A 288,358-nucleotide genomic window follows, 5' to 3' on the forward strand; every position below is an offset into this window, starting at 1 on the left:
CCCCTGAAGAAGCTGGTAACAGCGAAACGCGTAGGGCAGCACAGGTGGACGGTGGGGGATGTAGCCCTTATCCGCTCCCCACGTAGACAGGTAGAATTGGGAACAGGGGAGTGGTGCAGCCCTGTGAGAGTAATACAGCCCTCTGCTTAAAGGAAAATTATAGCCCCAAAATGAATACTTAAGCAACAGATAGTTAATATCAAATTAAGTGGCATATTAAAAAATCTTACCAACTGGTATATTTCAATAAATATTGCCCTTTTACATCTCTTGCCTTGATCAACCATTTTGTGATGGTCTCTGTGCTGCCTCAGAGATCACTTGACCAGAAATACTACAACTCTAACTGTAACAGGAAGAAGTGAGGAAGCAAAAGACAGAACTCTGTCTGTTAATTGGCTCATGTGACCTAACAAGTATGGTTTGTTTGTATGCACCGTGAATTCTAGGATCCCAGGGCCCTTACTTTTTAAAAATGCAGTTTTCTATTAATGATTACCCAATGGCACATACTAGTAAAAAAGTATATTATGAAAGTGGTTTATTTACATGAAGCAGGATTTTACATATGAGCTGTTTATGCAGTATATTTCTATAGAGACCTACATTGTTTGGGGGGTATAGTTTTTTCTTTTAATGGCTGATACAGGGCAGGCAGTGATACAGGGGTCTGTTATGTCCTACACTCATTGGTGCATATTAGCTTGCAATATGTGGCTCCACAATGGCCCCATGGGTACATGGGTTCTGCACATCAAAATATGTGTAGCAGTTATCAATGAGGAGGTGCTTAATATTTGATTGCAAAGACCTGTACCTGTTGGAGGTAAAGGTTTTTCTGCAGTCCGAATTCTTTTGGGCTAAAAATAATGAATGAGAATTAATTGTTTAAAACACTCATTTTCATTATTTATTAAGTGAAGAAAAAAAAAACAGGATTGAAATCTTTGGCATCTAAAAGCTTGTCAGTTCATCTAGAAGACAAGGGGAGATGTCCTAGCCAAAATGCAAACTATTTATTCGAGCTTCGATTTTTTTACTCTTGTAAACTTGCTAAAAATTATAAGTACACTACGAATTCGAAGTATTCGAGATTTTTATCTCAAGTTTATTCATTCGAGCTTTTTATATTGGGATAATAATTTTTTTTAAAAAAAAAATTCAGAGTTTATTTGAAGTATGCATAGGGTGCAAAGTTTTTTTTTTTTTTAAATGCAAGTTTGCTGCTTTTTTGTTGCATTTTGCTTACTGCTTCACTGTAAGTAAATGACCCAGAGTTGTGCAGTATATGTATATTACAATTTAGTCTAGAATGCAAAGGTTATCAGATACAGTACAAGGAAAAAAGTACAGGCTTCTCATTCTGTGCACTTAGCATAAATTTCTAAAGTTTAATAGTAAATGACTAATGGTTGATAGTAAATATAATATATCATATAAGGAAACTGCTGTTTAATATGGTGCAAAGTGATTTTTTCTGTTTGGGTAGGTAAAATAATTTACTCAAGTGAATTAGTTTGTTCTTAACTGTTACAGTCTTAAATTTTGAGAAATAAAAGAACGTCGCCTTACTCCATCCTTCATTGCTATTAATGTCAATCTGAAAATTGCACCCAGTTCCCGCAAAAAGATAATGCTTTTGGTAACAGTAATGTAAAAGTGAAATCTAAATGGTTAAGGTTTTTGTTGTTCAGCTGAGTGTGTGTTTATCAGAATAATATCTTTAGGGCTCTAAGTAGTTCAGTTATTGGGATTAATCTTTCTTTCTTCTGTGCAGGATAAAAAATGAAGTCAAGAGGAATGTTCATTACCTTTACGCCATGTGTTGACTGTGCTGATTCGTCATCTGCCAAAGTGTGTACACTGGCTTCTGTCTCACCCAGAGACCTCTGCAACTGTATGTAATTGATCAAATTACCTTTCATTTAATCCCACACTGCTTTTGTAACCAATGATGCTTGTTATCCTTCTGGAAAAAAAACGTTTATTTAAACTATCACCGTGACATAATGAAAACTGCCCTTAAACATGTCAAATGAGCACTGAAGGAAGGAGACTTAGCCTCAAACCTAGCCAGGCATAGTTTTTCACCCTGAAAGATGCCAAAATACTCCCATGCTCACTACAAACATATTCTTTATTAAGGAAGTGGCGAGTGGCAAGTTGAAGTAAGCAGTCTAATGTACAGCCTATAAAGGGGAAATATGCTCCTGTATTCAACATTAGTTCAACAAATTGGTCTTTTGTAGGATGCACTAAAATAATATTCAGAAAATAGCTATGGCTTTTGTTATGTCTTTCACTATATAGTATAGAACAGTGAAAAGTGCTTTGATTTTACATTCAACCCCACTTGCTTGGTTTTGCGAAGCAATGCTGGAGGGAAGATAAGGTTGTTGTCAGTTATACTTTACTACCAGTGCTATAAACTTTTCCATATCTGTAAACCTGAGCCAAATCCAGCAGCTGTTGGAAGGGAGGGATTCATTAAACAGGGGGTGAGAGAAGGAGATTGTGAGGATTAAAGAAAAACACTCATCCATGAAATAATAGAAATACAGGTAAGATACCTGCTATCCAGAATGCTTGGGATCTGGGGTTTACTGCATAATGGATATTTCCATAATTTTGATCTTCATACCTCAAGTCTACTAGAAAATCATGTAAATGTTAAATAAACCCAATAGGCTAGGTTTGCTTCCAATAAGGCTTATTTATCTCTGTTTGGCTCAAGTACAAAGAACTGTGTTTAAAAATGTCGATTATTTGGATAAAATGGAGTCTATGGGAAACAACCTTTCCGTAATTCAGAGCTTTCTGGATAATGGGTTTCCAGATAACGGATCCCATACCTGTAATACAAAAATGAAAGAAAATGTGGACAAGAATAATCACACATTAGGCTATTTTCCAACACCCTTAGGCATATGTTTAACATAAAGATTATTCATGAGTGCAATTCTTCCACTGCACTATTTGCAGTGGAGATGCAATATTATTAGCATAACTTCACATATATGCCACTATAAATGGATTTGACATTTTATATTAGTTTATAGCCTACAACCCTATTTCTTGTGGCTTGAAGCCACACATAATTTAATCTCAGAGAAGAGAGGCATAATCAAGAAGAAGTCCTGCAACACAACTATGCAGCACAATCACCAGGTGTAAACTCCAGGGTTCCTGTGTGCCAATTGGAATTGAGCACTTGTCACTCTCAAGCCAAACATCTCAGCCTGACTGGAAAGCTTTCAGTGCAAGTACATCCAATTTACTGCACAATTTGAGTACCATTTTGTTAAATTTGACTCATGGCAATCTTGGTATGTGCAATTTCTTCAGACCCAAAAAGCCCTTGCATCACACCAATGCTGAAACTTTGGGGGGAAATGCTGTATAATGGGAAACAAAACATGGCAATTGTGGACATAAATTACCCCAATGATGATTTGCATCCAAAAAATGAACTTTGCACACTGCACTATGGTCACAAATAAGGCTGAATAATCCTCATTGCATAAGAAGCAGGGGGCATCCAGGCATTCAAGGATTCCACCAAAGACAAAAAAAATAAAGTGTAAAACTTTACTGAAAGTTACATTGATGCATCTCCATTTGACATTCGCATTCAGTGCACACAAGGCACTTTGTCATAGGCTAAATCCCTACCACTGGGATAGGTTGTGGGAATTAGGTGCCATTTGGGCATGAAACGCGTTGGGAAAATGAAGATGCTTTTCTTTCAATTAAGATTTTTATTCTTGTGGCCCTTATGGAATCCTTGAGAGCCTGGATGCCCTCTGCTTCTACCACTGTCAGTTTTCCTCTCCCTGAGGATCTGGGGCTGGTAAACCTGGACCACCTATTCGACTTGGTGAGTGCATTTACACCAGTTACCTGCACCACCCTTTTCATAGGTATTTGAAGTTTTTGATAATCTTTATTTGCAAACACAAGAGCAAGTGTGTCACGCACAAATGAACACACATTCATGTGAGAGTTGACACCCTACATAAAAGGTACTTGTGCCCAAACATGCTGCTTGTACATCTGCTTCTTGCTCTACTTGCTCTGCATCATTGTATCTACCCAGCCTGCCCCGATGAATAGTGATGTCTACGTGGATGGGGAAGTAATTCCGTTGTTCCCACAGTGGGTCTGTCAAAAGCCTCATCAGGCTTCTAGCAAGTCAACATTAGTTGATTTTTTTCTTTGTGTGTACTGGTTTTTTTTTCATTTCTTATCAATAAAGTTTAAACAATCATTATTCAACAAGTGTCACATTATATTTTGCCAAGATAATAAAACATATAATAGATATAGATTTGATTTGAAATAAACGGTATCATTAAATAAAACACAGAAAAAATGTATTATAACCCTGCTTTTTTGCTTCTAACAGTTAATCATTTATTTAAGGTATTAAAACTGTCACATTCCTTTTTCTTGGATGAAGGTTAAATATTTTATAGAAGCAAAGAATCTGGCCCAGCTATTTCGACATATAACTGGAGTCCAATTATTCTTATACCAGGTACTGACGTATATTATTTTGTGATATCTGACTTTCATTGAAGTGGAGAAGTGGCTATTTAAAATGAATAATTAGGATGTATAGCTAATAAGAGTTAATATAAAGACATTAGGATTTATTATAACGCCCTATATAAGATTCTAGCAAAGATTTAAGATGCTAACCCACGACACTATATTTTTTTAGCATCCTTTATGATGTTTTCCCCAAATATAGGATTAAAGGGGAACTGCTGGAAAAATGAAAATTTAATATGAGCTTTATGCCTTGGAAACAAGGAATTTCTAAACATAATCAACTGAAAATTGTTACCCATTCTCTTGTCTTTATATCAGAGTTAGGGGCACATTTACTAAGCTCTAGTGAAGGATTAGAATAAAAATTACTTCAACGTTTTTTTTGGCTACTTCGACTATCGAATTGGCTACTTTTGACCTTCGACTACGACTTTGAATGGAACGATTCTAACTAAAAATCGCTTGACTATTCGACCATTCGATAGTCGAAGTACTGTCTCTTCAAAAAAAACTTTGACTACCTACTTTGCCACCTAAAACCTACCGAGCACCACTGTTAGCCTATGGGGAAGGTCCCCATAAGCTTTCTAAGTTTTTTTTGTGATCAAAGGAAAATCGTTCGATCGAAGCATTTGCGGTAAATCCATAGACTTCAATATTCGAAGTCGAAGGATTTTACTTTAAGGGTCAAATATCGAGGGTTAATTAACCCTCGATATTCAACCAATAGTAAATGTGCCCCTTAGAGTCTCCTTTAAGGACATCATAAACATTTAGGGGCCGATTCACTAAGGGTCGAATATCGAGGGTTAATTAACCCTCGATATTCGACTAGGAATTAAAATCCTTCAACTTCGAATATTGAAGTCGAAGGATTTAGCGCAGATAGTTCGATCGAACGATCGAAGGATAATTCCTTCGATCGAACGATAAAATCCTTCGAATCGAACGATTCAAAGGATTTTAATCCAGCGATCGAAGGAATATCCTTCGATCAAAAAAAGTTAGCCAAGCCTATGGGGACCTTCCCCATAGGCTAACATTGACTTCGGTAGCTTTTAGATGGCGAACTAGGGGGTCGAAAGTTTTTTTTAAAGAGACAGTACTTCGACTATCGAATAGTCGAATAGTCGAACGATTTTTAGTTGGAATCGTTCTATTCGAAGTCGTAGTCGAAGGCCGAAGTGGCCCATTCGATGGTTGAAGTAGCCCAAAAAAACCTTTGAAATTCGAAGTTTTTTACCTTCGAATCCTTCACTCGAAGTTAGTGAATTGGCCCCTTACTGTATAAATTAATTTTTTTTAAATGTTATTTGTATTGGTTGAACTGTTCAGACAGGGAATGTTATCCAGTGTTTTGTAACTGGTGTAAATTGCATCTTTTTCTATCATGCAGTAGAAATTGCACCTGCAATTCTTAGGTGCAAATATATTAAAGTGGACCTGTCACCCAGACACACAAATCTGTATAATAAAAGTCCTTTTCAAATTAAATATGAAATCCAATTTCTATTTTTTATTAAAGCATTCATAGCTGTTGTAAGCTCATTTTAAAATCTCAGCTGTCAATCAAATATTGTCTGCCCCTCCTCTATGCCCTGGGCATAGAGGCGGGGCAGACAATTACTTTCACTTTCCATTCAGCACTTCCTAGATGTCATTAATCTCCCCACATTCCTCTGTTCTCTTCACCATTTAATTGTGTAGCCAGAACATGGGGATGGACATCAGGTCCCCCATTCTGGTGCACAAACAAGATTCTGAGATGATACAAGGCTTGTCTTAATAACAGTGTCCACAAAATGGCTGCTGCCTGCTTGCTGTAATTTTGAAATCCCCGACTGAAGGAAGCAACATTCAAATAATTTATATTGTGTAATTAAAGTTCATTTTGCTTGACTAATGTGATAGAATAGGATTCTGAATAATTTTTTTGGGTGATGGGTCCCCTTTAAGGCAAATTGAGTAGTTGCAGCTTTTATAAACCAGTAAGCCATTTACAGTTGAAGAACCTGATTGACTCTTTAACAGCTGCCACTACTGCTGCTTAGGGAAGACTCATAGTTTTTTGTAAAAGAGCTTTTTCAATAAAATGCTACAGTCTTTAAAAATAAAAATGAATTTAGTGTATGCAAATTTTTCAAACTTTGGGTGTTATTTACTAAACTCCGAATGCAAAAATCACAAAAAAAAAAAGTTTTTTTTATAAAATCGGATTTTTAAAAAATCACGAACTTTTCGGAATTTATTAAACCCGGAGGATGGAAAAATTCTGAATCTGAAAATCTGGCATCTCAGACCTGTCGAGGTTGCATATAAGTCAATGGGAGAAGTCCCAATGATTTTTTGATGTGCGCTGGGTTTCGTGCAATACCCTATGGGTTTTGGGCCAAAAGCATAATAAATCGGAGTTTTCGGGTGAAAAATCCGGAAAAATCAGATTTGTTTCCCGCAATACAATTTTTTGGGGAAATTTAATATTAAATAAGCGTAAAAAAACAGAGCGGATTTGATCTGAGTTTGTAGCAGAAAATATTGAGATAAATAACCTCCTTTGTGTTTTTTGAGGAGTGTTTGACAGGGCTGGATTTCTGGGGTGGGCGCCCCTAGTAAAATAATAACATAGTACAGGTAAATGAGGTTGAAAAAAGACACGCATCCATTCTCGGTAATAACCCAAGTTAAACCTTCCTAACTGCTAGTTATTTCAGAAGAAGGTGAAAAAAGTCCATCTGAAGCCATCCTTCCTGAATCCCAAGAGGGCAATCAGATTTCAGTCATTTGTAATTTTTCAATTTCCAAAAAGGAATCCAACCCTTTCTTGAAACTTTTTCAATGTGACTGCCAATACAACAGCCTCAGGAAGAAAGAGCCACAACTTCACAGTCCTCACATTAAACCCTTTCTGCATCTGAAGGTGAAACCTCTTCTTTTTTTTTAACTTAGACCTTCTGTTTCATTTATCAACTTAGTAGCGATCTATTTCATCACTTTCCTACTTAAGGATTGGAGACCAAGATTGCACTGCATACTCATGGATGGGGCCAATGCTCTGTAAAAATGGAGTATGACCCTTTTCTCCTTTGAATCTATATCCCTTTTAATATAGGACAAATGCTTGCTGGCCTTTTCAGCTGCTGACTTACATTGATTGCTAGTGATTTGCTACAAGTAATGTCTACCATAATCATATTTAGGGTATAAGCGCCTTGCATATTGTTTGTATCCCATATGTATAACCTTTTTTTAATAGTCTAATTACATCAACTTTCATACATTGTATAGATACCATACCTGATGAAAGTGAGAAAATCAGAAAAAGTGGCCTGGCTGAATTGAAACTTTCTTTAAAATTCTTAAACCCTAGGGTGTATTTCATTAGGACCTGGACCCATGTTCAAAATTCATTTTGCTTAAACATTTCAGTACTGTATCCTGACTTTGACTAGTTTGAGCTGAGCCATAAGCACCAGATTTGGTCCTGTAACTCTGATGCCTCAGTTGTATACAGTACAGGGAAAGAATGATTTCTGATGGTGGCCCTGCTGCCAGGTGCAAGGGGGCACAGTACTGAACAATGCCCAAGCTAGGGGACATTCAATGGGACACCCATGTACCTCATACCTACCATCCTCTATATATATGCAGTACTGCATGCAGATTGAGGAGTATCGCAGTCTTTGAGACTAAAGCATTTTGCACTGGGTGCAGTAAGGTGCATAGTGCAAAAAAAAATGCTTTGCTTTTTTGCCTTATAATGGCGATTAAGTTCAGTATTTACACATCACACTAGCATGAGCTTATTGAACACATGCAGGCCCGGACTTGTGGAAAGGCCACAAAGGCCCAGGCCTAGGGTGGAAAAATTTTAGGGGGAGCAAGCCACCCAGCCTCATCTGCTCCCTAACTGCTGCACATAGCTGCAAAGTAGAAAGTATGCACACACTCAATGGGTGGGGCGAGTGCCCTAGAGGCACCACAGATACAAATCCAGGCCCTGAGCGCATTTGTAGCCTCAACATGGCAACTCACAGTGTAGGAATAAGAACCCAATGTGGGCTGCCACAGTATTCAGCTGGGGGGAACACTTTACAACCAAGACAGATGTTTCTTTTATCTGGAACATTGGAAATCCTTTTTATGCGTTCTTTGAGGGATCTGGCAGCTGTGAGAATGCATATGGCTAATCTATGCTGGCTTTGTGCTTTTAAGTAATACATTTTCAGCACTAGAAAAAAACTATAATTCTGCAATAAAAAATATAAGCACGTATCTGCTACTTGGCAATTTACTGAACATTTTGATTGGGAAGTATAGTACCATCTGTAAATAACTTTGTATGTTCTGTTTCTATTATTAGCACAAATGGAAGTCATCCCTCCAATCTCCCAGATGGTTTTCCAGTTTGTATCCATGATATATATTTTTAACCCAACAGAAACCTTTTTATATAGAAGGATAATATAGAAACTGATCTAAAAACTGAACGACCCATTATGAAATTAAATATCTATCTTAGGCAGTGTCTGCCCTCTGCTGGAGTTCACCAATGCCTGCTTGCAGTAAGAATTCCACTCTGTGTTAACAAGAACAGGCTGGAATTATCGACATGCCTCTCTATCATTATTTCTTTGTAAAAAGTCATGGAAAAACATGAATACTGGAAAAGTAGCTGCCCCCCTCCCCACAAAAAGAAAAATGCAAAAAATATTTTCAAAGAGATCAAAAAATATATATTTGAAGTCTATTCAATTATTATACTAAACTTTCTAAAGAATTTACACACTTATAATTGTACTTGGTATGTAGAAATGAAAAGAAGCCTTTTTTTTATTTAGAAACAATAAGATGGGAATAAATAGTGGGCTTATAAATGATCATATCATGACTTTAGGGACAGCTTAACTGTAAAACTGATTGAGTGAATCACATATGGTCTCGCCTTCAGTTTATAGGCAAACTTACAAAGTTGTTTCTCCTGCTGCCCACTTTGACTGGTTTATAACATGGTTTTTCTTTCTATGATTTTTATTTAGCTTTCAACAAAAGGAGTTAGAGAAGGGAACGATGGGAAGGGGTTCAGCAATAGTCCATGCATCACGTTATCAGAATTAATTTACCAATATAAAAGGCAGTCTTTTGGAGACATATTCCAAGTAAGAGAAAGTGCATTTGTTATATAACAAAGTGATGTTAAGCCAATATTTATTTATAATCAGACATGTCAAAAGGAGCCATTGCTTAACTTCCCACTACCAGAATATGGGAAATGGGATCCTCCAATGGCAGTCACCCGCACCAGGGCAAGGAGGTAGAATCAAAGAAAGCCAGAGTACAGCCAATGGCCAAAGGAATAATGAATCCACCTTTGGATCCTCCCCAGGTAGTGTAGTCAATTAAGAGTTAACAATGATTGCAGTTAAAATCTATTTCTGAGCCACTACTTATATGCTGATTGGAAAGGAGCAAGAAATTAAGGCATTAAAGGGGGAATGTAATAAAAATCGCTAACGGAAAAACTATTCGCAATGCAAAAAGTTATGCCTTTGCGCGAACAAATTTTGCTTTGTGCGAATTTAATATAGCTTTTGCGAGCCCGGAAACTGTTTAGCGACCACTTCCGACAGTGGAAGACCGTTTGCGAATTTTATAGTTTGCGCCAATGCGCAGTCAATGTAATAAAACTTCTTACTGAAAAAGTCTTTATGTTTGCTCCAAAAGATTACAACGCCTTCAAGCACTTCTTATGAGTGCGCAATTAAAATTCGCAATGCGCAATTAAAATTCGCAATGCGCAATTAAAATTCGCAATGCAATAACAGTTTAAGGAAGAATATTACATTGCGAGATGTGGATTGGTGCGAATTGTTTTGCTCTTTGCGACTTTTATTACATTCCCCTGTAACAGGGGAATGTAATAAAAGTCGCAAAGAGCAAAACAATTCGCACCAATAAGACTAAAAATCCACATCTCGCAATGTAATATTGTTTTTAATTGCACACTCATAAGAAGTGCTTGAAGGTGTCGTAATCTTTTGGAGCAAACATAACGACTTTTTCAGTAAGAAGTTTTATTACATTGACTGCGCATTGGCACAAACTAGAAAGTTCGCAAACGGTCTTTCACTGTCGGAAGTGGTCGCTAAACAGTTTCCGGGCTCGCAATAGCTATATTAAATTCGCACAAAGCAAAATTTTTGCTCGCAAAGGCATAACTTTTCGCATTGCGAATAGTTTTTCCGTTAGCGATTTTTATTACATTCCCCCGTAAGTTTACAAACAGAATAGACACTAATTCAGAGTGGGGTTTCTTGGCAACTAATTGAATTAAAAAGAGAATCAAAACTTTTTAATCATTTATTCACTTTTAAAAGTTGAGTTTTTTCAAAATTCGGTGTCTAAAGAAAAAAAAATCACAATTAAACTTGGTCAAGTTTGTCCTGCAATTTTTTTTTTTGTATTTGAAAAACTCAGTCTAAAATCCCACTGTCCCATTCTATTGTACAAATTCTACTGATACTAATTCTAAAATACGTTGGAAATTTAATATAGCTTGAATTAATTTGAATGAACCGACAGTTCTGGTATTTTGTGCATTAATCTCACATACTAATTTCACATATTTCTAAGAAGAAATATCACATTCAAAGCTTAGAATTTTAGCTACTCCTTCTACTTTTGTTTCAGGTAATAACCTGTAATGAAAGTGCATGCGTACACCGGGCTGTTTTTGAAATAGTTAAGAACTTGGCAACAGTATTTATTATCATTATGACAAATCAATAAGCTTTTATTATTGCACCAGAAGCAAATTATTTAATCACCTGAGGAAGTTGTAATGATTATGTCATGCATGATATCACTTGCTGCTGAAAGCCCAGGCAAGACGAATGGCAACATTTTCTATCAAAAGAGGAAGAAAATGTATTCAATTCATAAAACAAGAACAATCCGTAACATTAAAATGCTGTAGAACTGTCAAAATATATTTATGGCAATAAAAAGAAGACCAACAACCTACACTACAGATGTGGAAGTAGAGCCAAGTACCTGTACCAATGCCCACTCAAATATAGAAAATAATAATCAATCTTTATTTCAGACAATTCATCAGACTTGCTTAAAAACATCTAAAAACAAGTGGCAACCTCAACCGTCATGCCTGTAGTTCCCCCAATAAAGTGCAATTAACCAGTATCTGAACCAATTCGTTCACAGGCAAGCGGCTACATCCGGATGCACTAAGTCTCAAAGATATGTAACATCTGAGCAGTTGATTAAATACCCTTTAGTATCCCTATGATCTTCAACATGTATTTCTTAAAATGCCATTGGTTTCCCTAGGTCTGTAAAATAAAATTAGGTTATATTTACTGATACAAAGGATATGGGGGCCCATTCATTGCAACAAAAATCAGGTTATCATTCACTTTAATTAAAATAAATTATTGCTTAGTATATTTTGTGAAAACTAACATTTAAGTCTCTGGGGAAATAAGGAATAGAATCCTCTGCAACATGATTAAAAGGAAAGAATGTTAAAAACTGAAAAAATCAAAATAGTTTGTAAACAATTTATTTTTTCATTTATGTTATTTTTGAACAAAGAATGGTATATTAAGGTTTCGCATAAGAATGCTAACGTTTATATTGCATGTGGAGTCGAGTAAATAAATCCATCATACTGGCAAGCATGTTTAAGTTATCAGTACAATATTTCAACCTCACTTTGTATGTTGACTTTGCCTGTTCGAACCTTCAGGATTTGAGACTGCTTTAATTTACTGCTTTGCAGATGGTGATTATAGAGGGATTTGAAAAGGTCTTAGCTAAAGCAGCAAGCTCTCCACTGGATTTGTTACTGAAGCCTGTTCATCTAGTGGATCAATACAGGGCGACAGCATTGGCCTGTCAACCGTGTCTCTTGAGGACTTGATGTTCTGCTGGGGAACTTTCCCTGTTTCCGCTAAAAAATGGTTCATGTAGTTCATCTTCCTTTGTGCCACAATTTAGGTCTTTTTGTGCTCGATAAAAGCAGCAACAGCACTCTTTAGCAGAGAATAGATATTCTGTCAAAAAAAGCACTATGCTAGTTACCAGCCATCTAGATTCAGAGCAGAAGCTATATTTATTGTTTCAAATGTTGGTAGAAATGCTTCTTATAATTAGTCCTGACAGAAGATCACCTTGTCAAAAATCAAAAGTCCTACAAGTTCACATCTCCAGTGCTTTGTTACACTTACTGCACTTTTCTAACTTGCCCAGTAAATCTTTTTATTTTTAACTTGTATTTATAAAGTGCCAGCATTCTCTTTTAGCTCTGTACAAAACATGGGAGTATACATCAAACACACAGATTCCAAACAAGTACTGAGGGGCAGATTTATCAAGGGTCGAATGTCAAGATAAAAATACTTCGAAATTCGACCATCGAATTGAAATACTTTGACTTCGAATATTGAAGTCGAATTTTTTTTTCACCAAATTTGGGTATCCTGCGGTCGAAGTAAAATCGTTACATCCTTCGAATTGAACGATTCGAACGATTTCATCGATCGATCGAACAATTTTACTTCAACTTCCAAAAACTTGGAAAAATGCTCTAGAAGGTCCCCAAAGGCTAACATAGCACTTCGGCAGGTTTTTGGCGAAGTATTGAAGACGAAGTTTTTTTAAAGAGACAGTATTTCGATTATCGAATGGTCGAATATTTGAACGATTTTACTTCTAATCAAATTAGAAGTCGAAGTCGTAGTATCCTATTCGATGGTCGAAGTATCCAAAAAATTACTTCAAAAATTCCCCCGAATTCACTTCGACCCTTGATAAATCTGCCTCTGAGTGATACAGAAGGTGATTGGGGCCTTATTCAGAGCTTGCAATCTACAATGTAAAAGAAGAAAATAGTCTGAGATACAAAAACATTTAATGGCAAAAAATGATTTATAAAGACGTGGGCAAGTGGAGGTTTTGTCTTTCAAAAAAATGATTTTACTAAGAAAAGAGACTTATTCTGAATGTGTTTGTCCCTCCACTTATGTCTAATAACAAATAATAATAATAAATAAGTCTATAGTAACACTAGTAAACAATAACCACTCACATGTACTTTAAAGTTATAGTCACTGGTGGTGTCAAATGTTAGGCATAGTAATACTTGAATAATGGTGTGTATAAAAGTCTTCTCCAAAAATACACTTCAGTACAAAAAACTAAATCTAAGAAATAATAGCATATGGTCTCCAGGATAACCAACAGTCTGGTATATTAGGAAACTTATAAAGTGTGGAGACCAATGGAGAGGGAAAACAGTAGTAATATTAATTGTAAAGTTAAAATGTATTTATTAGGACATACATAGCCTATATGTCCTATTAAATACTTTTTAACCTTGAAATTAACATTACTACTGTTTTCACTCTCCATTGGTCTCCACATTTTAGTAGTTTTCATAGTAATACCTGACACTCCAAGGCGGTGCTCCTATTCTCTGAAAACCGTGTTAGCTGGGAACTTCTGTAGTTTCTCAGTTGTAACGATGGGAACAGTGGCGTAACTATCGGGGGAGCAGGGGGTGCAATTAGGCCAGGGCCCGCACCCCCTCAGGGCCTCCCGGCAGCTCACGTGCCACAAATGGGGATCCCTGCCCTACACTATGCTGTGCATCCCTTTGCAGTAAATTCACTCATGTTTAAAAATATATTTTTAAAAATATTATTATTTTACAATACACATATTTATATATATATATATATATATATATATATATATATATATATATTTTTTTTTTTTTTTTTTAATTCCAGGTGCCACACTAAAAAATAAACACTAAACCTTTCTGAATGAATCCCAGTAAGAATTATACATTGCCAAATTAACCAACGAGGTTGAAAATATAATAAAGTTTAAAATAGTCCTGAGATTTTAGAGAATAAGCATATTAAACCAGTTAGTGGAGATTGTATACATGAAAATCCATCAGTGGAAAATAGAGTGTAGATGTTATTTCCTAATATTTTACATAGAATATTATGTCATATTAACATATTGTTATATTACTTAAAACCTGAATTATGCCATTATCATAGTAATATGGTGTAAGCCAGTTGTTACAGTTCTCTACAAGTATCTACACCTTCATTTTATTTTTTCCAGACTCCAACAAAATTCAGATGATGAGGTCATCAGTAAAAGGTTTCTGGCGTGTTCACAAGAAATGATCAATTGTACATATGTTCTAGAGCGAAAGAAAAAATATTAGTCGTGGGAAAATGTTCTGTAATGTTTGTGAGGAATAGATGACTGGGTAAGATAAAAAAGACAAATAGTAGATTACATGTATGCTGAGTGAAAGAGAAAAATAAAGCTGTAAAAGAAAATCATTAGCAATTGTTAAACAGTCAGCTAACCATGAAATTTTAAATGTTTTCATTTCTAGACTGTCTCCTTTCTTTCCTCCACTGGCACCCAATTACATCCAGTCTGCTCCTCTGCCTGCCTTCCAGTTGTGCAACAGCCTTCTTCCAATACAGTACTAATGTGTGATTGACACCTACACTACTATACTCAGCTATTTTCATTAATAGCTAACCCTTGAGGGGCCCCAAAACAATGGCTCAGTTTGAAACATTATATATATATATATATATATATATATATATATATATATATATATATAGGGTCTGGACTGAGAGTGAAAATAGGCCCTGGCATTTCAAGTACACAGAGGCCCAAACAGCCCACTAAATACAGACTTTCTATTGCACCTTATAGTAGCCCCTCTAGCATTTGCCAGAACCCACAGATTGCCAGTCCGGGCATATATATATATATATATATATATATATATATATATATATATATATATATATATATATATATATATATGGTAAGATCTGTGTAAATGCATATTTGCTATCTTAGGTAAAATTCTTATAGCCTAGCCTGAAAACCAATTTGGGTTAAAACCAGGAAACCACTTCCTGTATTTTCTTTGCTTTATGCTAAGATGCCTAATAATGGCCCTTATATTGTTCTCTAACTACCCCCCTTTTCTGACAAGAGCTTAGTCAGGGCTTATGTAATAAAAAGGCCATAAACAATTTATGAACTACCAAAAAAGTCTTACATGTACCATTTACCCTCAGGCTGGCAGTCATTCAACCCTTTCCTTCGCTTTGTTCCATGTTGAAGTGATGGATTCTGGGAATTCTGCACTGGGGATTCTGGGAATTTACAATATAACCCAAATGTCTTGGCTATTATTTACTCCAGTTTTATGTGAATAAGATACTTATTTAATCAGTGGAAGTGGTAACATCTCAATCTTGCATTGAGTCAGAAATCAAGGGCAAGCATCCGGATCACCCCCAAAACAAACTAGAGCAGTAGTCTTGGGAACCTGTGCAGGAGCAGGCTGTGAAGAGTGAGCCGCAGACCCAAACATTTAAAGTTCCTTCAGAGGAGACTTAATGTGCTGCAACGCTTGAGCTAGATGAGCCTATTGAGCCTATTGGCTGTCCAGACATTTCATCATTACCTCGAAATATCCCTCCATAGCCGAGTAAGCAGAAGCCTGGGAAGGTTCCATGATATAGCCCAAGCTTACTGTAATGTACTAGTTAGTTGGAACCTTTAAAAGCCGTGGGTACACTCAGATGCACAGGGCACCCCTGTGGATTCCAGTGTTCACTGATGCCCCAGGCTTTCTGCTGCGGAATCTGCAAGGAGTAGTGCGTAATTTAAACCAGGAATTCAAACACAGAATAAACGCTTCTGAAAACAGAAGCCAGCTTGGGCACTTTCAAAATGGAGAATTGGCTTTTTAAAGGAAACTTGGCACCAAAATGTAAAATCCGTGCCAACTGATGATGTCATGAGGCTTGGCGACAGGGTGCGAGTGTCGTGACGATCAGCGGCAAACACCAGCAAAGTGACGCTGGTGTCAGTTCAAATCGCGTGATGTCAGCACTTGGGCACCTGTGCCCCCTCAGACAAGCAAAGACTTGCCGGGAGGCAAGAATACCGGAGGATCTCCCGATGCGTCTTACAAGGAGGGTGTGACCTGACAATGGGGAATGGTTAGACACAACTGGAACCATTACAGGGACATTATCTATAATAAGTGCTATTCTGATTCTGAATGGTTTACACCTTCCAAACAACATTTATGTTGGTAAGCACCCCCCACTTTGCTCTAGTTGTCTTCATAAATTTACTGTGATTAACTTCAACATAAAGGAGCAAATAGCATTAAACTGTATGGTGACCAGCAATGCACGGCGTCTGTGATCCCATCCTATTTCCATTCCATTCATTATTTTTTATTGAACTTTACTGCTTCTTGTGATTTTATCCCCCTGACAAACTGTTTATGGAAAAAATGCACTGATTACTGGAAAGATCAGAGGAGAAAGAAATGGAAAAATATTCTCAATTGACCTTTTTACTTCTTAACTAAATAAAAATCATGTCATAACTGAAAATACAGCTAGATTACAGTTAATCGTATAAATATAAATTGTGACAGAAACATTAAAGCTTCAGCACACCCTCATTTAAAACAATAAAACACCTCAATATCGGTCACTTATACATGACGGCACATAAATATTGGAGAAATGTACGAGTATATAATTACAGCTTTTACATTTTATAGACTCTGTATCTATTTATTGCTCATAAAAGCTATTTAATGTGAAATGTCAGGTTTGACAGATGGGAATTCTATATGCGCATTGCCTGTTTGGGCTTCGGTAATGGAATAGATGTTCATTATTATGAAATGTAACAGTAATTTTACATCTTTACGATGCTACCTATTGTAAGCATGTTTTATTAAATGTTTATTTTACAGCCTAATAATCCTTTATATGAAAAGGTTTAGCCCTATTCTCACCTGGACTAGCAAATATACATGATGAGGTTTATCATGTAGGTTTGATGACGGTTTGTGTTTAAAATATTTTCAGCTTATTGTTTAAAGGAAACATAACAATACTCCCTTTGTGTGGCCTCTATAAATTTGCATCCTCGGCTGGACATTCACCAATAGAATAGAAGTCACAAAACCACGGGACTACCACAGCTGGGCAACCCAAAGAGGAGGTTGAAGGAAGGAAAAGACTGAAACTATGATGAGATTTGCTGCCATGTGTATAACTGGAACTGGGCTATGTATGATTTAACTTTGACTGCATTCTATAAACTTTACAGTTGACATCCTCCTCAGTAGGTACCAAATGTGGAGTAGGCTTGAGGTACCAAAGGGGAAGTTGGCTGGTGAGATTAAGCAAGGCAGCGCTTTTGTGCTTTAATAGCCACTAATTGACACTACCTACACACAGGCCCGGGTTTGTGGCAAGCCTGGCACATATTAAGGGGCCCCATGCTGCCCAACCACACCTTAATTTTGCATGGGGCACTCAGGTGTAGTTGCTCAGGAGATTTCCTGTCCCACGTCAAATTAAAAACTGTGCATGCATGCAATCGCATTGGCGGGGGACGGCCTCTGGCCACCGTTTCAAGAAATCTGGCCCTGCCTACACACTACACAATTGGTTACAAAATTGTCCACAAAAATTCCCAAACCATTAACAATTAAGGAGTCCCACAACATGCTACTAATTATTGTATAACTAGCATAAACTATACTATTTCTTCCAAACAGCATAACCTTGAATTTATTAACACTAAACCTGATTTTGTTGCCCAGTTCTCTAATTTAGTCAAGTCTTTATGCAAAGCAGCTGCATGGGATTTATATCATCGGCAAAAATTAGAGTGAATACTAAGGGCTCTTACTCACTGGCGTTTTGACCTGCGCTCCCCTGCGTTCCGTTTTTGGAGTTCAGCGCAGGAATAGACGCAAGTCATTATTTCAAATGGGGCTGTACTCACTCAGGCGCGTGTAGGCGCCGAACGCAGGTTCAGACGCAACATGCTGCATTTTTCCTGCGTTCGGCGCCTACACGCGCCTGAGTGAGTACAGCCCCATTTGAAATAATGACTTGCGTCTATTCCTGCACTCCCCTGCGGCTGAACGCCAAAAAACGGAACGCAGGGGAGCGCAGGTCAAAACGCCAGTGAGTAAGAGCCCTTATAATGCCACCTGCAAAGGAACAAGGACAGACCCTCTGCAGTACTCCACTTGCAACACTGGTCCAATTAGAAAATGCTCCTTTTTCAATTTGTAATCTATCCTTCAGTTAGGTCTCTAGTCAAGTCAAAAAGTATGTCCCAGGCTAATATTCCTTAATTTAACCATTGACCTTCTGCGTGGTTTTGTATCAAATGCTTAGATTATATTCACAGTCTCCCCAATGTCTAGGTTTCTGCTCATCTCCTCATAGAAGGCAATTAAATTTGTTTGGCAAGATCTATTGCGCATAAAACCATATTGGCACAAACTTAGGAGGTTATTTATCAAAGGTTGAATTGTGTTTAGCTGAAAAATTCGAGTTTTTCAAGGGTAGTTTCAGTAAAATTATTTGGGTTAAAAAAACTTAAATTCTTCTCATTTATTATGCCTAAAGTTTGAAATAGTTTGAATCCAAAAATACTCAAACTAACATGTCAAGGTTATATAGAAGTCAATGGCAGAGGTCCGTTGAACCAATTGAAGATATTAGTAGCCTTCGTGATGTTCAGGGGTTTTTGGTGGTTTTTACTTGAGAACTCGATAAATTAGAGCGATTCCAGTTTTTTTCTGCCTAAAACTCGATCAATTAGAGTATTCGAGTCCCCCCCCCGATTGTAGGGATTACAGTTTTTTTTTATATTTGAGTTTTTCCATAAATAAGCAAACATTCGAGTTGTGAATTTATTCAAGGTATAAAAAAACCTCACAAGTTTCACAAACTTGCCCTTTGATAAATAACCCCCTTAGTGTTGTGATTGGCTATGCATTCAAGTATCTTATCCTTTGCTAATGGCCTATACTTTTCAGGATCATAATCATGAGAACATGATCTCTTTTTGATTAATTGCACTGCAGTAGCAACTTGCCAATCTCTCCACATCATGCCAGATGTAAGAGTCCTGGAAGATTCAGCAATGTGGTTTGGCTTTTTGTGCCTGGGCTGAATACCATCTGGTCCTGGACCATGTTTGTTTGTTTGTTTTAATGTTCTAGTCTCTTTTTAACTTCCTCCTGAGGCCAGCAATCAATAGTTAAATTACTACAATATCCCTGTCAGGTTAATTTAAGGCTTATATTACATTGGGGGAGATTAGTAACTGCTACATGTACCTTGGAAAAAAATGCCCCCATAAAAACAATTAAACCTTTTACTACCCAGCTACAAGCCACAACTACTAATTTCCATGTATAACAATCCTTAAAATTAAAACAATACATGAAAAGCGAGAAACGTACAATTGTTTTTCACTACTCACTGTCTGGAGACAACTTCAGAGGGCACATAAAATGAAAGTCTAGTCAAACTGCTGCAACAAATTCTCTAGCACTGAATTTCTGCTTTTATCAAGGAACAATACTTGAACTGATGTAAGACAGGCAGCTGAAAGGTCAATGAGTTCCCTTGGTTGCCTTTTGTCAAGGGTTTTTGACTTGTGTGTGAATACGAATGCCCCTTGAGGAAAGCAAACTTAGATTCTCTGTCATGCGGAAGACAGCTGAGAATGTGAAAATGTTACAAAAAGCATGAGGGACTTCAAGCACACCTTCAATACACCGCTGATGCCAATCGTTTCCCATGTAAACATGTACACATGGATGTTTTGGATTTGTTCTGTCAGCTTTTGGTTGTGGAACAAATTATTGTACAGCTCTGAACCTTGAATACAAACTCACTTAAAGGTCTAAGTAGAGTTCTGAATCTAATAAAATAAAACACCCTTAGTGATCAATCATGTACACAGAGCTCAACTTCATGCAGAAGCAATAATGGCTTCTCAATTTCATAAAGCAACATTTAACAATTCACCGTTCTAGAAGAATAGGGGGCAGATTTTTTAAAAATTCAAACAGCGGAATCCTGAGTAATTTTCCCAAAAATTAAAATTCTGCCACATTAACTCTTTACTAACTATCAAAGCAGCATCCTCTGTCCATTCATTGGCTAGCATGTTTGTCTGCTTTTGGTTTTTCGTAACTTTCAGGGGCGCTCCACCAATGAGGCGAGTTGAGGCACTCGCCTCAGGCGGCAGCACCCCCGTTTGCCAGGGGCAGCAAAAATGGTAACTAAGAGCCAAATTTCCGCTTTTCAACCCAGAAATTCAGCTCTTCTAGTGCATAGAGCGCAATCACGTTCTCTGCACTAGCGACGTGGACCATCCCCCACCCCTCCGGTGCAACGTGGACCGCCCCCGACCCTCTTGGGCACTAAAATGGTGAGTGCCGTGGAGAGGGGTAGGGGCAGCAAAAGGAAGGTCTCCTCAGGCAGCAAAATAACCAGGATCGCCCATGGTAACTTTACTATAGTAAAATTGTAGTTTTTCTATATGGGATGAACCATCAGCACATACTACTAGATAAATATATTTTTCATGAAAATGCTGATTTATATGAACATTTATATGAACATTTATTTGTCATATGTGCTATTTTATGGAATATATTTTATAGAGATCTTCAATGCTCAGGGGTATAGTCTCCCATGAAAGGGGTTGTTCACCTTCCAACACTTTTTTCAGTTCAGTTGGTTTCAGATACTGCAGTTTACCATAAATAAAGACTTTTTACAATTACTTTCCATTTTTATTTTTTTTTCCAAAACCTATGTTTCAAGTTTATTGTCCATGTCTCTGGTGTTTGAGTCTGTTAGCTCAGTAATGTGCAGATTTAACTGTTACAATTTTGCAACATTTAGTTGATATATTTCAACATCTCTGGCGTATTTAGCAGCTATTGTATCAATTCTAACAGCTGCCTTTTATGAAACTCAGGGATTCTGCTCATCAGGGACAAAGATAAGAAATATATCAACTAAATGTATCAATTTAGAACAGTTTACAGGGTCGGTGACCCCCCTCCCAGAGCTGCTTTAGAATGTGAAAGATGACACTACACTTCAATATTAGAAAAACAGTCACACATAGAAAATAAAAAGTAATTGGAAAAAGTCTCTATTTCTGGTGAACTATCTGAAACCAACTGAACTGAAAAAAAGTGTTGAAAAGTGAACAACCCTTTTAAAACTCAAATGGGGAATGTTATATGTATATATTTGTAGCACTAAAAGTTTGCATTGCAACATTAGCGACCAAGATTTTAATTGTTTGCGTCCATTTCGGCCAATTTCAGACCTCAACGACTTCCACGCAAAGTTTGTGAACAACTGGCTGTGTTGCAATCGCAAAGCTTTTTTTGAGCCAAAATATTTCAAGGAACTCCAGAGCAGGTGTTAACGCTAACCTTTGCTTAGAAAGAATGAGGAATGTAATATTTGCCAGAGAATTATTTTACATTGCGAGCAGTGCTAAACATTCGCAAAAATGTGATTTTAAACAGTGCTTATGATTTTAATTGCATTCCCCCATAAGAATGCAAGTCAGTACTAAGTTTAGCAGCTCATATAATTATATGATGTAATAAAGAATGATCATGAATTCTCCCGACTGGTGTTACTGTAGATAGAAACTATATAAAAATAGAGTACATGTTTGCGGAATTTTACTATCCAAACCCAAGTCCGCAATAGGGGTTTCCTCCTCTCCTGAGCGCAACTTAAATGGATATTGTTATGGGAAAATGTATTTTTTTCAAAATGCATAAGTTAATAGGGCTGCTCTTGTTGACTTCTTTTGATCAAAGCAAGTTCTGCCTGTATGGCCGGTGGGTAAAAATGTTCTGGTTGAGTTTTTAAAGGGGAAAACTCAACTTTTTAGAGGAAAAAGCTTTGTGGCAAAAAAAAAAAAGTTTTTCTTCCCATCTACTGCCAGAGACTTGCTGTTTAAATCCGGCAGCAGAGCTGGGGGAGGGGAAAGGTAGCTTGCGCATCTAGGTGGAAGTGACCTCATGAAAAGCAGGAAGTGATGTCATGTGCAGTTCAAGAGCAAGGGGGCACGCTTAGGTCAGGTGCCTAGGGTTGCCAGACCTAACTACAGCACTAAATGTGATACCATTTGTGTTATTTGCACCATATCTAGTCATCCACAGTAGAGATGTCGCGAACTGTTCGCCGGCGAACTTGTTCGCGCGAACATCGGGTGTTCGCGCTCGCCATTTTGGGTTCGCCATTGTTGGCGCTTTTTTTTGCCCTCTCACCCCAGACCAGCAGGTACATGGCAGCCAATCAGGAAGCTCTCCCCTGGACCACTCCCCTTCCCTATAAAAACCGAAGCCCTGCAGCGTTTTTTCACTCTGCCTGTGTGTGCTGAAGAGATAGTGTAGGGAGAGAGCTGCTGCCTGTTAGTGATTTCAGGGACAGTTGAAAGTTTGCTGGCTAGTAATCGTTTTGATACTGCTCTGTTATTGGAGGGACAGAAGTCTGCAGGGGTTTGAGGGACATTTAAGCTTAGGTAGCTTTGCTGGCTAGTAATCTACCTTCTACTGCAGTGCTCTGTATGTAGCTGCAGTGGGCAGCTGTCCTGCTTCTGATCTCATCTGCTGACTGCTGCAATAACAGTAGTCCTTGTAAGGACTGCTTTTATTTATTTTTTTGTTGTTTTACTACTACTACTACTACTACTACTATAAGAGCCCAGTGCTATTAGTCTAGCAGTGTTGGGGAGTGGGACTGGTGTGCTAATCTGCTGCTCCTAGTAGTTCAGCAGCACCAACTTTAATTTTTTTTTTTAATATTCTTTTTTTTTTTATTTTACTTTTTTTATTTTACTACCGCTGTAGTAGTGTATAAGTTGACCTTTTAGGCATTATTTGCCCTGTAGGCATTATTTGCACACTGTTTTCTTCAACCCGCCATCGAGCTGTGTGACCTTGTTCACATTCTGTCTAAATATCCATAATATTACCGTCTCCAGAAAAAACACCGGAGTCACTTTTTTCAAGCAGCCATAATATATTTTACGTAATCCGTATCCACCGCTGTAGTAGTGTATACGTTGGCCTTGTAGGCATTATTTGCACACTGTTTTCTTCAACCCGCCATCGAGCTGTGTGACCTTGTTCCCATTCTGTCTAAATATCCATAATATTACCGTCTCCAGAAAAAACACCGGAGTCACTTTTTTCAAGCAGCATTCATATATTTTACGTAATCCGTATCCACCGCTGTAGTAGTGTATACGTTGGCCTTGTAGGCATTATTTGCACACTGTTTTCTTCAACCCGCCATCGAGCTGTGTGACCTTGTTCCCATTCTGTCTAAATATCCATAATATTACCGTCTCCAGAAAAACACCGGAGTCACTTTTTTCAAGCAGCATTCATATATTTTACGTAATCCGTATCCACCGCTGTAGTAGTGTATACGTTGGCCTTGTAGGCATTATTTGCACACTGTTTTCTTCAACCCGCCATCGAGCTGTGTGACCTTGTTCCCATTCTGTCTAAATATCCATAATATTACCGTCTCCAGAAAAAACACCGGAGTCACTTTTTTCAAGCAGCATTCATATATTTTACGTAATCCGTATCCACCGCTGTAGTAGTGTATACGTTGGCCTTGTAGGCATTATTTGCACAGTGTTTTCTTCAACCCGCCATCGAGCTGTGTGAGCTTGTTCACATTTTGTCTAAATATTGATAATATTATCGTCTCTAGAAAAACCACTTGAGTTACTTTTTTTCAAGCAGCATTCATATATTTTACGTAATCCGTATCCACCGCTGTAGTAGTGTATACGTTGACCTTGTAGGCATTATTTGCACACTGTTTTCTTCAACCCGCCATCGAGCTGTGTGAGCTTGTTCACATTTTGTCTAAATATTGATAATATTATCGTCTCTAGAAAAACCACTTGAGTTACTTTTTTCAAGCAGCATTCATATATTTTACGTAATCCGTATCCACCGCTGTAGTAGTGTATACGTTGACCTTGTAGGCATTATTTGCACACTGTTTTCTTCAACCCGCCATCGAGCTGTGTGAGCTTGTTCACATTTTGTCTAAATATTGATAATATTATCGTCTCTAGAAAAACCACTTGAGTTACTTTTTTTCAAGCAGCATTCATATATTTTACGTAATCCGTATCCACCGCTGTAGTAGTGTATACGTTGACCTTGTAGGCATTATTTGCACACTGTTTTCTTCAACCCGCCATCGAGCTGTGTGAGCTTGTTCACATTTTGTCTAAATATTGATAATATTATCGTCTCTAGAAAAACCACTTGAGTTACTTTTTTTCAAGCAGCATTCATATATTTTACGTAATCCGTATCCACCGCTGTAGTAGTGTATACGTTGACCTTGTAGGCATTATTTGCACACTGTTTTCTTCAACCCGCCATCGAGCTGTGTGAGCTTGTTCACATTTTGTCTAAATATTGATAATATTATCGTCTCTAGAAAAACCACTTGAGTTACTTTTTTTCAAGCAGCATTCATATATTTTACGTAATCCGTATCCACCGCTGTAGTAGTGTATACGTTGACTTTGTAGGCATTATTTGCACAGTGTTTTCTTCAACCCGCCATCTAGCTGTGTGTATTATCGTTTCCAGAAAAACCAACTGAGTTTTTGTTGTTGTTTTTTTAAAAATAATGCCAGGCAAAGGCAGGCCGCCACGCAGAGGCCGTGCTAGGGGCCGTGCTGCTATGCAATCCTGTGGCCCTAGCAAATTTCCCAGTTTTAAAAAGCCAATGACCCTGAACTCCCAAAATGCTGAAGAGGTAGTTGACTGGCTTACACAGCACACCCCATCCTCTACCGTTTCTAACTTTACCACAACATCCTCCTCATCCTCCACTGCTATGGCCACCCCACGTAACACTTCCTCCACCACCGGTGCCCCTTCTTCACTGGGGTCAGAGGAGTTATTTTCCAATGAGTTTCTTGAACTGAGTAATGCGCAACCATTATTGCCAGAAGAAGATGAAGGAGATGAGGACCTTACACCAGATTTAATTCTGGCAGAGAACACGATAGAGATGGACATAATGAGTGATGAGGAGGAGGTCCCCGCTGCTGCTTCCTTCTGTGATGTGTCAGAAGAAATTGATGCATCTGAGGAGAATGATGATGAGGAGATTGATGTTTTGTGGGTGCCTAGTAGAAGAGAGCAAGAGGAGGGTAGTTCAGATGGAGAGACGGAGAGTCAGAGAGGCAGTAGGAGAATAAGACTTAGAAGAAGCAGGGAGGACAGCCCGCAGGGATCAGCAGGGCAACAACATGTATCGGCACCTGTGTTCAGCCGGCCAACGCACCCGCCATTGCCGCCAATACCGCCAACTCCGCCAACTTCTACTGTTACCGCCAGATCGCACACTTCCAAAAAGTCAGCAGTGTGGGATTTTTTTAATGTGTGTGCCTCTGACAAAAGCATTGTAATTTGCAATGAGTGCAGTCAGAAACTGAGCCTTGGTAAGCCCAACAGCCACATAGGTACAACTTCTATGCGAAGGCACATGAGCGGCAAGCACAAAGCACTTTGGGAGCAACACCTCAAAGGCAACAGGCAAACTAAAAGCCACACTCCTTCTGGTCCAGCATCTTACTGCTCTACCTCTGCTCTCCTTGACCCGTCTGAACCACCCTCCACTCCGCCTTCCACCTTGACCACCTGTTCCCATTCCCAGTCATCTGCCACCAGCCAAGTTTCTGTGAAGGCCATGTTTGAGCGTAAGAAGCCAATGTCTGACTGTCACCCCCTTGCCCGGCGTCTGACAGCTGGCTTGTCTGCACTCTTAGCCCGCCAGCTTTTACCATACCAGCTGGTGGACTCTGAGGCCTTCCGCAAATTTGTAGCAATTGGGACACCGCAGTGGAAGGTACCCAGCCGCAATTTTTTTTCTAAAAAGGGAATACCACACCTGTACCAACATGTGCAGAGCCAAGTTACCGCATCTCTGTCACTTAGTGTTGGGCCAAAGGTCCATATGACTACTGACGCATGGTCCTCCAAGCATGGTCAGGGCAGGTATGTCACCTACACTGCCCACTGGGTGAACTTGGTAATGGCTGGGAAGCAGGGAATGGGTAGCTCAACAACAACAGTGGAGTTGGTGTCACCGCCACGGATTGCACGCGGTTCTGCCACCACCTCTACTCCTCCATCGCTCTCTACCTCGTCTTCTTCTTCTTCTTACTCTGCTGCTGGGTCCTCCTTCTCCTCCTCCACACCTGTGCACCCCCAGCTCCCCCTAGGCTATTCGACGTGCCAGGTACGCCGTTGTCACGCTGTCTTGGGGATGACGTGCCTGGAAAGCAAAAACCATACCGGATCTGTACTCCTGTCATCTCTGCAGTCACAGGCCGATCGGTGGCTGACCCCACACCAACTGCAGATCGGAAAAGTGGTGTGTGACAATGGAAGCAATCTGTTGGCAGCGTTGAGACTAGGCAATTTAACACATGTGCCCTGCATGGCACATGTGTTAAATTTAATAGTCCAACGTTTTGTCTCCAAGTACCCAGGATTCCAGGACGTTCTCACCCAGTCCAGAAAGGTGTCGGCCCATTTCAGACGTTCCTACACAGCCATGGCACGCCTTGCTGACATTCAGCAGCGCTACAACATGCCAGTCAGGCGTTTGATTTCTGACAGCCAGACTCGCTGGAATTCAACGCTCCTTATGTTGGAACGTCTGCTGCAACAACAAAGGGCCGTCAACGAGTACCTTTTTGAACTGGGTGGTAGGACTGGATCTGCACAGCTGGGGATTTTTTTCCCCCGTTACTGGGTGCTTATGCGCGATGCCTGCAGGCTCATGCGACCTTTTGAAGAGGTGACAAATATGGTCAGTCGCACCGAAGGCACCATCAGCGACCTAATACCCTTCGCTTTCTTCCTGGAGCGTGCCGTGCGACGAGTGACAGATGAGGCTGTAGACCAGCGTGACGAGGAGCTGGAAGCGCACGATTTCTGGTCGGAATCACCAGAACGAACCCAGGCACCTGCTGCAACGCAGGGAGAGGTGCCAGAAGTGGAGTCAGAGGAGGAAGGTGGCTTTGTGGAGGAGGAGGAGGAGGACCAACAGGAGCAGGCTTCCCAGGGGGCTAGTGGTGACCTTTTGGGGACCCCTGGTCTTGTACGTGGCTGGGGGGAGGAGACCGTGGATGATGCAGTCCTTGATAATGAGGAAGCGGAGATGGATAGCTCTGCATCCAACCTTGTGAGAATGGGGTCTTTCATGCTGTCATGCCTGTTGAAGGACCCCCGTATCAAGAGGCTTAAGGAGAAGGACCTGTACTGGGTCGCAACGCTACTAGACCCTCGGTACAAGCATAAAGTGTCAGAAATGTTACCAACATACCACAAGTCCGAAAAGATGCGGCATTTACAAACCAGCCTGCAAAACATGTTGTACAATGCTTTTAAGGGTGATGTCACTTCAGGAACTCATCAACATTCCAGGGGCAGAGGTGCCAGTAATCCTGCCACGAGCACACCTGCAAGGACAAAGCCCTTTGGCCAGTCTGTAACGTCAGACATGCAAATGTTTTTCTGTCCAAGGCAGCGCCACAACCCTTCTGGATCCACCCTCAAAGAACGCCTCGACCGGCAGGTAGCGGACTACCTGGCATTAACTGCAGATATCGACACTCTGAGGAGCGATGAACCCCTGGACTACTGGGTGCGCAGGCTTGATCTGTGGCCAGAGCTGTCACAATTTGCCATGAACCTCTTGTCTTGCCCAGCCTCAAGTGTGCTCTCAGAAAGGACCTTCAGTGCAGCAGGAGGGATTGTAACTGAGAAGAGAACTCGCCTAGGTCACAAAAGTGTCGATTACCTGACCTTTATTAAAATGAATGAGGGGTGGATCTCGGAGGGTTACTGCACGCCGGAAGACTTGTTCTGACTTCTATGCAGCTGTCCTTCTCTTCAAGCCTCATGACTCCACACACAGCTGTCCTTTAGCGTCCTCCTCCTCCCTCCGCCACCGTTACAAACTAGGGTGCAAACCCTACTGGTTTAATTTTTTCTGGCCTCTGTGCTTCAGTGGCTGCAACCAAAAAAACTGGGCAAACAATGTCTACAAGGTCAACGTATGGCAAAAAATGACTATTTTCAGCATTTATATGGCATATTTTTTCTGGCAACTGTGCTTCAGTGGCTGCGTCCAAAAAAATGCATATTTTCTGCATTTATATGGCATAATTTTTCTGGCAACTGTGCTTCAGTGGCTGCGACCAAAAAAATGCATATTTTCTGCATTTATATGGCATAATTTTTCTGGCCTCTGTGCTTCAGTGGCTGCAACCAAAAAAATTTATATTTTCAGCATTTATATGGCATAATTTTTCTGGCCTCTGTGCTTCAGTGGCTGCAACCAAAAAAATTTATATTTTCAGCATTTATATGGCATAATTTTTCTGGCAACTGTGCTTCAGTGGCTGCGACCAAAAAAAATTACTATTTTCAGCATTTATATGGCATATTTTTTCTGGCCTCTGTGCTTCAGTGGCTGCGGCCAAAAAAACTGGGCAAACAATGCCTACAAGGTCAACGACGTTGACCTTGTAGGCATTGTTTGCCCAGTTTTTTTGGCCGCAGCCACTGAAGCACAGAGGCCAGAAAAAATATGCCATATAAATGCTGAAAATAGTAATTTTTTGCCATACGTTGACTCAACGTATATGGCAAAAAATGACTATTTTCAGCATTTATATGGCATATTTTTTCTGGCAACTGTGCTTCAGTGGCTGCCGACCAAAAAAATGCATATTTTCTGCATTTATATGGCATAATTTTTCTGGCCTCTGTGCTTCAGTGGCTGCAACCAAAAAAATTTATATTTTCAGCATTTATATGGCATAATTATTCTGGCAACTGTGCTTCAGTGGCTGCGACCAAAAAAATGCATATTTTCTGCATTTATATGGCATAATTTTTCTGGCCTCTGTGCTTCAGTGGCTGCAACCAAAAAAATTTATATTTTCAGCATTTATATGGCATAATTTTTCTGGCAACTGTGCTTCAGTGGCTGCGTCCAAAAAAACTGGGCAAACAATGTCTACAAGGTCAACGTATGGCGAAAAATTACTATTTTCAGCATTTATATGGCATATTTTTTCTGGCAACTGTGCTTCAGTGGCTGCGTCCAAAAAAACTGGGCAAACAATGCCTACAAGGTCAACGTATGGCAGTTGTTTAAAGAGAACAGTAGATTACTAGCCAGCAAAGCTACCTAAGCTAAAATGTCCCTCAAATCCCTGCAGACTTCTGTCCCTCCAATACAGAGCAGTATCAAGCAGATTACTAGCCAGCAAGCTTACTATCATCTGTCCCTGAAATCACTAACAGCTCTCCCCCTACACTATCTCTTCCAAGCACACACAGGCAGATTTTTCAGATACATTTTTGCCCTTGATCCCCCTCTGGCATGCCACTGTCCAGGTCGTTGCACCCTTTAAACAACTTTAAAATCATTTTTCTGGCCAGAAATGTCTTTTCTAGATGTTAAAGTTCGCCTTCCCATTGAAGTCTATGGGGTTCGCGAACCGTTCGCTACATCCCTAATCCACAGCTGCCAGATGTTTGCTTTCAAGCAAGTGATTAGTAAATACTACCTGCTGCTATGGATTGCTACATTTGATGCAAACTTTGCCATTTTATATTTTTTTCTAAGTGAGCTTGGTTTAGCAGATTTACAGAACTGATATGCTGCTATGGTGCTTGTATTTAAAGTACGAAATAAAACTTGGAAGCTTGGGAAACAAGAGCTAAACACATTGTTAGAAATGTTTAACAGCAAGACAATGGCAACAAAAATGGCAACCACAAAACAGTTTCAAAAAGTCTTGTTGAGGCTGATAGGACACATGGCAATTAGTTTCCCATGGGCAAATAATCTTCACGTGTGACACAGCCCTAAATATCAAGTACTCTTATGTTTACCTAAAATGGAAGTTTGGTCACCTCAGAAGGCTCACATTAAACACTTTTAATCTGACAATACTGATTCTTAACTTTGAAGGTTTCTGCTTAATTAAAAAAGCAGGCTTTAATTACACTATTTAAAAGTTTTGCAGTAAGAATTAACACTTTACTGTACTTCCTAGGACAAAATAATGTATATATTGCAGAAAACATATCTTGCATTCCCATGCTGATATGGGAAAATGGATCCATCTGAAACAGGCTTGCCAGTTTAAATAAATACACTCAGATCTTATCCACAATGTAGCTGCTTTGATTCAGGTACTTAGATGTATTGCTTTAATACCTAATATACACTTCTGAGACTTTACAACAACGTGATAGCTCATAATCTTGATGTTATCATTTTTAGTGAGGCAAAGTTACAATTTGCTGAAAAAAAAAAAAATGTATTTACTAAAGAACATTCTTAAAAAGGGTTGCTATCAAGAGGTAGCAAACATTTGTTAACTTCACCATAAACTGCTATCAATAGTATACAAGGACAGATACCATATATCAAAGTCTCCCAAACTTTAAGAAAAAAAAATCTTTCACAGTTTCATGGCGTATGTGTATCCTGTATACAGTATGGGGATTATTTACTAAACTCTGAATGCAAAAATCACGAAAAATTTGTGATTTTTTTTTAAATAAAATCGGACCTTTAAAAACCACAAATTTTTCAGAATTTATGGAACCCCAAGGATGAAAAAGTCTGAATCAGAAAATCCTGCATCTCAGACCTGTCAAGGCTGCATATAAATCATTGGGAGAAGTCCCAATGATTTTTCTTGCAATCCCCTAAAGTTTTCGGGCAAAAATCGAGAAAATTGGATGAAAAATCCGAAGAAATCATGAACATCTGATTTTTTCCTGCATGGCAAATTTTAGAGAAAATGTAATAATAAATAAGCGCAAAAGACCCAGAGCAGAAAATATTGAGATAAATGCTGACTTTGATAAATAACCCCCTTTATGTGTGTGTATAGGTGAGTATGTCAATAGCATAATTTCAAGTTTAAAATGGTAACATCAATACTTGGAGTCCTGGAAAGAAAAAACTGTATTAATTTCAGAAAATGAAAATGTAAGCACTAATTTTGGGTTGTGATTGTTAAAAATATATACAAATATATGGATGTACGCAGATTGAAATGAGAGGCAGGTGATTATAGATTATGTTTCTAAACTTACTACAACAGCATGTGGAATTTAAAATCTTGTATACTACTTGTAAAGCTTCATAGGATCCTTAGTGATTTATTATATGGAATGTTGTGTACATGGAAGATGTAAGCGTAAAAAATGGACTACAATTTTGTAATGGGCAAATTTGTCCCGTTTCGCTTCACCGGAAAATTTGCGAATTTACCGCAAATTGAAGTCAATGTCCCTTTAAAGTGCAAAAAAAACGATGGCTTATGATATTTCCACCCTTTCCTGCCATCATTAAATAAACCCTATTATACCTCCCATGAAATTGCTTACTTTTCATGATGGTACCCTTTAATGTAAAGTAATCACAACAAGGCAAAAAAAACAGTCTCAAACATTTTTGCATACTCTAAAAGTTGTTGCACCTCTGTGTATTCCATATAAAAAATATTTAATATTCTATTTAAAATAATTAAACAATATTTACAATAATAAGATGCAGTACAATGTCGCCACAGTTTGCTTAGAATTTTTTTTAATAGATAAGGATATCTCAATCCACAGTTATCTCAACAGCTACAGCATATCTCCCAAAATTTGAAAGGGGACACTGCATCCATTTTATTAAATTTGGCAGGTTATGGAAAGTTAAAACGCATTTTAGGTGGTTTTAAGGTCATATTTTATGTGTTACTACAGTTTTGCTAATGAAGGTAAAGTTGCCCTTTAAGCTGTGAGTTTCAGTTCTCCCAGGAGACCTGCATATTGTTTTAGTTACAGTTGTCTCTAAGTGCAGGGGCTGAGTATTCTGGGCTCTCTGCCAAAAAGCCTCTTATAAGTTTTAGAAACTTTGTATCTTTTTTAGGCATCTGTGCAGGAGATCAAAGGGAAATGCGGGACATTTCAGTAAGAACGCAGGACTATGGGTTGAGCTATCAAAATTTGGACTGTGCCACAGAAAACGGGACAGATGGGAGGTATGGCTACAGTTCCAATTTGGCAATGGTTTCACAACCAGAAGATATAGCAGAGACTCACAAGTCCCATCACAATTTATAGTAAAGGAAAAGTAAAATATTTACAATAATTCCACATTTCTTTTACTATGTTCTCTTGCAGGATGTATGCCTGCTTTATCCTCTAGCATGGATTACCTCCTCAAGCATGGGTGTGTGCAGAACATTTTCTAGGGGGGGGGGGGCAAGAAAGAAAACATGTGTATGCCCTATATTAAACCAAAAGTGCAGAGGGCAATATTAATGGTCAACTACAGTACAGACATTGTACAAGATACCCCAAAAGGGACAGAAAAGCAAAAAAGTACTCAGATGACTATGTACAAAAGTCAGATTGTAATGATCGGATACTGACAAACATTGACTACTGTTACAGAGCACATGATGTAACCCAAACTTTTAGAGAAGCCATAGATTCACAACAGTCACAGATAAATGGCTTAATGCAATAAATAATTAAACAGATTCACTAAAAATGTAAGGAGAACTTGAGGCATATGGTGATGCTAGTTGAGCCTCAGACCTAAATGACAGGATATTGTTTTGGTCTATCCACGAATGGTGCACTGATTTCTTGGAAGTCAAAGAAATAACACAGGGTTGCACAGTCTTCCTGTGAGGCTGAATATATAACACTGGCTGCTACCACACAGGAGAGTTTATACCTTGTGCAGTTACTCAAAGAAATGGACAGCGAATGTCAATATGTAAAGTAAAGTACAGTCAAGATTTTTGAAGATAATCAAGGTACAATAGCACTCACAAAGAACCCGGTTCGCCGTCAAAGGTGCAAACATGCCATTTTCTTAGATCTGTACTAGGCGATGGAAAGATAACTCTTGAGTATTGTTCCTCAAACAAAATGGTAGCAGATGTTATGACTAAGCCAGTAACAAAGTTTAAACTGGCAGAATTTGTACATTACATATTTTGAGTATAAACCAGTGTTCAGCAGGACAAGGAACTGTAGGGGTTACATAGTTACATAGTTACATAGTTAAATCGGGTTGAAAAAAGACAAAGTCCAAGTTCAACCCCTCCAAATGAAAACCCAGCATCCATACACACACCCCTCCCTACTTTCACACAAATTCTATATACCCATATCTTTACTAACTATAGAGTTTAGTATCACAATAGCCTTTGATATTATGTCTGTCCAAAAAATCATCCAAGCCATTCTTAAAGGCATTAACTGAATCAGCCATCACAACATCACCCGGCAGTGCATTCCACAACCTCACTGTACTGACTGTGAAGAACCCCCTACGTTGCTTCAAATGAAAGTTCTTTTCTTCTAGTCTGAAGGGGTGGCCTCTGGTACGGTGATCCTCTTTATGGGTAAAAAGGTCCCCTGCTATTTGTCTATAATATCCTCTAATGTACTTGTAAAGTGTAATCATGTCCCCTCGCAAGCACCTTTTTTCCAGAGAAAACAACCCCAACCTTGACAGTCTACTCTCATAATTTAAGTCTTCCACACCTCAGTTTAGTTGCACGTCTCTGCACTCTCTCCAGCTCATTTATATCTCTCTTAAGGACTGAAGTCCAAAACTGCACTGCATACTCCAGATGAGGCCTCACCAGGGACCTATAAAGAGGCATAATTATGTTTTCATCCCTTGAGTTAATGCCCTTTTATATGCAAGACAGAACTTTATTTGCTTTAGTAGCCACAGAATGACACTGCCCAGAATTAGACAACGTGTTATCTACAAAAACCCCTAGATCCTTCTCATTTAAGGAAACTCCCAACACACTGCCATTTAGTGTATAACTTGCATTTATATTATTTTTGCCAAAGTGCATAACCTTGCATTTATCAACATTGAACCTCATTTTCCAGTTTGCTGCCCAGTTTTCCAACTTAGACAAATCACTCTGCAAAGTGGCAGCATCTTGCATGGAACTTATAGTTCTGCACAATTTAGTATCATCTGCAAAAATAGAAACAGTACTTTCAATGCCCACCTCCAGGTCATTAATAAACAAGTTTAACCAGTAACCTTTTGTGTGGCACTGTACTGCTTTAGCAAAGTCTAATTTGTGGCAAATGCACTGGGACAATGGTAGTTGGCAAACCCCACAGTACCTATTAGATTCAATAATAAATGTAGTTACACAGGTTCATTATAGTCTCTCTAACACACACAGAGTTTGCCGGACCTTCTTCAAAAACAGCCCTTACACACATTAACACTAACAAATAATTTACACACAGACACACACAGACACACACATACACTGGCATTGACACACGCATACACGGACATTCATACTCTAAGCTAAATACACCTGATGGATTCACACTCATCTGCCCTGGGCAAGAAGCTGCTTCATCAGGAAGAGATTCTCTACTGTGATTCTCTCATTCCCCATACAGTTGAGGAGCAGGAAGCTTCTCACAGAGAGAAGGAGCAAAGCTAAATCCAGACTGTTTCTCTAAGCAGTATAATAGGCATTTGGGATGATTAATTATTTGAAGTGGTGCTGATCATAAGATGTAAGTGTATCATAAGCTTATTGCAGGTTCTTAGTGGTAATTTTAAGATATGTGTTTATATAAAAAAGAACAAAACAATATGTATATGTATATATGTATATAAACATATGGCAAGAGAACATCCTTTATAATGAAGTACAAGCCGCAGTTTGTATCCAGACTTAATTATATCCAAGAAATGCACTATTTAACAACAATAGTCGAGAACAAAAGAGAGGCCCACAACATTATATGGCAACCTTGGGAAGAATTTAAAAAAAATCTCCCTCCTTTCTGCTACAGATTAGCTAAATTAGATTCTAGCCATAGGCCAAAATTCATCTCTCCATGTAGAGAAGATACCCTTGGAACAATTTTCATTATCCTAACTGTTATTATGATAGCGCTATGACTAAGTGTACCTAAATTCCAAGATTTAACAATGTGATTATTAGATGTAATAGTTTAAAAAATTTTATAAGAATATATATATTTTTTTTTATGATTTATTCCTTATGTTAGATTCTAGATAACATTTTATTGCCAACATTGTTCTTTATGGCCTGACGTGTATACTAATATAACATATTGTTGGAAATGTAATAATGATAACTTCAATAAAATGTTGAAAGATGTATACTTTATTGTCAAAACAAAGATATGGTAAATAATGAAGTACAAGTCCAGGAAGGGGCAAGTCCCCCCCCCCCCTTGGCCCTATCTGTGGACGCCCCTGAGGACCTCAAGTTGTAGGTCTGGGGCATGCATGTCCAGATCTCATGTTCCTGCTGGAAATATTTTGACTATGTGGCCCTATCACTATTATTTTGTTTGTGTGTCCTGTAAATTGTCTCACAATGGAAGCTTCCATAATTACTTTTCCACCAGCAGGATAGCTCTTTATAAGCAAAACATTCAAATTAAGGCGATCACCCCAATTTGTGCTGTATCATACAAACATAATGATGCCAGTACAGGATAAAATAAGAAAATAGTTCTGAGATCAGTCAGAGTAATTTAGCAGCATTTTAGCACAATATTTTATTCTGCACCTGTAGTGTCCGTTATAATGAAACCAATTTTGTTTCCTGTTAGTTTAGTGCTCTAACATCACTCCGCATTATAATGCCTCTGCCGAAAAGGTCACACGTTTTCCTATCAAAACATTTCTTTGCTGTTTCTGCACCCATGGGTATACACAGAAACAACAATCAATATGAAAACATCACACAACTCTTTGACTTACCTTCAGAGCAATATCTGTAAGATCAGCAGTCTACTGGGAGCACTTTTTCCAACAAAACCTTCTCCTCATTACAAGAAAAAATACTTTAAATTCTAATCACCTGATAAAATTTCTTGATATTTTGTAGACAAAACAAATCATTTGTGATGTTCAATTAATTTTTTTTTTTTTTTTTTTTTAAACTGCACGCTGAAGACTTAATACAGTAAATGGTAGCATGTCCTACATGTAATAACTGGATTTTCTGAATATTTCACAACCCTTTTTTTTCTTTTGAAATACTTCTAGAATTGGAAGTATGGCTATGATGTTCTTGTGATGCTTTAATGCCACAAATAAAATGACTTTAAATGCGCTGCAGTGTCTCATGGCCGCAGTGGTCATTGAGATCCATCAATGTTCCACTGCATTAAAGCCTCTGTAGCTGCACTGTAACTTAGACATTCCAGGAGCATAGGGCCATTAACACTGGTCTTAAAGGATCTTTAAATCCAGCAAAAGAGAAATTTTCTAAAGAGCATGAATGCAGTTCGAGATTTACATAGCGGGCGCCCCTAGGCCCGCTGATGTTCGTCGCCCCCGTCCCCTCCCTTTTATTGGGGCAAATTTTCATCATCGGGACTGGAGCAATGGGGATTGGTGCACATGAAATTTTAAAAGCTATTTTATCTCCTGCACATCCCCAGTGTTTCTGAACCAATGTGGGTGCGGTTGGGCAGCATGCCGCTCCCTAAAATCCTGCCACCATAGGCCCGGGCCTTGGTGGCCTTTTGACAAATCCGGGCCTGCATGAATGAAACCTGTATTAGAAAAAAGCTGTAGCATTTCTGGCAAAGCTTTTTTTGGGGGGAGGGGGGAACAGGCCAAATGCCTAAATGTATTAGCTTAGGCTCAGGTAGACAAAATAGACTGTGGGAATGTGTGGAGAATAGATACAAGATGGCAGAACTGACTGCAATATAAATGTAGGACCAAACTGATTTTCACATGTCCCGCATCAAAATAAAATGTATCAAGTCAAACTGAAATATTCACTTGTTGTGCAATTTCTCCAGCTAGCCAGGTGCATGTACATTTTAGATATTCTTTTTAAGTATGCTGCCAGTACCCTTTCACTAAGGGGCAGATTTACTAAGCTCGAGTGAAGAATTTGAATGGAAAAAAATTCGAATTTCAAAGTATTTTTTTAGGTACTTTGACCATTGAATTGGTCAAATTCAATCGAATTGAACGATTCAAACGATTCGAAGTAAAAATCGTTTGACTATTCGACCATTAGATAATCGAAGTACTGTCTCTTTAAAAAATACTTTGACTTCATACTTCGCCACTTTAAACCTACCGAGGTGCAATGTTAGCCTATGGGGACCTTCCCCAGCACCTTTCAAAGTTTTTTTTGGTTGAATAAAAATCCTTCGATCAATCGCTTAAAATCTTTCTAATTTATTCGATCGAAGTATTTGCGCTAAAATCCTTCGAATTCGATATTTGAATTCGAAGGATTTTACTTTGAGAGTCAAATTCGAGGGTTTTTTAAAGAAATTCGACCATTGATAAATCTGCCCCTAAGTGTTTAGTGCAGAAAGCCACCCTTCCAAAGGGGTTTTTAAGGTGGTGCCAATTCAAGCATACATGGGTGTCTTTGGGCAGAGTTATTCCAATGAGATTGCAGCTTGTTTATAAAAGACTCCCACACGGGGCCATTCACATTTTCCATAAGTGGTAAATCATCTCAACAAGTACTGTACTTGTGTCTTGGGGAAAGCTGCCCTCATAAAAGCAGCATAAGGAGGTGCAGGTAAGCACTGTCCTGACCTAGGGCAATTCTCTAAGTTGCATGTCTGAATGATGCACAAGTTAGAGGACAGTGTAGTGACAGACGAGAGGACACCTACATGCCTCCCTGCCCGCCCCTAACACAGGCAAGGCTCTATACAAGTGGCTAGCAGTTTGCAAACTACAAAAAAGGTCAAATGATGTGCAAAAAATAAAAAGAATACTAAAATAATTTTGGTTAGGAAATAGAAATAGTTCAGTAGCACCAACACCATCGCTGTTTCACTACAAATCTGGGGTTGGCATCTCTGTATATAACTCATTAGCTTCTCCATTTATTTTCTCTAGTGTGTCTGTCTGTGCCTTCCCTAAACACAGTATGAGGAGAATGTGATACTTCTAAAGTATCCTCCCAGACAGCATGGTCACCAAGAGTGAATGATGAAATTGGCTTTTTGATTTCTAAGCAAAACAAGAAGTAAGTTGAACGTAATATTTTGGAAATGTTGATTCTTTTATTAATACTAAGCTGCTGTGAAAAGCAGCAAATACTTTAGTGATTGTGCCCATTTGCATCCTTCCAGTATTTCACTATTTGTGCCGTAGCATAAGAGCAAATTCAAATTTGTGCCCTCTTATAGGTGAAACGACTTGTGTGGAGGAGCTAAATAATGGTGGCTATTTTTTCCTTTCTTAGGGCACGTGAAAGCAATTCTACTAGACTGCAGGTATTTTGACTAGACAGATGCATAAAATGACACCTGCTTATGAAAGCAAATGACTGCTAACAAAGCCACCATTTTTAAAATGAAATTGAAAGAAAGAAATGATAGGGTATAAGCCAATAAGTACAGTCACTTGACTTGTTGAAAACAACAGGAATACAAACTAGTATCGGAAAGGTTGTCAGAGGCAAAGACGTGAACCTTGTTGCTATGTTTTAGAACATTGTGTTTAGCAGTTTGTTAGCCCAAAACACTGACAGTTGAACTTATACTCAGTGGACGCTTCATGCAAAATCAGACTGGACAATCAAGGCTGCTGAGCCGTGACAACCTTTGGCATGTCTGACCTGACATAATGGCCGAGTATTTACTGCAAACAGTTTAGGTGGAAAATACACCATGGAATGATTGTGTTGATTAAATACAGGTATGGGATCCGTTATCAGGAAACCTGCTATGCAGAAAGCTCAGAATTACAGGAAGGCCGTCTCACTTTATCCAAATAATGCAAATTTTTAAAAATGATTTTCTTTTTCTCTGTAATAATAAAACAGTAGATTGTACTTGATCCCAACTAAGGTATAATTAATCCTTATTTAAAGCAGTACAATCCTATTGGGTTTATTTAATGTTTCAATTATTAAGTAGGCTTAAGGCATGGAGATCCAAATTATGGAAAACCCAATATCCAGAAAACCCTTGGTTACATGTTTGTGCTTGCTTATGCCCTGACTGGATGGTTTATATGGAAGCCATGTCTGCTTCAAATTCTTGAGTTGAGGCCTTGTGCTCTGTCGCCAACTTTCTTAAAAATATCATATAAACATTTCAGGAGTATTGCAAAGGAATGCAGCAGGAGTAACCACAGTGTTGGCACCCAACTAAAAAACTGGCCCTAGTGAAAGGAAAGAAGGTCCTCGCTGCCCCTTCTGACCTGTCTGTTCTACTTTAGATTCTATTAACACATAAACCCCCACAACGCATTTTGTGCATACTGTTAGGGGTCTATTTATTAAACCTCAATGTTTTCTGGTTGATTTTTTAAAGGGGAAAACTTGAATTTTTAGAGGGAAAAAAACCCAAGAATTTTTAGAGATTCATTATATCCCAAAAAATACTCCAGCTAAAACCTGTCTAGGTCATGTTTAAGTCAATGGCAGATGTCCATTTTACAGTATGAAGATGTCATGATCTGCAATGAGTTTCGTACTGTAATCTGGAGAATTCGGGCTTTCGGACGACAAAACGGAAAAATTCAGCTGATTATTTGATAAATGATTTACATTTGTGGATGGGAGTTAGGTTGACTTTGATTTAATAAAAAATGAGATAAATACCCCCCTTAATGTCTTTAGGGCCTGTGTCATACTGTCATTAGCTGCTACTGATGTGTGGGAGATTCAGTGGAGAAAAGGGTACCCATGGGTTAAATTGTAGTATATTTTAAAAATCTTCTCCCATTTGAATTCAGTTAAGGGGAGACTGTTGCTTTCCTTATTAAAATGTGACAACTGTGAGGAATGTGAAACCTTGATGCATATAGTCCCAAAGGTACGTCTGCTTATTATTATTTGCTTTGTGTCATAGTCATTTTCCCTCAATGATCAATACTGTCTGCATCTAACTAGGATTTCAAAAATGACATCTGTCAACTTTTCATAGGAACAATTTATTACAAAGGATCTGATGAGGATCCAAATATATTTTGGTAACATCATTGATAGCAACCTGCAATAATATTCAGCCTTATATTTATTGCAATCTGTAACAGAAATAAAAAATGAATTTCTGATATTATAAATGGACACATATTATCATATATGTAAAGGTAGAAATAAGATACATTTTGATAAATCTGTGTTTTGCAGTTTAAAAACAAATATCTCCTCTCTTATCCTCTCTTATTTCAGATTGAGTCGACATTGAATCTAGCATTTTCAGAGTGGGTTTTGTACATTCTGGAGCACCAGTTTAAAATAGCATCTGCATCTGATTCACTTGGTGCTGGTAGTCCAGTCTGGTATTCCAATTCATGTACCCACTGTGGGAACCCTGGAGCTGGAGTTCAGGGTGGTGGTAGTTCCAGGACTCCCCAGTGTCAATAGACCCTGTTGCACTCCATAATCAGAAATGGAAGGACCTCCGAAGACTTAGACCTTCTGTGTTCACTCTTGCTGCCTTCACCACACTCTCCCCATTGTATTCAGTGGCAGCAATAAAAGACAAAAAATATAAAGTAAGATGGAACTGTACTGCAGAACCCTGTCCGGTCCAGGTCTTGTGTTCATGGAGTCTGCTGTATGGTACTTTATGGTACTGTGGCTATACATCCATAGAATACTTCATTCTTAAATCCACTTCTACCTATGGGGCAAATTCACTAACAGGCGAAAAATCGCCAGTGCTGGCTTCGCGCACATCGCAACACTTCGCCAGGCGTAAATTCGCCTGGACAACGCTAATTCACAAAGATCCGAAGTTGCGCACAGGGTACCAAACGCTGGCAAAATTACGCTCAGCAGTTCGATAATTACGCTAGTGTTGGCAAATTAGCATACGGCGTGCAGTTAAAGTACAATGGCCGTATATGCTTCAGCAAATACATTATACTACACAAGGCCAGGGAACCTTAATAAAATTATATAAAGTTGTTATAATGCCCTACACATGTGACCACAGTATAGTTAAGGTGCCATATGTTATCAAATGTAGGGGGGAAGGAGGGTACCCAAAAAAAAAAAATTTACGTTCTTTTTCAGTCTATCACCCTTTAAATAGGAAAAAAAATTTTTTGAGGAACAGCTAGCTACTCTTTTGCACTTCGCCTGGTCTGAGGTGGCCAAGGCAAGTCTGGCAATAGAGGTAATGGTCAGTAAAATCAAAAACTTAGTGAATTTGCGTAGTAACGCTCTTTCGCCAGACTGAAAATTTGCCTGGCGTTAGAGTACGAAGTTGCGCCAGAGTCTATCTCCTTGGCGAATTTACGCCAGCTAATTTACACCAGCTACCGTTAGTAAATCAGCGAAGTGCCAAAATGACGTCACATTTTCGCCATCATTAGCCACTTCGCCCTTTAGTAAATTCCCCCTATATCTCCTTTGAAACCTGAATATAGCTTTAATTTTTAGGGATGCATCCCCATTTATGTTTCTCAGATTGAGAGTGAGCCAAATGCCTGACTTCAGTAATTTTGCTGCCCAAGATCCTTGAGATCAAACAGGAAACATAAAGTAGATGGTTGATAAAGAAGGTTATAGTTTCTACGTGATTTGGCCTGGCTGTTACTATAGTAAAAGTAAGCTTTCAGCAAAATAAGGCTTTGGTGTCTAGCATGCTTTATCATGGGCCAGTTAATCACAGGACATGCAATACATTGTGGGTAACAAACAGTGATTTTTCACACTACACTCCATTAAAATTTTCTATAATGCACAGATTTTAAGATGTTTAAAGGCTTTTGTTAATTGTTAATTTTGTTAATTTTGGCTCAGTGGCTGTTGATTGGTGACATTAGGACCAAGGAGGAAGCTATATGCAAAAAGTCTGGTTTGTATTATCAAAGGTTTTAAGAAGGTTTGTAGTTGTATTCAGGCAGAAAAGTCAGGGCAGGCAGTGAGGAATCATAGTCAGGAATAAGCCGGGAGCCAGGAACCCATGAATCAAGCAGGAAAAAGTATCTCAGAAACTTTGCAAATAAAGACCTTTACTTGGGAAGGTCTTCAGCATCTATTTATTTAGAATTTTGGTGCAGCGAGCCACGTGGTGGCTATGGGCACCCCTATTTTGGATGCGACACTGAAGGAAAATAGTAAGCTAACTGTTGACTCAAAGTCGAAGGATTTACCGAAATTAGTTTGATCGAACGATCGAAGGAAAAATCGTTTGATCGAACGATTAAATCCTTCGAATCGACCGATTCGAAGGATTTTAATCCATCGATCGAACGATTTTCCTTCCATCAGAAATTGCTTAGAAAGCCTATGGGGAAGGCCCAATAGGCTAACATCTGTGCTCGATAGGTTTTAGGTTGCGAAGTAGGTGAATGAAGTTTTTTTTAAAGAGACAGTACTTTGACTATCGAATGGTCGAATAGTCAAACGATTTTTAGTTTGAATCGTTCGATTCGAAGTCGTAGTCGAAGGTCGAAGTAGCCAATTCGATGGTCGAAGTAGCCAAAAAAAAAAATAAAGTAAATATGCCCCTATGTGTTGTATGGTTAGGGTAAGCATTGCTCAAGTTGCTACATGACTATGTTAGTCTTTAGTTGCCACATCTCAGGCTCATTCTATCCTTTTAAAACATTTAATCTAACCCAGTTTTTTAAAATATTCTATCCATATAAGGGTTTCATTCATTCTTATTGCGTTCTACTGCATTACTCTAGCCCCTGCTCTTTTCACTGAGACTTTTCAAAAAGTCTTCAGTCAATGTAGTTTACTTTTCAAGATAATAAATGCAACACAGTTTCTTATGCAATTAACATATTTGTGCAGGTATGTACCCTGCACAGAACTTGGAATGTTCAGTTAATTTTTAAATGAAATCTAAATTAAACAATCCCATCACCAGAAAAAAAAGAAAGGGTAACTGGCAAAATACCTTCTTTCAGCCTTTGTAAAAAAAGGTATTCTTGCACATTTCTTTCGTTTAGACTTTGCTCTTGTCATCCAAGAAACAACAGAACCCAGCGGTGTCAATTATATTTGATTGACTGAGTAAAGCACACACACAAATACGGGAAAACAATGGACACAAAAATCTATATATGACTCCCCTTGTCAGATGGAATCTTGTCTCTTCCATACTTATTCTGGATGGTGTCCTGCTGCTACAGAATTAAATGTTTCCTCCAGCCCCTAAACTAGCACCAATTAAGTTAGTGGGGTCTTCAAAAGAGTCAGATGACTCCCTTGGCAATTGAATCCAACTTCTGTTCAATAAATAAGACCTAATTTATCAGTTTAACTCCAGTTTTTCAAAAACGAATGTTTAACAGCGTTATGTATTTTGTGCTGTAGGTGGGCAGTGTGCCACAATTGCAGCAATGAGAAATTTACTAACGTTCGGCAAGTGACTAGACACATTTTTAGAAAAAAATTAAGAATTTTTATTATTCCCAAACGATTCTACCTAACATTTTACTGTCTTTCTGGCAAATAAATGGTCAAGTGACTTTTTTATGACCTGTCTGGTGTGTACAATAGAAAGAAATGTATCAGAATAACTGAGCATAGAGACTAAGAAGCAACAAGAAGTTTAGTTTTCTATCTGCTTTGTATTACTACACTATTTTATTCTAGGGAATCGCTTAGGGCTAGGTTTAATGAAGTTAGATTTCTCTACCTGTACATTTAAAACATATTAAAATAGAAAATAAAGTAAATTATACATAGTAATGCTTATTTATAAGTTTTATGAACTCTTAAGTAAATGAGATGTGGTACCATAATAACTTAAAGGGATTCTGTCATGATTTTTATGGTATAGTTTGTATTACTAAATTACACTTTGTGCATTCTACCATTAAAAATGTTATTCTTGAACCGAAAAAATTTTAAAAAATGAGGAAGAAATTCTCAGTAAGTAGTAACTGTAGATGAATATACATGATCCTTGACTGTTTGTACGAGGCAAAGCTAGAAACATCGCTGGATCAATAGGTGGTTATAACAACCGGTTCTGTCAAAACTTAACAGAATGCCATAAAAGGGTTGGGCTACCTTGCATTAAAGGGATGTTCATCTTAATACTGCTGTCCAAAAAGAAACAGCTGGTATTTCAAAAGTATTCTGTAATTATTTTAGTTTATTTTTATAACCAATCATTCACATGATTTTGATGTTGCAAACTCTTTACCGACCTTCTAGCTGCCTGTAGACCCTGGCCAGGGTGTGTGACATGGAGAAATTCCAAGTATTACGCGGGACTGAATATGCCCCTTGCAACATTTTGTTGCTTTTATTTTTTAAAAATAACCCCCTTAATGTTCACTTATTTAAAAGCAAGCATCTCATTGGTTCTTAACTTTCTATGGGTAATGCTCTTGGGCAAATTTGTGATTTTTATATGGGGGCTACGACAGTATGGCAAGTCAGTAAAATGTCATAGAATATACTGTAGATAGATAAGATCAAATTTATTATTATTCCTCTCTTGATATTTCTAAACAAGAGCAAAATTATGGATGCCCAGGCCAGCCACCTTTAGGTTCCACAACCTGCGGCACCTATAATTATGCCACTATTTCCATTAGAAAATAACAATGGTAGTATAAAAAAACTGTTATATTAGGCTTCTATGCAACATAAGCTCACATGAAAATCTTATATGGGGATGGCTAAACCTTTCAAAAAGCTTGAATTTCACGTTTATATAATTGATTTAATAGTAGAACCTCTACCATACCTCAGTGTATAGCCCTCTGCGAGCCTAATCCTTACCCCTATGTATATTTCCCACATTTACCCTACAGCCTCCAACAGATTATCTCTCCCATCCATCAGCATTTTCCTTTTATGTATATACATCAGGGCTCATTTACAAGAGCTACAGCCACTTTTGTTTTGTACTTTGCCACATGTCTCTGCACTTGTTGCCAATGTGGAGGGAAGCATCCCCTTCCACCCCCTACCTTGCATGTCATTCATATTCAGGACACGGCAGGTGTCTCACAGGTACCCTTTATCTGCAGTGGGGTAGGTTACAGGTGGTCGATTAAGGGGCAAAAATTACAATATGCTTTCCCCATGTACAAAGAATTCTGTGCCACACTATGTCACTTCCAGTCATCGCAAGGCTTACCACAGGGGGAGGGATTGGGTGGAGATATACAGGAATAATAAATCAGTTAAGCGGGTGAAGATCAGGCTTAGGCTATGCAGGTATAGGTTGGGTTTCTATATGATCTTTACCTGGGGGCGCAAGTGCAAGAGCATGCTTCTTAGTTCTCACTTACAGAGCACTTGCTCCCCCTAGGCTGTTGATCTCTGCACTAAGTGCTGGAGTGTTGCCCTCTTTTCCTCATGTTTCAGTCAATATTTGTATGTACTCAGTATGACATATACACCTGCTGTAAAATAAATGTATTAATATATAGTTTCCTGTATTTTCCTACTGTATGAATTATATGCAAGTGTATATTTTTATACAAATGTTACAGGAAGTGTGTGACTACCCTCTGAAATGAAGAGGGATAACATAAACCTGCAGTATGAATAAATCATATTTTCAGGAGTTTTAATACATCAGTAACTATTGTAATGTTACAGAAAATATCAATTGTCTGCCTTCTAAGTGTATAAATATCCAAGGTTATAAATATCTAATACTAATCTATAATTTGCTCTATGGAGCTACACATGTGAAATAATTGAGGTCGTTACATTTCAAAAATTTGGAAAGATTTTTCTTATAGAAACTTATCCCATATAGCTTGATAGGTGTGTGTCTCTTGTTTAACATAACTACAAATTTACTGCTAAGTTAAATAAGCACAATAGTGATTACATGTTATCATGCGTGGTGTTACAAGTTGGGAGGGGTGGCAAACAGCTGTATCAGCAATACAGGACAGGTTATGTGGACCATTACATCCTATCTATATGGGTATCCAGTTGTAGGCAAGCCCTGGTCAGTGGGAGGCCAGATCTTATATTTACTTTAGGTGGAAAGGATAAGGATACTTACAGGGTTATTTACTAAACTCCGAATGCAAAAATCACGAAAAATTCATGATTTTTTTTTATAAAATCGGACTTCACGAATTTTTCAGAATTTATTAAACCCCAAGGCTGGGAAAAGTCAGAATCTGAAAATCCGGCATCTCAGACCTGTCGAGGTTGCATATAATTCAATGGGAGTTTTTTTTTAATGAGGTAATGATGTTCCTTCCTTCAACTTAAATCAGAGCCCACCAGGACCATATATATCTATATATAAATCAAACAAGGGAAAGTTGTGCTCACCACAAATTTTTTAAACAATTAAGAGGGGGAGATGCAATGAGGCTGTGACCACAAAATGAATGTAGATAAATACAAGAGGTCCTCTGCATTCAACCCATTATCAATATATTAAGGTCATTGAGCCATTTTGTGCCTTAAAGGGATACTGTCATGGGAAAAAATATTTTTTTCAAAATGAATCAGTTAATATTGCTGTTAATAGTGCTGCTCCAGCAGAATTCTGCACTGAAACCCATTTCTCAAAAGAGCAAACAGATTTTTTTATATTCAATTTTGAAATCTGACATGGGGCTAGACATATTGTCAATTTCCCAACTGCCCCAAGTCATGTGACTTGTGCCTGCACTTTAGGAGAGAAATGTTTTCTTCAGTCATACATCAACTTTCATCTGATTCATTAAGCATTCCATTGCTTCATTATACATTTTACACACGGACTAAGTTTTACCTGCAATTTACTTGCTGCTTAACCTTGAACCTTGACTTTGACTTAGTAGCAGAATGCACAAAATGTCTCAATATTCTTAATATATTGATAATGGGTTGAGTGCAGAGGACCTCTTGTATTTGTCTATATCGATATATAGGCCTGAGGGTCCATGCCTAAGCAGTAGATTTAGGGGGTGACTCTCAGGTGCCTATATAGTAGATTTTTTTTTCTACGGAGAACAAAAATCTCCACAACCACTGGAGATTTGTTGTTTAAATCCAGTGGCAGAGCAGGCAGGTGAGTGGTTACCAGTGACTTCTGTCACTTCCGCAAGCTGGGGGGGACTTAGGAAATACAGTGATGAGGTCCAGTTTGTTGTCCAAAATAAGTTAACATACATATCAAATCCATATCTTATACATTAAAATATTGGCTTCATGTATGGTGAGCAAGGAAGCAAGTGAATAAAGTTATCAACATTAGCATTCCATTGAGAATTTAATAGCTTCCTGCAGAGAATAGAATATTAAGTCCAGTCCCCTCGTGAACATCAATTTCCTCAAATATCCACTTCTCATTTGAGACAGTTACTGCTTTAAATTTATAACTATATAACATGATTCTTGCTCAGCACACAAAAATATGGTTTTGAAGAGAGACGGAAACTAATTATTGATCTTTTGGGGAAAAAAAATAAATAAAGTTCAGCACGGCTTCATCTTTCCCCTGGGTCCTCTGGAAAAAAAATGAAATCTTCTTCCACCAGACCTCAGTGTGATGAAATAAATTAGTATAATGATTTATGTTTACTGGTTTAGTCAATTCTGATAGAGATTATAGAGACAAAATGACAAAGTGCTTTAGCAGCAAACTTAAATCATGTCAGCCAATCTTTAGTTTTTCCTTACTCTAATTGCTGACCCTGTTCATTTATCTTCCCTTGCAATCTGAGGAAGAAATACTAGTTTAATCAGTGAATGTGCAAAACACAAGAGATAAAAAGTTTAGTCTAATTTGTCTCCTTAAATTGCATTGCCTTTAACATTAAATGTTTCCTTTGAAGGGCACTAAAAAGTAATTTTCTAGGAAGATAGTTGAAAATATGTGAGGACGTATACACTTTATTTTTGCTCTTTTAAATGGCGAGTATTAGATATAGGAGAAGTCTTCTTATTGATTAGTATTCACAGGGGGGCTAATTTCTAAAGAGGCATGATACAGAAATTGGCATGTTCACACTAGCTGCCACTTTTCTTCAACTGCACATTTCTGGGTATCATTTCCAGTATACTGGGGACTTAAACACTTCTGCTGAAGATTAGAGGATAAAGTGGATAAATATAAAAGCAGTATCAGATTTTCATTGTTGGATCTGTTTTTTCCCCCCTGATAATTCTGAAATAACAAGGCAATGCACACAAGGATTACTGCAAGGGGAGCTTACCCCTGGTGCAAACAACCAATGCACAAGTGATAGGACTTCTTGTTAGTTCATATTGTTCCATGTGACATTGCAGTGCATCTAGAAGAGGGCAACAACACTGCAGTTCGAGATGGGCAGCTTTTGCATTTGTTATATTGTTCAATTGGCTCATCTGCTAATTGCTAGATGCTAATATTAAGCACAAAAACCACCACAAGCTTTGTATTTTCTTCCATATGTAGGAAGGCGTGGGGTCTGACGTACTGCATCTAACTGCCCCCCTACCCATGTTTGAGTAATATCAGTATAAGTATTAATGGAAAGAGAAATATGGAGTCCAAACACTGAAATTGCATCATATAGAAACCCCAATACCACAAATAGTTTTCCTTATCATTTCTCCTGAGCCATTTGGTAACACATCTCATGATACACATTGTCCAATAATAAAGTAGTTTTTCAAAATATCATCATCGCCATTTATAGAAATATGAGGGCTAACTAAAGCCATCATTTTGGGTTCGGCTAAATAAGTAATTTTCCACAAAATATTTGACCAATTAAAACCAAACAAATACAGCAATCAACTCCAAATTTCCATTTTAATATTGAAATAAGGTATAGTGATGGGCGAATTTGTCCCGTTTCACTTTGCCGGAAAATTTGTGAATTTCACACGAAAACATGAATTTTAATTTTGATGCTGGCGTTAAAGTCAATGGGCGTCCAAATAATGTTGATGCGAGACGGTGGAGAAACATGGAAATTTGCAGCAAATTGCAGCCTGCTGAATTTATTCACCATATCACTAATAAGGTAAAAATAACTGTCCTCCACAAAAAATGATTTCAACTAAATCTAAATGTGATTCACCCCTTTTTGTAAAACAAATCCTGGATTTGGTGTAATACTATAAACTATATTGATATTTGTTATGGTAAAACAGATTATTAGTAACATTTGAAAAGCTGCAACATTTGGGGGCAGGTTTACTCGGATGATAAATTCTAATTTTCGAGGTGGTTTTTGGTCAAAACTCACAATTTCGAGTTTAGAACCACCAATTTGAATTTGAATTAGAATCTGAGATTTATCATCCCCTTACCCTGGAAGTAACTTGAATTCGATAGGTCGCCACCTAAAACCTGCCATATTCACGTAGAAGTCAGTGGCAGATGTCCGCTGATCTATTTGAAGAAGTTAATAGCCTTCCTGACATTAAATTTTTTTTGGAGGAAAACTCGATTTGATTTGCGTTATAATTCGATTTGAATTCGATTCAAGTTTTCAGGTTGGTAACATTCGTTTGAATTTTAGACATTCAAGTTTTTTCATAAATAAGGTACCATTCGAGTTATGAATACATTCAAGTTTATTTGAGTAAAAACAAAACTCACATACCCTCTAAAATGTTTGATAAATAACCTCCACGGTGCTATACAAACTGTACAATAGAAATGTGTGTCTACACAACAAACACACACACAACTAACCAATATGAGGCAAAAAGGGTCCTGCTCATTAGAGCTTACAGTCCAAAACATTAAACAATACACAAATCAATGATTTTTATTTTTTGGTTTAATAAAACTAACAACACAACAGGTGTATTGTAATTAGTTCCAGAGCTACCAAAAGACCCAGTTAAATATGAACAATAAACAAAAATGTCTGTCACAGGATGAGTTCACTGCGATCATATTACCATGATTGAATGTTTATTTGTGAATGTGGCACAACATGAAACATATATCTGAAATCAATGAGGCGCACAACAGTATAATGAGGTTGTTTTAACACAAAGTGCCCTTTCCTTTGTTTAGAGTCAACATGCTTATTAATACACACTGCAGAGTTGTAAAGTAATATAGTCACCATTCAAATCTCAGTTTTGACCTCCTGTGATGGGCTGGAGAGCCTGCTAATAGGGAAGTGTCATTGTGACTTCTTCAACCAAACATTTTTTTTCTGTTACCAACACACTTTTGCTGTCAGATATAAACTGCTCTAATTGGCTGATTCCACCACTACAGCATGGTTGTTGTTTACAGTAGAAAAGAAAGTTAGGTTGAAGAAAAACGAACAAACCATTTATATAACAAAAACAATAAGAAAAATCCTGAATTGCAAAATGAATAAATAAGAACATACTACAGTTTGGGTGCAAGCTTTCATTAATGACTTTCAGTACAGGATTATGTGCACTATTGATTCAGAGTATTCCTTTAAGAGCAGGTTCTTTATTAACGACGCCATTTGCATAACAAATAAATATTAATATGTCAGTGATTCCTGAAATTTGTGTGACTAAAAGATAAGGTAACGGAAGTGATTATAGAGTAGAGTGAACTCTACAATGCTGTAGTATAGTTCTGCCTTCCAAGGTCTCTTTTTCTGCATATCATAGTTATTGTTTGCCACTATTGGAGTTAAATACAATGCTCTACTGGTTCTGCTGCTCTCTTAAAGGAACAGGCTTCAAATCTGCCTACATAAGCAGTACACAGAAGAAGTCTACTGTTAGAATCCTTTGCTTATGCTCTATATGTTGGGAACCACAACAGAAAGGAAACAATAAGCTGTATTTGTTTTGCCTTTTTTGCATACTAATGTCCAGTACTGAAAAAATGTAATTGAAATTTAAGATTTGACGAAACTTGATAAAAATTGTAATGCAGAAACATGGGCAGTTCTCTACCCAATCAGCAGTGATCTTTTTATTTTTATTTTTATTGGTCTTGTGAAAAAATGTTTGTGAAAAAATGTTTCTGTATAAACCCGACTTGCCCCATGAATGAATTAAACCCACTACACTAGATTGATATTATTATGAATAAACAAGAGTTTTACAAAGTACAACTAAAGGGGGAAATAATGCAGATAATAGCTAATTCATTTGAAAAAGAACTAGGCAGAAAAACAGTTTTAGGTTAAAAAATGTTTTAGTATAATTGACATTGTTAATGGCTGCAAAAATGCTAAGGATTTTTTAACATGCTCTGCGGAATACAGGTTAAGTTATAGGATTTATTATCCAGAATGCATGGGACCAGGGATATTTCTGTAATTTGAATCTCTATACCTTAAATCTGCTAAATATAGTTTAAGTATCAAGGGAATGGTTTATTAAGCCACAACTTTTTTAAGATCAGGCTTTTTAAGATCAGGCTTTTTCATGCCAAAAATCTGAAAATATTTGTGGGGGGAAAAAAAGCCTGTCAAAAACATGTAGAAGTCAATGGCAAATGTAATTTACGCCAAATGGAAGTTCTTTCTTTGATTCGTGGTTTTAGAGGTTTTAGGCTATTATTTTTTTTTTTGGCAGTTTTCTCTACTTTTCTGTGACTTTTCCCATTTGTGCATTTTCAATTCAGGTTTTTAAATAAATGTCATGACATTCGTGGTTTTAGAGAAAGTGAGTTTAGTCATGGTTTCAAAAACCTCTAAGGATCAGGCCACACAAGCAGATTCGGGGAGATTAGTCGCCCCAGCGACAAATCGCCACTTCTTCGGGGCGACACTCTTCCCTAACTGCCTTCCCCCTGCCCTCCGCCGGCTAAAATGAAAATTGCCTATGGCAATTCACACGTGGCGTTTCGCTTTCCGAAGTCGGCCGATGTTTCCTCATGAGGCAACTTCGGGCGACTTCAGAAAATGAAGCAACTCGTGTGAATTGCCGGTGGAGGGCAGGGGGAAGGCAGTTCGGGGGGATTGTCGTCCTGAAGAAGAGGCGAGTTGTCGCAGGGGCGACTAATCTCCCTGAATCTGCTCGTGTGAACTGACCCTTAAACCACTATAACTGACCTTTAATAAGGTACTGTTTTATTATTACTGAGGAAAAATGATTAAAAACAAATATTTTATTAATTAATTATGTTATTAATTAATTATTTGCTTAAAATGGACTCTATCTGAGATGGGGTTCTGATCCCAAACTTGTATTATTTTAAATTACCAAAAAAAATATTTATATAGGGGTGTAGAATATGAATCGTTATGCTCTTAAATGTGCAGCAAAGCTGGGCTACAGCATACAGATTCAATGGATTGTAGCTAAACAACATTTTCAATAAACACAGAACAAAGCAGATGTCTTATACAATCCCTCAAGGAATTTCCATTGCCCATAATTTTTCTTTGTTGTTGAGCAGCGGTGTCACAGACTGCTGTTACACTCAATAATGCCAATTAATTTCTGCAAATGTTAATGACATCCTTTTGTGTACAAATCTCTGATATTGTTCTGTGAATATGATTGATGTTGGCAAACAGTTGATTTGTGCAGGACTGTTGATTTTTTTCCCTACCGTTAAAGAGTCCCACTGCAGCCAATCAAGCGATCAACATCAAATTCTCAGATTCCCTCTTGGAAAATAAGAGGAAAAAGACAATTCAATGGGTTTGCATTATTTTGAATTCTGCTGGGTACGCTGTGTAGTTTTCCTTCTGATAAATTACAAACATTTTTCTCAGAGAGGAAAATTGTCAAAAATAACTTTTTGGAACTTCGAAATCACAGGGTAAATAGGCCAATGTAGACTCTCACGGGGAATGTCAAAGTGTTTGCAATTTATTTCACCTATTGGCTGTCATTCCATCCTACTTTATTCATTATGGATTTTCTCGAGAGTTGTGCTTTTTTGTTATTATCAAGTAACTGCAAAGATTATAAAGAGATAAACAATACAAGCGCCTGCCAATTATTTTGCACTGTTGTATAAAATACGGCAGTAATTCTGTTCATGTTTCTTCGGAGGATTGTTGTTGATTTTAAGAGTAGAAAGACAATATTATTTTAGTTTGAAGATGCTTAAGTGCAGTGGAGTCAACAATTTACTACAAGAATTGCACTGATGATAATTTTATATAATGTATTTAAAATGATATATTTATATTATTTTACAAATAGATACAAAAGACTTTAACTTGCAAACCAGCCTTCATTAGCTGTTAATATACAGTAGCTGTGGTGTGGTACATGACTTTGTCTCCCCAATGTCATAATGAACAAGTTATTGAAGGTGAGCTGACAGTCACACACATATACTGCGTGAGCTAAAGAGGTGCAAATGAATATAACTTGTAGAATAGTGATGTAACTTTATGGATTCAAGGGGTAATTGTAGGTAGACAGTGAATATAATGATATTGTTAAAAATAAAAGCTTCATTTATAAATCTAGGGAGTCATTCAGCTGCTGAATATAGGCATCTAATCTTGCACCTCTAATAAAAGTTTACATAAATATATGTTGGTAAAGTAAAGAAAGTATAAGAAGACCATTTTGGAAGAGGCAGAAGAAAAACATGTCACCATTTTGGCAGGGCAGTGGGGATCTTAGACAGTGTTTTTGTCTAGGATCCCTAATATATTCATTGGCAAAAAAAACCCCAAACATTCATTGAGTTAAAAAAGATATTTGGACAGGTCATTATTAGTTTTTTTAAATTGTGTTTTTCCAGCAATGGCATTCACTCCCCAGCGAGGGTCTCAGCCAGAAGCACAAAACAAAAGTAGTTGTTTGGGTTTAACAATTATTGTTTCCTTGTATAAAAAATGTAAAAGCATTAAGAACAAATCTATTTAGTTTAAGTTCAATGTAAGGCAATTAATAGGAAGGAAGAAGAAAGTATTTCAATACTCAAGTCAAAGGGGACAGATGAATCTTTTAAGCTCTATAAATAATACAGCAAGTGTTCTAAGCAGCTATCAAGAAAGTAAAAATAGAAAACAAGGAATTGATTGCTTTACTTGCAAAGACTAACCCCAAATAAATGTTTAATGTATCTATCTTTAAAACATGCAGATTGAAAGAGTGCCTCCTTTAAAGATGGAGATATATTGGTTACAGGGAACTCTGAAAAAAGCTTAATGATGATTAATGATGCTTAATGATTTCTTTTCTTCACTATACACATTAGGAGAGCCAGGGTACAGGACTAACTTTATATTAGTACAGAAGGCTTAGCTCAAACAGTAGCTTAACTGTGTAAGTAGATCAGGTCTTGGGGCTTGATGGAATATATTCATTATGCAGTTGAAAGGGGTTATTTACATTATGCTAATGCTACTGAAATTAAATCTCAGAGCAAAGTTGATCCAGGGGTCTGGACTGACTGCTCTTTTGGAGTCTGGAAGCATTTTTTGTCTGCTCTGAGCAAAGTTGGCTTAAGACAGGGTTTGTTCACCTTTCTCTGGGTCAAATAAAAAGTAGGCACGTTTCTCTTGGAGATGAGGTTGAACCTGCTGCTTTTTTTTAAAGCCTCGTCTACTATGTAAATAGTTGTCTCTTTCCTACATCAATAATTCAACTGCCATGGTTATATAACTATTGTAAACGTTTCACTTATAACAGCCATTGCCTTACGAAAAAGCATTTGTAGTATATCTAGAAAATAATTTTACCCAAAGGAAATCAATACACCATGACCTGCGTTGTTGAAGCTTAGCAAGCCATTTTATTGTAAAGTAATGTATGGTCATATGCTGATCTTCATTCAAAGGGAAACGCAGCCTATGTTAACCTAATTATACCTTGTTAAATCCAGCCTTTGGCTCATGATTTATCTGAATTTACTGGATAGCTGGTAAATGTGTCTAGTCGAGTGAGAGGATTAGGTAATGAATTGCGGGGATTAGTAGCTATCAGAGAGACATCATTAGCAGGCAATTTCATTTTAACTATGTTACCAGATGCCTGCAACTCATTAGTTCAATAATGTATTGGCTGTACCTTTTGAGAATAATTTTGCTAATTGATATGCTCAAAAAACAAAGATGGCTCAGTCCTTGCTCTATATACACTAGCATTGATGATTTGTGGAAATGATTTGCTAATTTTTGAGCATATGTTAATCGTGTGTTTTTTGGAGTATCTATCATCCACTTTGTTCCTTCCATTTTGCCATTGATACATACTGTACGCCCTTGCTAGGGGATAGGGTTATTTACTAAAAGCTGACAAGAATATGAAATTTCACCTGCACTGAACCTGTACAGTAGAACCCACACCTGAACCTGAATCTTCTCACTCTGTATGCTAGTATGCTAGTAATTACCTGGCCTTTGCAGCCCTAGCCCAGCAGCAGCCTGATTGGTTTGCAGTCAGCCAATCAGGGCTGACTCTGCCCTATTTAAGGCCAGCCCTCCAAACACTCCTTGCATGAGCATTGTTTCCCAGACTAGCAGTGTGGCATTGTCCCTAGCTAAGGGTTTCAGCTCTAGCCTCCTTGCCTTGTCCTGTCCTGTTCTACCCTACCTTGAACCTTTGCTCCTTATCTTTCCTTGTTCTGTTCCTGCCTTGTCTTTTCCCCCCATCCTGCTATCCAGTCCTCTCTCCTTCTGCTCCAGTCTCCTTCTGTATCCTGTCCTCTCGCTATCTCCTTCCTCTCCAGTCTCCTTCTGTATCCTGTCCTCCCGCTATCTTGTCCTCCTGATATCCGGTCCACCAGATCTACGCCCGTGCCCTCCTGTCTCATCCTTTCAGTCTGCCCCCCCGATCTACGCCCTCATTGTCCTGTCCTATCCAGTCTGTTCCAGTCTGAATCATCAACCTGTTCCTTCCTTCTCTTTACATGTTCTGGCAGAAAACACAGGCCACAATGGAACCCTGTATTTACCACCTGTTTTAGGCATTAAGGATAGAGCTGGCCTGGGCCTTCTGACACCTCAATGGGTGTCTCTAAGAATGAACTGACAACACCGACTGATAAGTGAGCCTCTCTGACCATACAGAATAGTCTGTTTAGGGGGGGGGTGCAGCCACAGATGCAGCAGATTGCAGATCCCTGTGTTAGAATTTATTCTTGTGCCCATATAGCTATTATTTATACACCTAGCCTGTCCTTCCCTCACTTGCTCAAGCTTCCCAGGTGCCTCTCCTCCCTAGGTTGCTCTTTTATCTGTAATGATGTGTAACAGTCATTTCAAAATTACCCATCAAATAGAATCTGGTTCCATGAGGAGGATATTCACTTTCCCTCCTACTACCATTTACCAAGCCGCCTGTCTTTTTGTGTCCAAACGTCAAAATAGTTTAGTTATCTTTGGCTCAATTGAGATTTACGTAGGAAAAACAAGCATCACTTAAAAATGCAATGATGGATTCCAGGCCCAAAACCCTGCCCAGTGACACGTCCTTCCTATCTCTCCCCGTGAAACATTCCATGCCAGCTCCTCTTTTATCATTTGAAGGGGCTTTGCTCATCTGTAAATAATTATAGAACATTCTTATTAAAATCACTTTATCTTCCATGTAAATTAAGATACACTAGTCAAAACATGAATTAGGGTGTCTGGTAAATGAAACAGTAGCAGATAGTACAGAATATTATTGTCCAGTCAATGTGTTTATGTTATCAGGCTTTGACCCAGCACTACATCAAATAATGTAATAAATGACAGCAGAGCAGCTGGGTTTGAGTGGATTAGAATACATTGCATCATCATTAAATGCCATTTAGGTTTTTTTCCAATGATATTTTTTCTATCTACCAATTCCTAGTTTTGCCCCAGTGTATAAAATTGTATTTTAAGTCTGGCGCAATGATAATTATTGAACATTAACAATAATTGAACAAATTAAAACAAGGTTTAAAAATGTAATATGCATTTGTAGTTTACTGGTAAAGCATAAACACTTAAAGGAATTAGAAATTAAAATTTACTGGGGGTGCCAGGCTTCCCCAGTGAATAAAATTATTATTATTATTAGAATGTATTTATAAATTGGCAACATATTCCGCAGCGTTGTACAATTAATTCCTGTTCACCCCTCTTCTGTTAAAAGGAAAAAGATGCCACCCACCATCTTGTCTAAATTTTCCAGGCATCCCTGGGGCAACACACACAGGGGCCCATTCATTAAGTTCGAGTGAAGGAATAGAAGAAAAAATACTTTGAATTTCGAAGTGTTTTTTTGGCTACTTCGACCATCGAATGGGCTACTTCGACCTTCGACTACGACTTCGACTTCGAATCGAAGGATTCGAACTAAAAATCGTTCGACTATTCGACCATTCGATAGTCGAAGTACTGTCTCTTTAAGAAAAAACTTCGACCCCCTAGTTCGCCACCTAAAAGCTACTGAACCCAATGTTAGCCTATGGGGAAGGTCCCCATAGACTTGGCTATCTTTTTTTGGTCGAAGGATAATCCTTCGATCGTTGGATTAAAATCCTTAGAATCGTTCGATCGAACAATTATTCCTTTGATCGTTCGATCGAACTATTTGCGCAAAATCCTTCGACTTCGATATTTGAAGTCGAAGGATTTTCATTCCCCAATTGAATATCGAGGGTTAATTAACCCTCGATATTCGACCCTTGATACATTTGCCCCACAGTATCGTAAATTGGAAAATGAACAAAGAGACGGTAGTGGTAGGGTGTATCCTGTACATAATATCAGAGCAGGCAAAAAAAAAATAAAGTGATTTTATTCACTTATTCCCTGTGGATGCCTTAAAAATCCTTTTTTTACTTTGTCTTTTAAATGGGAATTGAGGAGCACCAGGGGAAGGAGACAGCTTAAGCCATTTCCGATATTTACTGTTGTACAGGTATGGGATCCATTATCCAGAAGTACATTATACAAAAAGCTCCGAATAAAGGGAAGGCCATCTCCCATAGAGTCCATTTTAATCAAATAATTCACAGTTTTAAAAATGACTTCATTTTTATCTGTAAGATAAAACAGCACCTTGTACTTGATCCTAAGATATAATTACAGCATTGAATGTTTAAATGATTTTTTAGTAGACTTAGGGGCCTATTTATCATCCTGTGTATAAAAATGGCAACCAAATACACCACGCATCACAGGCTGCTTGAAAATGCTATGGGAAAATCTGACATTTGTTCATATAGTTTTTTTATGTGGATATTTATAGAGCAAATCCTTCCCGAACTTACTTGCCACACAAATTTTTCCAATTGACTTAAATGGATTACACAAGGTCCTAAGTGGCGTAAAATTAAACACACATCTTGATAAGTTCACCATTTATTTTACACAGTTTTTTACACCATTTTATTGGCTTTAATCGTTGACACGGCAGGATAAATAGGCCCCAAAAAGTATGGTGATCCAAAGTACAGAAAGATCTCTTATTTGTAAAACCCCAGGTCTCATAACTGTATTGGGTATAAATGTGTTACAGGTATGGGAACTTTTATCCAGAATGCTCAGGACCTGGGGTTTCCTGGATAAGGGGCTTTTCTGTAATTTGGATCTTCATACCTTAAATCTACTAAAAAATCATTTAAATATTAAGGGGGTTATTTATCCAAGGATGAATTTTTTCATACCTCAAAAGAACTCACAACTCGAATGGTTTGTTATTTAAGAAAAAACGGGAATGGAAAAACAGGTTAACAACCTGAAAACTCTAAATACTTAAATTGATTGAGTTTTTGGGCAAAACCCTCTGAAAAAAACGTGGAAATCATGAAGGCTATTAACATCTTTAAATGGTTCAAGGGACATCTGCCGTTGACTCCTACACGACCTCTACAGGTTTTTTAAACCTGAAAATTTTATTTTTTTAACAAATATTTTCATGGAAAACTCAATCCTTAATAAATCTGCCCCTTATTTGTTAGGATCAATGACAAATTACTGTTTTATTATTACAGAGAAAAAGGAAATCATTTTAAAAAGTCTGTGGGAGATGGCCCTCCTTAATTCAGAGCTTCTGGATAGTGGTTTTCCAAATAATGGATCCCATATCTGTAATTAGCTTTAAGGCATCCTCCCAATTACAGAATGACCTCTTATTCAGAAAACCCCAATATTCAGCACAATAGAAATCTCAAGCATTCAGCACAATTGGAATCAATTGTCAGAGGGTAATTATACAAAATCCATAGGTTTTAATAAACACTGTTTTTATTCCATTTATTTTCTACTGTAATAAAGATGCAATATATTGCACACATAATAAAATATAAAATATTTTCTTTCTTTATATGTGCATTCATCAGTTTGAGATTAGAGAATCTTTCCCGTTTTGCATGCCGAAAAATTAGTGAAACTGCAAAAGAATTTGCAAAATGGTGAAAATTTCCAAAATGCTTGGTAGTCAATTGACGCTTTTCTGTGCCAAAATTTTTATGTGTGCAACAATTTTTCTCTCTCCAAATGCATTAAAGGGATCCTGTCATCGGAAAACATGTTTTTTTCAAAATGAATCAGTTAATAGTGCTACTCCAGCAGAATTCTGCACTGAAATCCATTTCTCAAAAGAGCAAACAGATTTCTTTATATTCAATTTTGAAATCAGATATGGGGCTAGACATTTTGTCAATTTTCCAGCTGCCCCTGGTCATGTGACTTGTGCCTGCACTTTATGAGAGAAATGCTTTCTGGCAGGCTGCTGTTTTTCCTTCTCAATGTAACTGAATGTGTCTCAGTAGGACATGGGTTTTTACTATTGAGTGTTGTTCTTAGATCTACCAGGCAGCTGTTATCTTGTGTTAGGGAGCTGCTATCTGGTTACCTTCCCATTGTTCTTTTGTTTGGCTTGGGGCAGCTGGGAAATTGACAAAATGTCTAGCCCCATATCAGATTTCGAAATTGAATATAAAAAAATCTGTTTGCTCTTTTGAGAAATGGATTTCAGTGCAGAATTTTGCTGGAGCAGCACTATTAACTGATTCATTTTCAGAAATCTTTTTTTCCCCATGACAGTATCCCTTTTAAAGACAATGGGTGTTTCTTCTTATGGCGACTTTTTTGTCCTAATGCGTTAAATTCAATGGGCGTTTTTTCTTATGGAGACTTTTTTTGTCCAAATGTATTAAAGTCAATGGGCGTTTTTTCTCAGCTAATGTTTCCTCTGCAAATTTTCGACGCAGTTTGGCAAACAAAGATCTGCACATGATGAAATTCGGAATTTTGCCACAAAATCCATGCCTGGCGAATAAATTGGCTCATGACTATTTGCAATACATTCTTTTTCTATAAGAATAAATAAATATCGTCAGAGGAATACTGTAAGCTGCACCCTCACACTGAACTGTGCATTGGAGGAAAATGAAAGAAAGGCAATCCTTATTTATAACTAGGAATTCAAAATCCTAAATAAGCTTGTGTTTTGCATGACAGTCCATGTGCTCCTGATACTGACTTACTTCTTATTGTTGGTCAGAACTTGGTAAATCTGCTACATTGACTTTGTTCTGCTCATTCTACAATAGCCATTGTGCCTCTTACCAATTCATTGCCCTTATCAGGATACATGTCTGTTGATTAGTGGGGAGCAGGCTGTTTTTCCTAGCTGACAAACTCCAGTGATTAAAATGTAGTGGCCTGTCCGTATTCCCTTGATAAAGGTGACAGCTGCAGAGTTTCCAGTGTTAGTGGATATGGTCCATGCAGATTGCTTTTTAATGAAAGCAATACATTATCTTACCTAGAGAGCCTACAGCCTTACCTTGCTAATGCAATCTAACTTGGCACCATGTTCATCTGTAAATTAGTCTTCCAATTCCTAGTTCTGGTGTCATTAAAGAACCATTCTTCTCCTTTCTTGCCCTACACACAAACACACAAGGAACACAACAAAATTCATTTTTATACGTATTCTTTGTATAATTAAGCAATTAACAAATGTAAAAGAAAAATCAATTAATAAATGCGGCACTATATCCCAGTACAGTCTCAAGCACAATACTATTGGCTTGTGAAAAAGTGAATTTTAAGTAAAGGTAACATTCACAATGGGGGTTATTTATCAAAGTGCAAATGTTAGAGGTTTTTTTATACCTCAAATGAATTTTAATGAACTCACAACTCAAATAGTATCTTATTTAAGAAAAAACTTGAATGGGGAAAAACTGATTTCTACGAATTCAAGTCCCAAAACCCAAAACTCCAGAATTAATTGAGTTTTCCGCTGGAAAAAACCTCAAATAGCTCAAATTATTTGAGTTTTTTCGGCAAAACCTTCCGAAAAAAATTCAAATTATTAACATCTTTAAATGTTTCAATGGGCCTCTGCCATTGACAGTTTTAGATGGTGTATTTTCAGGGTACAATAAATTCCAGTTTTTTTAACCTAAATGTTTTGACCAAAAAATACAACTCAAAACCTCAAACCTGTGTGGTCAGTGATATTCTGAGACATGTTGCAGTTAGTCTATATTTTATATTTTAATCACTTTGTCTTCCTAGTCCTTCTTGAAACATACAATACTCCCAGGCTGAAATGGTCAGCCATGCACATTCATTCTTATTGTTATCGAGGGTAGATATTTATCATTGATATCATGCTCCAACCTTTTCCCTTATTCATATTGAAGTTAGCCATTTAAAATGCTGGTTAGTTATAGGGTGAATGTCACCTTTATAACTGGATAGCAGAGAAAATTCCAATCTAGAAAAAAAAATCAAAAATACATAAACATAAAGACGAATAGCAAATTGTGCTAGAATACCTCTAACTACATCATCAAAAAATTATTCTCCTTTAAAAATGATTACAATTATTCATTTAATTTTCCAAATAATTAACTGTGATGTTTATGTACAATGATAGTATTAGTTTTAGAAGACAACACAGAAGGACACATGTACATCCGCAAGTGCAGTGAGCAAAGTACAATTTGGAGCACAATCACCATGCTTTTTTCCACACAATGCAGCAGGTTTCCCAGAATCCCAGTGTCACTGTGGTGGCAAGGGGACAATGTGCTTGGCACAGTTACGCTTACCTTCTACAATCGTGCTCTACTTGCCAAAATTATTTTGCATTTCATTTGTAAATTTTATACGTGGAAGTCTGCCTCTTAAAGGATTTGTTCAGTATTTAAATAAACCTGGGTAAATGGATAGGCTGTTAGTTAGCCAAATATGTAAAGTATAAAGGCTAGAGTGACTGGATGTGTAACATAATAGCCAGAACACTACTTCCTGCTTTTCAGCTCTCTTGCTTTCCACTGATTGGTTACCAGGCAGTAACCAATCAGTGACTTGAGGGGGGGTCACACGGGTCATATCTGTTACTTTTGAATCTGAGCTGAATGCTGAGAATCAATTGCAAACTCACTGAACATTTATGTCCCATGTGACCCCCCTTAAAGTCGTTGACTAACTCAGAGTTAGAGAGCTGAAAAGCAGGAAGTAGTGTTCTGTTATGTTAGAAATCCAGTCACTCCAACCTTTATACATTACATATTTGGCTAACTAACTAACTATATTAGAAACTTTTTTTATTTCGCACAGCCTTTCTATTTATCCAGTGCATATTTTTACACTGAACTGTTCCTTTAATGTGTGAATGATGCCTGTGCCTGATTCTTTCGGTGTCTAGGTGGTGGTAGGTCCTGAATTAATAATAGACACAGCAGCACTCAATTTAAAAGGCAGGACGGGCTGAGCAGAGCTGACTATATTCAAGTGTAATGGGCATATTTTGAGTCAAGTATCTCTAATGAAAATGGGTTTACCCACAACTGACTGCACTTGTGGACATACAGAACTGCATCTCAAACAGCCACTCACATGCAAGAATGGAGCATATACAGAATATGTGTCTGTGTGTATACATACTGAACAAAGTACTGTACCCAGAGGGCTTCAAAAATGTGTATTGTATTTGTTTGCCCAAAATGCTGCATGTAAGTGCAGTACAGGTATGGAATCCGAAATCTGGAAACCTGTTGTCCAGAAAACTCCGAATTACGAGGAGGCCAAATAATTAAATTTTTTAAAAACATATTTCCCTTTTCTCCATAATAATAAAACAATACCTTGGACTTGGTCCAAACTAAAATACAATTAATCCTTATTTGAGGCAAAATCAGTCTATTGGGCTTATTTAATGTTTACATGATTCTTTAGCAGACCTAAAGGAGAACTAAAGGAGAACTAAACTCAACCCAATATGAAAAGCCCCTACCTACTACCCTAGATAGTACACCCTCACTGCCCCCCCCCCCCACATAATTCGTCACACCTTGGAAGTGCCCCTAACACAGTACTCACATATCAGTGCAGAGTAAGCACAGCGGAGCTCATGGGCGTCACTTTCCAGCTCTTCTGTCTTCTTCACCTGACCGCAAATACTACACCCTAACTGTAACAGCAAAAGCAAAAGAGAGAACTTTTGTCGGTATATGGCACCCAGGTTTTTGACAGTAGAAAGGAGGGCTCTTCTTTTTGTTTACTTATATATACAGGTGTGCATTTTATCTAAATAAAAATTAAATATCATCTATAAGTCTGCAGTAATGCCAGGGTTCCACCTGGGTATAATATGATGGTTCAAATTGAAGATTCTCGATACCGTGCTTATAAGTTTATATCCCACACAGTTATGCTGTTATTTATGTTAAAAAGAGATACCTCAGTGGACTTGGTGATACTCATTGGTGGGCATGGAAAGAGAATGGTGAAAGACTAAAAAACCTGTATAGAGACCAACTTATTTTGTATGTAGCTACACTTCTCCAGGATAACTAAGTATTAGTAAAGAGTCCGAACAAATGTATGGAGCTCTATGTTGCTGGGAGTTTTGCAGGATGTCTGCACCATATAGTCCACTGGCAGGTTTGTGCTGTAAGGCAAAAATATTTTCCAAAACTTGTTAATTAGCCAGACATTACTTTTGACACCAACAATTAAATAACAGTTTAGGCTGCACTTGAGGAGGTGGCACTATGCTTGGCATTCTATATATACGTCACGTGGCACAGAATGGCTTGACACTTTCTAGACCTGTAAATTCATTTTCACGCCCCATGGTTATTTTGTAAATGACTTCACTTGTTGGTTAAAGGGGATGTAAAGGCAAAAAAGAAATCCCCATTTTTACTTTCTTTAATGAAAAAAAAACCTATCTCCAATATTGCAAAAAATGCAGATAGGAAACTTCAGATGGTCCCTAACTGCTCTGCAGGGAAACCATCATACTTTCAAACAGGGTGGGGGATGGGGGACACACCCCACACCTTACTTCCCTGACCTCAGGAAGCTTTGCTTGTTTCCCTATAAAGCAGCTGGGACTGTGTAGAGATTTGTATCTGCAGACCCAGTGCAGTCTGCATATTCTGATTATTATCAGTCTTGTTATATAGGCTTCTATGGCAGATATTATTTGACTTGTACTGTTTTGATAATTTATGACGATCCTTAAGCTTAGCCTCCCAACTGAAGCCCAGATCACACTGAGCATGTGCATAGTCTTGCAAAGATGTTTAACAAAGTTACAAGAGGACAGTCCCCTGCGGCCAACTTTGAAAACATAAATTGTTTGTTTAATTAGGCTTCTGGTGCAGTAAGTTCATGTTTATGTTTAGTATACAAAATACAGCATTTCTAGCATTATTCTATTTTAGACTTTAGTTCCCCTTTAAGATTTGTCAGTGATACATACATTTTAACTGCTTTGTCCTCTTTGTGTTATTGTTTACAGTATTAACAGGTTAAAAGAGTTTTGCAGACAGCCAACTACAATAATTGGAAAGAGGTTGTGAACGTAGTGTAATGCCGCCATCTAGTGGAGAATAATTATACTAAAGAAGCAGTCATTTCTGCAGCTTGCTACAGTCTTACTAAAATGTCTCATAAATGTTCAGTTTGCCCTGTGGGATTCCTTTAATTAAATTACAAGATGCTTCTGGAGCATTTAGACTTTTTGTATTGAAAGAAACAAAGCCTGGCTGAGAAAGAAAATCTGTATTTTTCAATTATTCATGGTAAAAAAAGAAGTCAGCTAGTGAGTATCTAGTGCAAACAGCACACATCTGGGTATGGTTTTATCAATTGGATAAATTGTCACTTACAATATGGACTGACATTTAATTTACTGTGTTAGATGGTGGGGTTCTATGAAATGACTTAGCTGGATTATTGCACATTCGGTTTGGCAGTGGATTGAATCCCCCAATAGGTTGGTGTTTGAGCAATTTTTCAACTGTTTACATGAAAGAATTTAAAGAGACACTGACAACTGAGAATATCTTGCACATTTAGCTCTGTTGCATATACCTGGTGCTGTTGGGATCCTTGCTCTGGAACCTCCCTAAGTAAGGTGATGCCTGACTATTAGTATTTTTCTAGAGCAGTGCTGTCCAACTTCTGTGGTGCCAAGGGATAGAATTTTTCTGGCCTATGTGGAGGAGGGCCAATAATGGAAGCCAGTGTTGACCACTCCCTGATTTTTAAACCACACCCACTTTAAATCACACCCATGTTACAACAAGAACTTTTAAAACCATGTCCACATTAATGGTGGTAGCACACCAAAAAACTAAATGTTTGGTGCTCACTGCAGGGATTTTACGCATATGTGAAACACGTGTCTGTCACCCAGACATAAAAAGCTGTTTAATAAAAGTCATTTTCAAATTAAACATAAATTCCAAATCATTTTTTTTATTAAAACATTCATATATTCAAATATTGCCCGCCCCTCCTCTATGCCTTAGGCATAGAAGCGGGGCAAGCAATTACTTTCACTTTCCATTCAGCACTTACTAGATGTCTCTGCGCTCCCCACATTCCCCCAGTTCTCAAAACCATTTAATTGTGTAGCCAGGACATGGGGATGGACATCAGGTCCCCCATTCTGGTGCACAAACAAGATTCTGAGATGATGCAAGGCTCCCTCTTTTAGGAAAGGATTTTGGCCAGAGACCATGACCAATCACCAATGGCCTTGCTCTGCAAATTACATCCGGGCAATTAGTCCCCATTGTCCCACAAGTGATTATGAGAACTATTACTAAGACTGATAACGGGCATTTTAAGGAGCTGTGTCAAGGTTAACAGCTATCTAATTTTTCTGCCCCCATTTCAAGTATGGTTAATTGATTTGCCTTTTTGTGATCTTAACCTCAGAATTACATTTCATATTTTTACCATGCAGGTGAGCAAAAAAACCCATAGAGGTAGGTTAAATTGGCCCTGGTATATGATAAGGACTTCAGATTGTTAACTGAACTGGGGGAGGGACTGATGTGAATGATGTTGAATCTCTGTAAAGATCTGTATGAATGTCAGCATTCTATAAATAGCAGAAAATATAATATAGCTTTACCATCTGCACTTGCTGAAGTTGGTTATATTGGCATGCAGGTGGTGTATGGCATCATGGGTCAGTGTGCACACTACATTGTCCTTACTCTGGCACCCAATCTGTCACCTGCTGTAAGCAGTTTATAAGAGTTCCCATGATTCCATTGGAAGGGTACCCACTGGAGGTGCTACTCTATGCTAACCTGCTGGGCAGGGCACAAGCTATCTTGCCTCATTGCCTTTCATGTTTCGGGTGAGCTACAATATTACAGGTCTTGCCTATACCTGCACTACAGTCAAATATGCCTTCTCCTTCCAGGTTCCTGCTGAAGGCAGCAACATCTTCACATCCCTCATGGTGCCTCCAAGCAAACTATATATAAAGGCATAAGGGATGTTCAGATGAATGAAATGAGGGAGACATGATCTACCCCTAATAAAAGGCTGAATAGTTTTTTAACAAACACCTGCATTTGCTTCTTCTGTGTATGTAATATGCCTTATCACTCTCTTTGAAACCAGATCCAAATATTCAACAAAATACATGTGCTGCAGGCTGCACTGGTTTCTAAATGGCTTTGCCTTAAACAGCTGGCAACTTACTCCTTTAATCGTGTTTATGAAATACACTTACAAGCTTGAATGGCTGCCCCCATGGTCTGAAGCAAATGAGGCAGTTTTACTAGTGCAGTGCAACAGTATATTTTAATTACTTTGATACACTTTCAGTTTTTGGTGTTACTGTTCCTTTAATGCAAAATTGCTCACAATTTTCGGAGCTAACATGAATTTAGTAACAACAGCATCATCCGCTGGTCAGTTCCTGTAACTGTACCGTCAAAGTGATATACCTTCAGAAAGGGAAAACAAAGAAGTGTTCTGGAAATTGATCAAAGGCCCCAGATGCCCTTTCCCATCTCCTGCCTGAGCAGTGTAACATCATAAAACTTCTCTGTTTTTCCTTTCTGAAGGAACATCACTTTGACGGTACAGTTACAGGAACTGAACAGCGGGTGGCGCTTGTTACCAAATTAATTATATTAGCAGATAATAAAAGCTGAAATAGATATGAAACTGGAAATAATGTAAATTGCAGTGGTGGTTTACTTATCCTTTAATACAGTTCTGAATGGGCTTTCTCAAAAAGTTTTGTACTCTGCACTTTAGCTGTTAAAGGGATGAGCTGGCATTCCTCTTCCTTGCATGGGTTTCACCACAGCCCTTACACAGTTGTCGGCAGATATTGCAATGAGTCAATCAAAATTTATACTCCTCAAACCTTAATGGTTTCTGCCCTCATGTATCAGTTTGGGATAATAGCCCAGTTTGTCTGTGCAGTCACTCCTCTCCAGAATCACTCAGGCCCTCAGTCCCATCTATAGGCCCCATGTGGGTGGAACCACTTCATGATCACCTTCCAGTGGAGGTGGAGAACCTGGTGGGTTTATAACTACCCCTGCTCTTTCAGTCAGCCAATCGTAGGCAAGGCACTGTCCACATGCCTGCTGCACGGCTGTTTGGAGGGTTTTAGAGCAAGATATATATGTTCAATATATGGGTCTATCATTTCAGGAACAGATATCCATCAAGATTTTATTCATACAAAAAAAAACTGAAATGTCTGGAAGATAGAATGCTTGACCACTGTTATACAGTTGATAAAGTGCCCTGAAAGGATAAGTAAACCTTTAAAAAAAGTAAATATAAAATTGATGAGAGTGCTATTCTAAGCACTTTTGTCATTTACATGCATTAATTATTTTCTTTTTATTCCAAGATATTAAGGGATACATGTGTTGTTAATATAAATTAATTTAGTTACAACAGCGCCACCTGCTGGTCATTTTCCCACCAGTCTGACCACCAAGTAGTCAAGGAAGTTGTCAGGAGAAGAAAGCTGCTGCTCTGATGTTCTTCTGTTTAGGAAAGATGTGAGAAAGGTTTCTAATTTTTTTTCCTAAGCAGAAGAACATCAACCAAGCCTCTTTCTTTCACCTGACAACTTCCCTTACTACTTGGTGGTCAGACTGGTGGGAAACTGACCAGCAGGTGGCGCTGTTGTATCAAAATTAATTCATATTAACAGCACATGAATCCTTTAATATCTTGGAATAAAAAGAAAATAAATAATGAAAATAAATGACAAAACTGCTTAGAACAGCCCCCGTATCAATTTAACATTCACTTATTTTATAGGTTTACTTGTCCTTTACTTGTCACTAATGCTTCCCAACTATAAAGATGTAACAAGGCACATATATAAGGGTGTGCTGTACATATGAAACATCTATACTTGGACTGTTGCACTCTGATCCTGTTGGTCCGGGGCCCAAACTGCCTAATATATGCCAGTGCTTTCCTGATATACCAACAGCACCAGGATATCTCACCCCCACTAAGCATTACTATGGGGAAGAACATATATAAGGTCAGGGCAGATGAAGCCTCATACTGGGAGCAATATGCTCGTAATAGTAGCCAAGAGACTGCTACTTCCTCTCCTCCAACCCCCAGTGCATCCCCTCCACTCCAGACTGCCTCGGACAATGAACTGACCTCAGGCTCTCCCACAACTCCAACTCCTGCAGATCTTATGTCAGCAATTCTGCAATGTCAAACCACCCTAACCACTACTATTACCTCTAAGATTGAGGGATTAAAAGCCGACCTCTCCTTAATTAAGCAGGACATGGAAAATATGCGGGAACGAACAGGGGCCCTAGAGAAAAGACTAAGCGGGGTGGAGGATCGTACCAAGCCTAAGCCAAATCAAGCTTTAGCTTCAAACTGTAATTGAACGTATGGATATCCTGGAAAATAGACAGCATCATTCTAATGTTCCAATTGTAGGTCTCCCTGAGAGAAGTGAAGGCGCCCAAACGGAAATATTTGCTGAAAAATGGCTCATAGACCTATTGGGACAAGACATATTCTCCCCGCAATTTGTAGTTAAACGTGCACATAGGGTGCCTCTGAGATCACTCCCCCCCGGTGCACCAACGTGGCGTTCCTGATTAAATTGCTCAACTACAGGGACAGAGATGTTGCCCTAAGAGAGGCCAGAAAGAAGGGAGAACTACACTACAAGGGTGCTCGGATCTCCCTTTATCCTGACTACTCATCTACAGTGCAAAAGAAACGAAGTTCCAAACGGGAGTTAAACGTAAGCTTTGAGACCTCGGCTTAGATTATGCCATGCTATACCCTGCTAAACCAAAAGTAACAGATGGCGGTAGGGTCCACTTATTTGACCAACCGGAACAGGCTCTGGACTGGCTGGAACAGAGGCCGGCGATGCCCGGGAGACCTCTGCTAGAGCAACGCTAAGGTGCACTAATGCTAGGGCAGAATTCACTGGATCCCAGCAGAGAACATGGTCTCATTGACTTCCACTTCATAGCCAGCAGTTATATGCTCTCAGGGTGTATACACTCCAATTTCATAATGAAACATAATACTCTGATATACTCTGTGAACTTGTGGGTTTGTAAGCTAGCCAATCTTTACTTTCTATGATACTTGAGACAGATTTTGGACCACTGGAGCATAACTACGAAACTTATAGGTAACCCCTGCTGGATAGCTCGGCAGGGAATGAGCCAATTGAGCCTGATGTTTCTGCTCTTGGAGGATCCGTGAGTACAACTCCCTGCACTAAACGGTGTCATACCTCCTTCCAGTTAATTTAGCGGGTCCAGAGTTGGTGCAATAGACTATGTACAGCACCCCTATTTAATTGTTATACTTTTGCTTGTTTTTTACTATTCCCCTGTTGGGTTAAATTCTATTCTGGGAAAATGTGTCTCCAGATGGTGTGGAGGATGCCGAGTGGGAAGGGTATTGTTGGGGTTCAACTGTTATGTCCTTTCATCTCTTTTCTTCTCTTTCTCTGTCCCTAACTTAATGAGGCAAGGCTTTATAGTGTACAATGACTGGGGTGAGTATTGTAGAGGGCCGCTGTCCCTTGGGGGTTTACTGCGAAGCCTGAACCCTTTTCTACACCACACCCTTCTACTAGAATACTTCCACCATACACTGTTGAGGGCTCCCAAGCAACCCCTCGGCCATATGATCCACTGATACCTTTAATGACTACGTATATATGGCTCAACAGGGATTTCAACTGTTCTTTCTTTTCCAATTATATTTATTAGCATTTGAAAATGCACAGTGACAAATAATAACAGCGCATAATCATTTACAACTGTTACCCTGGAATGTGCAGGGGATTAATGACAATGTTAAAAGATCTATGGTTATACTGATGTAGGAGACCCACCTAATTGGACAGAGAGTCCAGGCCCTCAAGCGCAACTGGGTCGATCTAGCCTATCATGCAGAATTTTCTACCTACGCCAGGTGGCTTGCTAAATTAGTTAGGAAATCCGTGAATTTTAACTTCGAGACACTGGTTACTGACAGAGGAGGCAGATGTATAATTCTAAAAGGACAAATAGCAGGTAGTCCATATATCATTGTCAATGTCTACTTGCCTCCCCCTGCTGAAATTCCAGTATTGAAAGAAATACTCCAGAAGGTAGCTGACCTAGGCAATTTTCCAATAATATGAGCGGGTGATTTTAACCTGTTAATAGACCCTGCACTGGATAGGCTGCACACTTCTACACAACTTTTTCCAATTGGGTGGAGGTCACTGGGCTCATGGACATCTGGAGGTGAAAGCTCCCCCAGCTCAAACAATACTCTTGCTATTCAGTGGCCTCAGCTGCAATGTCCTGTATTGATTTGTGTTTAGGCTCAGGTGATATATTGCAATATGTGGACACCATAGAGTACCTTACCAGGATGTGCTCTGATCATGCTCCTCTGCTATTAACTATAGGCAGGTTCCCTCACACGTCCAAGGGCCAATGGAGACTTTCTCCAAAATGGGTAAATAACCCCAAAGTGGATGAGCAATTCCTTCCCCAGTTAACAATATACTGGGAGGTAAACCAAGGCACCTCAGATAACCAAGAAGTTTGGGATGCAGGGAAGGCCTTTGTCAGAGGTACCTACATTTCCATAATAAAAGCAGCCCAGCGGGAGAATGAGCAAGCTCTCTCTCTTGCACGGACTGTGCTCGCCAGGGCAGAGGCTGATTTGGTGCTAACACAATCTAATGAAACTAAACAGGCCATGCAGACAGTGCAAAGAGACATTGATTTGCTCCTAACAGAGAAGTATACACAGCGTGAACTATAGAAGACGACTGCCTGGTACGATAAAAGGGACAAAAATGGGAAACTATTGGCCCTAGTAGCTAGGGTTGATGTGCCTAGAACTGTAATACATAGTGTCACTGATGGAACTAATATATTCACAGACCCAGCACTTTTGGCAGTACTTTCAGTTGACATATCAAATACCCAATGATGCCACACTGGAAGGACTGATTATTTAAATAATATTGAGTTCCCAGCAGTGCCTCATAACCTACCATACCAACACTGTTGGATAATGATATCATGGTCAATGAAGTTAAAGATGCAATTAATGCATTTTCCTTGGGCAAAACTCCCGGACCTGATGGGATTCCTATAGAATGGTATAAGAAATATGTAGACTTTCTAGCCCCTAGAATGGTAGAGCTATTAAATGGGTCTGGCAGACTGGTTGCACTGCCGGATTCTTGCTACGATGCATATGTCACACTGATCCTGAAAACAGGCAAGCCGTCCGATCGATGTGAATCATACCGACCTATCTCACTACTAATCTCTGATGTTAACATTTTGCTAAAATTCTAGCTAGCAGACTTAAATCTGTGGTTAGATGGCAATACCTCTGGGAAGTTTTGGCGAGCTAAAAATTTGGCCCAAAATTTAGAAAGTGGGTGCAGTTGCTCTACGCTCATCCTCGAATTAAGATCATTGTGAACGGAAGGTTAACCGAGAGTGTACCTCTAGAGAGAGGCACGCGTCAGGGGTTCCCTCTCTCTCCAATGCTCTTTGCCTTGGCTATTGAACCACTGGCCATTCATATAAGGACAAATGAGGGGATAGAGGGCTTGCCACTAGGGAATTTAACTGAAAAAATATTGCTATATGCAGATGACATGCTGCTGTACCTGGCAAACTCACATCAGGCCCTGGAGAATCTCCTTATGTCGGTGACTGAATTTGGTCAGTACTCTGGACTTCATATTAATCACTGTAAGTTGTTCATCTTCCCTATAGACCCTCTCCACCCAGATGCCCCTGATTGTATATCACATCTTCAGGTGATGACCTATTTTAAATACCTAGGCGTAACAATCCACAACAATCTAGATAGGTATAAACAATTAAACTTGAACTTTGCAGATATTTACCAACAAAGTAGGTATATGGCAGGATTTACCCCTCTCTCTCCCAGGTAGAATTAACATCTTTGAAATAATTTTTCTTCCCAAATTTTTGTATGCTCTGTATAACTCCCCTGTCACTCCCAGGGCATGCTGTTCAATTGGGTGGATAAAATAATTAGGTGCTTCTTATGGGCAGGAAACCATCTGCGCCTAAACATAAAAATATTGCAAGCATCTCCTTCTGAAGGGGGACTAGCCCTACCTAGCCTTAAAGTATTTTATCTTGCTGCTCAGCTAGTCATTGATGGATGGTCCCCAATATGAATTATCCATCGGTCATTCTAGAAGTCGCCATAGTAGGCTCGCTTGAAGCCCTATCCAAACTTCCGTACCGAGGTGCTTCTTCTTATTATACCACCACACCTTCCATATTCACACTTGTACAGGCCTTTCAGAAAGGCCAAAAGGTGATACAGGGCCTGTCTGAGGTTTGGTCTCCTCGGATCCCACTCTGGGGCAATAATTATCTCCTCCACTTTCATGGGCTTCAAGACATCACCAGGTGGGCATAGTTGGGAGTCAAAACTTTAAGGGACATTGTCAATGGTGGCGAATTTAAAACCTATGACTTACTTAGGCAAGCGATAGACCCTCCCCCAAATATGTTTTTTAGATTTCTACAGCTGCATCATGCTTTTAATATACAATTCCCAACGAGGCCCATAGGATAGCCCTAGAGATCTATCTCCACAGACAAAACCTGACTAATTTATATTATTTTGTCAACTGCAGGCCCCAGGGCCGGAACTAGGGGTAGGCAGAGTAGGCACGTGCCTAGGGCGCAAAGCTGGGGGGGCGCCAGGCACGTATCGCCTCTGTCACCTACCTCTAGTTCCCTTCTCTGTCCGCCTATCTGTGGCATTTTAGGATTTTTTCCCTTGTGTGCATGCGCAAGAACTCTAACCAGCGCATGCGCACGCGAGAGTGGTAATTTGCGCATGCGCACGCGATCGGCCATTCGCGCATGCGCAGGCTAAGCCGGCGCCGCGACTGGCCGGCTTGCCTAGGGCACCTGGCCAGCACGACCCCGGCTCTGGCAGGCCCTTCACCCCTGGAAAAATCTAAGACCAAAAGGCAGAGACATTCCTGAGTTGGATGATGGGAAGTGGTCTGATGCTCTCAAAATATTAACCAAATATATCCATCTCAATGAGAGAGATAGGTACATTCAGGTACAGTTCTTAATCAGAGCTTACCTGACCCTGTACCGCTTGGCGAAAATATATGCTAATGTATCCGACCTATGTCCTAAGTGCAGAGATGAGATAGGCACTCTGTTCCATGTCTTTTGGTCCTGCCCGGTGATACAGAGATTCTGGGGCAACGTGCTACAGTTCCTGAATGAAAATCTAGGAAATATTGGCAAAAGCTGGTGAATCTGACCTATCGGAATAGAGGGTGCCCAGAGAAATTTGAAGCCATTTGGGGCACCTGGCTGGACATACAAACAGGTTGATTGTTAAAGGTCTTACTCCTGTATAGTTGTAATTGATGCCTTAGCCTCATTTTTTTCTTTTTTCCTTTCTGTTTTCTATTCTATTTTTATTGTTGTTAAAATTGCAAGTAAGTAAAAACTGCCAGTCCACTTAAAACGTTACCCTGCCAGTCCACTTAAAACTTTATAACATTACATTCTTCTGTAATAAACCAGGCCACCTCTGTTACCAACTCAGCTGGTCGCCATTTATACTCTTCAGCTCTGCCTTTTACTACCAGGCCCCAGAGCGTGACTCATTCCTCCACCTTAAAATAAGAAAATATACAACATATTAGGGTCGGTGGGAGGGAAGCTCTTCTTCTTCTTCCATTTCCCCCGGTTGCTGCCGCAGGAGGTAATGACACTTGCGGCCACCTTTTTTAATAGCGCCAGCCAATCGGCGAGCAAGGGGGAGTGGCCACCCCCTTGCCTCGTGATGCGATTGGCTGCCACCGAATCTGCCCCCTGATTTGCTGCCGACCTTGCCATGTTGGATTCACAGCTATACGAGGTGCAGCCTGTCAAAACCAGTCTGTTGGGTTTATTTAATGTTTAAAGTATTATTTTTTTAGTTGATTTAAAGTATGGAGAACCAAATTGCAAAAAGACTCTTTATCTGGAAAATCCCAGGTCCCGAGCATTCTGGATAATAGGTATGGCTTATTATACAGTATAATAGATCATAAATGGCTACAAGGAGCTATGATGTTACTGCCCGTGTAATGGGACTGGAAGGAGATAACGGTATTCCCACTGTGTGTATCTGCTAAAGCTTAATAACTCGTCTATAAAAATCAAGGGGCCGAAACCTGCAAAACCATTCCCTGTAGCTGTGCCTCTCTGGATGTGGGTGTTTTGGAGAATAAGGTTTCTAATTCCCATCCTGTTGGATCTGTTCTTGTTGCAGCCTCAAGGGTCAGATAGTGTGTGTGTGTGTGTTGCTAAAATGTTGCTAAAAGCCTCTTGATTTTCTAACTGATCAGCTCTGATGGGTCACATGTCTATGGGCTCTCGTTCTGAAACTTGTGAAACCTGGGAAGGAAACATTCACAAGCCAAGAAGATGATTCTAGGACAAAATGAACTGGCTGTTGTCCCAAAAGTGATTTGGACCCCTGTATGTTAAAATACTCACTGGTAAAAGGAGACCAGCAATGTATACAATCACTGATGGAGAAAACATTGTTTAATTTGCACCCAAAATGTACAGTCATTAAATATGATCCCAATCCAACATTTATAAAGTGCTCATCTTTGCTTGTGAGTGCTCAGTTTGGAAACATGGAGTAACATTTTTCACATCTAATAAGCTACTTGATGCAAAAAGGCCTGGAGATAAAAAAGAGTGGTCAGGCAATACAGGAATTGTGAAACTATAAAAATCCCACATGTAGTCCTCCCGCTTTGATCGGACTACAGTTCCTAAGGCTTGATGTTGGGTTATTGTTCTACAATAGATATAGAAGCATTGCATGAATATCGAAAGACATCTTAGTTATTTCCAAAATATAAATAAATTCTGTTTCATACTAAGGAGATTTTATGTTCAAGGGGCCCATTGTGATTGGTCCAACTCTCTTTATTTGTCCTAAAGTCAAAAGGACAAATTCAGATACTTTTTTAGAATATGGTACAAGGCTGAAGTACAGGGTAACCCCCCTCCCCTCAGGTTATATAAATCCCATACAGAAAATGATACAGGTATGGAACCTGTCGATGGGAGATGGCTGTCGCGCAATTTGGAGCTGTAATTCTTTTATTTGGAATAATATTATCCAACAAACAGGATTATCCATAGTGTCAGAATTTTACACAACATACAAGAGGTCAGTGCCATCAAACAAGTATGAATCTGAAACTGGTGGAAAGCGGATTTTAGCATCGCTCACTATTCGTTTTTTTTTTTTCCGGCTTAAAACGAGTTCGGTCTCTCGGATGACTATTTTTAGTGCATGTCTTTTTTTTTTCATTCAATGGTATGGCTTTGATGCCGGCCCTGTGTAAATACTCAGCTCTCTTCCAACAAAACGCAAAGAGACTTTTCTGCTGTTTCGGATGATACGGCTTTTATACTAATGTGATTAATGGACCATTAAATAACCAGTCCGAGACAACTGTGAGAAAAATCAGCTGAACAATGATTTCCAGGGACATATTTGGACTGTAAAATTGCAATTATTACTGTCTATAAATGGCAATGTTAAAGAAATGGATTGAGCTTTAGCTTAAGTTCTCTCAAGACTTAGTAATTCCATGTGGGAAAATCCAGTTAATGACCCTTTTGTGGGCAGAAAATACTGGCAATGTGTCTTTTGTGTTGAGTTTGTGTTTAAATATTTTTGTGTGCAAATTAATCATTAGCCTATGACTAGGTTTTATATATATCTAGACCAACAATTGCATACATCCAAATGAATCTGCTCAGCACTCCAAAGTAAATTCCAAAATAACAAAGTGTTTAATTGAATATTAAACCATTGATTTTCCTCCAGTGTTGGGCTTGTCTTGGGAACATATAAACTTATAATAATAGTTCTTTGGTCACAGTTGTCTGTTAGGGCTAAAATACAATCCTCCTATGAGGTATTTTGAAACGTTCTCGATCTGATATACATGCATGCTTTCATACATTCACAAAACTAAAAAAAAATGTTGACGTGTATTTGGTGTTTGTTAGAAGAAAGCAAAGGCATATAAAGGCCTATCATTATAGGCTTTAGTAAATCCATTCAATAGAACAGTGGTCCCCAACCAGTAGCTCGTGAGCAACATGTTGCTCTCCAACCCCTTGAATGTTGCTCCCAGTGGCCTCACAGGAGTTTATGTTTGAATTCCAGGCTTGGAGGGAAGTTTTGGTTGTTTAAAAACCAGATGTACTGCCAAACAGAGCTTCGATGTAGCTTGACAATCCACATAGGGGCTACAAAATGGCCAATCACAGCACTTATTTGGCACCCCAAGAACATTTTTCATGCAAGTGTTGCTCCCCAACTCCTTTTGCTTCTGAATGTTGCTCACGGGCTCAAAAGGTTGGGGATCCCTGCAGTAGAAGAAGCCTTTTACCAATACATTTATCAAAATACTGATGAATATTATAACTTTTGACTTCTTTTAGCTCTTTCCATCAGGGAAGTTTCCTTCAATGTCACCCCCAGAGCTTACCTTTTCTGCGCCAGACGGGGTCTGCGGTGGGCCATATTGCTAGTTGCGGAGAGCACAATTGCACTCTCTTGCACTAGAAGAGTTAAAAAACTGAAATTTCTCTTAAATGTACCAGGATCAGCTTTTGCCGCCCTTGGTAACTTGAGGGGTGCTGCCGCCTCATTGGTGCTGCTCCTCTGCTTTCCATAAAGGCTATATTGACATTCTGCATGTTGCTGGACTTAAGAGAAAGCAGAAGCATATACAGAGACTTGAGGGGGGGGGGCACATGGGTCATATCTGTTGCTTTTAAATAAACCCAGCAGGATTGTTTTGCCTCCAATAAGGATTAATTATATCTTAGTTTGAATCAAGTACAAGAAAAAATAAATAATTAAAAAAATGTGAATTATTTAATTAAAATTAAGTCTATGGGAGATGGCCTTCCCGTAATTCAGAGATTTCTGGATAATGGGTTTCCGGATAACGGATCCCATACCTGTACTTAAAAAAACTGTTATCATCCCACGCAAGCCTTACATTAACTGTATATGCTCTTTGTCTGTAAATGGCTCCTTCTTTTGTGGGGAATGATTTTATTTAGCAAACAGGATTATCCATAGTGTCACAATTTTACACAACATACAAAAGGTCAGTGCTTTTTATTCAGTAGCTCTCCAGTTTGCAATTTCTAGTCGCTAGGGTCCAAATTACCATAGCAACCAGGCATTGATTTGAATAAGAGACTGGATTATGAATAGACTAAATATCTTTGAACAATGGGATATGGAATCATGAGTGTGAATATATATCTACCAATGTACTGATTAAATATAGCTTAGATCTTTTCTTATTACAAAATAGCTGCAAATGTTAAAACTACTTTTTAAGTGTGTTTTTGAAATGTTTTTAAAACATTAAAATACAAAGAAGTTATGTAAATATAGCTAAAGGCAACACTATTGGAATTAGAGGATATGTATCTATAAATATATCCGTTTAAGGATTTGGTATCTATAATGTTACGTGTTGTGAATGTTATTTCATGTGCCTGGAAATGGGCACAAAACCTGTCGGTTGCTTGTTAATTACACTGTGCCAATGCTGACAACTTTTATTTATTCATAATAATAAAGGATGTGAAGATTTTAAACAGGACCCTGAATGATACATGTCCGTAATTGATGTCCATGTTGTTAGAGAGTTTAAAGGACCAATAACATAAATAAAAAAAATTAAAAAAATGTTTCTTTGTAACAAAAAAAAACCACTGAAAGTGTCAGAAGAAAAAGGCAATTCATTTAAAAAAACTATAAAAAAAATACAAAACAATGAAGACCAGTTGAAAGATTGATTTGAGTTGACTATTCTATAACATACTAAGGGGCACATTTACTATTGGTCGAATATTGAGGGTTAATTTGACTTCAAATACCAAAGTCGAAGGATTTACCGCATTTCGTTCGATCGAACGATTCAAAGGATTTTAATCCATCGATCGAAAAATTTTCCTTCGATCAAAAAAAGCTAGGAAAGCTCATGTGGACTTTCCCCATAGGCTAACATTGGTGCTCGGTAGGTTTTAGTTGGCGAAGTAGGGGGTCGAAGTTTTTTTTAAAGAGATAGTACTTCAACTATTGAATGGTCGAATAGGCGAACGATTTTTAGTTTGAATCGTTCGATTCGAAGTCGAAGGTCGAAGTAGCCAATTCGATGGTCGAAGTAGCCAAAAAAAGTATTTTTTTATTCTAATCCTTCACTTGAGCTTACTAAATGTGCCCCTAAAAGTTAACTTAAAAATGAATGAGCCCTTTAAGGGCGGACTGAGCTACTTAGTACTCCTGTAGCCCAAATAAGCTCCCCATAAACTTGAATATAAATCACCTGCCAAGCACTTTTCACTGCTAGACACTACACACATAAATACCACTGGCCTCCACATTTTTTTAAGCTTGGCTGTTGTTGGTCATTAACAAGAAAGGAACTTTGGTTATTTTCTTTTTTTATTAGGTGGGTTTTTATGGTGCCACAGCAAAAGATCCAACTTTGTTGTCAGTAATAAATACAAAACAAACTGGTAAAAAAAAAATCAATGTACAAGAAAATGCATCTAATGGTGTAAATGTCTGTCCAGGCAATGAGTCTAGTTCATGCAGTTATTACAGTATAGAAAAAGGCTTGCAGTCCTTAGGAAAGTTTAGATTATCATAAGAAAATGTGCCCACGGGAATCTTCTGTTCATCAGCTTGCAAAAATAAAGGCAGTAGAAATGTAAGGCATCGGTACACTGTTGCTGGTAAGCTCTTGGGCTACAAGCTCGGCATGTCTTAAGTCATGAGCAGCCATTACAGGAAGAATTCTTTCATCTCTTCTTCTTTTGCATTCGTATCATCAAGCAAAATCTTCATTGTTCTGTCCATCATATTAGGCCTGGAAAGGACAAGGAATATATTACTGAGTCCATAAGTAACAGCGGCAGCACATGGCTCTACAATATCCTACCAAGCAACTGTATAGCAAGCAATGTGATTAATATAGTAGTAGTATTTAGTATACCTAGTGTGTTTATAATGTACAGGTATGGGATCCGTTATCCAGAAACCTGTTACCCAGAAAACTCTGAATTACGAGAAGACCATTTCCCACATAATCCATATTAAACAAATAATTATTATTATTATTATTTTTTTTAATTTAGCTTTTTCGCTGTAATAATCAACTAGTACGGGTATGGGATCTGTTATCCGGAAACCCGTTACCCAGAAAGCTCCGAATTACCGAAAGGCCTTGTCCCATAGACTCCATTTTATCCAAATAATCCAACATTTAGAAAATGATTTCTTCCCCTTTTCTCTGTAATAAAAAAAAAACAATTCCCTTTACTTGATCCAAACTAAGATAAAATTAATCCTTATTCTAAGCAAAACCAGCCTATTGGGTCTATATTATGTTTACATGATTTTCCAATAGGCTAACAATATGAAGATCCAAATTATGGAAATATAACTTATCCAGAAAACACCAGGTCCTGAACATTCTGGATAACAGGTCCCATACCTTGTACTTGATACAGCAAACCCCACCGCCTGGGCCTCCCCTGATGCCTGGGCCTCCCAGCAACCATGAAGAATGCTGTATAGCTAGTTATGCCACTGATTTACAGACTTAAGGTATGAAGATACAAATAATTTAAAGACCCCTTATTTCGAAAACCCCAGGTCCCAATCATTCTAAATAATAGATAAAATAGCAAATATGCCCAGAAGGGCACTCTGAATAAGTCTATTGTAAACCTAACAAACTTGTGATACCTTATAATTAAAATCAAGAAATATTTCTATGTTGAATTTGTTCCCATATGGCACATTTTTAACTTATTGGCTCTGGAATGAAGCCATATTTGTGTTCGTAAGGAACATCTGCTACACGTTGGCTCATACTTTCGCCGCTTTTCTTTTTAACGGAGGTCAGTTATATTTGTATTTGCAGAGAGCAGGCGGATATCCTACACAAGCGATTCCTACGAGTCCCTAACGATAAGAAAATCTGTACTTCTCTACTGTCTGGCTCTGTGTATCCTTTAATAGCTGACAAGACGTCCATAACGGACACGCATTATTCATTTGGTTCTGGCTGGCTCTAGAAATAACAAGTGGAAGTGCATATACAGATGTCTCTTTGGTTTTTCTTTAACAATGATGGATAATGCATTGAAAGTACACCAAACCCATTAAAATGTCACGTTTACGTGTTTTCTGAGTTCATCCAAGACTTTTTGGGCAGCCCAGAGCGTGTTTGTGAGAGAGAACATTTGAGGGCAGTTTTGTTTGTACACTAACTAAATCTGATATTGGGAGTAAAAAATCCACCAAGGAGGTGTGTCTGTTTTAGGGGCCTTGTCACTGTATGGTACGATCACAACACATTTATTAACACGCTGGACTGAATATAAATTTTAGGCAGCCATCCAGGCCCGGACTGGCAATCTGTGGGTTATGGCAAATGCCAGAGGGGCTGCTATAAGGTGCCATAGAAAGTCACTATTTAGTGGGCTGGTGGGGGCTGATTGGGCCTCTGTGTACCTGAAATGGCAGGGCCAATTTTACTTCTCAGTCCGGATCTGCAGCCATCCTTCCTATGATTGTTTTCTAACTGCAGTTCCCAGCATTTTCCAAACCCCTTTGGAGAATCTGTACAACAGTGCATATATTTATAATATGATTTATCCACATTCATATTGAACAGCTACTACACATATTTGCATACACACATATATATATAGAATAAATTACACCCTATTGTACAATATAAGGATGTTATAAGTCTCAGAGAATTTGCACATTTACAGTCCTATTCAGATGATTACGGTACTAAATCTGCCCCTTCTGACTACCTTCAGTTCAGTTAAAACACAAGAGAAAGTCTATGGGTAGTGATAAGGAAGCCTGATTAAAGGATCACTATAAGAGTTGCCAGAAGTGCAATTTTAGTTGCCATTTTTTTTACCAACATAGAGCTTTTTTTCTCCATAAATTCAGTGCATATATTTATAATATGGGGTATTTTCATAATTTAGATCTCCAAGTATACTAAAAATCATTTACAAATTAAATAAATCCAATAGGATTGTTTTGCCCCCATCTGAATGTGTGCAGCTTAGTTACCATCAGGTACAAAGTACTGTTTTATAATTACAGAGAAAAAGGTAATTATTTTTTTAATCTGAATTATTTCATTAAAATGAAGTCCATGGGAGAAGGCCTTCGTGTAATTCTGAGCTTTCTGGATAATGGGTCTCTGGAAAAGGGATCCCATAGCTGAAGTATCATGCTAGCATACAGTAAGTATTAGACTGTATTATTGTACCCTGTAACTCACATATCTGTAATTACAAGAAGCCAAAAGGGGCTGGCCAAATGGCAAATGAAGGGGTGGTGCTGTGACATCATTAGGCATTTATGAACACTTTTTAAATTTACTTTTATTTTATAGCCATTTCTGTGGTTAATATCAGGCTTTTAGCCAGCAGACCAAGGGGAAAATTTATTGTGTCATGCCTATCTCTGGCTACTAACAGATGGTACATAAACTGGAAGGAAGATGCTGCTTTGTCCTGTACAGTTGTGGCTGTAACTCACATATGGACTTACTTCTTGGCACCTTTACTTGTATTTGATTAAGCAGAAACATAACTAAATTGGAAAGATGTTCTTCAATAAAGACCCTATCTTAGAACAACTGTGATTAAGTCCTGAAAGCCTGGCAAATAGCAATAGGCCTTAAAGGAAAGTTAAATTAAAAAGTAGGCTAGAAATGTTGTACATGTTTTGTGCTTCTCTACCAGCCCAAGGCAACCACATCCCTTTAGCAGTAAAGATCTGTGTCTCCAAAGATGCCCCAGTAGCTCCCCATCTTCTTTTCTGCTGATTCACTGCACATGCTCTGTGCTGCTGTCACTTACTGAGCTTAGGGACCCACTCACAATATACAGTACACATAGAATAGAAATGTCACAATATAAGGCTGATTGGTAATTAATACAGATAATTACTAAGCAGATGTGGGGCGGGATTACTTGCTATACCCCATGCGCCAGATACAAGGTTCAGGGAATACAACTGTTGTACAAATAAAGACTAAAATTAGAGAGGAAGTCATTAAGCCACAACGTGACTGGTTTTTTAATCCTGTACAGAAATGTCTGGATTGGAGGGACCACTCCAATTGCTCTACATGAATCCTCAGAGCACCATAAACATATACAGCCATTACCCATTTTTATTTAATGGCACCTCTAACAGTTTGCAGCACCATGGATGCCACTACAACAGGGAGTCCATAATAAAGTAAATAATAAACCCCCTTTTGTAAAATATAAGGATATTATAAGTCACCAAGGAATTCCATGACCAGTGAAACTTCTAATATCCTCATATTTTACAACAGGGGGAACAATATTTATTATAGCACACGAGTTACAGTATGTCATGTGACAGAAATGACATCACTAAGCACTGATTATACTCATGACATCACTAAGCACCATTTAATAGGATGTAATTTACAGGATATTCATGGCTCTTGTGTATTATGATGTAAGCATATGAGAGAACATAATAGTAATACCAAAAATGTATTATTGTATCTATTTAAATTTAATGTGCTGTTAGTTTACAATGATGCTTATGAAGACAAATCCATCATGGGCCAAACTGCACATGAATGGTAAATGCAGACAGCAGAAAATAATAGCAGTTTGTTGTGGATTTTTAACCACACACACACAGGGGTGAGCGGAGCGGAGCGGAGCAATATATAGTGGGAGCCCTGTACTTAGCAGCTGGTCAAGGCATATGTTGAGTACAGGGTTTTCTCATGCCTTGCTGCTCATGCACCAAAGTGAGTGCAATCAGTTGGCTTAACTTCTCATGTAACATAATTTGTGTGAATGTTATAGGGACCTTAGATTGTAAGCTCCACTGGGGCAGGGACTGGTGTGAATGATGAATAATCTCCTTATAGTGCTGCAGAATATGTTGGCACTGTATAAATAAAGGATATTGGGCCAGATTCAATTCAGGGAGGAAACGGTTTATCCAATTTGATTCAATTTGTGATGAGATTCAATTCGGAAAAACGTATCTCACCATTTATCACGTGAAAACTCTTTTGAAAGCTATGGGACAAAAACTGGAAGTGTATTAGTAGAAAAGATTTTTCACCTCTAATGGAATCTCAAATGATAAACCATGAGAATTGACTCTGGACCAATATATTGTAATAATAATAATACCTATTTCTGATCAAACTAACCTAAAGAGGATATGAAAATACAACAATTCTTCCAATGATTAACAACCCACCTAAAACAATAAAATGGTCCTAGTTCAGAGAAAGTTTGTTGTAAGTATTTATTTCCCTTTTGATTGAGTTGCTTAAATGCTAATGGCTAGTGTTATATTTAAATTACAGCAAATGTTATGAGCTGTGGTCACATTCCTGCATTCCAAGGCTTTAAAAATATGCTTAAAATAAAACACATTTGCCTATAATTCTCACTCTCCACACCCAAGAATGCTGCAGTCCATTCGGGATATTATTTGCAGGCCCTCCTTATTTGTGAAGTAAACACCAATTATGAGAGTGTGTGGGCGCAAGCCACAATTCATTTTTATGCAATATGATATTCATTTGTTTTAATGGTTACTTTTAACAATGGAGTCAACATCCTTGGGGTAAACAAGCTGGGCGTTCACTGTCTAGACACTTCTTTCTTGATCTGGTGCATGTACCCAATTTAAAGGCAACAATGAACCATTTATAAACCACCATCTTGTTTTTTCTTACATCCACCCTGTGATTGTTATTTAGGATGTACCCAACAATATCTGACCATCAACATCACAGATATACTCCTATGACAACAGTTTCTCTCTCCCAACCTCTTAACAGTCAGACCTATTTACAGAAATGAAAGCCCCGGAGCAATAAACACAGGGGATGCACGAAAGGAATTCGAATGACCAGCAGTCAAATAACACTGGTTTATGTTTAAAGATTGGCAGAATCATATGTAGTTGTGATTGGGTGAGAAGGAATGAGTTAAGGCAGGGAAATGCCAGGCTGGGGGTGGAGAAAGACAGGGATGTGATGTCAGGGGAAGAAACAGTTCACTTCCTTATCTTCTGCACAGGTAGAAACTCCCCCTTTTTACATATTTTGTGAAATGTCAGGAGTTTCTCTTGATGTTCTGTACTGTTATATAGTGGTTTTGGTACTGTTGGCAATATAAACGCAAGAGAGATTGCATGTTATAACTCATGTTAAATGAATGTCAAACGCTTGATCAGGGAATGTTTCCGACCGCCATTGAGGTCAGGAAGGATTTTTTTCCTTGAAGCATAATTGGAAGTGGCTTCAGGCTGGGTTTTTTGCCTTCCTCTAGATCAGAACAGTAGACATATGATAATATATTTTAAGTTTTTCTTTGTCACAGCAGTGGAAACACCTTGCCAGAGTACTGCACAGGTAAGTTTAGAAGAGGGAGAAAGGAGGTTCTCACCTGTGACTGCACAGCGGATTGATTGATACAGATGCTACTACTGCTTGTGCTAGGTGACAGCTTACTTGAATTTTCTATTGTCGACACACTGCAGATTCCAGACCAACAGCAGGGCTGCTGAACCTCTCTCATGGTAGGAGATGCGGCTCCTGCTCATAGCAGGTATGTAACAATGGGGTTCAGTGGGACGGCTGAATTTGGTGTAATCTCAACAGCACAAACTTTAGTTTGTTGAGTTTTACTTCACCAAATAATTTGCAAAACCACAGAAAAAGTTTCTAAACAACGAAAATTTGCAAAATGCATTGGTCAATGCAGTTCTTCCTCAATGAACGTTTTTCTTTTTTTTATATAAGCAAAATGCACTGGTTCAATTGGAGTGTTTTCTTGCACCAAAAATGCATTAGAGTCAATGGGTATTTTTTTTACTTTATTATTTTTGCACAAAAAAAATCCATGCCTGGCAAAAAATTACACTCCCACTTATGACTAAGTAGAGTTGCAGTAAGTTTTTCCTCTTTCATTAAGACATTAATTAGGTTAATTAATTAATTAATTGGTTGGCCAGTCGGTTACTTCAATTTTTTGAATAAAAGAAAATAGTTTTCAACACTTTCATGCAAAAAAAGAGAACTTGAGATGGCGAATCACATTATTTGGTGGCAATGGGATATTAAAAATACTAATAAGAATATATCTGCATTGGGAGATGATGGTGTAGTATGTACAATGCCTTTGTGTCTGGGGCAGCAGTGCACATTGAATATATTTAATACCTCTGAGGGCTCTGAGCACATAAATAACATGATGGCCAGCCAGCACACTTGTGGGATTGCAACCATTGGATGTGGGCTGGGCCAAGCAGTATTGATACCAAGGCAAAACTACTTTACCCAACGCCCTTCCTGAACCTCAGGACCCCCATGCACATTTACTTACTCTCACACATACACTCTGATTAGTCCCAGCCACATTGTTCACCCCTTATCCCACCATCTGCAGACCACTTGGCATGCACGATTCTCTTCCTCCTCCCCCTCCAATTATGACCATTTCACTCAATTGGATGCCACAACTGTTCAAACAATTCAATCAATTTCTGACTCAACACAATATTTAATTACTAGTCACAGTACCAGTTGAGCTTTATGAACTGTTAGATGTGTCTGTATTGCTGAATGACTTATTAGAAGAAGCACAGAAGAGAGTTAGGCTACTTCAATGTCCAGGAAGGTTAAGGAAAAATGTATTTTTTAGGCATTTCTCCTAAGGGCAAGACTACTGTAGATACAGTGAAATCTTATTCCATACAGATCAAAATACATACATACATACAAAGGGCAGAACCAATTAAAGGGAAAATATACCCCTATTATTATCATTTAGTTGGGCTTATGTAAAAAGACATGCATATCTGAACTTCCAAACAGATTCCACAGAATGAAAGGAAGCCATGTTACTTGCAAGAACCATTTCCCGGACCCCATCAGGCTCACAGTGCAATGGAACTCCTCTCTTACCTTGTAATTATTATAATGATTCAAGAATATGAATTCCTTCTAGTTTCTAGAGAATCTGTGCACTGCCCACTAGAGACTTCCCAACAGTATCACTTCACAATAGAACTTATGTGTGTGTGTGTGTCAGCTCTTCAGTAACTGTTGAAATGAGGGGGATCACCCATTTTCAATATTTCACCATTGAACTTTAGGTCAGCACTGGTCCCTTTAATAAAAACAAATGGTTCTGTACAGACTTAGCGAGGCAGGCTGAAAAAAAAAGAGAGAATCACAATGATCCAGTTCTATAGCTGGCGTGTCAGCTGCCAGTTGGAAGGAACACACAAGCACATGCTAAGCAAGTCGTCCTTTCCAAAGCAGGAAGAGAGTTTTCATATATTAAAGAGAATTCAATTTCATTCTTGCTCTACATGGGAAGTCATTAAATATATGCAGTCTGTTTCCTCAATTAAGAGTGGATAATAAAATGGTAAATGTATGGTAATGCTGGGCTTTATATATAACTAATTATTTCACATCAGAAAATCAAGCCATAATAATGTAAAACGTTGTTTCACTACAAAGTGGCCTTGGATGTGTAATAAAAGATTCTGTATTAGGAGCAAAGCTCTAAACGTGACTAAATAAAGGCACATAAGTTACTGGCATAGCATAACAAACGTATAAAAAGCAATTTATATATTCTAATGAAAATTGGGATCAAAAGCAAACCCCTATACAATTTAAGGCTAATGGCACATATGGAATTTATTTTAAAGAAAATAATATTGACAGATTCTGCAACAAGACAGGCGTATCTTAGTTTATCTTATGTTTGTGTTCCCAAAATGCTATTGGTGATTGACTATGGAGCTCATATGTGACTGCCAGTGCAACAAGTGCAGGATCACTAAGGGGTGCGCTCATTTATATACAATTAGTTGCAGGGACAGTGCTGCAATCTGCGCCTCATGCCAAATAAAAAAATCTGTCCTAGTGGGCAGCAACAATAGTCACAGGCCAGCCCAGTTTTTGCCATAGGACAGATGGTAAATACAGTGCCCTACTGCGGCCTGCGTCTGTCACCACTCTCTAACTTGTCTGTCTGTATGATGCACAAGTTAGGGGATGAGTAGGGGTGCCTATGTGCCTATGTGCTTCTCCCTGTCTATGCTCATGAATACAGAGCTGCTGAATGCAAGCTGTGCCATATTCATGGGGGCAACAGCAGGTTTCACAGCATGGGGAGGGACCCAAGGCAATTCATCAAGGGGAAAGGCAGGTTGCAAAGTGCAAAGAAACGGCCGATTACTCATATTTTTTGCACTTTGCACCCTGCCATTCAGCTTATAAATGAGCTCTTACATTCTTGTGAGAGTTTGGTTGTCATCTTGTAAATGGCTGCGTGTGCCAACTAAAACCCATTGTTTCCAAGATTAAGCAAAATGTTGCCATTATGTGTATCACTTAATATATAATGGTATTTACCAGCAGAACTCATCTTAAGTTTTTTACCCAAGTGTTTTATATTATGTGGGTTACATACATTGCAGTATAGAAAAATCTTTGGTATTTTGATGCTATTGTTGGAGCCTTTATGAACACAGCTGCAATACACCACATGGAACATATGCATGAGGCTTGTGGCACATGTAGCAAATGCATGGACCTGCCTCTCATTGACTGGAATGGCCTCAACATGCATGTTAGCCTTTCCCAGAAGTTTTTTTATTTTTTATTATTACAGTCAAAGCAGGATGGCATGGCCAGTTTCAGGCATTTTGCACAGTGGGCCATGAGCCTAAAGGAATAGGAAACAAATATAAAATGAGCAGTGGCGTAACTAGATATTACTGGGCCCCACAGCAAATTTTTTTTCACACCCAAAAAAATGTCTAGAGGTTGATTAATTTTACCAATATTTATTGAAATTTTATATGAATCAGGGCCTCATGGGGCCCCTATACCTCCTGGTCCCCCTGCAGCCGCAAGATCTGCTTCCTCTGTAGTTACACCCCTGAAAATGAGGATTATGCATTATTCACATACCAGTGGTACACCATTTAGAGCCAACGTCTCTACTCCTGTAACTGCAAAACATGAATTTAGCCATACTGAGGAGAGAAGCACGGCTTGTGCCTGTTTTCTGCTTTGCCATTTTAAAAGGGGAAGGAGACATTTTGGCCTCCCCTGAATTTGTACAACTAATGGAATCACCGATGAGTGTCAAACTAACCTGCTTGGTGGAAGAAAACGAAGGCAAGAGAATCCTGCGACTCTCCCATTCTTGCTGATGGACTTGTGAGCATAGAGCAAAGAGAAAAGAAACCTGTCGCTTGTACAGCACACTGACTTGATAATGTGGAGGTGATTTTCCCACACATGGCAGGAAATTTACTTTCCATTCACATCATCTGCTAAATGACTTCTGCTCAGCAGAGACCTCGAGCTATGCCAAGATGTACTATGCAGCCAGTCGGATTTATGAGTGCGACTTCCCTTTTATATGAAAAGAGCCAGAGTAGCCAATTCTGCTCCGCTAGAGCTGTCAGCAAGAAATAACAGCTGATATATGGTTTTAATTGAAATAGGCAGATCTATTTGATGTTACTGCAAAAGTCCCATCCAAGCTTGGAAGCTTAAAGAAGCAGGCATGCATAGAAAATATAGGAACCGCCCCCACCCACCCGTTCATTGGTGCAGACACATACCATGCAGCTGTATTAGGAGCAAGGTCCTCAAGCAGAGCCCTAGGAGAGGAAAGACTGGCACAGCAGGTGTATGATTCCTAAGGGAATGGCACACAGAGATGAGTACAAGCAGCATGCACAATGCATTCCATATAACATACATGCAGAGTGGCACGTGGCCAATGAACAATATCCATAAACAGTCCACTGAGATGTTATCACAACAAATACAACACTTTTAAAATCAGGTTTGTTCCTTTTTACATGAATTATGCTTGGAGATGACACTTTCATTGAATAATTAAAAGAGTTAGAAGCAACCTCAGTAGAGATTTGTTGCTTCTAATTTTACACTAGATTTGAATGCTCCATTGTTATGTGAACATTACAGGGAAAACTATCATCCATGAAAGATATTGATGGTCTGCTACAAACTGAAGCAGAGCATGTGATTTGCCCGGGGCTGCATATGAAGTGCACCCCCCAAACATCTGTTATATTAGTGACATAATAACCCTCGTGCCTTCCTTTCCTAATGGTTTGTAGGCTACTCAGCATGTTAAGCTATTCAACTGCCACCGTATATACTAGTAGCTGCCTTAGCTGTACATTACTGTTTTTCCTTTTTTTTTTTATAGTTTTTTTGCATTATTTGCCTTCTTCTTCTGACTCTTCTGACTCTTTTCTGCTTTCAAATGGAGGTAGGGTTACCATCTTTTCTGGAAAAAAAATACCGGCCTTCCTATATATTTATCTTTTTTCCTTATAATATCATTGGGATCAACCATCATTTTTACCGGCCATGCTCGTACAATACCGGCCAGGTGGCAACCCTAAATGTGGGCCACTGACCCCATCTAAAAAAAAATGCTGTGTAAGGCTACAAATGTATTGTCATTGCTACTTTGTATTACTCATCTTTCTATTCAGGCCTCTCCTATTCATATTCCAGTCTCCAGTTATTCAAATCAATACAAAGTTGCTATGGTACTTTGGACCCTAGCAACCAGATCGCTTAAATTGCAAATGGGAGAGCTACTAAATGAAAAACGAAAAACTCTAAAACCACAAACCAATAGCAAATTGTCTCAGGATATCACTCTACATCATACTAAAATCTAATTTAAAGGTGAACAACCCATTTAATGTGTATTTAATCCAAGGAAGACATTATCCCTTTAATTAAAATCCCCATTGTCCTGTCCATGAAAGGGAAAGCTTTCAGCTCAGCACGGGATAAACAGGGATAGATACCAGGTTATTTCAAGTTTAAGCAATTGTTCCTCATTGAAATACTATTCCTGGAATTTGTACTGATAGCTACAATAGAATAGAGCTCTGCTAGTAATCACATGTACACGTCTTATCACTAGTGAAGTGGCAAAATTCCATCATGGCAAGCCGGCTGATATTAAGTGATATATTGTAAATGTGCAGCCATTTCTCCAGGGTAAGTGTTTATTGTGCTTGGGGTAGTTTGACAATTCTTTAATTCTAAGCACAACCTGAGGCATTTCTACCTAAACTAAAAACATTAACTGCTAAGAGAAGAGCTGAAATAACTATTGGAAGCAGCTAAATCTTCAGCATGTAAGCTCAGCAGCCCAAGTGTGGGTAATTATTGGAAACAAAAAAGTGCAGAATCTTTCTAAATTAATTGGGGGGATAGTCAGTAGTGATGGGCGAATTTGTCCAGTTTAGCTTTGCCACGAAACGGGCGAAAAATTTGCGAAATATGAATTTTGATGCCAGCGCCAATTTGCGGGCGTCAAAATTGACGCCGGCAACAGACATTCAATGCTCATCAACGTCTGGGCGTCTTTCGTTGGCGTCAAAAAAACTTTGACACCGGCGAATTTTCGCAGCAAATTCACGCCTGGCGAATAAATTCGCCCATCACTAATAGTCAGCTACCTTAGGTTATAATACGATTATTAGGTGGGATGGACTGGAGAAACACAATACAAGTATGGGATCTGCTATCCAGAATGCTTGGGACCAGGGGTTTTCTGGATAATGGATCTTTCCGTAATTTGGATCTTCATACCTTAAGTCTACTGAAAAATAATTTAAACACTAAATAAACCCAATATGCTGTTTTTGCCTCCAATAAGGATTAATTATATCTTAGTTTGGATCAAGTACAACGGTGCAATATGTTGGCGCTCTAATAATAATAATAATAAATAATACTAATAAAATAATACAGTTTTATTATGGTGTCTATGGGAGATGGCCTTCCCCTAATTTGGAGCTTACTGGATAACAGGTTTGTGGATAATCAATCCCATACATGTTATATTAAATACACTGCATACACTATATATTATACAGGTGGGGAACTTACCCCATTTATTGTACTCACTTGTGCATCAGTGTTTGTCCTGACAAAGGGAGGTTCGCTCACCCCCCAAAATGCTGACGCACAGGTGATCACAATAAATAGGGTAAGCTTCTGTGCATGTTATATAGAGTGTGGACAGCTCCTGTAATATTTTGTGTTACAGTGAATGTCATGTGCCTACTGTCTGGGGGCATTTTGCACCACCATTACAGGAGTACGTGTATTGTAGGCTGTGCAGCTGTATATACTGTACTTGGCAGAGTGGAAACAAATTTCTCTTTATATGAATTACCTTAACATCTATTAAACTCATCCTTGATGTACCTATGGCAAGCATACATTTAGATGGGAGCGTTCAAAAATGATTTTTTTTTAAACCCGGTTCATATCCTGACCCCCCGGGTTTTAGAGTGATAGAAACTATTCTGTGCAATAGAGTTGCATGTCATTGTCCCTTGGTGAAGTCCATTATCTTCCAATTAGATAAACAAATACTATTAGTATGTCACCAGGGTCATTATAAGAATAAATAATACTGCTGTTTTTGAGGGTTCAGTCGTTTTAGTTGCATTGCAATCAGAGTAAGGCATTTGAAGAACAAATACAACCTATGTAAAAGAAGAAACTAAATGGTGGTTGGTTATTACTATTATTGTAAAGTAGACAATTACTTTACACAAATTCATTATGGATTCTCACAGGTATCTGTAATATAGAGACACTAAAACTTATGCCAGGGCATTTTTAAGTCACTTACTGTTTTGTTTTTTCCCTTTGCTGGGCCTGCCGGATTGGTCTTTGCCTCTGCTGCCTTTCTCCCTAATGAATTAAAGGGGGATGATGGTTTGGCTGTGTTTGCAGTCTGGCAATTGTTATTATTGTTCTGGTTGCCACTAAGACTTTCCATAATGGATCTTAATGCCCCAAACGGCCTCTTTTGCTGGTCTCCTGATTCACCGTTAGATGGGGCCCTTTGTAGAGCTTTGCTGCTTTCTTTCTCTTTCTCTTTTTCTTCATTCGGTACATCCTCAATATGTTCCACATGCACTACAGGCTCCTCAAACGTTACTCGTAATTTCAAGTTTTGTGAAGTCCTTCGTTTGGAAGATGGTGATTTTAGGGCACTTTTTGGACTAGTAGTCTTTTGAGCAGAACCGCTGTGTGTGGAAGAATTGGCTTCGGCTGCTCCTGAACCCTGAGGTATGCTTGACGTCTGGTAGTGGGGTTCATAGTCAGGGTCACTGCTTTCAGATGTTGGGGATGGACTATGACCATCTGTAGATTTGGAAGACTTTAATCCAAAAGGAAACCTTCTACTTGTGGAATTTGCCTGAGTATGCTTTTTTATAATTAACTGTAGATTTTCGGAGTTCTCTACATTTTCTACCATGGGCTGTGGCCTTGGCTTGTCGACTTTTCTGACTACAGGATTCTTCTGATCCTCGGAATTATTAGAGTCCGTGTCAGATTCGCTGAGGGACCGTTGCATAAGTTGCCGTAAGCGGGCAAGTTTATATTCTTTCTTTTCTGGGGGGATCCTTTTCCCACTCCGGGAGACTTGGCCATCTTGAAATTCCAAGGACAATTTTTCTGGACTAGAAACATTCTCAGCAATGTCCTTGCCCAGTAACTGGCGCAGGATTTTATCTGACTCATCGTCTAGTGCCCGGCAGCGCAGCCGGCTTGGAACCGATGCATTCAGGGATTGATAATTGTCATTATAACCGTTAAGTTTGCTTTTTGGATTCAAATCTTCTGGGTCACTTGTCTTCCACTGGTGACTGCCGGATGCAGGGGATGATGGTGATGATGGGGAGCTGTGACGAAGAGAACATGTATATCAGGTACATATTTCATAAGAATGAAGTTGCACTTGTACTACAGAAAGCGCATCTGCTCCAGAATCACATCATATCAGCACACAGTCATTAGTGTGTATGTACTGGTGTATTATGTTAAGCTAAATTTGATTTAACACTAAGAACCCTTATGTGCAAGTCTTACTTTGCTTGTTGCATGGTCTGTATGTGGTTTGTTCCTATCGGCTGCTTCTTCTTTTGTGCCTTATCTACTTGTAATATTGTAAATGATTTCTCTCTGCTTGCTGCATTGTTTGTGTGTTGTTTGTTCATTGCTCATTTCTACTTTTTGCAGTGGATGGGGTTGAATTTATATTTGTTCCATTGTATGGGGTTTGATTTAGATTGCTCTGTTTGCATGTTGCCGTTGCCTGATTTTGTATGTACAGGTAGGGGATCCATTATTTGAAAACCCGTTATCCAGAAAGCTCCAAATCAGGAAAAGGCCATCTCCCATAGTCTCCAGAATGCCAGGACCTGGGGTTTTATGGATAAAGGATCTTTCCATAATTAGGATCCCCATACTTTGTCTCCTAAAAATTCATTTAAAAATAAAATTAAATCCAACATAATTGTTTCGACACCAATAAGGATTAACTAATTACAAAACTATTTTTATAATTATATTTTAATTATTTGATTAAAATAGAGTCTATCGGAGTCACCAATAGCTTTCTGGATTCAGGGTTTCTGGATAACGGATCCTATGCCTGTACGTTTTATTGATACTACTGTTCAAAGAGAAATCTGTGTTATTTGCAATAAAAACACTATTGTTCAGCCCCAATGTTCCTATTTAGCACTGCTAACTGGCTTCTTCTCTGCAACAAAGCCTCTACCTTGTGGTAGGAAGTACATATTCAGCAGCCGGCATAACTTTCACTACCTGGCCTGTTAGATTTCATGGTAACCGTTCAGATTCTGTGCAGAGACCAGTGAAATATTAAATGGTGTGCTGGGGTGTGAGACTTCATCATTCCCAATGTGTGAAACAAATACCCGTAGAACACAAATCCTTTAAGTGAATTTCAAGACATGAAACTCTAGCTGGTGAAAATGTACACATAATCCATGGGATTTTTAGGAGGAATCAAAAATAATATCAATGTGCCATTTGTGTGTGGAAGCGGTACTATAGGGTGTCACAGCGCTGCTCTTTGTGCCTCCATTAGTTTCCCGGCAGCTGTTGCTGAGTTCAAACTCCCAGCGTCCCCTAACAAATGGATGATGTGGGCTGCGGGGAATTGTAGTCCAACAATAGCTGATTTAAAGGGAGAGTGCTGCAATGAAAAATAGGAAACACGCACACCCTTTATTTGGCCACAGATATATGGAGAGTGTAACTGATTCAAACATACACATTCATTAAGAAAACTAGATGATAAAACTGTAATAAAGAATAATCCATTAGTGGGTAGCTGCAAAGGGACTGCCAGGAAGCTACTGAGTGTGCGTGCTATCTTCTTATTTCTACTTGTGCAGGTTAAGGTGGCCATAGACGTAACAATTGCGATACGAAAACATCTTTCCAGGAAAGAGTGTTTGTTTCAATACACACGTGTAGAGCTGAATTGTCAGCAGGGGCGTAACTATAGAGGAAGCAGACCCTGCGGTTGCAGGGGGGCCCATGAGTGTAGGGGGCCCAGTGAGACCCTAATTAATTAGCAATTTTAATATATCTTGGTAAAATAGGCCAACTTATAAATATTTTGGGGCCCTAAATTGAATTTGCTATGGGGCCCAGAAACAACTAGTTATGCCACTGATTGTCAGATATACAGGTGGAAACAATAAAATTCTGACAATTCAGCACTAACAGTGGCCAATGTTTGGGTGCCTTCAAAGTCGCCCGATCAAAATTTTCCAGCCAGCCCAATCGTTGAGCCGACAGATATCCAAGTCTTCTGCCGATATCAGTCGGCTAGTCTCCCTCCTTACGCGCACAGAATATCGTATAAAAATACATTTCATACAATATTATCGGTGCGTCTATGGCCACCTTTACATTTCTGTAAAAGCCTTAGCAAATGTGTATTAGGTGCAACAAATGTGAGTTTCTTGTGTAGCAAATGTGAGTATAGTGTGTAGCAAATATGTGTATCCTGTGTAGCTGGAGCTGACCCTGCTCCAGTCTTTCACTGTTTATTATCTCATTCTCTTCCTTCCTAGCACTTTGCTCTTAGCCTTCATGCATTTGGCAGGCCATGAACAGAGCCCATTATATTACCTGGGGGATGTGGGGAGAGATCTGCCCTCGGTTCTGTGAGCTTCCAGTAGCTGCTGAAGGTGAGTCTGTAAATTGATACGCTCAGCCGTCTGCCTGTAAAGAAATACGCTGAATTCAAACTAAGGTTTCATGTGTGAGAAAGCCCCTCCCGACTCCGAGCGCTTTGTAACTTAAATCCCAGAATACTTTTAAACTAACTTTTTTACTTTTATTGTCATGGTTCTTTCCTTTATAGTCTTAAACAACTCATAAAAGGAAACACAACGTGTGAGCTGATTTTAAGCAGAAGGGCACTCTATCATTATTTTAATGGTACAGAAATGGCACTGGGAGCTGTAGTCCAGCAATAAGTAGAATGGCTGTCTATTCCTAGAAGTCTGGGCTCCTCCACTGGGAGAAGGGGGGAAATTATAAAAGCCATTGATGTCCAATCTGCATTCCTCCAGTTGTTGTTGAACCTCAGCTCCCAGGCTGTTCATCCTTAATATATAATATGTCCATGGTACTTTTCCCTTTGATGCAGAGAGACCAAGGCTGAAGCCTCTATGTCAGCAGGTAATATGAGCTGTGTATGACCAGCTTAAAGGAAAACTATACCCCCAAAATGAATACTTAAGCAACAGATAGTTTATATCAAATTGAATGACATATTAAAGAATCTTACCAAACTGGAATATATATTTACATAAATATTGCCCTTTTACATCTCTTGCCTTGAACCACCATTTCGTGACTCTATCTGTGCTGCCTCAGAGATCACCTGACCAGAAATACTACAACACTAAAGGTGGCCATACACGGATAGATCCGCTCGTTTGGCGATGTCGCCAAACGAGCGGATCTCCCTCCGATATGCCCACCTTGAGGTGGGCAATATCGGGCTGATTCGATCGTGGGCCCTAGGGCCCAACGATCGGATCCTAGCGTTCGCCAAACGGGCGGTCGGATCGCGGGACCGCATCAACGAACAGATGCGGCCGCGATCCGACGGGATTTTTAACCCCATCCGATCGAGATCTGGCCGACTTTCGGCCAGATCTCGATCGGGGAAGCCCGTCGGGGGCCCCCATACACGGGCCAATAAGCTGCCGACTTGGTCTGTCGGCAGCTTTTATCGGCCCGTGTATGGCCACCTTTACTGTAACAGGAAGAAGTGAGGAAGCAAAAGGCAGAACTCTGTCTGTTAATTGGCTCATGTGACCTTACATGTGGTTTGTATGTGTACACAGTGAATCTTACGATCTCAGGGGGCAGCCCTAATTTTTTAAAATGGCAATTTTCTATTTATGATTACCCAATGGCACATACTACTAAAAAAAAGTATATTATTATGATAATGGTTCATTTACATGAAGCAGGGTTTTACACATGAGCTGTTTTACTCAGTATCTTTTAATAGAGACCTACATTGTTTGGGGGGTATAGTTTTCCTTTAAGGCCATCAGCCACATGTACAAATCCTGCATTGTAGCAAGTAGAGAATGTACTTGCACCCTGCCCAGACCAAAGGTTTCTTGTACCATTGACAAGGCCCAGTAGAAATTAGAAAAAGCAGGCACAAGCTGCCCTGCCCTTAGGCAAGCTCCCCTCATGAGGTCTGGGCTGGAAGAGACAAATATTCATCCCCTATCCAGTCTTCTAACATCCATCCTAAATTGGTGGGAGGCATTGAGCTCAGTAATGTCCCAGAAGTCCTGGGCAAACGAACACTAAGGGGCTCTATTTTAGATTAGTTTATATTAGTACATTAGTTAGTAAGAGTCACTAGTGATGAGCGAAATTTTCGCCACACTACCTAGCGCGAAAAAAAAAAATGTTGTCCATAGACAAAGGGTCTTCAGGCAAATGCACCCTCTGCCCAAAAGATATAACAGCACTTACATACAGTGTTTGAGATAAAGGAGATGTCTTTTGGAATTAGTATCTCTTACTCTTTCAACTGTTTAGTGAGTTTCACGACTTGAGAGGCCAAGGACATGCATGTCTCCACCACAACCAAGTATCTTGAGCACATAGTGTGGCCCTGGCGTTCGGCGCTCTGTGAGGGCTTATCTCCAGCGTGATTCTGAATGGTCACATTTGCTCCATATTCAACTAACGTCTGCAAAGAATAATGACATTTATTTCACAATACAAAACTAGATATAATTGGATTAAAAGTTTATGTATCTTTTGATTAATTGAATCTTACTGCATTCCTATACACAGAGGCATGCCAGGTTTTGAAACGAGTGGTAACTAAGCAGATGTTTGCTTGTGCAATGAAAGCAAATAATTGTGACGTTCATCCTACTTTGGCTCAGTCATAAGATGGATAGGTTAACTTTCAGAAGGGGAAAGCCTTCAAGACCAGTGTGTTGCTCTCTCTGCCTAGAGGGTCACGTACAAGAGGGTGGTCCTAAAAACTGGGGTGTAGAAGCTGCAGTAAAATTTGTAAATTTTGCTTATTTTCCTGTATCAGCCAGGAAGCAGAAATCGCTAAGTAGAAAAACAATGTAAAACAATAGGAGCTACTTGATTATAAGGCGCACACGTTTGCTATCATCCTCATTATTATGTGGCGGAGTAGCCTGTGATATTTGGCAAAATGCTGCACACACTCAGAACCGTGACCTTAAACAAATGTATAGTTTAGAGGCCCACTTATGCTCCAGACACTGCCAAAACTTGACTCATATGACTCAAACTTCTGGCATTTGCTATTGTATTCTATTAAGCAATCCTGTCCATGCTGTGGTTTGTTATTAACCACCTAAACAAAGCTGCTGGTTAACCAAAGGGAAACACCACTACAGAAACATTAATATTCTTTGGAATAGAACCAATAATAATGATTGGACCCAATTGTACGCCATCTGCACTATACATATACAAACATGAAAATGGGCTCCCACTAGAGGGAGTTGTCTCTTTGAAATTAGTGATATACACAAAAGCAACTAGCAACTGAATCCCCCTTTGTTTCACAAAGCTTCTCTACCTACAAGCCAGTGCTACAAAAGTTAATCAATTAGCAATTACCCAAACAATATAACAAATAGGTTTAAGAAGGTATCACCCAAACATAAGACATTATATTATACCAGAGACGCTCTCACCTGTATGCAGCCAAGATAGCCATGCTGGGACGCAATGTGAACGGCGCTATTTCCACACTTGTCAATTTCATCCAAGGAAATCCCTTGTTCTTGCATGAATTGAAGAAGCCAAAGCAGTATTTTTTCCTGAGCAAAACACAAGCAAGGTCATTCTGAGTCTTGCTGAACACACCCAAGCGCTGCTAAACAGAGATCGCTATAACCTAGGTGTATTGGCAGAGAGAATGAGGCAATGTTTTATGAAGCCTCTTAACAACTGTTATTCATTAAATATTGTGAGTTTCATTTTCCCTCTGGTGGATGCATCAGGCTGCTCTAGGCTTGGAATAAACTGTGCAGACAGTATTGCGCGCTGCTTATGGTGCAGAACAGGAGAGTTGCTGCCAGTGTTATGTACATAAAGCCAGCACTACATCTGCTCAGAAACCAGCTCCACTAGTCATGCTGGAAGAATTATTTCTCTGCTGAATATGTCTTTTTGAATTATAAATCATTGCATGTTCTCCATATGAGCAAATGTATTTAACATAATCAGAATTGCTACTGGCATGTTGGCATTACCAGTGCCCAGCTATATAGAGGAAAATAATTTGCCAAATTATCCCTAATGTACCTGGGGGTCCAAGGGATAAATTGCCTCATGTCACAATTATGCATCTTAACTGTCAGTTATGTCTATATGTTGATATGGAGCTTCTCTTCATATATTTTGTCCAGCACATCGATCTCCAATATCTCTCCATCTGGCCTCTAACTCATATTTAATTATGGGTTTCAAATTGAATTGTACCCAGTCTCTCACTATGCTCCTACAATGGTCTTCTAAGTACACCTTCTGAATAAATTCCATGTCACCCTACTCTATTGCAACTGAGGTTATTTTCTTGTGCAGCCCCCTATCTCTAGAACGTTCTGTAGTATTCATAACGACACAAGCCTTGAAAGTACAGTTTCTCAGAATACATTTAATTATAGCTCCTTGTAGTGCACATCTTTACTGATCTGCACCTACTCTTTCAAATAGATTGCAAGCTCTTTCCCACATACTCTTATATTATTAGTACTATTAAAGAATGGGGATCAAGTATAAAAGCTACAGGACAGAAGAGTCTTTCAAAACGGCCCCTATTTAAACTCAGGTTTAAAGGTTATGCAGTATGACTTAAATTGGCAAAACTGCCTGACCAAATGACCAACTCAAGCAGCAAATAGTATGTGCCTCTATGGTATATTGTATATTGCTCATGCCTGGATCATGCACGTACCAAAGAATAGACAAAAATTGTTTCAGGTAGTGTAGCAGTAAATCTATCTATGGATAAAGCAGGAATTATCATCACAGTGCAGCAATAATAGTGTAGTAAAATGACACAAGGTGAGCTCCATACCTGTCCATAGCCAGCTGCATAATGGATAAGGCTTGGGTGATCTTTAGAGCAGCTTAATTCTGCAATGGCTTCTGTTTCACTCACCATCCAGCGGACGCACTCCAGCTGACCTCTCTGCAGAAAAAGGAAGAAAAATAATTTGTCAAAATATACAGACATCATCCCTTGCCCAATAAAAAGTTGTGGAAGGAGAAGGCCTGTCATTAAAAGTCTGCCTATGAATTCATCATGTTTACTGCCTCTTTCTTTTAAGAAGTTCGGAGAAACTCTAGTTGCCAGAAATAATGCATCAAGTACAGTAATGGGCAGCTGGACAGACGTAGTTATCAAAAGTACCCGGCATACTTTCTCCTCTCCTTTGGAATCTCCGCTCCTTAGAATCCAGCTCCTAGAACATTAGCTTTATCTAACTTGCACACCAAAATTAAACATTTACAGTAACCTCTTTATTCCTGTCTGTCTTTAAATATGTCTAAGCTATAAAAAAAAATTCTAGTCTAGTACAAGGAAATGCATAAGTCAAAGACATTATACTCTTTATTAGTATCTTTCCTATATTTGCTTTCTGTTCTGATCTGGTTATGCCCCAATGCTGACAGATCATGGTTCAACTGACCAGGCCATTCTACTTTATAGGATTATAATTCAGTAATGGGGCAATGTAATACAACGCTGCAAAGTAAAAAGAAAATTGCACCTGGTCTTCTTATCTTTACTGTGGTCAAAAACTGGCAGATACCATTCAGTTTAGAACCTGGGACCCCAGCATTGCAAGGCAGTGCTGCCAAAATTGTCCAAACTGCTGGACCAAATCCAAGCATGCATGGCCAGATTTAGTGACCAATCAGCAGGTACCATTTACTGACCAGTTGTTTGAAAGCAAATAGCTGATTGGTACCCTAGACCTGCTGCACACAAGATAAGCAGCATTATCAAAATGAAAACGAGTTTTCAGAATTAAAAAAATCTAGAATACTTAAAAGTCTTAATTGTGCACTTATTTATGAAAAAGTCAAAATTCAATAAAATGTGAACGAGCCTGCAAAATGTTTAAATAGCTGGAACTTAGAAAATACACCTAACAGCGACATAAAATAAGACACTTTTAACTACTGACTCCATATATTTGAGGTTTCAAGTTTTTGCTCTTAATTTTAGAGTTTCTAGAAATTAATATGTTAAAATATTGCGAAAATTGGAATTTGAAGGCTGATAAAATTACTACTTTACTTTTTTATATTACCCTGTAGTCTCAAAAAGTGCTTTTATTTTAATAAACCATTAAAGGATATAAATCTTCACAACACTGCAAAAACTTAACTCAAACGCCACATAAATCATAAATGACATTTGCTATACATAATGTATGGCCTGCCCTATATAGAAAATGTACTGCTTGGCTCATACAAGCAATTTTTTGTTGACTTTCAGAAATGTTTCTCTTTGCATGGAATCACAAGTCCATTTATCAATTGGTGCATTCAATACGCCCACTAAATGTGCCTCTTTAAAACATAATTATGACCATATGTTGAGTGTGTAATGGCAAAGGCTATGACATGAATATTAAGCAGACATCATTAATAAATGACTACAAACATGCAAATATTGTGATCTTCTTCACAGGGTCATGAAGAGACAGACATTCCCAAAAGTAATTAAGAAATCCTTTCTGAAGTCTTTGGAGGAAGCAATATTCCTCACGGGCCCCATTTAACAAAACAAGGACTTGTTTGTCAAGAGTCAAAGTCTGCAAGGTGGTAGATGAGGTTCAGTGTAAATAAAGTTAAGGTTATACATCTGGATAATTAGAATATTCATGGCAATGATAAATAAATAGTTCATGAAGAATAATTTGGGGGTAATAGTGAAACACAGATTAAGCAACTGTAAGAAATTTCTGTAAGGAAAATTGATTCCTGAATCTATGTAAATACTTGATAACACTTTAAAAAAAACTTAAGCAGTACAACTGAGTTCATAAAATGCTTATCCTGAAATTAGGATTACCAAGATAGGTAAAGATGGGGATTTTTGTGGCTTACCAGCCGTGTAACTCTATACATTGTCAGTCAGTGGCTACTAAAGCAAAAAAAGTGCTGTCTTGCATAAAAAAGGACATTAACTTGAAAAATTAAAACATAATTTTTTTGCCTCTTTAAAGGTCTCGGGTAAGGCCTCACCTTGTATATGCAGTGCAGTTTTGGGCTTCAGTACTAAACTGAGGGATGGAGGGTTTAAACCATGAGGGTAAATTGTCAGAGCTTGTGAGGGGACATGATTACTTTTTCCAAGTACATTAGATGGAAAAAGGAGGATCTTTTTCCCATAAAGAGGATCACCCCACCAGAGGCCACCCCTTAAAGCTGGCTGTAGATGCAAAGATTTGATCGTATGAATTTCCGTAACATTTTCAGGGCCGTGTGTCGATGTCCCAACATTTTTCATAAGATGGCGATCGGTCGTTCGGTTGATCGGACAGGTTAGAAAATTTCTGTCGGCTACTGATAATATCTCGGACATAACTTTGGTACGATCGCTGTCAGGGACAGAACATCGTCTGATCTGTTCTTTTACTACTTTATTTGATCTGAATGGTTAGTGGCAGGTCGGGAGGTGGCACCGAACGATCGTTTGTACGATATGTAGCTAAATGTAGACGTCTATGGCCAGATTTAGACTAGAGGAACAGAACTTTCATTTGAATTAGTGTAGGTGGTTCTTCACAGTGAGGGCAGTGAGGTTGTGGAATGCACTGCCAGGTGATGTTGTGAGGGCTTGAATTATGGAACACTGATAATAGCCAAGGCTATTGTGATCTGAATATCTGTTAGTTAGTATAGATATTGGTATGCCTATAGTTTTATATACCGACTGTTTAAATAGGTCGCTATGTTTATATATATGAACTAGGGTTCATTTGGAGGGGTTGAACTTGATAGACTTTGGTCTTTTTTCAACCAAAAATAACGAAATAACAACTATGTAACTAATTAATAAGAAATTTGGAGGATCATAAAATGTTGCCATATTTATGGGCAGATTTATTGGACTTTAAACATACAAGAGAGCATAGCTGATCAATGGACTTGTGGGTTACTAATAATTCAGTCTGTGCAGGTGCATATGTTTTTAAAAACAGGGTTTTTTAGTTCAATTTCTCATATCTATATACATCCAAGCACCTGTCCCTTTAATGGTAGCTTAAAAATGGTTCATCTTGAAAACCTCTCCCTTATAGGAAGGACCAGTGCGCAGTGCAGGAGACACATTTCCAAAGAGATACAACCAAACAAGGAAGTGCCACCCTGTAAATAATATAAGTAGAGGTAAATAGTTAGGACTATAATATTATATGGGGGTCTACTTTGATTTTTTGAATGCAAAGATGGTGGCAGTTTTACCTGTATATAAATCTAATGGTCATTTTATATATAGCATAACATGTTGCTATCATTATGTATATATAGGAAGTCAGTGATGAAATGTTTTAACTAGGATATGCAAAACAATATTTTTCTCTACCAAAAGTATTTTATTTACCCCCCCCCACACACACACATGATAATGCAGTAATTATGGCTGTAAGGTGTCCTGCAGAATTCCCTCTTCAGCTCTTTCCCCAAATATATATTAAAGTTTGTTGAACCAGACAGACACAATTTTGGAAATTTTCCAAAAAAAAAGAAACTTAACTACAGCAGTGACTTATGGCAAACGCATTTAACAGCCTGTCGATTTAAATACACTTGGGGTTATGAATCAAACTATAGAAGGAGATCTTTCTCCATTAAGTTACTCTAAGAACCATTTAAAATCCAAATACTTTCCTTCTGTTCATTTGAAAAAGGCAACACTTGGATTTGTTGTATAAAGCTGCAGGCGTTATTTGCTGGGAATGCAACAGTGGTTATATTTTACAAAGTAGCCTGTTTTGTCACTTACTGCATAAGTGAAACTATATAAAATATATAAAAATAAAACACAAAAACGTGCAGGTATGATAACAGCGATTATTTTTACAACACACATGTTACTGTAGTAGAGATATTAGAATTCCATTCTATGTTATTTTACCTTGGTTCCTGACCTCTCTACAAATGGCCAGACTCCATGCACACACACACAACCAAGCAGAGATGTGAACGTGAATAACCTATTACCAAATTAAAAGTTGCCTTATTTTCCTTTAACATGTGTAACATTTGAGGACATATTGAGTTCACATTCTGTTCCTGGAAAACCTTCTTTTCTGCATACATACATATGAATTCATACATGTATGTGAGAGTTTCCATATTGCCTGAGATAATTACCAATACAATTCTTTACAGACCAAACCAATCCAGTTCTTGAAAAATCATAGCAAGATAACACCACCTGCATCATTGTGCCATGTGCTAGAAAACCAATAATAAAAAACAGAGTGTATTGATTTTAAGATACACCACAATTGAGACCAATGATAGATGTTGTCCAATCCCTAGCAGCTTTGAAATTGGTCTTAATTATTTATATTTTATAGTTTTTGAGTTATTTGCCCTTCTGTAATAAAATCCACATACCCTGGTGGTCTAGTGGTGTGCCCCTGGCATGCGGGGCGTCTGCCGTGTCTCTGTCAGGCACACCTGCCGCATGCGTCCAGTCTGTTCCTGTGCCGGCTTCCCAAAGGGCAAGCGGCGCACGTTCATTATTTAAAGGCGCATGCGCACTGGCGTGTGACGTCAGCGCGCAGTGGCGCGAAATTTAAAAGTATTTAAAGGCACAGTTTGGATTTTCACATTGCCCGTTATAGGAGTTTGTTCCTGGTGCTTAGCTTTTGCTATTCTGTTCCTGAAACCTGCTTTTGATTACCTGTTGTGGCCCCTGCCTGTTCCTGACGATTCTACCTTCTGAAATCTGACCCTTGCCTGTTATTTGACTTCATTGTATTCTGCCTGCCTCGACTTGGCCTGTCCTGATACCTTGACCTTCTGCCCAAAGACTTTGCTTTCAGGTCATGCCCCTCTGCTTGTCCAGAACCCCTCGCTTTGCACCTCTCGTTTTAAGACCTGGCAGCATCTGAGTAGCTGAGGGTTCCTCCCGAGGCCAATGGTGGCTGCTACAGGCAGAAGCACGAGCCGAGACCAGGGTGCTTGGAATCGGTTCTGGATTTAGGGTGCCAGCCGTGACACTTGCTCTTTCTTTCCAGCTTTCAAATAGGGGTTTTTAAATGCTAGGGTAATTTGGACCCTAGCAACCAGATCACTGAAAACGAGAGTCGCTGAATACAAAGCTAAATAACTGAAAAACCACAAATAATAAAAAATTATAATCAACTGCATTTTGTCTCTGAACATCACTCTCTACATACTACTAAAAGTAAATTTAAAGGTAAACAACCCCTTTAAATCTTTTCTTGTTATTTATTGCCATCTTAACGTTAACATTTATGATTCTAAAACTGCATCTATAAGATACAGTTGCACCAAGCACATCGCCCCCTTGCGACCACAATTACACTGGAATTCTAGGAAAAAGTGTTTTATTGTATAAAAAAACATGGCGGTTGCAGTCGAAATTGCATTTTGCTCACTGCACTTGTGGACATACACGTGCCCTAATATATTACTGAATAAAAAATATGAAAGTATAAAAATGAATAAAGGTAAAATAAAGACATAAATAATTCATGTGGGTTTGCAGACGTGACATCCATTATTAGTTAATGCCACACTAATCCATCATTTATTTACTGGTTACATTAGCTGTCAGAGTAACCCATCATTTATTTATTTTCAATTCAGAGTGAGAGGATTAGGAATGAAGTGTAACCACAGAATGTAAGTGAAGGGAAAACCTTACTGACAGGCCATGGTTTGTATTTGATAACATTATTGGGTTTTGATCCCACAGAAGCTTGATAAAGGGCTGGATAAGCTCGAAACTTCGCTTAGCTTGAGGCACAAATAAAATTTAAATTTTTTCACTTAATCGGAGTGCTGCTGAAATAGTTTCTCGATTATTGGGTTTTGAAGCACCGATGCTGCTAATATGAGTGGATACGATTGCCAGAATTGTTCCATTTCTTTATCTAGTGAAATGCATAGTCATTTTATTTCTTTTTCTTTAGTCATATCGGGAGATACAGTATTATCAATGTTAATATGCTGGCTGGAAATTTGAGCTTCTAATGTTTTCTTCATATAAAACTGGATCAGGGCCAGAACAGAAAGTCTGCTGAACTCCCAGGTTAACCTAAAACTCTGGTGATGTGTGTACCTTGGCTGAACGTCGGTGTCTTGTGGTTTACTATCTCTGTCTTGAAAAAACATTAAACGGTTTGTATTACACTTTATTTATATAGCGCCAACCCATTTACGCAGTTCTTTACAGAGAATATTCGGTGGAGCCCCGGTGGAGCTTACAATCTACGGTCCCTATCCCATTCATGCACACTATGGTAATTTTATCATGAGCCACTGAGCCTACCTGTATATTTCTGAAATACCTGGAGGAAACCCAGGGAATCATGGGAGAAACATACAGATTCCTTGCAGATAATGCACTCCCTGGAATCAAACACATTTACTCAACAAACATAAGATAACCCAACTGTATGGATTTTTAAAAAAATAAACAAACAAATCTTGGATTTCTTCTAGTTCAACTCTTTCTCTAAGCAAGAAGTCAATGGAAAGTATGCAATTCCTTGACATAAGCAGAAATCCCATTTGTAAGTCATCATGCTAAACAGTAGATAAAAACCACTGGGGTTGTTGATTTAAGTCTTCAAAGTGGGAAGCTTGGCAGAGATCCTGTCAGTGTGTATGGTATTTTATTTACTAAGTATCCTAGCTCACTGATATTTACAACAGGGAGTAGGCGCCTCAATGTCTAATTTGCTTGAAGAATTCCTAAACAACACCTGAACCGGTTTTTCTAAAATGCTAAATAAATATAGATGCTTTTAAATACATCTTTTAAATATATATCCACTGCTGTGATCACTCAGAAGTCAGGTCTCATTGGATATGAAATGTTACAATGAGAAGCTTTTGTTGAATGTGGTTGGCTTGACAGATATCCTATCCTATATGTAGTTGCACATGGCTAAAAATAATGAAACTTATTAAACAACATAAAGCTTTTCCATCCGAAACAACTGGAAGGAAACATGGAGGATATTATCCCACAACAACTTGCATGATGAAATCCTATGGGTCAAGTACAGTCTTACAATAATCTTCCATGAGGTTCTGACCTAACTTCCAGCACAGTGTGACCAAACAAGAATTACCTTTATAGCTAAACCAGCAGGAGTAAGCTTCTCATCATTCCTTTCACTCAAGCAGTCTTCGCCCATCAGAGAAGTAAGGTGCTGCAGGCATTCAGCATGTCCCTGGGATGCAGCAATATGCAAAAGGTTGTTTCCATTTTCATCATGGATTTGATCCAAATTATCAACAGCAATGTGCGGCTGTACAAAGAAACAAAGGGAAAGCACAACTGTCAGTGTGGATACATTTAGGGGAAATAAGTCTTCATGCACATTTTAAATTTACCATTTCTGGAGAAAAAAGCCACAATAGGCAATATATTCTAGTTGTTGTTGTGTATCTTCTGTTATAGTTGATTTCAAGGCAAACCAAGTTTCCAGTTAAAACATTAGATTTTAATAAGAGAAGGATATGGAGCAAGTGCGCTTGCCAAAATGTTCTGGCATTTAAACAGCTCTCAGTAAAATATGATGAATTCATGGACTTTTCTGATGCATCTGCATTATGGCATCCATTACTTCTGTTATAAATGTTTAAATGAAAAAGGGCCAACTTATTTGTGTGTGCTGTAAACAATGGTATAACAGTATCACAAAACAATAAAAAACACATATAAAGGCACAAAACTGAGTGGGAATTTCTTCTTGATAAATGAAGCTTTATGATGTTTAGTCAATAATGCACAGAGCCAAACTATGGTTCCCAAGCCATCGCCTGTGTCAGGGAAAACAATAGGGCAGACTTTTTAAGCAGCAAGAATGGAAGTCTAATTAGGGGGTTTCTTATGTACTTGTATATGCACATACTGACTATTCATGACTTCTACAAGCAGTTCCAGTTAAACTGCACTTACTTTCTCTGCCTGCTTTCCTTTTAGGTGCACGTCCTCCAGGCTGTTCACAGGGGCTCCACCATAGTACACAAACCTATATTCATTGACAGCACTCCAATTTCATTAAAACTGCCTTTAATATTTGCAGTTATTTGCATAGCAGATCAGCAACACAATGTAACGTTTCCAGTGGCACTCCACTCTTTGTCAAGCTTTGTCAATGCTTGACAAAGAGTGGAGTGCCACTTTAAACATTGCATCGTATTGCTGTTCACAGGCGATATAATAACTGCAAATATTGAAGGCGGTTTTAAAGAAACTGGAGTGCTGTCAATGGATATATATTCATGACTTCTATTCATTTTAGGCAAAAGCACAACATTACAAAATGAAACTTAAGAGATGAATGATTTTTTTTATGGAGAATTAACAATGGTTCCTGAAACACATTGGACAGCATAGATTCGGACAAGTGATAGTGTTCAGGGTTTCTGCTGAGCAGCACTGAACACTATTACCCTGTAGGACTGTTTTTTAATAAATGTGACAATTCGTTAAAATAAAAAATCTGATAAATCCTAAAACAATCCAACTGCAATCCAATCCTTCAGGATTCCCCAGTATGAGTTTTGATAAATCAGCCCCTTAGTATAATTTTATAAAAACTCAGAGAAGTCTTTAAAAACGTATCTGTGCTTCTCCAGAGTGTTTCAGTCTAGTATTATAACATATGCTGGTACAGGTATGGGATTCGTTATCCAGAAACTCATTATCCTGAAAGCTCTGAATTACGGGAATGTCATCTCCCATAGACTTCATTATAATCAAATAATTACATTTCAAATTATTCCCTTTTCTCTATAATAATGAAACAGTATAGGTATGGGATCCTTTATCCAGCAACCCATCATCCAGAAAGCTCTGAATTACAGAAAGGCTGTCTTTCATAGATTCCATTATATCCAAATAATCCATTTTTTAAAATTATTTCCTTTTTCTCTGTAATAATAAAACAGTACCTTGTACTTGATCCAAACTAAAATATAATTAATTCTTATTGGAAGCAAAACCAGCCTATTGGGTTTATTTAATATTTCCATGGTTCTCTATTAGATATAAGGTATGAAGATCCAAAATACAGAAAGATCCTGAGCATTCTCGATAACAGGTCTCATACCTTGAACTTGATCCTAAATAAAATATCATTAATCCTTGTTTGAGGAAAACCAATCCTATTAAGTTTTATTCATGTTTCAAATTTTTTTTTAGCACACCTAAGGTATGGAGATCCAAATTACAGAAAGATTCCTTAACTGAAAACCCTAGGTCCCGAGCATTCTGGATAACAGATCCCATACCTGTATAAATGTAGCAATGTCAAATTTTATTACAAAGCTCTACAGAAATTCAAACCACTATTCAAAACAAAGAGTAGTCAATGAAAGCAGAAACAAAATGGCAGTTATAGTTTGACAGCCGGAGAACCACAGGTTGGACCTTCTTCCAAACTGTTGGTACATTTTATAAAATAATGTACAAGTGTGTGTATGGCACTATGCTACAGCTTTTCTAATTAATATAGATATTGAGAATTTTTGAGTTACCTGTCGACATACCCAATAAAACAACCCATCCTGTGCCTGTAGATAAAACAGACATGGCAAGTAGCCAGCACAATTAGCATCTACAGCCGTTGCCAAACTCTTTCTGGAAAGCTGACAGGTTGGCTCTGTCTCCCTTTTATCACTTATTACTTAGTACATCATCTGCAGCCCACACCACTAGACTAGACTCGGCTATAAAATAATTACTGGAAGGTAGGCAAGTGTCTAGTTAGGACATTGTCCAGTCAGAATAAACTCTTATTATTCCCAGAATACTGTTAATGATATTTCCAACAATTACTATTTCAGACAGTAATTATCCATAAAAAGGTTAAGTACAGTATGATTCCACCAATACACACAGTACCTGGCAGAACTACCTTGTCGATGAGGTACAACTATTTTCCATTGCATTACTTACAGATGCAGAAAATCATAATGGTGCTTCCCAATAGTCTTATTATTCCTTCAAATAATGTGCCTTGCCCCCAGAAATCTTTTGCTGAGAATATGCCTTGCCCCAGAGTTTAACCTCTGTTTAGAACACTATGCTGATCACAAATGTCTTTTTTATGATTTTCTTATGATCTTGACCTCAGACTTTTATTTTTGCTCACAAATTTATTTAAAATAATATGCATTGCCCCATAACTTTTATTTTAACTGAGAACAATTTGTGGAGGCCTATTTATTAAAGGTCGAAACTCACTTTCTCTGAAACCATGTCTAAACTCACTTTCTCTAAAACCACGAATATCATGAGATTTTTTAAAAGAAACGAATAAAAAAAGTAGAAACAGAAAATAATGCTGAACAATCTGAAAAAAAAAATACGAATACGTCTAAAAATCTGGGTTTTTCAGACAATTCCTAGCAGAAAAAAATTCAAAAACCTCTAAAAAACCAAATTTATTAATAACTGTCCAATAGGATCAGATCAGCTTCCATTGACTTCTAGAAGACCATGACAACTTTTACCTGGCAAGTTTTGTATTAGAGGTTTTTGTGGTTTTTACACTTAAATATAGAATGTTTAGAGCTTTTAAAAAATAGGAAAACCACAGATTTTTAGAGATTCAAGGAAAAAACAGAAATTGGCCCCTTAGTGTTGCAGAGAATATTCTTTGTCCCCCTTCATACCTGCATTTTAACCAAGGAGAATATGCTTTGCCCCAGGCTTTTATTATAGCTAAGAATAATATGCTTTAACCCAGACTTTTATTTTCGCTAAGAATAATATATTTCCCCCCAGGACTTTTTATTTTTGCTTAGAATAATATGTCTTGCCCCAAGACTTTTACTTTTGCTGAGAATAACATGCCTTGCCCCCCAGGGCCTTTAATATCTCTGGTGATAGATGATATTTGAGTTCTTTTGGAGAATAATGAAGTTTCAAGAACCCAACTACCATCTATCAGCACAGATTTAAAAGTCTCTGGAGTGCAAAGACTAACATTACCTTCTCAAAGTCTAAACAAAGCCCAAATTCCCAACAACTGCTTTGTATGTATAACTTAATAGTTATACATCCAAAAAAAAATTATAAAGTGCTACTAAGATACTTGTATAGGTGTAGGATCTATTATCTGGAATGCTTGGGACCTGGGGTTTTCTGGATAAGGGGTATTTCTGTATTTTAGATCTCCACACCTTATAAACAAATGTAAATATTAAATAAACCCAATAGGATTGTTTTTGTCACCAATATGGATTTGTGAAGTTCAAGGTAGTTTTGTATTATTACAGAGAAAAAGTAAATAATTAAATTTTGAATTATTTACTTAAAATTGAGTCTGTAGGAGAGGGCTCTCCCCATAATTTGGAGCTTTCTTGATAAGGGAAATTATTATTAATGTAACCTTGAAGAGCAAGTGTCCAATCTATCACTGTGTTCAATATGACTGGTTTGATAGATATCTACTGATATTTTTGCCGGTGCAATATATTCTACGGCACATGGTATGTAAAGCATTAAACGCAGTACTATGTCTGAAGCTCGACATTATGATTCTTCAAAAGAATCCCCATTCAAGGAGAAATCTGGTAACATTATGTTAAGCTCACCGTGTCAGGTTTTTACGGTTATTCATTTTGAACTATAATGTGTTTCACCAAGTGCTAAAATCCCTTGGAAGGTCTCACTGCTATCATTTCAAAGCTATATTCCAGACAGTTGAAGAAATTAGCAAATTAAACCTATAGCAACTTTCCCTGAATACTATATAAGCTTATGAGTGCCAGAGGGTTCAGCAGCACATCTGTCATCAGAATCAGTGAAGACAAAATATTATTTATAGCAGTCAAGAAATTAAACTTGTCAACTGATTCAATGCAGGTGCCTCTGTGTTTCTGTAACTCATGGAAAAGTCTTTCAACTTGAGAAATATAAGGTATAATAATATATATAATACACGAGTCATGAATAACCTATGAAATATTTCCTTATAAATAGTGCTTAATGATGTCATCAGTTACAATTAGTGCATAATGTCACATGACAAACTGAACTATGCTGAAATCACTCAGCTTGTGGCCTTGAGCCTTTTTTTGTGGTGTTAGAATTCCTCAGTAACTTATAACATCCTATGATTTTACAACAGGGATACAGAATCCCTTATTTAAAATATTTGCACTATAGTCTAAGAAAAGGCTTGCTCTTCTCTGGCTGTATCACTTGCAACGTCTTAATGGAGATTAATTGCAGGATTTGCCCAAATACCTTTTTGATTGTTCTGTACGAGTAGAAAATAACATAGAGTAAAATTAATTGGACATGTATTTAAAGGCACAAAGAATGCAGAGCCCAGATCCTTTTGTATAAACAATGCCATTATATACATGCAATCATCAATTATTTTTTCCTAACCAGCCTTTGTACTACTGGGAAAGGCTACAAAAACCCATACAAGTTTATGTGAAAAGTCTGGGCCACTATGCAGTTTTATACATATGTTACTAATGCTCAAAAGTCCAAACTGCCTAGTATTTATAACAAATATGGTTGGATTTATAGGGAGGTTCAATATGTGACCCTCCAGGTTAGGAATAACTGTTAGCATCCCATGTCAAAGAGTACGCTGGGAGCTGTAGTTTCACAATATGTAGTAGGCTGCAGGTTTAGGATGTTCTCTAGAAATGCACCCCCAATGGCCAAATTGCTTGAATTGCATCATGTTTTTGAGCTATTATTTGTTACTTTGTAACCAATGATAATGGCTTTAATTAGCAAAAAGATTTGCATGGGCCAGGGAGGTACTTGTCTTTATGTTCAGCCTTTGCCTGTGAAGTCCTAGAAAAAAGTGCCTCTGAATACTAATGGAAGGACAAGAGGCAGGCCGGTGTTCCCACGGTGAGCAATGACAAGTGGCTGAAGGCAGACAGGCTTCCTTGCATTGATAATGAAAGCTATTTCAAAAGCTGACATAGAGTAAACATCTCTGAATATAAATAAATAACTCAATCAATCATGCAGAAAATATGTTGGTTCAAGCTAACTGCCCATCTTGCGGAAATGAGCTGCAACATATGCACCAAATTATACCCAAGTATCCTCCCTGCTTCCCCTCTGCACTTTGCCGCCTACATATATATAGAGAGAGAGCGAGATTCGCATCCCATTAAATTGCTCTTGTTTTGTTTGCAGATTGCAATCTTTGCTACATGAAACTCTTCTGCCTCCACAAAAACAAACAAGCAAGCAGACAGCATCAATATGTGGTTTTTTTTTTACTCACCAGCAAGGAGATTTGACCTTCTTTAACAATGTTTATGATGCTTTTAATTTTCTTCATATCTTCACTTCTTTCGTCAGAAAAGTTCCAGTTCAAATTACCATTTATCCCATCCAGTTGTGGTTCGGTAGCTGCTCCCTGCAGATGGAAAGCCCTGAGCTGGCAGTTTGGCATATTCTTTTCAAGTTTCTGTGCATGGGAATCAGACAAAGTTCTGTTAAGAAAGCCCTTGTTTTGGTATTCAGGTTCATGGACTGAGCCACTTTGAATACTAGACTGAGAAAGCGCTAATCCCCCAGATAAATGCCTGTTTGGATCAAGGACAGAGGGCTGAGCAGAGTTTTTAACAGGGGACAGCACACAAAATTGTGCACCATTTGTTGGCAAATTCTCCACGTTTCCAATAGTCCCAGTCTTTCCTTTGACCAATGGGAAGATATTTGAAGTCCTTGTCTCTGCTGCAACCTTAGTAAAGAGACTGAGCTGTTGACTGGACTTGATGTAAGGCACATCCAAAATCTCATCCATGTCCAAGTCATAATGTTCAATTTCACCAAGCAAGACACTTGCTTCAATACTCTTACTTTTAAAGCTCCCATCATCGGTAGGGATATTCTCTGTGGTGCTAGACTTATCTGGATCACCATTCTTATGATTTTCCTCTTTTTCTTCTTTTTGGTCATCACTTTCATTGATTTGAGGGCTCTCTGGCTGATGTTTTAGTGGGGAGACTCTCTTCACTGGTCTGAATTTACTATAGACATCTGCAATTCCTGTTGGCTTCTGTGTGTTTCCAATAAGAGTTGACACTCCACAGCTCCAATTTGTACTGGAAACTAAAATATCATAAAAGCAAATCATTATTTAGGAATGCTCTCAAAATAAGTTCATATAGTTATTGGATGAAAGAGAAAAGCAAATATTTTTAAATAAACATTTGAGGACATTGTAATTTTGGAGGAGCATTGTCTATGAACAGAATATTCTAAATAGTTCTAAGACATTACAGCTCAATTATATATTATTTTGTATGACATACAAGAGGAAAAACAGTGTGTTATATCTTCTGCCTAGGACATTACAGAAGATGGCAACCAATCCAACCAACCATTTTCTAGTCTTTCTCCTCCCACAAATATCTGCCACTGTAACCCTACTCTGAATCTTTCAAGAAAATAAAGCAAAATTAGGGTAAGTTGGAACTATAGGAAACATAATAATGTTTAATAACATCAATAGCTTAAGTCACATCACCAGCATCCACGGTTCCAAAAGCCTTTATTGGTATCACAACAAGCAACATTTCAGGCCTGAATATTACCTTTTTTCAAGCTTGTGTACAAATAATCCTGAGCACAAGTTATTATCATTTATGTGACCTTCATTAGCACTGAGGATGATGATGGCCAGCAATGGTCATATTTATTTGGGCACTCTGGCCCACTTTGACCTTAGTCTCCAAATGTATACATGTATCTATGACATTAGCCTATGTAGGAGGACTATTAGTAGGTCTCATAGGGAACATTATCCTTAAATATTTCATATATATATCATCAACTGAACAAACATTCTTGGCAAAGACTGTTTACTTTTCCCTTTAAATCAGCACACTGCTGCTTTTCACCTAACGCTTGCCTAATAAAAAAATAAGAATCTACCTTCCCTGTTTCATATAAATTCACCATGGTTGCAAAATCCCTTTAAAATACCTAATTATATAGAATATGGCTTGTGATGAACATGCTTTTTACCTATTGTTTCAATTAAAGCAAATCTATAGTTGTGTCTATTATGTTATATCTGGCATTAAACAAGAAAATGAAGCCAGTTTGACTGCAGTACTTCCTGACACTTCCTTTCCTGCAGAGCACAGGAACAGCTAAGAAAACTAATTACCAGTCCACCAAAAAGCATCTGATAATGAGCTGCACATAGGCTGCTGCTTAGATAAGGAAGGGACAAATTTCACTCTGGAGAACCACGTAAAGCATTTAGTCATTCTTTTGCTTGTATGACATGCTTCTGATACAACAATCCTCCATCTTGCTAGTATGTGATGAAGGATTCAAGACCAAAAGAAAAAAAATTTGAATGCACACTGCTTCATAAAGTAAAAAAAACTGTTTATTAAGACATTAAAAAAAGGTGGCTGCACTGAAATGGACACCTAACATGTTTCCGAAATACCCCTTTATCATAGGCCTATGATTAAGGGGTGTTCCTGAAATGCGTTAGGCGTCCATTACACTGCAGCCACCTGTTCTCCAGAGTAAAATTGGTGATGACTTTTGAAGTTTGGATGATTTGGTGGTATCATTTCTCTGTTGGGAAGAACCTTGGGAGTGCATCACCAGAATTGTAATATTCCCCTTAGAGAAGGGAGGCATTTGTTTGTTCAAAGGGAGACAAGGAGCTCTGAAAAAATTGAAGGGGGGAACATGTTCAGTAAAAATTACCCAACTTTCAATTTGGTGCTCTATAATGACAACAAAATCGAAAATAGTTTTTTAATTAAAAGGAAAGGCAGAATATAATTTCAACACAAGTCTATTTATTGATTTTTTTAGCAAAGGTGTATTTAGATGTATATTGCCCCTTTAAGTTCAAAAGAGCTTCGCTATTTACTAATTTGTTTGTTTATCCATCTCCATTGGTTGGTGATGCACAGGATGGAACAGGTGGTTGCAGTTCACATTGGTAATAGCATGGCAAAGACAAGTTAACAACTTCTAAGTGATGAGTTCCTGACGTATGAAACCGTCACCTTTAAAGGATACACTGAGGCTGTTCTGGTGACACGTTTATTTCCTTTACGCAAAAGCATCTCTGAATTCTAAACTACCCAAACTTACAGAAAGTGAGCTATTTTTCTAAATAATTGGAGCTGTCAATGATAATAAACATGAAAAATGAGAGTATATAAGCGCGTGCACAAAATTTAGAAGTACGTAATTTCATCTATACTCATTTAAAGGTTTGCGCACATGGAAAAAGTAGAAAAGGTTCTTCAAGTTTGGAGCGCTGCATTAACAGACTTTTCTGCCAAGGTATGTTTGGATTCATTTTTACAAAACCCAAATAGAACCAAATCAAAAAGTAATTTGGTCACAAGTACTGGATAGCCAAAGGCAACACATTTCTTTAAATGATGCAAACTTTGGGGGATTTTGCTTCAAGCTGAATAAGCAAATTAGGGTTTGAAACACCACCAAACGAACTATAAGTGCAGTGTGGGCACCAAAATTCAATGATACTAATATATGTGGGGGCAGATGGGCTGGGGTGTCCTCCAACAATTTGACATATATACACAACAAGTGGGACTATACTCCCCGCCCATGTGACCCCCAACTACTCAATTATACATGAATGCTTCAAATATGTAAAAGGCAATATTTATTGTTCAACACTATGCCATATCTCAAAATAAAAACAAAAACAATAAAAACCAAACTAAGCAGCGCTGCATGTACAAAGGGATCCCTTGTAAATATTCCCTAAGTGTAACCCAGCATAGGTAATGGTTGATATGCTGTAATGTAGAAGTGGCGTATCTGGAGCCAACTGTAGCGCTCCGATCCTGTGCCACAATCTTAGGCAATTGAAGAAAATGAAAAGTTCCAAAACATCCGATGCTGGTATTTGATTAAATGTAATCAAAGTATGATGCTGAAATGTCCCCAGGTCTCAAAAGTGCCAAAGTCAACAAATATCAATGAGTAGGGATGTAGCGAACGTCGGAAAAAAAGTTCGCGAACATATTCGCGAACTTGCGCAAAAATGCGAGCGGTTCGCGAACGGTTCGCGAACCCCATAGACTTCAATGGGAAGGCGAACTTTAACATCTAGAAAAGACATTTCTGGCCAGAAAAATGATTTTAAAGTTGTTTAAAGGGTGCAACGACCTGGACAGTGGCATGCCAGAGGGGGATCAAGGGCAAAAATGTATCTGAAAAATCTGCCTGTGTGTGCTTGGAAGAGATAGTGTAGGGGGAGAGCTGTTAGTGATTTCAGGGACAGATGATAGTAAGTTTGCTGGCTAGTAATCTGCTTGATACTGCTCTGTATTGGAGGGACAGAAGTCTGCAGGGATTTGAGGGACATTTTAGCTTAGGTAGCTTTGCTGGCTAGTAATCTACTGTTCTCTTTAAACAACTGCCATACGTTGACCTTGTAGGCATTGTTTGCCCAGTTTTTTTGGACGCAGCCACTGAAGCACAGTTGCCATAAAAAATATGCCATATAAATGCTGAAAATAGTAATTTTTCGCCATACGTTGACCTTGTAGACATTGTTTGCCCAGTTTTTTTGGTTGCAGCCACTGAAGCACAGTTGCCAGAAAAAATATGCCATATAAATGCTGAAAATAGTCATTTTTTGCCATACGTTGACCTTGTAGGCATTGTTTGCCCAGTTTTTTTGGTCGCAGCCACTGAAGCACAGTTGCCAGAAAAAATATGCCATATAAATGCTGAAAATAGTCATTTTTTGCCATATACGTTGAGTCAACGTATGGCAAAAAATGACTATTTTCAGCATTTATATGGCATATTTTTTCTGGCCTCTGTGCTTCAGTGGCTGCGGCCAAAAAAACTGGGCAAACAATGCCTACAAGGTCAACGTATACACTACTACAGCGGTGGATACGGATTACGTAAAATATATGAATGCTGCTTGAAAAAAGTGACTCCGGTGTTTTTTCTGGAGACGGTAATATTATGGATATTTAGACAGAATGGGAACAAGGTCACACAGCTCGATGGCGGGTTGAAGAAAACAGTGTGCAAATAATGCCTACAAGGCCAACGTATACACTACTACAGCGGTGGATACGGATTACGTAAAATATATGAATGCTGCTTGAAAAAAGTGACTCCGGTGTTTTTTCTGGAGACGGTAATATTATGGATATTTAGACAGAATGGGAACAAGGTCACACAGCTCGATGGCGGGTTGAAGAAAACAGTGTGCAAATAATGCCTACAGGGCAAATAATGCCTAAAAGGTCAACTTATACACTACTACAGCGGTAGTAAAATAAAAAAAAGTAAAATAAAAAAAAAATGAATATTAAAAAAAAAAAATTAAAGTTGGTGCTGCTGAACTACTAGGAGCAGCAGATTAGCACACCAGTCCCACTCCCCAACACTGCTAGACTAATAGCACTGGGCTCTTATAGTAGTAGTAGTAGTAAAACAACAAAAAAATAAATAAAAGCAGTCCTTACAAGGACTACTGTTATTGCAGCAGTCAGCAGATGAGATCAGAAGCAGGACAGCTGCCCACTGCAGCTACATACAGAGCACTGCAGTAGAAGGTAGATTACTAGCCAGCAAAGCTACCTAAGCTAAAATGTCCCTCAAATCCCTGCAGACTTCTGTCCCTCCAATAACAGAGCAGTATCAAAACGATTACTAGCCAGCAAACTTTCAACTGTCCCTGAAATCACTAACAGGCAGCAGCTCTCTCCCTACACTATCTCTTCAGCACACACAGGCAGAGTGAAAAACGCTGCAGGGCTTCGGTTTTTATAGGGAAGGGGAGTGGTCCAGGGGAGAGCTTCCTGATTGGCTGCCATGTACCTGCTGGTCTGGGGTGAGAGGGCAAAAAAAAGCGCCAACAATGGCGAACCCAAAATGGCGAACGTCGCGCGACGTTCGCGAACTTCCGGCGAGCGCGAACACCCGATGTTCGCGCGAACAAGTTCGCCGGCGAACAGTTCGCGACATCTCTATCAATGAGGCACCCCTCCAACGTAAGTCTCCTCAAGGTAACAACCCCGTTCAGTATTCAAGGGGGAGGAGGAGGTTTTGTGCACCTGCCGTGCGGCTAGAACCCTGTGGGTAAGTGCAAATGTGTGGAATAGCCAAAGGACGCCTCCGTGGGGTGTCTACAGGTATAGATGTTTCCCACCGCAGCCCCGCTCAATTAAGGTAAAAAATATATTACCGACCATGCGGAAGTCCGTGAGTGACTGTGAGTCCTTGAAGAGACGTATAACAACGTCTCCGTTGCGGTTCCGTGATAAGCGGTGTTCGGCAGTCCTGGCGCTTGTGGACCTGTATGGAGGGATCCTCACTTGTACAGCGCGCGCTGCACCTCGACAGCCGTTTCGCCACGAGCGTGGCTTTGTCAAGAGTTCGAAGAGCCGGAAGTGATGTGCATTTAACAGAAAGGTCATGTGACCGTGAGTTCCAAATGCCCCAAGCGCTGTTCCAGTTTAATTGTATCTAGTGGGCAGTAAAGTTACATGCGCCCAGCAATTGAAGTTCCTCAACTTTTGTTGCCAATTATTTCCTTTGAGCGATTTCTCTGTACAATGTTTTAAATTCCACATATATGAAGATCAATGCTAGGTTGTCAATATAAATTGATACTGGTGAGAGTGTATTATAGGTTAGCCCTATAGTGCTTTATGGCATCTCGGAAAACAGGACATAATGGTGAAAATCTTATATTAAAGATCAAATGAGCAATAAACTTAATCAATAATGAATAAACCAAATTAAATATAAACATAATAATAGGGAAAGCCACAAAATTATAAAATATAACCAATAAACCTTAGATCTAAACAAAAAAAGGAAAAAAACGGGAAAAAAAGAGAAAGAAAAAGAAAAGAAAACGAAAATAAAATAAAATAGATGAAAACAATGAAGAATTAATTAACAAAAAATTTATACAAAATTTTAATACAAAAATTTCATGCTTAAGGAACAAATCTTAACGCATTCAGGGAGAAAGAGAGGGAGGTTTTCCTGATTTTGAGCATAACAGGCTTTGTCAACCAGTAGTAAGTTCGACAATGCCTTAATGCATTATTTGATTATTTATGAATAAATGCTTGAAAATTTAAATGTCCATTAAGTCCAAATTCTGACTTGTAGGTATTAAGTCTAAAGATCCAAGAAGTCTCTAATTGAAGTAATCTATTTTCCAAATCACCTCCCCTTATGTCTCCATGTAAGCGATCTATACCCTGGAACGAGCAGCCCAAATATCGGCCATTGTGTGAGCAATATATGTGCTTAGCGATACTGGACGTAAGATTGCAGTTTTTTATGTCCCGTATATGTTCGTAAATACGTCTCTTTAGCATCCTGATTGTTTTCCCCACATACATGCTGCCACAATGGCAAGTGAATAAGTATACTACAAATGTGGTAGTGCATGATATGTAATGATACATGTCAAAATTTGTCTGCTCGTTCCCGAAGGTACTTGACATTTTTAGAAATTGACACAAATTAGGGTTTGACTTCAGTTTGATATTTGGCTAAACCTTTTGCTACGGATTCAGTATGTATTCAGTGCATCCTTAAATAATATAACAAGGAAAACTAGGTTAATAAAGATGTAAGAACATTGCATAGAAAGAAGTTATTGTTAACAAATGGAAACACTTGGGGGGCTTATTTCTCAAAGACTAAATAGGGAATCCTGCAGGTTTCGGGCAATATTGGCCTATCCATTTAATCTTTGATGGCATCTTAAAAGAGAACTAAAGCCTAAAAATGAATAGCTAGATATACCATATTGTATATATACTGAACTTACTGCACCAGCCTAAAGGTTCAACATCTTTACAGTATTAATGATCCAGGCCTTCACAGTTGTCACAGGAACTCCCCACCTTGGATTTTAGGGAATGGCAGTTTTGAGCAGCTGTTAAGAAACTAAGCTTAGGGGTCATTGCAAATTATCAAGCAGAAAATGAGACTGGCCTGTCATTTAAGTTAATGCTACAGAGCTGCTTATTCCATTTTTATTCTAACTGAACTGTTTACAGGGCTGCCATGTAGCAATAATCTGCATTAATAGCAAATCAGTCTTATATTGTGTTATTTATATTCTACATATACTTTGAGTCAGCCCCTAACTCAGAAACATTAGCACAGAGAATGTGCAGTGAATCAGCAGGAAAGAAAATGGGGAGCTACTGGGGCATCTTTGGGTTGTGGTTTCCTTGAGCGGATACAGAAGCCTAAACCACAATTTGCAGCATTTCTGCCCTACTTATTTAGTTAAGCTTTAGCTCCCCTTTAAGTCAATCAAATTATGCTATTAGATGAATTCAATTTGTTGGATTTGATCAAATCCATTACTGAATCCTAGCCTTGTTGGAAATCAAACCCTTACCCCACTTCCAAAAGGATCTACTGAGAATAAACATGCATCCAGCTGTGCTGGAATATTGGTAAGGCAATTAAATGAAGAATGTAGCTATGTGATGAAAACTAATTAATCAAAGCAACACATATCGACATGAACAGGTTCGATTTAAATCTAAATGGTTATAAATGGTAGGCCTATACAGTACTTCATTATTCCAATATGTTTACAGTCTGATTTCCTTCTGTAGATGTCATAATCCCCTTCAGGAAAAAAAGCTGCTTTCCCTTCTCTGTGCCATAGAATGTAGAATCTATGGTGCCCAAAGAAAAAGAAACATAGTGCTGGTGCTATATGTTTGCCTCTTTGATCTATGCTGCACGCTTGTATACAGAAAGAGTTTTTAATTAGTAATTAATTATTAGTATTATTCATATGTAACATTGAGTATTTGTTTGTGCTGTTTTAATGCCAAAGTGTGAGTAGAAATGCAGAATCCATATCCCAAACTGGAGAGCCTGTTTACTGCTTGATGCATGTAATCGAACAGGAGCATTTCAGTAATCAATTTAATGCATATTGCAATTTAAGTAGAGTAGAAATGTGATTCTTGGGTAAACACTGTGATAAAGTAAATTCCCTTGTAGCTTAACTGCATTTATTAGGTTACCATATCATCCTTATGGGTTTTTATGACACACAATGATGTGTTTTATAATACCGCTAAATTAAATCACTTTCAAATATGAAAGCACAACAGATCCAAAGCAACATTATAACCTTACAGTACTAGAACCTGTTTACAATATCTTAACTCTCAAATAATTATGGGATTTAAAAACAGGAAAACTGCATGGGAAAATATTATAGGGTTATCCTAGCCCTGCTTTCCTATTGTACCTCATTGATTTGTCGTGTGTTAAGCAAGTAGCTTGTGCTCTTCTTATAACGCATTCCATATTATGCTTCTATAGAATCTCTGCAAGTTTTAGATGCAGCAGGTTTTAGATCTCAACATTGCAAATGAGTTTTTCATTTGCATTCTTGAGATTTCTTTTCGTTTTAAATCTGATAAGTCTCAGTCATTTTATTTTGAAAAAACAAAGTTGAATATATTTAACAACTCCAATTTTAATACATTTGCCCCTTGATTGCATTGATACAAAGTAAAATAAAATCATTAATCGCTTGAAAGCAAATTTAAGATTAATATTATTATTCCTTCCAGAAGGATTAATATTTTTCACATTCTGTTTGGACTTTTGCTATTCTGTAGCTTAGCAATGGCTGCATGGTGCCAACAGTAAGTCTTTGCCCATATGTCTCGTAACTTCAAGCCAAAATGTATAGAAACCTAGGCAATTGATGACATTCTGCCATGTAAACCATAAAGCCCTTTTTGGTATTAAGCTCATCAATCCCACTCAACACCTAAGTATGGTGCCTGGTGTGACTCTGTTCTGAGTATGTGCTTGGACATGTATATTTCCAACCTTGGAAATGTAAATATTTTTTTAATATTCATTAAAATAAACATTTAAACAAGAACTTTACACATCGGATTCTAATTTAATGATCCCTCAAAGGGTTAAATTATAGAAAAAGTAATAATGACTTTGGGTGATAGAATGAGATATTGTGAACAACTGATGGCTGTAGAAGGAAAGCCATGTATATGTATTGCTATTGTTTGGCTGAGAGCTACTACAAAGTAGACGAGACAGTCTGTGACTCCGTGCTTGGGGTTATTGTTGTGCTTAAGGTATGATGTGTTGTTTACATGATCCAGCTCGGGAGGTTTTCCAAACTGCTTTTCAGTAATGTCTTTAAAAATTGTTTCCAGGCATAGAAACAGGGATACTTAAAGTATATACTCAACATTAGAAGAAAATTTTGGAGCTTCTCTAGCCAATAAAATATTATTGATTCTAGCTATTTAAGTCCATGACATTCCACAATATAATGAAATTCCCAGTGTGCTCCTTCACCTCATGTGCTGGGTTTTACTTTTCTTTACATTTTTTTCTACTGTAATTCATAGAGTGCAGTTTTATGGCAATTTGCAGCAAATGTTTCCATGCAGAACACAGATAGCTAGATGGGCATTTGTTTTTAGATGCGGTCAGTGACCCCCATTTGATAGCTGAAAAGTGTCAAAAGAAAAAGGCAAATAATTAAAAAACTATAAAAAATGAAATCAAGTGAAAATTTGCTTAAAATTAGCCATTCTATCACATACTAAAAGTTAGGTGACGCGCCCATTTAAACTGAAGAAACAGCAATATAATTAACAGCTTTGACCACTTTGTCTGTTTCTGACTGTGTCTGGCCGCTGCCAGCCCTAGTCACCTCGCAAACCTGCAAGGCCTTGACAGTCAGCTGTTTAAAAACAAACATCTTAATATCTTATATCTTATATCTTAAATTGTTACAATTGCTTTTTTGCTAATCTTAACTTGTTACAAAACAGGAAAGAAGTGCACCTGCTGAGTGTTCTGGGCTCTCTACTAAAAGCCAATTAAGTTAGAAACGTTGTATCTTTTTCTGGCAGTTCAGTGCGGAGATCAAAGAGAAAGTCATTTCATGTCAAGTCATAACAATCTGGGACTGTGGGTTGAGCTGTCAAAATTGGTATTGTCCCTCTCAAAATGGGACAGTTGGGAGGTGTACAATAAGGCAAGATCATCTGGAGCTTAAAGGCCATGATTAATATATTAGACAGGGTGATAGTGGACAACCTAGTCACTACTATGATCCTAGCTTTATGCAGTCTTAATTGATACTAGCCTACCAGTTACCAGTTGCTAAATAAAAAGCTAAATAACTCAAAAACCTTAAATTATAAAAAAATGAAAATCAATTACTAATTGTCTCAAAATATCCCTCTCTACATCATACTAAAAGTTATCTCAAAGGTGAACAGCCCCTTTAATGGGAAGTGGCTTTGAGTGGGCAGGGGTCTTTATTGCAACAGTTCAAACATCCTTTAGAGGTCCCAGTTTGGGTCCCTCTAGATCAGTGTTGTCCAACTTCTGTGGAACCAAGGGCTGGAATTTTTGTGGCCTACGTGGTGAAGGTGCCGATAATGAAAGTCAGTGTTGACTACTCCCTGTTTTTAAACCACACCCACTTTAAAATACACCATGTTACCAAGAACTTTTAATACCATGTCCACATTAATGGTGATAGAAGTGGTGCTCACTGCAGGGATATCACTTGTCACTCATATGTGAAACATTTAAGTCATAAAACATACCGTTAACTCCATATGCCTACACCTCTCCTGTGGGTAACACAGCATCCTCCCCAGCACATGGTTAAATACCGTAGGGGCCTCTACAAACAAACCCTAACAGGCTCAGGTGCCACAGCGAGCATCGGGAAAACAGAATAGGGCACAAACAGGTACCATAGGGCAGGCAGAATTTGGCACACACAGGGCAGGCAGAATATGGTACACACAGGGAACACAGGGTAGACAGATTATGGCACACACAGGCAGCATAGGGCAGGCAGAGTATGGCACACACAGGCAGCATAGGGCAGGCAGAGTATGGCACACACAGGGAGCATAGGGCAGGCAGAGTATGGCACACACAAGGAGCATAGGGCAGGCAGAGTATGGCACACACAGGGAGCATAGGGTAGGCAGAGTATGACACACAAGGAGCATACGGCAGGCAGAGTATAGCACACACAAGGAGCATAGGGCAGGCAGAGTATGGCACACAAGGAGCATAGGGCAGGCAGAGTATGGCACCCACAGGGAACATAGGGCAGGCAGAGTATGGCATACACACAGGGAGCATATGGCAGGCAGAGTATGGCATACACACAGGGAGCACAGGGCAGGCAGAGTATGGCATGGACATAGTGCCTATATACAAATAGAGCTGTGCTCATTGTCTCCCACATGCAAAGAAAGCAGATAGCGCAGTTGCTGTTAGTTACTCATAGCAAAATGGGACAGACTAATTTAGATATAGCTAGGGGTCCCCCTGTAGTTAAAAAAGCAACAGGATAGGCATATGACTACTCCTAAATTAAAGTTAACACCCGTATACACAGAAACCCAAAATAAACTCAGGAATTATCTCTGGTTCTTGAACTGTTCTTGACCATGACATTTTAGTTATACAAGTATGGGATCCATTATCTGAAAACTGATTTTAACCAAATAATTCAAATATTTAAAAATTATTTTCTTCTAACCTGAAAATGAACCTCAGTGCTCTCGTGTATATGTGCTTCTGTTTATTTACTATTTTGCTTGTTTAGAGGAAAGACATCGGACCTACTGAAAAAAACCCAGTAATTTATACATTAGAGGCAAAACAATCATATTCTGTTTATTTAAAGTTCTTTTTAAGTAGACATAGTATGGTGATCCAAATTATGGAAAGTTCCCTTATCTGTAAAATTCCAGGTCCCGATCATACTGGATAATTGGTCCCGTACCTGTACAGGAATTTTGGCAATTGGTTGCAATCGTTAAAGCTTACTAATCCCAAGAATACAGATGAAATCCAAATTATAAACATGTACTAGTATTAAATAAACTAGCAAGACTGCAATGTGCAATATTGCAATACTTGCCAACCCAAGAATTAATTCATAAGGAGAGAGCCAGCAGTACAACGTTCTTCTCTTCCAAAGCAAACAGGCATGGTGGCATGTGCTTTCACTGACTCTCTTTGGACACTGAGTATATTCTCCACAGATGGAGTATATTTCTATAAACGTAATTCTAATCTGCTACATGCGCCACATATGAGATCTGATGTGGTTAGAATATGGTTCAACTGGATGTTAACTTCCCTGGAAAGCTTTTTGGACCAACTGCTCACGTTATCTCAGGACAAAGGATATTGCAGTAAGTCACTTGTCCAATATACAAAGAGAGCATTGTGAAGATTTATTTATGCCTTGTGTAAGATTCTAGGTTGAAGGGCTACACTTTTATGTTGGTTTTATTTACATGTGAAATTTTTTCCAAGTGATACAGGGAAATGGATACCATATGCTCCCCAGCTGCTCTGATCTGACAGGAACCATTAAAGGCAGTGCATGGAAATGAGTTCTGTCTAAGCCTTATGAAAACACTTCTTTCTGCACAAGGGTCTGGCAAGCAGGAAGACTCGGCTGCACTTTCAGCTTCTTGTCATTTTCGCAGACATGTCTCCTCTGTTCTGGCTTCTAACCTGAAAATGAACCTCAGTGCTCTCGTGTATACGTGCTACTGTTTATTTACCATTTTGCTTGTTTAGAGGAAAGACATCGGACCTACTGAAAATGGGTTAAGATGTCTTCAGTCTAATGAGTACAGGAACTTAATGTGCTTCTTAAACCTTATTTTATCTCTTCTATCTAGTCTCACGTCTGGTACATGGAAGCTACATGAGATACTGGACCTTGATTATTGTCTGTGCTGAGCACTATGGGGCACATTTACTAAAAGGAAAATTATGTTTTTCTAACGAATTTTCGCTAAAAAGACAATTTGCAGCAATATCACCTATTCATAACTTCCAACTGTCCCGTTTTCTGCGGGACAGTCCCGATTTTGACAGCTCAGCCCGCAGTCCCGGGTTTCTTACTGAAATGTCTCTTTGACCTCCTGCACTGATGCAGTCAGAGACTAGCAGCAATTTTCATTTTCATTAGCAAAACTGTTTTAACACATATACCATTGCACTAAAACTCCCAGAAATGTGTTCAAACAATCATAATCTGCCAAATTTTTTAAAATGGACATGGTAATTAGGGGTTTGGCCATGAAATGGGCATGACCAAAAATTTCACCTAACGTAGTTGCGTGATTTATGGTAGAGACTTCCGAAGCAAAAATCTGCGCGTAAGTATATGCTCTCCTATGTGAGAATAAGGGCGTATATGTTATCCTAAAGTTGTTGTTCACCATTAAATTAATTAAATTAACATTTAGTATAGTATGTGGTTGTTAGGTTCCAAATTACCCTAGCAACCATGCATTGATTTGAATAAGAGACTGTGAATATGAATAGGAGAGGCCTGAATAGAAAGATGAGTAATAAAAAGTTGCAGTAACAAGAAATGTGTAGATTTACAGAGCATTTGTTTTTTGATGGGGTCAGTGACCCCCATTTAAAAGATGAAAATAGTCAGAAGAAGAAGGCAAATCATTCAGAAACAATAATAAAGAAAAAATAAAGGCCAATTGAAAAGTTGCTTTACGGGGGTGGTTCACCTTTAACTTACCTTTTAGTATGATGTAGAGTGTGATATTCTAATAAAATCTGCAACTAGTTGTGGTTATTTATTATTTTTGCATTTTGAATAATGTAGCTCTTTGTTCAACTGCACTTTAGCTTGAAATGTCAGCAGCTATCTAGTTGCTAGGGTCAGAATTACCCTAGCAACCATGCAGTAGTTTGAATGCGAAACTGGACTATGACTAGAGGAGGACCGGAATAAAAAGTAACAAGAAATAACAATGAAATTGTATCCTCACAGAGCATCAGTTTATGGGCTGCTGGGATTAGTGACCCCATTTGAAATCTGCAAAGAGTCAAAAGACAAAGGCAAAAAAATTTAAAAACGACAAAAATAATAAATTAAACGAATGGGCCTTGCAGCTAAACCAATTCAAGGGCACATCTACGCAGTTTATAAGCCTTATGGCTCTTTGCTGGTTTTACTATTTTTAAAGCTTATAGGTTCAGTTACTGATCTATTTATGAAGCAGCCACAGTGGTTTGGATAAATATATGATATAATACACTAATACATCTTGAATAGGAATGCTACTGAAGGTGCAGTGCCTCCAAACCATACATTTTAATAACAGATATCCCCCATGGTTTTACTCTTGCCAGATAATTTCTAGTTTTTTAGCCAAAGTTAAATATCCTTGCAAAAATAATACGTAAGGGTGGTGGCTTGCACACTTTTTCTTTAATAATGCTCATGACTGGAAGTAGCCTCTGAGTATTGGAAAATGATGCCAAGGCAATAAATAACCTCATCACATTTAGGCAATGCCATTATAAAGAAATGTGCTGATGTAAATTCAGGAAAGAAAACCTACTATTGTAGTGAAAAATGTGTAAATCTTATTGTTACATGTTATTGAGAGTAGTAAACTTGGCACCCCAAGCTCTGAGCAGTATTTATTCACTGATACCCAGCTGCCCCCTATGCAAAAGAAATCCTTTATTGAAAGTGAAAAAGTGTTAAATGACTCACTCGAGTAATATATACTGGCAGCACAAACAGACAAAACAATCTGTGAGTACTCAGCATCACATATATTTCAGCCTCGGTCATTTTTGGAGAGAGTAAAAAGTACTACATGCTTAAAACAGTTTCAAGTAATATTTGGCCTTTCTTCAAAAAACAAAACTCACAACTCTTTGAGAGGTTAAAGAGATGGAAAACTGCTCTACAATGTACACTCAACTCCAAGATTTCTATTAAATGGTAAAGAAAGGCACTGAAGACGAGAGAAACTATAGAAGGTGTTTGACACTTGAGTCTGGCACGGACGACCAACTTAAATCAAATCTGAAGTGTGTATGGGGGTGTTGTCATGGAATATTGGTGAATTTTGAAACCAATTACTTTACTTAAACCATATCTGCATTCCATATCTGAAATTCTACCATGCAGAGTAATATCCAGAACCTTAGATAGCTTAACCTTAGTTGCAGGTAAAACTTAGTCCATTTATAAAATGTATAATGAAGCAATAGAATTCTTAATGAATCAGATGAGAAGTTGAGTGTATGAACTGGACACACCGGGGATGACTTTTATGTAGTTGTCCAGCTTAAATATATTGCATTATATGGACAAACAATCCCTGGTTTAAAGGGTAAGGCATTTTTAGTAGCTTAATGTCCTTAATATATTGATGATGGGTTAAGTGAAGAGGACATTTTGTATTTATCTATGTATGAATGCTCACACATGTGTAAACACATACCTTTATGAAACTTACTGTAGATCTTAAGACCATAATAGCCTTGGATATTATGCTTGTCCAAGACGACATATAAGTCACTCAGCAGCCCACAGGTTTCCAGGGGCAGCAAAAAATGCCACTTCTGGTAACTTTATCAGCTGACACTCTGATTTTAAAATTGAAATTTCAGCTCTTCTAGTGCAGAGTGCAATTGTGCTCTTTACTCTAGCGATACAGTCACAATCGACGATGTTCCGAATGGTAAGCATCGGGTAGGATGGCGACATATGAAAGGTTGCCTCAGGGCAGCAAGACCCCAGAAAAACCCCTGGACGCATGTAAACTTTAGGGCCCCTTGTTCTGTTCCACTCCACCACATTTTTCCATGCTCTATAGGAACTTCTTTTTTTTCTTTAAAGGGGTTGTTCATCTTTTAGTTCGTTTTTGGTATGATGTAGAGAGTGATATTCTGAGACAATTTGCAATTGGTTTTCATTTGTGTTTTTTAAGTTATTTAGCTTTTTTTCTTTTTTTTATTTACTCAGCAGTTTCAGCAATCTAGCTAGGGTTCAAATTACCATATCAACCATACATTAATTTCAATAAGAGATTGGAATATGAATAGGAGAGGCATGACTAGAAAGATGAGCAATAAAAAAGTAGCAATAACAATAAATGTGTAGCATTTGTTTCTAGATGGGGTCAGTGACCCCATATGAAAGCTGAAGTCAAAAGAAGCAGGCAAATAATATGTTAAAACATAAATAATGAAGACCAACTGAAAAGTTTAGAATTGTCTAGACTTGGCCATTACCCCTTAAAGTACTCAACCCAAGCTTTGAATATAGTACATTAATACAGTGTTTGAAGTGGTCATTGATGTGGTCATTAATGCCACTAGGCCAAAGGAAACAAGACAACCCTAGTGGTGCAAACATTTGACTGCAGAAAAGAGGCAAAAGGCAAACACATGTTCACCTATAAGGGCTAAGCAGTTTGGATGGATACAGGGTTTTTACAAAGTAAGATCCTTACGGTGGGTGTTTTAGTAACAAGCTGGAACTAAAACAGAACTGAAGAAAATGTTGCAAGGCATACTTATAAATAAAAAATGTTCACTATACAAAGGGTAGATCAACCTAATTATGGTCTCACTAGTAAACAGGAGTCAAGACTGAATGTATCAGCTTCACTACTCATCCTTAAAAGTACAGGTATGGGATGTGCTAACCAGAAACCTGTTATCCAGAAAGCTATGAATTATGGGAAGTCCATCTCTCATTTTATTACAATTTTTAAAGATGATTTCCTTTTTCACTGTGATAATAAAACAGTACCTTAAACTTGATGCCAACTGAGATATAATTAATCATTATTGGAGGCAAAACAATCCTGCTGGGTTTATTTAATGTTTAAACATGTTTTTAGTAGACAAGGTATGGTGATTACAGAAAGATCTCTTAATGGGAAAAGACACAAAAGTAGGTCCAGTACTGCTCAGGGTAAGTCTTTATGATCCCTCTAAATACATTGAGATTTATTTCTAGAGCATGTAGCTATATGATGCAAATATCAAAAACAAAGGCAACTTGCATGACTTGCTCTTTCTGAAGATCTGCCTGTGGCATCATCGTGTTGCCAATGACATGCCATTTGTCTAATTGTACTTGTCTCATGAGTTAAGAAGGGATTTTGTAGTTATTTATCAAATACTGGGCTCTTTTCCAGTCCAGTCATGAACAATATGACATATGAATTGATCCCCTCCATGGATGGAACATGAACCAAGTGCTGCAGAGCTAACCACAGTCAGTAAAAACGGGATAGAACATTCAGAACATTCCGAATGTTCTGTGCTAGAAGCTGCTAATTGGTGTCAAATAAAGCAAAAACACAAAATGTACTGCCACATGATGTAAAACACACTTGTTTGGCTCTGCCATCAGCATGTAGCAAAGGAAGATATCACACAAGTTCTGTGTATACAAGGAAGATCACTTCTACAGGATTGTCATGTTGTGGCTATGAATGATGGGACTGTTTGTTTAGTGGCTCAGTTGACGGATTGGGATATAAAGAATTAGTATCTGGCTCAGTCCAAATATTTTGGAAAGATAATGGGCTGTTTGCTTGTAGTACAGATATCCAGTACATTTTTATTACAATGTAAACATCTCTCAACAGTACAATGCTTGTAATGTACAGTTTTTATTTGACTTTTTATGGTCTTTTAAAATGCTTTCCAATTTTTTAGGGAAAAGCAAGCTATTGGTTATTTTAGTCAGAAACTAGTCCTGTTTTCGGTACCACTGGCTGAGAACTGAATGAACCCTACCTAGAGATTTCAAACAAGATACAGGAATGTTTGTATATTCCATACACCGATCCACATGTGGTCACCATTCTCTCATGTTGGATGAACACATTTTACTTAAATGACAACTTCCAGGCTAAGCATTTACTGAATATAAGCCATTCTTTGTATTGTATATATAAAAAAGACAAAGTTCCTTCACCATCAATTTACCTTTACCTTTATCTTGAATAAGGCTTCATCTTGAGTATGCAGGGCAGCTTTGGGCTGTAGTCCGAACAAGAGGTCACCCCTTTAGACTTGAGGGACTGAACTTTCATTTGAACCAGAGAGAAATGTTTTTTTCATGGTGAGCTCAGTCAGGTTGTGGAACACCCTACAGATTGATTTTATGATGGCAGATTCTATTAATGCCTTTAAGAGTGTTGATTGGATGATTTCTTGGCCAAGCATAATATCCAAGGCTATAGTGAGCTAATATAGGTATGTGTATATATTTATATAATACACAAGAGCATGAATATCCTGTAAATTATAACTCTTCTGTGACTTATTTTTAGGGATGCACCGAATCCACTATTTTGGATTCGGTCAAACCCCCAAATCCTTCACAAAAGAAATTGAAATTATGCAAATTGGGGGTGGGAAGGGGAAAACATTTTTTACTTCCTTGTTTTGTGACTAAAAGTCATGCAATTTCCCTCCCCACCCATAATTTGCATATGCAAATTAGGATTCGGATTTGGTTTGGCAGGGCAGAAGTATTCAGCCAAATCCGAATCCTGCTGAAAAAAAGGCAGAATCCTGGCCGAATCGCGAACCGAATCCTGGATTCGATGCATCCCTACTTATTTTACAACATGATGTACATTTTTCACTATATATGTTTATTTATTTATATATATGTCAATCGATTGATAGGTATGTTTATATATTATATGCACTGGGGGTCATATGGAGTGGTTAAATTTGATGGACTATTTTTTTTAACCAAAATTAGCTATTAGCTAGTATCTATGGGGGTCCTTTATGAGGCCCTGGGAATGAAGTACAAGAACACTAAGGAGTGCAAGAGCAAGGTGTAGAGTGAAGAATCAACGGGCTCTGTTGTGGCTTGAGTTTGCTGCCACCCCTAACTCGCATGTCAGAATGGGTGGGGGACAGACTGGGGCACCTACCTGTCTTCCCCCACCCACCCTGTTGAATACACTACTTCCAAACACAGGCAATGCTGTATCTATCAGGGTGGCTGCAGGTCTCTATGCTCCATTTGACGATCTACAACAATTCTTTTAAGCTGGAGAGCAGTGTGGAAATTGCAAAAAATTTAAACCTATATATACCTATATAATTGCACCTATATTTTGCACAATCATAAATGACCTCTTATATCTTGGATAGTGCTATAAACCTGATAAGTGTGGTTGTAGTTCACTTTTAAAGAGTAAAGAGTAAGAGGAATTCTCTTATGTATATGTCTGCCATTATACTGACATAAGTCTGTAGGAGAATTACACAAGTTTATGATACCCTGTGGAGGGTATGAACTACAGTTGCTCTATACAGTAGAAGTACAAAAACCAGAGAAAGGTCTGATTTAATTAATAAAAGTAAAGAACTGCCTTCCTCTGAAATATAGGTAAGGATTATATGAGCAAAAGGCGATAAATAACAACAGGAAGGTCTTTATGCACATGGGAAACCCTACAGCTGCCCTACATAACAGTGTTTCCATTCAAATAATAAATATTAATGACTGTGTATGACAAATAATGGCCATGTAAGATGGGGACTGCTTGGAAACAGTAATTTCAGTGCTCTCAAGCTGTTCTTGCCTTATATCACCAGAGCCTGCTTAGTGGGCCATAGCCATAAATGAAAATAACAGATTGCATCTGAATCAAGGAAAAGTATCCAGACATGATAAAGCTAATTGCATTATTTAAAACACAGTTATAAAGTAAGGAAGAAATACATAATAAACTACTGTATATAAAATATAAAACAAGCTTTTTTCCGTCTTATGGTTCTTTAAACTGAATCAGGACCACACAGCCATCATTTTTACATTTGCTGACAATAATATTTTCAGATTAGATGTTGCATGTTGTTATCTTATTGTAGGGAGGAAAAGACAATTAAAAAGAAACATGCCATTTGTACTTATAGCTTTAATTCAGTAAATTACAGCATATGGCTGAAGGCCACAGACAAGAAGAATCCTTGTGTTTATTTGCTCTCATGTATATATCTTTAAGTCATGAACTGTTGCCTTAACTGCTGCCCTTAGGGCAATACCAGAAAATGCTCTCAAATCAAGGTGGAATGCTAGAATATACACACATGGAAACACTCATACCTGATCTGTCATCATTCTGGGGATCACATCTTCTGCACAGCTCTGGAATAGTTTTCAGGGATGTTATAGAATACTAGAAAAGATAAAACACAATGCTTGGTTACATACAATGGCATTAGAATCAGACTTCTGAACAAATGGACACAGTAGTTACAGTCACACAGTTCGCTGAAGGATTAGTACTTTACAGAAGCTATTCAGATAAGTGACCAGTGAATTCTAATAGCTAACATGCTTGATACCATGGGGTACAAAAGCAGGATCAATATTTGCATCAAGGCATTTACCCAAATGAAACTAAAGCTGAATTGTTCCAGTCAACTGATTAAATAAATTACCTTGAGTACATTCACCTTATGCACAATATTAAAGGGATACTATTATGGGAAAACTTATTTTTTTTCAAAACATCTCAGTTAATAGTGCTGCTCCAGCTGACTTCTGCACTGCAATCCGAGCAAACTGATTTTTTTATATTTAATTTCAAAAACTGACATGGGGCTAGACATATTGTCAATTTCCCAGGAGCCGCCAGTCATGTGACTTGTGCTCCTGTAAACTTCAGTCACTCTTTACTGCTATACTGCAAATTTGAGTGATATCACCCCCTCCCTCTCCCCCATCCCAACTTTTAAAGTATGTCCCGCGTGCGCATGCGCGAACAGCATAGCACTAATCAAGGGAACAGGTCTGGGTTGATGAGGGCCGGGCCCACCAGGTTTTGGTGGACCCTGCAATTTCCTGTCAGAAAGCAGTTCCATAACGCAGCACTGGCTCTTTCTGAAAGCACATGACCAGGCAAAATATCCTGAGATGGCTGCCTACACACCAATATTACAACTAAAAAAAAATACACTTGGTTCAGGAATGAAATTTTATATGGTACCGTGAATAATTTGCAATGTAAACCTTTAACTTAAAAAACCTATATGTAACTTGTAATTTTATGCATTAAGCATTGTAAATGACAGTGGGAGTCAATTACAACAGTGGACAAATTTGAACCTGGGCAGTAACCCATGGCATCCAATCAGACGATTGCTTTCACTGTGCAACCTGCAGCTGGCTGAAAAAAGCAAATCACTCATTGGTTGCTATGGGTTACTTTGCAGGTGAATTTGCCCACTTATTATAAATGAGCCCAAGTGTGTCTATTAATGTTGTGGAACCCCTGGAGCTACTACCACCCTCAACCTCCCTGACCAAATACTGGACCATAATGTGGAGAAGCTCAAAACCAATTCATTATTTATTTTGAGATAAGATAAATAACAAATTGAATAAGTCTGTTACTGGGCCTGAAATCCACAGAGACCACTGTTTATGTCCACTGGGTCTGACAGTCTCTAGTACATTAGCATGTTTCTCATTGAAAAAGAGAAGATTGTAGGTCCATCTTGAGACTTGTAACCCTTATAACTATGTAATTATTGCTATTTTATTATTACTACCATTATTAAACAGATGATTCATTCAGCTCTAAAGTGCAGAGAAATGATCGGAGGCATAAAACACAAAAATAAAATTAAATAATAGTGTTGCAATCTCGCATGTCACAGCCACATTTTTTCACTTTCCTCAGCATATATAAACATGAAGGGCTTATTATGGATTCAGCCTCAAATTCCTTTGTGACCTCAGCATTTCTTAATCAGGCACCAAAAAGTTTTCCTTTCATACGTCATTTCAAACAGGGCAGAAAAATGATGAGGAAAATAAAAGGGAAACAATGTCAGAAATGAGGAGAAATTATACAGAGCTGCCTCTGCAATAGGAAATAAAGCAGTAGAGCTGGATGAAAGAACCACATCATTAACCACAATAAAGATTTGCTATTTATACTTTGGTTCCTTGCTCTAGTGTAGGGTGACATTTTTATGTTCTCCATTCTATTATTGTTCTTGTTATTGTTTGTTATCCAGTCTTTGAATATTACAAATAAGACCACAGCTGCATGACTTAAATCCTCCTTCCACCGACTTGGCTCTAAATGTATTTTGCTCTTTTACAACCCCAGTTACAACTTTTATGTTGTTATTGGATACACAGCACAACTAGGCTCTACAAGCCCCCCAGCAAGCACGGAACAATAACCATTAAACTGTGCATTGTAATATATCTTTGCATATTGGACATCATTGGGAAGGTACCAGGCCTTCTTGATGTGTATTAATTAAAATGATCAATTGTACATCAAAACAACAAACTTGAATCATGAGCTGACACTTATGGTGACATTTGTGGTGAATATGTATTTCAGTTGAAAGCCCAGCCTGAAAGTCAGTCCCAAATTTTGAGATGTATGATGTGCTGCCCTAGATATATTTAGAACCATGACTAATACATATATCCCAACATTTCGAAGTCCAGATATTGAATAAATTAGGCCATGCCAAGGCCCATTACACACCCATCTCACGCATCTCCCAACACCGCCAATTCTCCTAAAAGCGAAAATTGTTAGGTCTGTGATTCTTGAATTTCATCAGAAAATGAGAAAACTGTCCATATAAAGATATGGATGGACTTTTCACCTAGTGCTTTCAAGTTACCAAGCCTTAAATTCATGGAGGCAATCTGCTCCAAATTATTGTAGTTTATATTTCTAATTTATGGGGAATAGGTTTAAAAAAATACATATAAAGTATGTTATCTGGAATGCTTGGGATTTGAGGTTCTGCTGGATATGATCCCATACTACTTACTTAGGTTGCAATTAGTCATAGTTTCTCGTTAATTTCTAAAAAGCATTACATATGCAGAATTTTGCATGTTGTAGACCAGGGGTCCCTAGCCTTAATCACCCTCGAGCCACAATCAAATATAAAAAGAGTTGGGGACCAACCCATGCATTGGGGGTGCCAAATAAGGGCTGTGATTGGCTATTTGTAGGATCTCTGTGGCAGTACACTTGGTTTTTATGCAACCAAAAAAAAAGCACCTGGCTTGAGGCCACTGGGAGAAACATCCAAGATGTTGCTGAACAACATGTTACTATGTTACTCACAAGCCACAGGTTTGGGATAAATGCTGTAGACTATACCCCTGTCTACAATATTGGTCTCTTCTAGCGGATTTCCTGGTTCTTTTAGTGCCCAGTATTAATAATTATGCTTTTCACTTCAAAGTACTACACTACCAAGTGGTGGAAAAATCAACATTATGCCCTAATAATGCTTTGCTATTTTCCACCCTCTTACATGCTTTAAAAGCAGTGATCCTGACACTAATGGTACTATCCTCTTCCTGACCCACTGTTATATGGCTACTGCAATCAGCAGGTCATTGGTTGTCAGCTTAGAATAAAACACTTCATCTGCAATGCATCAAAACGGAACACGAATACAATGCAATGCTTCATACAAGCTGTGAAAATTCATGTTATAAGATGCTTTTGCATTTAATATATGGCTTTCCACTAAAATGTATACACAGTGGAAATGTGCATGCCTTTCTAGAGGAATGAGGAAAATGAAGTGTGTTATTAATGAAATGCAGAGTGGGACGATCTACAGAGGCCACCTGATAGGAACAGTTCTGATTAAAATTAAATTTAAATGTGGAACAGCTGTAGCAAATTAGTTGCATAGAGAACACACAAAAACAATATTGGAATACTGGAGTAGTTGGAATAGAGATCACAGTTTGTGTGTTAAGGAACAATCTGTACAAGCAATTCCATTAACAAGCTGTTGGTTAAAGGGAAACTAAGGCCTTTGTCTTTTATATTTTCCATTCAATGTATGTGTGTCACAAGGCTAATGCATGAGCCAGAAGGTATTGAATGCATGGCATTAAGCAATGTTGTCCTCTTACTTGCCCCATAACTCTATGGGGCCTGTTTAAAAAAGCTGTCTCAATGATTTACTCTAGAAAAGAGTGCTGTAAAATAAATGTAATTTTTATAAAGTTGCATATTTTTCTTTATGTGTGATCAGAATCATGAAACTCAATCATTATTTATTTATTTGGTTTTATAAAAGTATCTTCTTTAATGCTGTTTCGAACACACTTTTACACCCTGTTTTACACCATTGTAACAACTTCAAGTCAATACGAAAAGTCCAAGTTGCAAACACTTTGCAGAATACAAGATTTGTAGGTAGTTATAAGGGCTCCCTCTTGAATGACCTGTACCTTCATCACCTGTGCACCAGTATGATGTGCAAATGCATGTGTCTGTTGCCACTCACTGGTGGTATGGTGCAAAGTGCATGAAATAGTTGCACCCATATGTTGCACTTGGCACCCTGCATGTATTTTTCACTTTGCATCCAGTGCCACAGTTTCAAATGACCCCCCATAAACCTCTGTATTAATAAAGAACTTTTTAGTCATTATGCTCCTGTCTAAATGCTTTCACCACCCAAAAGAAAACTGAAGCAGTGGGTCCACTATTTCAACAAATGTTAAATCGTTATAAAATGCCCAGATACTACTCAAACAAAACAATGACTTAACTTCCTAGACTAACATGGTGCCTTGCAAAACATATCCTGTTCTATGTAAATGCCAGTACCGTTATGCAAACCACATGTAAATCTAAGCTTCAATGCAAACACTGTGTAATTAAAATATATGAAGGCATTTCTGCCCAAACTCTTGGCAAGATCTAAATCCCAAAATTCCAGATCTTTTTTTTTGTATGAAACCCACTTTTTGTTCAGGTCCCTTTACTCAAAATATGCTTAAAATAGCTGTATCAGTTACTCTACTATAGTTCCACAAATGACCAAGATAACAAATCCAACTAAAAAAAACTATAATAATGTACTTCAGACTGGCTTTCCCTTAATATGGTTTGTGGTTATCCCCATGGTTTCAGACCCAAAGAACAGGCAAAACCATTCCACAATAACATTTATAAGTAAAGCACAACTTTTCCAGGTATCTTGCAGTACTTTGACTTCTTTTTAGGTAGTAGCATATGCTTTTCCAATGCTGGACTTCACTTAAAAATATTGCTTTTTCTTTCCTTACCTAAAACTGTTTTGACTGTGCGTGGCTTCCCAATGACCCGCACATTCAATCTTCATCATTCCAAAGGCAGGAGAAAAAATAACAAACAGGCCATGAAATTCTGATCAAGACCGTAAGGCATATTTTTCAGGTTCAATTAGGGAGCGTCAGGAGATTGCAGAGAGAACTGCTCCTATTACTAACACGTCTACCAGAAGCAAATGATGAAATTATATCATAGCTACTAACCAATTGTGTGTTTCACATTCTGTGTTTTAACTATGTAACTAGTGACCATATTCCCAGAATGCAAACCCTGGTTTCCTGTGTATGATCAGTTGGCTGCCTTCAACCAAAATGGGCTCCACCCACTGCTTCGGGATATCTTACATCACTAAAAACAAAGGAAATCCAGGACAGCTTACATGGATCAAATCAGGTATGTGATGGATAAATATAATATTCTTTTTCTTGTAAATAGGAACAACTAAAATGCTTGGAATACTAAATATAAAAAATACCAACTTTATTGTTGACATCTATTATTTTTTTAGGTTTTGTTTGGCCTATATCCAGCTATCCCTGCCCTTGGAACATCTGATCCCATTCCTACATGTGCAATACAGTCTATCTGCATGTGCCAATCAGATAGTATAGCCTCCCAGATAGTATAGCAAACCAGCAACACTGCTAGATCTATCTATCTAGAACTATCTATCTATAGATCTATCTACCATCTATATGTAGCACAGAGAATGATGTTTAAGCAGTGTGACTTGCTGCCAGTCTATCCCGGATGCCCTTGGGCTGTGGGCAACTCCCTGCAACTACCAGCAGTGTGTGTTGACCCTTTTAACCACCTTACTCTCAGGTGGATCCTGGTTTGTCTCCTATTGCACAGATCAACCAGGTTTCTAAGTTATAGCAGTTCAGAGGTTGCTTTAAACAAACAACTTGATAATTGAACTAATTTACAGTGGATCTGTTCACAGCATTCAGGCAGTTTAGATCTTCAGACACATTCAAGATACTCAGTGGAGAACCTTCACACTTAAAGATATTTCAAGTAGATCCCTCTTAGGGGTTAGTGCAGCCTGTCTTGGTGATTTTCCCCAGCACATGGGATCTCATGGGGTATCTTGCTCCTTGGCACTTTCCCTGCTCCTGGGCTCACCCACTTGTGGCCCTGTCTGGTGGCTTAAAGGGGAAGGAAACCTCCTCGGCGCTAACCCCCCACCCCCCCTCCCGTGTATTGCCCCCCTCCCTCCTCCCCCCTGGCCTACCCCTCCCGCTGGGCAAATGCCCCTAACTTGTTACTTACCCTTCTGCGCAGGTCCAGTCCAGGGAGTTCACAGACGACATCTTCTTCCATGCGATCTTCTTCCTGCTTTGACCGGCGCATGCGCAGTAGGATCGTTTCGCCGGTACGATCTACTGCGCATGCGCGTGACTTTTGGCGCATGCGCAGTAGATGCGTACCGGCGAATTGCTCCTACTGCGCATGCGCCAAAACGCCGGTCAAAGGAGGAAGAAGATCGCGTGGAAGAAGATGTCGCCTGTGAACTCCCTGGACTGGACCTGCGCAGAAGGGTAAGTAACAAGTTAGGGGCATTTACCCAGCGGGAGGGGTAGGCCAGGGGGGAGGAGGGAGGGGGGCAATACACGGGAGGGGGGGAGGGGGGTTAGCGCCGACGAGGTTTCCTTCCCCTTTAATCACCGCAAGGGTGCTAACCTCACCTACTCTCCTTGTTGGAGCCAGAAAGCTGCTCACTAAATACACTGCTTATAACTTTTACTCCTAGAGCTACAATTACACAAATTTCTACCACTACATACATTTTTACTTAACAGGGCCTGTCACCTACTAAGGTGTACTCACCTCCCTGCAAGGTGGGATCTAGGAAAAGAGAGCCGTGAGCATGTGTGCTCTCCTTTTAAACACTGCCACCTACTGGGCAAGCAATGAACCAGATCAGATTACAGGAAACAGTCAGGAAAAGTGTCTTATACCAGTAACATAACTCTAGATCTATCTATCTATCTTTCTATCTATCATCTATCTATCATCTGTCTATCTATAACTATATATCATCTATTTATCTATCTATCCATCCATCCCTCTATTTATATATAATCTATCTATCTATCTATCTATCTATCTGTAGCTCATTACAAATGTAGACATACATACAAATACACACTTAGAAGGTATAATGGCCCTTTAGTCCACGTCAAAGCATTTCATTGTAAGGGTAACTAAAATTACTTGTATGCATTTTGAAATGTATGCAACAGTGCATTATGGATTTTCCTGTGTCCCTGCTATAATATAATAGACTTCACATTGATTACCATTGCTTCATTAGACAGAAACTCAAGCCAAACAAACAAGTACCAAATAAAAACAGCAATGAGGCGTAAAATTCAAATGATCGCAGATTATTTACTTTTTCATTTATGATCTGTCTTTGAGCTGCAGCTTTTTCCTAGGGCTGAAATGGTTAACATCTCCTGGATGTATAGTCACTTTGCCAGGAGCATTCTCCACACTTTCAACAATCTGGCCTTTAATGGGTCCAAGTTTGCTATTATAAGTGGAGAAAACAGAAAGCGTGAATTACGTGAGAAGGTTATGGTGCTAATAACTTTATTTTACTAAGTTTCAGTCTCTCTGGCTGCTGCTGCACAGTGTTACAGATCTCTGCACTGCCTTTATACTAGCAGCAAACAAAACCTTCGCCTGGAAACAATAGCAACACTGTCGTTTCAGAGGAAGTCCTAGAAAGTGATGTGTCAATTGGAGGAAAAAGGAAACGTTATAGCTCTGAAAAGTCCTTTCCTGCAAAAATACATTCACTGGAGTGACTAAGAATTCAGTCATTTCACCACAAAAAATAAGAAATCTTAAATTAAAGGAGAACGAGTTTTTGAATAACCTAGAGGCTCCTGCAGAGGCTGCTGCCCCCCCCCCAGGAAAAACACCACACAGGAGCCCCAATAATGCCCCTTCTGCCTGTACCTACAAAAAAAACAGAGTAGCGCAGTGGGATTGGCAGCTCTGGCTCTTTACATTCTATGTTTCAGCTCTCTGGTGGGTGGTGGCAGTCACTGAGCAGCAGCAATGCATGTACCAGAAAGCTGGGAAATAGAAGTGATGTGGCCATAGATGGAACCTGAAAAACCTAATGTGCTACTATTTATTGACAGGTCCCTGCAAGGAAGTACTGGGGATCACATGTGGTGCTATTCAGGAAGTTGTATCAATGGTTTTGACTTTATTTGGAAAAATTCTGTAAAGGTGGTCATAGACCTGAAGATCAGCCAAATGAGCATATCTTTGTCCAACATGGCCACCTATATGCTAAGCTTATCCAATTGTTTGACCCAATGATCAGCTCATAATGGAGGCAAAGGCAGGCCACCAGGAGAGGACCACTAAATTAAGAAGATGCAGTTCTCTTCTTTTTAAACCTGCCCTGCTGATTTTCGGCCACTAGTGATGTACGTGTCAGAAAAAATGTAACCCACATCCGACCCTAACCCGTAAAACATTAACCCATACTGACCCTAACCTGCAAAATGTTGTCATTGTAGGAGCCGCACGCTCCCAGTACCCGAATCTTCTTATTCTGTACACTACTTATGTGCGTGCCTCTGGTTCAAAGACAAGAAATCTTCTGGAGCAGTGGAGGAGTGTACTTCCTCAGTCTGACCCACACCCAACCCTAACCCAAATTTCAACCTAAAATTGCCCAACCGAGGGTCAACCCATGGGTCACTACGGATTTGGGGTCACTGTCAGTCACATATCTGTGGGAAAGGAAGCCAGGGATGCCCATAAACAGGCAGATATGTTCCCATAAATGGCCAACCTAAAGTGACCTAAATTATATGCTACTTGCAAAGCAAAGGAACCAAGTAAAGCATTTTCATGCCTACATTTCTTGATGCATTTTGATCTGTATAAAGTGATGTCCAACACATTTTAAAAATTGAAAACATTTTGCGTAAAGGGGTTGTTCACCTTTAAATTAACTTTTTGTCTGATGTAGAAAGTGATATTTTGAGACAATTTACAATTGGTTTGCATTGATAATTATTTGTGTTTTTTGTGTTAGTTAGTTTTTTATTCAGCAGTTCTCCAGTTTGCATTCAGCATTCTGTTATCTAGGGTCCAAATTGCCCTAGCAACCATGCATTGATTTGAATAAGAGACTAGAATATAATTAGGAGAGGCCTGAAAGCTAAGTAATAAGAAGTAGCAATAACTATACATTTTAGCCTTACAGATAATTTGTTTTTAGATGGGGTGAGTGACCCCCATTTGAAAGCTGGAAAGAGTCAAAGGAAAAAGGCAAATAATTCAAAAACTATAAGAAAAAAATGAAGAAAAGAGTTTAAAACCATTGACAGTTTAATGTACATTGGAAAGTTGCTTAAAATTCATTAGGCAGACATTTATTTTGGGGCTTACATGCCCTTTAATGGTATTCAGTATGAAATACAATGTAGGAACAAGAATGAAAGTAATGCAATGTATACTTACAGATATGTCATCGCTAAAATCAATTTCATCCAAGTCGAGATATTCAGGAGCTTCCATCATTCTTCAATGACCATTTTTAGTTGGTAGCTGAAGAGTTACACCGGCCTGATGGAGAGAGCAGGGGCTGGTTAGTAAGCAATACAATGAATGTTAAGGAGCCTAGAGCGAGCATTTACTCTTCATGTAATGGGAACGGCATGTGTTACCTCTTGCCGAGTCTTCAGATTGTGCAAAGGAGGGGCAAAATGGACCCATGTTTGTTTTAAAGCCGAGTTTCCCTCTGGTTATTAGTAAGCGATCACAGTGTTAATTAATTGACCATTATATGGCATATCCATTCTTAACCAAGATATTCTGTGTAGCCTCTTGCTTTAACCTCATATTAACCCCCATGGACTACATTTTCATGGGTTTTGTTTGTTGTAGAACAATAATAACTGACACACACAGGACTACTTCTAGTGTACATTTACCTGTATTGTCAGAGGCAGAGAAGGGGCTGCTAGTGCCCAAGAGCTGATATGATAAATACAAAGGCTGCGGGTGAAAATAAAACTCAGCACAATAAGGGCACAGTTTAAATCCTGGCACAGTACTGAAACCGGATTGCATTCAGTGTTTTCTTATTTGCCAAACACTGCCAATAACCACCATCAGCAAAAGGAAAATAGGAAACAGTTGTTACTGCTATAGAATATTACAGTTTGAAAACTGAAAATTACAATACCCCCCCCACTCACAAACACATTTAGGGGGGTGTAAAAATATTCACCCCATCCCCATATATTGCTGGAGTGGAGCCAGGACTATACTGGGTACTTTGCTTCATGATGAATTTCCGTATATCTTGAATAAACATATAACTATCTCTGTGGCATTCTGGGCCCTATAAAAGATTTTTTTGAGGAACCCACACCTATAGCTATGCCACAGACCTGAAATCCGCAACAGCACCTTAACCTTTTTCTTAATGAAATGGAAACTTAAGGGCACAAGGTGGCCACTAACTCAACAACTGTTGATCAGACGCTACATAACAAATCTCCACTAGTTAATGGCTTTTGCATGTGCTGTAACATTTTCCATATGTGCACAGTATCTGTAGCTATCAAGACATTACTTCACCGAGATAATCTGTCTCGTCATTTAATTCGTGTCAGATATCTCATTCTGTTTTTACAAGAGAAAATTAGCATGCCTGTGTGCATATGAACCCACAATCTTATGTATACACGCTCACACTTTAACAATAATAAAATACATTTACAGGCAATGGATTGTCAATTATTTAAAAAACAAACAAACACATACAAAAAGTATTGTAGAAATGATACCTATATTGACTAACAATAAAAATACATTGCAAGCTTTCGGAGCACGAAGGCCCCTTCATCAGGCAAAATACAAATGAAAGCTTATTAAAAGTTGAAAAGTGTTCTTCCCCCTATTTGCAGGCGTTTCCTCTGGGTGCTCTTGTACCTTCCAATACAAAGGTTAGAGTCTGAGGAATTTGATCTTAAAGTGTACATGTAAATGCAAGCTTCTCTAGGGCAAGGACTGGAGCATTCTTTATAAAGTACTGCCCAATATAAATAGTAATACAAATGTGGGTGCATTAGGCAAGCAGGACATGGGCCAGTGTACAACAAACATTACTGATAAAAATGTACATAGTGAGAAGCTGACTATACTGCAACTAAATAATGTAGCTCCATCTAGAGTTATTCCGGCTAGCACCACCCCTGGCACACTGCATTCACTATTTAGCATCTATTGTGTGTCTTAACAAAATATTAGTGCAAATCTAAATGGATGCTGGCACACTGCAGATTTTAATCAGAACACATGACTATGGGACCGATTTATTAAACTTCAATGTTTTCTGGTCATGGAAGGGGAAAAAAGGAGGCTTGGGAATGTATAATTATTGTGATACTAAAATCTAAAATTAGAATAGATATTGGTGTGTATATACAGCATATATACTAAGTAAACGGAGTGCACCTTTGGAACCTTTTGGGAATAAAAAATAATGGTATGTATCCCTGGCTAAATTGTAAACAATGTAAATATGTGATGAAGGGGAAAACCTTTAAGCATCCCGGCACAGGAGAAATAATTCAAATATATGGATATCATACTTGTCTAACACAGTTTGTAGTATATGCGATTGTGTGCCCTTGTGGTATGATTTATGTTGGAGAGACTGTTCAAAAAGTAAAATCTCGGATCTCACAACATAAATCAACAATCAAATTGGGAAATATGGGATTGCTACTCTCCAAACATTTTAAGGAAAAGGGACACACAGCAGAGCAGTTACGATTCACAGTGCTAGAAATGGTACCCCCATTAGAGAGTGGGCGATCGGAAATTGAGATTAAAACAGAGGGAGGTATGGTGGATTAATAAATTGAACTCCTTACATCCGCATGGTCTAACCAAAGATTATAATTTATATCTGTTTCTATAAAATATATGAGTACTAATTATAAACTCTGCTTGTTATACTTTGATTAATATATATGTTAGGCATGGTTTGGACCCTGTAACATGTATAAATGAACGCTAGATATGTCACTTCCTAGGATGGACTATAAAAAATTGGATTTTGTTCTAACCATTGTACACACAGCTTGAGAAAGAGCCCAATTTGGCTTGAAACGTTATTATGTGCACATCATGGTAATGTAATTTTAATCTTTAATACAATCTTTTGATACAATAACGAGTGCTGTCCAGGACAGTTTTTTTAATATATATATATATATATATATATATATATATATATATATATATATATATATATATATATATATATTTTGAGTATGTATATGCACTGCTTTCAGAAAAACCCGTTGAGCCAAAAGCCTAGCCATTAGTAGAGATAAACTCCAAATATTTCAGAAACTGCTAAAAATAAAAAATGAAAGTCAACTGTTTACATAAATTTCTGTTTTGAACTCAGATACCCTTTAATTAAATCGCTGATTACAAGCTTGGCAGCTAAGGCACCGATCCATAACTTTAACCTTGGCTAAATGAATATTTAATAACCTTGGTTATTTAATAAAATAAACTGTTCCATTAATAAATTGGCCTCAAGAAAAACATGGCATTGCAAGCTTCATCGTTTGTGTAATGGAGTATAATCTTTCAATGGCTGAAAACATTGCTTAGGGCCGTTATAAATGCTCTAAATAAGGATCAATATGTTGACTTTTTAATGCAATGCCCTGTGTGATGCACGGTTCACATGTTTTTGACACACTTACTTGGCCTTCAATTAATCTGTATATGAATTCCTTATCTGAAAACATCTATATAGTTACAAACCTTGCAATTTTTAATACAAATATAATTAGTAATAATAAGATACAGGTATGGGACCTGTTATCCAGAATGCTCTGGACTTGGGGTTTTCCGAATAACGGATCTTTCCATAATTTGGATCTTTATACCAAGTGTAGTAGAAAATCATGTAAACATGAAATACATTCAATAGGTTGGTTTTGCTTCCAGTAATGATTAATTATATTTTAGTTTGGATCCAGTACAGCTGCTGTTTTATTATTACAGAGAAAAAGGAAATCATTTTTAAAAATTTGGTTTATTTGGATAAAATGGAGTCTATGGGAGAAGGCCCTTCTGTAATTTGGAGCTTTCTGAATAATGGGTTTCTGGAAAATGGATCCTATACTTATACTGGAGTAATTATGGAATAAACGACTGGAGATCTTTGAGCAGGAAACATAAGCCTCTGCTAATAATGAACTTTTAGTGGCAAATTTAAAAATTCAAGATCATCGGTTTTTTAAGCGATAAACTGCGGAATATAAAATATTCTCAATTTTTTTCAAATTTTTCAAAAAAACCCTCAAAATTTGGAATAAAACAAACATCTCTAAACATCAATGGGAGGTGTATTTTCAACATTCAAGCTATCAAGTTTAATAATTTAATTGTTCTGCAAGTTAAAAAAATTAAAAATGAAAAAAAAGTTTCTTTTAAAAAATCTTCCTCCCCTAGACAGCAGAATTTTAAGAAAATTTACAACTGATCTGTATGTTTTTAAATGTATTGTTCTGAGTTCTCAGGTTTTAAATCTGAATTGTTATCTGGTTGATAGAGTTCTGATAACCCAGCAACCATGAAGCAGTTATGAGAATAAATAGTAGGTTTGAAAAGAAAAATAACTGAAGCCTTACATTTAGGGGGTTATTGATCAAAGGTTGTTTTTTCCATGAAAATTTCGAGTTTTGGAGGGTATTTTTCCAACAAGAATCTACTTTTTGAGTTAAAAAAAAACTAAAAATGTTGTAGTTATTTTTAAAAAACTTGAATTTTTGGAGGTTTATTATACCCCGAAGCGGGAAATAACTCGAATCCGAAATTACACCATCTAAAACCTGCTGAGGTCATGTAGAAGTCAATGGCAGATGTGCCATGAACCATTTAGGATGACGTTCAAGTTTTTTGAGTGTGTTTTGCTCGAAAACTCGATCAATTCGAGTATCCAAGTTTTTCCCCCCGACTACACAGATTCAGGTTTTTTATGAAATTAGAAACCATTTGAGTTGTGAGTTAATGCAAAGACTAAAAAATCTCACAAAGCTCTAAAATTCGACCTTTGATAAATAACCCATACATGTGTTTATTGGTTGCTGGGGTCAGTGAAAGCAATTTGGCTGGAAAGAAAGACTGAGAATTTACCATACCAGCCTGGCACAGTATACGGGATTAGAAATAAGAGTATGCAAATTCCTATTCTAGCCTAATAGAAGACCTTGGGGTTCCATACAGGGTTCCCAATTAATTTCCTTCTGCTGCTGGATTCTCAGCTGAATCTATCTTCTGCGGCATTAGAAATTCTAATATACCCAGGCTTTTAATCCTGTCTGAAAGTCCAGTATGAATTATTCAGAGGAATCCACAAGGGGATGGCTAATATCAGTGAGTGACCCCACCGACCCTCCTGAAAATGCCTACAACAGCCATTTAGCAGCAGGGAATAAGTCACGACTGCCAAACTATTGCAATAAATGAAGGTTAGTTTTTCTCCTGCTGTTTCTCAGTAAGCAGTTCACGAAACAGATTAATGTTCATCATGCTTCCAAAATTCTGTCTTTTTTTAAGAATCATGCTGACTTCATTATATCGGTTAACTTTGACATAGAAAGATGCGTTGCTTTTATGTCCTCCAATAAGGCTGCTAACTGTATATAAGGTCAGACTAGGACCCGCCAAAAAACCTTACACTAACACAGAGGGTGTGGGTGAGTGGGGGATACTATCAGCTAAGGAGGAACCTTGTGCAAATGTGCCTCCAAGGAGGCCTCAAACCAAACAAAGCATCCTGGATGCTTACTGGGCCTTACTTAGATCATCGATTATTATTATTGATGGGCGAATTTATTCGCCAGACGCAAATTTGCAGCGAATTCCCACGATTCGCCACCGGCGAATAAATTTGCAAAATGTCGTAAAAAAAATGGAAGCGAAGAGAAACGGCCTAAATTCGCCCATCACTAATTATTATGGTACATGTGAGAATGTGTTTCTGCTTTATTAAAATCAAGCATTTATATAGACTACAATGCTTTACTGTAGCCATTACAGCTAAAAAAAACATGGCTATGTGGAATGTTTGGCATCTGTAATATTCAAAGTATTAACAAGGATGTTATTGACTATTTTCTGTATGGATCCTGAAAGTTATAAGCTCATGCCAGTGTGATATGTTCACTTACTGTGACATTAAACACATGAAAAATAACTCTTATTGGCTAAATATGCAACCTGGATGCTAGAAGGATAAAGTGAGACCCAGAGTAATACAAGAGACCAAGTAGCATGTGCAGCATTTAAAATATCAAATAGGTATGAAAACTACAAGCTTCCTTATACTCAGCTAATGATCGTGTACAGGGCCTTGTTTGGCTCACCAAGAGGAATTAGCATAACTTGGGGGGGGGTGCATAACATTTGGCACCCCCAATTATATAACATTTCCTTCTCCTTTAATGAATACAAAAAGAAGAATCCAGCAGCTAACCATCACTTACCACACAGAAAATAAAACATATATGTTGAGAATAACGATTACATCTAGAAGATATAATAGGAACTAAGAAACTAAACATCATATGATGCTTATTGACCGTTACAAACTAGAAAGTGAATTCAGCATGGAGCTTTACATGTTTTTTTTCCTTTGTTACCACCTGTCCAATTTATCTTGCAGTGTGTCATTTTGAACCAGTTGTTGTTTGCTAAGGTCAGTGGGCCCCAGTTCCAGTAATGGGTATTGGTTAAATTGAGTGGGAATGTAGGGGGTAGTAGCAATAAAGTGCATATCCTCTGACCATCTGATGTTAATAATGATAAAGATGCTACTTGAGCGACATTTACAAACAGGGACCACAAGATGGACATTGTGATATAAGCATTTTTTTGTGCTTGGATATATTGGTATCGGTATTAATAATGTGTAACAAGGTGCAGCCTCTTCTGTTCTACTGAATATTTTGCCATTTTCAGAACCATGTTTGTTGAGCATACTTAAATGAATTTAACAAAGGGTATATTAACAACAAAGCATTTTAATAGTGACCCTTTTGTTTAATGTCTAGCTGTCCAGTAAAGTATTGTTTTTTAAAATGTTTTGTAACCCTTAGTTTGCAAGCTGATATGGGGCAAGGTGTTCTGACCTTATGTCTCCATTTATGCTTTTTCCTATTTGTTCTGTATTTGTTTACCATACTGTTTGCATTCTCACCAATTCTTTGCATAGTGTTATAGAATATGTGGAGACAGTTCTTAATAAACTATAATAATAATAAATTCAATTACAGGTGGTGTTGCCAAAAAAAAAAAATACTGTCCTTCCTATATATATTCTCATTCTGCATTATTAATACCATTAGCTAGAGTAAATATTTAATGGCTGGACAATGAGAACACAATCCAAGGTGCAAGTGAGAATACTCAAGTGTTAGAAGTTCAATACACAGTTAGGTTGAGGTTTTAGTCCTGAAGAGCATGCAATCTATTAGAAAGAGAAGGCAGACAGAAACAAAATTCGGAGTGGAACCAATGTATAGGTTGAGGGTGTGTTGCTATGGAGAAAGATTAGCAAATTGCTTCCTCTACAAATTGGTTATTGACTAAAGACTGCCTTTCTGCTTTTGGCTGCCAAATACATACACACTAATTGGCCACAAACTGGAAAACAAACTTCCTAATGATCATAAAAGCCTTGTTGTATAGAGTGGATTTTGCCAGTATACTGTGCACCTATTGCAACCATCCCATGCACGCGTGTTCCAAGCAAGGAATCCTTATAAAAGAACCTCTTGTCAAAACAACATTTTTAATGAGCCAAAGCCTGAGGAAGGGTAACTTATATTTAACTCGTCAATATGTCACAGTCAATTTATTAAACCAGTTAATTCACAGAATGTTACAGCTTCACTGAGTCACCAAAAGATCAATTTGCTTTCACAGCTCGGCTAGAATTCCCAATGGAATAGTGTAATGAAAACAGTGGTCTAAATGTGTGCATGCATACTATGTAGTCTCTAGAAAAGGCTTGCTGCATGAATACACTAATGCTTGGAACTCTTATTAGACAATGATAATTTGATCACTGAGGCCTTTGCTGACATTGCATTTCCGCCCAAAAATTAAACATATATTTTGGCAGCCACATTAAGCATTTAATGGAATAAATTCACCTAAAATACAGCATTTGATAATGTGCATGCTATTTTCCCCAAAACCAAAAGGTTTAGTAACTTTGCAAATATTTATCTACTCAACTCTGCTGACTCTGATTGATTTACATACTGTATATGTAAGCTCTTTTGATTGATTGATTGATTGATTGATTGATCTATTGATTTTTTGACCAGATTTTATCTAAAAATCCACTAAGGTTTTTGGGAAGTGAGTGTGTCTTTTTCTTTTTCCTGCAACAGATCTTAGTCTTGGCAAAGCCCGCTCACCCCTCTCATTACTGATAAAGCAAAGTAACTACTAGTGTATATATGTAATGCTGCACATAGCTTCCCAGGCTGTGTTTTATTCTTCATGCTAAGCAGGACTCTAGTTATCCTTATACAGAAAACTATTGTATCAGGAATACAATAAAATAAAATCTAGGACAAAGGCTCCAGGGTTTGTAAATTTCATGTGTAGTATGAAGCACTCATTTGTCTACTTATCGCCCTCACTATGTGACTAGCACTGGTATACAGCAAGCAATTCCAAATATTAAAGCTTAGGGCTTTATAGAGTAGGATCAGTGACCTCAAGTTTGACATAGAAATACATTGGTTAATGTTTATTGCTTCCAATGTTCCTTTAATTTTTCTGCTGTAATATTACAGACTATAGTACAACCTATGTTCACACACATAAAAATAACATAGGCAAGGCATTTATGTTTTCTAACTAGTAACACCTTGCCCCCTCTGACACATAAACTTCCCATTCCCACCATGTGCAGCACATTTTTGCCTCCACCAAACAGCAGTGCACTGTTATTGATGGCTCCCAAGAGAACGGGAACACAGCTCAGCTCATACTTAATCTATTCCATGGGCATGCACACAACAGAATGGAAGGTTTTCAGAGAGACAATACCGAAAGACATTGTCATCAAGGATCCAGCACATTCACTAGGAAAATTTAGAGGTAGCAACATTATGGGGCAGGTTTATAAAGGGTCGATTTTCGAATAAAACAAACTTTGGAATTTGAATAAAAAAAACCAACCGCAATTTATTAGGAAAAAAAAAATCTAATTTTTTTTCTGCGTGAATAGGCCGTTTTCGTTCTAATTCAAATTGTATGAATCGAAGTAAGATCGTATTCAATCAAGTTCGATTCGAAGTTTTTTGAAAAAGAAAAATTCCATTTCTCAAAGTCCCCAAATTGACTCCAAATAGGTTCTAGGAGGTACCCAATAGATTAAAACAGCAATTCGGCAGGTTTTAGATGTTGAATGGTCAAAGTCTAATTTCTAAAGAGACAGTACATGATTTATTTAGATATTTGAATTTTCACTTCGACCCTTGATAAATCTGCCCCTATGTGTCATTGAATAGAGGGTGCCATATGTTGCTCTGGGTTTGTAGGAACAGTATCAGTGATCAGTGAAGCCAACCAGTGGCTTGTGAGATTATCAAACTCTTGGATGTTGCTTCCAGTGGCCTCAAAGCAGGTGCTTATTTTTTAATTCCTGGCTTGGAAGCAAGTTTTGGTTGCATAAAAACCAGATGTACTGCTAACCAGAGCCTCCTGTAGGCTGATAGTCCACACAGAAGCTACCAAATGGCCTACTACAGCACTAGGAACATTTGTCATACTTGTGTTCCTCCCCAACTCTATTTGAATTTTGCTCATCGGTAAAAAAGGTTGAGGACCCCCCCGAACAGTATACTTCTCTACTCACTGAACAGTCAACCTCTTCTTGTATTCCATCTGTTGCTGGACTATGATTTCTTGTGTCCTTAGCAATGAACTGCAACTTGTAGTCCAGCAGCGGTTAAAGCACACTGAATAAGGCGAATGCAGTATTTCAGTAAGACAGTGCATGCTAGCAGGTGCAGTTATGTCCCTCGAATATTACGTCTTAAAATCGCTAGCTATACAGATGTTTTGTGCATTAACCATCTCATCTGTCAGCTATGCTTCCCCCCCAACAAAATGATGACTTTGTGGTTAACTGTTTGCACTGACGTTCCTGGCAATAAATACAGTTAATGGATGGAACATTTACAGTATAAAAGAGGCAGCTACGAGTATGAAATCAAGAAAATTCCACGTGAGGAATAGATCTGTCAGAGTAGATAAACCTGTTAATCATGTCTGTAAAACTGTTAACAGTAGCTTTTTCTCTCTGTGGGTCACGCAGGTGAATTAGAGCATATTCAAGCTGTTATAAGAAAACCCAAAAAGTGCAGGTCAAGTTTCTAGAAGGAAGGAAGAGGAACTGTTTGTGGCTGAAATGGAGAAGTCTAACCCTGTATGAGAAATGCATTTTAGATCTTTAATTCCATTGGAGATTAAGGGTGTCATGAGACATAAATTGGAAGGGAAACAGCAGTAACAGTCATCAGACCAAAGAATGCCCAAATTAAATAAACTCAGACGACTAGTAACATTTAAAAAAACAAAATGTTTTTTGTCAGAATCATAGAATACGAATCTTGGCATATTTCTGCTTTTTGAAGTACAGAGTAACCTCTTCTACAGACTGTCACAAGCAGTATACAAAAAAAACACTTTGTTTTGCTTTTTGGCCGGCAACATTTCTCATCCCTGAAGCCATGGATAGAATATATTAAACATTAAAATTGCACCAAATCAAGAAACTTCATAGTCCAATCCAGCAATATTTTTCAGTATTCAGCCATAGCTTGGGCAAATCAAATTCTTCATGCATATAACTTTGAAGAACTGGGAGAGCAAAAGGCAACAATTGTTTTCAGGTGATGCCATTTTTCCATTCTGCTTTAATATTATATTCAAATAGCAATTTAGATCTGACTCAGTATTAGTTTTCAGTATCTTTGCAAATATTCCATTGTATGGGATTCTATGCAACTACATTCTGCTGTTCAGGGCCACTTTTATATTCATTTCTTGGGAAAGACCAGAGCAATATACCTGATTGGTGGCTATTTTGAAAAACCATACGGGGAACTATAAGCAGTCTTGAAAAAAGAAAACTGTTATAAACAAAATTCATTTACGGTAAATTGCTTTGAAATTATAATGAAAATTAAAATACTAAATCATAAAAATGTTTAATTTATTTAAAGTCAGATAGATATTCTACAAGGTAGAAGTGAAAGATTTGCATAGTACTTGTTTATTAGTTATACACATACTGCTGCAATCATTTCATATGCAATAATGTACTAAGCTACTAATCTTGAAGGAGAGGTAGGTAACCCTGTTGGTAGTGCATTGCAAGTGTCATTTTACAATTTAACGTTTCATTGCTCATTATTACAGTACAAGAATATCAGGACCTAAAACTCCCATTCCATTATTAGTCCTCAACTACATAGGCCAGAAAAATTCCATCGCACGTTACCACCGAAGTTGGACAGCACTGCTCTATAGGATCATTTGCATTTTACTCAACACAAAGTAAAGGGTCAGTGGTTTTATATACAATATTATACAAAACCTGCTTTTGGGTTAGGTTGACTTTTAGTTTCCCATCCCAGCCCTACTGCACATTATGGTTACCTTAAAATATGCCCCTTAAAGAATGGTTACGGGCATCTACACCCCTACCTGTTTTTCTGTAGTAAAGTTTTCTGTACAAACATAGTTAGTAGTATTAATGTCAGAATGGTATCCCTTTAAAAATACATGGTGCAACATGAGAAGAATTACTAATAAGGTAACTGTTATTGTTATGGTGATTAAATTCTGTGGATTAATGGCAGCTTTTGGGAAATATATGTATGTATTCTATTCTTCTTTCCCCCTTTAAGCAGACATATGTGCCAGATATTTTTATTGCTCTTTGAATACTGCAATAAGAGTCGATTGATGTCATAAACAATTGAATTACAGCTCCTGCAGTTTCCGTGCTGCTGATCTTTGGTTGTTATATGATACTTCCCAACAAGCACAGGGATTAATCATTTTAGGTCAGCACAGGCACAGCCAGAAGCACAGGGTTTCACGTTATTGCTATAGAATCATACTTCTCAGGTTTGGTCTTAGGGAAGGGCAGAGTGGGCATTTATACTGGCCCCAAGACCAGTGTCAGAGGGGGGTGAAGCTGTTTTCACAGTGTAATAACAGATAGAGAGGTTTGCTTGTCACTTGTAAACAAATGTATTAGGGCAGGGGCACACAGGCAGATTCGAGGAGATTTAGTCGCCTGGCAACTAATCGCCTCTTCTTCGGGGCTACAATCTCCCCGAACTGCCTTCCCCATGCCTTCCGCCTGCAATAATGAGAAAACGCCAGCACAATAGCACTCACGGCGCTTGGTTTCCAAAGTTGCCCGAAGTTGCCTCACAAGGAAACTTTGGGCAACTTCAGAAATCGAAGAGCCCCGAGTGCATTGCTGCATGTGATTTTTCATTTTAGCAGGCGGAAGGCAGTTCGAGGGAACATGAACTAATAGTAGTAGTGTATTTACAGTATCTCAGGGATATATACCCAGTGACCCTCCAGATACTGAGCTACAGCTTCCAGGATTCCACTACCTACAATCATAGGAGTAACACTGTTATGCTGAGTTATCCAAGGCAAATGTATCACATATTCACAATTAGGTGGTCACTGCAAAGATATTATGCCGAACAAGGGATCAAAGGTGCATTTACATTAATTGCATTGCCTTTTTTGCTCACCTTTCTTGTTTCAAAACACTAAGGGCCCAATTCATTAACTTCGAGTGAAGGAAAAGAAGAAAAAAAACGTAGAATTTTGAAGTGTTTTTTTGGCTACTTCGACCATCAAATGGGCTACTTCGACCTTTGACTACGACTTCGACTCGAAGGATTCAAACTAAAAATCGTTCAACTATTCGATAGTCGAAGTACTGTCTCTTTAAGAAAAAACTTCAACCCCCTAGTTCGCCACCTAAAAGCTACCGAAACCAATGTTAGCCTATGGGGAAGGTCCCCATAGGCTTGCCTAACTTTTTTTGGTCGAAGGATAATCCTTCGATCGTTGGATTAAAATCCTTCAAATCATTCGATTCAAAGGATTTAATCGATTATTCCTTCGATCGAACTATTTGCGCAAAATCCTTCAACTTCGATATTCGAAGTCGAAGGATTTTCATTCCCCAGTTGAATATCGAGGGTTAATTAACCCTCGATATTCGACCCTTGATGAATTTGCCCCTCAGGGTAAGGGCAAATGGGCAGATTTGGGAAGATTAGTCTGCCGAAGAAGAGGTGATTTGTCGCCAGGGTGACTAATCTCCCTGAATCTGCCTGCATGCCCTTACCCTAAATGGCAGTTAAAATCCCAAATTATACTTTGCGTGTGGATTTGCATATTTACACATGTGGCTGACACCAATATGTGGTTTACATGTTTTTGTTTTGTGTAAAAACTCTTGTATCATTTACAGCAGCACCAAGGCGTCTTGATGTTACCAACAAGGCAGACATATGGAATTTAGCTGCCAGATCAGGTATTGACTTTCTTATTGCATGTGAGTAGAAACATGGCACCCCCACGCAATTACATGAAAGTTGCGGTAGAATTTCATATGGTGGGTTTTAATTGCCCTTTAATACCTCTGTTTCTCTCCCTGTATTATGAAACTTTTAGGTTAGGATTACATATGTATTTTATAATATTTTCTTTCCAAGCAGACCGTTCATATGGAATAAAATATTTTTTAAAAGCCATCAAAAGCCTAATTTCACTAGGTCTCCTCTGAAAAAACTCTTCTAGGAATAGGGTAGTTAATCTGGCAGACACAATCTAGGTTCCATTGAAAGCTCTTTAATATCACGTATTTGGTTACTGTTCACCTCATCCCCCTCCTATAAATCTGATCACTTCTGCTTGGATTGCAGGCAAGGGATTATTTTGTGGGCAGACTCACACATGTCTCCTATCAACCAAGAAGAATTTTAGAGCCCTATAATAATGCCTCAAACATTTCTCTCGTATCGAACCACCTCATTACACTGCATTCCCTTATAATATCTACCAGACTCTTATTTCTCTAAAGACACTGACAATTTCAGTAGCTAATGAAACTGATTTGGTCATGATTGCACCCTAAATTAAGTAAACTGATACAGCAGGACCTCCGCTCCACTATTTTTATGTCCATGTCCAGCTTTTATTTCCATGAAACTTGTTGCTATTAAGTATTTTAAAATGCATTTATACCAGGGGTATAGTGACTGTGTTTGTCAAAACATAAATATATACATCCAAGCATAAATCAGTATAAATAAGCTCAAGTTTTAACGCAGACTAACAGCCAAAATGCAAATACACTTTTATTTCAACCTCGCATAAAACACCGTTTACATTGTCAGTCCAGGGCCAGTATTAAGGCCAATATTTCTTAAGTGTAGAAATTTATAGCTGGAAAGTACCGCAAATTAAAAATGCCTTGCAAAAAACACATGAACGTCTTTTAATGTAATTCAAACCCATTGCAATTTAATAATTCTTTAGATTTCTGTGTTTTGTTTCCATTTTGGTTTGGATCGAGTTCTGCGCTTGGCCTTTCTTTGGTTTGTTACAGATACGGCAAGCAAGTGAATGGAAGGATCCAAAAAATATTTTATTTCTTTGGCTGTGAAAAACTCTTAGACTTCAGAGAGTTATTCCAGGTTATAAACTGCCACTGGATTCTGAAAATAGCTGCGCTTGAGGTAATGAGTTTTCCATAAAAATGTACATTGAGTACAGAGTTATTTGATGATCAAGGGCAGGATGTAAATCTTTTCTGGATGTAATTTACTATTTAGAGCAAGGCCAGTTTTAGAGTTGTGCATTTCTCATGATAAACCAGCAAATGAGAAAACTACAAAAATAAAAGTGTTTTGTACCGCTTTAAGATGGAACACAACAAATTCTTAGACCAGAAACTTCATGAGCTGTTTTCTTTGGTTCCATAAATGTTGTTTGTTGGAAATATTTTTTATTATGCACCATGCCTCTTGCACTTTGTTATAAGTAAGGTTCTATAGCCATGAGCTTTCAATGTTGTTCAATTTCCAAAATTCCCAGCACTCATTCAAAGCTGCTATGTCATATTGTCCAATATAGATTAACGCCAATAATCAGACATTTCACTGCTTCACTTTAGCAGCTTAACATCCGATTCTGGATTGAAGGACCACTATAAATATATACAATCTCCCTTGGACCTATGGTATCTCTCTGTAAAGGCTTTGAGACAAAGTGGAAAGTGATCTTTGCCCCTTAGCACCTTTTGAGCTAAATTGCATCACACACTACTAGGTCACAGCAATTTCTTGTTTTTTGTGAAGAAAAAAACAATATACCCCTATAGGAGAAAACATAAAGCCAGCTAGATAGTCATGTAGTGGCTGATCGGGTAAGATTACTCAGCTACATGCTTTAACAGTAATACCTTGGGAAATAACTGTGCATTTTATTTTTAATATATTCCTTAGACACATTAAGAAGAAATTAAGGAATAAGATAGGCATGGCAAAGTTGTATAAACATTAGGTACCAGAATTCCAACATCCACCCTACAGTCACTGAATTCTGATAAACATAGAACCAGTGATTATGTTGTCCCATACATCCTGTGGTCTACAGAGAGTTGTATTCACCTTTCAATTCAGCTCTACATTTAGGAAAGACCACATAGTGCTTTATATAAATCAGATCGATGTGGTTTCAGAAGTTCTTATAAAATGCCTGCAAATAATTATAATGGAAGTCCAATAAAACGTATCACATCCAATAAATGATCCCGTTTTCACTAGTACAATTAAGGCTAACAAGCTAGGCTAGACAGAAGCAAACACTTCACCTAGGAAAATCCAATAACTTGCCAAATAATAAAGTATAATTTTATTATTATAATATAAGCCTTTTGTGCCTTGGAAATATTCATAGAAAAAAAAATTACTGTAGAATGTAGGTCACAAAACTCTATATTCTTTTCAGGGCTTAAAGAAGGCTTTCATACACAGACAACTGGGGACCTATTACAGATCCAAGAAACTTTTTTGAAAGTTTTTTAATGGATGCAAGAAAAGTATGTACAGAACAATGGTGCCTGCATGCTTTGTGCCTGGTAATATGAGTTTTTGTGTAATCAATTTGGCCTCATGCTGTCAATGCACATTACAATGCAGTATAGCAATTAGGAATCCAGGCTGTCGTTTGTGTTTGTAAAACCCTTAGATCTGAAAATGAAGATAGGTTTCTTAGTTTTCAACAATATAATTTTCTGGCAATGATTTTTGAGCATCCAAAGGCTTGCTCTTTTTTGTATTTGTACAGCAGAAGGAGCTCATTGATCTGAGCTTTAGGCTGATCTTGTAATTAATCAACAAAAGCAAGTATGGACTAAGACTTGAAGATCCAGAAAATAAAACAGCAAGAACCATTGAAGAGAAGGACCAGGAAGTGATATAATTTAAAAAAATAGACAAGAATAAAATGTGAAATCCATAGGGAGGTGACCAGGTACATAAAGAGAATTATAAGTTTTGATGCTCTTACCACCTCTGTTTCAGAAGCATCATGGCCAATGCAAATATTTCCATAAGTAGCATTTTTTCGCTCAAACAAAAGAAACACAATTCGAAAAACTAACCATGACTAATATGGCCAAAGGGATCAAGTCAATGATAAACATAAATATTTGCTGATAATACAGCTTCACAGTATCCTCTGTAAATAAAATACCACATTCCTCATTTAGAAAATTGTGATGAAAGAAGTATGAACAATTCAGTAGTACTTCATTTTCCACATTCTCCCCAAATATCAGATAAGGACAGCAAAGTGCAACTGCAACAATCCAAGAGCAAAAACCATTTAGTGAAATTGGCGCCACTTGCCATTCGAAGGTGCTCTTCGTGAATGGACAATGTGATTGAGTTTAAACTTTAAAGCAATAGAATATGGCTAAATACAGTGTAAACCAAATCTCCAACGTTGTGCCCACTAACCCAGTAAAAATTCCTATCTTGCAGCCAAGAGAAGTAGAGGGAATTGCGACACTATATAATGTATTTATAGTATTGACCACCAAGTTCTTGACTAAATGCACAGCTGCAAGACTGAAAATAAGCAAATGAAGTTGGCAGGCGTCTCTCAATGCATCTCCAGGTGCAGTAAATCAGTATGGTATTCCCAAGAACGCTCACAAAGATTAGGATGCAGCAGGCAATTATCCTGACACTGTTTGCCAGAAGCTCCATGGTTTATTCAGTCAAGATTGCTTGAGGATTCTGTCAATTTTCCAATATTAAGTAGCAGCCAAAAAGGTCTTTGATCATGGCCATACTGAATATTCTCTCACACAAATCAGACAAACCGATTGAACTGTAAAAATAACCGTTAACATGGGTTTCTCTAGCTGAATTCAGTGCTGCTACCATGCAAGCAATATGGTATTATCATGGGACTGAGTGATGGAAAGACACTGCATGTGCACCTGATAATTAAATCTCTTAGAAACCTGGGAAAACTTAAGCCATATATTCTCTAGGGGATTTTCACTTCAATACAAAATCTAAACTGAAATAGAGAAATAAACACAATCCATTCACTCAATAATTTAAAATGTAATTTACTTAAACGGAAAGTATTGAACAATCATTGTTTGAAAAGAATGTAGCCCAAGCAAATTACTAGCAGACGTTGGGTTTGAGCCTGTAATTGCCATAATGGATTTGATAACGTGACTGCAATTCTTTAACACTTCAATAGAAACTACAACATAAGCTGTATTGTAATTGACTGCGATCCACTGAAAAATATGTTTCATTTTATTTTTATTTGGTTTCATTTTACTAGTTTTACTATGCAAAATGCATTTTTTTATTTTAGAATGTTTTCTATCATTTAATAAGAGCATAAAGTAAATAAAACACATTTCAAATACTGGTATTTTTTAGGATGTTTCCAAATGCATAAAAAGGTAAGGGGTAAAGGGGCAAATGTAGCTGAAAAGTCCTTCCATTTGCAAGAAATGTGAGAAAAAGTTTTCTGAAAATAGAAGGTATTCATAGATTAGACAGTATCTGTGCTCTTAAATTAGTAGTTCTGGATGTATAGTTGGCCATAGAACATAAAGGAGTATTCCGTATGTCTCCTCCCATAATTCCATAAGTGAGGGTTACAGCCTCTCATTTGTGGTTTTAAGGTTGTGCTATGCATGTAGCAGGAGGCATGTGAATACCTTTTGTTTTAAGAAGTCTTTTCAGCTCTATTTGGGCCTTGATAATTTTTCCATGTCCTACCTCTCTGAAACCATGTTCCAATAGTTTGTACTGATGAGATCTAAAAAAAAAAGGCTGGTTGAAAATTTGGATTTATTAGACTTAAGAGCATTAATATGTTAGCATGCCAGCTAAGCATATAACACTTGTCTATTGGTTTATTTTGATAGTTACAGCCATGAACAAGATGAGATATGAACAAAACATTTAAGGGATGTTAAACTGGCTAGTCAAGGATGGGGTTGCCACCTTTTCTGTGAAAAAAATGGAGGCCTTCCCATATTTATGTTATTCTGCTCTATTAAAGGAAAACTAAAGTCTAAAATAGAATAATGCTACAAATGCTGTATTTGGTATACTAAACATAAACATGAACTTACTGCACCAGAAGCCTAATTAAACAAATGATTTATGTTTACACAGTTGGACTCAGGGGGCTGTCATCTTGTAACTTTGATAAACATCTTTGCAAGACTAAGACTATGCACATGCTCATTGTGGTCTGGGCTTCACTTAGGCTAAGCTTAGGGATCGTCATAAATGATCAAAACAGCACAAGTCAAATAATATCTGCTACACCAAGACTGATTAATAATCAGAATACACAGACTGCACTGGGTCTGCGGATACAAATCTCTACACATTGGCTGGCTGCTTTATAGGGAAACAAACAACGCTGCTCGAGGTCAGGCTCCCCCCTGCCGTTTGAAAGTATGATTGTTTCCCTGCAGAGCAGTTAGGGACCGTCTGAAGTTTCCTACCTGCAGCTGTCAGAGCAAGTAAAACGAAGGGGGAATTCCACTATACAGTAAATATAGACATACAGTAGATAATGCTCCCTATGCCAAAACCATATTTCAATATGTTTTACTGAACATTTATAAAAAAGCAAAAATAATGGCATTTTTTTTATAAAAGAAATATAAAAATAAATACATTTTAATCTCTGAACTTTAACATAGTATGTAACTTAGACTGAAAAAAAGATGCAGCTCTGTATTTTCTTACTTAGTAAAAAGACAGTCCCAAATCTTAATCCTACTAACTTAGTTTTCCTTCTTTGTACTTCCTCTAATTTAATAATATCCCATCTGAGCATTGGAGACCAAACCTGAATGGCATAGAGTAGAATATGTGGCCTCACCAGTGCTTGTAAATCTCCTGTGAATCTGAAATCCAGTTAATACAGCTCAAAACCTTGTTTGCATAGGTGAGTTTGCTCTTGTCTACAGTCATCAACGCTAAAGTCTGAACACACTGTCAAACTAATATAAAGAAGGTTTATGCCTTCACCCACAATTCCTTTCAGTCCAATCTCCACCAGTATACCAACACACAGCAACCAATGGGGAGAACTGTAATCAGTTCCTACATGTGTAGGGTTGCCACCTGTCCAGTTTTCAGGAAGGCTGTCCGGGTGAAAACTGCCTGTCCGGATTTCCAAATGTAAGGCTTTAAAGTGAATGGTACAATGATCAGCCAATCGGACCCGTCCCCAACATACTGGGACCTACCTCTGACGTTACCAGTTCCACCCCTCGAACCACCCCCTGCCCGGTCTTCCAATTGGTAAAAGGTGGCAACCCTATGCACGTGCCTGTGTCAGTGGCAAAATAGAAAACTAAACTAACCTATGACCTCCCTTAGGATTATCATGTCACTGGCCAATTTAGAAATCCAGTCACAATTTCCCTTCTTGTAAGTGTGCCAATTTACACTAATATCCACCTGATCCTCCTGCAGGACAACCAATTGAAAAATCCTTTACTCCTATGTGTGGCCACTTATTATTCATCAGGATTCAGTTATTATAATGAATTATTCAGTTCAGTATTAATGAGTCCTGCTTTGACCAACAAATGACATATAAAGTACACAATGTACATGTTTATATAATAATACGTGGAAAGAAAAATATAAGAAAATTATAAAGCGATAAATTAGGTTGTATATGGTCAAGGGGGTTTGGCACAGATTTTCTGATCAGTAAATACTAGGAAAATAAGTTTAGCTTCTGAGAAAAAGGCATCTTAACTCTCTAAAATAAAATAGCATTTCAAAACATTAAACTGTGATTAAACTTCAGCAAAGCAGCAATAAGAAGGTAATATGATGACCGCGTTAGACATCTCATGACAAGTCTAAGCAGTTCGTGGAAGTGCTAGACTACAGAGACATATTTGCTTCTGGTTTTCTATTCAAGTGACATTTCCTGAAAATAATAATTACTATTACTCACATGGATTTTGGGTCAAAAAAGCAGAAAAGAACAAAGAAAAAAACAACAATGGTCTGCTTTTTTTCTACTGCATTTCCAGCGCATGTCACAAGTGATTTATGTTATTGAAGGAATAAGCTCCAAGCAAGGGATCACCTTATCCTTCTTAAGGTTTATACAGATTTTTTCCTTCTGCGGAAAGTTCAACAGTTCAGATTTAAGTATACTTTTTTGGGGTGGGGAAGAGGATATTACTTCAGAAGGCAGCGTTACAGTTAGCATTGTTTTTTTTTATCAGAAATGCATAGAAAAATGCAAAAAAATCAAATCTGACAGTGAGCTATAAAGATATATTTGTGGGATGTGTGCACATGTGTTTTCACAGATTTTTTATAAAGTAAACTGCATTTTATAGACTATGGGTGAATGGGATAGCAAATCCTGACTCCAAGGGTATCTAGATTAAATGTGAATACTTTGTAATGTATAAAAGGAACAACATTTGTCATAGACCTCAGTCTGTTACCATAAACAACACAGTATCATCTACTAAGCTAAATCAGGGCTATCTAACATTTTCCAAATGGTGAAGCAAATATACATTATACCATTTTTTGTGGGATAATTGTGATGCTTTACAACAAAAAAAGTAAGTTAAGTGCTTGGGTAGTTTGCGGGACATAAAAATAACATACAGTCTAATAGTATGGTAGACCTGTAATGGCAATGCCATACAACATTTCTTTCTTCAACTACAGATCTGAAATGGTTATGGACCATGCCCACAAGTTGTACTGCTGTAAAGAAGTCAGATCAAGTGGAAGAACCAGCTGGACAAAAGTTGGTCTATTTTAATAGAGCCTAGATGTAATGTACTGTATGTTAAACAGCTGTATACTGTATGTCTATATATATACATACATGCACTTAACAGAGTTTTATGTATGATCACATACTGTACTTTTATGTCTAATTTAGTGCAAGAAATACCTTGCGTTTTTATGTTTCAGATGGTGAGCATTAAATAGAATCCTTTGAAATGCTGTTTATAGCAATCTAGAAAAGTTTGGGTGGGTAAGTGCTACTGAAAAAAATAGAAATAGGAGTAGCTAAAAAGGATTTTTTTATAGAGCTGTCAGATTTTCAAAGCAGATGGAAACCAGAAAACCTTCTAAAAATAAGACTGGACTGGACTTGGCCTTCCAAGTTTAAACTCGACAAGTGGCAACACACAGGGTCATGCATGTTACAACCCAAATGTAATCCTTATCTCATAGCTCATGAGTTATGTTTTGTTCATGCCTCTAATACATCAACTGACATAATGAAAAAATACAACTGAGCTATACAGCACAAGTAAAGATAAAAGACATATTGAGGCCGTGCTGATCTACTGACATTTTACCATTCACTGATGGGGTTCCATTTAGTGTACTGTGCAATACACTGGCAAAATAGCCTTTGACGTAAAAGAATGTAGCCCTAGTTGTTATTTAGGAAATGCCATAAAGGTTTACTTATACAGCAATAAAATATGGCAAGGTAATCAACATAATAATGAACAATGGATGTAACGAGAAACACATGTGGCATATTTTATCAAAACAGAACTTGAGTAATTCACAATCACTGTGCCCCAGAATTGTTCCTATTTAGCCTTTATAAACACAAGCCACAGCTTACATTGCGCTTACATTTATGAATAGGAATTATCTAACTGGTATCGTTGTTTTGCATTTTGGAATCTAGTAGAAGAGAAGAATCAAACATTTCAGGGAAGATGAGAAAAGGGAAATATTAAAGGGGGACAATTGCAGGAATGGCACAGGATCTAAAGAATGTATTAAACAGATTCCTGAAGGGTACCTCATGTAGGGAGTGTGTGGGGGAGGGGGTGATACTGTTATATTATATCTACGTTATATTATATATGATATACATTTATAATATAGGCAATGTGTTTGCTAAATAATACAAGGAGTAGTGATAGGTGAAAATATTCGCCTTGCATGAATTTGCCGTGAATTCCCGTGAAAATTCGCCGGCGAAAATTCAGTCAATTCAGTCAATTTCCGATTTTCACGATTTTTTCGTGAACTTCTGATTTCACGATTTTTCGCTAATTTTCTGCTGCAAATTTTTTGGTGAAGTGAAAGGGGAGAGATTTGCCCATCACTAACAAGAAGTATGTTACACAACTGGGAAAGTTAATTGTAAATAGGTAACTTGCATCACCAGGGGGTTGCATGCTATTGTTTATGCGTAAACAGCTGTTGGGGCTGTAAAATATCAAAAGCCACCTCTTCTGGAGGAGTGATTTTTCTGGGCCAAAGATGGATAAGGAAGCCTTAGTAGAACAGTCAGGTCTTGGAAGAGCAGCGACTAACATCTTATGTCTCCAGGTATGTCTGATATTTGATTCACCTTAAACCAGTATTTTCCATCTATGCTGTAACTTGATTTGACTCAGCAATAAATATTCTTTATTTTTATATAAATTCTATGAGCCTGGAGCTTTTTCATCATAACCTAGACACACAAGTGAGTCAGCACTTGCATTAGTAGTGTCTTGGACTGCTAAATCTGTAAGCCGTAACCAAGTCTATTCCAAAACCTCCTATCAAAATATTATTTGCTGAGGGTTTCTCTTAATGTGAATAATATACAAATCTCTGTAAAGTTCTGGGGAACATTTTGGCACACTATAAATACTGAACCAAAATAACCCTAATTAGCACATTCTGATTTCAACACAGTGGACAAAATTAAATTATCTTTGAAAATAAATAGTTTTTAGTTGTCTACACATTAAAGTGATATATCAATAATATATTGATTCAGAATCAGAATTTTCTTAGAATGCCGATGAGTTATGAACTTAATTTGGTACATTTCTAGTTAACTACAGTAATTGTTGTCTTTACTAATAAATAGATGCAGAGACATAGCAACATTGCTGCCTGGAACACACCTAGTTATAGCTCCATAGTACTGCGGAAAAAGGAACGTCATATACAAAATTAGATTAGTAAGCCCCTAAAAGATGAATAGAGCGGAAATAAAAGACAGGTGGAATTTTATGCATATATCCATGCTGAGCTAACTGGAAGCAGAAATCAGGAATACATTGACCTTTACACCAACATGTAGTCTACTTTTGATGACTATTTTTGGTCATTGTTAAGGTCTTGCTGTTTATTTATATGTATTGTGTTTATATGGATATAATGGATGGAACTTAGGAGTTCCCCTGTTGGGATTTGTGACCAGTGCTCTGAATTATAAATTGGTATATGATATAACATGTAAACTGCACCGAGACTGATAATACAAATAGATTCATGGATTCATGTAGAGCAGCGTTTTGTAATCTACAAGAGTTTTGTAGCTTTGGTAGGACACTGTGTACAGTATATTGCAATATCCCATGCTCCATGTGAAGAACAATAAGTACTATTCTGCAGCAACTGCTTAATTAGGTCTGTGAGGGAAATAAAATGGAGTAGAAGAGTGCCACAAGGAGGGAGATCACTTAGGTTTTTTATTGAAGTTGTCTTTTCTGATAGTATGTGTTGTAATGTTTCGATTATTTCTAGGATTGGAAGTGTAATTTCATAATTTAGGAGAAGTGTTTAAAACTGTATTTTTTTTTTAGTACAGATATAAAATCTATTATCTGGACATAAGGGTATTAAAGGAACACAATGTCTGAAGGGAACAAACTTTATATATATATATATATATATATATATATATATATATATATATATACATATAGAGAGAGAGAGAGAGAGAGAGAGAGAGAGAGAGAGAGAGAGAGAGAGAGAGAGAGAGAGAGAGAGAGAGAGAGAGTCTGAAGGGCAGTACACTCACCCAAAAAAAAGTAATATCAGCATGAAGGACACAGAGCACTCGTGGGACTTAATTTATGTGCAAAATTTTATGGTGTAAGTTGAAGTTTCGGGTTCTACAGAGGACCTTGATCTCTTGATAAAAGTCCTTTGTGTATGGCTGAAATGTCGACTTACAACATTAAATTTTTGCACATAAATTAAGTCCCATGAGTACTCTGTGTCCTTCATGCTGATGTAAACAAAAGCATGTTGTTTTGCCATCAACATTGATTCATGCTAGCTAAAGAAACATCAAGTATACGGTACTGTTTTAGTAACTTACAATGAAAAATCGAACCAGTAGGTTACTATTAGTAACACATCATGTCATACACATAAGCATTCCGAATGTTCGGAATAGTGTCAACTGCAAAATAAGAATGTAAGTAATTTCTCTTCATTGAGGCATAACCTAAAACACAAAATGCAACCAACGTTTGTTACACCTTATGTACTGAAAAGGCTATGTGACAGCCAACTTTAACTTAATAGCACAGCTTGTGACCTTTTCTATGACTTAATATATTGTACCTTAGCTGATGAAGCTCCCAAAAACCACTTGAATCAGAAAAGAGATTCTTTTCTTTGACCCATCGGAAACTGTTTGTATGTGTGTTTTAAAGCTTGTACTGTAGAGTTATTTGTTTAGTGAAGAGCATATTGTCATTTTGGACCATGTTGGTCTTCCAGAACTGTCCCCTTCCCCAGTAGTATGCACCAGGGCAGGGGGCCCAGGGTTGGACAATATGGTCAAAACTCTGGGCATCTATGGGTTGCTGAAGTCTTAACGATGCCAAGATAAGCATTATGCTTACTGAGGTTTATATTACATTATATAATTCTATAATTATAACCTTTTAAACCTGTGAGCAACATTCGAAACTAAACTGAGTTGGGGAGCAACACTAGCATGAAAATGTTCTTTGGGTGCCAAATACTGTGACTGGCCATTTGGTAACCCCTATGTGGATTGTCAATCCACATTGAGGCTCTGTTTGGCAGTCAAAAATTAGCTCCTGCTTTGAAGCCACTGGGAGCAACATCCAAGGGGTTAGAGAGCAACACGTTGCTCATGAGCTACTGGTTGGGGATCACTGATATAATTATACTAGGAAATCACTACAAATACAAATGAAACAAAGACCATTTATGAAGTAAAACAAAAAATTGTCAATGAAAAATATATATGTCTTACAAATCCCAAATGAGTAAAAAACATTTTACAAATATTATGGTAGGCTTTTAATGCTTCTAAACCAAACCACAAGTTTGCTTTCCAAGGTCTTACAGTGGCAGTGTCCTGTGGTTACATAAAAGCAAACATGCAAGGGAAAAAAGCTAAGCTCCTCATATATTTCATTAGTAACATAATAAGTTAGGTTGAAAAAAGACACAAGTTCATCAAGTTCAACCTTTTTACTCTTTTTTTTTTTTAAATGCCTAACTGCTAGTAAAGCTTGTATTTGTGCTGAAAATTGCAATTTAAAAAAGTCGGAGGTATTAAGCTGCATGAATCCATATTAGTGGCAAAAAGCTAGCTGCTTACTGTCACTTTAAGTTACTAGACCATAGAATATGTTGCCCATACTTCTTGTACATAATAAGTTTTATGATAAAACTGAGTCTTACCTGATTTTATTAGGGTGTAGAGCTAGGAGCAATAAGGTGCAAAGTATTTTTGAATGTAAGGGACCTACAAAAAAAGAAAATGATAAAAGATAAAGGAATTCAATTTCATTACATTTATTTTTTTAATTCATCAAGTAATAAGCTATACTAGACCTCTTTTTATTTTGGCTACAAATATTTGTTATCAAATGCTATTTTAAACGGAATATTACATATATCAAACAGCAAGAAACAAAATACTGCCGCAGCACCTCTTTGCTGCAAAGTGTGAAAAATAGAATTTATTAGCTCAAACAACCAGGCTATATCAAACAGATATCAACAGCTGATAAAAGTAGCACGCTCTTCATTCACATGGATTTTTAATTTACAGGTTTTCATCTCATTAGAAAATGTTTCTAGGTTCTGGTAACAAAGCACTCCAACTTGTCCAACTCCTGTTACTCATAGCCATTAGTATTAATGATCTAGAGGACTGAGTTTAACAATTTCCTGGCACTTAAGAGAGAAATGGGAGCAAAACTGATGCCCCCTTTTCATATTCAAGCAAAAGTCAGCTAAGGGCCTGAAGTGTCAATCTACTTATCCTTTCACTGGCTACAAATGTACAACATAGATGCCCAGATCATATTCCATATGGATACCCAACCATCTGGCTCCCTCCCCTGGTGCTTACCACTGGGAAAGTAAACAGTTCTGATGTCTATGAAGGTTCTGATAGAACATCATGACTGTCCAAACTAAAATCTTATCAGCAAACTTCCCTTCTTTTTGGGTAGATGGAGCATGAGTAAATGCTGAAAAAACTGAAAAGGATTGAAACTTTCAGGAAGGTAAAATTGAAAATAGTTGACAATGTGTTCTGAAGTACTTAGCAAGCTCTCCAGCATATGGTCAGTATTAAAATCTAAATCTAAATACATTTGCTTAAGAAGGGCATTCATTCAGTTGAATATATAAAAGGGCCACCGCAATTAGAGATTTATCAAACGTTTGCTCTGGAAATAATTAGGATTCCACTATTTGCACCTAAAACCTGCCAAGTTCATGTATAAGTCAATAGGAGAGGTCCATTGACCCATTTGAAGATGTTAATAGTCTTCCTGAAATTCGAGGTTTTTTGGAGACTCGATCCAAGTTTAGTTGAATTCGATTTTTGGAGTCTATATTATTTGTTCAAGTGTACACTGTATCACAATCAGAACTGGTAGCTCTAGTCTATTGTTACCAAAAGAAAAAAACATTTCAGAAAAAATCAATTATGGGAAAAATTTTGTATTTCTAGTGCTTTTTTATTTCTATATTTCCCATCATCAGCAATAAAAAACCCTTTAGGGTGCAGTGTGTTAACACCAAGATCACAATAATGTAATTCTAAAAGACTGGGAAGGAATATATTTGAAATAATAATGATAATATTACAGTGTTTGTTTTCCTGACCTCTAAAACGAAGCTCAGTTTGCAGCACAGATGTCTTTTCCCACTAAAGTTCAAACAGATGTTAAGGATAAATACCAAGATTCTCTTATTCTTGAAGTACAGAGTACTGAATACTGTACTGAGCCTCTGGGGCTCACTTAAGAAGCAGATGCACACCTTTGCTTTACCCCTTCCATGTATAGCAATAAAATTATAAGACTATGCAGAAAATAGAAATGTTTTGAGAAAAAATATTAGATAATTCCATGTTTGTTTTCTATATAAATAAAGAAAGTATTTTTTTTTATGGCCAGCAACAGGTAATTTGTAGCACTGCAGTTTTACTTGAACTACAGCCTCCATCATCCTCGCTCAGTCAGTAGCTGACTAACAACAGCTGGAGAGTGCAGCTTGCCAACCCTTGACCCAAGTAGTCAAAGCCAATCCTCATGGGGAACTATCAGGGCAAATTTTAAGTAGAGAATATCCCTTCTGGCACACACATGTCTCAATAAAAAAAAGTCATCACGCCATTTGTAACTCAGAGGCTATTAAACATCATATTTTTACAATTTGGCTTGTGTAGAAGTGACCCAAGGGGGTATATTTATCAAAGAGTGAAGTTAATAGTGAAGTTCCGCCACTAGAGTGAAATTCCGCCACTTCCTATTCATTTCTATGGGGTTTTTAAAGGCGTATTTATCAAAGGGTGAAATTTCACTTTCACCCATTGATAAATACACCTTTCAAAATCCCATAGAAATGAATGGAGAGCTGCGGAATTTCACTCTAGTGGCGGAACTTCACTCTTTGATAAATTTACCCCAAGGTATCTAAAATGAGCATCATGAAAGAACAGGAAAGGAAAGTAAAATATTGTTCTTTTTTAAACTGTTCCATACTATTAACTACTGTTCTATAATTACATTAGAATATATTTGTATTAAAGTAAGCACATGCCAACATCAAACCATGTCATAATCTGCTTATACGTGTATTAAAAAAAACTATTACTAATAGGCAGCACTCAAATGTTAAAAGCTGCTTGGGTTTATAAGTCACAATGACCTCTTTCCGTCCATGCTGAACATGTTCAGATCACAGCCATGCAAACTGAATGGTTATTTCTCACTATATTGTTTTCATTGAAGCAGTATAAACACTACCGCTTAGTTAGAAAGCGGGGTCAGTTATAAACTTGGTAGTGGCAGGGCGAGAATATGATGAAATAATAAAATAACACAGACAGTGGTTGGTTATTCTCATTGGTCTCCATTTCATTTTCATTCAGGAGGGAACAAGATCAGTTATGAACTCACTCTACCTGCAGATGTCAACTTGATAGGGGAAAGGCTTTGTTGAGTAGAACAAGCCACTAAAGAAGGGCCACCTCCTTTTGTGATCTTGAATAACATAGTTCTATATTTATTTCTATGGGATTATCGTGTTAGTGTAGCTTTATTTTAAATGTATCTACTGTTCTATTCCAACACACTTCTGTTAGTTGCATCCAATCTGTGGTCCAACCATTGCCTATGAGTCCTGAAAACTCTTCAAGCTTTCACAAAATGAAAGCCAATTCCAAATTGTCTCAGAATATCATTCTCTGGCAACCAGGTGGCTGAATTTGCAACCTGGAGAGCTATTGAGTAAAAAGATAAATAACTAAAAAAACACAAATAATAAAAAATGAAAACCAAGTACAAATTGTCATTCTCTATTCAGGGGTCCCCAATCTTTTTTTACCCGTGAGTCACGTTCAAGTGAAAAACAATGTTAGATAGCAAGAAAAGCATGCAAATAAGGCTTCCAAATAAGGGCTGTGATTGGCTATTTGGTAGCTGACTATGTTGTCTTGCAGCCAACAGGAGGCTCTGTTTGGCAATACACATGGTTTTTTTTGTAACTAAAGCTTCCCTTTAAGCAAAGAATTCAAAAATAAGCATCTGCTTGGAGGCCACTGAGAGCAACATCCAAGGGGTTGGAGAGGAACATGTTGCTCACGAGCCACTGGTTGGGGATCACTGCTCTACATCATACTAAAAGTTAATTTAAAGCTTAACAACCCCTTTGATGTTAAGCTTGCTAAATGCTGCATTTTCTGTAGTTGTACACATAAAAGTATATAGTTAGTTATTTGAGTACATTCTTCTCCTTTGGAAGTCATATGCATTCATGAAAGCCCTTGGTGTTTGCCCTGTTGAAGATCATGTTTACATACAGCCTGAATAATATCCTATTTAGTCACCAAACAGGTGAGAAAAGTGCAAGCCACTAGCAGCAGTGGGGTTGGGTTTCTATATACATCCGATCAGTCCCCACACAGGGCAATAAAATACAGCAAATAAATACACATGATAAATTGTATGCCATGGAACTCGCAACCACTTCACTGGCCAGTCAGGTTATGTTACTAAGTTTATGGTGGATTTCTATGCATGCATTACATATTTAAGCATGCATTTGTAACTTTTTCTATGTAAAAAATGGAAAATTCTGTCAATATTCCAGGCTACCTGCCAATCTAAGAAACCTGTAATGAAAAACATGATCCAAAACAGCTAAGACATTTAATAAACAGGTTTTTCTATTACTTCAAATTCACATTCACATTTTATGTCACAAAATCCCATGCACAAAACAGTTGGGGACTGGTGCCCAAAATAAAACCAAGACATTTAATAGATTCTTTGTCTGTGACTGGAATAAGTCTTGTAATAACAAGGCTACAGCAGTGATATTTAATATTGTTCTAATGATGTTAACCTTCCTGCTGGCAAACAAGTCAGTGCTGGATTGCTTTGTTCATTACTGCAGACCATTTAAACTAGGTAAGTGTTGGGAAGCTAGGCAGAGAACAGGGTTGGATTGTGCAGAATTAGCTATGGGAAGAACTATTCCATCTTTAAATGTGGCTAGATGAGGGTGCTGTGTTCAGTTATGAAGACCTAGATGGGAAATTAAATATGGTTATTAATGCATTTCATTGTTGCTTCAGCACATTGGCTGCCAGGTTAATGATTGGAAAATTGGCCAATACACTAGAAAAGCTGAAGGAAAAGGATCAATGTTATAAAATGCAAATTCAGAAGGCTGGAATTGTTTTGTGTATTTGCCTGATAAGTGTCAAGCATAATTTTTTTAAAAAAATGTACAAAATGTTCCACCCATTCATGGTCATGTTATACTTATTGCTCTCAGTTCAAATGCCGTAGTCAAAGTTAGATTAGAAATATCTCTACAGTATTTATTGCCCCAATTCTGGAACCTATAGAGGATTTGGAGAAAGAACACAGAACAGCCTGTTGAGATAAGACATCAAGGGATGTGCTTTAAATTCAGAAAAAGTACAGAAAGCACAAAGACATTTTCGAAACTATTATTTTAATCATGTGTTGTTACTCATATTTGAACTTGAATATAAACTACAAGGTCCTAAATGTTTTATGTATTAAAGGGGTGGTTCACCTTTAAGTTAACTTCTAGTATGTTATAGAATGGCTAATCCGAAGCAATGTTTCAATTGCTCTTTGTTATTTATTTTTCAGAGTTTTTTTTTAATTATTTGCCCTTTTCTTCTGACCCTGTTCAGCTTTCAAATGAGGGTCACTGACCCCATCAAAAAAACAAATACTCCGTAAAGCTACAAAAGTATTGTTATTGCTACATTTTATTATTTCAGTCTTTTATTCAAATCAGTGCATGGTTGCTAGGGTTATTTGGACTCTGGCAACCAGATTGCTAAAACTGCAGACCGGAGAGCTGCTGGATAAAAAGCGAAATAAATCAAAAAACATAAATAATAAAAAAGTAAAGCCAATTGCAAATTGTCTCAAAATATCACTCCCTACAATTAAAATTGAATTTAAAGGTGATCAAGGAGAAGGAAAGTCGGCTTGCACTTGGGGGTGCCAAATGTTAGGCACCCCAAGTGATTGTATTGACTTACCTGAAACCCTGAACCAGTGCTCCTATCATCAGAAAACTGCACCAGCCAGGGGTTCTTTCAGTCACCACTACGGAGCGATCCTGTTCCCTCTTCCTCTTTCTTCATGCGGCTGCGCATGCTCAGTAGAGCTAAAAGCCAAACTTTAAAAAGTCATCTTTTTCGTTCTTCTGTGCATGCTTCTGCCCCAGGAAATTTGAAGAAAGAAGAAGCCGGAAGATGGTCGCTTTGTGGTGCTCACTGGTATAACCCCGGCCCAGGGTTTCGGGTAAGTAAATACACTAACTTGGGGGTGCCTAATACTTGGCACCCCCAAGTAGGGATGCACCGAATCCAATATTTTGGACTAAGCAGAACCCCCGAATCCTTCACAAAAGATTCGGCTGAATACCGAACCGAATCCTAAATTGCATAGGCAAATTAGGGGTGGGAAGGGGAAACATTTTTTACTTCCTTGTTTTATGACAAAAAGTCACGTGATATCCCTTCGCTTCCCTAATTTACATATGCAAATTAGGATTAGGTTCAGCCCGGCAGAAGGATTTGGCCGAATCCTGCTGAAAAAGGCCGAATCATGAACCGAATCCTGGATTCGGTGCATCCCTACCCCCAAGCGCAAGACGACTTTCCTTCTCCAATAAAGTTACTTTCACTATAAATGTTTGGTTCCTCACAATCGCACAAAACCTATTTATACAGATTTTAAGTAATTCATTGATTCCTTTTCCTTTATATATAAAAATATATATAGTCACAAACCAGGAATGCAAACTGATTGAACGTTCCAACAAATGCCATGTACCACAGAGATACAGAGGTAATCTGAGCTGTTTAAGAGGGCAAATTATATACAGGTACTAGGGGAAACATTCTCCAGTACATTGTATGTATAAATAATGGAGGGCTGTGCACTTGCATATATACAGAGTGAAAAGAAAGAACAGGCATGAAGCACACTTTCTGCTGGAGCCAGTAAACTTGACAAGGTTAATGATGAAGCTTTATGATTTTCTGTTTTAATAAAGTTCACTTTTCAGCTAAATTGTTTACTAAACATTTGAGTTCTGGCCTCTGACACACCTCAAAGTAGGTGAAACCATAAAGGAACCATGGATCATTGTTACTGTGCTACATCACATTTAGTCATATAAACACATATTAAAGAACATACACAAACTGCTACATTCTATTACAGTTCTGTTAAGCAGATGGGGCCCACAAAGAGCTATTTTTTATTAAACAAAAAGTAATGTACGAAACTAGAAAAATAAATGGTCAACACAGCAGTTTCCATCGGGGGGAACAGGACAGAATGGGGCCGATTTACTAACATATGGATTTCTATTTTTTCTCTTAAAATTTGTGGGTTTTTAAATTCAACATTTATTAAGTGTAACAACAATAGAAAACTCTATACAAAGCTGCAGCAAGTAAAAGCAGTCAAGGTCGCACAGAAGTCAATAGGAACTGTGTGATACTATTTCATTTTTTTTTAGCCATTCAGACTTTTTAGAGGTTTTTTTGGATTTTTTTCCACTAGTAATTCTCCACCAAAAAAATTTTTTTTTTAGATGTTTTTGGTATTGTTCAGTGTTTGTACTTTTTATATTCTGATCTTTCATGGCATCCGTGGTTTTAGAGAAAGTGTGGTTAATCATGGTTTCAAAAAGCTCTAATAACCCTAAAATTCAATCTTTTAGAAATGGGCCTCTTAGAGTAGAGTTAGACTGTGATTGCAGCTGAATTATTAAGTTTAAAACATGGAATTTGAGAAACATCAAGAACTATAAGTCTTTGGGGCAGATTTACTAAAGGGCGAAGTGACTAACGCTGAGGACAATTCGCCAGAGTTACTGCTTTCAGGCACTTTGCGATTTACTAACAGGCGCAGGTGTAACTTCACTAGCGAAAGAGACAGACGCTAGCAGTCATTCGCACTCTATTGCCAGGCGAATTTTCGCTCTGGCGAATGGACGTAACTACACAAATTCACTAAGATGCGGATTTTACTGAACGTTACCTCTTTCCCCAGACTTGCCTTCGTGCATACAGTATATCTTCCTCAATCTTCTGTTAAGCTGACCATAGACGCAAAGATCCGATCATATGAATCCTTGATTCGTACGATTTTCTGACCGTGTGAGGAGAGTCTCGACATTTTTCATCTCACGGTCATTTGGATGATCGGCCAGGTTAAAAGATTTCTGTCGGCTGCCGATAATTTCTCTGCAAGAATTGCCAATCAGACGATTTTCAGTGGGAGACTGCCACCAGCTTTGTCGGACATAAACTTTCGTACGATTGCTGTCAGGGGCAGAACATTAGTTGATCTGTTCTTTTACTACTTTATTCAAACTATAGGTTAGTGGCAGGTCGGTAGATTGGGACGTCCGATAGTTCTTCCTATATAGCAGGTAAATCTGCACGTTTATTGCCAGCTTTACTTACATCATATTTTTAGTGGAAAAAGTTGCATAAAAACGCTGGCGTCGGTTCCTTTTTTCAGAGACATAGCCTGCAAAAGCCCTTAAAAAATTTTTTGGGTAACCGGATTCCCCCATACATTTTCTAACATATGGAACATAAACTATACTGTGGGCTCATGTGTAGGGCAATATAACAACTCTATTTTCTTTATTAAGGTTCCCTGGCCTTGTGTAATGTAATGTATCTGCTGCAACATATACGTCTATTCAAGTTTATAATTTCCCACCGTATTGTTTCATTAGCCTGAGCGAAGACCTCTAAAGAAGTTGCGCTAGGCAGAATTGAACGCTAGTGCATTTTCGCTTTGATTGCCGAAGTAACGCTAGCGAAAACTCGCCAGCGTTCGGTGCCCTGGACGGAACTTTGCATTTTTGTAAATTTGTGTTGTCTGAGCAAATTTTTGCCTGGTGAAGTGTTTTAATGGCTGCAAAGCTGTTGCTGGCAAATTTTTCGCCGCTTAGTAAATTTACCCTTTTATATTCACACTGGTATCCGAAATTACAGATATTCTTGATTTATTGGCATTTTTCTAAAACTGGCATTCCCCACCCCTACATTTTTTCTAGCGAATGGAACAAGCTTTCATGAATGTGTTTCATATGTGATTGTGCGCACAAGTGTATATAAAACTAATATTCCCAGAACATAATACAAAAGCATGCTGGTGCCATATAGTGAGTAATTAGTTTTATTACTCTAACATTCATATATGGTATCACACAGGCTACATGTTCCTGACAGCGACCAATGAATGGCAGGGTTTAATTGCATCCACTTGCTCATAATGACATGCATGCTGGAAATGTGTTCCACACTGTAATTAGTTCAAAATGTAAAAATAAATAGAAAATGAAAAGGGATATCTTCAAAAGAACATTTAGGTGCAATACAAACAAATGAAGACCACAAGGTACCCCCAAGGTAATTGCTCAGCAAAGCCCAAGGCGCTCCACATACAGCTTTACTAGATGATTCCTATCATGAAATTACGAATATTAGTTTTGCTTAGTAATGTCTGACATAGTAGACAAAATAAATATTTGCTAATATGCATTAAGCATGTAATGGTATTTATAGTGGTCCTGTGCCTTTCATATGGTGCTGAACTATTCCCCATGAAAGAGGCATATTTTTCCCTGATGCTCAGCTCTAAATTAACACTAAAATGTATTTCTGGCCAGCCAGCTTCATGTCTTGTATGAACAATCTTGGTTTTAAAAGGTGCTAAATTCTCAAGTAAAATTTTATTATTAAAGGCAATAAGAAAAATGGATCTGATATTTCTCTACAGGCCAAAAAAATGAATTTGGAGTATTTTTACCAGATAGACTTAACAAATAATGGTTACATATGTTCTCTTTAAAGAAGACAGATGGTGAAGCTGCAGTATACACTAATGTATAAATAAATAAGTGGCACATTTAAAAAACAATCTGCTTGTTATAATAATGAAGCACGATGCAATATAAAAATTAAGCCTAGGCCATGTAAAAGGCCAACAGTACTGAAGCTGAACCAGCATTTATATCTGCTACAAAGTCTCTGTTGTTCTTGAACATGGGTTGACATAAGCCCTTCTTAAAGCAAATACAAGAGGTCCTCTGAATTCAATCAATTATCAATAAATTAAGGACATGGAGACATTTTGTGCATTAAGCTGGCCAACTACATCAAAGTCATTCCTGGTCTGACCAGTCCTACATAAGCCCTGCCTCAATCCAGACCAGACAGACGCACCCTCAGCCGGGACAACATGCAGTATGCATATGTCTACTGCCTGGACAAACCAACCAATGTCACTAAGACTATCTGACCATATCACCTATTGAGTCCTGCAACTCTCTACTGGGCTTCTTCTCCATTGATGGTCACCATATTGGATTCTGCTACAATTGAGGTTAAACTAAAACAACTGAACCTGAACCAAAGCCTATTCTAATAATCTCATTCTCAACATCTCACTCACAATACATATATTCAAAACTAAACCAAAGCTGTGCTGCTCTAGAATTCCCTTACATGTTTCTTTAGATAAGCCCTTACTTAGCTGAGCATTCCATCATTATACATTATAAGCCAATGCCATACCTTTCATGTTCTTACTTCTGATCTACCCACATAAGTTATGTGCGGGTTGACCCAAACCCTGTGGGTTGACCCTCTAGTTGGGCGGTTCTGGTTGAAATTTGGCCAACCATTAGGGGTTAGGCTTGGGTATGGGTCAGATTGGGGAATTACACTTCTCCACTGCTCCTGGAGATTCCATGGTTTGGAACCAGAGGCACACACAGAAGTAGCATATAGAGCAGGAAGATTCAGGTATGGATTGGGTGCAGATCCAACAACGGCAACAATTTGTGGGTTAGGGTGGGGTGTGGGTTAAAGTTTTGCGGGTTGGGTGCGGGTTAAGATTTTCCTGACCTGCACATTATTAGCCCACACCCCTTTATTTTAAGACTGTAAGCTCTAAAACAGGGCCCTCTTCTTCTGTTGGTTAGTGTTTGTTTTTATCTGTACAAATGATTTATACACCCCTTTTTTGTAAAGCATTTTGGAATATGTTGGTGCTATATGTATTTATCACTAAGAAAGTAAAACAGAAGAGAGTTTTTAAAAAATATTTGCATTCACTTTTAAACCTATGTAAAATGATAGATGAAAACAACATAATATATAATGAAAAGTGATTGTTTAAAATACAACAGTTTTACTATTTATATGGTAAAAAGAACCACTCTAACCATAAACATCTACATATCGCACTACCCCACTACTCAGTTGCTACTCGGCCAAAGACTGGGTCAGTATTGCTAGTAGGTATAAAGTACTGTATATTAGGTATTTTTGTTTTACTGTTTTAATGATTAAATGCATCTATATGCATGCCATGTCTACTGTACTATTCAGGGGGCATCTGAAACAGATGAACATCAAATCAGCTCAATGGATATGGCTGAGCGCTAATGAAGGAAAGCCATTCTCCTAGCAATAAATGTAAGGTCTGTGGTAAAACTGCATGGTTCGTGAGTTTAGACTTTAGACATCAAGCAAGATATTTCCTTGTTATACAGAGCTGGATAATATTACACAGTGCATAATCACATGAAGTAATGTATGTGAAAGAAAAATAAAGAGAAATAAGAGGGGTTGAAAGGTAGTGCAGAAGGTGTTTAAGGATTTTCAACATCTCAAATGGCACTTATAGCTCCCAGCATGAAACCATGAGCTATCTTCACTAAAGGTATTCAGCCCATTACAAATGTCAGCATATACATGTGTTAAAAGTCTTATTCGCCAGGATCTGTGTCTCTGAAGACTTTTATCTTGAACAAAGCTGCTGAAAAACATTTTTGTTCCTTGCAAGTATAGAAATTAACTCTTAGATGCTGGGTTGTTCTTTTGGGCAGAGCCCTCTACCATTGCAGTATATGTCGGGCCATCATAAATGCATGAAAATAATAATAATAATAGGCCGCAATCCGACAGGATTTTTAGTCCTATCTGACCGAGATCCACCCGACTTTCGGCCAGATCTCGATTGGGGAAGCCCATCGGGGGGCCCCATATACGGGCCAATAAGCTGCCAACTCGGTCTGTCAGCAGCTTTTATCGGCCCATGTATGCATGTGCTTTTTACATGTTGGATGCACCATACTCTCCTTTTGTAGTTATTTATTAAAGGTCAAGTTTGTGAGGTTTTTTTCTACCACAAATAAACTCAAAATTTAAACAAACTTGAATGTTTGTTTATTTATGAAAAAATCAGGATCTAAAAAACTCGATTGAATGCATCGGGAAAAAGACTCAAATATCTCCAATCGAGTTTACTCTAAAAAACCTTGAATACCTCAAATTTATTGCGTTTAAAACACCGGAAAATCATGAAGGCAAAAACATTTTCAAATGGCTAAAGGGACCTTTGCCTCTGACTTTTACATAAATTCAACAGGTTTTAGCTGGAGTATTTTTGGATTTGCAGCTTCGGAGCATAATAAAACCAGCACCATTCATTACTGCCTACAAGATTAGGGAGATTTTCATTTGTACTATATATCCCTTACATAATTTAGCTTTTTATAACATCCCAAAAAGAACTCTGAGCCGTATTTGGTCATTTTCCAACAGTCATATAATTCGATGAAAATAGAAAATAAATCACAATATGATGTCTAATTTCCCATTCGTTTTTTTTAAGGGAGTATTTTAGAATGTAGCTATTGCACCTCATACAAATGCAGTGGAATTGAGAACATGAGAGGACAATGGAAACAGTAAAAAGGTATCAAACATCACAGAGGGTTTAAACTGGTCAGCACACTGCAACTCGATAAGCCTATCCAAAAGGGCTTCTTGAAATATTTATCTTGAGGTCAATCAGTTTGAAGAACATCTCCTTGTACAAACTTCTCTAATGCTACATTTAGAGAAACATTAAATGCATATAGATTTCTCCGGAAATGTTTTCATTTCAAAAGTGCAAGCTTTGCACTTGTGTCATTTAATATTAAGTATATGAGGCATTTCTTTAAAAATGGAGTAGTTTCCTATAATAGCACATATGTTTCCCATTTTCAGAACAAAAACAATATATGCAAATACTATATGATCTCTGGGCTTGCTACCGGAATTCTGAAAAATTGCATTAGGATGCAGAACATTTTATATCCACAAAATTAACTGCAAGAGTCTGTAGGGTAACAGAATTTAGGGGCTTATTTATAATGCAGAGTAAAACATTGGAGAAAAACATCACAGTGATGTTGCCCACAGCAACCAATCAATTAGATTTCAACAGTCACCTACAAGTTAGAAAACAAAAGCAAAGATCTGATTGTTTGCTATGGGCAACATCACAAGTCATGTTTATCTACAATGTTTTACACATAATGGTGAAAAGGCCCCTTAGGAGGTTATGTAATAAAAGGCACTAAGTTTGCCCAGGAGCAGTAACTCATAGCAACCAATCAGCATGTAGCATTTACTGGTCACCTGTATAAAAGCAAGCATCTCATTGGTTTCTGTGGGTTACTGCTCCTGGGCATACCTACTGCCTTTTATTACATTTGGGGGTTTGAGTTTTGGTTGGTGGGGTGCTGTTGCCTATTGCACTACTGTGTACTGCAGCCAGCTAGGTATGGGCGATTTTGACCCATTTAGTTTCGCCAAAAATTTGCCACCAGAAAAATGTCGCCGACGCCCATTAAAGTAAAAAAAAAATTTGTTGCGCGGTGAAATTTTTTTTTATGTGCGTCTTTTTTTTTGACGCACGACACCATTCAAGTCTATGGCCATCATTTTTGCTGCAAAACAAGGCGAAACAATTGGCCCATCCCTACAGCCAGCATATTCCCTATTCTACTCAATCAGTAAAGGTTTGCAATTTAAGAATTTCTATTTAGGTGAAATAACTGGGCTTATGTAAGTAATATAACAACTGTATACATTACTGAAGTGTTCAGTACTTATCAGCAGCTGTGCAGACACCTTCCATTTAATGAAAAAGTTAATCCAAAAAGGTACTTTAGGGACCAAACTGAAAATTCCCCAAACATATTTATTTGCAATAAACAATAAACCAGTACTTTTGAAAATTCAACATAATTTTTTGGAACCTCTACTACCTCTACCTTTAATATATTTGAATCTAAGATACGCATTCTCTTCTGTTCTTGCTGTTATTTTAAAACATTTTTTACCTTTCTCCTTATCAAGTGTATGCACTTTAGTTGTTTCACATCTACTTCTTTCATTTGTGAATCCCACCTCTACTAGTTTCTTTGCATTGAAATCTCTGCAGTTCTCTTATGTGAGGTCAATTGACACATTGACAATACCTTTTATTCTTGGTCTTCTCATTTTTTCGATTAAACTTGTCTTCTCAGATCTCCAGCAGGGAACAGAAACCTACACCCATAAGAATTGCCACTTCCTTAATCTTGTCTGCACCAAAAACCCATCCCATTCTTCTGTATTTAAAGATGATCCATACCCTCTTTGGAATTACAGTAAGATAACTATAGTTCACTGATAATAACAATCCACAATTTGTAAATTTCCTGTTCAATACTGTTATGCATAGCTCACCAAACAGAATTACTAATCTAAAACTCTCCTCAGGACTTTGTCTAAAACAAAGTACAAAACATCAACTATCTCAACCTTCCAAATCTTTGTCCCCCTTCAATTTTGTAAATAAATACCACACAAATACATTCAATCCCTCCATAGATTTATGGAAACAGGCAGGTGTTGCACCGATTTCTGTAAAGGCCACACTAAACTCATCCTGTATCTCTAACTACTGCATTGTTCTGTTCTAATGTTGGCCCCTACACTGTTCGAACTTGTCCTTTCATCCCTGGGTTTTTCAATATGGGCGTTTTGTATAATTTGGAGTATCATGCTTTAAAATTAATTATAATATTAATAAATAGGGTGGTTTTTCCATTAATATGGATTTTCACTAGCTATGTTCATTTTAACCAGCACACTATCCAGAGACAGCCTTATATAAAGTTACAAATGATTTCCAGATTGCAAAAATCACTTCTCTGTTCTCATCCTATTGGATTTATTCTCTGTGTTTGATATTGTCAACCATTCTATTGTAATGTAAATTCTCGATTTGGCTCTCTTCTTACATTTCTAAATGATCTCTTGCTGCCTGTAATGCTAAGATCTCATCTCCAGTTCAGATTAAAGTCTCAAGTTTCTGTTCTAGGCCCTCTTTGTTGTTTCTGTACATTCTCTGTTTAGGGTACCTCATCAATTAATTTAGCTTCAAATATCACTTTTATACAGATGCATGCCATTACATATATAGAAATTCATTCACTGACCATCTAACTAGAGAACATGATCTCTAGCTACTCCTTGAACGAATAAACATCATCTCAACTGGAATCTAACAACAATGGAACTCTCCATGCATCCCTTTATCCTAGCATGCCTTGACTACTGCAACCTACAGCAAACCAGCCTTCCAAACTTGTGCCGCTCTCCTCTTCAGTCCATCTTACTTTCTGCTGTTATAATTCTCTCAGCTAAGAACCTGGTCCTCCATTTTTTTTGTCTTCCTGTTGAACATAAGATAGCTTACAAAATCCTTCTGTCTCAAGACATCTCTTTTCTAGTGATGGACAAATCTGTCCAGTTTCTCTTTGCCAAAAATTCACAAAACAGCAAAAATTTGCAAAACACATTAAAATCAATGGGTGTTCTTTGTGCATCTTTTTCCAAAAAGTGCAACTTTTTTTTTTACTATACATTACAGTCTATCAACATTTTTTCATGGTGAAACCTGGCAAAAAATTTTGCTCATCACTACTGGGCTGCATTTACTATACCTAGGGCAAGGTGCAAAGTGTATAAAATCAACATGGGTTGAGTTCAAGTGCTTTGGCGCTCCATGATGGAGCACAAAACTCTCAGCAATTGACAATGGAGCATACTGACCCTTTAAGAAGCAAACATAAAACATATCTGAGATATTAGACCATTTTTACTGCCCCTGTTAGGATTATTGATCAGAATATGTATTGAATCCCAGAACAGTGACTATATTTTAGTCTAGAACAGCAGGCAGAATGTGCAAGTGATTGGAATTTAACTGGAAAACACTGTAGTGCAACTGTTACTGTCAACAACCTCTTTAGTGTGGCAGCACAGATTTAAGCAGACTTGTACTAGATAGTATTTAGGAGCATGAGAAATCACAGTCCAATGTATAAAATGATAGCAAGTTGGTCAGCTTTGCTGAAACTAAATCCTGACACCCCCAGATATATGGCATATTCATTGACTCCCCATATGTGACATACCTGATCCTACCCTTTTCCTACATTAAATCAATTTTATGAACACACAGACAAGTTAGTGGAGAGCAGGCATCAGTCTGTAATTATAACACAACCTGAACATTAGAACTGGAGAGTGGAAAGAGTTTAAAATGGATCAAAGTATTTGAAGCCCAGAGATTAGAGATGAACCTTTCATTTCATCCAAAGAAAGTTATTTCAGATCAGTGATCAGTTGCCAGCAGATAGTTTTAGCCAAATCCCTCTGTTGACGTGGAAATGTTGCCAATTACCGATTAGCCTGCAAATCAAATTATGACTGATTCCTTTGTCTCCAGTAAAGTGCATTGCAGATCTGACTCATAATAGCTCTTATGGGGTATTTATAGGAGTAAAGATGGGTCACCACATCTATATTTGCTGCCATTTCTTGGATCTGTATATGGCCTTCAGTAATATTACTACGGGGCTGGAGCATGGGCATGGTAAATACACAAACCGATGTCTCTTATTTACTGTCATTCTATAACTCCAAGCTGGCTTGAGTTTTTCCAAGTTCCCATTACGTAGCAATTTACCAAGGGGTCTGGCCCGTATTAGCAGCCTCATTTAACAGAGAAAAGATTAATACCCAAGGAAGTTAAAGACTGGAAAGTAGTACTCCATAAATGTCAAGGTTTATTGCTAGGTAAATAAACAAGACTTCTGTACAAAAATGTGAGAGGAAACACATCTAGCAATTAAGAAGCCAAATCACAGTATGTAATAGATTATACACAAACAGGATAAATAGGAGAATAAAAAGTAAACTATGGTCCCAGTATCCGATATCAATATATTTATACAAATCTCTCAAAAAACAGACCAATTACCAACAAAAACATATAACTGGTGTGTATGCTAGAAGACAAATTTCATTAAATAGACTGATAGTACCAAAAATAAATACTGAGAAAGGGTGGGTGACAGTTACAAATCAATTAGAGGAGAATGCTTCCTTTCTATTGCAGAGCAACATGCTTTCTTCATGAGTAATTAGCCCCTCACAAGGACTAGTGCTTTATTGTATTGTCTAGGTGCAGCTGAGGTATGAATTGAGGCTCTAGGGCCACTCACAGGGACCCCAGGGGTGTAACTACAAAGGAAGCAGACCCTGCGGCTGATGGGGGCCCAGGAGGTATAGGGGTGTCATTAGCCCTAATTCATACACAATTTCAATAAATATTGGTAAAACAGGTCAATGTAGACATATTAGGGGCCAAGTAATATCTAGTTACTCTACTGCCCCAGAGTAAACTGTTACAGACAAGAAGTTTATTCTTTTATGGCTTATGACTCAAGGGCATTATTGATTCCTGCAGTTCTCCCTGTGAAAGTCAGTTTTTCAAAGTGATAACCACCTTTTGGATGAAACATCTTCCACAAGGAATGAAAGTCACAAAGGACTGGCATTTTGATAACTGCAGTTCTTCCTAAGGGGACTTCAACGATGTCAAGTATCACACATATAGATATGGATAAAATAAGTTGTATGATGCAGATAGAAGCACACGGTGGATAAAGAGGGAAGAAAAAGAAAACCAATTCACCAAAAAAAGGAACATAATGGAACAAGAGAAAAACAACAAGTATGTTCATAGAGGGAAGCTGACAAACCCAGGCCCTGATTTGTGGACAAGCCTAGGGAGGCAAATTGCTAGGGGTGGCATGCTGCCTGTGGGCCGCACCTTAACTAGAGACTGGGTAGGAGATTTTGACAGGTGTATGAATCTCCTGCCTGCCCAGTCCCCAGTGATCGTGTCTGCAGCAGCAAAGAACGCATTAGAGCAAGTACGAGCATGGGGGTGAACGTTGACTGCGGGTGGGTCGGTTGTGCCAGGATGTGCAAACAGGGGTGGAGTGGTGGATGTGGCAGGGGTGTGGCATTTTTAAATTCTGGCCCTGGGCAAACCATAAAAAGTAGGGTACAGACAAGATTCAAGAGTATAGCTTAGGCCCTATAAAACCCTTAACACTGTTTGATACATCATAGCAGGCCCTATATGTCCTCCTTGCCAGATGGTTCAGAAGAGTGGTGGGATTCTGATGGCTTGCTTGTCGGGATGCACAAACAAGGATGGTGTGGGAGAAGAAACATGGAGGTTTAAATATATATAGGATGTCGATGCCACAACTCAAGTGTCAAAGTACTGTCACAAAACGGATCATCTATCATTCAAGAATCAGGCCCTAATTAGGTCTTGCTTACAAAGCAGCCATTTACCGAATGTCAGTTATACACACATATATAGTCAAATGAAATATAGAACATGTTCATCATGTTTGGGAAAATTAACATGCTTTTAGGCTTATTTCCATTTAGCTTTCACTGCTTGTTTTCTTTCTTATCCGTATGATCCCCCTTTCTCATTAAAAGAACAAAAAAGGTTGTTCTTGGAAGAGCATTTGTTTAGTGAAAACATTTTCATGTCTCTCATTTCAGAGGACGCACATATGAAAATAAAGTATTGCCCTCACTCTTTTGTTTAAGGAATGATAGAACACTAGATTGCTAGCAGAGGATGGAATTGTTGAACTGAGGCCGATGTTTGAGTAGAATTTTCCATGCTGTTGCTGCATTACATAGTTCATTTGGTGGAAAAAAATTACTTTTAGTCCATCAAAGTATAATTTAGATGTGGTCATTCTGAAAGATGAAAAAGAAGTAGCCATCTAACCTCAGTCAACTCCAAGTTGTGGGGAAATGATTAAAAAAAAAGCTGTGAGATTTTTAACAGAGGCTGAAATATTTGGGGTCATTTGAGGATCAAGAATATAGACTTTGTGATAGGTTAGTTAAATAAATGACTCTCCCATAGAATATAAATGTAACAGGAGTATGCAGCATTACATACAGCAATGTATTCACATCTCACCACCTAATGTGATTTAATCTAATTTGTCTTCTCTCCTGGCGCATAGACACAGTCTGTCATTGGGCTTTTATTCTTTCCTAGCACCCCATGATCACTTGAGGCATATGGTCTGTTTAAGCTACCTGGGTTTCAGTGTGAAGGGTGCAACAAAACAATAAGAACAACCAATCTTTTTTTTTAACATATTGGACATGTAGATACTCATTTCCATTCATGGAAATCTTTCAGGTAGGCTAAGGAAGCCAGAAAAACTTGCTTTAAATCCCACCATACATGATACATTTATTTTAGTTCTATGGCTCACTGAGGATAGAAGCATTACTGTTTCTGGTCAGTGTTAGGAACCTGGGACAACATTTAGGTGCTATGTTGCTGCAACAGGGTCCTGGCACCTTGCTTACACAGGGATAGTGTAGGGTTCCTTACCATAGATAATCTTAAAGGGGATGTGTCACCCCAAAAAAAATATTCTAAATCCTATTTTATCACGTTAGTCAAGCAAAATACACTATATAAATTATTTGATTTCATTCATAATTATAGCAAGCATGAAGGAGCCATTTTGTGGACACTGTTATTTAGACAAGCATTGCATTATCTCAAAATCTTGTTTGTGCACCAGAATGGGGGACCTGATGTCCATCCCCACGCACTGGCTACACAATTAAATGGTTAAGAGAGAGGGGGAATGTGGGAAGAGCAGTAACAACTAGTAAGTGCTGAATGGAAAGTAAAAGTTATTGCCTGCCCTGCCTTTATGCCAAAGGCATAGAGGAGGGGCAGGCAATATTTGATTGTCAGCTGAGATATCCTTTGATGGATATCACAGAGTTTGGTTATGCTGAGCAATCTAAACTTCAGGCAACGTAATGCATTTTCAAGCCACTTGAGGACTTTCAAGTTTTCTAGGTAAAAACCATGATTATCCTCACTGCAGAATTGAGAAGATCTAAAGGTGGCCATACACGGGCCGATAAAAGCTGCCGACAGACCGTGTCGGCAGCTTATTGGCCCGTGTATGGGCCCCGCGACAGGCTTCACCGATCGAGATCTGGCCGAAAGTCGGCCAGATCTCGATCGGATGGGACAGAAAATCCCGTCGGATCGCGGCCGCATCTATTCGTTGATGCGGTCCCGCGATCCGACCGACCGTTTGGGCATCGTTAGGATCCGACCGTTGGGCCCTAGGGCCCACGATCGGATCAGCCCGATATTGCCCACCTCAAGGTGGGCATATCGGAGGGAGATCCGCTCGTTTGGCGACATCGCCAAACGAGCGGATCTCTCCATGTATGGCCACCTTAAGTCCCATTGATTTCTATGTTATCCCAGTAAATCTGAGCTGATGAGATAAATCTTAAGTTTATTGTATTTTTTTTTTTTTGTTTTCGAGAACTGCGGAATTCAGGATTGTAAAAAATCTGAATGACTAGCGGGGGGGGTTTCATAAATAAAAAGCAGTTGCGATTAACTCACAATAGCCAATAAACTATGTGATTTCCTGACCACGAGTGTTATTAAATCGGTCCCCAACTGTTGCAAGAATTTATTATAAGCTTCTCTATGGACAACATTATCATTATAGGACACAAGACCTCTCATTGTGAGCTTTATTAAATACCATGAGGCTGAAACACTAAGAGATACCAGGTATTGATGTATCCTTTATATAATATAATAACAAACAGGGTTTTTTTTTAAAGAAAAACTGTACTCTAGAAGTGCGGTTTAGGTAAGAACAAGAAATAAAAAGCATATGTACATTTAATTTACAAAATCGCATAGTACGCATTAAATATATATGGATTCTGAGAACAGCTGTTATGGTTTATAAAGATTTCTGATTTCTTTTTTTCGGCTTTAAATAAAGCACCAATATACAGCCTGCAGTGCTGATTTCTGAAAAATGGCTTAGAAAATTGTATGATTTTATTAGTGTGTGTTTAATAAATAACAGGCAATTGGAGAGGAATCCTTTTCATCCATGTGTTGCTGCTTAAATCTTAGAGTAAGTTTTTACGCTGCATAATGTAAATAAGGATTCTTGACTGAACATCAGATACAGGGAATGATGCTGTAACATGCCAAGTCTATTTCTAGCTTGGCTTCTAATGAACAGAGTTTAAGGGCCTTATTGATGGAGAATTTCTCATTAGCGTTATCCTACTTTTTAGTGCAACAAGGGAAACAGCCAGATATCTATCACCAGATTACTTTACCGGTACTGACTTATCTGATTCCCAACAGAGAGTCTACAAGACAAAAAGCAGAAGCTATAATAGTTTCGAAAACATACTTTAAAGAGAAACTACTTTAAGTATGTAATAGTGGGCCTATTCTAATCAACTTTTTAGTTGCTCTAAATTCTATAGTTTTTTTGATAATGAGTATTCCTTCTTTGCTGCTTTTTGGTCTGTAACCCACCACTGTGCCAACTAAAAGATCAAGGCTTCAGTTTTATTGTTATTCTTATTTTTTGACCATTATATTTGTATTCAGTCCCTCTACTACTCATCTTCCACTGGAACTTCAGAACTGCTGCTGCTTTGTTGTTAGGCTGAACCGTATTAGGGGGTATTAAGACACTTTCTCCTTGATACATATATTGGTGCTCTTGTCCCATATCTAAAGTACTGAAACAGCCTTTTCGGGGCACATTTAGCAAGGGTCGAATTTCCAAGGTTAATAAAACTTCGAATTCGACCCTCGAAGTTAAATCCTTCGAATTTGAATTTCGAATTCGAAGGATTTAGCACAAATGCTTAGATCGAACGATAGAAGTAAAAATCGTTCGATCGAATGATAAAATCCTTCGAATCGAGCCTTTTTGGGGCACATTTAGCAAGGGTTGAATTTCCAAGGTTAATAAAACTTCGAATTCGACCCTCGAAGTTAAATCCATCGAATTCGAAGGATTTAGCGCAAATGCTTAGATCGAACGATCGAAGTAAAAATCGCTCGATCGAATGATAAAATCCTTCGAATGAACGATTTATAGCGATCGATCGAAGGATTTTTATTAGATCAAAAAAATGTTAGAAAAGTGCTGGGGAAGGTCCCCATAGGCTAACATTACACCTCGGTAGGTTTAAAGTGGCGAAGGATGAAGTTGACGTATTTTTTAAAGAGACAGTACTTCGACTATCGAATGGTCGAATAGTCGAACGATTTTTACTTTGAATCATTCAAATCATTCGTTTCGATCAAATTTGACCAATACGATGTTCGAAGTACCCAAAAAAATACTTCGAAATTTTTTACATTCGAATTCTTCACTCGAGCTTAGTAAATCTGCCCCTAAGTAACAATATTCTTTTCTTAATTTAGCTGTTAAAAGCTTGAATAAACGCTATTAATGCGTTTAGCAGGCATGTTTTTTTCTGTGGCCAAAAGGACTTAAGCCTGACTCTGGCTGAGGGAAAGCCTTGATTTTTAGCTTGTTCAACTAAAATAGTAAAACAAAAGACAACAAAATCAGTGGAAGTGGAAATATTGGTACATTTCACCCAGTACATGGTAGACCAAATAAGAAGTTACACTTGAATTCAAAATAGTATGTGTTTATTAGTCAAAGCTTCACATGACACCTTATCTACCTCATGGTGTGGAACTAAAAAAAATGGCAGCATATTTAAGGACAATATGGCCAGGTTCATTGACGTATAAAACCCTTCAATTTTATATACTAAACTCTCACCATGATTGCTTCCAGTAGTTGTATATTTTTGTTGCCCCTGGAGGATTCTCTTGACTATGTCTTTCCTTTTTGTCTTTCCTTTTTCTTCTCCTACTTTGTTTGCAAATTGATGCAGTATGCATATGGGCATTGGAAAATCTTTACAAATAACTTTGTATATCTAATATAATAACATTTATATTTACTAATATAGCTCTAACACCCGCACCACTGCCACCCCGTAACTGACATAGAACAGAATGTTGCTCCTAAATGGCCAATACATGCATATTATTTTCTTGCTTGTGTTATTGTGCCAAATATAACACCAAAGGCTTTCAAAGCATTCCATCTTACATTTTAATCAGCTCATGTCAGCAGTCTCGCCATATAAGTCATACGCTTTTGAAATTTCAGGTACTACAAAAATTACAGTGAATAGTTGTGACATTAATGTTTCAGGAGGCGAGATTGTGTTGGCCTTGCATACTTGTGCTAAAAAGAGAGGGAACGTGTAAAAATAAGGGCTAAAATTATGTGAACAATAGTAAGAACAAGAAGGGCAAGTCAACCTGAAGAGACACACTAACTGAAAACTTTATTATGTTGACTTTGATATGGAGTTTTCCCTTCCACCAATTAATCATCCTCTAAGCCAAGGAAGATCTTCAGCTCTGCTCTGACATAGTTTGAGTATGCACACACGCACACTCACACACATGTAAAGGTATGGCAAATATAGGTATTTGAGTAGCAAATAGGGATCCTAACACAATGCAAAAAAATAAGCCCTAAAACAGGATGAATTTGTAATAAACCTTTGTGAAAAGCCTATGTTGATTGCTGAGACCAATAAAAGCAAGTGTTTTGGCAATAACAAATTCTAAAGGAGCATTCAACAAGCCAACAGCCTGAAGTAAAGTCAAGTTCTGGCATCAGTGCCTGAAGGAGCACTCAAACTGGAAGAGATGATGAATGGAGCATCTAAACTTCGTGGAAGAGCCAAGGATCCAAGAATTGATTAAACTCACACATGCAAACAACATTTAGGAAACTATTCATTAAAACAGAAGTGTGTATGGGAATAAATTATTCTGCAGAAACTATTATTAGACAGTGACTTAAGTTGAGGAAATCACATATAATGTTTTAAATATGTTATAACACAGCACAAATAAGTCAACATGAATATGTGTTTTCTCACCTTTACTGGCAAGGATGTCACACACTTGTGCAGTCAATGTGCTGCTCAGACAGCACTATAGGCGAATGTGCAGGCAGTGCATGTAACACTTCATTTACAAAGAACTGGTTCATAGAAGATATAAAACATAATAAAAATAATAATACAGTAGATAATGAATGGTTCTTTTGGACACATACAAAGATCAGAAAAAAACATGAAAAGGTCTGAGTGCATTATAAATTATACATTTAATCATTCAAAAATGACCAAAACTATTTAAGTCATAAGCAAGTCTTCCAATTAGATTGCATCATCTTCCGTTTCCTCCATTATTGGATCGTTTATTAACAATTTCTGCTTCTTCCAACAATGTTTGGTTTATTTTCAACTCCAGTTTTACTGCATTACTAGCTTATATGTCTGCATATAACTTAAAGAAAAGCATATAGATAGATGATAGATAATTAGATGATAGCTGCTTTGTAAATGTAAATCTAAACAAACTGTACTTATGCAATGGAAATTGTCCAAGTGCCGTAGGCCTTAAGCTCTGAAGGTTATAATGCTATAATTGGCTACAGGTAGTATGCTACATGTAGTACCTACAACTTGTAATAATTTTGTGAATGGTTGAATTTTAGACATATGGTGGTGTTAAGGTAAAGACGTGTATTTCCATTAGTATATAAACTTAATATAATATTATGTGTTTCCAATATAATCCTACATTAGATCCATAATATAGAAATAAACTCAATCACTCCTGGATCTTACTGTTAATCAACTTGTGGTATATAGGTCTCCTCTTTCTCTGTTACTGGTAACTGTGTTGAGGCTTTTCAGTTCAAATCGCCTTATTCATCTAAAAATTGTTCTTTCTTTTTCTCATAAAAAGCTTACAGATCTATGAAAACAATGTTGTATCAGTCATTTTGCTGCAGCTCCATGGCTAGGACAGTAGATATGTTTTCAGTATTTCACTTCATGTTATGAATTCAACAAGCCTTTAAGGTCAAATTTCCAATATTTTATGCAAACTCTTTAGATTCACCAAGAAGGTACAAAGCAGCAATTTTTATAATTGCATCACATTCCAGTCTAGACTCACTTAGTAAAGTATTAGGATCCAAATACTAAATCCCCTTTTTTAATGAAATGCTGGCTTGTTTTGACAACAAGCAAAAATCCATAGCAATAAGCCAACAATCATAAAACATTCTGGTGTCAGACATTTGGAATGACTCTAAACACACCTTTTTATGCATTTGTCGAAATGATTAATTTTTTAACATTTCTTTTTGTTGGAATTATGTGTTTTCATGAAATTAGCTTTCTAATATGTCAAGCAACATTTTCAAGATTAAATATTGGCTTTTAGCAAAAATTTAAAAAATGTATTATATTGGGCAAGAAAATAAAAACACAGTATTTTATGTAGGGGCCAAATGGTTAATTCTCCTACTACTCACGAGTCCTAGTTCTGTTACATATGTCCAATGGAAGGGAGGTTTCCTCAGTTTGAGATCTTATGACCATTTTCTACCCATAGGTTATTTAATGGGAGCGATCAGACGGCTCTTTGTCTGTGGTCAGCACCTAGTACCAAGGGTGAATGTGCTGGGAGTCTGGAGCCCCAGAGTGAAGCTTTGGAGATCAGCAACCTTTGGGCAACCATCAGGGAACACAAACCTTGTTAAAGGTAGTGTATAGCAGTTTGTGAATTCGACAGGCCAGCTAAGCAAGAGACGTATTTAGCTCCACTAAGGAGTATATTGATCACAAGCTGGGGTCCCCAACCTTTAATACCTAGGAGCCATATTCAAATATAAAAAGAGTTGGATAGCAACATAAGCATGAAAAGGTTATTGGGGTTGCCAAATAAGGGGTGTCATTGGCTATTTGGTTGCATAATGTGGATTGGCAGCCTTCAGAAGGATCTGTTTGGCAGTACACCTGGTTTATATGCAACCAGAACTTGCTTTCAAGCCAAAGATTGAAAAACAAGGACCTGCTCTGATGCCACTGGGAACAACGTGTTGCTTGCGAGCTACTGGTTGGGGACCACTGCCAAGAGGCTTCCACTGGAGGTGATCCATTACATGAAGTTGTGTGCCTAAACAATGAGAGTAATCTTTCACAAATTCTAATTACTTAGGGTGTTATTTCACAAAGGTCTAATTTTAGAGTTTTTTATACCTCGAATGAACTCAAATGGATTCTAATTTAAGAAAAAACTTAAATGGAACAAACCTAAAAAAACGAATCGAGTTTTTGGTGGTAAAAAAACTCGAACTGATTGAGTATTCAATCAACACCCTCTGAAAAGAACACGAACATTATGAAGGCTATTAACATCTTCAAATTGTTCAAGGGACCTCTGCGATTGACTCCTACATGACCTTGACAGGTTTTGATAGTGTATTTTTGGATTCTAGCTATTTCCAAGGTCGGGGTATAATAAATATCGAAAGATTTATGTTTTTTTGAAAAAAAAACTCGAAAATTTAAAAAAATGTACCCAAAATTTTGATTTTTGACCAATAAAATTACCTCAAAAACTCATATTTTCAAGGAAAACATAACCCGATCCTTAATAAATAACCCGCTAAGAGTATTGATGCCTAGACTTGTATAATACTGCATACACTTTAGAATAAAGTATTACTGCCAAGAAGGGGTTACATTTACATGCATTCATTCAGTGGCAGCACTACTGTATTTTCATCTTTCCATGTGTTGTTTTTCCTTTTTATTCCTTTTTGACTGTAAATATTTAGTTTTTGTGGTATTCCAATATTCTTGGGAACTGTTGTTCCTCAGTTTTACTAACCAGTTTTGCTCTACCACCACCAGTTTATTGCTGCATTCTTCTGCTTTATCTCTTTTATCTCTGCATTTTTGTAACTGTATTGTGTAGCCATCAGTAACTGTACTGATACATTTATCAGTAGGATTATGTAATAAAACAGATTTGTATACCTTTACTAGTGTTTATAGGCTATTAAAGGAGATGTTAGTGAAGACAGCTATAGAGATGCCTTCATTTCATATAGCACGTTTCTAATTTGTTAATGGATGACATGGGAAACCACTGCACATAACAATGTATATGTGAATTAACATTACAGATTGTAGAAGGGGAGGCAATAACATATGAAATGTGGGAGAAATTAACAAAAAATTCAAACAATATTTCCCCAAACTACAGCTCTATAAAAAAGCAACAGTATTCCTGGCACAGATTTTTCTTCCCTCCTACTATCTTCCCTTTTACCCCCCCTTAGTTACCCTCCCTGTTCTTCCCTACCTACCCCCTTCCCTTATTTCTTCTTTTCTTCTCTCTAGTGAAAAATATATACTAAATATGTCTTCTCTTGATATGTTACAATCTTGCAGCTTTATTTAAAAGTTATAATTCTATGTTTGTTTCTGCACAGAACGCTGTTTTGGTTTTGCTGTTTCTACATAAGAATACAAATTAAAAAAAGCAACAGCAATACCTTCTTCTCTCTAAGTTTTATCGGTTACATCTGGATCTTAGCAGTATATGACACTAAGCACCAAAAGAACAAAGTCTTAAATAAGTAAATACATCATCTACAGAATGTTGGAAACCTTGTATCATCATATTAAATTCTTCCAGAAAATAATAATTCTTAGCACTGAGGTTCACCAATTTGATAATGTCAGTAAAAAATTGCCCCGATGTTGGAAAAAGCTTCAATAAATGTTAAGATTTTGACCAAGGGAAAACAATTTGACCTTTGGGTATGTCTTATCAAATTTGAATCTGATTTATGTGAAAACAGTACTATGCTAGATTGAAAAAGTTCATAGAAATGTTTGTAGAGAGTGAAAGAATTCGGATTGCTGCATGGTGCTACTCAATATTTACACCCTTAGCCAAACTAAATAAGACTTTATCAATTGCTTGTATCATTCAGATAGGTTGTTGGCCTTCTCCTCAGTCAAGTGCCTTGGATTGGCACTCGGTATAGCAACTCTGAATCATTCTCTCAGAGCTCTTTACACCTTTTCACTTCCATACCCACTTTGCTGCTCATCATTTACTCTTGCCCCCCTAAGCTTAAAACAGGGTTGAACTATAGAAATATCAGCCTGCCATAGTTTCAGGTATATCTGATGTATGAACAATTTAGCATTTACCTTCAATTATTAAACTGTTTCAACTTCAGACTGGAACCCCTTAAACTACTTTGGGTGACCCAGTGGACTAGCCCCGCTGTTTGGCAACCTTGGTCTAACTGTTGTTGATTTGAAAGCCCCAGTAGACCCTACTAGTTTACATATCCCAAAAGATGCAGGGAGTTTGCAAATAGCAGGACAAATGCAGAGTGTTCAAGTCTGGCTTTTCCAAGGTTCCTGCACTGAAGACCGTGAAGCAGTTGCAGATAATGATTTGCAGGTCCTTCTGGCACTAACTTGTATTTTAGAGTCCAAATCTATTTCCAATTATTTGTTCTTGTTTTGAAGACCTTTGTACATCTCCCTGACGTTCCGTACTTAGCATTAAACCCAAACAGCTTTTATGAAGATACCCTTAGATACACAGCCAGTTCAGAAACTGATTGCAATGCCTTTTTACTGCCAAATAACTCCTCTGTGGGGCTATGGAAATACATTATCCGTCTGAATTCTCAAGAACAAAGGAAGCTTGAACATTTATATTCTGATAACCGATTCCAGGTAACGTAAAGGGATTCTATCAAGAAATTTTTATCTCAGAATATTCTATGGTGATAAATTTGTCAGTATATTTACTTCTCTTATTAATTGATTGTGAAAGTTCAACAGATAAATTCCATCTCACTGATGGAGAGTGTAAGTCTCTCCCTGTATTGTGAGTGATTTACTGCAGCAGATAATAATCATTGTACAAATATGTACTGCAGTTCACTGAAGAAGGTTTTGGCAAATTACCCTACAACTAACAACAGGTCAGTGGACATAACACAATCTTCCATTATATGTGTGTGGAGGTAGGTACATAGTATCGGCCTCACTTTTACAAAAAACAGAACCTTTAACAGGTTGTGCACTCTCAGTGAAAGCAGGGACACAGTTGTAGAGTTTATCAGCTCTAAAGATTATCTGCTGCAGTAAATCACAGAGAGACTTACACACTCCATCAGCGAGATGGAATTTATCTGTTGAGCTTTCACAATCAATCACTAGCCTTTCATGAGATCACACCTCAACACATTCTAATCCTCTGAGAAAGCAATACCTTCATGCCTGTACACTTTCCATGAGCTGCTACCAATCTCTGTTACTGTCTCTGTATATGTATGTTCTTGTAGATTGTTTGTGTTTTTGTAGTCATTGCTGCTATTATATTCTGTGGTACTGTACATAGAAGTATATTGGTAAACAACTTGCATTGCTTTCAGCATTGGTCTGGGCCGCCTAGGGCCCATTGGAAAACTTCATACAGGGCCCACATATTTTTTCAACAATTAAACTGAAAAAATACCCGCATTTTGATCTATCTATCTATCAATCTATCTGTCTATCTATTATCCATCTATCATCTATCTATATTTATTTTTTTACACAGAGAAACGTGATTCCTGTAATTTAGCAGAAGCCATAATGGAATGTCTCTGACTCCCAGGAAGCATTTAACCAATCCCTTAGGCTAGAAGAGTCAATCAAACCACTCCTCAGCTTGTTTAATCACTCTAGGCTTGGGCCTGACAAGGGCCTAGGCTCAATGCAAGATCATTTGGTACTCTGGCAGGCCAGTCTGACTCTGTGTCCTTTCCAGACCTTAAATATGTTATTTTTAGCCATTACTCAATTGTTTTTTTTACCAAGCTATGATGAACTTCCCTACTCTAACACTACACTCTCCTTGTTGATAACACTGTTTGTTTTGACGTTATGCACATTGACCAGAAAAAAACTGACATAAACCCATACCTTGAGTTTCATTATTTTTCCCAATTGTAAATGATTTTCAAAAAATAACTAAAACCTTTCACCTAACCTACTTGTCTGTTGTAAACTCATCGCATTAAAATATTTCTTGGCAACAGTACTGTTTCTTTGCATGTGATCGACAAAAAGATCTAGGAACTGATTTACTGACATTTGTGCTCAATTGCCCTATGCAGTTACCCATAGCAATCAATCTGCAATTGGATTAGATCAGGATGCTCCAATATTAAAACAAAGATCTGATTGGTTGCGAAGGGAAACTGCACGGCTGTTATTTAGCACCAATGTTAAAGGAGAATGACTGATGCAGTGCCAAAGGTTAGGGCACCCCCCAAGAAATGTAATCACTTACTCTATACCTAACTCTTGCCATTTGCTGTATTATTTGTACATATAATTCTTATATTTTGTAATCAGCAATGGAAATGTCAGTGCAATTATGGATGACACTCCAGCAAGAACAGAATACCTGTACATGATATAATTTACTGTTTTTCTGTATACCCAACAATTGTTTGAGCTAATTTATAGACACATATTGAGCCAAGAGTGTCTTGTACTTTACTCACTTTATGCACAATATGGGGAATTTACATTTATAATATTCTGCTCCTTATATCTAAAAATGCAGAAAATGTACAGTTTGGTCATACCTTTTATTGGCTAACTGAATAAGTAACAATTGCAAGCTTTCGGAGCACAAAGGCCCCTTATCAACCTTATATCTAAATAATGTATCTAGTACAATGCAGCCTTGACACATGTATTTTTCATTAGACCTGAATAAATCAAGTGCTCTTGTCACATTATGTTAGTGATCTGATGAAAGATTATCTCACAGAATTTCCCGCTACTATATGTAAAACAAACTCTTGCATGTATAATTATTGTAAGCTAAATTTGCTCTTGCATTACAAAATACATGAAATATATCTCTACTCACCAGTAGCTTTGAAGATGATCCATCTTTAGTAAAGGTTAAATGCTTGACAAAACATAACCCAATCCCCGAGGCCACTTATTTTCATATTTGATACATAATAGGAAGAAATAAAGACATAATGCCAGTGAAGGGTAAATGTTTTTGAATTATAGCTCCAGACTAATTAAGAGAGAATGGCAATAGTGAATTTGGGGTAAAAGTATGGCTGAAGTTATTCTTATTAATATTAGGCAGTGCCCAACAAGAAGAGGTCACTAACTGGCTTTGATTCCTAGAGGGAAGCAGTTAAGATGAAAAGGAGAAATTGTGAATACTGGCAAAGGTGTTATGTTTATAAAAGAAGTGAACTGCTAAAGACAACTACAATAACTGGTAGGTCTTTTAATACCTACAATGATTTTGCTGCTTGAACAATTTCGATCAAACTGGACATTATACACTTTAGTATGTTGCCATCTGAATTAAAGGAGACATATAGGATAAGCAAACCCCTCTAATCTTGTAGGCAATAATGAGTAATATATGGTGTTGGTTTTACACTGGGCTAAAATTTTATATTATGTTCAAAACTGGTCCCTTTATTGGAGCTCCTCACAGATCTGCTATGGTTTCTGTCCATGTAGCAAATGAGGGATGGGAGTGTCCTAAGTGTCCCTGCCAGAAGCACAGCAGGAGGGGAATAGCTAATCACAGCACTGCAGTTACACAGTTAAATAGGCTTTGGTTCCCTATCAGGCAGGGTCGGACTGGAGCATTGGGGGCCCACTGGGTTCCAAACTTCTGGGGCGAGAATGCCATCGCACGGCGCCGCATACAGTTTTTTTGGAGGGTCAGCTGATCGGGGGAGCCGGTCGGGGCCAGCGGGGGGCCTACCGGATTTTACCCCGATGTCCGCCGAGACCCTGCTATAAGGTCAGCCTAGCTGCTGATGGAACACATGGGCAGGACTAGTAGGGTTTTTGCAAAAATGTTCAATAAATTAGTCCAAAACACTACCTTTGAGCACTTTCCTTATCTAAAAGAGTATAATACACTTTCTTGCTTTCAATTCAGTGAGAAAAAATTGTATCAGGTGAAAACTCATGGACCAGATTCAATTTGAGATGCAATTCAGAAAAATCACCGTTTATCACGGGAAACTCTTTTGAAGTCTATGGTGAAAAACCGGAACTGAATTAGGACTAAAGTTTTTTTTCTCATTTTTTTCATGTGATAAACTATAAGATAACTTTTTCTCACTGAAATAAATCTTTGCTACTGCAGGCGACTAATCTCCCAGGAATGCCTTCCCGCCCGCAAGAATGTGAATTGTTGGTGGGATGGCATTACTTTGGTTTTCTGAAGGTGCCTGAAGTTTCTTTGTGAGGCAACTTTAATTAATTATTTTTATAAAATGGAGTCTATAAGAAACGGTCTTTCCTTAATTCGAAGCTTTCTGGATAACAAATTTTCCGGATAATACATCCGATACCTGTACTTATTGCACTTTGTGAACCACAAAAGCTAATATGAAGCAAAACTAAATAAAAATGATGTCTGAGATGTGAAAAATTTCAGCTGGTAGACATGGAATACATTTAGATTATTTTTATTTTAAGATTTATTTTGTCTAAGACAAGTTCCCCCTATGCAATTCATTACACAATTACAGTAAATAATTACCTATTGTAAACAGTTTTCTTCCTCGTTAGAGCTGTGTACTTTTCACTATTGGAGATAATAAACTTTGCATTATAAGGCAATTAACATGGACAACAGATGTTAAGAATGCCTGTTCAACCTTGTATGTTTTGCCCCTCAGTCCAAAAGAAGGAAGGCCCCTATGGTACACAGTCTGACTGGGTTTCGGCTATTTGTATCTGTTGGATATGCTGAAGAAAGAAAACACAGCTGTATTTAACCACACATGTAGTCACAAGAAGAAACCACATATGAATATATAATTAATTGCAACCTGCAGGGACACAATTGAAAGTGGCAACCACAACACTGTCCTCTGTTTAACTCTGATGAGCTATGGTATCTGTCTTGTCCCTTAGACACACTACAATGAACGCACTACTTGATAAGATAGGAAATGGAAAACTGTGAAACAGTTTCAAAAATGTTAAATACATCAGCTTTTCCATTAACTAATTGATCCTTGCTAATTTTACAATATAGAAAAGGTTATAAAATTACAGGTATGGGATCGGTTATCCGGAAACCCGTTATACAGAAAGCTCCTCATTACCTAAAGACCATCGCCCATAGACTCCATAGACTTTATATTTTAAAAATGATTTCTCTTTAATAATAAAACAGTACATCTATAGAAATAAGTCAAATCAACTGGACTTGCTGTGTCTTTTCTTGAAGACGTTTCACCAGTCATCCAACTGGATTTCTCAATCAGAATAACTTGTACATAGGATGTTACTTCGCTTTATATCCTCTGGAATGTTGCTCCAATCAGCATAATCGGTTTATCATAATCCACAATGATGTCATTAAGTTAGGTGTTGAGTCTATAGATATACCATGACCTGGATGAATGAGAACTTTCACAAAAATAAAACAGTACCTTGTACTTGGTCCAAACTAAGATATAATTAATCCTTACTGGAAGCAAAACCAGCCTTTTAGGTTTATTTAATGTTTATATGATTTTCTAGTAGACTTAGGATGTGAAGATCCAAATTATAGAACGATTCATTATTCAGAAAACCCCAGGTCCCAAGCATTCTGGATAACAGGTCCCATACCTTTACCAAATTCTTGCAATTCATTTCTTTTTTATTGTAATGGTGCAAATTGGCCCAAATTCTAGCAAGGCCCCTTCCCGATAGTGACATATTCATCCATGCCATACCTTCTACACTCATAATTCAATCCATACGATCTTGCACCTATGTTTGCTTCACCATAAGATAGGAGAAACATTCCTACAAGCTAGCCGCAATTCTGGGAAGTGGAGGGTGGGTTGAAATAGCCACTGAATATCTTAAAAACTGACAGTTAGAATACCAAAGGTCTGCCAAACAGCTGCAAAAAGAGTATTCTCTAAAAGATGTAACGTGAGAAGCATAGAAATGTTATGACATTGTAAGTGTATTGATTGTATATATATATTGATCATTGTAATGCTACTTTGTGAATCAAACTATGACATTCAAAAACATGAACATTTCTAGGTGGTTTTTATGTCAGAGGACCCCAAGTGCTAGGCATACAAAATTGACTAGATAACTTGATTTAAAATATAACTGCAGACAGCATTCATGTAGGAAGAACTAATTAAAACTTGAACAGCTAGAATTTAAGGATAGTGGAACATGTTAACAGATCCCTTGGTTTGTATCCTACACAGGAAACCTTTTTTGTGATACTTAGTTCCAGACAACTGTATTCAGTTCTCTAAGCTGTTTCAGCATTACTATATTGTTTCCTCTTCAACTCTGTAGTATTTTAGATTCTGAACAGCACCTGCTCTTTTTCACTTTTTTTCCTTTAGAGGAACAATTGGCATATAACTCAGCTTCCTAGTTCCCATCGTTGTCTTATGTATGAATAAGCAACTCAGCTGACGTCTGACTCATTCCAAGGCTAAAGGAAGCACATAATGCTCTGTTTAAAATTTTCTTTGACAGGCACCTGGATTTAAAGTCATGTGTTTATGACGTACCCTTTTCCAAACAAACACTAGCAATCAATAGGCCATTATTATGGCTATAACGGAGACACTTTGAGGAATGCACACTTCCTTTTAAAAACTTCCAGTTTAATTGCAGCACACATAACAATATAGTTAATAGATGTTAATAATTGCATTGCAAGCTCAAGTAATGCCACCTTTATATACCCCACTTTAGATACCATGGGGCACATTTCCTAAAATGGAAATTTTCATGTTGGACTGTTGGAAGTAGGTTCAGATATCAGATCTGTTTTGTATTTGCTACTTTTTTATAGGGCTGCATTAAGTATAGTTCTCCATACATTTTCTCTTTAATGTGAACAGCTAAACTGAATATTCTGGCATTTTTCTATAAACAAGATAAACTAACTGCATTCTTTAATAGCAGCATATGTCTATCTCCATCTGGCACAGCAATATTTAACATGAAGCTACATCAGATCCAATATACCACTCTGAAAAACTCCTTGCTGTATCTCAGGGGAAAACAGATCCACTTCATTTTAATCTTAAAAGGATTCCAGCAATCAAGTATGCATTGAAAAGGCAGTAATTAAATACCCTGGTGTTTTATGAAACCACGCTCTGCAGGAAAAGACACGTGTAGCTATTCCACAAGGAGTTAAAATGGCAGATTGATTTTTGTGGTTGCTAGATCTCCATGCACATTACATTACCATTTAATATCTTCTAGTGATTACACTACCCTGCAGTTCCTGAAATGCTTGCAGCTAACCATTCTGCTTCAGATTCGAAAGACAAGTGCTGATATATTGAATATACAAATCATTAAGCAATTGCTCATGTTCACCAGGAAGATAATGATATTATTTGTTCAGCTGCCCATGCAACGCAACATCATGGGGAGAATATTCTGCACATGCACAGTCATAAGTAAGTCTTGTGTTTGTCACCTGAATGGCATTACCCACCTGCGCAGATATCATTGTTATTTAAAGCCTAATTTATTAAAATGTTCAGACCAGACTGATCAATTAAAAGCCCATTCACCATAAACCTTCTATAAAATAACATCCAGGAACGTCATTCAGATGTGCCAAGGAGTTTTAATCCAGACTTTAGGCAGAAAGCACAGCAAGTAGGGCTGCACCGAATCCCGGATCCGGTTCGGGATTCGGCCAGAATTCGGCCTTTTTCAGCAGGATTCGGATTTGGCCGAATCCTTCTGCCTGGCCGAACCGAATCCTAATTTGCATAAGCAAATTAGGGGCAGGGAGGGAAATCGCGTGACTTTTTGTCACAAAACAAGGAAGTAAAAAATGTTTTCCCCTTAATACCCCTAACTTGCATTTGCAAATTAGGATTCGGTTCAGTATTCAGCCGAATCTTTCAGGAAGGATTCGGGGGTTTGGCCGAATCCAAAATAGTGGATGGGTATGACACTTTCAATAAAAAGAAAAACATTGCTTTAGAGATAGTTTGCAATGTGGTGTTATTCATCAGGAAGGCTTTAATGGGGTTGTTTACATTTGAGATAACTTTTAGTATGATGTAGAATGGGTTATCCACAGACAATTTGCAATCGGTTTATTTGTGATTTTTGAGTTATTTAACTTTTTATTCAGCAGCTCTCCAGTTTGCTTTTTCAGCAAACTGGTCGCTAGGGTCTCAATTTCCCTAGCAACCAAGCCAAATTTGATAAAGATAACACATAACACAGAAACCCCTAATATCAGCCAGCTCAGTAAAGTAGTCAGAAAGATCAACAGGAGAACAGGGGGCTAGGTTTAGGGAACTTAAAAATCATGAAAAGTCTGCATATTTTTTAATTAATGTATACTGCAAAGTTATTTGATATTATGTTTACTTTTCAAAAAGCTTAAGTTATGTTTGTGTGGAATTCCCCTTTAAGGTCAAATTTTTTGAACAATGGCTAAACCACTCATACACCAGTGTTCTCCTATAATGGTAATCATGTTAAGAGTTAAGATTGGCTGAACAAAGGTTGATCCTTCTAAAGGGGCTTGAACCAAAAAAGTATGACATCCATATGCCTAATTTTGGTCCTTATATATTTCATAGCTTTTCTAAATACAGTACATTGGCTTCAATTATAGTTGCTTTTTGTTGGGGCAAGTGCTTCAGTAGACACCAGTTCCTCCAGCTATACCCACAGAGTTGATTTTTTTTTCCATTTCATTGTTTAATTTAATTTATTTATGTACAATTTTCTATAGACAATTGTGGAGTTTTCACACGCAATCTCCTAAACTGGGTAGACAGACAAATTGGGATGGGGCAAACAGGTCATCAGTGTCCATTGCTTTTGAAATTCTTTATAGTTCTCTGGCTTTTGAGAAATGAAAATATAACTAAATTAATAATGTCTGTTGAAGATAAATGAGACTGTTAATTCATTGCAGCCCCATATCTTGTCAGTTTCCTTGCTTCACTGCTATTTTCCAGTTTTCAGTGCAGATAAAATAAAGTCACATCACACTCACTAAATCAATCACTTTAAAGTATGCTGCCTTATCACATTTTCTGCACTGTATTAAGAATTCTAAGCTTAGATGGTGAGCTAAATCTTGAGAAACTGGTCTAGGCTGTACCTAACATACACCAACACCTAACAGCAGCTGGAGAAATAATCTCATCCTTTTTTTTATAAATATTACACATGGGAGCACATTTACTAAAGGGTCAAAGTGTAAATTTGGAGGAGTTTCACCAAAAATTAAAATTCCGCTCAACATCGGCAATTTATTAAAAGAAGAATACACCAAGTTTTGTAACTTTGCAGTGGTGAAAATACTCGTTGCTTTGGTGTAAATTCACCTCTCTTCTCCAGGTGAACTTTCTCCAGTAAGAAATTCTACAATTAACGAAGAAATCTTATTATCGCACTTTCCATGCTAATTTTCTCCATGGTGAAAATTCTCTAGAGAAAATTTGCTAGAGAATTTTCCCCATTACTATTGTATGGGGAAAATATACTGGTGACTTTTCACTGAGAATTTACTGCAGGAAAAAAAATGCAGCACATTTCTCTTAAAAAGTGAACTTACAATTTTTAGTAAATATGAGATGTGTTGATAAAACCTGCTTTTATCACACATTACTAAATGTGCCCCACAGTGTAGAAGTCTCACCAGTACCCAAACAAGCACCATTATCATTCAGCAGAAAGCAAGAAAGCAATTCACAGTCTATTCCAACTAATTCTTCCAACTAACATTCAAGTTCAACATAAAAGAAGAAAGGAGCTCACTTGGACAGGGGTTGATACAAAACAGTAGCAAGTGAAGATGGGTTTGCGCTCGCTGTTCTGTTTACAATAAAAGTCCTTTATTTGGAATGTAGGATAGCAGAGGAATATATCAAAGTCACTGAAAGGTATTCTCATGTTTGTTAGAAACCTCAGTATATTAAAGACATGATTTAGTACATGCCCAACTGTTCCAATCTAAATAAAATTAATATTCATCAAGGCATCTGGGTTTCCTCTATTCTAAGTAATGTATTGCTACAGCTTTATGCTATGTTTACCCTCTAATCCTATTGTTTCGGATGACAACACAAAAAAGCCATATTTACCATCAGTGCATTAGGCTTTTATTGCTGCCAGCAATGTGTCTGCTCAACAGGCAGGTTACATTCCTGTAAATTTGGATTAAAAAGAACTGGAAAATGAGCTATTTTGCCTTTTTACAGAAAGTTTTGATGAATCAATATGTCAACCTTCCTGAAATATGTATTTCTCATTTTCTAAGTAAATAAAAATGTCCTTGTCACGATCGGCACCCTAAATCCAGAACCTATGCTTAGCACCCTGTTCTTGGCTCTTGCTTCTGCCTTTAACACGCGCATTTCACCTTGGAAGGAGCGCTTGGGTAATCGGATGCCGCCAGGTCTTATAAAGAGAGGTGCCAAGCAAAGGGGCACAATGGTAATGCAAAGTCTTTTGGGCAGAAGGTCACAGTACAAGGCGTAGACAGAAAGGGAAGTCAAATCAGGCCGGGTCGGTGCAAGCAGAGAATCAGACAGGCAAGGGTCAAACCAGGAGATCAATCAGAAGGCATTCCGGTACAGAAGAGTCGGTTACCAGGCAGGGTCAGGATTACAGAAGTCAGAATCGTTAAAAGCAGGCAGGGGTCACAACAGGTTTCAGATAATAGACAGATTAATATCTCAGAAGCACTAGGAACTCACAATATCTGATCATATAACGGGCAGTTAGAAAATACAAAATGTGCCTTTAAATACATTTGAGTTTCACGCCATTGCGCACTGGCGTCATCACGCCAGCACCTATATATATAGAAGAAGCGTGCTGCGCACTCCCTAGTTACCGGCTCACACAGAAGAGAAGCGGCATGGCGGGCGTCCCTGCTGATGGATCATAACTCATGCTTCTACTGGTCAATTACCATTTTTTATTGTTAATGGTTTACATCCCAAAGAATTTTCTTTTTCTGGTTCATTATCCTCTGTTCCATCTGTCAATTTCTCAATGTCTATTTACATATTTAAATGGTTCAAGGGACCTCTGCCATTGACTTCTACATGACCTACAGGTTTTAGCTGATATATTTTCAGATTTAAGCTATTTAGAGGGGCGGGTTATAATTCTCAAAAAAAAAAAAATGATTTTGTACCCGCAAAATCTATTTTTGACTCAAAAATACCCTTTTGAGTACCCTGTATAAGAAAGAAACTTTACTTTTTTTTTTACACAAATTGTTTTTGAAAGATAATTAAGAAAAGTATTAACTTTATTGTTTAGTCTTTTTTAGAATAACAGGTATTGTATATTTATTGAAAAATGTAATTTAACTAGCTCAGTTCATATCTTACTTATTTTAATTAAATAGAAAAGTTGAATGTTTTCACTTGGAATTTCTGTATGCCTTAGTATGAGTGGATAATAAAGGTATAAAAAATATTTATGTATTTTAATTCAAGGTCATAAAAAAATGTACATTTTGGATGAGGACTACAGGGGATGAAGACAATGAAAACAACTTTAAACAGCACCAGCTTGGGGCAATGATTCTTTAAAAAGTGCACTCATGTTTATCTGATAATCAAAGCTTTCTTTATCCAAGCATATTTATATGGCTCAGGCACAAATGCTTTAAATCAGAAGAAAATAAACCATCCAGGTAGAAAGACAACACAATATTGCAATTAAAAAAACTTTTAGAAACTACATTCTTGTATAAAGGCTGCAAGGAAAATCTTTGTAATTCATGGTTTTATATTATGGCTACTGCAGCTCTCTTACTTATGTTTAATACTCTTCTTTCTGTGAGGGTCAAAGATATATTTTTTTAAACAATACTAATAAATAAACCAGACTTAATAAATAATAATTTACTAAATTACTAAACTATTCTGACATACAGTAAGTGAGTGAATTATGGCCAGAAAAGAAGTCTTTTAAAGGGTACTTCATCTTTAAGTTAATTTTAATTTTAATATTTTGGCAAGTTACAGAATGTGATAATCTTTGCAACTTTTCATTCTTATTAGTTTTTTAATTATTTACCTTGCTCTTCTGCATCCAGCTTTGAAATATGGGGTTATTGATCTCAGTAGACAAAATACAATTGCTCCATGAGGCTACAATTTTATTGTTATTGTTAATTCATTCTTTTTCTATTCAGCTCCTCTCCTTTTCATTTTCCAGTATCTCATTCAAGCAACTACCTGGTTGCTAGCGTAAATGGGACTCTGGCAAACAGACAGCTGCTGATATTCTGTTGAAGAGCTACTGAAAAAATAGCTAATTAATTTAAAGAACACAAAAAACTAACACTATAAAGTTTGTTTAAATTTCCCCTGGCAGAAATGCAAGACAACTAAGAGGCATAAGAGTTAGAGAACTGAGCATAGTTAAAGAGCAGAGAGTATCTTTTTCCTGAGGGGATTATAGTAGCTTTCACTGGCTCACAAGTCCATCAAATTAAAAATACAGATATGGAATCCGTTGTTCAGAAAGCTCAGAATTACAGAAATGACATCACCCATAGAGTTCACTTTAATCAAACAATTCCTGTTTTTCCTTTGTATTAATAAAACAGCGCTTTGTACTGGATCCAAACAAAGCTACACAAAGCCATTTTATTGGCAAAACAATCCTATTTGGGTTATTTAATGTTTAAATGTTTTATTAACAGACCTTTCTGTTTTAATGAAGTCACTAAAAGTTTCCTCGAGAGGCAACTTTGGAAATCCTAAGCCCTGCTGTTGTGCACGTGACATCATTGGGGAAGATTTAATAAAGGGTGAATTGCCCGTCGATAGCGAGAATTCACCAGAAAAACCATCTGCAGGGACATTACCAATTTACTAACAGGCGTAGAGGACAATTTGCTAGCAAAAGAGACCATTGCTAGTGCAGTTATTTTGCCAGGGGCATTTTCGTTCACGAACAATCGTTACTCCGCAAATTCAAAAAAGTGCGAATTTTAAAGAATGCTACCTCTTTCGCCGGCGTTTCCTTCGCCACCTTAAACTGTAGACAGGTTTGACTGGTAGCTTTGAACGTGGTGCTGTAAACTTATTTTCAGCCAAATCCTTGTACGTACCTCCACCTCAGGTACAGATTCAATGGAAAACACGATTATGAAAAGCAAGGAATGGCCTATAGGCAGATTAACTGCTCAAAGAAAATTTCGTTCATTTTTTTTACCATTTGAGGGGTATGCCACATTTGTTTTAGGGTGGGCTCATGCAGGACTGTATTTAGGTCCAATGCTGCCCTAGGCATTGGACCTAAACACGCCCCCCTACGTGACATCAGCACGTCGTGCATGTGATGTCACACACAAGGACATCGCAGAAGTGATATCACGCGACATGTGCATGAGACGTCACTTCCGCCAACCAGCCTGGCCCCATACCCCTCACCCCCCAGCTCTTTCACTGGATTTCCTGTGGAAATCCGTGGAAGAGACTGGGCAATTTTTTATTTATTTTTTTTAATTTGAAAAATACATTTATTGGCACCCAAGCTTCACTTCAAGCACTTCAATGCAATTTTTGCAACATCACTAATAAAGACATATATACGACCTATTCAAATCGACCTAAGCGAAAGTGTATTCACTAGGCAGAAATCAATGTTGGCAAAAGTTTGCTATGAAATGCTTGGGCTGACAAATTTACGCTAGCAAAACCTCACCAGCGTTCAACTGCTGAGATGCAACGTTAGCATTTTAGGGAATTAGCGTAGTGGTAGCGAATTTGTTACTGGCAAGTGGCGTGAAGTGTGCCCTTTTCGCCCTCTAGTGAATTTGCCCCAATCGTGTTGTGTTTCAGAGCGAAAGTTCAAAGAGGACGACAGAGACCCGGGTTCATGGCCCGATTATAAATCTTTCTTGCTAAAGTTCCTGTGTGATCCTAAATTGCTGTCTTGCCTTGATTCATTGGTTCCTGACCTCCTGCTTTGACTCCACTAATCGCTGCCTGCCATGTAGTTTCCCTCAACCTGCACCAGATCCTAGCCCACCCCGTCCCAACCCGAACTCGGCCGACCCACTCCGTCCCCTGCATCCGCATCCAGAGGGGGGCATGCGCAAGTATAAATTCAGGGAAAGGAAACTGGCTGTGTGAGGTCGGACCCAAAGATTGTTTGCAGTAGTAGGGCAGGTAAACCCACGGTTCCGGTTAATTTGTGGCCGGCACACATCACTACTGCCCTGATCTTTTTGCCTTGGATACACAAACTGGACTTTTTCTGTATACAGATTCCTTCTTGGTCACAAATCCAACCTACTAGAGCCATTTGGCCCTGACACAGAGGTCACAAAGCAAAGTAAACCACCACTGATATATTGTATGTTTGCTGCAGAAAGGTGAATAACTGAATTTCACTTCTTGTCCATTGTTTCATAACTATGTTTTGAATTAACTGTGCAAAACTCCTATAAGCACTTTTATTTGGTGAATAAAGTCATAAAAGCTTTTGTGATCTCACAAGTAATAGAATTCTTTCTAATGTTAGCCAATGATCCACCAGATCTACAAACCAAAAGCATGCTATTTTTATTCCACACTGCTTTCTTGGAATGACTTACAAAGCAACACATATTTGTTTACAGATAATATTTTATAATTTCTGGATCGTACACTTGGATGAATTCAGTTCACCTTCTGTATGACCCAGGTTTGTATTGTTGAAAAATTGCCCACACAAATGCCAGAAAGGGCAGATGGCACAGAGCTATTCTAGGGGAAATTAAATATGTGAGTTGAAATAAAAATAACTGACCTATTTTTATGTCGGCACAGCATAGACCCAAGAACAACAAACACCCCTCAATTGTTCTCCAGTAATTTATCTGTGGCATTACGTAAGTGCTTTTTATGTGCTAGGCAGATAGCAAGTCAAGGACAAAGATTGAGGAATGGAGATCTGGAAAGCTCTGCACTTGAAAGAGTGAGATAATTTCCAAGACAGGACGGCTATTCATTCATATGTTATTGCACATGACCTCTAGACAGCTTGCTTCCCATTGCTCTACAGCCATTTTTCACCAAGATGTCACAAGTGTACTGATATGCACTAAGACAAATAACTAGCTATAATTAAGTTGTACTCTCTGCTATTTTAATAGAGAAAAAAACCAAATTCTTTTAAGAATTACAAAGACGGAGGATCCTGCTACACAAACTTCAGTTAAAAGAAGAATTAATTTTTGTTGGGTGATAAACAACATGATATAGAGAGTTCCATGGGATCGCTGGCAGTATGTATTTATTAGTGCATTTTACCTTCTGAGTTTAACATCTCTCATCTATTACATTTTCATTTAACACAAATTAAAAGTGTTTGGAAAATGTTTAAAATGGCGATCAATAACATAATTACCAAAGGCCTAATTTTTTATCCCAATTTCTTAGGGGGAGTGGGTAGAAGTGATTTTGACATACATAAATAGTGTTGAATGCCACGTATGTCAACGAAAGCGATATATATTTATTGAGAGTGCATGTTAAAGGATGTAATATTGGAACAAGGGGGGTGAAAGACACTCAGAAAAAGGGGAAAAGAGGAGTTACAACTGCACCAACTTTTAGATCTTTAAGCATTTTCTATCACAACATATATGTCACAAAAAATATTACTAAAAATATTACTAAAGTTGAATATTTTCCAACTTTTTTTGCCTGATATGTATTAAAATAAAGAAATGACGAGGAAAGCCTTATAGACAAATCACTTTTTTTCTTGGGGCAGTGCTTCTCTTCATAAAAAAATTGCAAAAAAAATGTTGTCTATGGTGTGGCATTGCCATCTTACTCTCTCTTCCCATTGATCCCTTGCACTCTATTAGACTTACGCATGTGCAGTAAATAAAGTCAGTGGTGCTTAAAGTAATTCTGTCATGGAAAACGTGTTTTTTTACAAAATGGATCAGTTAATATGAGAATTTTGCACTGAAATCCATTTTTTAAAAGAGCAACCAGATTTCATTATGAGGCTAGGCATGTTGTCAGATTCTCTGCTGCCCCTAGTCATTTGACTTGTGTTCTGATAAACTTTAGTCACACTTTACTGCAGCACTGCAAGTTGAAGTGATATCACCCCCTCCCTTTCCTCCCCAGCAGTCCATCAGCAGAACAATGGGAAGATAACCAGATAACAGCTTCCTGACACCTGCATTGCTAAAAATGCTCCCATGCCCAACTAGTTGTAAATCTTACAATAGCACTCAACAGTAAAAATCCAAACTCGTCAAAGTTACATTGAGTAGGAGAATCAATAACATATCTGAAAGCAGTTCCATTGTGAAGTGCTGGCTCTTTCTGAAAGCACACGACCAGGCAGAATGACCTGAGATGGCTGCCTACACACGAATATTGCAACTAAAAAAGTACATTTAATGGTTCAAGAATAACATTTTATATGCCAGGATGAAATACTTGTAATGTACAGTGTAATTTAGTAATAAAAATTATACCATAAAAATTCATGACAGAATCATGACAAATCCCAGGGCTGTTTTTTTTTCATAAAGGAGCAAGGAAAAAGTTAGGAACCCACTACCTGCAGTGAATTAAATCACTAACAAATTGGCACCCCTCCATGTAATAGACTTTTCATGCCCTTTATAAACAATGATAACAATCCATAACAGTTTTTTTTTTTTTGCATAATGAAAGAAATGTAGATGCTCTCAGTTGCAAACCATTGGATTCTGGAAAGTTGCTTAGAATTACCTTATCTTTCATTATGCAAAACAGTTGTGGGTGAAAATAATATGCAATAATAAAATGTACATACTGTATTGAAATGAAAATTCAGTAATCTTTCTCATCACTCTTACTCAATACTATACCATTCTGTACACTGTGTCTGACATTCTGAATGAGGTTGAAATAGGAGTCTTTGTATCTCGCAATAAAAGAGTGCATAGTCAATTAAATACTCCAAGCTATCTTTTAAACAAGATCTTGTAAAACAAAGGCAATTGAATTAAGAGACACTAGCAGTTCTAGTATTACAGCAAAGCAGATATAATTGCAGATATTCATCTATGGAACAAAACAGTGTACTATTACAGTGACTAAGATACTCAAGGAAAAACAAGCGGCTTAGTGGTTAGATAGCTGGCACCGTGCCCGCTCATTGTGAATTCAGTCAGTCACTCTGGTTTCCTCTTGTAAACTTTTCAGGAAGAAGAATAAGTCAGTGTTCTTATATTATTCTAGCAAGTGTGGCCTTCTGAAAGAGCTTTTCTTTTTCAGTAAGTCAGCAAACTAGCAAGAGGTACTGTGCAACAGAATAGTTTCAGGTTATAGAAATAGGAACTTTTTTGGTCACATAAGAAAAGCACAAGCATAGTTTATATTAACTGTAGTACAACAGCGCTGTTCAACTTGTACATGTAGCAGGGCTGATGGCCGTCATTAGGTTGTGCAAGATAAAAAATGTTTCTAATATAGTTAGTTATCCAAAAATGTAATGTATAAAGGCTGGAGTGACTGGATGTCTAACATAACAGAACGAAGCATTACTTCCTGCTTTTCAGCTCTCTTGGTTTCCACTGATTGGTTACCAGACAGTAACCAATCAGAGACTTGAGGGGGGAGTCATATGAGTCAAAACTGTTTGCTTTTGAATCTGAGCTCCATGCTGAGGATCAATTGCAAACTCACTGAACAGGTATGTTTCTTCGGCTTCTGGCGATGTGCCCCGACCACCCATTTTTGCGTCACGGCCCGCCAGCTCTGCCCCTTTTTACACCATGCCCCTTTAGTTCCCGCCCCCACCACTGCCCGGTAATTTTTTAAAACATGGCAACCCTATAGCTAGGCAGAGTGTTAGCCACACTGGTGCACAAAGGTGCAAGGCAATGGCCTAAAGAGATAGAGACTAATGTGATCGCAATTGACATCTCTTCCCGGTTCTTCAACCAGTTTCCAGTGGATGCAATAGCTAAGGGCTAAGCCCTACATTCACTATGAAACTTTCCAAAGGGAATTCCAAAACCCTATACAACATCATTCTGTATGCAGACTTGGCTCACTTAACTAATGAGGCTACGGAAGAGAAGGTACTTTGGAAAAAGCAGTTCATGTGCTGCCATAGAAGCATGAGGTAACACAGAATCCTGAAGATGGATTAGTGGAAGCTGTCTATGCACTGGAGACAAAAATCCTCTAGCTACTCTACTAATAGGACCAACTAAGTCTTTCAAAAAAAGAAAAGAAATTGATGTTTTAACTATATTTGGTATAGTTACAGTATATTCTCACTCTTGACATATGGGCAGCTGCCCATAACTATTAGGGTTGCCACCTTTTAAAAAAAAAAAATACCAATAGGTTGTAAGGGTAGAGTGATGATGTAAAGGGGAATGGAATGTGATGGATTGGGAAACTTGGGGTATGAGGTTGAGGGTGGTGTAACTGTGCAGGCCAGAAAGTATAACTATGTGTATTATGAGCATCAAAGACATAAATTAGAAATGCAGGTAACAACTAACAATGATTAAAAAAAATTGAAGTTCAAAATGTTTGAGTCCAAAAAGTTAAAAACATACTAAAAATGTTGCTTTTTCATTTGCAGAACACATGGCTATGGCAAGTGGAAGAATTACTAAAATAATTTATTTAGGTGGGTATTTATTAGAACTTTTAAAAAACAATTATCTCATTATTTTAAAAATAAAAATTTAGACTCCCAACCATAAATCTTTCGTGAAGGATTGGGATTTGGTGCATCCCTAATAAACATATTCCAATTGTAAAAAGGACATCTGCCATTGATTTATACATGACTTCGACAGTTTGGATTTGGACTTTTAGCAGTTTTGGATTTTTTTTCTAAAAATTAGGATTTTTCCCCTTAAAAACTCAACCAGAATAATTTGAGGCTTAATAAACAGGCCCCTATGTGTCAATAAACTCATATACAGGTATGGGACCTGTTATCCAGAACTCTCGGGACCTAGGGCTTTCTGGATAAGGGATCTTTCTGTAATTTGGATCTTCATACCTTAAATCTACTATTAAATCATGTAAACGTTAAATGAACCCAATAGGCTTATTTTGCTTCCAATAAGGATTATTTATATCTCAGATTGGATCATGTACACAGTACTGTTTTATCTTTACAGAGAAAAAGTAAATCCTATTTAAATATTTGGATTATTTGGATAAAATGGAGTCTATGGAAGACAGTCTTTCCGTAATTTGGAGCTTTCTGGATAATGGGTTTCCGGATAACTATTCCCATGCTTGCTTACACAATTGCACCCAAAAAGGTACACTGGCACACAGGGGTTCCTACCCCTTTCTCAAGCATACAAATCACTGTTTGTATGCTTGAGAAAGGGGTAGGAACCCCGAAACGTCGCACGTCCGCTTAAATAAAAGTAGCAAGGGGTAACCCTGCTTTTTCAATTGCCCTGTGTGCCAGTGTACCTTTTTGGAAGCCTTTACCGAGGGGGTTGCCGAGCCCTCTACCCTGAGCACCGGGCGTCATTGATTACACTGAGGAGTGTGCTCTGCTTCACCATCCATTTTAGCTTACACAATTGCACACCATTAGAACCACATACCTTAGCTATATTCTGTATTTAAAGCTTTACTTATTTAGTGTTACTAGGATACACAGCACTGTAAAATCTTACAATGATAGAAACGTACACCTAGCATCCCTGTCCTATAGAGCATACAATAAGTACAATGTTAAATACACCACCCAGAGGCACCTGATTCTAGCCAGTCATAGAAAAATAATGTTAAACAGCATACATGCAAAGCATCTTTACCAGTCTTACTTCCATCAGCAATGATTAGGGAATTCATTAGGGAAGGTCTTTAAAATACAACTCCTGTGCAAAATTTAGGTCTAAGTTACCATTTCACAGAATTATATATGAAGCTTTACTTCCTAGAAGAAAAAAGATACTCCAAACGTCAAAATTGTATATTAATTTACCATAAAGGTATGCAAAGAGCTGAGTGCCCCGAGGGCAAATTGAATGCAATTTAAAACTTTTTCAAGCAAAGACTCTTTACCATCCATATTAAATTGTATTTTTTTACTCCCCCCATTGCCCAGCCTTATGTACAGTTAGTGAGAATCCAGACATTACCAATTCAGGTTGTTTGTCTTTATTATCCCATTATGTAGCATAGCAGCTGCACTCAGAATGCTATTTCAGTATCATGGTGAATAGCTAGAAAATAGAGTATGTGTTGTGGTACTCAAAGGAACAGAACCAAATCACATTAATGGGTAAACTGAATGGAGGTGTCTGTGGGCCACTCTACTAGTCTGTTGGTCTCATTTTCAAGATCTACTGGGAGACTATGATCTTCTTTTGGATGTCTCTGTCTTCATGTATTTATAATAATATGAATGCATTCCAAAGAATAATAAACCCTGGCAGCTCCGGTGTCTTACAATTAAAATATTATTTTCAGTATCTAACATTGAGATTACATACCCTGCACAGATAATCTTGGTCCTGTCTTCCATTAAATGACAGCTCACAACATACTTGGCTATCACTGGCTCAACTCAACACAGCTCTACAAAACACCGCTCCATTTTATTGCAGAGGGAAAGTACACAGGAAACATTGCAACAAGAATAACAATGTTAATCATCTGCTAAGTAAAACAAACACTGTGGAGTGGCATTCTGCTATTATGCAACATATATTGATTAATTAGGTATTCAGATTGGCTTTATGAATATAACATTTTAATGTACTTTAATCTTGCTAGCAAACTGTGTAGAGTTGGAATTTGGCTTGACTGCCCAATTTACCTCATCTTCAATTAACTTTTTATGGATACAGTCCATATGGTTCCCTCATCCACATTGAGATAATCTGGCACTTTGTACATGTAATGACACTTGGGCAAATAGAGCTGGTAAGCTACACTACTAAGTGGATGCCTCTCATATGTGCTACAGCCACCACATCAAGGGAACATGTGATCAGACATTAAAGGAGAACTAAACCCTAAAAAAAATGTAATATTATACATAATGAACTTATTGCATCATCCTAAAGTTTCAGCTTCTCAATAACAGGAATGATCCAGGATTTCAAACCTGTCACAGGGATTCACCATCTTGAACAGTGTCTGTGACACTCACATGCTCAGTGGGCTCTGAGAAGCTGATGAGAAGCTAATCTTAGGGGTCGGTGCAAATTATCAAGCAGAAAATGAAGTTTGCCTGTAATTAAAGCTGATGCTACAGGACAGATTATTAAATTATGATGCTAGCTTCAATGGTTTCTGTGCTGCCATGCAATCATTATCTGTATTAATTACGAATCAGCCTTATATTAAGACATTTGTATTTTATGTGTACTGTATATTTTGAGTCGGTCCCTCAATAACTGACAGCAGCAAAGAGCTATTGGGGCATCTTTGGAGGCACAGATCTTTACTGCTAAAGGGCTGTGGTTGCCTTAGGCTGGTACAAAATATAAGGAGGGGTTGTTTGGCTAGGATTCGGATCTGGACAAAGTGTCTGACTAAACCAAATCCTAATCCTTAAAATCACTGGGCTTTTCATAACACGAATAAGGAAATTGCAAATTCTTTTCTGTGTTATGCATAGAACATAGGATTTGCATCCAGTTTGGGATTTGGCTCAATCCTTCATGAAAAATTCTGGATTAGGCTGAATCCCAAAATATTGAATTTGGTGGATACCTACTAATTTGTACCTGTACCTGTACCTGTGGATGATCCACAGATCAGTCTTTCGCAATACCCTCCAAAATATTCCTGTGCTTATTAAAGAAATACCATGAAAAATGTATTCTAATATATCTTTTAAGGCAGGAATGGTAAACATGCAGCCCTCCAGCTGTTATACAGTGGCTGGCTGAGAATGCTGGTAGTTACACATCACAGCATATGAAGGGCTGGGAATCTGGCACATCTGTTCTTCTAGGCTGAGCAGACGCTGAGCTGTTCTGCTGCACTAGGCCCCATAAGTCCACATTGCTTGCAAATCCAAATACTGAGATGGCCAGTAAATCATACGGGGAGGCTGTAGCCAGGTGTTCATTCCCACTGCAAACATGTAAAATGAGAAAATGCTTTCAAATATGTACATTGCTTACAACTGCAAATTTGTCATGAGCATGTAGTAAATGTCACACCCACTGGGATAATCTCTGTCCGGATAATCCGCATGTTTGCAAAATGACTCTTTCTTTGGAGCAAATAATTTTAATTAGAAATATTCACTGGGTTTTAAACACAAGGGCTGCTCAACTATTATTTGTTATGTCAAAGGTTCTGGATGATAACTGAACCTGTGGTGCTGTGAAAGCCATTGTTTATAAGGAAGACTGTTAAACCTAAGGTCCTCAGCATTAAACTACAACTCTCACAAGCCTTATCAGACTTCATCTGCTGGTGGGTGCTTAGAGTTGTACAATACCTGAAAGGCTGCTAGTTGGGCGCCACTTACAGAAAGTGCTGCTGCTACCACCTTACCTGTCTTTTACCTGCTGCATACAGCAAAAGTCCCTTCCAGAGACTATTCCCCCTGGTGCTGTTCGGGTGTTGTTCTGCTATCATCCCAGATACTACAGGTGCTGCTGTGCTGCCTGCGCACTCAAAAGATGAAGATGTTATGTGTTTCTGAGATTTCTCATACTCTTTCTGCTTGTATGCAAGACTCAGGTCCCACTTCTCCTGCTTGGACCCCTGTAGAAAGAACTCTGCGCTAGATGCTCTAGATCACACTGACGTGTGATGAATTCCCTCTCTGTTATTGCTGCTGTGTTTGTACACACAGTGATATCATTGGGATATATATCATGCTAGAGTTTTTGGAACTGTGTGGCTCATAACTGGACTGAGAAAGACAAGAACAGCATTTTCCATACTGCAGAGTGCCTCATACACAGTGTAGCTAAATAGGACCCTAATGAGCACCAGAATTCCTGCTCCTGCGGCACTCCTAATCCCAGGCATGCATACCCTTGCAGCATTCAATAAAAGCAATCTGATACCTAAGTTGCTTGAAAGATGTCAGATATTTGGTTATTTTTCAGTCTACGCCAAGTAAGGTTGTTCTTTCAAATGTCAAAGCGCACATGATATATGCCCATCTGAATTGCTTTCTTTAAAATCCCCTGTGCTCTAGAGATTCTTTAGCAGTGGTACAATAAATGAAATGAGCCAGAATTCCATACAGATAGTTCTGGTTAACCCCATGCGGTACAATGGAGCTTCAGCAATCGAGCAAATGTAACTAGAGGTATCAATACCCCAGGTGTGATATCATTAAGTGCCTTATTGCTTATTCACAAGAGTTGGCCAAGCAGCTGCTGTCAAACTACAACTCTCAACATCCCCTGACAGCTGTCCCATAGCACATTATGGGGGGTAAGTCCTAAACATTAGAAATCCTTGATGAAAAACATGCGAGGTAAGACAGCGCAGCATTCCAAACCTGGAAATAGGGAACAATGTGGTTTCAGAGTGGGATCAAGTCTCACTGAGGAGAAACATACACTACCCAGGGAACAAAAAGGTATGGGAATGTATACAGAACATCCTGTCACAAAAGGCATTCTGTACCACAGAATGGCAAGTTGCCACAACTAGAGTCATTCATCTCCCCAGCAGCATGGGGCCGCAGCTCGGAGGTACATCAGATAAGAACGCCTCAGGGAGTGTGCTGGGATGAAGTGAGCTCTCTAATTGGAATAAAGTGAGCTCTCTACAGTGCCTTTAACATCCATGTCCCCCGGCCGAGCAGACAATACAAAGGGCACCTATTTTATGCAGTGCTCTATCGTAATCCTGCCATTTGCTATGTCTTTGTCCCAAGGCAAAGTAAAATGCAAATCGTGACAATTACATTCAGTGATGCCATTGTAGCATGGTTTCCTACAGCAATAACAAAGCCCTGATTTGGTGCAAGGTCGCTTTAAATAACGGTTAGTTTTTGGGCCGGTATGTTGCTCAAATGATATTATAAATAGCACAATATGTTTGGCATTGGGGGGGGGGTCACATTCAGCACAATTAAAACTGAAGGTTGGTATTGGAGCAGGAATGCATCATCTGTGCTGCTGTTGGACTCCATCTCCCAGAATCCCCTGAAATGCATTGCATTAGGCATTATTATTAATAAAGCATACATTATGGTACCCCCAGGCTTGGGAGAGAAACCAGTGATGGGCAGTAAAACCACAAGCTGACTAGGAAGCTAATGAGATTCAATGTGCTGTAGCCCTTGTGAAAGGAGCAGCACAAAAGGAGCAGCACCGTTACTATAGAGACGACCAGCATCTGCTCCCCAGACAAAAAGTCCCATGTCTCCAGTGAGGGATACAGAGGAGCGGTGCTAATAGAATAGAGGCCAATAGGTAAGAGCCCTTCACTCCTGGAATGTACCACCTTTCACTGTGTCCCCCTTTTCCATCCTGCTGCCAAATGAAACTTTCATCTTACCTTTGCCTCGTCTGAACCAGTCTCCTATATTCACCTTAAGCAGAACCCTCGCCCACGGGCAGCCCCTGCACTCCGCTACAGTAAGCAGAAATGCAATGAAATCGGCCTCCCATACAGCGGCAGCCTCACACACATATGGTCCTGCCTCATAGGCACATAGGGTTAACTGTGGCAGTAAGGCCACGCCTCCAGTGCCTGATTGGCTTCAACTGTGAGCCAGGGCTTAGCCCCTCCCTATTAGGTCAATAGCACGGGCCCTGCCTCTGAGCAATGAGCTATTGCGGATCAGCAGAGCTGGTGGGAGCACGGAGGGAAGGTGCGCGGTTGGTTGTGCAATGACTGGGCAGTGACCTGCTCTTGTGTGACCGTACGGGAGCTCTGACCTGCAGTCCGGACATGACGAAGCCGGAATCTGATGCTCCTTCAGCAACAAGCAAACGTCCAGAGCGAGTGTTACAATAAAGTCTGTAATGTCTTTACAGAATCAGCTGTAAACACAAAGGATACGTTCCTATCAGTCTTGCAGTCATGCACTGTGTAATATACACGAGCATACCTCCCAACTGTCCCCTTTTCGGAGGGAAAGTCCCTCTTTTGACAGCTCAACCCGCAGTCCCTCATTTGTACTGGAAAATCCCTCTTTTCTATGCACTGAACAGCCAGAAAAAGAAACAAAGTTTCTCACTTAATTGGCTTTTAGCAGAGAGCCCAGAACAGCTAACAGGTGCAAATAAGATACTTTGTAACAATTTTGAGACACAAAAACACAGTTAGATAAGGAGAAATATTTTTAAACTTTTATAACCTGCCAAATTTTGTAAAACAAACATGGTAATTAGGGGGCATGGCCACAGAAAGGGTGTGGTCAAAAAATTGCTGCGCTACTTGCGGGAAAAAGATTTTTGTCCCTCTTTTTACCTCCAAAATGTTGGGAGGTTTGCACAAGCAGTGTAATAGCGAGGTCAAACTAGAGCTGCTGATAGGTTACTAGTGCCAGTGTCAGTGGCGCGTTTATAAATATGGGACTGTGTCTTTTGTTGTTACTATATGCTGTGCAGGGATAATGTATGCCACATTGGAATTGCACACAGTCATTTCTAAAGCTTTAGTGCCCATGATTTAAGTAGGACTGTGGGTGGTGCCAAAGTGACCAAAAAATGACAAAATTTCCCTACCAACTGCTGCTTGGTGCTTCCCCAGAGAAAACATACCCTTTACTCCCTTTCCATCTCACAACTCACACACACAACTCCCCGATGACCCCCTATGACAGTGATGCTGGTCAGGAAAAACTCAACTCGCACCCAACCTTAACCCACAAACCCTTTACCAGCACCCAATACTAACCTGCAAGATGTAGGACCCACACGTGGCTCATACCTGCATCACCTTGCTCTGTGCGCTACTTTTGTGTGATCCTCTGGTTCCAAGACACAATCTTTGTGAGCCATGGAGGGGTATTTGCTTCCCCAGTGTTAAAGGAGAATTCAACCCTCAACTAAAAAAAACCCGACCCTAGGTAGACCCCCCAGCCTAGCTGCTACCCTGGGGAAATGCCCCTAACTTTTTACTTCCCCCTCGGTGCAGATTCAGGGATCACAGTTCACAACAGCCATCTTCCGGGTCTTCGTGTCTTTTTCAGGCGCTTTGGCAATTTCCGCCTATTTCAGTTTGCAGTTGTCACAAACCTGGAAATTGCTCCAACTGCACATGCGCCGCAACGACCGGTCTCAGTCTCAGATTACCGAAGACCCGGAAGATGGCTGCCGTGAACTTCGATCCCTAAATCTGCACAGAGGGGTAAGTTATGCTGCGGGGGAGGAGGGAGCGGGGCCTATGTAGGGTAGGGTTTTTTTTTAAATTAAGGGTTGAATTATTCTTTAAACACACTAAACCCTAACCTGAATTGGTTGGCCAAATTTAACCCCAACTCGCCCAACCAATGGTTGACTCACAGATCATCATGGGTTTCTAGTCAACCCGCACATCACTAACCCACAGCTACTTCTTCCCTCTACACAGCACTTCCTAAGCGCCTACCAACATCTACTAATCTTCTCATACCTACAAGGCTAAAGAGTAACCTACGCACTGCTTCCTTTCTATGCACCACCATAACAGCTTTCTTTCCACCACAGTCGTGCTCATTATCGACACAAAAAACTCCCTGTCCACTGTTCCCTGATAGCTCCAATAAGTTATCATCCTCCTACAAGGAGCAGCTGTACAGAGGTAACCTAAACCACGAGGGTTTACAAGGTGGTAGGTCTCGTATTTAGTACCTGTAGCGTAGGTAGGAGCAGCTGCCTTGGTCTAAAAAAGCTACAGTAGGTAGTGCAACCTTAATTAAGAAGAGCTTTGTGATCAGGACAGGATTTCACCTTAAAAATGCCCAGCCATAATCTCTTCTATATGAAGCTCAGAGTAATGGTTTATACTAAAATACTAGTATTTATTTTCCTAATTTGTAATTGTTTTAGTTTGTCATACTGTTTGCGTTCTCCCCAGTTCAGTGTACTATGGAGTATGTTGAGTCTTTATAGATTATAATAATAAATAACCCCCCAGATGAACTCTTTGGGTGTTCTGCACATCTATTTAACTGATTTTCCATTTTCTCTTAAAGGGGTTGTCCACCTTTTGGGTTAACTTTTGGTATGATGTAGAATGGTGTGCGGAGACAATTTGCAGTTGGTTTTCCTTTTTTTTATCATTTTGTGTTTTTTTTTTAGCTTTTTATTCAGCTTTCCAGTCTGCAGTATCAGCAAGCTGGTTGCTATGGTCCAAATTAGCCTAACAACCATGCATTGACTTGAATAAAAGACTGGAATATGAGCAGGGGAGGACCTGAATATATAATTAAAGGCGAAGGAAAGGCCTATTTACTTGGGGTGCCAAAAGTTAGGCACCCCATGTCATTCTATTTACTTACCTGAAACCCTGGACCGCTGCCCTTATCAGCAGAAAACTGCACTGGTCCAGGGGTTCCTCTGGCGAGCACCACAATTTTCTTCAAATTTCCCGGGGCAGATGCATGCGCAGTAAAATGAAATAGCCAACTTCTTTGTTAAAGTACAGCTTTTACTACTGAGCATGCGCACCCTCGCAAAGAAAGAAAAAGAAGAAAGCTATTGCTCAGTGGTGCAGTTTTCTGCTGATAGGAGCACTGGCCCTGGGTTTCAGGTAAGTATATACAATCACTTGGGGATGCCTAACTTTTGGTAAATTCAGCATTTCCTTCTGCTTTAGGGTAAAGGGCCAATAACAATTCATTTGTAACCCTACAGAGCATTTGTATTTTACATAGGGTCAGAAGAAGAAGCTAAATACATTTAACAAACTATAAAAATAATAATGAAGACCAATTGAAGTATTGTTTTGAATTTGCCATTCTATAACATATTAAAAATAAACTTAAGGCCTCAAGCACACGGGCAGAATTGGTGAGATTAAGTCGTCTGACGACTAATCGCCTCTTCTGCGGGGCGACAATCTCCCCGAACTGCCTTCACAGTGCCCACCGCCTGCTATAATGACAAAACGCATATCGCCAATGCACTCGCGGCGCTTCGATTTCCGAACCACCCAATTAACGGCCCTTACACGTGGCTTTTTATGACATCAGAAATTAAACCTTTTTTTACATCTATCATAACATTGTGTTTGCATGCTATTTATAATTTTTTGTTTTTGCCCAATGCTTTTACATGACCTAGCTGATCGCCCGTGTTTCTCTATGAGGGGGCTGTCATATTTGTGCAGCAGTAATCCATTAGCATTAGAAACTCTGACTGACAGGTTTAGAAGTTACAGTCAGGTTGGCAAAACAGTCAGGTTTAGGAACTTACAAAAACAGCTTTATCAGCAAAAAACAACATGCCCCATAGGCAACTTGCAGGGGGTTATTTACTAAACGCTTTGTTTGGTAAAAACTCGAATTCTTTGTGGGAAAAAAAACCTCAATTTTTTCTACATTTATTATCCTCTGATGCTGCAAAAAAGCTGAATCCGAAAATCTGCCATCTCAGACCTGTCAAGGTCCTGTATAAGTCAATGGGAGAGGCACCTATTCCAATTTAAAGTAATCGTGGTCTGTGCTGGGTTTAGCCCGAAAAGCCGACTTTTTTCAGGGATTTCGTACTAAAACTCTAAAAAAAAATCAAGCGCTTTTGGAAAAAAGCCAGACAAATTCATAGGATTCGGGTTTTTGATCGATTTTAGCAAGTTTTTTCACGATCCGATTAAATTGAGTTTTTTTAATATATATATATTTAATAATATAATTTAATATATATTATTCCGGCATGGGAGTTTGGTCAAACTTTTTTTTTATTAATATTATGACATAGATTTGAATTTTAGCAAATAACCCCCATTAATATAATTGTTTTTTTTTGTGTTAGTATCAATTTAATGCATTCCCATATGGTGGCTTATTTATGCATTGAGCTATATGAGATACATCCTGGATATGGGCAGCATAAGGAATTTTGGGCTCCATTAACTCATGCATGCCCATGCCATAAGCCACCACATGGAAACTCGTGAATAAACTCCTGTAAGGGCCATGTGATTGCCACAGAAAGTTCCCTGTTTCTCCTGACAGCAGCAGGTAAGCATTCTGATGAAGCAGAAGACAGCTCCAGTAAGGCATTGTACAAACAAATTAACTTAATGTTTTAATGACTTCATCAGCGGGGTCTATTTCATCCTAAACTTTGTAGTTCTTTGTAGGTGGCATAATCTGAAAGATGGCTTTCTTTTACATACCCCAAAGATATTTTAAATGCACAATACCGATTTCTTCTGTAGATGTTTATTTTTCTTCCAGACCTTGGGGATTTCTTCCTGACTCCAGGCAAAGAGGTTGGCTCTTTGCTTTTTCCCCCCCTTTATTCACACGTTGAAACTGGTAACCTTCATGTGGTAGGACTATTTTGTTATACTTTTTCTTCATGAGTTCTGCCAATCTGTTCCTTTTCTGCGCTGCATGCCACAGCTGTCTCCTGTCCAAGGTCTGTTCAGAATTAGGGGCATGACCCACAAGTCAGATATTTGCCTGATAGAAAACATCCTTCTTTCTCTCTCTCTTTCCACATCACTGTTATCACTTCATGCAACAGGTATCCCATTTCCCATTAAAAACCCATGCACATAGCACTGTTTAAAACTGAAGTCATAGTTTTGGTTGTTCAAAGACTACGAGCTAAGCTGCTCAGATAACATAAAAGTAAAAAATAAATGGAGAGGAGGAGATTTAGTGAAAAAAACTTTACAATGTGAAAGTAAATGGATACATTTGTTAGAAACATCCATACCCAAAGGCCTCAATATAGATATAAATTTAAGAGCATTTCTATAGGAGTAATCACCAACCTATATACTATACACACTACTTCTTAGTCTGCCTTTACAGTCGATCTGTGAGGGAGTTCTTTACTTAAAGGTGGAATGTGAATAATTTAAATTGTTGATCAATAGTTCCTTTGAATGAAGTCTAAATATGCTATTTCTGTATGTATACAAACCTCTAAGAAAAGCCATGGATGTCCATGCAACCTAGAAACAGAAACGCTAAACACGCTGTTTCCATGGCAACCGTAGAACTGAGTACTGCTGGTATGTCGTACCAGAGAGGTTCACTTATTTTAATATATTTTAATATATTTTAATGTATTCTTTCCACAAAAGTTTATGTCATATCCTAAAGGAAAACAGATAGGAAGAAAAGTCCCCCAAAGTTTATGCTATTTCGTGTTATACCGAGTGGAGGGTTGCCATGGAGACGCGTGCGTTCCAGGAGAGAGGAGAGGTGCGCATGCGCATCCATGGCTAGGATCCGTCCACAAAAGGCGCACTTGCGCAGTAGGAAGTTGGAAGCCTTGAGGAAGTCGCATAGACGAAACGCGTCGGCTTAGCAGTGACGTCATCAGGGGAGACCAGGAGCGTGTGTCCTACCAACAACGCCAGGCAATCAACATCCAGAGTGGAACGCAGGACTGGAGAACCCCAAGACGAACTGTACTTATGCTTATTCTAAGCACACATATGTGAGTGCAACCTGTATTTTTATCTTTTTACTATATTGAAGAAGTTTTTACACGATTTTAGCATATCTTTTTAGAGACTGAAAGATAACCAGGATTGGGACAAAGGACTATATTATATGCTAGTGGCAAAACTAAACGTTTGTAAGTACCCATTACCTTACACAGGAGGTGGCCACGTATATCACTAAAAAGTGAAAAGGGTAATTGAATCCCTTGGTGGAAGAGGTCAAACCACACCATATAGCAGTCGCACAAAGAGGTGCAAATCTTATTTGAAAATACTACACTATATTTTATTTTTGTGTTTTCTTGGTGTCTATCCCTAAGCTTACAGCGATGGTATATCTTCGCATGAAGGAAAGGTTTTTACATTGTGGTTGATCTGAGGGAGAACAGATCTTTTACCGGCAAAGGGAGTGAACTGCAGAACCTTTGGATTTTTATTTATTTCTCACTGCTCAGATAACATGCCAATTGACAGATGGCACCCTAAAAATCACATTAAAATGAACCAATGAGTTTATTTTGCCAAACTAATGCTACTTTGTGGATTTTAAATTGGATGTAATATGATATTTAGGAAGGAATCCAACATGAAGCAATTGTATTCAGTCAACATAAACATAAATTCAACAAAGAAATATGTCATTTAATGGATCTGATTTTTACTTTAATTCTATGGACAGGGGAAATAAATGCACACTGCACTTGTTCCAATTCATTACAGTTTTTCGGCATGTGGACTGCCACTAGGAAAATGTGGTGCAAGCATAATTACAGTGATAGACTTTTATGGGGTCTCAGATCAGAAATTAATAATAGAATACATTTCACAGCCTACTGTACTTCATTTTATTGTTCATTAATTTGATACTAATCAGTCTATAACATTATTTGTGCCTCATAAAAGCTCTTACACAGGTATTGGTGTTTTAATTCCTCTGCACAGCAATGCAAGAGTCTTGTTCTTCTCTTTTGTGTTATACCAAAAGAAGCACAATGAAACAACAATATGTCTCTGCCATCTGCTAAGTCCAATGCTCAGTGCCACAGCTATCACTTCACTACCTCTGTATCTTTCCCATACTCACACATACCCCTTCTCATTTTAGATCACAAGTTAATGTTACTGAATGTTGTATTACTTATTTTACCAGGAGCAGGATGGTCAGGTACTTTGGTTATTTTTGCCAAACTGGCTTCCCATTACTCCATCTGTGAGAACTAGTAGATTAGATGATCAGTGATTTTGTGTACGCAATTTTGATATGATTATTTAGTTATTTATTGGCCCCAGCTTGGGCAGATTGTCTACTTTTTCTTAGTATTAAGCTGCTGTTGAAAGAGTAGCCACATAAGTACATAGCTGAGTTGCTTGTGAATCTGGATGAATATATGGTCTAAATATATGGTATGGTATGTGATCCATTATTCAGAAACCCATTATCCAGAAAGCTCCAAATCACAGAAAGACTGTCTCCCATAGACTACATTTTATCCAAATAATCCAAAATTATAAAAATTGTTTCCTTTTTCTCTGTAATATTAAAACAGTACCTTGCACTTGAATGTTTTGGAATGAAATGCGATTAAAAGTAGCCTTGTATGTTTTGATGCTGTCGATTTACATTATTCTCATTTCGAAGACTTAGTCGCCAAATCTCTCTTTTAAAAATCGCTAGTGACTAATTTCCCCGTGTGCCACTGCCCTAAAGTTCAGTTCCTTTAATTCAGTGTTGCAGTTGCGTGTCACCTTTCTCTACAGATGGTCCTCTTTATCTTATCTTTAGTCAGAGTATTTTGCACTTAGTAAAAGCTTCAAACAATTGCTTTTTTTATTGAAAAAAATGAGCAGCGATTAATACTTGACTATTTTATCTTTAAATATATGAAGTGGCCATGTAGATTCAATAAAAGAGTAGAATACGGTGTTTGATGATGGATCAGCTGTCAACGTGACAAACTTAAGCCTTCAGAATGTGGAGGCAGGACGCTGCCCCCACTTAGCCTTTCACCTATTGGTGTTTTAGAAAAAGAAAATCCGAGGGAAGATTTACATACAGGATTAGGAGGGTTCTGTTCCATGTCTAATAAACATCCATGCTTTCTTTTTATTATAAAACCTTTAAAAATAGGTACCAATGAGTGATAGTTAAATGCCTTTGACCAAGCCATTAAACCTAAAATACAAGTAGTTAAAATTATTTACATATGAACTGACAGAAGTTATGTATTATATAACCTCTCAGACTTATTTTGTTGTGATTCTATGCATAACTAGAGGCCCATGGATTGAGCTGCAGCCCCTTTCTTGTTGCCCCAAACACATACAGTATGTATTCCACTTACCACTTATTTCTCAGCAACACTTCTCCCATGGGACCCCTAGTAACTTTAAGGGTAATCACACACAAGACTATTCCATGCATTTTTTTGCTGTAACATTTTTTGCATTTTTTTGCTTTAACATCTCCTGGCTAGCAAGTGACAAGATTCTTGGAATGGTCCCTGGCCACTGCTATGGTAATTGTCTGCCCCTGCTGGTGTGCTTGTGCATCAGTAAAGATGAAATGTCCAGTTGTTTTGTAGATCATCAAGTTGGAGAGAGGGACCCCTATACTGAGGCATAGCCCCTATAATAGCTCACTCTAGGAATAAGAGTCAGAACAGCTAGCAGATCCATGGGTTAGAAGAGTTTGTACCCTAGGTGGTAACCAGTAACATAGAGGCTCATAATAGAGACAATTGTCTTGCAGCAACTCTGTGAGGCCCTAGTAGTGTGGTGCTGGACACCTGAGTACTACTGCTGAATCTAACTACTACTCTGTCTGCTTCAGTAGCATTGTATCATCTAAATCAGTGATCCCCAACCAGAAGCTTGTGAGCAACAAGTTGCTCTCCAACCCCTTGGATGTTGCTCCCAGTGGCCTCAAAGCAGGAGCTTATTTTTGAATTCCCGGCTTGGAGGCAAGTTTTGGTTGTATAAAAACCAGGTGCACTGCCAACCAGAGCCTCAATGTATGTTGACAATCCACATAGGGGCCACCAAATGGCCAATCACAGCACTTATTTGGCACCCCAGGAACATTTTTCATGCTTGTGTTGCTCCCCAACTCCTTTAACTTCTCGATGTTGCTCATGGGTTCAAAAGGTTGGGGATCCCTGATCTAAATGAACATATTCGTTGTAACCTGTTGTGAGAGTGAGTTGTGAATTTCCAGTAATAATGCAGTTAACTATGTTATAATAATCACTGGCATCTAAGTTATTGTGAAGTCATTACTGCAAGAGCCCACCTGAAATACAAAGTTGTGTGCAATCTGTGCTCTACTGGGAGCAGCAGTGACCCTGGTCTAAATAGCATTACAGTTTATATAATAGAGCTTTATATTGATAAGTGTGATAACCTAAAACCCTTTTATAATGCTTTAGCTAAAGTTCTTGCAGCTGTTGTATCCCAGCGGGCATTTGCAGGTAAAGTTACTGTAACGTGTTAGCCAGTAAAAATATTACAGGGCAACCATTTTGAAATAAAAGAATAACAAAAGTGGTATAAAGGTGATAACTAATATAATCATAGCAAGCTTTCAGAACATTTTAGTTCCTTTTTCAAGCTGATTGCAATGAAGCTGTGGTGTTCTCTGGTATGTATACAATATTCAGCTCATAGGTCAAATGACCAACAAAACAGAATATCAATCTAAGTGTAAGGTATCAAAGTCATTTACGAGGAGATCTGCAAGAGACAAGCAGATAAGGTACAAGATAATGTGGTTAAAAAGTTAGCTTTTATTTAGTATAGAATTAAAAAAGTAGGCATTTTGCATTCCGCAAAATACTAGTTGGTCTGGATGCCTACTTTTTTTATTCTATGCTAAAAAAAGCTAACTTTTTAACTTTATTATAGTAGAGTTTTTTTTTAAGGATATTCTTTGTGTTTGATATATGTGCCCTGTGAACTGGGGGCTATATCCCAACAATTATGGCCCTTTAGACAGGCCTCTAGACTGCAGCAGACAGGTGCTATATATATTTTTTGGACAAGATAATGTGGGTCAAAGACGCTGAGTATAAATTAGGGTTGAATTATTGGAGTGTAGAATCAAAGGAATTCCATATGATCTCTTAGTCCATATCCAGACATGATGGTATTTCTGACCTGGTGCAGTCCTTTCTTAGTCCACATAATTAGCCATAAATCCAAGGCCCAGGTTTAGTCCTTTCTTCAGAAAATTGAAAGTTTCCATTAATTTGTATTCCCAAGGGGGCATTTAGTAATAACAGTTGGATTAATACAGACAGAATACATCTTTGCATATAATATATATAAGAAAATACACACTAGACAACCTTAATTATCAATAAGGTATGTTAATAAATACTGAACCAATCATCATTTCCATGGATTCAGTAGTGTAAAATATGTCAAGCAGTGCTTTTGTGACATATAATCATTAGTTAGTCGTATCCTTGGACAATTTTTTATCTTTTCAGATTGTTCCCCATTATACACCTAAATATTCGGAAGGGTTTGTTTACAGTAAGATGTGGAATTCTCTCCCTGACTCAGTTGTACTGGCTGATACATTAGATAGCTTTAAAAAGGGGTTGGATGGCTTTTTAGCAAGTGAGGGAATACAGGGTTATGGAAGATAGCTCATAGTACAGGGACTAATCCAATTGCCATCTTGGGGGCAAATTCACTAACCTCTGAAAATTCGCCAGCGACGGCTTCGAGCACATTGTAACACTTCACCAGGCGTAGATTCGCCAGGACAACGCTAATTCACTAAATCCAAAGTTGCGTCCAGGGTGCCGAACGCTGGCGAAGTTGTGCTAGCATTACTATGGCAAGCAAAGTGAAGTTGCGCTAGCGTTGGCTAATTTGCATACAGCGGGAAGGACCTATATGTTGCAGCAAATACATTACATTACACAAGCCGAGGGAACCTTAATAAAATAAAATAGAGTTTTTATATTGCCCTACACATGAGCCCAGTGTATAGTTTATGTGCCATATATTAGGAAATGTAGGGGGGGAGCCTTATACCCCACAAAAAATGTACGATCTTTTGCAGCCTATCAGCCTATCACCCTGAAAAATGAGAAGTCAACAGCGTTTTTTGGGAAAAATTTTCCACAATTTTTTTAGGAAGTCCTATCTACTCTATTGCACGTTGCCTGGTCTGAAGTGGCGAAGGCAAGTCTGGCGCAAGAGGTAACGTTCAGTAAAATCCGCATCTTAGTGAATTTGCGAAGTAGGGCTCTTTCACCAGAGCGAAACTTTGCCTGGTGTAAGAGTGCGAAGTAGAGCTAGAGTCTATCTCCTTCGCTAGCGAAGTTACGCCAGCAAAGCACCGAAATGACATCATGCTGACGAATTTTCACCAGTGTTAGTCACTTTGCCCTTTAGTAAATTTGCCCCCAAGACTGGACAACATACCGTGCAAAAACTTAAAGGAAAAGGATTCAAGATTAGTTCTGAAACGGTTGAGAGAAGGTTGAGGTGGAGGATCTCAGGGATGGAGAAGCAAGAAAGAAAGTATTAAATGAGAGATAGCAGTATATGTGGTTGTACTGCATTTATGCTATATACTTACAATATATTTACAACTATACTCTATGGGGCAAATTTACTTAAGGTCGAATATCGAGGGTTAATTAATCCTCGATATTCGACTGTCGAATGTAAATCCTTCGACTTCGGAAGTCGAAGGATTTACCGCAAATAGTTCGATCGAACGAAAAATGGTCAAATAGTTGAACGATTTTTAGTTCGAATCATTCGATTCAAAGTCGTAGTCAAAGGTCGAAGTAGCCCATTCCATGGTCGAAGTAGCCAAAAAAAACATTCGAAATTCGAAGTTTTTTTTCCTCTATTCCTTCACTCGAGCTAAGTAAATGTGCCCCTATGTATTCAGAAAAAAGTTGGGGTAATAAGCCTAGGCAAACATAATTAGTGTCAGCCAGTAATAGTTGATTCTCTTAACCTTGCGGTTCACAAACTGCAGACTTGCAGGGGGCCCATAGGACTGCAAGTTGTAGGTTGATAATTTGTATTCATGGAAATATGCTGAACTATGGCAGGACCCTGCAATTAAACTGCTATGAGGCAATATAATTGCTGCAACTCAGGGCCTTAAATGGTCATCATATTCTTATAATTCCTGCCTAATGAATTAATCATTTTGAAAGCATATGGCTTTAGTTAGTGTTTTTTAATTAGCCTAGGATATCCTTTGACATTATACATTGACTTGCAGATTGTAAACACATTGATAAAGGGTAGAGACTGATCACATGGCAGTTCAAACCAATATGTTAGCTGCACCATAGCAGGTTTACCACATGGCATTTTCACTTTGGTTAGTTTTCACCTTTCTAGAAAATACACCTCGGTTTAGAGGTTGAAATGCTTAATCGGCAACCAATGTTCCTTCTGATTTCTTTTTAGCTCTAATTCTTGTCTGCGCATATTTAAAAACTGTGTGCACAGGTCAGAATTCTTTGTGTGCACCAAATTTGTTGTATGTGCTGGCCTCAAAATGCGTGTGCACCCTCACGAGCGCACAGCTTAGAGGGACCATTGTCGGCAACCCCACAGTTTTAGGTATAAGCCTTCATCTGGAATAGTGAAGTGCACCATTTTAATGGGCTACCTTGGCAAAGTTAAAGATCTTGTTGATATTCTGATAACTAGGGATGTCGCGGACTGTTCGCCGGCGAACTTGTTCGCGCGAACATCGGCTGTTCGCGTCCGCCGCAAGTTCGCGAACGTCGCTCGACGTTCGCCATTTTGGGTTCGCCTTACCTGGCGCTTTTTTTTGACCTCTCACCCCAGACCAGCAGATACATGGCAGCCAATCAGGAAGCTCTCCCTCCTGGACCACCCCCACACCCCCTGGACCACTCCCCTTCCATATATAAACTGAAGCCCTGCAGCGTTTTTTCATTCTGCCTGTGTGTGCTTGGAAGAGCTAGTGTAGGGAGAGAGCTGCTAGTGATTTCACTGATTTGAGGGACAGTTGATAGTAAGTTTGCTGGCTAGTAATCTACTTGATACTGCTCTGTATTGGAGGGGCAGAAGTCTGCAGGGATTTGAGGGACATTTTAGGGTAGCTTTGCTGGCTAGTAATCTACCTTCTACTGCAGTGCTCTGTATGTAGCTGCCTGCTGTGGGCACTGATCTCTTCTGATCTCATCTGCTGACTGCTGTAATAACCCAATAGTCCTTGTAAGGACTGCTTTTATTTTCTTTTTTGTTGTTTTACTTTGCTACTTTAACAGCAGTGTTGGGGAGTGGGACTGGTGTGCTACTGTGCTGCTCCTAGTAGTTCAGCAGCACCAACCCGAGAATATTTTTTTTTTTAATATACATATAATTTTTTTTTTATTTTACTTATCTTACTGTTCTTTAAGGTGTCCAGTGCTGTTTGCTGTTCTTCATAGTAGTGCACCAATAGTAGTGCACTTGCAGGCATTATTTGCCCAGTGGCCATCTAGCTGTGTGAGCTTGTTCACATTCTGTCTAAATATCAATAATAATACCGTCTCCAGAAACACCACCTGGGTGACGTTTTTCAAGCAGCAATAATATATTCCGTATCCACCACTGCTGTAGTGTATACGTTGACCTTGTAGGCATTATTTGCCCAGTGTGTTCTTCATTTTCAAACCACTGCCACTTAGCTGTGTGAGCTTGTTCACATTCTGTCTAAATATCAATAATAATACCGTCTCCAGAAACACCACCTGAGTGACGTTTTTCAAGCAGCAATAATATATTCCGTATCCACCACTGCTGTAGTGTATACGTTGACCTTGTAGGCATTATTTGCCCAGTGTGTTTTTCATTTTCAAACCACTGCCACTTAGCTGTGTGAGCTTGTTCACATTCTGTCTAAATATCAATAATAATACCGTCTCCAGAAACACCACCTGAGTGACGTTTTTCAAGCAGCAATAATATATTCCGTATCCACCACTGCTGTAGTGTATACGTTGACCTTGTAGGCATTATTTGCCCAGTGTGTTCTTCATTTTCAAACCACTGCCACTTAGCTGTGTGAGCTTGTTCACATTCTGTCTAAATATCAATAATAATACCGTCTCCAGAAACACCACCTGAGTGACGTTTTTCAAGCAGCAATAATATATTCCGTATCCACCACTGCTGTAGTGTATACGTTGACCTTGTAGGCATTATTTGCCCAGTGTGTTCTTCATTTTCAAACCACTGCCACTTAGCTGTGTGAGCTTGTTCACATTCTGTCTAAATATCAATAATAATACCGTCTCCAGAAACACCACCTGAGTGACGTTTTTCAAGCAGCAATAATATATTCCGTATCCACCACTGCTGTAGTGTATACGTTGACCTTGTAGGCATTATTTGCCCAGTGTGTTCTTCATTTTCAAACCACTGCCACTTAGCTGTGTGAGCTTGTTCACATTCTGTCTAAATATCAATAATAATACCGTCTCCAGAAACACCACCTGAGTGACGTTTTTCAAGCAGCAATAATATATTCCGTATCCACTGCTGTAGCAGTGTATACGTTGACCTTGTAGGCCTTGTTTGCCCAGTGTGTTCTTCTTCTTCTTCATTTTCAAACAACTCCCATCTAGCTGTGTGAGCTTGTTCACATTTGTCTAAATATCAATAATAATACCGTCTCTAGAAACACCACCCGAGTGACGTTTTTCAGGCAGCAATAATATATTCCGTATCCACTGCTGTAGTAGTGTATACGTTGACCTTGTAGGCCTTGTTTGCCCAGTGTGTTCTTCTTCTTCTTCATTTTCAAACAACTCCCATCTAGCTGTGTGAGCTTGTTCACATTCTGTCTAAATATCAATAATAATACCGTCTCCAGAAACACCAACCGAGTTGTTGTTGTTTTTGTTTTAAAAATAATGCCAGGCAAAGGCAGGCCGCCACGCAGAGGCACTAGGGGCCGTGCTGCTATGCTATCCTGTGGCCCTAGGAAATTGCCCAGTTTTAAAAAGGCAATGACCCTGAACTCCCAAAATGCTGAAGAGGTAGTTGACTGGCTTACACAGCACACCCCATCCTCTACCGTTTCTAACTTTACCACAACATCCTCATCCTCCACTGCTATGGGCACCCCACGTAACACTTCCTCCACCACCGGCGCCCCTTCTTCACTGGAGTCAGAGGAGTTATTTTCACATGAGTTTCTTGAACTGAGTGTCTCGCAACCATTATTGGCAGAAGAAGATGAAGGAGATGAGGACGTTACACCAGATTTAATTCTGGCAGAGAACACAACAGAGATGGACATAATGAGTGATGACGAGGAGGTCCCCGCTGCTGCTTCCTTCTGTGAGCTGTTAGAAGAAATTGATGCATCTGAGGAGAATGATGATGAGGAGATTGATGTTTTGTGGGTGCCCAGTAGAAGAGAGCAAGAGGAGGATAGTTCAGATGGAGAGACGGAGAGTCAGAGAGGCAGGAGGAGAATAAGACTTAGAAGAAGCAGGGAGGACAGCTCGCAGGGAACAGTAGGGCAACAACATGTATCGGCACCTGTGGTCAGCCGGCCAACGCACCCGCCATTGCCGCCAACGCCGCCGACTTCTACTTTTACCCCCAGATTGCCAGCCTCAAAAAGGTCAGCAGTGTGGGATTTTTTAATGTGTGTGCCTCTGACAAAAGCGTTGTAATTTGCAATGAGTGCAGTCAGAAACTGAGTCTTGGGAAGCCCAACAGCCACATAGGTACAACTTCTATGCGAAGGCACATGAACGGCAAGCACAAAGCACTTTGGGAGCAACACCTCAAAGGCAACAGGCAAACTAAAAGCCACCCTCCTTCTGGTCCAGCATCTTACTGCTCTACCTCTGCTGTCCTTGACCCGTCTGAACCACCCTCCACTCCGCCTTCCACCTTGACCACCAGTTCCCATTCCCAGTCATCTGCCCCCAGCCAAGTTTCTGTGAGGGCCATGTTTGAGCGTAAGAAGCCAATGTCTGCGAGTCACCCCCTTGCCCGGCGTCTGACAGCTGGCTTATCTGCACTCTTAGCCCGCCAGCTTTTACCATACCAGCTGGTGGACTCTGAGGCCTTCCGCAAATTTGTAGCAATTGGGACACCGCAGTGGAAGGTACCCAGCCGCAATTTTTTTTCAAAAAAGGGAATACCACACCTGTACCACCATGTGCAGAGCCAAGTCACCGCATCTCTGTCACTTAGTGTTGGGCCAAAGGTCCATATGACTACTGACGCATGGTCCTCCAAGCATGGTCAGGGCAGGTATGTCACCTACACTGCCCACTGGGTGAACTTGGTCATGGCTGGGAAGCAGGAAATGTGTGGCTCAACAACGACAGTGGAGTTGGTGTCACCGCCACGGATTGCACGCGGTTCTGCCACCACCTCTACTCCTCCTTCGCTCTCTACCTCGTCTTCTTCCTCTTCTTCGTCCTCTGCTGCTGGGTCCTCCTCCTCCTCCACACCTGTGCACCCCCAGCTCCCCCTAGGCTATTCGACGTGCCAGGTACGCCGTTGTCATGCTGTCTTGGGGATGACGTGCCTGGAAAGCAAAAACCATACCGGATCTGTACTCCTGTCATCTCTGCAGTCACAGGCCGATCGGTGGCTGACCCCACACCAACTGAAGATCGGAAAAGTGGTGTGTGACAATGGAAGCAATCTGTTGGCAGCACTGAGACTGGGCAATTTAACACATGTGCCCTGCATGGCACATGTTCTGAATTTAATAGTACAACGTTTTGTCTCAAAGTACCCAGGATTCCAGGACGTTCTCAGGCAGTCCAGGAAGGTGTCGGCCCATTTCAGACGTTCCTATACAGCCATGGCACGCCTTGCTGACATTCAGCAGCGGTACAACATGCCAGTCAGGCGTTTGATTTGCGACAGCCAGACTCGCTGGAATTCAACGCTCCTCATGTTGGAACGTCTGCTGCAACAACAAAGAGCCGTCAACGAATACCTGTTTGAACTGGGTGGTAGGACTGGATCTGCAGAGCTGGGTATTTTTTTCCCCCGTTACTGGGTGCTTATGCGCGATGCCTGCAGGCTCATGCGCCCTTTTGAAGAGGTTACAAATATGGTCAGTCGCACCGAAGGCACCATCAGCGACCTAATACCCTTTGCTTTCTTCCTGGAGCGTGCCGTGCGACAAGTGACAGATGAGGCTGTAGACCAGCGTGACGAAGAGCAGGAAGCGCACGATTTCTGGTCGGAATCACCAGAACGAACCCAGGCACCTGCTGCAACGCAGGGAGAGGTGTCAGAAGTGGAGTCAGAGGAGGAAGGTGGCTTTGTGGAGGAGGAGGACCAACAGGAGCAGGCTTCCCAGGGGGCTAGTGGTGACCTTTTGGGGACCCCTGGTCTTGTACGTGGCTGGGGGGAGGAGACCGTGGATGATGCAGTCCTTGATAACGAGGAAGCGGAGATGGATACCTCTGCATCCAACCTTGTGAGAATGGGGTCTTTCATGCTGTCATGCCTGTTGAAGGACCCCCGTATCAAGAGGCTTAAGGAGAAGGACCTGTACTGGGTCGCGACTCTACTAGACCCTCGGTACAAGCATAAAGTGGCAGAAATGTTACCAACATACCACAAGTCTGAAAGGATGCTGCATTTACAAACCAGCCTGCAAAACATGTTGTACAATGCTTTTAAGGGTGATGTCACTTCAGGAACTCATCAACATTCCAGGGGCAGAGGTGCCAGTAATCCTGCCACGAGCGCACCTGCAAGGACAAAGCACTTTGGCCACTCTGTAACGTCAGACATGCAAATGTTTTTCAGTCCAAGGCAGCGGCAGAACCCTTCGGGATCCACCCTCAAAGAACGCCTCGACCGGCAGGTAGCGGACTACCTGGCATTAACTGCAGATATCGACACTCTGAGGAGCGATGAACCCCTGGACTACTGGGTGCGCAGGCTTGATCTGTGGCCAGAGCTGTCACAATTTGCCATGAACCTCTTGTCTTGCCCCGCCTCAAGTGTCCTCTCAGAAAGGACCTTCAGTGCAGCAGGAGGGATTGTAACTGAGAAGAGAACTCGCCTAGGTCACAAAAGTGTGGATTACCTGACCTTTATTAAAATGAATGAGGGGTGGATCTCGGAGGGTTACTGCACGCCGGAAGACTTGTTCTGAGTTTCTGATTCTGACTCCCCATGCAGCTGTCCTTCTCTGCACGCCTCATGACTCCACATACAGCTGTCCTACTCCCTCCACCACCGTTACAAACTAGGGTGCAAACCCTACTGGTTTAATTTGAATCCAGGTAAATCCTGAGTTTTTCTGGCCTCTGTGCTTCAGTGGCTGCGACCAAAAAAAACAGAATATTTTCAGCATTTATATGGCATATTTTTTCTGGCCTCTGTGCTTCAGTGGCTGTGACAAAAAAAATTCATATTTTCAGCATTTATATGGCATATTTTTTCTGGCCTCTGTGCTGCAGTGGCTGCGACCAAAAAAAACAGAATATTTTCAGCATTTATATGGCATATTTTTTCTGGCCTCTGTGCTTCAGTGTCTGCGACAAAATTTTTTTATATTGTTAGCATTTATATGGCATATTTTTTCTGGCCTCTGTGCTTCAGTGGCTGTGACAAAAAAATGAATATTTTCAGCATTTATATGGCATATTGTTTCGGCCTCTGTGCTTCAGTGGCTGCGACAAAAATAAATGAATATTTTCAGCATTTATATGGCATATTTTTTCTGGCCTCTGTGCTTCAGTGGCTGCGACCAAAAAAAACAGAATATTTTCAGCATTTATATGGCATATTTTTTCTGGCCTCTGTGCTTCAGTGTCTGTGACAAAAAAATGAATATTTTCAGCATTTATATGGCAAATTGTTTCGGCCTCTGTGCTTCAGTGGCTGCGACAAAAATAAATGAATATTTTCAGCATTTATATGGCATATTTTTTCTGGCCTCTGTGCTTCAGTGGCTGCGACCAAAAAAACCAGAATATTTTCAGCATTTATATGGCATATTTTTTCTGGCCTCTGTGCTTCAGTGGCTGTGACAAAAAAATGAATATTTTCAGCATTTATATGGCATATTGTTTCGGCCTCTGTGCTTCAGTGGCTGCGACCAAAAAAACCAGAATATTTTCAGCATTTATATGGCATATTTTTTCTGGCCTCTGTGCTGCAGTGGCTGCGACCAAAAAAAACAGAATATTTTCAGCATTTATATGGCATATTTTTTCTGGCCTCTGTGCTTCAGTGTCTGCGACAAAAATTTTTTATATTGTTAGCATTTATATGGCATATTTTTTCTGGCCTCTGTGCTTCAGTGGCTGTGACAAAAAAATGAATATTTTCAGCATTTATATGGCATATTGTTTCGGCCTCTGTGCTTCAGTGGCTGCGACCAAAAAAACCAGAATATTTTCAGCATTTATATGGCATATTTTTTCTGGCCTCTGTGCTGCAGTGGCTGCGACCAAAAAAAACAGAATATTTTCAGCATTTATATGGCATATTTTTTCTGGCCTCTGTGCTTCAGTGTCTGCGACAAAAATTTTTTATATTGTTAGCATTTATATGGCATATTTTTTCTGGCCTCTGTGCTTCAGTGGCTGTGACAAAAAAATGAATATTTTCAGCATTTATATGGCATATTGTTTCGGCCTCTGTGCTTCAGTGGCTGCGACAAAAATAAATGAATATTTTCAGCATTTATATGGCATATTTTTTTCTGGCCTCTGTGCTTCAGTGGCTGCGACCAAAAAAAACAGAATATTTTCAGCATTTATATGGCATATTTTTTCTGGCCTCTGTGCTTCAGTGGCTGTGACAAAAAAATGAATATTTTCAGCATTTATATGGCAAATTGTTTCGGCCTCTGTGCTTCAGTGGCTGCGACAAAAATAAATGAATATTTTCAGCATTTATATGGCATATTTTTTCTGGCCTCTGTGCTTCAGTGGCTGCGACCAAAAAAACCAGAATATTTTCAGCATTTATATGGCATATTTTTTCTGGCCTCTGTGCTTCAGTGGCTGTGACAAAAAAATGAATATTTTCAGCATTTATATGGCATATTGTTTCGGCCTCTGTGCTTCAGTGGCTGCGACCAAAAAAACCAGAATATTTTCAGCATTTATATGGCATATTTTTTCTGGCCTCTGTGCTTCAGTGGCTGCGACCAAAAAAATTGAATATTTTCAGCATTTATATGGCATATTTTTTCTGGCCTCTGTGCTTCAGTGTCTGCGACAAAATTTTTTTATATTGTTAGCATTTATATGGCATATTTTTTCTGGCCTCTGTGCTTCAGTGGCTGTGACAAAAAAATGAATATTTTCAGCATTTATATGGCATATTGTTTCGGCCTCTGTGCTTCAGTGGCTGCGACCAAAAAAACCAGAATATTTTCAGCATTTATATGGCATATTTTTTCTGGCCTCTGTGCTGCAGTGGCTGCGACCAAAAAAAACAGAATATTTTCAGCATTTATATGGCATATTTTTTCTGGCCTCTGTGCTTCAGTGTCTGCGACAAAAATTTTTTATATTGTTAGCATTTATATGGCATATTTTTTCTGGCCTCTGTGCTTCAGTGGCTGTGACAAAAAAATGAATATTTTCAGCATTTATATGGCATATTGTTTCGGCCTCTGTGCTTCAGTGGCTGCGACAAAAATAAATGAATATTTTCAGCATTTATATGGCATATTTTTTCTGGCCTCTGTGCTTCAGTGGCTGCGACCAAAAAAAACAGAATATTTTCAGCATTTATATGGCATATTTTTTCTGGCCTCTGTGCTTCAGTGGCTGTGACAAAAAATGAATATTTTCAGCATTTATATGGCAAATTGTTTCGGCCTCTGTGCTTCAGTGGCTGCGACAAAAATAAATGAATATTTTCAGCATTTATATGGCATATTTTTTCTGGCCTCTGTGCTTCAGTGGCTGCGACCAAAAAAACCAGAATATTTTCAGCATTTATATGGCATATTTTTTCTGGCCTCTGTGCTTCAGTGGCTGTGACAAAAAAATGAATATTTTCAGCATTTATATGGCATATTGTTTCGGCCTCTGTGCTTCAGTGGCTGCGACCAAAAAAACCAGAATATTTTCAGCATTTATATGGCATATTTTTTCTGGCCTCTGTGCTTCAGTGGCTGCGACCAAAAAAATTGAATATTTTCAGCATTTATATGGCATATTTTTTCTGGCCTCTGTGCTTCAGTGTCTGCGACAAAAATTTTTTATATTGTTAGCATTTATATGGCATATTTTTCCTGGCCTCTGTGCTGCAGTGGCTGCGACAAAAAAAAAATTAATATTGTTTGCATTTATATGGCATATTTTTTCTGGCCTCTGTGCTGCAGTGGCTGCGACCAAAAAAAACAGAATATTTTAAGCATTTATATGGCATATTTTTTCTGGCCTCTGTGCTTCAGTGGCTGCGACCAAAAAAATTGAATATTTTCAGCATTTATATGGCATATTTTTTCTGGCCTCTGTGCTTCAGTGTCTGCGACAAAAAAAATTTATATTGTTAGCATTTATATGGCATATTTTTCCTGGCCTCTGTGCTGCAGTGGCTGCGACAAAAAAAAATTAATATTGTTTGCATTTATATGGCATATTTTTTCTGGCCTCTGTGCTGCAGTGGCTGCGACAAAAAAAAATTAATATTGTTTGCATTTATATGGCATATTTTTTCTGGCCTCTGTGCTGCAGTGGCTGCCACAAAAAAAAATTAATATTTTCAGCATTTATATGGCATATTGTTTCTGGACTTCTGGTTCAGTGGCTGCGACAAAAAAAACATAATTTTTCAGGAAAGTACACATGCCTAATTTTTCAGGGTTCTGCAACAGTGGCAAAATCGCATCTTTTATGGTCACCGCAGGTGATCAATAAAGTAGACCAAAACTGGGCCCACACTGCAGAATCAGTGTTTTTTGGTTCACTTCACTGTACATTGAATTACCTCTGCCTGACCGTGCACGTGCGCACAAGCACGGTGACTGGTAAACACACCACTACAGAAATATTGCCACCAACAGGACGAACATCCTGGAGGTGACAAGCAACTAGTAATTAAAAACTATTATTTGCTCACTTGACGGTATCATTCATGAAAGCTCTTTGCGTCTTTTTGCGTTGCAGTAAGCACCGCGTTTCGTCTTTGCATGTGAACAGGCTGTAACCTTTACACGACTTGATTGGCATGTAGACGCCGGACGTTTTAAAGCATTTTATTACACAGGTTTAGAAATGTAGTGTGATTTCTGCCCTTTACAGCACAAAACGCAGCGCTGTGTCAACAATGGATTTTTTAGAAACATTTTTGCCCTTGATCCCCCTCTGGCATGGCACTGTCCAGGTCGTTGCACCCTTTAAACAACTTTAAAATCATTTTTCTGGCCAGAAATGTCTTTTCTAGCTTTTAAAATTCGCCTTCCCATTGAAGTCTATGGGGTTCGCGACGTTCGCGAACCGTTCGCATTTTTGACGCAAGTTCGCGAATATGTTCGCAAACTTTTTTTCCGACGTTCGCTACATCCCTACTGATAACCACGAGGGCATATGATGTTAGTGTTTTGAACAATGCAAGAATTACACTAAATACAAATGGTGGGGAATCATCAGTCAGCCAGTTATTTTCAGCCCAAAACAGAGCTATGTTATTCATTAACTTCTTTTCTTGTAGAGTATTTGCCAGGGAAAGTGCTTGGATTCTCGGTGTACAACAGTTTTCACACATATGGAGGAAAGCCTACTGACCGTGTACTTGTGAGCTTTGGCTTGGCTTGCTTTTAATAAAGTGTTGTAGCTTATTACAGGTCAGAATATTGCTCTTCATTTCTCCCAAATAACCTGTAAAGTCTCATATTCCATTTACAATGATCTACAGCCTTTCCAAAAAAGACCTGTCATATGTGTGCAGCATTAAGCCAGAGAAAAATATATCCTTTAGTAAGACCTGTCTAAGGTCCTCATCCCTAGAATACCTCTGGGCATATGAGTCGGGGAACCTGGCTTCAATCAAGCAGATTGCGTGTGTATGAGTGCTCCTGAGTCTTGGACATTATCCCATTAGATTATGCACTCGGCTGTTTCCCTGTGTCCTTTAGCTCCCTATCACTGACTAAGAATAACAGTAGCCCAAACAATGTCTAAAGTATCATATGATGGTATTGTTTCAATGCATACTGAGAATATTGCAATTAAGGCTTTTATTTGCAATAATAAGAAAAAGTATGGTTAGGTTTTCCTCTGCTTGGATACAATATATAGCATTAAATCAATAGCATTTTAATCTGGAAAATATGTATAACCTAAAAATATATTTTACATTTAAATTAAAGAATGTAGTACAAGAACAAAGATGATTTATTTTTCAAACAGCAGATAGGTGAATGCTTTTTGCATGGTATACTGTATTTTGCTGAAATTACTTCTTCAGTACAATGGCACACAAAGTAATTTGAATGGTATCCCTTTGCCTGATATGGCAATCACATGAAAGTTGCCATGCCACAAATGTGGACTGACGTATTTTCAGGAGACAGTTATCTGACAATCTTGAAAATACAATATGCCATTGCCCTAAATGGGTAGATTCATATCTCTAATGGAAATCATCCTTTTTACTCACTGTAGCAGTCCCTGTTTATGTTTAATCCCTGTTTGTATACACCCTTTGATTGTGCAGTACTGGAGATTATATAGGTTCTTAAAGTGGACCTGTCACCCAGACATAAAAAGCTGTATCATACAATTCCTTTTCAATCTAAACATGAAATTAAAATTCTTTTTTTTATTAAAGTGATCAAAGCTGTTGTAAACTCATTTAAAAATCTCAGCTGTCAATCAAAAATGCCTGCCCCTCCTCTATGACTTAGGCAATTACTTTTACTTTCCATTCAGCACTTGCTAGATGTCACTGCTCTCCCCACATTCCCCCTGTCCTCTTAACCATTTAATTGTGTAGCCAGGGCATGGGGATGGACATCAGATCCCCCATTCTGGTGAACAAAAATTCTGAGATAATATAAGGCTTGCTTTAATAACAGTGTCTACAATATGGCTCCTGCCTGCTTGCTATAATTATGAATTCCCAGACTGATGGAAACAGATACAAATAATTTATACAGTGTAATTAAAGTTCATTTTGATTTGACTAACATGATAAAATAGGATTTGGAATAATTTTTTTGGGTGACGTGTCCCTTTTAAAGGGGCACATTTATTTTTAGAGGGAAAACTAGAATTTTTTGTGGAAAAAAAATAGAAATTTTAGAAATTTATCATACCCAAAAACTGCAAAAAATCAGAATCCGAAAATATGTCTCAAACTTATCAAGATCATATAGAAGTCAATGGCAGATGTCCCTGACATCGTGATCTTTGCTGGATAATCAGAAAAAGTTGGGATTTTTGTCCAATAATCAAAAAAAGTTGAATTTTCACACTTAAAATCTGATAAAATCAAGTTTTCTGAGCGCCATTGATACAATACGAATTGACGCTTGATTTTGTTGCAACATTTTATTGCTCAGTTTTTTCCGAGAAAAATTATTGATAAACGAGTTCAAATCATGGAAGGGAAGTTTGGTTGGCTTTATTTTCATAAAAAAATTACCGTAAATACATTTGAGTTTTAGTAAATAAGCCCCTATGTGTTAAAAAAAATAATGATAATATATAAACAAATACAGAATTTCTATTGGCAACCCTTTTTAACCATTCAGAAGAAAGCATTCATCTATACACTTGTATTGGGCTCTGCTGTTCCTTTCATTTTTAAATATTAGATTTGTTGAGAATAATTTATATTGACTAATTTGGAATAACAGCTGGAATAATAGCTTTTAGTTGTTGTAATTCAACAGCAGGCCAGAAGTAGGTGCCGGATTTAGACACAATATTCCTGAATTGCCTGGGCCCACTATTTTTTATTTCACTCATACTACCATGTAATATTGCTGATTGTAGGCCAACAACAACTGGGAGGGCTACAGGTTTACTTGTTTATCCCATAATATTAGTCTGTACATTCATTTTGGATAATCAACCATTGTAGACAGTATATTGTATAAAATATTTTTTTATTCAGTTGTGTGGTCAGTCTTTAGTTACTCACTATCCCTTTATTTGACTTTGGCTTGGAATTAGGTCATAGGCTTTTGGTTTACAGAGGTTCCGTGTGCTGCAATTTGAAACGCTGTAGGCTTTTTCCAAGGTTTGTAAAAAAAACATTTAAATTTAATCTGTACTGTCCCAACTGTGTTGGTTTCCAATAACTAAATAATTGTTAACACTCATTTTAAAAATAGAATGTTTTTGTCTTATTGTGTTGCCCTCAAAATTAAGCAAAACCAGTTGTTACTATTTTTACTCCACGGTTACTGTATTTGTGTATATAGCTAATTTCCGATCATTCTCACAATATTATCTATGCTAATTCTTGGCTTTCGTGTATTTATTTTTGTAAGTCCTGGCTTTCCATTATCTGCATTCATCTTAAATGTGTTTCATGCATTGGTGTTACCTTTCCCCCCCAAAATAATTGTCTCTTTTTCCCTCTCCATATGGTAATAATTTTAATATTTTATTTCTTTTAAGTTTTCCACCAGCCAAAACCCATTCTGAGTAATGCACAGACACACACACACCACATTTTGGTGCTTGAATCCAATATCATAAAATGAAATAGCAGTTATTACAAAGGATAGCTGTCTCTGCATATTATTGGCCAATGCTGTTACTAGTTTTACTCCGGCTCCTCCAGCACCGTCTATAATCCCATGATTATAAGATGCCAGATACCAAGTAGGTTAAATATTACGCTGAACATTCCTCAGTATTAAAAACTGGTCTTTAACACCAGCAAGATAATCTGTAGCATGGGATATGGATAAGGCTTTTTAAAGCTTTTGCCCCTTGTTATTTTCCAGTTTTCGCGTTCCTTCATTATTCAGTCATGATAGTGAAATGTTTCCCCATGCATAATATAAACACAACATATCTATGTTTAGTAAATTATAATGTGTTCTCTGCTGATTATGTGGTGCTAACTGTGGTTATGATTACTTGAGCTAGACTTGTATTTCGGCAGGCAGGAATACAGTTCTTTCGGAATAGCAATGCTGCTTTTCTCAAACAGGCATATGATACCTTCTAGTGAAAACACACCAGCTCTCAAGAAGTTAGCATAGGAGAAAAAAAAAACCCATCATATCTGGAACAAGTTAAAGTGGACTAAAAACATCTGTTTAAACAAAGTAAAGTTGCGATTTTCCTTTTTAACTGAGAAAGCTAAAGAAAGTGGAAAAAAAATCACAATCAAAATAGTATCCTGCTCTGAAGTGCAGTTAGGCCTCTGCACGCAACACTAACACATGACACAAGCCTGTTTCACAAAGCAAGTCCTGCGCCCCCGTCCCCAGTGATGAGTGCCCAGTTAGGGACATGGAGAGACAATGACCTATGTAAACATAGGTTAACTAACAGACCCAGGGAAGTGTCGAAATCAGGCTTACAAACGTCGGCCCATTAAAACTGCACCTCTCTGTGGGAGTACGTAAGAGTTTATATAAGATGTTAAATGGTATCTCTAGGTACATGGTACTTGGTGATATATGACTCAGTGTTCCACTCCAGTAAAGCTAATGCCCTGCTTTTCCAGATGTTGTACCTCAGTAGATAACTCACTCAATGAATAGCACAATAATGCATGTTGTTTCACTCACTTTAAGAGCTCATGCATTAGGGCTGATTTGTGCAATAAATTAAAGTGATTTGTACAATATGTAAAGCTGTACTTTATAAAATGAAAGGCCTCATTAAGTGCACTGAAAATAATCTAAGCTAGAAGGTTTACTCCTTTTTGGTACAAGCATGTTTGAGGAAGGGAACAGGTCAAAGTTCTGTAAAACAAATCTGCTTGTTTGTCCGTGGCTGCCCTGGGAAAACAGAAAAAATGACTGGATGAGGCTTATGTAATAAAAGTGCAGTTTGTGTTTTTATACCTTGTTTTTTACATACCAGTGCAAGCTTTAGAAAGAAATTAATTTACCATCTTTTACAGAAAAAAAGACTTGGAACCAAATGTCAAGTCACTCATAATACACAGTAAAGTCAGACGGCTACAAAATATGGAGTTAAAAGGGTTGTTCACCTTTAATTTAACTTTTAGTATGAAATAGAGAGTAATATTCTGAGACCATTTGCAGTTGGTTTTTATTTTTTATTATTTGTGGTTTTTGAGTTATTTAGCTTGAGATTATATATTTTAAAACTCTGCTCATATTATATTTTAAAACATTTTAATAAGCCTTCAGCACCGATCACGACGCTTGATAGCCGCAAAAGGGGTTGGGTTAATACCGAAGCAGCTTTTCATTCTCCAGTTCTCTTATACTCTATGGCTCTGAGGATTTACCTTTTTTTAGTTAGTTCTTCTAAAGATTAGTTAAAATTGAGACAGCAGTCCCAAGTGTCCTGCCTTTCTCCTCATGTGGTGTCCCAGGGCCTAGATAGAAAAAAGCCTTAAGGTGGCCATACACGGGCCGATAAAAGCTGCCGACAGACCGAGTCGGCAGCTTACTGGCCCGTGTATGGGGCCCCCCCCCAACGGGCTTCCCCGATCGAGATCTGCCCGAAAGTCGGACAGATCTCGATCGGATGGGACAAAAAATCCCGGCGGATCACAGCCGCATCTGTTCGCTGATGCGGTCCCGCGATCCGACCGCCCATTCGTAAGGATCCGATCGTTGGGCTCTAGGGCACACGATCGGATCGGCCCGATATTGCCTACCTCAAGGTGGGCATATCGGAGAGAGATTCGTTTGGCGACATAGATGTTGAGATTTTTAAAATATCAGATCCTGATCGTGAGACCATGATCTTCTCAGAACGATCGTACGATCGTATGAATTTACCATCAACTAAAAAGACCAATTTGCCAGGAAAACAAAAAAAATTTGCTTGGCCCTGCAAACATAGATAGATTGCACTGGGACCGACAAAGATTTTTTGACCTGGCCGATCAATTTCCTGACAGATGTCGGCCGAAAAATCGTAAGATGTACGATTGTTCGAATCCCAATGACCGTACGATAATTTAGAAGGATTGGTCGGGCTTCCCTAAAATCGGTCGTTCGGCAAGAAGAATCATCGCGTCTATGGGGACCTTAGTTGGGACAACTCCACCGCTATTCTATCTTCCATTTCAATTCTTTTATTCATAAATTGCTAGCTAATTGATAATTTTCCTTTTTAAACAAATCTGAATTCATAATTTTAAATAATCTTGATAATTATTAGCGCTAGCACTTTAATCAATTGATAGTCATAAATGAATTCATAATTAATTGGCATTATATTGAAGCACTGGCACTTTAATGATTTATACTAATAATTGATGGTTTAAATGAATTCATAAATGAATTGTTGGTTATACAGTAATATTAATTGGTTGTTGTGTTCGCACTGAACCGATTGCACAAATATATAAAGCACTAAGCACTTTCACTAATTTATGCACCTAATGTGTAACTTAGAATTTTAAATCAATTTTGGAATAATAAAATATCAGATAGCGTGGGGTTACTACTGTCTGTTTTTAGATAATCTAAGGTCCCTATCACATTCACTTAAGTCAGTTTTATCAGGAACTAATTAAACTGCCTATATGTTTTTGGTGTGTGGGAAGAAACTGGATTACCAGATGAAAACCCATGCAGACACGAGGAAAACACACAAACTCCTCTACGTCTCTAATCATAATCATATGTCTAACAGAAAGAGAGGAGAGCAAAGTATCCTGTCATCCATTATTTAGTTACATGGCTTGGCTTCTTTGCTAAGAACTTGGCAGTCTTTGTCTTGGGTGAATGAATTCATTTGAAAGTAGAGACTGCCCCTTTCAACAATGTGGAGATGGGCACTCTTCCACAGTGGTTCTAAGAGAGGAATATATATATAAATGTATATATTCTATATGTATATATTGAACCATTTTGCGATTTCATGTTTGTGCAGAGCTGAGAGATATTTCATTCTTTTTAACCTCCAACATAGCCTGTAATTTTCACAGGATCAATGTGGATCTCTGTTTCCATTTAAGCATGAGATGCTTTGCTGTTTTTAAAAAAATGTGTATGCCATTGTAATTGTTGCTATAGGTCTACCCAGTAGGTACATCAAGAGACTAATCCTGCCATCTGTTGCCAGAGGGAGATTATTCTGAGGAACTTTCTCAGCTGATAAGCACAGCCTGACGTGTTATATAAAGGTAACGTATGCAATTAGGAATCTAGATATATGTAACTATCAGGGCTTTATATATGAAATATCTCAGTGTGTTGCCAGTTGTGCTTAATGAATATTGCACAAGAGGTTCAATTGTCCTTTACCCACCTCTGCCATATTCAGTGAATCATGGTGTCATAGGGAATATTGTTTGTGAGCTCTAAACTTCATATTAAAAATGAACATGGTGTCATAGGGAATATTGTTTGTGAGCTCTAAACTTCATATTAAAAATGAACATGGTAGCATTTAGTTTTGTTCTCTCCTTGTTCTCCTGTTTTCTTGATAGCAGGTTCTTAATATGTAGTGATCTTCTTCATCTTCATTTTTCAATTTGACCTCTTGCAAATGTTAATTTCTGCTCAGGGTCTCTCATCCATCTTTCCATCCGTTAAAACTGGTGCCTATGGTCAGGGACCCTAGCATCCACATAGCAGTTTATATTTTGAACTGAAGAGCTGCAGAACAAAACAATACACAAGAAACACAAAAATGAAGACCAAGTGCAGTGAAAGTGTATATTTATGACTGCACAGTTAAGGTGGCCACTCACCTTGAGTGGGTGATAGGCTGATCCAATTGTGGGTCCTAGGACAGTTCGGTCCTCGATCCGACAGGAATTTTAAGTCTGACAGATCAACTTCTGTCTGATTTTCGGCTGGATATCGATTGTGGAAGCGTGTCGACGGCCCCACATACTGCCCAATAAACTGCCAACTTTGTCTGACGCCAGCTTTTCTCAGCCCGTGTATGGCCACCTTAATGCAAGTTTCTTTAGGAGCAAGGATTCTCGCCTATTGACACTGCCTGCTGTGGGAACCCTGGAGCTATCACCACCTATGAGGCTGCCTTTTAGATGGTAAATTAGGTCAGTGTGGTTTTAAGTGTATTTATCCCCAATTATCTTTTTTTATTTTTTTCACTATTTGATTGATATTTTCTATAGAGCGCACTCTTTATCCTGCCCAATAAAGCAAAAATCATAGAACCTTTGGTATAAATAAATTTTTGTTGAAATCTATGGGATTTTGGAAAAATTAATTATTAGTACTTCACTTAATAAATAAGCTTCTTTGTCTTAGCAACATCAAATAATACACAAATACACATGGTACTAGCATATACTCGTGTACTGTATAGCCGACAAGCAATCAAATAATGTCCCTGCTAAATAAAACTCTATCCTTTTGCACAGTTCTTAGAGAGTAAAAGCAGGCTGGATGATCATCAAAATTCTGAATAAAATATAATTTTGGCTCATTGTAATACCCAAGAGCCCAAAGAGAAGTTATTGCACATTTTTTGCCACGTTTGTGAGCTGTCTAAGCAAATTAAAGTCTTGTTTGCATGTTCCATAGTTTGGAGCCTGTTATGAACCTAATGCAAATAAATTCACAGCTGCAATGCTTGGAAATAAGGAAAAAATAGTAATGCAGATGTTGTAGTGGCATGACCTAGGGAAATACATAAACATAAAATACATAAACAGCTTTGAAGAGGCCTGAAAGTATGGAAGTTGCTCTGTTACATAATTGTAGTTTTCTGCAAGGAACAAGTTGTTTCTGATGTTCCAGTCCAAATGTAGTACCTTTATGACGGAGGTGCCTACAGTGTTACACCGCTTCATATAGATTTCCTCTGAGATGTATTAAATTGTAAGTATATTTCTGAAATTTTATGGTTGGACGTTATTTTCCTAAATCTTTTTTGCAGGCGCTTATAATGTTGGACAATCATTCATTCCAATTCTGGTTTTGTAGAGTGAATTAACTTATGAGACAGATCCAGTCACCTATAAAATGCATGTTCTGTAAATGCTTGCAGCACATTCGTTTTAGAGTAGTGTTATTGTATTTGACCTATGCCATAACGTAAAACTTAATCTTTAAAAAAATGTAGTCAACTCTATGTTGCTGAAAAGGAAAGGAGACCAGGAGGTATGACAATCTGCCTAATGCTAGTCTACTCTTGACAAAAATCACACAATTGATTTATCTTATTATTAGCCTTAAAATAATGCTGGCAATTATGTATAGAGACAAAATAGAGATAGGCAGCACTCTGGATAAAAGGTGGTGTATTCAAGTCACAGAACTGATGTTGGTCTATGACCTGTTGCAATAAACCACCTTTTATCCTGAGTGCCGCCTATCTCTAATTTGTCAAGCTGGGTGATTTACCATGGGAACGCTGGTGGCAGAGCACCTGGGATTTCAAATGGAGCTATATTGAGGAGTACACATGTGGGTTGAGTTTGGAGCAGTCTAAATCTCTGAATTATGTATAGAGCTGAATTATAAGAAACATTGAACCTGGCCCAAATAAAATCTTTATGCTGGCGATGTAAGAATAGACTTACAGACAAATAACACCCTCACCCATAAAATGCCACTGACATGTTCACTCAGAATTCATGATGTTTCACAGCTCATCCAGTCTGAAACAGTTTTTGTCAAACTCATTCAACATAAAATATTACAAGTGCACGCCAACCACCAAGAGAGAAATAGATTTCCATGCTGGGGGAACAGGCAATACAATTCCAATAAGTGTAAAAAGCAGAAAACTTGATGTCGCATTTAAAGTATTTTCCCTGGTTGGCCCACGGTAGTAGTAAGGTGGGGTAATGCATATAGATTAAGTCAGGCACGGATTTGAAGTGCAGTTTTATCATGCGCATATTGAGCAGAATAATACTGGGCATCACTTTTCAGGGTGGAGAGGAATTATCCAAATCTTTCTTCTCTGAAAGAGATTTGCCCCTAGGCGTAAGGATTCAGCTGGGTTATAATGCTCAGCCTGAATGTTGAGCAGTGGTAATTGCTACTACCCCACTGAATGGAATGCTGCTACACTGTTCATAGTTAAGGTCTACTATAAAATGTCACTGCCTGAAAATCTGAGAATACTGGCATGGAATCTATAATCTAGAAACGTGTTATCTACAAAGCATGAAATACGGCAACGCCATTTCCTATGGTGTCCTGTTTAAACAACAAAAAAATCTTAAAATCACTTGATTTCACTGACTTAAGTTTTCTCAACTTCATTTTTCTTCCCCAATTATTATCTGTGTTTGTGGAAAGGCATGGAAAATATAAGAATTATAAATGAGGGGAAAAATGGTGCACATTTAAAAGCAGGGGTAAAATGTATAGATAGGAGTAGAGAACCCATCTGTGCATAGGTAAAACGATAAGGCTGGAGAACAAAGCGTGTTAGGAAAGAAAAGCAAGAGTATAACAGAAGGACATTGCTGTACAGGGCTCCCTTGCAACCTGCACCCGATGATTCTAGTATTAGTGTCTTAATGACTCACAAGCTAGGGGCATACCCACATCCTGCCCCCTATGAATAAAGTGCTGCTGAGCACTGTATTCACAGGGTGGTGCACCTATTGGCACTGCATTTTGGAAATACAACCCATGGGGCAGGTTGCAAAGTGCAATAAAACATGGGACTTTGCCATGTACAGTAAACTAAGCATTGATTCAATTGGTGGACTTTGAAAAATCTAAGTTTTTTGGGGGGAAAAACTTCAATTATACAATGCGACGCACTATTACTTTGATTTGTACGATTCAAATTCGATCTAAAACAGACCTATTCGATCGAAAACTGACCTATTTGGCCAAAAAAAACCTTTGATTTCATTTTGGTTGGTCTTTTTGAATTCGAATTTCAAAGTTTTTGAAATTCTAAATTCAGCCCTTGATAAATCTGCCCGTAAGTCTCCTAGAAAATCATGTAAACGTTTAATAAACCCAATAAGCTGGGTTTGCTTCCAATAAGGATTAATTATACATATCTTAGTTTGGATCAAGTACAATCTACTGTTTTATTATTACAGAGAAAAAGGAAATCATTTTTTAAAGTTGGATTATTTAACTATAATGTAGTCTATGGGAGATGACCTCTACATTATTCGAAGTTTTCTGGATAACGGGTTTCTGGATAACGGATCTCATACCTGTATGACAAAAGTAACAAATAGGCGTCTTTAATAAGCAAACTTTATGTAGTGTTTGGAGATAACAGGATAAATCAATTGTGATAGAGAATTCCAGAGGCAATACTGTGCTTATTTGCAAAAAAGGTACACACAGAGCCATTGTGTCATTGGGAGCTAACAGACAAAATATTCTAATGCTCATAGGGAAAATGATAAATGCAGGTTTGGAAGATGGAGATACTGAAGGGAATTTACAAAAATGGAATAAACTTTGTGTCATTATTAGTAGTAATCAGGGTCGGATTTGGCTGGCAGGTATGTGCGGCAGGGGGCATCTGATGGGGTGTGGGGGCCCCTGAGTTGGCAGCCCAGTAGGCCAGAACACTATAGTCTGACCCTTCTAGGGAAAGTACTTTTATTTATTTTTCAATCTCCCACCCACCCCCCATCCCAAAGTTACTTATAAATTGGAGAATCCAATGAGGCTGAGTTTAGCAGAAAAAGTGGATACAGTCACACTGAGCTTATATATCTATAAGGATAATCATTTAAATAAATGTAAATAACCTATAAAATGTAAATAACCTATACAATACAACAGATGCTGGTATATATATATATATATATATATATATATATCTATATGTAAGGCAAGTCAATTGTACCTTCACACGTACTGTATATGAGAGCAGCATTGCACATAGGCTGTTGCGTGTATTGCAGCCAGATGTTGGCAAAATTCTGTGAAATTTGCCCATGGTTTGAACAGATCAGTCAGTTAGGGAAAGTTTTAAGTTTTAGCTGTAGCGACAGATTTACGACAAGGATATTTTCAAGTACAAGGCGCACTGTTGATTGTGAAATTCTTTTTTAAACCTCTTCTTATTTTGTGCTGTAAATAAAAAACTACACTAAATCTCGCAGCTAAATGATCCCTGCTGGCACATTAATCAGGTAAGGTATGCTGGTGGTGACAGACTTTGGTGCTTGGAATCACTAGGTCAGCATGTTGGGAAAAGCTTGGAGCTTGCTTCATTAGGCAAGATGAAAGCGACATTTCACAGACGCTCAGTATGGGTACAGAACAAAGAAAAGTATATTTTCTAAAATTCACCTAAGCCTTAGAATTTCCACATGCAGATTTCTGTCTTCCAGGAGTATTAAAAGGCAAATAAACATTTATTGCCTTTGACTTTTTCTAATAAAAAATATTTAAGGGATAGTGATACCTTCCAGATTTAAAAAACCTATAATGACCTAGGGGGCACATTTTCAGGTTAAAAAAACTGAAATTTTTCAGGCTTTTTTTAAAAAGCCTGAAGATTTATTATAACCTGACCCTGGAAATAGCTTGAATCTGAGAATACACCATCTAAAACCTGTTAAGGTCATGTAAGAGTCAATGGCAGAGGTCCCTTAAACCATTTGAAGATGTTAACAGCCTTCTTGATGTTCAAGATTTTTTTTTTTTTTGGAGGGTTTTGCCCAAAAACTCAAATGAATTTGAGCAATTCTAGTTTTTTTCCCCCCGAAAACTTGATCAATTCAGGTTTCGGGACTCAAACTCACAGAATCTGGTTTTTCCCATTAGAGTTTTTTCTTAAAGAGATATTGACACCTGAAATTAAACTTTTTTTTACATCTATTATAATATTGGCTTTGCAAGCTATTTCTAACTTTGCCATAAAGTATTTGCATGATGCTTTTACATTACCTGTCTGATGCCCCATGTTCCTGTATGAGGGGGCTGCCATATTTGTGCAGCAGGAGTCCGTTAGCATTAGAAACTGTAACTAACAGGCTGAGATGGGGCAGTCAGGTTGGCAAAGTCAGAGTGTCAGAGAGTCAGGCTTAGGAACTTCAACTAACAATTATATACAAAAACAAACCTCTCCGCAAAAAATGAAACAAATGACCTATAGGTAACATTTAATGTACATTCATATGCTAAAATTCATTTTTTAGTGTCAGTATCACTTTAAGTGTGATATCATTCCAGTTGCAAGTTCATTCGAGTTCAATCAAGGGATAAATAACTCTAACATTCTACCTTTGATAAATAAGGACAAATGTAAAGTAATATTCAGGCAGGTTATTGGTACAGGTATGGGACCTGTTATCCAGAATGCTTGGGACCTGGGGTTATCCAGATAATATGGCCACTGTGTGTTTTGATTGGTGCAGTGTTTTAAGGGGGACTGCATTTGATTGGGATGGTAGTGATGTTCAAACCCTTACACCACAGGCTTTGGATAACCATTGACAGCTTAAGATCAAGCATTTGGAAATTTATTTATTGCCAAGGGAAATGCTTTTTAAAGCGATGCCTCAAAAACAATTTGGGTTGAAACACCTGCTTCTAGAATTAGTGGAACATGTTATCACTATAATTTCACACACATGCACAGGGATTAAAGCCTAGTACTGGTATGTAAAGTGCAGTTTGTAAAGGAATGCTGGTCAGCTGCTTGTGATTAAATGGTTATAAACTAAATGCTGCTTGAAACCAGCCCAGTGATAAACTGTAGTAGAATAAAATATGCCTAAACAAAGTGAAGGCCAGAAGCGGTTTTCTCACCTTTTTGGTAGAAGCACAGCTTACTTGTCAAAGTCAAAGAGAACAGCAAACCTTTGTGATGCAGTTGTATATGCAAGCACAACATTACCTGCCTGTTTTTTGTATTGTCAGTGACAATTAAATACATATTATTGTATAACTCCTAGTAGTTGTTTTTAGGCTGTACTTTAGGGATCTCCAACCCTCTTCTTTAGGACTGGCACAAACATTATATCTATCTTACAAGGGCTGAACAATGCACACTGTATCATCATCATTTATTTATATAGCGCCGACAAGATACACAGTGCTTTTACCTTAGTTATAACAACAGGGAATACATGGTGGATAACAAACAAGGGTTACAGACTACAATAGTATTAGAGGGCCCTACAAATTAGAGTTTACAATCTAAAGGTTAGTGTAGAATTGAGACATTAGGATTTTAGAAATAATTTGTAATTTTTGATACAACAATGATTGATTAATTAAGGTACATTGAATAAGCTTCTTTAAACATGTGGGTCTTTAAGGAGCGTTTGAAAGTTTGGAAAGAAGGAGAAAGTTTGACAGCTTGAGGCAGAGAGTTCCAGAGAAAAGCAGAAGCCTGAGAGAAGTCTTGCAGAAGAGAATGGGCAGACGTGATGAGAGGAGAAGCGAGGCGAAGATCAGAAGCAGAGCTAAAGGTTGCGTGAAGGAGAGTATTTGGAGATCAGAGATGAAATATAGGGAGGGGCTTCATTATTAAGGGCCTTGAATGTGGGGGTTAGTAATTTGAATTTGATTCTAGAGGAGATTGGGAGCCAGTGAAGGGACATGCATATGGGAGCAGCTGATGTTGAACGGTGAGCTAGATGAATGAGTCTAGCGGCCACATTAAGAACAGATTGGAGTTGTGAAAGGTGACTTGTTGGAATACCTGTGAGGAGTAGGTTGCAGTAATCAAGGCGGGAGATGATGAGAGACTGAATCAGTGTTTTAGTTGATTCTGAACTGAGATATGGTCGTATTCGGGCAATGTTGACCAGTTGAATACAACAAGATTTTGCAAGTGTTTGGATGTGTGGTGAAAAAGACAGATGTGAGTCTAGTATAACTCCTAGGCAGCGTGCCTGTGCGGTGGAATGAAAGGTGGTGTCGTTTACTGTGAGTGATATCTGAGGGACGGGAGGATCTTGGAGGAAATATACTGAGTTCTGTTTTTTGAAAGGTTCAGTTTCAGGTGGCGCTGTGACATCCAGGAGGAGACAGCAGAGAAACAGTCTGTGACTTGGGAAAGGACAGAATTAGAAAGATCAGGAGTAGACAAGTAGAGTTGGGTGTCATCAGCATAAAGGTGATACTGAAGTCCAAATGACTGAATAAGTTTTCCTAGTGAAGTATACGTGATGGTCCCCAAAATGTTTACTTGGGGGCTGTGGGCTTAAGGATACTGCAATTTATTAGGCAAACTCCGTACCTAGTAATATTCATTAGGGGTCATTCTTTGACTCTGCACTGGATCCTGCACTGACTAACACAGTCAGCACTGGATTCAAAGCCAATGCAGTAGGTCGCTCAAAAGCGGAGATCAGATGGGTGAACGCAGCATACACGTGCATAAAAATTGGTTATTGGTTATTTGCATGCTTTTTTCAACTTTGCAAAGCAGGCCTATTATGTTTTCATTTTAGACTAGCAGTGAGTGTTTGAGGCTACAAAGGGGCATATTTATTCAGTGTATAAAAAACATCGGGATAATACACCACACATCGCCAGGCTTTGCTGTACAAAAAACGGCATAAAATTTGTACACGTTTTAAGAGTGTAAATGTAAAATAACGGAGGCAAATCTGGCGTTCACATAGCATAAAATTACACACACTATGATAAATTCTCCATTTATTTTACACAGGTTTTTCAGTGATTTTCATTTTATACAGCATAATAAATATGCCCCTAGGTGTATTTATACATAGTTTTTGAAATGAAATAAAAATAAACAATGCTAAAAGTTCTTACACAATAATTACTGTTGGTGTATCTGAAATGCTCCTGCTAAATAAATTGATTCTCGGCTCATACAAGTGATGAGCCAAATAGGGGTGATAGTTAAGTCCCCAGGTCAACAATTTCAACAATACTTTCTAGACTATTTTTGTTAAGCCTAAAATTCACATTTTAAAGAAAAAAACACTGATGCAGAACTGCTAAACTCTGGTGTGGTAAGGATAAAAAACCATGTTTAAATTCATACTACATTGCTTTTGTCTAAATTTGTATACGCCTTCATTGTATATATATTTATGTATAATTGTACACTCTGTGGCAATCTCCTTTTTCAAAAATTACACTGCTGCTAAAAATACATAAAAAGCAAAGTATTATGAGATCTGCCACCTCAGTATATGAAATGAAGATGCACTATTAGAAAATTTCAGGCTTATTTATAAAACAATGAAAGCAGCTGCAAAGATAGAGGAGAATTCTCATGATGGCAGACAGAAAAGAGGGAAACTTGAGTTTTCATACACAAGCAGGTTTTCTTGTTTCATCCTTATTCTCCTTGTTTGTTTCATTGCTAAATAAATTGATTCTCGGCTCATACAAGTGATGAGCCAAATAGGGGTGATAGTTAAAGGACCAGTAACATCAAATTTTTCAAAAATTCATTAGTACATAACGAAAAAATAACACCAACACAAATTAAAATTTAAAATAGCAAAGCCTTTATTAAGAAATAACTTACAGAAACTCCACTTCCTGTCCTCTTCAGAAGAGGACAGGAAGTGGAGATTCTGTAAGTTATTTCTTAATAAAGGCTTTGCTATTTTAAATTTTAATTTGTGTTGGTGTTATTTTTTCGTTATGTACTAACGAATTTTTGAAAAAAAAAATTTGATGTTACTGGTCCTTTAAGTCCCCAGGTCAACAATTTCTTGGGGGGACCATGTAGATCCGTTTAGAGAAAACTTTGTGGTTGTAGCATGGGCATCAGTGCTTGTGCCCCTTAACACTCATAGCACATTCTTCATATCTTAAGTCTACTAGAAAATAATTTTAAACATTAAATAAACACAATACCGTATATACTCGAGTATAAGCCGAGTTTTTCAGCAGCCAAAATAAGCTGAAAAAGTCTACCTCGGCTTATACTAGAGTCATTACGGTACCTAGTTGATCAACGGGACGTTCCCCCGGCAGCTCGCACACTTCCTGATTATGCGCATCTCCTAGCACAGCAGCCTCCTATAGCATCGCCCTCTACTCGAAGGGCCGCTCCTTAACGACCCGTGATTGACTGCCTAGCAGCTACGACCATTAGGGTGACGACGTCTGTCATCACTCAATCCCGCCGTCAGCCGCACGTCAGGGAAGGGCGGATCGTTTAGCTTGTGCGATTGCGCTGTGTTTTGGCTCGTACCCCTGCAGGGCAAATAATAACAGCAAGCCCCATCATGTTGCTGTGCAGTGTCAATGCAGCTGCAAGGAACACTTTATGCTGCGCAATGAGGGAGCTGCCTTATTAAAAAGGGAATGACAGGCAACAAAAGTGTATCTACTAAGGAACGTATAAGCCAATGATTTTCTGCTGGATTCATTGCAGTCATCTCCTGGAAAGCCTACACCATGCCCTCACCTCCCTCCCTTTCCTCTACTGCATGGATGTAAGTTATTCACCTACTGTATTCTCCCTTGCTGTGAACTGCTGGAGCAGGCATCCTCACCCTATGGCCTATATGTACTACAACTCCCAGCATTCCCCAGGAACCCTTTCAGGCGAGATCTATAGTTTACCAACTGCAGGAGAGTTTAAAAATGTATGATCCATACGCCAAACTGTGTAATCTGTCTGTGCCACTGCTTTGGCCTGTGTGTAGAATAAAGTGCATGGAATTGCTATTTAAATATATGTGGAGAGGACTGCTTGTTTTTCCATATGTAGCATGGGAGGAAAATAGCTGCTGCATTTCTCACCCTAGGCTTATACTCGAGTCAATAAGTTTTCCCAGTTTTTGTAGGTAAAATTAGGTACCTCGGTTTATACTCGGGTCGGCTTATACTCGAGTATATACGGTAGGCTGGTTTTGCTTCCAATAAGGATTAATTATAACTTAGTTGGGATCAAGTACAAGCTACTGTTTTATTATTACAGAGAAAAAGGAAATAATTTTATAATAATTGGATAAAATGGAGTCTATGGGAGACAGACTTTGTGTAATATAGAGCATTCCGGATAATGGGTTTCCAGATAACTGTATATTCATGTTTCAGTTAAATAAAAAAAAAACTCTATCAATGTTGAATAAAAAAAATTGTCACATTCAGGTATTCAGAGCTTTGAAGTCACACGACTAAGGGGCAAATTCACTAACCTGTGGAGTTGCACCAGTGATGGCTTTGCGGCACTTTGCCTGGCGAATTTTCTCCGGCAATCCGCAAATTGACTAAAATGTGAAGTTGCGCTCAGCGAAGTTGCACTAATGAAAATTCGCCAAATTTGCATACGGCGGGAACTTAAAGTTTGAATGGACGTATATGTTACAGCAAATACATAAAACTTCAAGCCCAGGGAAACTTAATAAATGCAAATAGAGATGTTTTATTGCCCTACACATGTGCCCAGAGTATAGTTTATGTTATGAAAAGTAGGGGGAAGCAGGGTAGCCAAAAAAAAACATTTACGTCCTATCACCCATGAAAATTGAAAAGACGCCAGCATTTTTTGGGGCTTAGAAAAAATGTGAAATTTTTTTTTGAAGTCCTATCTACTCTATTGCACTTCGCCAGGTCTGAGCTGGCGAAGGCAAGTCTGGCGTAAGAAGTAACATTCAGTAAAAGCAACTTGAATTCAACAATACGCTATCGTATTTTAGCCAAGTACTATATTTTGTTTATTGCCATAAACAGCAGATTTATTAGGCTATTGTATATTCCCTTCTATAGCGAACACTGGTATAGTATTTGAAATCCCAGAATGCCCCTTAGCAATAGGAAACAAATGAGTAATTGTAAAATATGTATTTCCTATCCATCTAATAATACATTTCTACCCTTCTGGCTGCTTATAATAAATTGCTTTAACATTTTCCAAGGCCTTTCCGTTAAAGTCGTTCCTATTCCTGTTGGTTATTTGCAGCACATCTTATTTTAAAATCATATCCCCTATTTTCACTGGAATTAAATAGCAGCACATTTTTAAAACATTTTTCCACTACGTACAAGGAGAGCCAACATGAATATATCTCATTAGATCATAACAAAAATAGAACCACGGTTCAAACTGTAATGCTTGGCTTAGCTCATATTTCATATTTTTGGTGGTTTGTGCTGTTGGCGAACAGCAGTTTCTAAATTCTGGTAACACGATCCATCAAACAAAATAGTGTGAATTTAATTCCTGGGGTGATTAAGATTTTTTGGCTTTCCTTTCGCTGTTAGCACAGGAGTGAGACATTTGATGAAGGTGATTATATTTCTATGATAATGAAAGAATAATATCAACAGTAATTACAATGTATAATTGTTTTTCTTAAGCATGAGCAGAGCCTCAGTCTCAGCATCAGTCTCTTGATTTTAAAGAAGGACAATGTCTTAGATCAAGTTGAAAGTTCGGTCACCTTTGTAGCTATATTGTAAATGGCTTGGGTATTTAATGAATGAAGTGCATCATTATGGTTATGTTACATGTTATATCTATGTAGTGAACTAAATTGTGTCATTTGCCTTTGCATAGGGGTTTAATTACTTTATTTTCCTAAATCCCTGATGCCATTTAAATGAATGTCAACGAATTGCATAACATTAATTATATTGTTTTCTTAGTATTTTATAGTTTAAACTGGTTGCTTCCTCTATGGCATGGAAAAGGTCTCATCATAAACAAGGCATTTGGAGGCGCACTCAGAAGTCGCTGGTTCAATGGTAGGGTACCATTGTGTAGGTTAAAATCCATGTTTATTAATTGCAGTTTAAAAGCATATAGCACTTCAAAAAATAATGGATGAATAAGACAGGGGAGTGCATGGTTCTACGCATTTTGTGACTATACCGATCACTTCATCAGAAGCCTGAAAAAAGGTCTCATCAACCTTTAAAGAAGAAGGAAAGTCATCCTGCACTTGGGGTTGCCAAATGTTAGGCACCCCAAGTGATTGTATTTATTTACCTGAAACCCAGGCAGGTGCTCCTATCAGCAGAAAACTGCACCACTGAGTGATCCTCTTCCGGCTTCTTTTTGCTTCAAATTTCCCAGGGCAGAGCACCTGCTCGGGTTTTCAGGTAAGTCAATACAATTACTTGGGGTGCCTAACATTTGGCACCCCCAAGTGCAGGATGACTTTCCTTCTCCTGTAAGAAGAAGCAAAGTTCAGCTCAGCATGTGATCACATATATGGCACAGTTATGCATTCATGTATATATCTGTTCTATTTGTCTATTAACGTTATTTTTTATCCAGGTTATTTCGGTTGATCTTTTTGAATTCGAATTTCGAAGTTTTTTTCAATTCGAAATTCGACCCTTGATAAATATGCCCCATAGTGTTAATAAGACCACCATAATTCAGTCAGAATGGTATCATGAAAGTTAGTGAGTTAGATGGTACTGCTGTAGCACTGCTATTTTCAAATATGCCACTACAGAGACAACTAAGAGAGTTAAAAAAATGCTTAAAAAAAAAAAGATAAAGTCCTCAGCAGCAGAACAGAGCTCAACCATATCAAACACATAGGGGCAGATTCACTAACCAGCGAAAATTCACCAGCGGCCGCTTCGCACCTATCGCCACACTTCAACCAGGCAAAAATTCCTTAAAATGCGGAGTTGCCTAGCGCAAATTCGTTCAAGGTCAAGGTCTTGCGCTCAGGTTAATTTGCATATGGCTGGAAATTTAAAGTTGAATGGACGTCTTTATGTTGTAAGTTGCAACAAATACATTACATTTCCACTGTTAATTACACATGTGTAGGGCATTATAACAACTGTAAATACATTAGAGTTGTCATAATGCCCTACACATGAGCCCACAGTATAATTAATGTTTCACAAAATGTATGGGAAAAACCGGTTACCCAAAGGAAAATTTTAAGGACTTTTGCAGGCTATCACTCTGAAAAAAGGAAAAGACGCCAGCGTTTTTTTGAACTTTGATGCTTTTTTCCACTAACTAATATGATGTAAGTAATAGAAGATTGAGGAAGATCTATGCACTACAGTGCAATTCGTCTGGTCTGAGATAGCGAAGGCAAGTCTGGCGAAAGAGGTAACATTCAGTAAAATCTGCATTTTAGTGAATTTACGGAGTAACGCCCATTCGCCAGAGCGAATTGTCGCCTGGCAATAGAGTGCGAATGAGTGCTAGCGCCTATATCTTTTGCTAGTGAATTGGCGCCTGTGCCCATTAGTAAATTAGCGATGTCCCTGTGGGTGGTAACAATTCACCAGCGTTTGCCACTTCGCCCTTTAGCAAATCTGCCCCATTGTTTGCTGCAGCTGTGCCTTAAAGGGATACTGTCATGGAAAAACTATTTTTTTCCAAAACACTTTAGTTAATAGCGCTACTCCAGCAGACTTCTGCACTGAAATTCAATTCTCAAAAGGGCAAACAGATTTTTTTATATTCAATTTTGAAATCTTATATGGGGCTAGACATATTGTCAATTTCCCAGCTGTCCCTGTTCATGTGACTTGTGCCTGTACTTTAGGATGGCATTACTTTCTGGCAGGCTGTTATTTCTCCTACTTAAAGGGATCCTGTCATCGGAAAACATGTTTTTTTCAAAATGCATCAGTTAATAGTGCTACTCCAGCAGAATTCTGCACTGAAATCCATTTCTCAAAAGAGCAAACAGATTTTTTTAATATTCAATTTTGAAATCTGACATGGGGCTAGACATTTTGTCAATTTCCCAGCTGCCCCCAGTCATGTGACTCGTGTCTGCACTTTAGGAGAGAAATTCTTTCTGGCAGGCTGCTGTTTTTCCTTCTCAATGTAACTGAATGTGTCTCAGTGGGACATGGGTTTTTACTATTTCGTGCTGTTCTTAGATCTATAGATGGCACCTCGGTCAATCAATATCATTGCATACAAGGTTCTAGCCTTCACTAAAACATAAGGCATATTTCAGCTACATGTGTCCCACTCCTTACATTTATGAGGCTGAGGTGAGCTACTGCTATCAGAAGGGTGGCCCCTTCATTACTGATTAAACTGTATGTGTTGCTTGATATTGATTTTATTTTTGGTGAATAAATTGTAAATGTATTTAAATACATTTAAATGCTTTTGTTAAATTTTGTAAAACCGTACATGGAAAAATGACATTTCTGGTCTGAAGAATACAGTTCTGCAATACTGTGATACATTGTGGATGCAGTCGTATTATTCACTAGCAACGGGAATCAGACCACCAAGTGATTTCATCGAGACTGCTCACTACATGAGCCAGATCCCCAGTCTGTATCCAGAAAGTCATACATCTCCACATCAAAGATACTTCTAAGATCTCAGTGTGAGGGAAGAAATACATATGAGACAGCTCAGCATTAAAACCATCAATTGTGGTGATGTTATTTTCTTAACATACCCAACAGTGCATAAATACACTCAAATGTAAAATGTTAGAAACTTAGATCAGAGAACATTCCTTCCTCAACCACTGGCATTGCGTGTTGGAGACCTAATGAAGTTATTGTGAAAAATAAAATACGTTCATTTCACATACTGCAGAACTGGAAAATTGTTTGGAAAACATAGTGAAATTATTGTGAAGAATAAAAAAGTGGGTTACAATTAATATATTCTACTAGCTGTAAACAACTTGTTTCTTAAAGTTGGATTACAGGGCCACAACAGCGTCAAACATTGGTAGAGAGGGGGTGAAATTGTCATTTATAAACATTCCTATGAAAGTCAGTGGAGGATGGCTGGACAACAAATGCAAGATAACTACTAGAGAAGTGCTAGATAAGTACTAGATCAGTGTTTTTTAAGCCAGCCCACCTTGAAGGTCCCTTAGCTCAACAGATTGTTATGGATATAGGAAAATATTAGTAAAGGTATGGGATTCATTATCCAGAAACCAGTTATCCGGGAAGCTTACTTACAGAAAGGCCATCTCCTATTTTATCCAAATAATCCAATTTTTTTTAAATGATTTCCTTTTTCTCTGTAGTAATAAAACAGTACCTTGTAATACCTTGTAACTTGGATATAATTAATCCTAATTGGTAGTGATGGGCGAATTTATTCGCCAGGTATGGATTTTTGGTGAATTTCCATACTTCGCCACCTACGAATGTTTTCGCAAAACTGCTGCGGAAATTCGCAGTGGAAAAATTATTTGGACGCCCATTGACTTTAATGCATTTGGACAAGAGTCGCGCATTTAAAAATTTTTGCTCGCGTCAAAATTGACTTCAATGCATTTTGCTAATTTTTCCCTGCTTTGTGATTTTTTTCACTGTTTAGCAAATTTTTCGGCAAAATGAAGAGGGACAGATTCGTCTATCACTACTTATTGGAAGTAAAATCAGCCTTTTGGGTTTATTTAATGTTTAAATGAGTTTCTAGTACACTTAAAGAGATACTCACACCAGAAATTAAACCTTTTTTTACATCTATCATAATATTGTCTTTGCATGCTACCTATAATTTTGCCATAAAAGTATTTACAGATGCTTTTTCATTAACCATCTGATCCCCCTTGTTCCTCTCTGAGGGTGCTGCCATATTTGAGCTTCACCAGTCCATTAGCATTAGAAATTCTAACTGACATGTTGAGAAAGGACAGTCAGGTTGACAATTACTTACAAAAGCAGCCCCATCAGCAAAAAACGATCAACATGAGCTATAGGTAACTTTTGATGTACATTAATATTTCGAAAAATAATTTTTTTAGTGTCAGTATCACTTTATGGTTTGTAGATATAAATTACAGAAGGATCTGCTGTCCAGACAACCCCAGGTCCTGAGAATTCTGGAAACAGGCCCCAAACTTGTATATCAATCATTCAGACATAGTTCCAAAAATATTTACGGTAGCAAATACATATTCACCTCAAATCTCACCCTAACTGTCAGCCAGTCTGAGCCCCATCTGCTGCTCCAAGACCCCTGCAGAACCAACCCAACATCACTGCACTAGATAATGGACCATGCCCTATGTATTGCGACATACTCACATACCACTTAATTGCAGCATGTTGGTGTCCTTTGATTTAGAGAGATAGCACACATAGGTCCAGATTCAATTCAGTGAGAAAAAGGTTTATCACATGAAAACTCATGGACGAGATTCATCTTGTGATGCAATTCAATTCAGAAAAACTTATCTCACAGTTTAGCACGTGAGAACTCTTCTGAAGTTTATGGGAAATATTTGGAATTGAATTTGGAGATTTTTTTTCTCCTCAAATTGAATCGCGACCATGAGTTTTCACCTGATAAACCATGAGATAACTTTTTTCACTGAATTGAATCTGGCCCATACAGTATGTGATATTAATATTATTAATATGAATTGAATCAGTTACTCAGTTATCAGTAACTGTGAGCCATGCAGTAAGACAAATACAGTATATGTGTGGGAGGAGGGTGCAGGCTCTTTCAGTGTAATATGGAGTGACAAAGGCTTTTATTTGGCTTACCCAGTACATTACACAACCTCAGACATCCCAAACAGTTCATATACTGAATCTTCATAAAAGCGAACCCCTGTTTATTTTATGTACCACAATGTTTTGTTATACTTATGCCTGCGCCAGTGTGTTCACTTGGTGTTTATCCTGTCTCCACTCCAGCAAGCAATGTATTCGGTACATTTTTCCCTGAGAATCTTATTGATGGTCACATAAGGTCGAGTTTGGTGAGAACAATTAATTTTGTTCTTTTCATTGTGGAAGACTTAGCATATTCATTAAGAAGGACAAAAAAAGTCCCTGTTTTTTTACCGTTAAAGTTCTGTCCTTGGAACATTTCTTTTTTAATACAATTCCCAAAGTAGCATCTTTCATGATGATATAAAAATACTAGCAAATAGTGATGTGCATGCCGACCCGATACCCGGCGGGTTCGGGTCGACCTTGCACTCCTCCGTCAGATTTCTGTGTTTCACCGTTGGCGAATAAATTTGCAAAACTCCTAAAAAAATTTGGATGCGATTAGGAAAAGTCGCTCGCATCAAAACCGTTGCGCATCAACACTATTCGTACGCCTATTGACTAACGCAGGTGTCAGAATTCGAGTTTCGCAACTTTTTTGCCATTTCGAGAATCACTACTGCTCAGTGGGTTGTTATGGTTTTCAGTATGAAAATTCACATTGACTCGATTTGTTTCCTTCTTGTGAGACAAATTATGCAAAATAGACTGTTCATAATGTTTTAGTTACAGAAACATTTAGATCACTAGAGAAACTAGGCATCAATTGTAAATTCAATCAATAATGTTAAATTAAAGGCTAAAAACTATGAAAAAAACGTGTAATGTTAATTATGATGTTATGTATGATGCAATGACCAGTGTTGTTTTAATACTAAATACTAAAAAATATAAAGTAGTAGTACATTTTAATGTCTAGCCAATCATTTGGTTACTGGGGAAAAAGAAGCCTTATGGGTAATATATGGCAATATGGGTATTGAGACAAAGAGGAGGCATCACAAAAGTGACATTTTAAGCTATTTTAATTGTGAAAAGGCAAGCTGTGATTTTTAGAACTGTTGATCAGCATCAGAATGACATGGTGTTTGTCTGGAGAAAACGTTTGTCCATTGTGACTGAAAAGTTAAATGTTCAAACTACATGAAGTATTGTCAGGCTGAAAGGGGATCTATTGTGAAAATGAAAATGAAATATAAGCTTCATCTCACTGAAATGAGACACTTGTTAAATACAATCAATTAAAAATTCTGTACCGTTTAAGAATTAATCAAGTTAGTCTTCAGTATTTCACTCACCACAACCTGTCACTCTTCATGCTGAGGTCTTGGTCAGATTTTGATTGACAGGTAGGTCTAATATGTCTTGTAGGGGGGCCCCCTTTCTTAGCAGAATAATTCAAATAACCAACTCCAGCCTCTGGCAAACACCCTGCACACAGAGAAACAAGATTTCCATCAGAGCCGGTTATTTTTAAAGCATTCGCACGTAGGTTAAGGGTGCAGCCCCCCAAAGGATGTATTAGACCTAACTGTCAATCAAAAACTGACTCCACCTACTGCATGAAGACTGAATAAAGAGAGGCAGGTTGCTCAGAGGGGAGAGTGAAGAGTAACCTGATTATTTCATAAATGGTACAGAATGTTTAATTGATTAAATTTAGAAAATTTCTTATTTCAACAAGATGAATCTTATAATAAATTTTCATTTTCACAATATATATCCTCTTGAAAGTCTGGATTAGGCATAGGAAACGACCCAAAAGCAGCTCACTCCATCTGGAGATTTCTTTACTGCAATACACAAAAAGTGGGTTTTTTTCACTGTAGAAGAATTACTATGGAACTCTCGGTTAAATGATGTTATAAAGTCAGATTTCAACAATACCTTCTAAAACAATTTTCTTTGAATAAGCAAAGTTTCAGGGTTACAGTCATTTATATAAATGAAATGAATGCTTTATGTTAAAGGGGAGCTCTACAAAAACATAACTTGAGCTTTTTGAAAAGTAAACATAATTTTAAGCAACGTTGCAATATACATGCAGACTTTTCATGATTTTTAAATGGTTTCTGACAGTTCCCTAAGCCTAGCTCCCTGCTCTTCTGCTGATCTTTCTGACTAATTTGCTGAGCTGTCTGACTACTGTTACTGTGTATCAACAGCCAGCTGTCCTCAGCCTGCAACCTCCAAACCCCACAATTCCCTGCACACTTGATTTCAACAAGGAACGGTACATTGTGTGTAGTAGTTCTTGCATGGGTTTCACTCCAGGGTTTCACTCTAACAAGATCGTTACAATTGGTCAGGAGACAAAACACTCAAAATATTCTCTCTGATTGACTGAAAATAATCTAAACGCACTGATGCACTCTTATTTAATTAAATATTCCTTATTTATATTATTAGAAAAAAAAAGATTTACTCTCTTTACAGTTAGATAAGCTGTATGACAACACCAAGGGTCCTATTTATAAAGTTGTGTAAAGTTATTTACTGTTGTACCACTAGTTGTGATATTTAGAAAGGGGTGTTATTTTAACACCATCCAATTGTGTAATTTATGGCAATATTTTACACCACTGTAGACCTGGTGAAAGCCATTCAAGTCAAAGGGGTACAATTCAAAGAAATTCCTATATAAAAAGCACATTGAAAAGCTAGCAATGACAGGCATAATTTTTAACATTAAAAAAGACTTGCTGCTTTCTACACCAGTATTTAACACTGGGCTTTGCAGTTGTCTAAAATCAATACATGGCTTTTAGAATACATCGGTTTTCTCTTGGCAATGCTGAATGCTCAGATCTTGTTATGTGGCAATGTGTTGTATGGTTATGCAGAAAGTGCCTGTGGATAGTACAAGTATTGTTAGATTTATACCAATTAGAATACACCCTGTGTTGCAACCAAAGATGGTGATGCTTCTGATGATGTTCCATCTCTGCAAATAACCAGTGACGTCCCCTAGTTTACTATTATTTATTATTATTATTTATTATTGCACCACTGCATTATCATTGGCAAACATCAGTTTTCATACCTGAGAACCACATCCTACCCTTGACTTCCAGAAGTGCCTCTGCCAGATTTCTAGCCACCCTTACACCAACCTGCTTTTTAACCAGAGTGTTGAGATTATATTGTGCTTATGATGTATCTCGGGGAGGGTTATTTACTAAAAGCCATATTTATCTCACTTTTCAAATTAAAAAAACCACAACCAAACTCTAATACCCGATTTTACCGTATTTATTATTATAAAAGCTAGATTAGGGTAAAAACTCAATAAAATCTAGCTAAACCTGAATCTCATGATTTTTTCTGAGTTTTTTCCCGCATCTCTCATTTTTGCATTTTTCTCCAGAAAAGCCCGAATTTTTCAGATTCTTGCCTGAGAAGTCTGAAATGGTCTGATTTTCGGCTAATTCCAGCACAGACCACAGAAACGACAAAATAGTATAGGGACCTCTGCTATTGACTAATACACAACCTCAGCAGGTCTGAGATGGCGGATTTTCGGATTCGGGCTTTTTGCTGCATCAGGCTTTAATAAATCTTGAAAAATTAAAGTTTTAAAAAAACCCCCGAAAAATTTGAGTTTTGCCCTATAAAGCCAGACGGGAGTTTTGTAAATAACCCCCTAAATATCAGATTGTCAAATGTCATGAATCTCCCCATAACATTAAATGGGTAAAATCATGTTTTCTGCTTTCCGTGTAATATTTGCATCAGTTAGAGAACCTTTATGAAACGGAAAGTTCATTGTACAGTCCATATTCAGCCTTGGTCTGTGATAGAAAGTGCAGTAAGCACAGCTGCTTTGCCATGTGTTTATCAATGGTCTCACCGGTCACATGAAACCGCTGCAGTAACTCTGCAGTCGGTAAGGAAGTTTCATTCTTTACAGTCATCAAGGGTCTGTCCAGCTCTATATGAGAAGCAAAGCCAATCTGTTTGTTATCATTGTTAATACCAAGAGACAGTTATACATGAAAGCTGCCCCACTTGTTTTAATTCAGCTTCAGAATGCAAACCAAATGTGCCTTTCTCTTTTTTTATTGCCTCCACTTCTGACTAGCTTTCATCTTTTTCTCTCCTTTTCAGGTTGTATTTTAGCATGGTAAATTCCTTTCCACTTGGTCTTCGTATCAGGATTGGAAATCATTTTGACTAGAGATGCCCATGGACCTATAATAAGTGTAGTACTACAAAATCCTTTGAGCAGTTTGGATAGGGATCCCCTAGCATAAGCTTTGAGATACGTCTCCTTGGAAACCTTTTGAAGCTTAATTTCTAAATGGACACTGCTTGAAGCCTCTGATATACCCTTCTGTACATGTTTGCCCATTTATATTGAATGGGATTTATTTCGGGGGAACTTCAGTATGATATAAGCATGGAGACTTGCTTATTCTTAAATTTAGCGGCCTGTTGGTGGTAAGATATAGTTCATGTGTTAGCCATATTTGTTCTCTACAAACTATATTGGTGCAGCAGGTAGGCTGCTGTCCACTAGAAACAAAGTGACAATCCAATGGTTATTTCTAGAATTAAAGATAACATGAACAAGAGGATTAGAAATGAGGTGGGGCACTATTTGTTGGTCTGAGATTATGAAACAGGTAACTATTATAAGAGTAACATTACAACTTTGGAATATGTTGGTCTGGTTCACAGTTTTAGGAATCTAAAACCCTTATGTTTCATGTTTCAATGCATACAATTGGTGGACAGTCTCTACTAAAAGTGAATAAAATTCTGTGAATGCAGATTCCCCCAGGAGTCCCCCTGACCTGGATGGATATTGTTCTCAAGCTACCCTTGGTCACTAGTACCCTGGCCTTGAGGCAGAGCCACCTTCTTGGCTCTAAAAGCAGTTCTTTGTTTTTCTGTGCTGTGAAGAGATATCTCTATGCTCTCCCAGAGGTTACTACCTTTTACTCCTGTACATTCTCATGCCATGCATTCCCAAGTCTATAAAACTCTGTGATTCTTTTGTTCGGGTTTCTGACTCTTTGTAAGTTCAGAATCCACAGAGCTTGTGTCAAATAAACTTTGTCTTTTACCTCAACTGATCTCTGGAAACCGAATTTCAACAACACTACAACTTGTCTGAGCCAATGTGAGGCCCCAGTCTCTTTTCACAATATCTCAGATACCCTAAAGTTTGTCCAGAGAGAGAATTTTTGGACAGAGGTTGTTGATCAGAGTTCAGAATAGATCAACATCTGCTTATTGCCTATTATTTCCATGAACATTCAAGGCCCTTTCTAGCCTCATTCTGCAAATGTAGCTGATTTATGCTGTAATATCATCAGTATGTGACTGGTTAAGATCCAATTTTATTTAGAAGATGTGGAGTAACCCTTTTGATTGCACTGCTACAGATGGAGATGGTGTGAAGTGAGTAGTGATTGTGCTGCTGTTTTTGTTTTTTTTGAGTAGTAATGGGCAAATCTGACAATTTAGCTTTTTCACGAAAATTCGTGGAAGGGTGAAAATTCACTGAAACTTATTAAAGGAGAACTAAACCCCCCATGGTGATATGTCCCTACTGCCCCCCCCTCTGCTGGCCCCCCTTCCTGCCTCCCCCCTGCACTGTCTAATCCTGAATTCTGTCCCCTCTAGAAATAGCGACTGCACATGCAGAGTGAGCTCAGAGGAGCTCACAGGCGCCATCTTCTTCTCTACGGTAATCTTCGTGCCTTCTTCCTCCCCTTCAGCAATTTTCATCTCCTTCGGCACATGCACAGTTGTCATGAACCAGAAGATTGCTCCAACTGCGCATGCGCCAATACACCTCTCACTTCAAGAAGATTACAGAAGAGAAGAAGATGGCGCCCGTGAGCTCCGCAGCGTTCACTCTGCATGTGCAGTCGTTATTTCTAGAGGGGACAGACTTCAGGAGTAAGACTGTGCAGGGGGGAGGCAGGGAGGGGTGCCAGTGGGCCAAGTATATTGGTGTCAACATTTTTTTATTTTGATGCACAACATTTTTTTCTCCCATTGGAGTCTATGGGCATCATTTTTACAGCAGAACTTGGCGAAATTTTTCGCTCATCACTATTTATGAGTCAAGTGCGGATCAATACAAGAAAATCACATAATGCCAGTAGCCGATCATACACTACAGCCACCACCTAACCATTCTACATTAGAGCTTGCTGCATCAGTTTATTGCTGGATTAATATGAGTGCACCAGTAACATGGCCTCAAAGTATAAACTATGCCCCAGAGTGTTGGGGAGTTTGTTAGTGCAGTTTGTGTGTTGACCCTTTTGATGTTTTTTTTTATGCATACTCTATGATTATAATTAATATGAAGTCTGTCTTGCAAATAGACATTTCTTGCTGATCAGGCATAATATAATAAGGATGTTACATAATGTTTATATTTTATGCCTTTCGAAGAGAATCTCGAAAGCTTATATTGTTTACATAAATTAGGCAGTTTATAAACAGTTGTGTGTTGCTAGAAAACAACTTTTTATCTCAACATTGTACAGCTCTCTACCACTTGTAATAAAACAGAGTTGGTATTTGTATACCTCATTTGGGGAGGCAGACTTTCAACATGAGAAAAGAAAGAAAAGAAAATGCAAGAAATAATTGACAAGAAATTGGAATCAGAAACCCAACTGCATTGGTGAGCTTGAAACAATTATAATGTGTAAATGAGGATATAGTCCATAATCTTCTGAGAAGCTTTATACTTAACATATGGCCTGTACAAACGCAAAAAAGACAAAATCCCCAGAGAAGATGTCTAGAATCCTAGTCCAAGAGTAAGTACATCAATGCCATTTCATATTGAGGTAATATATATTATTGATGAAGATGATAAAGCTGCAGCCATTTGCTAGTTTCATACTAGAAAAGAAGAATCACATATCAATGCCATCTCATATCAGAATAGGTATTTTTTGGTTTTTAGTTTTTAGCCATCAAATATATGGCTAGGAATGGCATAAGAATAAAGTTCCCTAAACATATCTAGTTTGAAACAACTGTACATGAAGAAGGGCAATACCACAAACTACTGTGTGTTTTTTGCTGGCAAAATAAATGTTTTGGGGTTGATCCCAATATCTCTCCTTTAAAAGCCTGATTGCTGGCTGGGGAGGATTTAGCCCTCAGTGAAAAAACAGCGTTCAACGGACATTAATTACAGGTAATGCTAAAATGCACATAAAATATAAAACAAGTTAGGGACCGCCATTCGGGGTTTACCTTGACGTGGTATGGTGGCTTATCAATTTTATGATCATAACTTTGTAACAAACTAACCCCTGTTTTGGGTACATATGCAATAGCATTTATTATACTTATATATATACTTTAAAGCCTTTAGAGTGCTCCCACAACCCCCCTGTTTTGATATTGTATATTTAGCCGGAAGCTGTGGCATAGCTTCAGTGGTTGTAGCACCCCATACCCCCCCTTTAAACTAGTGGTGATCCTATGCTTTTAAAATTGGGTGTTTGTTTTGGGAATATCTCTCCTTTAAAAGCCTGATTGCTGGCTGGGGAGGATTTAGCCCTCAGTGAAAAAACAGCGTTCAACGGACATTGATTACAGGTAATGCTAAAATGCACATAAAATATAAAACAAGTTAGGGACCGCCATTCGGGGTTTACCTTGACGTGGTATGGTGGCTTATCAATTTTATGATCATAACTTTGTAACAAAATAACCCCTGTTTTGGGTACATATGCAATAGCATTTATTATACTTATATATATACTTTAAAGCCTTTAGAGTGCTCCCACAACCCCCCTGTTTTGATATTGTATATATATATATATATATATATATATATATATATATATATATATATATATATATATATATATATATATATATATATATTTATTTATATATATATATATATATATATATTGTGAAAATGAACATTTAATTTAAGCTTCATCTTGCTGAAATAAGATAATGTCTAAATATAATCAATAAAAAATTCTGTACCATTTATAAAGTTATCAAGTTTCTCTTCACTCTCCCCCTCTGTGCAACCCGTCTCTCTTCATTCTGTCTTCATGTAGTAGGTGGATTCAGTTTTTGATTGACATTTAGGTCTAATACATCGTAGGTCTGTTATTTTGTTATGTTGTGCTGGAGTTGGAAATTTGAGTTATTCTGCTGAGAAAAGGAGCCCCCCTAAAAGACGTATTAGACCTACCTGTCAATCTAAATCTGACCCAGACCTCAGCATGAAGAGTTTTATGAGTAGTGATGGGCGAATCTGAGTGAGAAACTGGATGACTAACTTGGTTATTTCTTGAACGGTACAGAATTTCTAATTGATTGTATTTAGAAAGTGTCTTATTTCAGTGGGATATTCAATTAATTTTCACGGTAGATCCCCCCTTAAGGTATGAAGATCTGTCATCCGGAAAACTCCAGGTCCTGAGCATTCTGGATAACAGGTCCCATACTTGTTCCAAAATCTTTAATTTCAGTTCAATGTATTATTCTGTATTAACACTGGCACTTACAAAACTGTTCTGACATGAGCAAGTTGTGAGACTGAAACTGAACACTAATCCTCATATGGGATGATCACCTGTATATTAGTGCAGTTTGGTTACACATATGAATATACTAATTCACCAGTCTATGAGATTACATGGCAGCAATATGGAGAATGCTGCCCGTTGCTGTTCTGAATTGACTAACATCAGATATATGCAAAATCGTAATTCTTCAGTCTGGTTTTGTGTTCTGGCTGGACAACATCAGCCATATTGATTATTTGAAGGGTTCAAGCACACAGATGATTGCAGAAGGCTTCATTTATTTGCAAAAAAATACAGTTGAGTTGTTGCTATATGAGGTGTTATGGATCACTATATAGCTTTATTTAATCTCTATGTTGTGTGTACAGTGATGTAAGTAAAGTTATTTGGGAGGCAGCTTTGATATCCTTTAAGCAAATCACTTAATTCCATATATTGTTTTCTAAAGCAATAAATGATGCCCTATATCAATGAGTACAGATAACAATGGGTCTACTCCTCTCTGAACAGCTTTATTCCAACCATTTTTATTTACTTTTCATGGTCAGACCTGAATTGTTTTGTCTACATGATCCTTTCATTTAATAGTTTTACAGAAGGACCAGCTGACCTGGGAACAGTATGTGCGCTCACTCTCCCAGCTGCCCAACTTCTTAACTAAGATCATTTAGTTAAAATATTCTCTTTGTGACATCAATGACTTTAGTTTTTAAAGACATTTCTGGTTTACTAAATTTAGAAATTTACCACTGATCTTAACGTACCATGACCTTGGTTTTTCATCAAGCCTGTGGTGTCACCAGCACTAGTTTAACATGACCCTATCTAATCTCTATTACAATAACCAACTGTAATGTGATAAACTGACTGCTGGTGCCAAAGTGTTGGGTGTTATATACAGTATTACTAAAATTTTGGGTGCCACAAGACCCAGTGTCCAAACCAAATATGCCCTTAAAGGACAACCAAACCCTTGCTTATAAAAACCCCCACCCCCTACCCTACATAGACCCCCCCCCGTACTCTTCCCCAGCGTAGGTGGTACCTTTGTTAAATGCCCCTAACTCTTTACTTACCCCTCAGTGCAAACTCAGGGCATCGGAGTTTACTAGTGCCAGTAATCTTTGGGTCTTTTTCCGGCGCTTCAGCATTTTCTGCGACTTTTGGCGCATGCACAGTTGTCGGGAAACAGAAGATTGCTCCAACTGCGCATACGCCATTACGCCACTCTCTTCCCAAAGATTACTGAAAAGAAGAAGATGGCGCCCGAGAATATTATTTATTGCAAGTGTCGTAGCCTTTTCATTGGTTGCTCAGCCTTTAAGTGCTGCTATCTATAATTACTCCTTAGTCTCTTTCATCTCTGTGTCAATTGATCCTCTGGCATTTATATTTTCACATGATGCTGTCAAATGTCTATATATCACTGTGGCATTCCACAAGGAGACAGGGGAATTTAAAGGCACTTTCGCTGGTATTTGATTCTGTCTAGTTATCAGGGGAACACATTACAGTAGTAGTTTAGGCTAACTAGTCAGCATTTGTAGGACAAAAAATATTGAGGACAATGGAACATATAACATTCCTAAAAAAATAATTTCTGTTGAGGATTTTTTTTAAATGTACCTATTAATTTATTGAATGTTGTGCCATTACTAGACTATCCCTAGAAAAGGCTGGTATCTTCAGTACATTAGATAAAGAATGGCTCACTAAATGAATGAACAAATTATTATATAAATAGCTGTCACCTCTGGGATGGTGGTTACACAATGAGAAATACCTATAATTTTTACTAACATCCGTTTATGCTAAAGTAAATGTCATTATGGTAAAATCTCATAATATGGAGTAAAAATAAGAAGGAGTTACTTGGGCACTAGCATCCTACCCATCCTGTGATTAATGCAAGAATTTGAGCAAATATGAGCCACGTGAGCACCCCAGCCAAACAAAAATAGAAATAATGTTAAATCTAATATTTAAAAACGGCTATTAAAAGGTTGAACTTGATGGACAGATGTTTTTTTTTTTTTAACCAAACTTATTATGTAACTATCATTGTATTAACTTATAACAATTGCTAGGAGGTCAATGCAGCATTTATACTTGTACATACTCCAGACTGTCCCTACATACTGCCAAACAGGGAATTCTCTTTTTTCTGTCTTTTTTTTACAGAATGAATTGGAGATAAAATGGAAAGCTTGTATTGGAGACTCATGTTCATGTATCATGAGATATAAACAAGATATAAACAAACAGTACATACCGTCTGTGAAAAACACATTGAACAATTTAAAAACCAATACAAAAATTGTTTACTGTAATGGAGACTGGGATGAAAGTTTCATTATCCAACCTGCTGAGTCAAACAGGACTGTCAGCACCTTTCTCTCCCCTCCCCAGCTCTCCTGCCTACCCCTGTGAGTGGCCCGTACATGTGGAACACATACTCTATCAAGGGCTCATGTTTAATACATGTAGCCAGGCACACTTTTAATACATGTAGGGGATAGCAGGATGGAAATAAGTTTGTGGGTAGCAAAAAAACACTTTGCCAAAGTGCAAGCCTGCCTTTTGCCCTGCATTTTGTGAGGAACTCTTTATTTTAACCCTTCCACTCTCTCCCCAAAGCCTCTCTAGCCACATAATCCAGGGGTGGCACAGAGAGGAGGCAGGGTTGTGATGTAAATGGGATGAATCAGTACCGTAACAGAGGCAGGGCTGAAATGTAAGTGGATGAGGCAGGCAACGAATTGGTGATCAGACTAGAGAGGGTTACATAGGCATCAGGGGGAGGGGTAGAGGTTGAATGGGGACAGCAGACTGGGGTGGATCATAGCCACAGACAGGTGGGGTGGAAAAACTAGAGATTGCAACTTTATTGGCAAGGACATTAATACCATCCAGCTGCCCACCCTACTGTTGTATAGTATGTTATACAGATAATAGAACCCTCCGTCCTTTAGTTTGTGGGGCATTTGTGATTAAATGTGAAAGTGAATGCTTATTTGCTGTCTTAAATAGGGATGGGCGAATTTGACCCGTTTAGTTTCGGTGAAATGTTTTTGTCGGGCTTCTTTTTTTTTTTTGACGCAAGACATCATATAAGTCTATGGGCATCATTTCCGCTGTGAAACAATTCGCCCATCCCTAGTCTTAAATATCATTGGAATTAAAGACGACTGGTTATATCCATCTAATGTAGTCACAGGAATAACATTATCCACCTTTCAACCCCCAAAACATAAGGACCACTGTTATATGTGTTATACATGTGTGCACTGCCTTTAAAGATGTGTTCCTCTTTATTACTAGGAACAAATGGGCCATCCACTACAGTATCACAAAATAAAGCACTAAAGTGTGCAAACTGTGTGTTGTTCTTTGGAGAACTGTGTTGTATCTTGTTTTAATTTTAAAAATATATATATATATATCTTTATAATAACAATAATAAGACCCCCCTGCTACACAAACATCTATGTCCCCAATGACCACCCTTTTTTTATTCCCACCATCATCCCTCTGTTAATCCATATTGCTCAATGCTTCATGTACATCTTCTTCTTGTAGTTCCTTTAGTGATAGGTATTATTAACTCCAGAGAGTCCCACCTGCCAAGTCCCAGAGCCTGGTTACAGTCATACATGAGCAACCCCTGTAGCCAGGACACTAACAGGGGAATGTCATAAAAGTCGCAAAGAGTAAAACAATTTGCACCAATAAGACTAAAAATCCACATCTCGCAATGTAATATTGTTCCTTAAACTGTTATTGCATTGCGAATTTTAATTGCGCATTGCGAATTTTAATTGCGCACTCATAAGAAGTGCTTGAAGGTGTCGTAATCTTTTGGAGCAAACATAACGACTTTTTCAGTAAGAAGTTTTATTACATTGACTGCGCATTGGCGCAAACTATAAAATTCGCAAACGGTTTTTCACTGTCGGAAGTGGTCGCTAAACAGTTTCCAGGTTCGCAAAAGCTATATTAAATTCGCACAAAGCAAAATTTGTTCGCGCAAAGGCATAACTTTTCGCATTGCGAATAGTTTTTCCGTTAGCGATTTTTATTACATTCCCCCGTAAGTTGTCATGGTAAGTAAAAGAAGCAACTGTAATATGTAGGTGTTATTATTTTGTAATGAACCATACTGTGCAGTTGTTTTGGTACGTTTGGCAAGTATGGTTCTTGGCTGCCCTCTGCTGGACGCAAACCATAAGTTCAATATTTTGTAGACACTGAGTGAAGTCCGATAAAGTTTCACAGTTACAAATTCAGATAAAACAGTTAATCTCATCTGATAGAGTCTAAATATCTATTGATATGATGCTACTACATGTTTAAAAAACATATTTTTAAACTGGCAACATATCCTGAAACGCAATACGATAAATAGGTATATACATAGATACTGTACAATACGACACTATACATAAAGTGGGTTTGCTGAAAGAGTTTACTGTTTTCCTTAATTTTTAAAGCACTAACATATTCTCCAGTAATTTACAGAGATTATACACCAGTCAGATCCATTCCTGCCTGAGTGGACCTTACAGTCTATGTCCCTATCACAATCACACACAGGCAATACTTTAGCTGTGCTATCCAGAGGTGCAGAAATTGCCACGTTATAAGTAGCATTAATATTTTAATAAAAGTAGCCAGAGGGATCTGCAAACAACTCTCCTCTTTGCTTAGTTGGATCGGCTTGAAATATTGATAGAACCCCTTGTAAAAATATGGGAGTTGGACATAATATTGGTGGGATAGTGTGCTGAAGAATAAAGCTACTGAATAATATCACCTTAATGCTTACATCAGGTATGTATATATATATATATATATATATATATATATATATATATATATATATATATATATATATATATATAACCTATGCTCCAAACAAGAGCACCTAGAATGTAAGACATTCAGAAGTCCAAAGTAGCAATAAGAGTAGCAGTAAGAGATGTTTTGATATGTGACAGCAGAAATATTAATGAGTGAAGTGGCCATATAAGAAGGGAAAAGTAAGAGGAGAAATGCAAAAGGGGGCATTACAGAAAAGAGAGATAGTACATGGAAATGTGATATAGTTCAACAAACTTCAGCTGGTGTAATTGGAGAGCTAAAAAGAGGAGGGTATGTTTCCTTAAAGGAATACTGTCATGAATTCTGCACTGAAATCCATTTCTCAAAAGAGCAAAGCAAGAGCAGATTTTTTTACATTTAATTTTGAAATCTGACATGGGGCTAGACATATTGCAAGTTTCCCAGCTGCCCCCAGTCATGTGACTTGTGCTCTGATAAACTTCAGTCACTCTACTGCTGTACTGCAAGTTGGAGTGATATCACCCCCCCCAGCAGCCTAACAACAGAACAATGGAAAGGTAACCAGATAGAAGCTCAGCACTCAATAATAAAATCCAGGTCCCACTGCAACACATTGAGTTACATTGAGTATAAGAAACAACAGTCTGTCAGAAAGCAGTTCCATCCTAAAGTGCAGGCTCTTTCTGAAAGCACATGACAAGGCAAAATTACATGAGATGGCTGCCTACACACTAAGGGGCACATTTACTAAGGGTCAAAGTGAATTTGAAGTGAATTTTTGAATTAAAAAACTTTGAATTTATAGGTAATTTTTGGGTACTTCGACCATCGAATAGGCCAAATTAGACTTCGATTCGAATTAAAAATACTTTGAATATTCGACCATTCGAAAATCGAAGCACTGTCTCTTTAAAAAAGTTTGACTTCGACACTTCGCCACCTTAAACCTGCCAAATTGCTATATTAGCCTATGGGGACCACCTAGAACCTAAAGCCAACATTTGGCTACGTTTTTAGAAGTCAAAGTTTTTTTTTTGAAAATCGTTCAACTAATATTACAACTAAATGGTTCAGGAATTAAATTTTATATTGTAGAGTGAATTATTTGCAGTGTAAACAGTGTCATTTTTAAATAAAATCATGACAGAATCCATTTAGAGAAGTGTGGGATCATTTTAAGGCAGGACTAAAAAGGGAATACCTGCTAGATTGTATGAGAGCATTGCAGAGAAATAATTGTAACTGATAACTTGAGAGGCCTGTGGGTCTGTTTGTAAGGAGATCAGAGACAACTATTGGTGTCCTTAAAGTGATACTGACACAAAAAAACACTTCTAAATATTAATGTAGATTAAAAGCTACCCATAGGCAGGTTTTGTTTAAGGGGCTGCTGCTGCCTGAGGCAGCGGCTCCGATGTCTCCCCCCTTCCCACTCCTAACTTCTGGCATCGGAGCGGGTTGAGGAGGGGCCACATCGCTAGTGCATGGAGCGATATTGTGCTTGCTGCACTAGCAGAGCTGAAATTTGGCTCTTAAAGTTACCAAACGCAGCTATTTGCCGCCCCTGGTAACTGGCCGCTCCGTGCCACCTGAGGCAAGGTTCTTATGGCCAGAGCGGCCCTGCCCATAGGGCATGTTGATTGTTTTTCGCTATTAGGTCTGCTTTTGTAAGTAATTGTTACTTGTAAACCTGATTGTTGTCCAAACCTGACTGTTGTCCAAACTGCTGGACTACTGCTGCATAAATATGGCTCATAGAGGAATATATGGTACTGGAAAAATAAAAAAAAATAAAATTTTTTATTATAGATGTTTCCCAGAAGGATAGAAATTGAGAGGCTGTGAGTAGCTGGTGAATCATTACTAGTGATGCTGGAGTAGCTGCCAGACATTGCTTGTTTCAGCACTGCTCATGTACAAGTGAGCTGACTTATTTTCTCTGCCTTCCTGAGTGGCAATACATTCTGTTTTACAATTGTGGAGTTTTGTAGATAAACGCTACATAAGTGTATAAAAATATTTTGATGTTGGTCTTTCTACCAAAAACGGGGTAGCAGAGATGAGCAAGCCCTGGGCCACACGATGGCTTAGTGGACAACAATTCTGCCTTGCAGCACTGATGTTCAGAGTTTATTTCCAGCTTGGGTACTGACTGTAAGGAGTATTTGTTTTTCCTGCGGCTTTTCTCTGGTTTCCACCAAAAACATTCAGGCAGGTTAGTTGGCTCATGATAAAATTGACCTTGGTGATTTAGATTGTAAGCTCCATTGGGATAGGAAATGATGTCAGTAATGTATAATGTCACTAAAGTGCAGTCTAAATGTATTGGCACTATATAAATAAACAAACCCCTTACTCTGTATGTGTATATATATATATATATATTATATATATATATTTTTTTTTTTTTATTCTTCCTTTATCTACATGAAATTACATCGACCTGAAGACTCTGGATAAATAACTTAAAAATATGTTAGGAACAGCATGAAATGTTTGTGTATGATTCTGCAGTTTGCACCTCTCACTATACACTTTCTGACATTATGTAAGTTTGAGTACTCAGACAGAGGCACCTGTAAAGGACGGAACCTGATCTTTTTGTTTTGTCTTATTTCAACACCTTCGGTTTTAAGTGCCTAGAAACTTGTGCAGGTTTACGAACTCTTATCTGACCCCTCCAGATAGCTCCGAATTACAGGAAGTCCATCTCCCATTGAGTCAATCTTAAGCAAATCTGTTTTATGTTTTATCTCATTGTATTTTTGATCTGTAATAATGAAACAGTACATTTTATTTGATCCTAACTAAACTGCAATATTGGTGGAAACAATTCTATTGGGTTTATTTATGTTTAACTTTTTTTAGCAGACATTTAGGGGTTTATTTACTAAAATCTGAATTTATCTCATTATTGAAATAAAAAAAAAACACAACCAAACTCCTATACCTGATTTGACCTTATTTATTATTAAAAAGCTCAATTTAATTGGTTCCTGTGAAAACTCAATAAAATCGAGGAAAAACGCTAATTGTGTGATTTTTTGGGGGTTTTTTTCCCCCGATTTTTTCCCCCGATTGCTACATTTTTTTGGGCTTTTTCCCAATTTTTGCCTGAAAAGCCTTGAAATGGTTGGATTTTCAGGCTAATTCCACAAACAAACTCCCATACCTGATTTTACTATATTTATTATTAAAAAATCTCAATTTAATCGGTTCCTGTGAAAACCCAATAAAATCGAGCAAAAACGCGAATTAACAATTTTTTGGGTTTTTTTCCCCCCGATTGCTCAATTTTTTTGTCCTTTTTCCCAATTTTTGCCAGAAAAGCCTGAAATGGTTGGATTTTCAGGCTAATTCCAGCGCAGACCACAGAAACTTCCAAATAATATAGGGACCTCTGCCATTGACTTATACACAACCTCAGCAGGTCTGAGATGGCAATTTTTCAGATTCAGTCTTTTTGCAGCATCAGGTTTTAATAAATCTCAAAAAATTCAAGTTTAAAAAAAAGCAGAAAAATTCGAGTTTTGCCCCAAAAAGCCAGACTATATAAATTCAGACCAACCAAAGTAAAGACGGCACTCCATTCAAGGATAAAGGCAGGTTTATTACAGACCCCACAGGGATCTCAAGGCCTACACGTTTTGGGACTTAAGCCCCTCTCCTATTCATATTCCAGTCTCTTATTAAAATGAGTGCATGGCTGCTAGGGTAATTTGGACCCTAGCAACCAGATTACTGAAATTGCAATCTGGAGAGCTGCTTAATAAAAAGCTAAATAACTCTAAAACCACAAATAATAAAAAATAAAAACCAATTGCAAATCTCTCCGGACATCTTACTAAAAGTTAACTCAAATAAGAACAACAACAACCTTTAATATAGCATTGAATGGTTTTCACTAGAAGCCACCCTCAGCACATTATGGAGGTTATTTAACAAAGGTTAAATTTTAGAGTTATGTGAGAATTTTAAAATCTCGAATAATCGCCCCATAATCATATGGTTTCTTATTTAAGAAAAAACTCAAATTGAAAAAAGTCGATTCAGCAAGTTCAGGGTTAACAACCTGAAAACTCGAATTGATCGGGTTTTCGGCAGAAAAAAACCTTGAATCTCTAGAATTTATCGTGTTTTTGAGTAAAAACCACCAAAAAATCTGGAACATCATGAACGTTATTAACATCTTCAAATGCTTCAAGGGATCTCTGCCTTTGACTCCTACAAGGCCTCGACAGGTTTTAGATGGTGTATTTTTGGGTTCCAGTTATTTCCAGGATCAGGATATAAAAAATAAAAAAATTATTTTTGACCAAAATATTACCTGAAAACGCTAACTTTTGTGTAAAACACAACTTGATCCTTAATAAATCTGCCTATCAGTGTATTAATTACTTATCAGCCTTATACTGTGACATTTATATTCTATGTGTACTGTATATTGTGAGTCAGTCCCTAAACTCAGTAAATGACAGCAGCACAGAGCATGTGATGTGAATAGGGTTGCCACATTTTCTGGAAAAAAATACCGGCCTTCCTATATATTTATATTTTTTTCCTATTGATAACATTGGGATCAACCATCATTTTTACCGGCCAGGCCGGTAAAATACCGGCCAGGTGGCAACCCTAGTTTTCAATCAGCAGAAGAGAAGATGTGGAGCTACTGGGGCATCTTGAGAGACACAGATCTTTACTGCTTAAGGGCTGTGGTTGCCTTGTGCTGGTACAGAAATTTAAAACATAATAGTTAAGCTTTAATTCTCCTTTAAATTCCCAAGGGCCATGCCCCACAAACGTATAATCCTTTGAGATTATACATCATTCACATTGGTACCTGCCCATTTAACATTTTAAATTCTGGTCAATTTATCATGGAGTAATTAACCTGCCTTTGTGGGAGGAAACTGGAGTACCGTGTGCTGACATAGGGAAAAACATACAGTGCAGACAGGCCAGGTGTTATTCACCCAGAACCCAGCTCTACAAGAAAAGAACACTTACCTCTGTGCTTCTGACCCTTGTAACAACCCTAAAGCAAGCAACTTGTTTATCACATTGTATCAAGTGCCTGTTTTTAACTTGTTCTGTGTGTTATAAGTCTTTATTCAAAGGCTGTATTTGTCTCTGCCTTTCCCAATTAAAGCTGAAGGAGATCTGTTCTGAATTTGCTCAAGATTTCTGTTTGTTCGTATATTTGTGCTGAAACAACAAAAACCTTCCCTTATTTTTCAGTTCACTGTTTGAATACATGTAAAATTGGCAGAATATTTTCAATTACTGGTTTAACACACAAACATCATCATTATTTATTGACCCATTAGGGTCGGTTTACAATTGCATTCCATGTTGCTAAAAACAAAATGTTATTTTCCAAATATGAAACGGTGTTGTGACTTTAAAAACCAGTGTTATCACTAGACATTTGATTCTGGATAAGAAAAAGTAAAGTGATTAAATCATTTTAGTAGAGATTATATTGCACTGGAATGTATTATTAATATTATCAGTTGTAAAGTGCAAACATATTATGTAGTATAGTACAATAGAATGGTTTATAAACTGGGCATACTAAAAACATACAAAACTAAAGAGAAAAATCATTCACCACTGGGTTCCTTTAGCAACATTAAAAAAATTTGTTTGTTTTTACTATAAAACCCAATTTTTTTGTGGAAAAAAACCCCTAAAATTATTCAAGATTTATTATACCCCTCGGATGGAAAAAGACCGAATCTGAAAATCCACCTACTGAGATTGTATATAAGTAAATGGGAGAATTTTGCCACTTACTGTGCCTCACTTCAAATATACCTTTGTGCTATTTTCTTTTAAGTGTGTTAAAGGAACCCAACTCAGTTTAGCTGGAGGGATGGCACAGGGAACTGGAGCACTCACATTATTAGGCCTAGAAACCAAATTCTTCCCCACTGCAGAAAATGGAATTATTTCTGGATGTGTAGACTTACTACAAAGGTTCCTAGTCATGCATGTTGGCATCTTGGATTATACTGATATTTTGTTTACTGTTTCTGCAGGTAGGCCACTTGCTATGAACACGTTATAACTAACTGGTGCAAGATAGGGCTAACATTGCATGTGTAACCAGTACCCAGTGCAAAAAAATGTCTCAAGATATGATGGACTAAGAGTGAGGTGTAAGGAAAGTACCTGCTGGCCTAGGGGGGGGACGCCCGCCGCGACGAGCGGCTTCCATTAGGCCGCAGGCACGCTCTTGTGTGATTTAAAGGCGCAGGCGCGCTGACGTCATTACGTCAGCGCGCAATGGGGCAAAATTCAAACACTATTTAAAGCCCATTAGGGCTGTGGGACCTTGC

The 288,358-nt window shown here is 38.1% G+C and overlaps 1 protein-coding gene and 1 pseudogene across 3 annotated transcripts; both read right to left on the reverse strand.

Annotated features, from left to right (window-relative positions):
* Positions 1 to 79,694: 79,694 nt before the first annotated feature.
* sncaip.L (synuclein alpha interacting protein L homeolog) lies at positions 79,695 to 222,314 on the reverse strand. Of its 3 annotated transcripts, XM_018264212.2 has the most exons (13): positions 222,156 to 222,314; positions 170,226 to 170,289; positions 144,535 to 144,639; positions 135,030 to 135,102; positions 114,303 to 115,135; positions 108,153 to 108,332; positions 100,874 to 100,987; positions 99,486 to 99,611; positions 98,319 to 98,488; positions 96,388 to 96,480; positions 93,059 to 94,118; positions 89,979 to 90,055; positions 79,695 to 80,136 (listed from the first exon to the last, which is right to left on the reverse strand). In XM_018264212.2, the coding sequence occupies exons 3-13, from the start codon at positions 144,592 to 144,594 to the stop codon at positions 80,052 to 80,054; spliced, it is 2,871 nt and encodes a 956-aa protein (XP_018119701.1). In that variant the 5' UTR covers positions 144,595 to 144,639; positions 170,226 to 170,289; positions 222,156 to 222,314; the 3' UTR covers positions 79,695 to 80,051. The 3 variants fall into 3 exon arrangements, with proteins under 3 accessions (XP_018119701.1, XP_018119703.1, XP_018119708.1); XM_018264214.2 differs by lacking the exon at positions 170,226 to 170,289; XM_018264219.2 differs by lacking the exon at positions 89,979 to 90,055 and having other exon boundaries at positions 222,156 to 222,313.
* On the reverse strand, positions 160,378 to 161,720 carry LOC121395222 (annotated as a pseudogene).
* Positions 222,315 to 288,358: the final 66,044 nt, after the last annotated feature.

This window comes from Xenopus laevis, chromosome 1L (genome assembly GCF_017654675.1).
Source record: "Xenopus laevis strain J_2021 chromosome 1L, Xenopus_laevis_v10.1, whole genome shotgun sequence".
Lineage (NCBI taxonomy): Eukaryota > Metazoa > Chordata > Amphibia > Anura > Pipidae > Xenopus > Xenopus laevis.

Excerpts from the sequence above, each read along its gene's own strand:
- sncaip.L (XM_018264214.2), bottom strand. The coding sequence starts at position 144,594 with ATGATGGAAGCTCCTGAATATCTCGACTTGGATGAAATTGATTTTAGC. Across the intron at positions 90,056-93,058 it reads CAAAGGGAAAAAACAAAACA|GAATCATACACCTGCTGTGC; the intron begins GTAAGTGACTTA and ends CCATTCCCTTAG. Across the intron at positions 80,137-89,978 it reads GCTCCTAATACAGCTGCATG|GCCTAATATGATGGACAGAA; the intron begins GTATGTGTCTGC and ends TGTCCTTTCCAG.